Raw genomic sequence first — 248,326 nt, 5'->3', positions numbered from 1 at the left:
CCTCTATATAAGCCAGCGACGCAGCTTGTTCTCAGCCGGGTCTGTGGTTCAGATGTGTGGTGTTGAGCTTGGTTCCTCCGCCTCCCAAACAAGCTCGTTTTGCTGGGAAGAGGACTGGCCGCTTTGTATTTAAAGTTACCACCATTCTTGTTCTCGGCTGAGAAATGGACACTGGAAGGTGCCACGTAACCCGGCAGGGAACGTGGGAGGGCTGCTGGTGAGCTCACTTTCCTCCCCTAAAGGTAATACCACCCACTTCACCCACTTCCGGGCCTCAGTGTCCCGTGGAACAGGGGGACGCACCTTTTGGCCAGGAAAGCATGTCTCCCATGCTTGGGGCACAGGTGGGCGAGGGACCTGCAAAGGCCCAGTGGAACACACCAGGCTCTCGTGGCATTGCTGGGAGCGCCTGGGGGGCGGGGCGGGGCTGGGCGGGGCTGGTCCAGCAGCCTCCGATTTGACTGGCTCCTAGGGAAGGGCACCCGGAACTGGTCAGCTCTGAAGAGGGGACGCAGAGCACCCAGGGCAGTGGAGGAGACAGCTGAGGCCTCCAGGGTGCCGTGTGGTAAGGAGGGAGAGCTGGGGACGTGGGGCCAAGGAACCCAAAAGGCAAGAGAGTCCCATGAGGGAAAGCGTCCAGGCACTTCCTGCCCTACTTGGACCTCAGTGTCCCTGTCTGCATGTCAGGGAGGGCACAGTGGTGTCCTAGTTCTAGAAGCCGCCACCTTCCTTGGGTCATGGCCCCTCCATCTTCAAAGCCAGCAGTGTAGCACGCTTCCGATCCCGGTCTGACCCTGACCCTCCTTGCCTCCCTCTTAAAAAGAAGGACCTGTGATTGCACTGGAGCCACCTGGATAATCCAGGATAATCATCTCTCTGTCTCGAGGTTCTTAATTTACTCACATCTACAAAGTCCCCTTTGCCGTGAAGGTAGCATATTCATAGGTTAAGGAGATTAAGATGTGACATCTTTGGGGTGTACCATTCTGCCGAGCAGGGGAAGCTAGTATTGACAATATCTGGGGAAAGAGGGCTCTGGGCGGCATGAATAGCCAGGGCAAAGGTCCTGAGGCAGATACATGCCTGGTGTGTTCACGCAGGGAGGTGAGGGTGACTGCAGTGGAGCGGCAAAGAAGAGTGGTCTGATAGGAAGCAAAGCTGGGAAAATGGCAGAGGGCCTGTGGGTCTCATAAGGACTTGGAGGTGGACTCTGAGGGAGGGGGAAGCCACGGAGAACCTGAGCAGACCGACGCCACGGAACATTTATCTTGACAGGATGGCCCTGGCTGCTGAGTCAGGATGGGGGCTAGGGCAGAAGCAGGAGAGCAGCCAGGAGGCTGTGGCAACACTGCAGGCCAGAGCCGAGGGCAGGCCGGGGTGGGGGGGGGGGGCGGTGGGGGGCGCGGGGAGAATGTCCAGCTGAGGAGGGGTGAGACAGGACTCGGTTCTGGAAGGAGCACAAGCAGCACTTTCTGGCACCCTGTGTGTGGGTGTGGGGCTTGGGTTGAGCTGCGGTGGGTCCCCGGGGATGTGTTATCATACACTGAGGTGGGGGGCCGGGGAGGGAGCAGGCACCTGGGGAGGTCGGGGGCGGTGGTGGAACAGTGAGTCTGGGAATCGGGAGAGAGCACTGGGCAGCGATGGCCAGTTGGAGTCTTTGGCTTGGATACTGTGTTTCAAGCCAGGAGTCTGGACGACATCCCCCAGGGAGTGGGTGCGGAAGAGGAGACAGCAGGACCCCTGTTTGGGGTCTGGGAGTGGGGAGGGACAACCAGCCGGGCAGGAGGAGCCCGGGACAGAGAGTGTCGTGGGAGCCACACGAAGACATTGTCAAGGAGAGATGAGGGACCACGTCACATGCTGCCGATGACGGGGTCCGTGGGCACTGGAAGGTGACTGAGTCCGGTGGACTCAGGAAGCTGGGCACCACTGGAGTCTTGGACAAGAACCAGTGCGATGAAGCCTGACAGCTGGCTCAGGAGAGCACGGGAGAGGACGCGGGGACAGCAAGAAGCGACTCCTGGAGTTTAGCTGCAAAGCCGGAAACGGTGCCTCGGCTGGAGGGGGCGTGGCCCAGAGGCGCACGCGTGGGGGGCGTGGCCCGGAGGAGCGTGCGTGTTTGAAGATTAGGATGTTTTAAGATCAGAGCGCGTTGGAAGCCAGGCACGGGGCTCGGCTGCAGTGGGGGAAGAGGGGCCGGTGTGCATCGGTGGAGTGGTGTTCCTGAGTCCCCAAGAAGGGTGGGGCCTAGGTCACAGTGGAGCCCCCTGCTGGCCCCGAGGTCAGAGTGGCGGCGCGGGCAGTGTTGTGGGCCGGGTGGGGTGGGTCTCATGGAGGAGGGAGGCTGAAGGAAGTGGTTGGGGGCCGGGGACGGGGAGAAGTAGGAGAGCCGGAGAGCAGGCAGGGGCGAAGTCGGGGCAGGGGGTTTCCCAGGGAGCCAAGGCTCCATCTGGAACTCAGGGTGAGACTCCCCAGAGTTCGGGGAGCTGCCCAGGTGCGGGGGGACAGGCTGCAGGAGGGTGGCCGCTAGAGGCCTGGCTGGGAGAGGGTGTGAAACCAAGAAGCCAAGGGAGGTGAAGGTGAGTTCAAAGGTGTGCCTGGACCTGGGCCTCCAGCCAGTAGAGGACAAGCCTGTGAGGTGTGAGGGGGGTGGGGGTTCAGGAGGGCCGGAGGGACTGAGCAGAGGGACAGGCAGCAGGTGGAGGCAGAGTGCGGTCGTGGGGCAGGCACGGTCTGGGGAGTGAGTGACCATGCAGTGGGGATGCAGGGGGAGGGGAGGGGAGGACAAGGGCATGGGAAAGATCACGGACACGGAAGTAACCGGGAGTGGACGCAGGAGCCAGGACAGGAGAGCTAGCCTGTGAGCCAGGAGCCCACATTTCCAGGAATGAGGGGACACCCACAGAGGGCGGGGACAGCAGGTGTCCTGATCCCTTGATCGAGAAGGGTCTAAGTGGGGAGAGCATTTCCAGGAGTGAGGCAGATGCCCACCAGGGGGCGCCGGGCCCTCGGGGGACCCGAGCCGCAGGGCGGGAGCCCAGGACATTCTGCATTCCCAGCAATTTCCCCTCATGGCCCGCTGCTTGTCTGAGGCTCCCTGGGGCTCTGCTGAGTGGAGGGCCCACAGGTCCCACCGGGACGAGCCATGAGGACATGCGGTGGCCAGCCCCGTGTCAGACCCAGGGGACAGGACGGCAGCAGGAGTGACCTGCAGCAGCTGCTTAAGCTTGCTTCTTGACCTTACACAATTACGTGAACCAGATATCAGTAACAACGGTCTGGTTCGGACTGTGAGCTTCTAAGGGCCAGAACGGGGCTGTGCACCGGGATGCTGGTGGGTCCTGGGAAAGGTCAATTTGGGCAGGGAGAGAAACCCCCAGCGCTCACCACCAGCGCTGGCACCCAGGGACTGAGGTGGGTTGCACACAGATTGGGGGCGGGGGGTCCCAGAAGCCTGGGCAGGGCTCCTAAGGGGCATGTGCCCGGGGGTGGGGGGCAGCCACAGCTCTGCACTCCCCACCCAGTACCCTCACGTAACCTGGACCACCTCCAGGGGTGAGACAGGAGCTGCCCCAGGTCCCTGGGTCCCTCCTAGTGATGTACCAAGTGTCTGTGTCCTGCCCTGGGCTCAGAAAGGGCTTGGCAAGGCTGGGGCTGGGGCTGGGCGGATGGGCCTGAGGCAGCGGCAAGACTGGCAGGTCTGACAAAGAACGGGGCTGGCTCTGGTCATTCCCCTCTGCCCCCCACCCGCCCCCCACCCACCCCAGGCCCAGAGAGGGCGGGACTGGCCGAAGCTGCCAGCAAGGAAGGGAGCCTCAGGGTGAGCCCCGGTGGCCTGCAGGTGCAGGGGAAGGGCGTGGGGAAGGGCTGTGGAGACCCAGCCCCCTGCCATCCTCCCTCCCAGGTTCCAGGCATCCTGATCAGTCCTGCCTCCGCACCTCTGCCCAGGCTGTGCGAGACCCAGACCGCCTGCTCTCCCCACCGCACCTCTGCAAGGCCTTCGTCTCCAGCACCTGACCACAGCTCTCACGTCTCTTTGGGAAGTTAGCCGTGATGGCCCCAGGTGAAGGGAAGTTTGTTTAAACTGAGCAGGGAGGGGCCCCACCCGCACCCCTCTCGGCTCCTCCCAGACCCGGCTCAGGGCTTGCCGCCTGGCAGCCCGGAAGCGCGGAAGCCGGAGGGGGTGGGGGTGGGGAGTACGGGGGTGGCAGTTTTACTTCGGATTCTGAAAGCCCACAAATGACGGGCACTTCAGGAGGTGCGGGGGAAGGGGGGGTAACTAGCCCAGCCAGGCAGGCCACCCTGCTCAGGTTATCTCCTCCGCTCCCTGACTCCTTCCTTGGGGGAAGGCCCCTTCCCCACACCCAGGAGGGCAGCACGTGGAAGAAATCAGGCTGCCGGTTCCTGTAAGGCCCCCTCCCAGACCCGCTTCCCCTTCTGGGGAGCAAGAACTTCCTCCTCCCTCAGCTTCTCCCCGAGAAGAGGGAAGGCCCGGGCCTTGCCCTCTGCGCCACCTCCCAGACCCAGAGCACGGGGGCTCCCCGGTCTCAGATGAAGGCCAAGGCTCAGGGAGGGCCTGGACCAGCTCTGTGGCAGGCTCCGCCTGCCCCCACAGCGGCTGCACAGACACACCCATGCCCTAGGGCCCCGCCAGCTCAGGGGAGGCTGATCCCCAATGCCAGGGCAAGGTGGGGTCAGGCCCCGGCCAGTCGCCTCCGGGCCAGAGTAGCCACCAGCAAGGGGGTTGTGAGAAACGGGGACCTCCCTGGCCACCCCCTCCATTTGGGGGTGCTGTGTATGTGGGCATGTGTCCAGTGGGGACAGGACTGGCATCCGCCCCTGGCAGGTCAGGGGTGGGGAAAGGAAGCACTTTGCAAACGCTTTTTATTCTGATGTGTTGAGAAGGCGAAGCTTGGAGCAGAGTGGGGAGCATGGAGGTCTGGGAACCTGGAGTCGAGGGGCCGAGGCAGCTGGGACTCAGCAAGAGGAAGAGGGCGCAAGGGCTGTCCCCAGGCTGCTGGGGACTGGGGAGGGAAGCCGCAGCTGAGGCAGGACCAGCCCCTGCCTACTCCTGCCACCCTCCACTGGATTTGGGGAAGAAAGGGCAGTGGTCATCGGGGAGCTGGTTGTTGTAGGAAACAAGGCCCGGGGACATCCTGGCCCAGCCTCCTGCGGCCTGTCCGGGTGGCATGGGGGCCCAGCTCCCAGATCATCGAGTGTGGGGTGCCCGGCACAAGGGGAGGCCAGGATCCAAGGCCCACCAGGCCTCTGAGTTTGAGGTCTCTACCACCCTGCCGGCCCAGTTCAGTTACCTAACCTTGGCTGTCACTGGCTCTGAGCCTTAATTCGCCCATCTGCAAAATGGGACAAGGACATGGTCTCTGGGTTTGTGATGGGGATGAAGCCAGATAAGGAGGTCCGAGCTGGGCCACAACAAGCCCCCAGCCCTCCTGCAGGGAGGGCTGGGCTCCCTGCAGCCCCTAGAGCCAGGCCAACACAGGCTGCAGCTGCAAAGCCTTAGGGCTGCTCCTCTGGATGAGACCTGTGGATCCAGCCACCCCCCCACCACCGCCCCCACCACCACATCCACAGGGGGGCGGGGCCAGGGCTGGCCACGCCTCTCAGGCACCTGCAAGGAGCTATTCAGATTCCCCTCTTTCCACCTCCCCCACATGAGTACCTGAGCCCCCAGTCCCCTGGAACCACCTCAGACAGACCTGCACCTCAGGCCCAACTTCCAGCAAAACCAGGACCCCCTGGGGTTGCCCCAAAGAGCACTTTTATTCACAGCAAAGGACGTCACCATAGCAACCACCCTTCAATTCCCTGAGAACTTTCCCATTATCTGTCGCTTTCCTACCTATGTCTTTGCAGAAGGAAAAACAGAAGACAAAACACATCCCACGGGCCAGGTGCACCAAGCTGGGCCTGCAGGAGACAGGTACTATGCACGAGGTGGGGGAGGAGAGTCCAGAGCCCGGGACATATAAATACGTGCAGTGTTAGACATTTCCATCAGCTTTAACGACAAAGATATCTCACGTTTGGCTTCTGCTTTTTCTGATCCACAGAAAAGATAAAATAATACCTGCCCCCCCCCCAAGAAAAAACGACAAAACACCCTACTTTTTACCCACCCCCTTATGAGAAACCAGCACAGTAAAAAAATACTGTCAAAATATTTACAGACACACCCACTATGGGCGACTTTCTCTCTGCTTCAAAGAGGAGATAAAATGCTCAGCTCTGTCTCCCCATCGTGGGAAGAGACAAAGAGAAGACACCAGAGAGGGCTGGAGAGACTCCCCACCCAGGATGGCCGGGAGGGGAGCCACTGTTCCCCTAGCCACACAGCCCCTAGGGGCTTAACGGGAGTGGCTGGACCCAGGTGCTGTTTCTCTGCTTCCCAGTGCCTGGGCCAGAGCTCAGTGGGAGAAGGGGGCTCGGGACGCCCCCTACAGAACCCGGCTTCCCTGCACTGAGCAACACTCAGTTGTCCCGGGGGCTCCGAGGAGGGGCCAGGATCTCAGGGCGCAGGTGCCCCAGCACAGAGCCTGCAGGTCCACGCAGAGCAGCCCCCAATCCCCATGTTGCCCTAAGACTCTGAGATGGTAAAGAAAACTGCCCTCAGAGCGACCTCCGATGCAGGCACGTGCTTCCGGGATGGGGCTCTGGAGCCCGCTGACCCGAGGCACGTGGGAACGCAGACAAGTGGCCCTTTGGCCCGCTCCCTTGCAGAACAGGACCGCCCAGCAGTCTGCTCCACGGACCGGCGCACGGCACACACACAGACGTAGGCACAGCCCCGGGGAGCCTCGAACGCCAAGGCCAGGGCGGCACAACACGGGTCCCCGGGCCCTTTGGATACCAGGGGCGCCCGAGGACGGGGTCTCAGCCGTGGCGGCTAGAAGATGCTGGTGTGAGGACACCAGGGCGTGTCTGGGTACAGGTGGCAGTGGATGGAGCGGAACCTGTGGGGACAGAGCAGGGGGCCGGTCCGTGCGGGGAGGGCGGGCCGAGCACCCATCTTCCGACCTGCAGCACCAGGAGGGGCCCCCGCGGCATGAGCAGGGTGTCGAGGCGCCCTCGTGGCAGTCAAGCCACTCAACCACACCCGCTCTGGCAGACGCCCTAGGGGACCCTACGTAGGTCACAACCTCTCTCTCTGGGCCTCCGTTTCCTCACCTGGACGGGTCGGCCTCCACGGAGAAGGGCCCCTTCACGTGGATGGCGTTCCGCTTATTTTCAAACATGCCGTAGCTGAGGGTCACCTGTGCGGGGAGGGGCAGAGTGAAGCCAGGAGCGGCCCCCGCGCCCCCGGCTTTGTCCACAGCCGGCCGTTGCGGTTCGGGGCGCCAGGACGGCCTCGCCTTCCGGCCTCCCCCGGACCAAGAAGGAAGGTCTGTGAGTCACGCTGCACCCACCCCACCTGCTCTGCACAAGCCGGGAGTGAGGTCCAGGGCGGGGGCTTCGGCGAGGGCCAGCAGAGTCGTCTGCTGGTGCCGGAAAAGCCCCAGACGGCACAGAGTGGGAGGGTCGCACGGGATGTGAGCAGGGTCCCGCCGGTGGGGGGTTTGGGTATCCCAGCGGCGGCCCTTCCCGACTTCCCTATTTACCATGGCGACTCCACCCAGCACTCCCTCCTCCCCCCACTTCCTTCCCCTGCCCGCTTGCCCCTTCGCTCGTGGCCGGGCGGCGCACCTGCTCGTGGAGCTCCGAGGCCGGCACCTGCTGCAGGTTCTCCAGGTGGGAGTGGAAGAGCCCGCTGCGGATGAGGGGCACCCCCAGGAGGGCCTCCACGATGTAGCCGATGGTGCAGTCGTCCGGCAAGCGGATGCGCTCGGCCGTGTTCATGAAGTGGCCCCTGCTGCAGAAAGGGAGGAGAGGACGAGAGGGGATGAGCTGAGGCGAGGCAGGAGCCAGCCGCCCACTGGGAGCCCGGCAGGATCCTGCCAGGCAGCACCAGCACAGAAGGAAGAAGCCAGCTCCAAGGGGAGGGGGACACGCCCCTGTGGAGCAGGGTACAGACCCCGTCTGCGTTCCTCACAGGCTCGCGGGCCAGCCCGGCACCCTCCTCTGCGCCAGCCTGACAACTCTGAGTCCGGGGGCGACTGGGTGCAGAAAAGAGTCCCGCCCGACGGTGCCTGGGGCCGATGCTCACACCAGCCCTCGTGCCTGGCAGGCGGGAGGGGACCAGCGGTGGGGAATGTGACGCGGCCTGCCTGCGCACGTGAGGTTGGGGCACCCGCAGCTGGGAAGGTGAACCAAACCAAGCCGGGGGGGGGGGGGGGGGGTGGTCTTTGGGACCGAGGGCGGCCTCACCTGTGTCCCAGGGCACCCACCTGGCCCACGGGCTCATCTTCAGGGCCAGCCCCCGGCTGATGCAGAAGCCAGCCCCACCGGTGGCAAACCAGAAGTGGACGGGACGCTGCAGGAGGGAACACAGGAGACCGTGAGACCCTCACCCCAGGCCACGGGGACACCTCTGGCCTCCTCCCCACTCCGCTCAGCTGTGCGTGGGGGGCAGGGGGTGGGGAACGCTCACCATCGTGTTCTCGCTGACCCTCTCGGTGGCCTGGATGGGCCTGTCCAGACTGGGCTTGCCAATGTAAACGTCCTGGGTGTGCGGGTAGCTGGCCAGCAGCCGCAGCAAAGCCCTGACGTTGACGTAGTTGTCATCATCCACGTGACAAAACCACCTGGAGAGAAGCAGGGCCGGTAGAGAGAGGAAGAGAGAGGCAGAGAGAGCGTCGCTGGGGGGAGGACCTCCGGAGCAGGCACCTGAGGGACCGGGGCCAACACTCACTTCCTCCCGGACTCCATGAAGTGGTCGAACTCCACGGCCATCTTGCAGGACAGGGCCTGGCGGCTGTGGGCAGCCGAGCAGTTGGTGTTCACCACGTTGCCTGTGAACAAGGCAGGGGGCTGTAAGCGGGTCCGGGCTGGCTTGGGGAGGATGGCGGCCACAGCAGAGCGGGACAGAGTGGGTGACTGTCCCAGGGCGCCCCGGGTTCAAGCTGTACCTTACAGCGGCCCCCTCCCTCCGCCCCCCACGCACAAGGCTCAAGGCCTGGAGATCACGCCCGCCCCCCCAGCCCCACCCCCTCCGGGACAACCCGATCCCGCCCCTGCCCATTCAGGCGGCTTTTTCCCAGCACCGGCCACCTGTTGCCGCCACATCAGCTCAAAGGGCCCCGGGAGCTGAAAGGGCCTCATTTGCATGAGAATTGGGTGGGGGGGCCCCCCGAGTGGCAGGGCGGAGCCTTGAGCAAACCAGTTGAGTAAACTGCCCTCCCTGGCCCGTGGCCTCGGTGACCTCTCCAGAGGGGAGGGAAGCGTTCCTCCCAGGCGTGGAGCCCCCCACGCCTCCCCCCCAAGCCCGGGGCTCACCGGTGCGCCTGGCCAGGGCTTCATCCTCCCCGTCGGTGAAAATGAACGTCTGGAAGGAGAAACGTGGTCTTGAATAGGCAGCTCTGTGTCTCCCCCGCCCCCGGGGCCACGGTGGGGGGCGTCCAGGGCTGGGCACCCTGGGGCTTCAGCAGCTAGAGCTCAGCCACACCCACTCTCCGTCCTTCTGTGGGCCTCAGTTTCCCCAGGTGCACGGAGTGGGTCTCAAGTGCCCATCCTAAGTAGAAGGAGGGCTGGGACTCGTGCAGACCCCCCCCCCCCCCCCTCCCGTCGACAGCTGGGCCCAAGGTCACCCAGCGGCTGTGCCGGCACGAGCCAGGTGGGGCGCCCCGCCCACCCACCAGGCAACCGGCTCCCCGCCCACCCCACACACCTGGCGGGGCACACACCCTTATTGACACAGCGCCTAGCCTGTGGGAGGGGGTAGAGGGCCGTGGTGGGGGGACAGGCAGAGGAGGTCGGCTTCGGGAAGCCAAGTCTCAATCAGGGACAAAGGCCTCCGCTGGACGGCCGCCAAGCCCTGGCGGACAAAGGGCCCGGAGGGAGGATGAATCACCAGGCATTGTCCGCCAGCTTTGTCCTGGGCCGCGCGGCGAGGGGCGCCGGGCTGGCCTTAACTCGGCCGCGTTAAGCGGGAGTGGCCGTGCTGCCCATTACCATACAGCTGGCCTGTTTAACTGGGCCGGGCTGGGCGAGAGGTCCGACGGGCAGGGGTGCGGCCACAGCACTGCGGTCCTCTGGGCCGGGCCCTGAAGCCTGGCCCCTCTCGCCCCGAGCGGTGGTGTGACTGGCTGGGCAGGTCACCTTCTCTGAGCCAAAGAAGCCACTGCTGTTCTCTGGAGACTCCGACGGTCAGCAGGGTTGAGGCAGGAAACCGCCTGTGCCCCAACCCACAGAGCAGTACCCCCAGCAGCTCCCCTCCTCACCCTCCGCCCCCCCCCCCACCCCCCGCAGCTCCGGCAAGGAAATCCAGGCTGGCAGACGGGCCTTGCCCAAGGCCACATCAAGGCTCCACCTGTGCCAGCACCGGGCCACCCCTGCCAGGAGCGCTCCGAGGAAGGGGGCGGGCAGCGGGGCGGGGCCAGGAGCTGCCGGCACCCGCCTGGGCCCGTCAGCACACGGGGAGGAATGTTCCTTCCTCTGCCTGGCCCGCCCAGCGCGTGCCGCCCAGCGCACCCGGGCATGGCTGAGTGCAAAGCCTGGGGCCCGTGGCCGAAGTTGGGGGGGGGGGGGGTGGGCTCTGAGCACAGGCGGCGGGAGACCGCCCACCTCCGTGCCCACCAGACCTCAGTTTCCTTTTATGGGTCCTAGGGAGGCTCTGGCATGCGGAGGCTCGGAGCACAGCACACACCCAGGAACCGGGGGACCCACCTGGGGTCCCCACCCTCCTTTGGATGGCTCCAGCCCCTTGCCCAGCCTGACCCCAGACCCGGACACACACTCAGGTGAGGCCATGAGCTGCTGAGCACCGGCTTAGAGCTGGAGAAGGGGCAGGCCCCAGGTATGTCCTCTCCATGCACGCACCCCCTCCTTCCAGGGCCCTGCAGGCACCCCAAGGCGGCCCGCACGCACAGACTCGCACCCAGCCCCCCACCCACTCCCCAGCATCTCAGCCCAGGAATGCTGTGGGAGGCCCAGGCCGGCCAGTGCAGACGCGCACTGCCGTCGCTGGATTAAAAGGAAAATGCTTTCTTAATGAGATCAAGCGAGGCCTGTTCTCCCGCGCTTTGGTGGTGCCCTAAAAACCCAGCCCAAGGCTACGGAGATTAAAGTCACCTTTGTTCAGCTTCGGGGAGAGCAAGGCAGGCGGCCTGAAGAGGAGTTCGGGGAAGGGTGGGGCTGTGGGGGGTGTGAGGGTGCCAGGCCTCCGGTCTCCCAGCATCAGGGCAACCAGCAGAGAAAGCCACGGACAGGCTGCCTGGTGGCTCAGAGCCTCAGTTTCCCCCTCTGTCAAATGGGCATAACGAGAGCTCACATGTATGTACCCAGAGCAAAGCACTGAGACGGACTCCTTTCTTTGGTCTCCATAACGGCCCTGAGAGGTAGACACTGTACTACCTGGGTGGACAGTGGGGAAACTGAGGACCAGAGAGGGGCAGCCTTCAGCCTGTGGTCACACCCAGGGGGCAGAGGTGGTGCTAATCTAGCCCAAAGTGCCTCCCAGGGACTGAGACCACCCTCCTCCGGGCCACCTCCCCACTTCCCTACGATGGGGCTGAAGGAGGAAGAGGGGGGCAGCAGGGGCGGCAGGGCTGGCCCAGCGCGGGCGGGGGGGACACCCACAGGAAGCGGCATTGTTCCTGGAGCTGCGATTCAAAGAAACACAGGATGCCAAGCTCTCCCCCAGCAATTGTGGCCGCTGTGGTGGCAGCCGCGGCAGCCTGGCCCACTCCTCGGAGGGGTGGGGGAGGAACGTGGGGGCCGAAGGTCCAGCCCCTCGTCCTGGACTTCAGGGACTGTCGTGGTGTGGTCCCTGCTGACCGCCATCCCCCCCCCCCCCCCACCCTACTATCACTCCAATTGCGGGAAGTGTTTTACACATACCCCATGCTGGTGCTCTCAGTCTAGCTCAAATGGCACCTCCTCCAGGAAGTCTCCCAACCCTCCATGTGAGTCAGATGCCCACTCTCAGCTTGCACAGCCTTTCGGGGTTTCCGCCACCAAAGCCCTGACTTCTTCGGGTGTTCCACATCCAAGTGGGTCTGAATCACCATGCACAGGACTGGGAGAGGAGGACCCTCAGCTGTGAGGGTTTCGAGGACCCACTCCCCCACACGGGGAGGTGAGGAACTCTTGCTCGCTGTGACACAAGAACTGATGCCGGGGCGGGGGTGGGGGGGGCAGATTCAGCCTCTCCTGGTTGGGGTCAGCCGTCAAAGAGGAAACTGAGCGGCCCTTAAACAGGGACGTCAGGGCCCAGGGCAATGACACCGCCCCCCCGCCCCGATTCCTGAGGACCTGTTGGGCTCATTCCCTCCGCCTCCAGGTTTGGGCGCCCTCTTTCACAACACCATACTGGAAGGACGATGCTTGCCCCACATCAGAGATGAGGAGACTGAGGGTCACAAAGGCCCTGGGCTTTGCCCAAGATCACCCCTGCTGGGACTCGTACCTGAGACCCCCTGACCACATCTCCTCTGCTGGAGAAAGCCCCCAAATTTCAAGACGAGCAGAGCTCAGAACCCGGGGGCGGTCCAGAGGGGGCTGAATGCTGCCAAAGGTCACACGGCAGGAAGGCCGAGTCCTGAGGGTAGGGTGCCCGGCTCAGGGATGGTGCCCCACAAGGGCTGTCAGTCATGGATGGGGGGGCCCGCAGGCCCCCTCATCGCCAGGCAACCTGAGTGGCCAGCACGCCAGCGGCGGTTCCCATGGAGCGCATAGCTGCACACAAGAGGCCGGGTGCCTTTCTCCGCTGGAGAAAGGGGCTTTGTTACCTTGCCCAAGCGGCCGGCGTGAGAGCCGCCGGGCGCTGGGAATCCTAACGGCCCGGCGGCCAAACAAAACACGCGGCCCCCGCCGCCCCCTCCCGCCGGCCCGCTGAGCCCCTGGGAAAGGGGATGCTGCTTTCCCAGGAGGCTGCCACGGGACTCCCAGGGCCCCCCTCGCCACGCTGGGACCAGAGAGGACCCTTCCCCCCACCCTGGCCCCCATCATGACCTCACCAGAACCCTGTCCCCGAACAGGGCTCAGCCACCCCAGAAGATCCCAGGCCTTGAGGTTCCAACAGAGAGGAACAGGTGTGGGGTCTTCTCTGAGCCCTCGTCCCAGACAAGGGTCCCTCAACTTTACCCCAAATGCCCACTTAGTCCCTTGAATCTCCCAGCCCAGGGGCGTTCCCCCGCTGCCCCTCCCGCCCTCCGGCAGGGCCCGCACTGCCCTGTCCCGCCCCAACCCAACCGTCCTGCTGCAGCCCCGAGGGAGATTTTCAAAGTGGGGTGTGTCTTTATTATGTGTGGAGGAAGCTGGTGCTCAACTAGGGTGCAGTAAAGCACAAGGTTCCAGGCTCCAAAGATTCCTACGCTGTGGGGAGAGGGTCTCCGCACCGGCCCCCAAAACCCGGTGCTCTCTTTCCAGATACATTCTCCAGGACTCACTCACACCCACCCCAAACGCAGATCATCTTTAGCAAAGACTTGTCTTCATTCCACAGCAAAGACTCTCCCAGCCCTATGCGGGGCGGCAGGGGTGGTTCTAACCCTGACCCCATCACTGACGAAAGCGTCGTCCTCTCCAGGGAAGGGTCTGAGTCCAGGGTGGATGCCCCACTCAGAATCTGCCTTGGGGTGGTGTGGAGACAACTACACCTTATTAATGCGCTCCAAAGTTTGGGGAGGAGAAGGGCGTAAGAAGCATCACAGGGCACCAAACCCCAAGCACTGGCAGCTGGTGTAGGGTCAATGCATACCATCCAAGACTCTGGAAGTTGGATGGAGTAGGGTCCCCATCTGACACTTCCACAACTCTATGGGGAGAGTGACCCCATCAAGGAGACTGGTCTGGAAAGGGACGGGTTGGTGTCACCACCCCAGATATTCCAGATGGCTGGACAGAGTGCAGCCTGGCGCCCTTCGTATACTGCCACCAGCTGCGCAAGACGGCACCCCTACCCCGCCCAGGCGTGGGGGCTCACCATCTGCTTGTGGCGCGAGATCCAGGTCTCCAGCAGCAGGTCGAGGCGCGCGCGGTGAAACTTTCTGGTGGTCTTGACCGCGATGAAGACGTCGTGGGGCGCCAGCGGCTCCGCTGGGGGCGGCGGGTGGCCGTCGGCGGGGCGGGGGGCGCCCCCGGGCGGCGGGCCCGCGTCTCTGCGCGCGCGGGTCAGCAGGCTGAAGTACTCGGACAGACTGTGCACCTCGCGGGCGAGCGCAGCGGGAGCCGCCGCCGCCGCCGCCGCCTCCAGCCCGGGAGCCGGGGCCGCCCCCGCGGGGCCCGCCAGGCTGCGCAGCGCTCGCCGGCCGCGCTCGGCGGGCACCGGGGGCGGGGGCGGGTCCGCCGTGAGCACCAGCAGGCAGGCGAGCAGCGCGCCCGCCAGCGCCAGCAGCAGGCGTCGGCCGCAGCGCTTGAGCATGGTGGGGTGGCGGCCCCCGGCGCGCCCTGCCCGGTGCGCCCTGCCCTGCCCCGCCCCGCAGACCGGCGCGCAGGATCTCGGGTCCCGCGGCGCGTTGGGCTGTCCACTGCCCGCGCCCCACGCTCTTAAACCTCCCCGCCGGACTCCGCCCTCCGGGGGCGTGGCCCCCTCGAGGGCCCGCCCCCGCCGCGCGCTCACTGGCTCCCGGGCCCTGGGGCGGGACCTCGCGCCGGTCGCCCCCCGAGACGCTCAGCGCCCACGTGGGGCCGCGGCGGGGGTCTGGGAAAGGCCCGCCGGGCGCCGCCGCCCCCGCCCCTTGTGAGCACGTGCACGCCCCGCCCCGCCCGGGTCGTCCCCCGCGGGCAGCCGAGGGGCGTGGGGCTTGGGGCCGGGCCCGCCCCGGTGGCCCCGAAGGGGAAAGCAGGCTGGCCAGCGCCGGCGGGGCTGCACGGGGCGTCTGGCACGCGGGAGGGCGCGCCCTCAGCGCGGTGACCGGGGTTCTGGCACGGGGGCTTCGGGCTCGGTAGTCCCGCCGGAGCCGTCCTGACTTCCTCGCTGGGCGCTGCCCCTCCCCGAGCCCGGCGTCCTGCGCTTGGGGTGCTGCGTGCGGAGAACGTGGGGCGGCGTGTAGGCGGACTAAGGTCTAAGTCCTTTCTGCCTCGGGCAGCGGTTATTAGTACCGAGGAGGGGCTTAGCCGCCCGAGCCGCAGGTAGGGCCACGAGGTTGCAGCGAGAAACCACCTGTATCAAATTCCACCTTCAGCTCCACCCCGCTCCCCCCCCCCCCAACCCGAGGTAATCTCCTCAAGTCCCAGCCCGACGGCGGGGGTGGTGGGGTTGTTCCCCAAATCCTCCAGGCGCCCTGTGGCGAGAAGGAACTGAGGTCGCCCCTCCCCTCGCGGGATGAAAGGCTGCTTTTTGTCCCATTTGGTCCCTCTACGATCCGGCCAGATGTGGCCCAGCTGTGCCCCCGCCCCGCCTCCCCCGGCACACGGCGGCCCCCGCCCCCAGGCCTTCCCACGGGTCGGGCCGGCCCACCGCACGAGCAGGGGCGGCAGGAATGCGCGCCAGCAGCCCGGGCTGACGGCGAGGGGCGAGGGGCCCGGAAGTGGCCGAGGGGCCCCCTGGCGCGGGAGCTGGGTCCGAGTTCTCTGCCCTCAGCATCTTCCGGAAGCTCAGCTGGGGGCGGCTCTCCGCTTGGCTGCGCCTCCTTCCCGTCCCGTCCCTCCTCGGCTCTGGCACCCCCTCCTTAGGAGGCCCTCTGCGACCACCGGGGCCACAGCCCCTGCCCGCTCAGGTCACAGCTCACTCTGCCCGCTGGCCAGTTACTTCCGCAGAGCTTAGCCCCCTGCCTGCGGTGGCGCTGTGGGTGCCGGTGCCTCTTCCTCCGCCTGAGTGTCGCCTGCGGGAGAACAGGCCTGGAGCGCAGTGGATGCTCGCTAAGGATTTGCTGGGTAAATGCCCCCAGGGGGCTGTGGCCCATTTGCTCCCAGAGCTCTGGGGCCCTAGCCCTAGCCCCCGTGTCATGGCGTGTGATGGGAGATAGTGAGATAGTGGTTCCCAGGCCTCTTCCTGCCCCCGCCCCCCCAGGTAATTAGCAGGCGCCACCTCAGGCAGACAGTTGCCTGAGCAGATGGTGCTGGCTGTGCCCAAGTGACAAGTCTCCCGTGGTGTCACCTCCTGCCATAAACCCCGCCCCCATCAGCCAGAGCCCAGCCTTGGAGCCTCTAGGCAGCCGGAGAGGCGGGGTGGGCAGGGGAGGAAAGGGCCCTATGGCTGCATGGGCTGCCCCCAAATAGTCAGCTGAGCCACAGCCCAGCCCAGCCTCAGGTCTGAAGTCCCTGTGCCCTTGCCTCACCGCCAACTCCCACTGACCCCATATCTGGGCTATTTTGAGAAGGAGCCCCCTCCACTCCCCTCATCTCTCCTCAGGAAGTCTTGGGAAGTCTCCACCCTGGTCTCCCTTCCCTACCTGCTCTATGTATTCTCTACTCAGTGACCAGACAGATCTAGCCCTCCCCCCCCCCCAAATGGATCAGAATCTTCCACGGCTCCCCATTGCCTCTGAGTTCAAATCCTGGTCTGCTGTCTACTTGCCTGGGAACTCATTCCCAGCCCCGTTTCTTGCCGCACCCTGCAATCCTCCCCATTCCCCAACAGCCCAAGCACCACTGAGCCCTCATATCTTTGCATGAGCCGTGCCCGGGATTCAGGTCAGTGGCTTCTATACTTAGCGATACCCACTAGATGCTGAGTGTTCCGCAAGAGAAGCGAGAGAACAGCACACGGCCGCGTCAGCCCATACTCCCACCAGACAAGGTCCTGTGGCCCCCCGCCGAGGAGATAGCACTGCCTGCCCGCACCCCAGAGCACCCCTGCTTTCTCCGACTGGTGCCCTTGGACACACCAGACAGCAGGAGCAGTGTACCCATTGTACAGAAGGCAAGGATGCGGGGGGGTGAGCAGGAGACGGGGTTACTGAGAGGGGCTGGTCCAGCCTGGCAGGGACTAGAGGGAGTTTCCTGCGCCTCTCCGCAGCCAGGCTGGGGCGTGGGGGGCCCCCGGGTGCGGCTGCCGTCTGGGAACAGCAGGACAAAGCCTTATAGCATTCTTGTGGGGGCCGTGGGCTTTGGCAAGAGTGATTCAGTTTCTTTGCTGTCAGGAGAATGGAATTTCGTGGTGACTCCTTGAGGTCTAAAAACTGTAGGGGGGTGGCCTGCTCAGCTGCCCCCGCCCCTTCCCCAGCCTGAGGTGAGCCCCTCCCTGCCCCTGACCTAGGCGCACGGGCTCCTACCAGGGACGCACTGAGCCAAACAGCCGCAGGGGAAGTGGGGGTGCTGGGCTGAGGACAGGAAACGGGGAGCTCGAGAAGGGATGGGGGGCGGCTGACCAGGTTGCCGGGAAGCCCCTTGGGACGTTAAGGTCCCGGGGGGAGGGGGCTGGGAGTGGAGGCTGGACCAGGGCTCTGCTCTGGGCACAGGCACAAACTCAGCCCGGGGGTGGGTGTTGCCCTCTGGAGCCAGACTGCTGGCCTTGCAAACCCACAGGGGCCCCTTCTCAGCTTTAGACCTGGACCCGGGATGTTCCTTCCCTGAACCTCAGTTTCCCCACCCATAACATGAGGATAACACTACCCTCCATTTTATAAGGTGTTTCCAGGCAGAAGGTCAGAGAAGCAAGCAGCCTGGCTCTCTTGCCTGGGGACGTTGGGTCTGTGTGCCTCCTGGGCAGCAGACCTCCACTCAGCCTGGTGTCTCCGCCAGGCTGGGGCCCCGGGGAAGGCACGTGGCTGAATGACCTCAGAGCCGCCCCTGAAATTTAGAGCGGTGGCCTCGGAAAGCGGGCCCACCTGACCACAGAGCCCCGCGGGGCTCTACTCTGCCCCCACATCAGGCTCAGAGGCAGTATTGTGTCCCCACCTGAACTCAGCCTCCTTTCTCTGCTGGGGCTCAGCCCGGGGCCTCCCGTGGATGGGGGTCTGTCCCACCAGCTACTGGAAACCCCTTCTCCACAGGCTCCCGGGGTCCTTGGGGCCGGCTTCCCCTGGATTGTTTCTTTCCTGGGAAGATCCAGGAGACATAGCGGGTGGCCCCGTTAGCTCGCAGGAAGTCATCCGAGGCAGGCAGGCTGCGTGTCACTGCAACAGGGAAGTCCCTTTCCAACCCCACCGTGAGCCGGTGGCAGGAAGACGGAGTTGGGGCTCCTGGACGGGCAGACATGAGGACGCTGCCCCCCGCGCTGCCGTGAGGGCATCAGAGGATAACTGGCAAGAAGGGAACCTTCTGGATGCCAAGGTGCCCCTAGCAGGCAATGAGTGGCACGGTCACAGAAGCCCCAGCCCAGAAGCTTCTGGACAGGGAGTCCCGCTGGCAGGAGGGGAGGGTTGGCTCCGGAGCCCAGTGCAGCCGGCTCCACGGCAGGAGGGAGGGGGCACAGCGGGCAGCAGCAGCTGATTCCCATTACTGCAGCTGGGGTGGGCGCTGCCCCCACGGGAAGAATGAACAGTCTACAGCTGTGAATAGAGCCCCCAGCCCAGCCTGGCCCGGCCCGCCCGCACGCCCGCTCTGCCCGGAACCCCTCACCCCCAGGCCTCGCTTTGTGTGGTCTTGGGCCAGTTCCCTCCCTCTGCAGATCTCGGGATTTCACTTGACTTTGTAATAGGGATATGGCCGGTGCCTTCCCTTCCCCGCCCACCCTTGGCTGGTACCCTGCAGGCGTAGAGAAACAATGAGCCCTGGCGACATGGCCCATTGGCCTGAACTCTGGCGCCTGGAGTGGTCGCAGTGGCCCGGTGACTTGGCCTAGGTGGCTGAGTAAGGCTTCAGGGGACACCCTTCAAGGCCAGCCGGGTGCCACCTCTTCCCTCAGCCCTCAGCCCCTGTGGCACCTGCCCCCGTCCTGGCCCTGACCACGAGATAACAACTGCCCATTTCCCTGCCTGCCTCCCCAGCTAGCCTGGGAGGTCAGGGGCCATGCTGAGTTCCTCAGCAGTGCCTGCCACAAAGCAGGTGCTCAGTAAACAAACACTGGCTGGACAGATGAGGAAGGGAAGGGAGAGACAGATGGACGGAAAGGCAAAAAGGCAGAGAGAGGTCGTGGGGATGACTGGGAAGGTGCCGGATGTGGGCTACGAGAGGGCAGAAACACGGTGTCATTCGTAGCTGTTGTCCTCAGTGCTTAGAAGGGCACGTGGTGCGTCTTAGGTACGTTAGAATGCATGGATGGATGGGCAGATGGACAGACGGATGCACGCATGGGTGGACGGACTGGGTGGATGGATGGATACGTGTAGATACACGGACATGCAGAGGCTCAAGGGAAGGCCCCTGCTTCTGTCCCCCAAGCACCCAGCCCCGGGGAATGTGGGTTTCAGGGGAAGGAGGGAGGCCCGGCGTGGCTGCCCACTGAACTGTGAGCTGGCACCGGGGCCTGAGGGCAGAGCTGTGGAGGGTGGCAGGGGGCTGGCAGGGGCTGATGCCCATAGTTCTCAGTGACCATACACTGTGTGCCCACCTACGCTGGGAGGGTCTCACTCAAGCGGTTGGTCTTGCAGATTGGACATGGGCGGTGCAGAGCGGAGAAGAGGCACGCCTCCGCCAGTCAGGGACGAGTCTCTCCACTGTGGGGCAGGGCTTCGAACACCAGAAGGGAGACGGGCCCAGGGCTGGCAGCTGCACCTCTCCCTGGTGGCTCTGCGCTGGGGCCAGACCGGGCTAATCTGATTTGCAGCCCCCAGGAGCAGAGCCCCGGCCGTGAGGACACATTACTGACGTGCTACAGCGGCCAGACACCCACCAGGGAGACACCAGAACCACTTTGCCCCAGCCAGCCTTTGTCTCGCCAAGAATGGCTAGCTTGTGCTGTGGCCACGGGGTGGGGAGTGGTTGTCCCCGTGCCTGCCAGGCCCCAGGCATGACCCCTCGCCCCAGTCATGACCTGGTGCCCATGTCAATGGAACCAGACCCTGGGGGCAGTGGAAGGAGGGGCTCCTGGCCTGATGGAGGTGGTAGGGATCAGAGTCTTGCCTCAAAGGGCGCCCCCGCCCCCACTTCATGACCCCGACCTTATCTCTGTAACTCCCTGACCTCAGGTTTCTCCTCTGCGACAGGAGTCGAGTTGAGTGAGCCCCTCACTCCCAGGGGTGGAGAAGGATATGGCATTGATCTCTATTTTAGGCGGCCCTGGAAGTGACGGGAGGGGGAGGTTATGTGCCCAGGAGTGGCAACCACACCCACAAAAAGATAAGCCACCACCACGGCACCCATTCGTCCACCCGTGTGACGGTCCATCTGTCCACTCACCCAACCATTTGATGGGATCCCCGGCACCTTCTCCACCCCTGGCTCTGCGTGGCTCCGGGTGGTTTAGGAGGTGAGTCAGACGCAGCTCCTGGCCTCAGGGAGCTCACACTCTTGTGGGAGGATCTGCCAGGCTCTCAGACGTCCTCCCAGCAGAGAGATGGCAGTCAGGGCCGGGAGACGGGTCAAGCCCAAGTGTGCCCGGAGCCCAGGCGAGGGATAATCCACTGTGTGCCAGGGCCGGGGGTAGTGAGCATCAGGCAAGGCTTCTAGGAAAAGGTGGTGACTGGCGAAGGTTTGGGTGGGGGGGAGGGTGGGAAGGCAGGAAGGGGTGCTGCCCAGAGATGGGGGGGAGGCGGGAAGGGGTGCTGCCCAGAGGTGGGGGGGAGGCCGGAAGGGGTGCTGCCCAGAGGTGGGGGGGGAGGCGGGAAGGGGTGCTGCCCAGAGGTGGGGGGGAGGCGGGAAGGGGTGCTGCCCAGAGGTGGGGGGGGAGGCGGGAAGGGGTGCTGCCCAGAGGTGGGGGGGGAGGCGGGAAGGGGTGCTGCCCAGAGGTGGGTGGGGTCACGCAGCTCGGCGGGGGTCTGAGTCGATGAGCAGAGGGACATGAACCTGGAGAGCTGAGCAGGAGCCGGCCCGTCCTGGGTCAGGGTCAAGGTCAGGGTCAGGCCTGGGAGGCAATGGGGAACCACAGAAGGTCTGCCAGCAAAAGGGATGTGGTTCGAGTTGCATTGTAGGAGGAGGGGGAGCCCGGGCAAGAGGAGTCAGCCCCGGGCCGTCTGTCCCTCCAGGCCTCATGCCCTTGCGGCCAGGCCTTTGCTGTCCCTGCTCCCTGTCCTGAGAGGCTCTGGCAACAGGAGGATTTTTTCAGGAGGGCAGGGCCAGCTCCTCAGAGGTAGGTGGGCCCTGGTAGGAAGGGGTGGGAGAGGCAAGGAGGACGGGACAGGGCTGAGGCCCGCATCAGAGGGAAGGCCAGGCCTCTCTCTGCAGCCCTGGCTGCTTTGTATACACACGGTCCGCAGGGACCAGCCCAGGGGACGTTTGGGGCGTTTGGCAATGCCTGGAGACATTTTTGGATGCCACGCCCGGGGGTAATGCACAGCCAGTGCATCCAGTCAGTAAAAGCCAGAGGTGCTGCTGAATGCCCTACGATGTGCAAGCCGGGCCCCCAACAAAGAATTGTCCAACTGGAGAAATCGCCATCCGCATGACTGGCCTCTCCCAAGTCAGGAGCCTCCGTGGGGCACTCAGGGTGGCTCCCGGCCACGCCTGGGGTCCCTGACAGGTATGCATGAGCCTGGCGGGGAGGCCCCAACAAGCAGTTTGCTCCCCACTTCCTGCCAAGGTCATGTGAGGGCAGAGGATGCGGCGGGCAGGGCTGCCGGGACAGTGCGCCAGCCCGGCAGCGGAAGGATGACACAGGGGGCTCCTGCGGGTGGCCTCCACGGAGGTCAGTGGGGGGCTGGGGCCGGGCCGGGTCGCCTGGGCCGCGGGCCAAGGCTCGGTGAGGGCAGGGGCGGCAGAGCGGGGCCCCGGACCCCGTGGCTCCCAGCGGCCTCCAGGTGCTTGCAGCCTCTGGCCGGGCTGGGTTTGGGAAGGTGGCGGGGAGGGGCCCCCCTGAAGACTGTTTGCTCAGCCGAGGTTTAATCTCCAAAACAGGAAGGCTCGTATTGACAGAAGCAGCAGACGGAATTGCCGGAGCGCCTGCCAGGTTAGGCTCCCCGGCCCCCCTCCTCCCGGCCCCGGGCTGGCCCCCCCACCCCTCCACAGATCCTGCCCTGCGGTACAAACGCTGCCACCCGCCTCCCACAGCCCCGAAGCCGTGCCCCTCGGTGCCAACCGGGCCCCGGCGAGAGGGTACCTCGGCCTGCTCTGCCCACTGCGGGGAGGGCTGGGGGGGGTGGGCAGGAAAGTGGAGGGAAGGGGGGCCCGGGGCGACAGGCTTAGCAGGGCGTGTGTCAGCTCTCATTTTGCAATTGAGGAAGCCGAGGCTCAGGGAGGGAAGTGAGCTGGCCTGGGTCACACAGGGGTGGGGTGGTGGTTGTCTGCCCCGGTGCCCGCACCCCGGTTCTGAAACACGCACGGGCGGGTGCTGATGAGCCAAGAGGCGGGGCCCAGCGGACCCCCAAGTGCCCTCACAGGAAGACCTGGCTCAGGGCTCGCCACGGCGGCAAATGCGGCCGAGGCCACAGATGCCCCCACTGCCAGCGGAAGCCGCAGGAGAGGGCAGGGCAGGTGTACCCCGGGCAAGCCGAGTCCTTCGGGACGGCCACTTCCTGACGGCAGGCCTGGTCCGGGCCCGGCGGCCCCTTTCTCTTTCCAGGCAGCTGACTCTGCGTGGGACCAAGGTTCACAGGCTGACGCCAGCGTGCCCTCTGGACCCTCTTGTCTCCTGGCCACAGACTCCCTGGCCGCCCGAGGTGGGAGGTGGACATTATTCCCAGGCAGTTCCTTGCCCAGAGCTGCCGGCTCCGAGTGAGAAGTGGGCACTGTGGTCTTGCGCGGACCTGAGGGCTGGCCCCCAAATCCTAGAAACGGGCTCCTGGGCTGACGCCATCCCTGTCTCCCTGCTCCCCACTCTGGAGGGCCGGCCCTGCTCCTGCAGGCCTCCGACTTCCTCTGCTGCTCCCAGCTTACCCGCTGGGCTCAGTCCCTCCATGCCCGCCTCCCCAGTCAGCGGCCACCTCCTTGGAGAAGTTTTCCTGGGTCCCTCCCCTCTTTTCCATTCCTGGGTCCCTTCCAGCCCCCGGCACATATTCAGGCACCCAGAGAGTGCTCTGGGAGGGTGGCAACCACAAAGAGCTAAGAATTTGCTAGACGTACAAAGGGGCAAGAAGGAGCTAGGGCCGTTGCACAGATGGGAAGACAGGGTCCTGCCCAAGGCCACGCAGCGGTGAGCCTGTGTCTCCAGCTTCCCCTGAGAGCAAGAATCTGCGGGCTCCAGCCTCCTGTGTGGCTCCCGCAGTCCTCGGGGCTGAGCTCGAGGCCCCCACGGCCCCCACACGGAGTCTAGGGCGGGTGCAGTGCTCCGCTCAGAGGCCGGCTGCAGACGGTGAGCGCACCTCACACACAGAAGGCCTGGGTCTCTGCTCCCAGAAGTAGCTCCTGGCCAGGCCTGACTCTTCCTGGCTGCTCCAGAAAGCTCTTTGAGGGCCAGGAAACCAAGTGGCAGCCGGGCATTCTCGGGTGGAGGAGCGGGTGGCCGGCTGGCCTGCTCCGGGGGTGGAGGGGAGTGCAGGGTGGCCTATGGGCCCCTCTCTGGGTGGGGGAAGGGAGGGTCCCCAGTCTCAGCTCTGTCCCTACACAACGAGCAGGTCTTAGGCAGGCAGTTTGTCGCCTCAGCTCTCGGCCCAAACTCCAGGCCCTCGCAGGCGCAGCTCTCAGGCCGGTCCCGCCTCCCCCCACGGCCAGGTGCCCTGGGGCAGGTCTGCAGGCCAGGAGCATCCTCCAGTCCCATCCCGGCCGGCCACTGCTGTCACTCTATCCCAGTGACCCAGTTTCCCTCCTGTCCATGCCAGGGGGGGGGCGGGGGGCCCTGGGGAGACAGTGTCCCCCTTTGAGGAGAGGGTGGCGGTGGATCAGATGTCCCGGGCGCGGCGTCTGCGGGCTGGGGACAGGGGCCATGGCTTGCAGGTCTTCAATAGCCCGAGATTAAGTTCCGTCCCTGGGGGCCCCGTTGTGTGGCCATTGTGACGGCGTGGGAACCGAGGCGTTCCGGGCCAGACAGGGACGCACCTCGGGCCTGGGGGCCGACGGGGCATCCCGCGGGAAGGAGCACGCGCAGCTAGCTGTCCACCTGGGGTCTCGGGGAAGGCTGGACTCCGGCCAGGCAGCCTGCGACGTGTCCATGCTGGGTCCCCAGAACCCTGCCGGACCCCCGTGCGCTGCCTGAGGGAAGGTGCTCCTTTTTTGCAGTCCGGTGAGCAGAGCGTGGGCCGAATTTCAGGCGTCTATCCTTGGTCAGGGCACCATCTGCACACGTGCGCAGCAGACCTCACTCCGCCCCCGGCCCCTCCCCACCCCTCTTGAGGCTCTCCTCAGCCTCTTCTGCTCCCTTTGGCAAAGTCCTCCCCCGGCGCCCCCCCAGCTCGGATTGCAAGGCTGTCCTCCGCTGACAAAGCCACAGGCCGGTCCCTGCTGATGTGATCGGAAGTGGGGGGCCACCAAGTCCAGGTGCTGGCTGTAAGCTCTCACGTTCCCTCCCTGGAGACCCCAGTGCAGGAGTGAGGAGGACCGTGGGAGGCTGGGAGGCCCCCACCCCGGGGCCTGAGCGCGCCCCCTCTCCATCACCCTCACCTTCCCCGGCTGCGGCCCCGAGCACCCGCTTGGCGGGGCCGTCGTGCCCGGCTCTGCGCTCTCTCTCGGTGCCCCAGACATAAGTCCTCGCGCAGGCGGACGTGTGCACATCTCCACACGTGCAGGTGAGCCCGCGTGCGGGGGTGAGGTGCTGCACGTGCGAGCAGAGGACGCGTGTGACCGCGTGCACACACGCCCAGAGCAGGCGCCCGCGGCCCGAGCAGGCTCCTTCCGTCCGGCACAGCTGCAGACTCGGGGCGGGGGCAGCGGGGCTGGCCTCAGCCTCGTTCCCCAGGGAGGCAGCCGGGCCAAGGTGGGAGGCCGAGGCCAGGCCGGAGCGCCGGGCGGGGGCCAGGGGGCCAGGGTGCGGCCCCGCCACGAGCTTCCTGTCCGGCTGGCCGGCGGCGGCAACTTTGGACGGAAGGTTGGCCCCACCAGGAAGGCGCTGCCGGAGAAGCGGGGTCTGTGGAGGCTGAGTCAGCTTCCCCCAGCGTCCCTCCCGACCCTCCCCCGGCTCTTCCCCCAGGGCCTTCCCTGATCTCTGCCTCTGCCCTAGCTGGGCCTGAGCGAGGCACCCAGGGGTGCTGAGACGAGGCTCCCTTGGTGGTGTGATCCGGCACCCCCGGGCTGAACCGCCGATTCTCCGAGAGACGTACTCCCCGCGTTCTCCCCACTGCCGTACGGAGTGGCCGGGGCCCCCGAGAGGGCCAGGTGTGGTTCGGGGCACACAGCTGGCCCTGGAGACGTGTGGCTGGACGCTGGGGAAGCCCCCTCCTCATTCAGGGCCCTTGTGACCGCGGCAGCCACAAACCCTTCCTGAACCACTGACTCCGGAACATCCTTCTGTCTGGGCAGCGACTCTGGGCGTGGAGGGGATTTGAGGCCGGTGCATCCTCCAGGTTGGGCCAGGCCTGGCGACCCCTTCAGATACAAAGAGAGAGGTTAGTGGCCCGGGAGCAGCCCATACTGAGGTTGTAAGAGGCGGGTACTGGGTAGACAGCTGGAGGGCTCACGCTGGGGAGTCCCCAGGTCACCCTGGCTTCAGAGTCGCTCTGGGCGGCCACCAAACCCTGCCGTTCACGTAGTTGGCAGCGTATGGACACTCCCGGCCCTACGTTAGAGACAGAACGGGAGCGAGGCAGGCCCAGGCTTACCCTCTGAGCTCCTGGTATTCTGGGGACCAGCAGAGAGGGAAAGCAAACACACGTAGCTCCCATCAGGATCAGCAGGGTAAAATAAAGGAAGGGGGTGGAAATTGAGCTGACAACAGAACATGCCTGGGCCCGACAGTCAAGGAGGGGATGGAGGAGGCAACATGTGGGCTGACAGCCAAAGGAAACAGCAGGTGCAAAGGCACAGGGGTCGACGGAGGCTCCCTGCCCACTAGCTCGTCCCTCGTGGGACATTCGTCTGTGGCTAGTCCCATGGGCCAGAGCTGCATGGGGTTGGATCAGATCTCAGAGGGAAGTCACATTAGGCAGGGCCTACATGGGGTGGATGGCTGTGGGCTAGGCCGGCCACTGTGGGCTATCCTTCCTGGAGGAGCTGGAACTTGCAGACAGAGGAGAAGGAAGAAGGTTCCCTATCAAGGGGACCAGTCTGCAGGAAAGTGGCGTGGGAGGGATCGGGGGCTGGGAAGGTGGCCACGGGAGGCGTCTGTGACTGGGCTGCAGGAGGTGCTCCCAGCCAGCCCTGTGGGGCCAGGAAGCTGGTCTCCGCCTGGACCAACGGGCTGTGGACCCGAGTCGGGCAGGGGTCTGTGGGACTCACATCCGTGCAGGTTGCTGGGAGGGACTTGCACACGCGGTCCCCCGACCGGGCCCCTGTCCCAGGCCCCCTGCTCCTCTGCCACCCACCCACCCAGGTTTGGGAGACGAGCCTTTTCAGACCCCCCCTCCCTGCACTCACATTGGTGTCCTGAGGTGCTGTCACAAATTACCGCAAACTTGCCTGAAAACAGACGCTTACCGTCTTCCACTTCTGGGGGCCTGAAGTCCGAATGCAGGTGCGGGCAGGGTGTCCCTGCCGGAGCCCCCGAGCCTGCCCCAGGCCCCTCTCCCAGCTTCTGGCGGTTGCCGGCTGCCACAGGCCGTCCCCAGCTCGCGGCTGCACCGCGCTGACCTCCACCTTCACCTTCCCGAGGCTGCCTTCCCTCGGTGCCTCTGTGTCCTCCTCTCTCCTTAGAAGGGGACCCGCCATTGGATTTAGGGCCCACCCTAAACCCGGGATGACCCCACGTCAGGATCCTTCAATTAATTACACCTGCAAAGACCCTTTCTCCAAATAAGGCCCCTTGGCACCTTCTGGGGGGTAGGACTTGAACCTGTCTTTTTTGGGGGGGCACCATTCACCCCAGTGATGCCAGGGATCCAGGAGGCTGCAACCTTCCCTCACTGCCAGGCCAGCACCTCTGCCTCGATGGGAGCAGCCTCGGGCCGTGGGGGCACGGCTGACACGTGTGAGTGAACAGGGGCACAGAGCCTGTTGATGGTGGGGGCGGGGGGGCCGCTTTGAGAGTGGGCACCACGGGGCCTGCCCACCAGAGTGCAGCCTGCGGTCCCCACCTCCACACGGGACGCACAGACAGCCAGGCGGCCTGTCTCCATGACCCTGGCCATGTGCCCGGCACAAGGATGGGGGTCGAGGAACCCCTCGACACCCGGGGCTCTGCTGGGCCTTCTCACGAGTAGCGCATTTCTGTCTCAGCTCTCAGGTCTGGGCATGAGCATCGGGCAGGTGGCCACCAGGCTCTGGGCCAGCAAGGCCCAGTACTTGCCCCCCTGCGATTGCCCCAAGGACCGGAAGGCGCTTTCCACCTGGCAATCACCTGTGCCAAGACACAGGCTCAACTCACCTTCCAACGCATCCTTTTGTTTTTTTAAACGTTTATTTATTATTAAGAGACAGACACAGAGTGCGAGCAGGGAAGGGGCAGATAGAGGGGGAGACACAGAATCCCAAGCGGGCTCCAGGCTCCGAGCTGTCAGCACAGAGCCCGACGCGGGGTCGAGCCCATGAACCGCGAGATCATGACCTGAGCAGAAGTCGGACGCTCGATCGACTGAGCCGCCCAGGCGCCCCCCAACGCATCTTTTATGCTATATGGAAGCCTGGCTGTGACCTCAGCCAGCGGGGGGCTGGCAGACCCAGAGCACCGGCCCCACAGCAGCGGAGCTGGGAGCACGGCTGCCTCCTGTGAGCCCTGCCCCGGGTCTCAGCTGCCTGTGTGTGAAGTGGAGTGACGGTCCCGCACATCCGCCCTACTCCCACGGGCCCCCGGGGGGAGGGGCAGCATCCCTGGTCACAGATTCAGAAACTGAGGCCAGAAGGCGCCTGGCCTGGTCTCCCCTGCCCAGCAAAAGCGGGCTGGGGCAGACCCAGGCCCCAGCTGGCCAACCACCTGCTGACCTGCTTCCTCCCGGGCCCTCAGGGGGGTAGGCGGTGGGAACGGGCCACGTCTCTGCCTCCCAGCCCCCCGGGCGGCCGCCCCCTGGGAGGCCTGGTCATCGGGCTCAGGTGTCCCGCACAGCCGGTTCCTCTGCCTCCTCCCGTCCTCGCCGCTGTGGAGCCGGAGGGAGGGTCACTCCCCAGGGGCCACAGGCGAGGACGGTGGGCAGGTGGGGTTGGCTGTCTGGCTGTGGCCGGCCCGGCCGACTCGGACGCCATCGCGTGCATCTCTCAGGGGGCTGGGCCGCCTGAGTGTGTCCACAGTGACCTCCCCTCAGCCCCTTCCCAGGACCCCCGGGCCCGCCCCCCAGGCCAGCTCCGCAGCTCCCATCCTGCTCTGGTTAAGGGGTGCGGGGCTCGCCTGGAGTCCGCTGGCTCAGGCGAGCGGGTAGACTGCAGCTGGCCAGATGGGTGCTGGAAACACTCCCCCAGTGAAGGGCCTGCCCCCCTCAGCTGCCGGGTTTCTCGCGGGGGGTCGGGATCGAGACCCCACTTTGCAGGAACGAAAAGCGAGGCTGGACGCAGTGGCGGCCCCACCGCGCACGCTCGGACGCTCTGCCTGCCGCATCCCACGGCCAGCTGTGTCAGACCTGTCCTCGGTTTGCCTCAGCCCAGGTAGTTGGGGAAACTGAGGCTGGGAGAGGCTACGTGCTCTGCTCAAGGTGACGCAGCTTCTTTATCTGTCTATTGGAGCCAGCCACAAGGGGTTTACCTCTCGGCTCTGCTGATTATTAGCTGGCTGACCTCACGTGAGTCACATGACCTGTCTGTGCCTCAGTTTGTTCAACTGTGAAATGGAATAATTAGAAGGGCCGCTCTGGGGTTCCCGGGTGGCTCAGTCGGTTCAGCAGCCGATTCTTGATTTCGGCTCCGGTCACGATCTCACGGCGTGTGGGTTTCAGTCCACAGTGGACTCCCTCCATGACAGTGCGGCACCTGCTTGGGATCCTCGGTCTCCCTCTCCCGCTCATGGCCACGCTGTCTCTCAAAAATAAATACACTTCGAAACAGAAGAAGAAGAAGAAGAAGGGCCACTCAGCAGGTGTCGTGAGCACCACAGGAGCTACCGCACACGGCCTGGAGCAGAGCGGGACTGCGGGAACAGGTGGCTGCTGTGGCCACGGTCACCGCCACCGCCGCCCCTTCCTGCGGCACTATGCATCTCGGAGCCCCAACCTTGTCTGGTTCAGCACCGGACCGCTGGGCCCAGGCAGGGACTTAGGTTCAGGAAATGTTTTCAGACCATGAGCCGAAGCTTGAGCCCAGATCCGCCTCGTTCCGGAGACGTGGCTCCCCGACCCTGATTCTCTCGGGAGACCACCACGCCCGCACTCCCGGTGGGGTGTCTCTCCGGGCCCGCGAGCCACGCCCTGAGGGGGTTGCCCGGACCTGCAGGATGCCGTTTGGGAAACTGAGGCCAGAGAGGGCAAGACCTCAGAACAAAGGCTCCCCAGGTCCATTGGGTGCCGAGGAGCTGCCGGGGCGGGGGCCGAGGCTGGGGGTCAGGAGAACAGGAAGGCAGGGTGGCAGGCGGGGGGCCTCCGGCTCCTGCAGGCGTAGAGCTGAGCCTGCTCCCGGGTGGGCAGGCCTGCCCTGACTCGCGCCGACCGGCACCGCTCGGGGCCCGGGCGCCCACACAGCTGCAGACCCGCGTGCCCCCCGAGGGGCCCGTGCCAGCCTCCACCGAGCCCGGACTTGAGCGGGGGGCCACCGCAGCCGGCCTCTGTCCCCCAGCGCGGCGTCCGGGTCAGCGGCAAGGCCTGCCCCCGTCCGGGCCTTGCCCTCCGTCGGGGCCGTCCTGCTCGGAGGAGGTGGCCCAAGCCACAGGCCGCTCACACGGCGCCCCCCCCCTCCACCGGGGCCCTCATTCATTCCCTCGGCTGCGGGTTCTCTCGCGTGGCAGTGAGCAAGTCGCTTGTCCTCTCTGGGCCGTGATGCCTCCCGTATAGCAAGAGGTGCCCGGCCCTCACGACCTGTCCGCGGAGGGCCCCTGGGAGGAGTGGGGGCAGGAAGCGCAGGGTGGGGGCGGCCACGGTCCCTGACCAATGGCGGCTGCAAGGTTGGAGCTTCCCGGGCCTCCCCAGGGAGCTCTGGAATCCTGCTCTCGCCCATGCGCGTGGCGGAGAGGTCCTCCCCCCACCCCCCGCCTCTTCCCCTCCTTGTCCAGGGCCCCCAACATCTCTCCCTGCGCTGTGGGGCCCCCGCGGCCCTGTGAGGCAGGGCTCCCCTCCTCAGTCCCTGTGACAGATGAGGACACCGAGGCTGGCGGGTTCTCCCGCCCCCCCGCCCCCCCCCCCCCCCCCCCCCCGGCTTCCCCCGCTGCCTGGAGGCTGTCAGCACCCCCCTCCCCCGGCTGGCCTCTCCCCCTGCAGCCCTCGTGATCTGCATACCCTCGGAGCTTTGGCCTGCCTTTACAGGGGCCTTGCCCGGCCGGCACCCTCACCTCCGGCATGGCTCAGGCCTGCTCCAGGGGGCTCCCACCTTCGGGGCTGCGGGGGGCCCATATGGGGCGGGAAGCTGGGGGCCAGCCCCCAGGCAGCCCCCACGGCCCTCGGGGGCCGAGAGCCCGGTGGTGGGAGCGGGCAGGCCAGGGCTGGGTCACCGGCCCACAGACACCCTCCATGTCCACCCCAGTGGGTGCACTGAGGCTCAGGAAGCTGTCGGTCCCTCGGTGAGAGGCCGCTTTGCCAGACGACCTGGGGCAGGTCTCAGGGTCAGAAGTGAGGCCCTGCCTCCCCCTAGGGGGCTCCAGCCCGTGCTCCTAAGAGTTTTCTCAGCTGTAAAATGGAGCCGGTGCCCGGCCTTCCGGCCTCATGGGATTGCTACAAGACCCCAAAAAGCAAGGAAACACCAGCATCTCTGCATGAATGGGGAGGAGAGACAGGCCAGGCCCCCCCGTGTGCCAGTTTCAAGGCATGCTCACCCCAAGGCCAGGAGCCCCAGACAAGGTCCGTTCGAGCCAAGCTTCCCTGCCGTCTGAGCCGGAGCCCAGGACTGGGCTCTTCCTCCCACTCGGCACCCCCCAGGTGGTGAGCTCCCCATAGCTGGATGTATGCAAGTGGGCAGGAGCCACACCTGGGACTGGAGGCCAGGCTAATTGAATCCTGGGATTCCTGAACACCGACATCCTGGCTTCTGAGGACAGAGGAAAGGCGGTCTCTGTGGTGGGATTCCGGGCTCTGTGAAAACCTCGAGAGTGAAGTCAGACCAGCCCAGACTTGGGGCCTCCTCCACCTCTCGATGCCGTGTGTCCTTGGGGCTCAGCTGCCCCTGCTCTGAGCTGAGAGTTGCCCTCCTCTCAAGCAGAGTGCCCACTGTCTGCTCCAGGCCGGAGGCACCCCCGGAAGAGCCGGCCGCCTGCACGGAAGGAGGGCCGCACACGGGGTCCTCGAGGTGGGCTAGAAGGCACTAGGCTACGGGGAAAACAGAGCCGGGACAGGAGTGGGACATGTGGGGCCTGTGGCCTCATGGGGAAGGTGACGTTCTAGTGGAGATTTGAAGGGGGTCAGCTGGGGTGATGTCTGGGGAAGAACGTTCCAGACCAGAACGCAAACAGCTAGAGCAAAGGCACTGAGGCAGGAACAGGCACATCCCTGGAATGGCTCAGAGGCCGAGGCTGGAGGTCAAGGAGCAGGGAAAGAAAGGGGCCGAGGACCTCGGGTTCGAGGGTGGACAGACAAGCCGAGGACAGGACCCCCTCCTCCACAGGACAGGAGCTGACCACTTGGCAGAGGCTCCCTTCCCGCCACAGGAGTCCCCAGAGGAGGGGGCGGCTGGGGACTTGGGGACAATGCCAGGGACAAAGGGCCGGGGCAGGGGGCTGGATTTACGGCCTCCTCTGACCCCGGCAGAGAAACCAGCCTTGTTGGGCAAGGCTGAGTTACCGGCGACCAGCCTGGGGGTGGGACAGCCAGGATGAAAGCGCCAGAGAAAGGATTAGCCGTGGCCCGAAAGGCCACGCAGGGCGCCATGGCAACCGCGAGGCCGCGAAGCCTTGGGAGAAAGGGGCCTGTGTTAACACCGGCACAGCCTCCCCAGTGGGGCTGGGGGCTTGTTAACCAGCTTACCAGGCAGCGCCCGGCCCATTGACATGGAAATCCAGACCTGCCATCCGTCAGCCCTGAAAAGGCTTGTCGGACCCTGAAAAGATGCAGTGGAGGAGGAGGGGCGGGCGGGACCGGCGGGCGGGCAGGCGGGCAGGCAGGTGCCACCGGGACAGGAATGAGCCCCCACCTTCCTCCCTGCATTCCCCCACTGCCTGAGAGGGGCTGAGAGTTGCCCAGCCAGACACCCACTGGACGGGGAGATATTGGGGCCCCGGGGTCGAGGGGAGAGCTGTAGGTGCTCGAGGCCACAGGGTCCACGTGGCCGTGCTGGTCCAAGCCAGGCCCGAGGACCACAGCGTGGGGCGGTGGGCCAGAGTGGCCGCCTCTGGCCTGCATGGTGGGGGAGGGGAGCCTGGGCCTAGCGCCGGGGGCCACCCCCACTGCCGTGCTGACCCCTCCTGCCGGCTCTGCCTGGGCCTTCCACTCTGAGCCCCAGAAGTGACCTGTCCCCTGGCTGCGTGACCACCTGAGGCGGGGCCCGGGGCCACGCCGAGGCCTGCCCTCTGATCTCCCTGGCCCTCTCCCTGGGGTGCCGTGACTGCCGGGCTCCTTCCACAGTGCTCCGGCCTCACACACGCCCAGAAAATATGCCACGGGCATCCGTCAGGTTAGCCCTCGGCTGGACGCAGGGCCAGCAAGGGGCCTGGCCTTTGGGGCCTGTGTGTGCTTGGGAGTGGGGAACGCCTGCCAGGGACGGGGTGAGGACACGGCGCCCCTCCCCACCCCAGAGCAGGAGGCTCAGACTCTGGCCAGGGAAGCAAAGCCCCTGGAAAGTTAAGATGTGCAGAAGCGCCTGGGCAGGCAGAGGGGAGGGCGGGAAGAGGCTGGGCAGGTGTCTAAGCCCTGTTGACGCGGGATTCCAGCCATCTGGAAGCCCCCTCCCCGCATGGCTCTACCCTCTGGGCTCTAGGCAGAACCCAGGGGGTGGAGGCAGCCGGCGGCCTGGGCACTGGAGGGCGTGGAGGGCCTCGGGTGGGGGGGGCCGCTGGGGGGAAGGCAGGCCCCGAGGTGGGCATCTGGCCTGCTCTGCAAGGCATCGGCCACATGGCTGCATCTCCAAAGCTCAGTCCCTCATTCTGAGCACAGGTCCCTGGGCTCAGCCCTGTCCCTTCTGAGAGGGTGGGGGGGGGGGGCTCCCACGGGAGAAGGGAGCTGCCAGAGCCTGGCCAGTGGAGGGTGACCCAGGGAAAACCAGCCCCTCACGGGCACCCACCCCTCGACACCGCGTCCTCCAGCCTTCTCTGGGATGATGTCACCCGCCAGGCCCCAGGCGCGGTGCTCACACTCCAGCCTCCTTACCGATGAGCCGCCTGGCAGGCCACAAGTGGCGGTGGGGGGAGCCCACGCACAGTGGTCGGGGAGCAGGCTGGCGCCCTGGCCCCCACCCCCACCCCCCCTGCCAGTGTTGGGTTTCCTCAGGGTGAGGCCCCAGCTGCACACAGCTGGTGCGGGCTGGGGGGCCAGGAACTTGAGAAGGATGTGCCCCCACAGCTACCGAGGAGGGGCCACAGGCGCCCTTCGGAGCCTCAGGCTGGGCCGGCTGGGCCTCCCCCTTGTCCTCAACCCCCCAGCTGCCATCTGCCTCTGTCCCTCCTGGGGAAGGAGGAGGGGCTGGCCCACATTCCTCTGCACAGGGGCCCCTCCCCGCATCTGGCCTTCTCAAACCTCCTTCCTTCCCTAGCGGGCCCTGGGAGCCCCCTCCCCACCCTCTACCTGCTGGGAGGGGCCCCTCAGGAAAGCAGGGGCCGTCCCTGCCGGTGTCTGGGGACTTGGATAAAGAAACACACTCCGACAGGCAGCGGCTTCCTTTGCCCCCAACCTGGCCGCCCTGTGGGTCTGTGTCCTGGGTGCCCACTGTGTGTGGGCTCAGGTGGGTGCCCCTCAACTCCTCATGACCTCAGAGAGCCCCTGGAATTGGGGAGTGAAGTGAGAGGGAGACCCCGGGGAGGGGGGGGAAGGCCAGCTGGGCAGTGTGGAGCAGGGGTGCCAGGACAAAGGACTGGGTCAGATGGGCACCCCTGCCCCCAGCCTGCACCCTGGGTGGCATGGGCCACGGGAGCCCTCCACGAAGAGGCAGATGATCGGATCTTCTCCCACGGGCCCTGAGCGGGTCCTGAGTGATCACAGCAGGAAGGAGGGGTCTTGCACTCACTGGGTCAGGCTAACTGGCGGGGATGATGGCAGACCACGGGCCGGAGACAGGGCACATTGGGTCCCAGAAGAAAGCACAGATACCCCAGGCTCAGGGCCTTTGTTCCCAATGATCCTCAGAGCACTCTGGACATCCTGGAGGAGGGGGTGCTGGAAGCCGGGCCACGGCAGGGTGCATAGGAGTCTGCTAGGAAGAGAAGTGTGTGTCTATCGCAGGACCTGTTTTCTAAACTTCTGTGTGGGCCCGACACTTCATTCACTCGACCAATTGAGCACCACTCCGGGCACAGGGACAGAGACTGGTCCAGACAGGGCTACCCCATTTCCTCACAGCGGGAGACTTTTGGCTGCATGCCTCGAAGCCCAGGGATGAAAGGAGAATGAAAAACAAGGGCAGATGCACGCTGGGACGAGGTTCTTTGAGGGGAAGCTTGCAGGCCTGGGGGAATGGTATGGGCAAAGGCCCTGTGGCCAGAAGGCTAAAGTGTATGGGGACCAGACAAGGAGCCACTGTGGAACCAAGGGGGTGGCACCCAGTCTGGGAAGCTAAGCGCCACACCACACCCTGTGTGTGCAATTTGCAGGGAGGTTGCCACCCCCCCCACCCCGCCCCGTGTGCACCCCCATCCCACAACCGGACATCCACTGGCCAGAGCCCAGGGCCTGGCTGGCAGTTACGGCGAATGCCAATGCACACGTGGGGGTGCTGAGGGCTGTGAGGGCCGTCTGCGTGCACGGGCCAGACGTGGGCACGCAAGGACCCTGGGACCCCAAGTCACACACTAAGTCACACGGGCACAGGGACTCGGCAGAAACCCGCAGAGACAAGAGGGCTGTTGGCCTCCCCTCCCCCCAGCGCGCACCCCAGCCGCCAGGCGGACCCCCGTCCCCTCATCACCCCTCTCTCTGGCTCTTCAGCAAAGCAGTTGCTCGAAACTAATTGAATTTTCCGCCTGGGAAGGGCCTGGGGAGGTAAGGAGGGGTGGAGGCTGGGAAGATGCTTGTGCACAGGTCCGGCGCTCCCCTCCCCACCCCTGCTCCTCCCTCCCCTCTCCCTCAGCCCCTCCCCTCCGCTGTGGCTAGGAACAATGCACAGACGGATGGACGGGACGCAGCCCCCACCCTGGACAGAGCTTGAGTGGACAGGAGGGAAGCTTGGCCTGTGCCCTGGTCCTGACTGCCAGCCACCCCGCCCCACCCCCCCCACCCCGGGAGCTGGCGTGGCTCTTTGGGCCTTGGCGCCCCCTACCACAAAACAGAATTGGGACTGGGGTGGGGCTATCTGAGCATAAACCAGACAGCGGAAGTGGGGGCGGCCTTGGAAATCCAGGATCCAACCCACCGCCTGGACTGAAAGGCCCAGGTCCCGGTGGCCCCACGCTGCAGGCCACCCGCAGGGCAACCGGGTGCTGGTGGCTGAGCGGGGCCGGTGTTGGGGGGGAAGAAGCCGGTGAGGGCCCATCACTGCCCTGGGGTGGCTTACTCCCAGCCCAGCCCCAGTATTTACAGCGGGAGGTGCGTGCCCGGCGTGTGCACACGTGTGCGTGTGTGTGTATGGTGGGCGGGGGGCTGAGAGGGAACGGCTTGGGGACAGAGCGGGCCTGCCACGCTCCCTGCCCCCACCCATCAGCCTCCCTGCTTTTCTGGACCCCAACCCCCGTCCACAGCCCCCACCTGGAAAGCGCCCCAAATGGGCAGAGGAGACCCACCGCCACCCCGTCCACTAGCCCCGGGGCCCCACCGGCCTCACAGGTGCGGGAGCGAGTGGGGAGGGGCCACACTGCTCTCCTGGGAGCCCCAGGGGGCCAGCCTGGGCACGGGACTGTGTGTCACTCCCCTTCCTCACCAAACAACTGCTCCCGGGGCCCCTGCTGACGGCACGGTGGGTGCGTCCCACGGGTGAGCAGCAGCCGGCAGGTGAGGGACCCCGGGCCCTGCACCAGGGGCGGGGAGGGGGGTCCAGGCGCACGCTGCGACTCTGGCTCATCAGCACGTGGAAGGAAGCCCGGCATCTGGGCCCAGGGCTGCAGGAGGCCCGGCAGGGGAGGAAATGGGAGAGCCCGTCCCTGGCGAAGGGCTTCGGGCTGAGGCCCAGGCTCGCGCACACAGGGCCCCGGAGTCGGGGGTCCGATCATGCCGGCGGGGGTTCTGCTGGAGCAGGGGAGCAGGACACCTCAGCGACGTGACCGGCGTAGGCCTGGCGGGGTCTCAGACGCAGGGGCGGACGGGTCTGGAGGAGGCCACAGGGAAGGCCGGGGGAGCAGGCGTCACCTCGGCCCCGAGAGACGCCAGAGGCGGGTCGGGGGCGGGTGGGGGGGGGGCAGGGCTCTCGAGCGGCCGTCCACCCTGCCCGCCCGGCTCCCGGTGACCTCCGGGACGCCCGCGGCACAGCCCGCCTCCCTTCCTGCCCCCCCCCCCCCCCCCGGCAGCCCTGGCCCACGAGGCAGCCGCACCCCTTCCTGCCCACCTCCCAGAGGCCACGCGCCAGGGGCCCGCGGCGGCCTCTCTGGCCTGTGCCGCCGGAGGCCACGTGGGGAGCCTGTGGGGCACTGGGCCGGCCGGTGGGTGGGGGCAGGTTTTGGGCACAGGTGACCGCCACTGCCCTGCTGGGGCCAGGGGACACGAAGCATCTGTCTCAGCCCAGCCGAGCGTACACCCATCCCCCCGTGCACATGTCCACACACCCACTCACCCACACCCGCCCCCATCCACGCACACCCGGCCTGTCCACAGACACACACACACCCACCTGTGCACATGCACACACACACACACACACACACACACACACACACACACTGAGTGCTGGCCTCGGACCCTGAGCAATGCTGAGTCACAGGCCCTGACCACATAGCATCCTGTTCTAGGATCTCAGGCTGGCCACACCTCAACACCCAGGCAGGTGGAGGGGGAAATGCAGGTCCTGGGGGGCACCCGCAGGGGTCACTGCCTGCACTGAGGTCACTCCCAGCGGCCACTAGGATGCCATCCTGGAGAAGAGGTCCCTGAGGACAGGCGGTGGGGTGGGGGGGCACGAGGGTAGAATCCTGGGTTGTGGGACTACGGGGCGGGGCCTCTGTGCCCGTGAGGCCCCGAGAGGTGACATGTGGCCAGAGAGTGACTGTAGGGAGCAGAGATAAAGATACAGACATAGGGACAGAGAGTGATGAAGACAGTGAGGGACAGACAGTGAGACACAGAGAGGGACAAAGACAGTGAGGGACAGAGACAGAGAGGCACAGAGACAGGCACAGAGACAGTGAGGGACACAGAGAGGGACAGAGACAGTGAGAGACAGAGACAGAAAGGCACAGAGACAGTGAGAGACAGACATAGTGAGACACAGAGACAGAGACAGTGAGACACAGAGAGAGAGAGAGGGACAGAGACAGTGAGGGACAGAGGCAGTGAGACACAGAGACAGTGAGACACAGTGAGACACAGAGATAGGGAGACACAGGGACAGAGAGGGACAGAGACAGCGAGGGAAGGAGACAGTGAGAGACAGTGAGACTCACAGAGAGGGGGTGTGAGTGCCCCAAGGGTCCCGGCCTCTAGTCTGGGGCCCCCACGAGGGCGGGAGAGCCTGGAGTCCCCGTGCTCACCCCGCTGGGGGGGCACAGGGGGTGAGGCTAGGATAAGCAGGCTTGTCTCAGCAGCTGCGGCGAGATAGTCCTCGTGGGGGCATTTTTTCCTCATCGAATCATCCTGGGCTCGGTCCAGGGCCCTCTCCCCAAGCTCTGAGCGACCAACGCTCCCCCACAAGATGACCTGAAGCCGGCGAGGGGTCCGCGAGGGGCCTTTCCCACAGCCTCTCCTGGAATCCAGGGCTCGCCCCGGGCGCTGAGCTCAGGAGGGGCAAGGAGGGAACGCGGGTCGGGGCGGGGGCCCACCCACCCCTGCATCCCTGCATCCGTCTGTCCGTCGGGCAGTGTGGCTCTGTCCGCGGCCCCTGGGGCCGACGCCGGGTCTGATCCCACTGAACAAACACCTCCAGGCTCCACGGGGTCAGGGCCAGAGACCCGGAGGGTGGGCTGCGCCCCCCTGAGCTTGGAGAGCCCCGCTCTGGACCCGGGAAGCCACCGGTCTCGGGGGCGGGGACAGCTGGAGGTCTCAGGAAGGAGTTGTGAGGGAGAGGAAGACCGAGCCGGGCCCCGGCCTGCGCCCCCCACACCTGCCACGACTCTGATCTTCCCCACTTAGCGTCCTGCCCCTTACGGACAGACAGACGGAAGACGGGCGTGTGAGTGGACGGACGGACGACTTGGAAGGATGGCTGCAGAGGGAAAGGAAAGAGGGAAGCCAGGCCGGCGGATGGGAAGATGGACAGAGAGAGGGCTGCTCCCTGGCCGGCCGCTGACCGGACAGATGGGGAAATAACGCGCAGGTGCGCCGACGGTCAGAGAAATGCACGAGGACACGGACAGACGCACGGAAGGGGGATGCGGCAGGCAGGACGGAGCCCCCCAGAGATGTCCAGGGGCTCATCCCTGGAACCTGTGACTGCCACCTTCCGTGGCCAAAGGGACATTGAAGAAGTGGATAAGTGAAGCCAGAGAGGGGGAGATTACCGGGGGCCTGTGGCTGCCCCCCCTGCGCACCCCCCCCCCCCGCGATGCCATCACAGGCGTCAGGGGGGGAAGCGAAGCCGGCAGCCCACCACGTCGGGGGAGCGCTCTTGCGACCCTGAGCCGGGCAGCTGACCTCCAGCTGAGGATGCCGGAGGCTTCTAGAAGCTGGAAAAAGCAAGGAAACCGATTCTCCCCCAGAACCTCCACGAGGAACCCTGGTCACGCCTTGAGTTTAGCCCGTGAGACCCATCTCTGACCCACAGGGCCGTAAGACTGTACATTGTGCTGTTTGAAGCCACTAAGTCCACGGTGATTTAGTACGAGGCGATAGGACACAGCACAGATGGACGGAGGGACGTGGGACGGACAGACGGTGAGGAGGGGCCTAGGGCTCGTTCCACAGATTTGCACTCGGACGAACCCTGGGGCTGTAGGCTGGGCGGGAAGACCAGACGCCCCAGGCTGGACGGGAGTTTAGACACCCCAGCTCCCAAGATAACCACTTAGTACCCGTAAGACACACGGCCCAGAACCTGAGCGTCACAACTAACTGGGAGGGACAGAGACATCCAGAGACACCCAGAGACAGTCTAGGCCCACGGGGACCCAGGTGACCCTTGTTTGGAGGGTGCCCTGGGGGCGGGGTTCAGGGCAGGTGCGCCGAAGGAACCCCATCTTCTGCCTCCCGTGGTCCTAGTCCAACCAGGGCCTCTGCACCTGGGAAGGCGTCCTGGCAGGTGGGGAAGTCAGAGACCCCCGGCAGCCGAGCCAACACCACAGGCCCTGCGAGCCTCCTTCCGCCCACCTCGATGCAGCACACAGCTCGAGCACGCCTGCATGCACGCACTTACCCACACCACACAGACGAGGGGCTCCACCCGGCTCGGCCGGCCTCGAACTGCCGACCTCGGCCAGGTCCCTGCCCCCCCACTCCCGCCCCCCCGTGGGCTGTGGGAGCTCGGGCCTTTGGAGGTGGGGTGGGGGTGGGGACAACGGGTCATCGCGGGGAAGGGGAGCCGGGGCCGGGTGTGAGGGGGCGTCTGCCCTGGCCCTCACTCATGTTTCTGACCACGAGGCTTCCTCCCCCGCGCCCCTCTGGGGAGGGACTGTAATTAACTTCTTCCTGTTCAGATCAGGAGTCTGTTTCCAAAAACATATTTCGAAGGATTATTTTGCAAAGGAAATGTTTTTGAAAGAATCTCGTGTCCGTCCCAGCCCCGGGGAAGTGGCCACAGCAGTGAGGGCTCAGGGGTGAGAGTGGCCACGGTGGCCCTGGTGGCCCTGGTGGCTGCAGTGAGCTGGTGAGTTGGCCCTAGCCCGTCCGGGGTGGGGAGGGGGCGGGGATGGGGGGGGGTCCAGGGCTTGGTGGGAAGAGGGTCTCTACTTCCTCCCGCCCACTCTTTGCCCCCTGCTTGCCCTGGGGCCCCCCAAGGCTGAGCCTGCGCCTTCTCGGGGGTCTCCTGCAGCCTTTCACCGGGGAAACCAGTTCCCCTGAAAGCTCCTGCCCGCTCCCTGCCGGCACCCCCACCTTCCACTCCACTGGGCCACCTCCTGCCCCCCGAGGTCCCGCAGGCTCTGTTCTGCCACCCCAGCCTCTGCCGGGACAGCTCCCCCACCCCCCCGGGGTACAGCGGGGTGCCTGATGTGAGCCCAGCCTGCCCTCCCATGTGCCACTGCTGCCTTGGACACCTTGGGCCGCCCCCTTCTTGACCTTGACCCTCACTTCCTCGAGGAAGGCCCTTTTTTTCTTTGCTTTTATTTTCTATCCTGAGAAACATGATAGAAAATTTCCACCATCACAAGACAAACAGCCCTCGTGGGGGGGGTGGGGGACAGCTGCCGTGGGTCACTGAACACCCGCCAAGGTTCCCAGTAGGGGAGACCTCTTCTCTGGGAAGGGGTCGTGGGCTGGCGGCTCCCCAGCCCCCGCGGGGACAGTCCTGGCCCTGACCACGCCGACTCTGGCCAGTCTGTGGCTGCCCACCTCCCCTCTGCTCAGATGGCCTTGGTCTTCCCTCTAGATTGTTCCCTTGCCCACTGTGGCCGCCTGGCCACCAGCACACAGCCAGTGTCCAGATGTGTGTTGGATGGAAGGGTGGATCACGTGGACCCGGGGCGGGGGGTCTTGTAGGAGAGACCCTTTAATCTCCAAGAACCACCCCTCAGTTCCTCTTCCCAGAATCCCAGGCTGGGCCCCGGGTCGGGGAGGGCCAGGCTCCCCAGGCAGCCCCTCTCTGCCTCAGTCTCCCCACCCCACCCCCGCATGGCTCTCCCGGGCCCCCACCGCTCCTCAGGCTGGGGAAATTCCACAGGCTCGGCCACCGCTAGCCACATGGATCAGAGGACAGTCCCGGCCCTCTGGGGACCCAGGGCAGGGGGAGAACATTCTGTCAGCCTGCTGGCCAGCTGGGAGGGAGGTGACCGAGTGTGCGAAGGACACAGAAGGAAAGGCGCCTGGCCTGCCACTCGTGTGCCGGGGCCCTCAGACAAGTGCTCGGCCTCTGTGCACCCGTTTCCCGTCTGGGAAGGTGGGGGGCGAGGAGACAGGCCGTGCAGACCTCAGAGACCCTGTGGGGCCCGTGTCGGCCCCGATCCTCCACCCGGGCCCCACCTTCCAGACCTCCACTCAGGGGTGCATCCCCCCCACCGGAGACCCGCCTGGCCTGGGGGTGTCCCTGCGCGTCCCTGTCCCCCTCTCCCTGTCCCCGCTCCCAGCCCTCACCCCGCGAGGGCTCTCCCAGCCCTGGGTTCCAGCACTCCGCCCCTCCGCAGATGTCCTGGAACTGGTGTGAGGTTATTTCGGGAGCTGGCGGCTCCCCTGGGCCTTTCCCAAGTCTTGGCGGGAGCGCTGGAAGCCAGCAGGGGTCAGCCTGAGTGGGAGGGGGCGTGTAGTGGTTGTGGGGACACAGCCTGGTGTCTGGGGGAGAGGGTGGCAGGGGCCCACCTGAGAGGGTCCCAGGGTGGGGGCAGACCCGGAGCAACTCATTCCCTACCAGCTGGTCCTGCCCTGGGGGGGGGACACTGAAGGATCTTCACACGTCTGTCCCTCCCACAGATGTGGCCTCAGTCACCTCCACAATCTCACCTCACAACGCCCCTGCCCTGCCCTCCCACGCTCTGGCCCCGCCAGCCTCCTAGCTGCTTGCTACCTCAGGACATTTGCACAGACACTTCCTTCTGCCTGGCTCATTCCTCCTCAGTCTCCTGGGCCGGGTCTTTTTCAACATGAGGTCTCAGGGCAGCGGTCACCTCCCCTGAGAGCCCCCTCCCAGCCATGGCCCCAGTGCCCCCACGACTCCCCCCCTACCACCTCCGTTCTTTACTGTTCTGTAGAAACAGAACGCCAGCCACAAATGTAACTTGATGCTTTCTAGTGGCCAGTTGAAAACAGTTTTTAAGACAGGTGGAAATTTAATATTTTTTAAGTTTATTTATTTATTTTGAGAGAGACATCACAAGCAAGGGAGGGGCAGGGAGAGAGGGAGAGAGAGACTCCCAAGCAGGCTCCACACTGTCAGCGCAGAGCCCAAGGTGGGGCTCGAACCCACGAACCGTGAGATCATGACCTGAGCCGAAGTCGGATGCTCATCTGACTGAGCCAGCCAGAAACCTCTAATTTTAATATATTTTATTTAACCCACCGTATCCAAAAATATTTTCCTTTAACAAGTGATCAGTATAGGGGCACCTGGTGGGGGCTCAGTCGGTTGAGCGTCCGACTTCGGCTCAGGTCATATCCCGTGGTCCGTGAGTTCGACGCGGGGCTCTGTGCCGACAGCTCGGGGCCTGGAGCTGCTTCGCATTCTGTCTCCCTCTCTCTCTGCCCCTCCCCCGCTCGCTCTGTCTCTCAAAAATAAATAAACATTAAAAAAAAAAAAAAGCGACCGGTATAAAAGTTATTGAGATTTTCTTTTATGCGCTGAATCTTGCAAACCCGTTTCAGCTGGTGGTCAGTGCTACCAAACAGGCCCGGCCAGCTCTGTGCCACTGTCCTATTCTGCTTGCTTCCTAGCACATACCATCACCTAGAAGGTTCCATGTACTTGCTGAGCTATTTATTACCCGTCTCTCCCGCTGCGATACGTGACTGTCTTGCCCCCCACAAGGCCACGAAGCGGATGCTCTGTCAACGTCTGGGGATGAGGAAAGGGGAGCTGTGGGGTCTGGGCCCCTCCCCCAGCATCATCCCCACCCACGGGGGACCACGACTCCAGGCCACACGGCAGCATGACGAGGCCCCCTCTGTGCAAAGCGGGGGCTTGAACCCACACCCGGTGCCCCGTGCTCCCCTGGTTGTCCCCGACTCTGCTGGGCGAGGGCCGCGGGGCCCCGGCGGTTCCCGCACCCCCCACCTTGAGGCTACCTGCGGCCCAGCCCCGTCACCCCACGAGGCCGCTTTCTCATCTAATCGGATTCCTGGCTCTCCCTCCCTCGATTCTGGGCTGCGGGGCGGCGGGGCCCAGCGCCCATCTGGAGAAATCATCACAGCACCCCCTCCGGGCCAGATGCCGCCCCCCCTGCACCGCCCCGCACGGCCGGCCCCCGGCCCCTGCCCGGCACAGGGCCTCCGGCACCCGGACAGCCTTTCTGGCGGCCCGTCCAGGCCAGCTGAGCTCCCTCTAGAGGGCTGCCAGCGGGCACACTGCTGGTCGAGGCCCAAGAGTCTCCCACAGCGTCAGCGAGGCCCCCACCCGCCCAGGCCGGGGCCACGGGGAAGCCTCTCCCTGAGCCCCCCGCTCCCCAGCGGCCCACCGAGGGCTTTCACGGTCCCTGTGGCACATCCTTTTGACGGGGCTCCCACGTGATCCCTTGAGGGTTTTTGGCAACAGTGACCCACCAGGGACACCGGCACGGTGGCCTCAGTCTCCCCGTCAGTAAAACAGAGACCCTGGCCCAGCAGAGCTGTGAACAGACGTGAATGCGCTTGGAGGAATGGGTACTGAGCCAAGGAGCCTCACTGTGGGAGCTGGAAAATGAGTGGGGGACGCAGGGGGAGGCTCTGTCCTCCCCCCAAATCCTGCCCCCTCCCTCTGCAGCGGTGTGGTTAACAGCAGCTCCACCGGCACCTGGCTGCGAGGACCTGGGTGGTCACACCTCCCCTTTGAGCCTCAGCTGTCACATCTGTGAAATGGGAAGTGGGAGAGGAAGGGCGCTCCCCTCGCAGGGGGTGGTGAGAACGCGGGGGCTAAGGCCTGGCCGGGGCTGGGTTCCCGGTAGACGGGGGTCCTGCCCTCCCCGCGGGGCGCCTCCACTCGCTGCCCGAGGCTCAGGCCCGCTGGGGAGAGGGCGACACCAGCCTCACCTGCAGAGCTGGTATCTCAGCGGCCCAGACCGGCCCACAGCGCCATCCTCTGCCCCCTCCCCACCGGGCCAAAGGAAGCCTCGCTTCTGTCCCCTGGCCGAGCAAACGGGCCAAGCACACAACCCACTAGGCAACCTTGGAGGAACTGAGGCCCAGAAAGGGGTCTATCACAAGCAGGTGGGTCTGCCCTGACTTGGAGGCTGTGGAGGGAAAGGTGTGGAACTGGAGGGACAGCCCCCCGGGCCCCTGCAGGAGGGAGGCCACGTTTGCTGAGCGCCCTTCAGACATCACCGGCCAGGAGGGGTGGCGTCAGAAAGGACAGCCCGAGCGGCACTGGCTCCAGTAAAACCTTATCGGCCCCCAAATGCCCCCAAACGAGCAGATTCTCTGGGTGATAAGAGACTCAAGGGCGGGAAGCAGGAGACGGGGACAATGGCCAGGCACCGGGTGGGAGGCTTGGCCAGAAACAGTGCCCCGCCAAATTAGGGGAAGGGAAAGTGGTGCCCAGCAGGGGAGGCTGGGAAGGGCTGGGCCCCAGCCAGGCAGCAAAGGTGGGGCCGGGAGGGACACGCCTCCCCAGCCCCATCCTGGCCCTTCCACACTCCCATAGCTCTGGCCTCCCCAGGGCCTTTGCACATGCTGTTTCCTTTGTTGGCCACGCTCTCCCCCCACCCCCCATCCCTTCTTCTGGTGAGCCCCTCTTCTTCTGGGCTCAGCTCAGATATCAGCTCCTGTGGGAAGTCTCTCCAGTCCTTCCGTATCAGGCCAACCCCTGCTCCCCGTACACAAGTGTCACTCCTCAGAATTTCCCTTAGGATCCTGTATGAAGACAATTCGATAAAGAGACGGGGGGGTTGTCATTTGCTGCCTGACCACCTCCCACAGACACTAGGAGCCCTGCTAGGGCACAGACTGTGTCTGCCTCTCTGTGTTGTGAACCTGCCGCAAGTATGTGCCGCGAACAAGTAAATGAGCAGCTAGTTGCCTCCCTCTGTCAGCGGCGAGGGGGTGGCAAGGCAGCAAGGCAGAGCGGCCGGCGCCTAGCACAGCACTGAGCACACAGAAGTGACAGCCACCGCGACCACGACGGGCTAAGTTCCCTGGGCCCGGAGCCTCCGTCCCCGGGGTCGTTGCATTTCCGGAGAAATCTCGTGTGTGCCCGGGTGTGCCCGGGGGCAGTGGGAGGACCTGCCTCCTCCCTCCTGGCATTCAGCGGGGCCTCCCTGAGTGCCCCGGGGAGAAAATGACCACGGTCCTGAGTGAGAGTGATTTCAGAGGAGGGAGAGCGCCGGGAGGGTTTAGGGGGGACGCAGCTAAGCCGTGAGAGTGTGGAACTCGGGGCTGGTAGTGGTTGGCGTGGCTGGTAGGGGACTCCAGAGGGCCAGGCAAGGGAGCCCCAGGGAGTGGGCACCCTGCCGTCCCCTCCCCAGAGCCCTGGGGTCCTTGTCAGCCCCGGGTCAGCCCTTCCCAGCCTCCAGCAGGGCCTACGAGGGGTCCCCACGGGGCAGTGGAGGCCGGCGCTCGGTGCCCCAGGCTGCTGCCTGCGCAGGTTCCTGGGCCTTGGTTTCCCCACCTGTGCAACAGTGGCACGGTGCCTCCTGACTGCCCTCACTCTCCATGCTGCTCGGTCTCCCTGCTGACCCAGAGGTGCTGACCCAGAGGGAAAGAGCGAGCCGCTATGTGCTAAAGGCCAGCAAGCACCCAACCAGGGGGAGGGCAGCCCAAAGCTCTGTGGCCCAGTTCCAGCGCCGTCCCTGCCCCCTTGCCAGGCGGGGGCTGAGAATTTCCGTGCTGACCTCACCACCAGCGAGCGGTTCCAGATGCGGGCTGGGGATGGGGTGGGGTCATGGGAGGGCGGCCTGGCCTGGTTGGAGACCCCCAGCAGCCAGGGCCCCATGCCTGGAATCACCCACCGGTGGGCTCGGCCGGGTGCTGGCGCTGGGGTGGGGGCGGGGACACAAGCGGACGGGGGTCTGGAAGGAGCACTGGACTGGTAAGTCCGGAGGCTGCACCCACGTTCTGGCGTCACCACCCCTCTCCGTGGGCTCTGGGAGCCTCCTTCAGTGGTCTGTCCCCTGCGCCAGTGGACGCAATGATGCCCGGCTCCAGGAGGCCCGAGGAGGGTGTGCTGCCCTCTCAAATTGTCCCGTGGAACCTGTGCCGATGGCCCTGGGACCACCCAGGTGGGTCAGATCCTTCCTGAGTCGATGTCCCTGTGCTGCCTTCCCGGTGCTACTCATTCCTCAAGCCCAGCTCGAGGTGCCCCCTCCTCCAGGAAGCCAACCCTGACGTCCCCCATCCCACTGGATGAGGGGCTCTGAGTCCTGGTGAAATTCCTAACTGGGTGGAGACCCTGCTGCCTCCTGCAGCCCGAGGAAAGTCAACAACACCCTGGGGCAAAACCGCGCATCCGGGAAAGGGAGGGGTGGCGCCTGGCGGAGCAGGTCTGTTTGCTCCCAGGGCCCAGGCTACAGCACCCAGGCCCGCTGGCCAGCAAGTCAGGGCGGGGGCACTTCCCATGGCTGCCCCTGAGACCCGAAGCCTGGCTGTCATCTGACTGGGACTCTACAACATTGGAGTGTCCCTGCAGGGCTGGGCCAGCCACACCGGAGCTCGCTGTCTCTTTCCGTCCCCTGCCCCGGCGAGGCCCTCCCCTCCCCCCCCCCCCCCCCCACCGCCCACTACCTGCAAAGCCCCACTGCCCAAATGGGGAGGCTGAGACTAAGGGAGGGATGGCCTCTGTGCAGGGATTCTGGGGGACAAGCCTTGCTCACAGGCCCCCTGATGCCTGGCAAGGGCTCCAGGCAGCTGACGCCCAAGGTCCCGCCATCAGTGCCCCTGCTGACCCCAAAGTAAGGCGACATGGCCCAGGTTCCTGTGTCCGGCCAGAGCTGCTCTGGACCCCCTGCCCCCACCAGGGCACAGGTGCAGGGAGCTGAGGTCGGCAGGCGGAGCAGAACTGCTGAGACCAGTGCACAGCTGGGGAGACTGAGGCCCGGGGGCTACTAGCTCAAGCGTCCTGGACCCCTGAGTGCCCAGTCCCAGCACCCCATGGACAGGGGACAGGACATGGAGGAGGGGAAGCAGGACTGGGCTTCACCCTCCGGCTGGGCCACTGTGGAGGGGGTCTCCCTTCTCTGTGGTCCTTGTGTGGAGAAAGGGGCGCGGGGTCTGCGGCCTGTGGACCCCCGGCCGGCCAGGCCGGGGTGGGACGAGGCTCTAGGCATCAGGCAGGGTGTCAGAGCCAGGACACCAAGGCAGGAAAGCTCTCTGGCAGAATCTTCCCTGCTCAGGACTGCCCCCTGCAGGCCCGGTGCCCCGCGCGGCCTCCGGGTCCCTTCCCTGCCTTAGCATCGCCTCGCTCACCAGGCCTGGCTGGCTCCCGGGGGGAGGCCAGGCAGGGCCCCCAGGGGTCAGGGGGAGGGTGGGAACCAGGGGGTTACAGGCGCTGGGTTACCCCGGGGGACTGGGCGTCCAGGTGAGGGCCCGGCCCCCTGAGACGCGCTGGGCAGGGAAATGGCAGAGCCACACACGCGTGCCCTCGCACACAACACCTCGCACACGCACGGGCACACACGTCCCCGGACACTTGTTGGCGCAGCCACAGGATCCCACGCTCACCTGCATGCTCACCTGCACCACACTCGCACGCTCACCTGCACACTCACCCACGCCACATGCTTGCACACTCACAGCACGCTCACCCGCAACCACACACTTGCACACCCACCTGCACGCGCACCATACGCAGAGCCCCGTGCTCCATGGACCCAGCCTGCTCCCTCTTTGGGCCAGCTCCCTGGACAGTCCAGCCGGGCAGCCCCACGGCGGCCCGGAAAGCCTGGGGAGACCCCGCCCGTCTCCCCGACATGCTCGGTGGGGATCCCAGTCCGGCCCCCTCCCCAGCTCGGCTGATAGGGGCTGGGGCACCAGGCCAGGAGGGGCGCCGGGGTGTGGGAAAGGCCCTCTCCCCACGCCGTCGGCCAGAGCCCTGGAATGCGCTGACCACAGCCCCAGCCTAATCCCAGCACAGGGCCCCATGGGGCCAGCTGGAGGCCGCAGCGGGCAGCCAGGGGAGGCTGGGCCGGGCTGGGGGGCACAGGCTCAGCCCCCAGAAGACCCAGGCAGGCTTGGCAGGCTGCCTCCCCTCCCCCCACCTCACTTGAGCAGAGATGAGAGTCTGGGTCCCTGGGAGCCTGGAGGAAGAGGCTGGGGGTGGGGGCAGAAGCCGCTTTCCTGGGACCCCTCCGAAGGACCCTAAAAAGGGAAGTGGGGTGGGGAGGGGGCCAGGGCCAGCTACCCTGTGTCACTTACTGGAAAGACGGACCTGCTCATAATGGGGACCGAAGCAGGGGGTGGGGCAGGGAGGGGCGGAGCCTCCTGTCGCCCGTCCCAGGGGTGGGGCTCCTACACCTCGCCCAGCCCGCCTGCCCCCCTGCCTATATGCCCTCCCTCATGCTCCCCACCCGCAGAAGGTGGTGAGATGGCATTGCAGGTGGGTGAGAAGGGAGCGGGCCCAGGCGGGGGTGGGGGAGACTCCCCGAGTCCCCGGCGTCCTTCCCCAGGCCTGCAGGCTGGGAGGGCCCCCACCCTCCCGGCAGGAAGGAACGTTGCTCAGAGAGCCAGGGTCCTGGGGAACAGCACATGCTGGGGCCCCCTGGACAAGTGGGGTACACCCTGTCCCCCCTTTTGCAAGCAGTTTGAAGCCTTCTGTGCAGGGGGCCTGGCCCCGGGCTGGAGCCTGCTGGTCCAGGGACACTCTGACTCTGGAGAGGACAAGTAAGGTCCCCCGCCCTCCCCGGGCCCCCCCCCTTGGCCTTGGGTGGGTGACCTCCCAGCCGTCTGCTGTCTCACAACCCCCATGACACTCCCATAGGTTTGAGATCAACTTCCTGTCTGAGGCGGGGGACATTGCCTTCCATGTCAAGCCCCGCTTCTCCAGCGCCACCATGGTGGGCAACACCTTCCAGGGTGGCCGCTGGGGCCAGGAGGAAGTGTCCGGCGTCTTCCCGCTGGTGCTGGGGGAGCCCTTTGAGGTGCCGGGGGCCGGGGAGGGGAGGCCCGTGGGTTTAAGGGAGCGCTGGGGGAGGCCGGGAGGCCGGGCTCGGGGGTACCTGTGGAGGCATCTGGGCTGTCTGGCTGCTTTGCGCCACATGTCCTGTGCCCCCGGCTCATCATGGAGGTTGACGGGGAGACGGCCAGCTGGAAGTCTCACTGCCGGGTGTGGGTGGGAGCACTTCTCAGAGAGAGGAGGGGGCCCAGAGCTCCCATCCGGGGCCGGCCTGCGTGATGGGGCTGGTGAGGGGACCCGTGGGTCACCGGCCTCCCGTCCCCAGATGGAGGTGAGCTCAGATGCAGAGCACTTCCACGTCCACGCCCAGGACCACAAGGTGCTACAGTTCGCACACCGCCACCGGCCGCTGGCGGGCATCACCCGGGTACAGGTGCTGAGTGACCACCGCCTGGCCCAGGTGGAGCTGGCCAGGAGGGACCTGAGTTGGTGGTAACGCACCCGCACGCCCCAGCCACCCAGCTCAGCCCCCTGCCCAGCACAGCAGGGACTGTGCTGGGCATCCTTGTCCCCAGGACCCATCAGGCCCCATCAGCCTGGGAGGGAGGCTGTGGGCTTAGTCCCCTGGCCCCGCTGCCCCTCGCCTCTGCAAGCCCGAGGGGGCAGGGCCCACTGTCCACATCCCACCCCCGAGGCCGCCCTGGGGTCTGGGCGGGGGCTGAGGCGGGTGTCTTGGATATTTGCAGGGATGGGGGCCACTGAGCTGCGCCTGAAGTCCCCGGAGGGAGCCTAAGCCATCAGCTGTCTCCTGTCCCTGGAGCCCACTCTGGGGGAGGAGGGGGGGCTGGTGGTCTGTGCTTCTGGGCCCCTCCCCACTCCACCTCCACCTTCAATAAAGTTTGAGCAGGCTGCAGGGGCTTGGCTGCTATAAGGGGGATGGGACGGGGTGAGGTGGGTGATGGGTGCAGCCCTAGACACCCCACCCCAAGATGGGGGCAGGGGTGTTCCCCGAGACCTCCGCCCTGGGGATGGTCTGACCCCCCGCCTCTTCCCCTCTTCCCTTGGGAGTGGTGTCAGATGACATCAGAGGACAGGGGGCTCCTGGCCAGCTGCCCTTGCAAGGCCACTGGGCACGCAGCCCTGTGGCTCAGCCTGGGGGCGCATCCTGCCCAGTGAGGACAGTCTGCTGGGAGATCCATAGCCTCCTCGCCCTGCTTCCTGTTGTGGGGAAGGAAGGAGTCTTTCCTGTTTCTCCTCGTCCCACCTGGAAATGAGACGTGCTCCCAGCCCTGCTCTGTGTGTGTGTGTGTGTGTGTGTGTGTGTGTGTGTGAAAAGGGGGGGGGGCAGAGGGGGAGAGGAAGGGAGGGAGCCCTGGAGGGCCGCGTCTGGGGACACTGAGTGCAGCTGGCCGTCCTCCAGGGCTGGCTTCAGACCCAGCTCATCTATCTCCCATCTACGTATCTACGCATACATGCGTCTCCTTATCTATCGATTTATCATCTGTTTATCCATCTATCTGAATTAAATAGGTGATGTCACAGCCCAGGATGAGGCTTAACAAGTAATTAGCCTGTACCAGCGAGTTATTTAAAGAAAAGCAGGTCAGGGTAGCAGACGGGAAGGCTGAGCAGTTCAGGCCCTGGACTTCGGAACCTGCTGCCTGGATCTGAGTTCCAGCCCCGCTGCCCTGATGTGTGACCTTGGGCAACTTCCTGAACTTCGGGGGACAACAGGAGCCCTCCGCTCATAGGGAATCGTCAGGGAGGCTCAGATGAGCTGTTTCCGGAGAAGCACTGGCTGGCTGGCCGGCACTTGTCAGACTGTCACCTGCTGCAGAATTCCAGACACCACGTGCATCTGGCCTTCTGAGGTTTTCTAGACAGGGACATTGAGACTAGTGTGGAGAAGTTGGCAGCGGGGCGGGGCCCAGACAGGGGACAGCCCAGCGGCCTGACTCGCTGCCGTCCTGAGCTGAGGGGCTGTCTCGGCCCCCCCACCCCCAGGTGAGACAATGGTGGCCCCAGACTCCAGGGGTGCTGCTTCCTTCCTGTCTCCGTGCACTTCCCTGCCTGTGGCCACAGCCCAGCTGGCCCAGGAGCCCCTTCCCGCCCCGCCCCCCGCCTGGGGGAGGCCTGGTGTTTTGTGTCAACTGGGAAGCTAGGGGCCGGCAGGCCAACATGCACCCTGGGGAGGACTGGGGTGGCGGGAAGGGGGTCACCCACGTGTCTGCATCTGTGATCGGGCCAGGCCGCTTCTGCTCCTGGGGACTCTGTGCCCAGCGACGGCGGCTTCCCTGCTCAAGGTGCCAGGCCCCTGCTTTGTGACCTGAGCTGGCTGCACACCCTCTCTGGGCCTCAGTTTCCCTGCAGACAAAAGGCTCCCCTCATGGGGAAGAGTTGTCTCCCTAGTAGCAATGCAAGGTGGGAGGGGGAAAAAGTAAAAGACGATGCCAGGCTGTCTTTTCCTGTGGGGGGTGGGGGGGAGCACTGGGCCCGGGGATGGCCTAAGGCTCAGAGTCAGACGCCGCGTGCGAGTTTTGCTGGGCTCTACCAAGGGCCAGGCCCATGCTGTCTCCCAAGATCTGGGCCAAACGGGCTCAGAGAGGTCCAGTTACTTGACGAAGCTTGCTCAGCAAATAAGGGGTGAAGCCAAAAAATCCAGGTCTGACAGATCTCACGCATATGCATGCGTGTGCACATGCATGCACATGCACACACACACTCTGCCCCTCAAGTGCTGGTCTGAGCTGAGTCAGCTTTGAATCAGCCCTTTGTCCACTCCAGGCTACAAGCTGCCAGGGGGCAATTCGGACCACAGGGCGCCAGACCCACTGCGTTCCTGAGCCTCAGTCTCCCCTCTGGGAAAGCGGGTGCGGGGAGCTGTGATCTCAGAGGGTCCTGCTGTAGGGGTGGCACACCCTCCTCTGTCCTGACTCCCCCCTGCCCTCCACACACCGTGTGTGGGTGCCTGTCTGGCCTGTCTGTAACTGTGTCCCATTGTAGCGTGGCAGTCCTGTGGCTGGTCCCTCAGCTCAGATGATAACTCCTCTGGGAAGGCCTCCCTGATCTCCACTTGCCTCTACTCCCCACCCCCGTTACACTGCCTTTTCTCGGGGTTGGGGACCAGGTCTCAGCCCAGCACCCAGCCCTGGCCGCCCCAGAGCACAGCGAGCTTGGGCATATTTGCTGAATGAGTAAGTGGAGAAGTGAACAACGAACTTGAGGAACATCACTCAGAGACTTGGACAAGCGAGAGACATCACCCCCCAGCAGGGGCCACAGAGTCATACGGGCTTCCATTGAAGCTGGTCCCTGAACTCAAGAGCTGAGAACAAAGGTGATCCCCTCCCCCACCTTTGGCTTCATCCGTCCCCTTGCTCATCCGTCTCTTCCAATCCTGGGACTCACGGTGCTGTCTCTGCCTCAGGGCCTTTGCACCAGCTCCTCCCTGTCGCTCTGCCCCAGGACTCAGCCTGGCTTGCTCCTTTTCACTCTCCAGGCCTCCATCCCAAGTGGCACGTTGTGGTCCTGGGATTTCCCACGTCACAGGGCCCCCAGCAACCTCCCCCCGCCGACATTCAGTGCCAGGACACAGCCAGCTGGGCGGGATGCTCACCACGGGATTCCTCACACCTGAAGCAATGCGTGGCACATCGTATACACCAATAAATATCTGTTAAGTTAGTGAATACATGGGACCAGGCCCCGCCTAAACCTTTCCAGGGACAGGCAGGTCATGACCCACCACGTCAGCCCGTTTCCCTGGTGACTGGAAGCGAATTCTAGAGTCGACTTAAACCTGCTCTTCTCCCCCCCCCCCCCCCCCCGCATCTCTGTCCCTCCTCTGTGCCACAACAGAGGCTCCTTGGAAGGAGGACACACATTCCTTGATGCCTTTCAGAGACCCTAAGACATCAGCAGGGTGGTGCACTCAAGCCAAAGGAGTTGAAAGAGGTCAATCGGAGCAGCCCCCTGCTCTGGGAAAAGGGAGCCTAATCTCTCAGAGGACCCGTTTCCTTCTCCGTTGTGTGTGTGTGCGTGTGTGTGTGTGTGTGTGTAGGGGGACTCACTGGGCCTGGCCTGTCTGGGGAAGCACAGAAGCCTTGGCGAGGAGGAAGTGGCCCCTGGAGGTTTGGGTCTACGGGTCCACAGGCTTCGGATGCCACTGGATGGCCTAAGGTACCAGCCCTCTGGATGGTGGAGGAGAGAGTGCAAATGGCCACGGGCCCACGTGACTACGTGAGGCCGGTGGGTGCAGGCAATAGGGGCTGGTGAGGTCTGTGGCTACCAGGAAGGTGCATACTCCACCACACTCAGCCCCTTCCACCCGTGCGCAGGGAAGTGTGCAGGTGAGCAGATCTTCTGGGTTTAAAAGATCTGAAGTTAACTTATCTGAAATCTGTTTTTAAATACTGGCCTCTATGGTGAGGCCTACACCAGCATTGACTTCTAAGCAAGGTCCCAGGGGCAGTCAGTTCAAGCCTTTGGTCTAAAGCCAACGTTTGTCCTGCTTTGCCTCACCTGGACACCCCAGGGTGGGGAGTGCCTTCCAGCCCCCCGCCATAGTCCAGCCCCTTCCTTGAACCTCTTGGGCCCCATGAGAAACAGACCACCCAGCAGAGGGCGCTCCAGACACGGGTTTTCCCCATCCCCAAATCCAAGTGGCAAAGACCCACTCTTAGTTTCCCCAGAATGAGAGCCTGGGCCTGGAGGGCATTGAGAACGGAGAGGCCCCACCTGCGTAATTCGCTGTGGAACCCGGGACCTGGCACGGGCTGGAGGATGGAACGCACAGATGGGGCGGCTGTGAGCACAGGAGATGTGGTCTGCCTGACCCCTCCACTACCTGCGTGCTGAGCTGCTCCCTGCCAGGCCGTGGATGTCTCCTCTTCTTTCAAGTTCAGTTACAACCACTCTGACCCCGTATGGCTCCCATGATGCTGCGCTCTGAACATGTGTCATCACGACCCAGGAGGGCTGGGGCTACCAGGGCAATGTGCTTAGGGCAGAGGTGGCCACGAGTGGCCAACCCATCACTACCTCTGGCCCCAGGGCAGTCCCTGTGAGAGGGAAGGGCTCTTAGGCTCCAGGACCCCCATCACTGGGGCCCTGCAGGTGTCCACGCCGGAAGTCCCGTGCAGTCGGAGACTCGAGTCTCCCTCGGGCATCTCGGGGGAAGGGGGGGGAGACGGAAACCGGGCTGTGGAGCTGGCTCCAGGGACCTGGGGAGGGGACGGCAGGCTGAAGTGCCCATCTGCATCAATGTGCATTTTCAATCCCGCCCTGACATTTTGTCATGAAAACTTTCAAACATGTGGAAGCTGGAAGTGGCTTTCGGCGAACACCCGTAAACACGCTGTCTGGATACAGAAATAACGCCGTCTCCACTGCCTCCCCCCCGGCCAGCAGTCCTGGGTGTCCGCGCACTTCAACTCTGCCCTGCACCCGGACCTCCCAGCACACACATCCTTAACTAGCGTCCAGTATTCTTTCACGCCTCTTTTTTGAAACCTGGTTTCTTCTTCTGCAAAATGGGGTAACGGCTGCCTCCATAAGCCTGGGGGCTGTGGGGCCCTGGGGTGGCCGGGCGGGGGACACTTGGTGCACTGAGAGGGGCAAGCGGGGCAAGGTGTGAACAACAGCGGGGGGCGGCGGTAGGACCTGGACGCGGGTCTCAGCTCCCTCCCCACCCGGCCTGGGCCCCCAGCCCTCGGCCACTGGTCATCAGGCAGCACAGGCACAGGCCACGAGTGGGGCAGGCGGGCCTCCCAAGCTCCCTCCTTCCGGACTCCAGACTCCACAGGCCCAGCCACTGGAGCTGTCTTTTCAGCACCAAGCAGCCCTTTGCTCCGGAGGCACAGTACGACCCTGAGGTGCCCTCCCATTCTCCCCCCTGCCCCCAAGGTGGCCGCAGAGACTCCCGGGCAGGAGGACATGAGCTGCAGGACCCAGGGGGAGGGGACGCTGGGGCACTCGGAGCACATGTGCGGGTGGGGCTGGGGGAGGGACCCTGGGCAGGAGGGACCCCCGGAGGGAGGGGTTGGGGCAGGGGTTGCGGCTTCTACCCAGTGCCTGAGGCAGGTGACGCCTGGGGTAGAGGTGAAAGCGGGCCAAGCAGGGTGGCCGAGATGGGGGAGGGCACATGAGGGGGTTCTCATCTTGGGGATACTTGCCAGAGAATCGTGTCCTCTCTGCACCTGGGCACTGAGGTCCTTTTCCCTCGGGAGCACTCCTCCTGGATGAGACCCAAAGGCTTCCCCCCTCTGCCCTGTCCCCAGGACTGCCGGGCAGGTGGGGGTGGGTAGACAAAAAGGGAGCACAGCACCCCCTGTTCACACCCCTTCTCTGCAGGGCACCCCAGGTGCAGTGCCAGTGCACCACGGATGTCACTGAGGGAGCCCGGTGCGCTGACCCCCAGCTGACTGGGTGGAGCCCACAGCCCTGGCTCTTGGGGGCTCGACGGTTCTCCTCCAGGAGGTGGTGCTGGTATGGATGCCTGACCCTAGGGTCGTCCCCTCTGGCCGGTGGCCTGGTGGGACCCGGGGACAAGGCTTGTCAGGCCAGGGAGGTCCGTGGAGGGTGGGGTCCTACAGACAGCGGGGCCAGGCTCCCAGGGCTCAGGAGAGCAAGCGTCCTTTCGAAATACTCAGCAATGACCTCACTTATCCTCACAAGAGCCCTATGTGGTGGTCTTTGTAGATGAGGGGTTTCACACACAGGGAGGGGAGGCATCTGCCCAAGGTCACACAGCATGTCTGTGGCAAAGCTGGGATTTGAACCCAGGCAATTTCACGCCAGAGCCTTCTAGATATTAGGGTGGTTGTAGTTGGAAATATTCAGTGCTGATTTTATTGTTTTCCTCCTTAATTAAAAAAAAAATGAGGTCTTAAGTTTGCAAACATGGCTTTGTAAACAGTTTTTGGGGAGACTCTGACCCCCGTGGCTGAAAAGGAGTTGGTTACTCTGCATCCTGGCAGAGGCCCCACACTTCGTGGGAAGGGGGCAGAGCCAGTGGCCAAGGCACATCCAGGCTGTGAGAGAGCCCGGGGAAGCCCAGAGGGGACCCTGCGTTCTCTGGCCAGCTGCCTGGAACATCCCGGAACTTGGAGAGGCAGCCTCCTTCCGGGGGCACCAAGGCCCTGCACCTTGTGGGGCTCCGCACAGAGGGAGAGAGCATGGGGGTGTGTGGAGAGGCTCCTTGTGCGGGGAAGGCACCGCCAGCAGGCACAGTGAGCCAGGCCGTGCTGCCACCCAAACCTGAAACCAGGTTTCAGGACCCTGGAAACAGCGCCCCTACCCTCGCGTCAACCTCAACCCCCTCTCCAGCCACGAGTCCGCTTCTTTTCAGTATGTGCTGCCCTCCCTGACAGCCAGCCATTCTGAGCCCGCACGGGACCAGTTCCAGCCCGCAGGACAAAGCCGTAACCGGGGCCGCAGGCCGGGCTGGCCCTGGACAGGCAGTCGGTGCTGCTGCCTTGCAGGGCCCTTCACCATGGTTACGGCCCACCCGCAGCTCCACTCAGAGGCGGGCATTGTTTGGGCGCCAGAGTGTGGCAAGTGCCCAGGAGACCAGGCTGGCACAATGGCCTTGGCGTGTCTTCGGCCGTGGACGTGTAGCTGAGCACTTTCCCACGCTCCAGCGTCTCGGCAGCTCTGGGAAGGTGAGGGCACCCTGGCTTCGTGGATGGGGAAACGGAGGCCTGGAGAAGTGCATCCGAGAGTCTGGGGCAGCCTTGGGACAAGGCTCCGAGTCAGGGCTTGCAGCAACCAGGCACTGGGGTGGGCGGGGGGCACGCCCACCCTATGCCAGGCAGCATTGGCACAATGTCAGGGTTACTCTGACCTGGATCACGAGCACGTGTGAGCCAACACCAGTGGCTTCAGCAGTCCCTCCCGCACTCTGTGCTCCTGTCCCCAGGCAGGGAGAGCACATGCTGTTTGCACAGTGTTGCCTCCAAACCTTTGCCCCACTGACCACTCTGCCCATACGCCCTTCTCTCCACTGTCTCCCTGAAAACTGTCACCTTCCTTAATTCCTCCCCATCCAGAGGGAGGGGACTCGGTTTCATCTGCCCCTTTCGCAGCACACGCCAGCTTTCCTTTGGAGCCCTGCCCTGCCCTGCGCAGTGTGGTGCTGGAGTGTGGACGATCCCGGGTCTGCCCTCCCCTCTCAGAGACTGAAGGCACCTGCAGGGTCTTCTGGCTGCACCCTTCTTCTCACCACCCAGATCAGCAAGGGCAGGCTGCTTGACGCCTCTGTTTCCCAGACTCGGGTCTTGAACAAAGTTTGCAAGGACGGGGCTATTGCATGCACCTGCCGGCCTGTGGCCGCCACCAGTTCATGAGCAAACCGGGGAGAAAAGTACGTGACAGCAAGAGGAAAAGAATCCTCACATGTTCAGGAGCGAAAGGACCAGCGGCTCACTTCTCATCAGAAACCAGAGAAGCCGGTGAAGACAGTGAGAATGAGTTGGTCAAAGTGCTCAAGGGGAAAAAAAAAAAAGCCAACCCAGAATCTCACATCCAGCAAAACTATCGTTGAAAAATGATGATGCAGTAAAACCATTCCCAAGTATGAAAAGTCTAAGGGAATTCGTTGCTAGCAGACCTTCTCACAATAAATGCTAGAAGTCCTCCAGGCTGCACAGAAGTGACACAAGGTGGTAGCCCGAATCCACAGACAGAATGAAAAGTGCTGGGGGTGATAACTGAGTGCATCAACGTACGAGACCACGTGCGTACATCTCCCTGATGTAGTGTATCGCCAACAGCATGGGGCAGTGGGGAGAGACGGAGTTACAAGCAGCAAAGTTTCTAGGTTTTACTGGAAAGAAGTCAGTATTTTTAAAAAAAATTTTAAATAGGTTTTTACTTATTTTTGAGAGAAAGAGCATGAGCGGGGGAGGGGCAGATAGAGAGGGAGACAGAGAATCCGAAGCAGGCTCCAGGCTCCAAGCTATCAGCACAGAGCCTGACGAGGGGCTCGAACTCACAGGTTGTGAGATCATGACCTAAGCCGAAGTTGGACGCTTAACCGACTGAGCCACCCAGGCACCCCTGGAATGAAGTCAGTGTTAATCAGAAAGAGACTGTGATGGGAGGCGCGTGCAATCCCCAGGGCGATCACTATGAGAAAAAAACTAAAAAATACAGTTACAAAACTCAACAGAGAAATTTAAATGGCACACTAAAAAATATTTATAAGACACGAAAGAAGGTAGCGAAGGAGGAACAGAGGAAGAAAATATAGAGAAGAGACATACAGAAAGTAAACAGCAAAATTAAAGACGTGAGCCTAAGTGTGGAATAATCAAGTGTATGTCTTTGGTCTTTGTTCCTGGCACGGAGCTCCTAAAACCTGTAGGATTGCCTGAGTGTCACCTTCTGTTACTCCTCATAAGCCCCTGCAGCCCACACCTGGGTTTATGCTGATGGAGTTGGGGGAAGGGCTCTGGATGGCGGGGTGGTCCCCGGAGGCACCAACCTCGGGGCAGAGGGTTGGAACTTTCACTCCTCCCTCCCCCCAGGAAAGGGAGAGGGGCTCAAGACCAAGTCCAATCGTTAACGGCCAATGATCTAATCAGCCATGCCTCAGTAGTGAGACACCATCTAGACTCCCTAAACAGAGAGGGTCTGGGGAGATTCCAGGTGGAAACGTGTATGTTGGGAGGGTGGTGCGTCCGGAGAGCGTGTGGAACCTTGACGCCCCACGTCCCCCGCACCTTGGCCCATGCTGTCTCCTCCATTTGGCTGTTCTGGAGTTGCATTTTTCGTCATGTGACTGCAATCCTGAGGGCGGTGCTTTCTGGTGTTCTGTGGGTCATTCTAGTGAATTACTGACCTGAGGGAGGTCGTGGGAAAGACGAACGTGCAGCCAAGTCAGACCCGTGTGTGCGCAGCCTGGGGACCCCAGGCCCACAGCTGACGTCAGCTTACGGGACCCAGCCCCCCACCTGTGGGGTCTGCGATGACCCCACAGGGTCAGAACCGAAACGAACTGTAGGACCCTCAGTCGGTACTGGAGGGCCACAGAATTAGGTTGACAGACGCTGATTATGTCAACAGTTACGCGACATGTAAACTGGGGCCTAAACATCCCAATCAGAAGGCAGAGGTTTTCCGACTCTACTGTTTAATGCTTTAAAAAGTTAAGCTCCAGGGGCGCCTGGGTGGCGCAGTCGGTTAAGCATCCGACTTCAGCCAGGTCACGATCTCGCGGTCCGTGAGTTCGAGCCCCGCGTCGGGCTCTGGGCTGATGGCTCAGAGCCTGGAGCCTGTTTCCGATTCTGTGCCTCCCTCTCTCTCTGCCCCTCGCCCGTTCATGCTCTGTATCTCTCTGTCCCAAAAATAAATAAACGTTGAAAAAAATTTAAAAAAAAAAAAATTAAAAAAAAAAAATAAATAAAATAAAAATAAAAAGTTAAGCTCCAGTTGTATGCTATCTAAGTCTTGGATTCAAAGACACAAACGGATGAAGGTACACGGATATGCAGACAGCAGCCGTAAGAGAGCTGGGGTGGCTTCGCCCACACCTTCCCGCTAGTGCCAGTCCAGCTCCGACGGCATTACTGGTAAATTCTAGCAAATGCTTCAAGAAGAAATAATGCCCGATTCACCACAAGATAAAGGACAAGGGCAACATTGTAAAGCCAGCCGAAGAAAACTGCGGACGTCTTCAGGAACGAACACAGATGTAAGAATCCTCAACAAAATGTTCAAACCGAATGCAGCAACATGTAAAAAGGACCCCACAGCATGACCAAGCAGGACTTATTCCGGGAATGCAAAGTTGGCTCAACGTTGAAAACCCAGTTAACCTGCATGCACAGAATAAAGGACAAAACCCACATGATCGTGTCAACAAATGCAGGAAAAGCATCTGACAAACACTGACACTCAGCCGTAACAAAAACTCGTGACAGACCAGAGATAGACAGGAATTTCCTCGAACAGATACAGGCATCGATGAAAAGTTACAGCTAATAACTGTACTTAAGGATGACAGGCTGAGTTCTTCCCCCTCTAACAAACCAAGGATATCTGTTATCCTTGTTATTCAACATTATGCTGAAGACTCTGGCCAGTGGAATAAGGAAAAAATAAAACGAACCCAAACGAAAGAAACTAAAGAAACCAGATTGCAAAGGAAGAAGAAAAACTATCTTCATTCACAGCTGACGTGGTCCTTTGTGTAAAAAATCCTCAGGAATCCCCCAAAGAGCTACCAGAACTGACAAACCAGGTTAGCAAGGTGGCAGGGTATGTTTTTGATCTTCAAAAACAAAAGAAATCAATTATAGTTCTCTCTCTTTAATGTTTACTTGTTTATCTCAGAGAGAGAGCGCGCACGCGCGAGAGCACGTGTGTGCATGCCAGGGAGGGGCAGAGAGAGGAGAGAGAGGATCCCCAGTAGGCTCCACAGAGCCCAATGCGGGGCTCGATCCCACGAACTGTGAGATCATGACTTGAGCTAAAATCAAGAGTCAGGCGCTTAACCAACTGAGTCACCCAGGCATCTCAATTATAGTTCTATGTACAAGCAATGATCATTGTGAAAATGTAATTAATAATTCCATCCACAATAGCACAAAGAATATCACAACGCTTAAGAATAAATGTGACAGGTAGCAAGCCTTGCCTGCGAGGCGAAGCCTTCATAAAAATCCAAACGATGGTGTTCAGAGAGCTTCTAGGGGTGGTGAACACCCGGGGATTTGGGGAGAGTGGTGCCCTCCAGGACGGCTCTGCACCTGTTCCCCATAGCTTGCCCGGCACATCTCTTCCCTCTGGCCATTTCTGAGGTACATCTTTTATATTAATAATTAAAAAAAAAAGAATAAATGTGAGAAAAGAAGGGCAAGTCTTGTATACTGAAAAGAATAAACATCACTAACGCGAATTTAAAAATAGTATTTAAGTGGATGGAGAGACATTCCATGTTCAAGTCTCCCTGAAAGTCATCTATAGATCCAACGCAATCTTTCTCAAAGAGATTTTTTTTTTTTTGGGTGGGGAGGTGGTAGGAATTGACAAGCTGGTCCCAAAATTTATATGGAAGTTCAAAGGACCTAGAACAGTCAAAACAACTTTGAAAGAGAGGAGCAAAGCTGGGGGATCAACACTACCCAACCTCCAAGCTTACGATAAAACCACAGGAATCAAGACAGGACAGGCGTATAGATTCGGGGAGCAGATCTGAGAATCCAGAAATTAGCCCTTGTATTTACGGTCAGTTGATTTTCTTTTACTTATTTATTTATTTTTAATTTTTAAAATTTAGTAAAACATTTTTTTTCACATTCATTTTTTGAGAGACAGAGCAAGGCAGAGAGTGAGCAGGGGAGGGGCAGGTGGCAGGTGGTGGGGGGGGGGGGACACAGAATCTGAAGCAGGATCCAGGCTCTTGAGCTGTCAGCACGGAGCCCAGTGTGGGGCTCGAACCCACAGACTGTGAGGCTATGACCTGAGCTGAGGTTGGATGCTCAACCAACTGAGCCATCCAGGCACCCTTATGGTCAGTTGATTTTCAACAAAAGTACCAAGACAATTCAACGGAGGAAGGACAGTCTTTTTAACAAATGGCGCTAGAGCCATCAGGTACTGAAAAAAAACAAATGATAAACTTTACACCGCGCACAACCAATCAATCAAAATGCTCCCCATAACAGCTAAAACTTCTGTAAGAAAACAGAAGAAACCTCCATGATCTTGGGTTAGACATTAGACCAAGAAAGCACAATCCATAAAAGAAAAATCGATAAGCTGCACTTCACCACAAATAAAAAATTTCTCTTTGGAGCACCCGGGTGCCCCAACTGGTTAAGCGTCTGACTTCGGCTCAGGTCATGATCTTGCGGTTGGTGGGTTCGAGCCCCACATCGGGCGCTCTGCTGTCAGTGCGGAACCTGCCTCGGATCCTCTGTCCCCTCTCCGCCCCTCCCCTGCTTGCCCTCTCTCTCTCAAAAATAAATATTAATTTTTTTTTAAATTTCTCTTGTGACACCATTAAGAAAATGAAAAGATAAGTATAAACTGAGGAACAATACGTTCAGAGTGCATATCCGATAAAAGACTCGCATCCATATACACATATGGATAAAACAAACAGGAGTCAGTAAGAAGATAACCCGATGTAAAAATGGGCAGAAGACCTGAACAGACAGGTCATCAGAGAAGACATATGAACTGATAAGCCTACTTATCGGCATCATCATGATGCTCAGCATCATCAGTCATTAGGCAAATGCAAATGAGGACCTTGATGAGCTGCCAGGACACACCTACTGGAAGGGCTAATCGAGAAAGACAGTAACGAAGTGCAGGTACGGATGTGGGATGGTTGGAAGCCTCCCACGTTGTACACTCGCTCTGTGAAAGCAGCCCGGCGGCGGCTTCTTTAGAAAGTTAAACATGAACTTACCGTACGACCCAGCATTTCCACCCTCAGGAATCTGCCTGAAGGAAATGAAAACATAGGTCCACACACCGAGTATATGAATGTTCATTGCAGTATCTACATAAGAGCCCCCAAATGGAAACAATCCAGGTGCCGGTCACCTGGGGAATGGAATCGCCAGATGTGGTCCATCCACACCATGGAATGCTATTCTACAAGAAAAGAATGAGGTCCTGACACCTGCGACCAGGATGAGCCCCAAGGACACGACGCTAGGTGAAGCCGGCCACGGAGGACTGGGTACTGTGGGATCCCATGTACGTGAGTGTTCAGAAAAGGCAGACTTATGGACGCAGACACCAGGGACTCTGGTGGAAGCAGGGGCTGGGGCAAGCTTTTGGTGTGATAGAAATGTTCTGAAACCCGATCGTGGTAGCGGTTGCACAATCCTGTAAATTCACTAGAAATCACGCACGACAGATTTTATGTTGTGCTGACTGCACCTCAACAAAGTCATTTTTAAAGAAGTAAACGTTGGTTATTTTTGCGGTATTACTGTATCTGTGCTTGTTGTATCATTTTGTTGTGTTAAAAATACAATACCATGTACAATCACTTAAAAAAAAAAACCTGAAATGCATAGATGTGAATCTAACAAAATGTGTACAGACTTCTACGCTGAAAACCACAAACTCTGACGAAAGAAACCAAATAAATGGAAAGACATACCATGCTCATGGATTAGAAGGCTCAACACAGGGAAGGTATCACTCCTCTCCAATCTGATATACAGATTTAATGCAATGCCTATAAAAATCCCAGTACCAGAGGGTATTGGGAGGAGGCACATGCAGAGACTGATGGGTCGGGACAGAGAACCCACAAGCCCCACGTAGGTACGGCCGGCTGACTTTTGACAAAAGTGCGGGAGCAGTTCGATGGAGGACAGATTGCCTTCTCAATAAACAATCCCGGAGCCAATGAATATCCACAGGCAAAAAAGTAACTTCCACCTACACACCACCCCTGGTTTAGAAAACCAACTCAAAATGGGTCATACGTTAAATATAAGACGTTTAGAAGATAATAGTGGAGAAAATCTTCGAAATCTAGGGCTTAGAACTGACACCCAAATGACCATCTATACAAGAAAAAAAATCAAGGCACTGAACCTCATCAAAATCAAATACTGCTGCCATGCAGAGGACCCTCCTGAAGGATGGAAACACAAGCTAAGACTGGAAGCAAACATTTGCAAACCACATATCTGATGAAGGGCTATCTAGAACACGTAAGAACTCACAAAACTCCCCAAATGAATAAAAATCCAATTCGAAAATGGACAAAACCTATGCAAAGGTGTTTCACTGAAGAGGACGTGTAGACAGCAAGCAAATATCACTGGCCACTGCGCCCACTATGAAGCTAGCGGACTATCAGTGGCACATCCGTGGCGGGGCATCCCGCGGATGATGGCTCGGGGATAAAAACGATGAACCTTTTCCTGGCATCATGGCACATGCTGTGTGAGGATCGCTGGCTTCAAAAGGTGACGTCCCGTATGACCCCACTTAGGTGACATTCTTGAAAAGTCAACATTACAGAGAGAGAAGCCAGACTCGTGGTCTGCAGGGTGAGGGGCGCTGGGCCTGGGGGCGGCTGTACGACAAAGGGGCAGCACGGGGATGGGGCGTCCTGGGTCTTGGTTGCAGTGGTGGCTCTACATTTACACACGTGATCACAGGACACGAATGAGACACGCGTGTTGTGCTAATGTCAACGACCTGCTGGTTTCGACCCGATACTAGGATTACACGAGATGTAGCCAATGGGGAAAACATAGGACCTCTCTGTTCTATCTTCGCAGCTTCCTGTGAAATCTGTAATGATTTCAAAATAAAAGGTCAAAACACTTAGCTTCCGTGGGTTGGGGATTCTAGAGTGTTGCCGCATGGTGGCTCTGGCTTGGGGTTTCTCATGAGGTTGCCCTCACAAGTGGCAAGTGTTAGCAGTGCTGTCATCTGAAGGCCCAACTGGGGTGGAAGGATCTGCTTCCCACCGGCCACTGGTAAGGATCTCGGGTCCTCGACCTGTGACCCTTCTTAGGGCCACCTGAGTGTCCTGACATGCACTGGCTTCCCCTGGAGTGAGTGACCAGAAGGGCACGGAGGAAGCCACTAAGGGTCTAGCAGGCTGCAGGATGCTCTGGGCTCTGGACAGTGCTGGCCGGCTGGAGGGACCAGGTGGCCAGGGAGCTCTGGTGTCAGGGTCTTTGCTGGGTGTCTCTTCTCTGGCTGCCCGTTCCCGGAGAAGATGCTTGTTTTGTTTTTTTTAAATTTTTTTTCAACGTTTATTTATTTTTGGGACAGAGAGAGACAGAGCATGAACGGGCGAGGGGCAGAGAGAGAGGGAGACACAGAATCGGAAACAGGCTCCAGGCTCTCAGCCATCAGCCCAGAGCCCGACGCGGGGCTCGAACTCACGGACCGCGAGATCGTGACCTGGCTGAAGTCGGACGCTTAACCGACTGCGCCACCCAGGCGCCCCAAGATGCTCGTTTTGTGAGCGGTGTGGAAGCCCGTTCCCGTCTGCCATCCGTACAGGACCCCTGCTGTCAGTGGGGCGTGGGGAGCCCAGGAGCACACAGCACTGTTCCTTCCCTCTCGGGGCTGGGCTGGGGAGGGGCGTCTGGGGACTGTGTCACCCCGCCCCTGCACGCCTCGGTGACACCTCCTGTCAGGCCCTCTGAGGATCCGGGGGACAAGTTGGGCTGGTCTCGGCTTTCCCACGGACATTCAGGGTTTGCTTTTCTCGGGACGGCGTGTCATTTACCATTTGTCTCCTCTGCTCCGGTTTCGAACGTTTGCTTTGCCGTCACGCCCTCTCCTGCCCTCCTTACATCTGCAGATTTATGCCCGTAAAACTATCTTACTACCCTCGCTTACGTGAGAGTGCAGCACGAGTGAAGCAGGTTTGTGTGTGTGTTCAAAGGCCATCTGTACCCCAGACCTCAAAATTCTTTCTTTCTTTAATTAAATTTTGCCAAAGTCAGTTTGGATTGTACGTAACCGTGATGGATCCAGGCAAAACCCCCTATCTGTTCTTCCAGGATGCACACTAACACGTGGCTCCGAAATGCAGCAGGACCTTCTGCCTTATCAAAGGGCTCCCCCAAAAGGGTCAGGGCAAGAGAATGGGATCTGAGGGTCAGCAACCCGTGGGAAGGTGGCCAGCGTCTGCCCCTGGGCCCCCCCCCCCACCACGTATTCAAGTGTGTGCCAGAGGGTGGACACGAGCCCTCCACCCAGGCTGGGCGGCGGCCGGGTTCTGCCGCACTCGGGCGGCCCACGGCCGTATCCGCATGCGTCCAAGGGTGTCCTGGGGCCACCTCCGGAACAGAGAAGGCCCAAAGACAGGCTCGGGCCTGGTGGTCCCAGGGGCATGTCTGCGGGGCTTCAGGGCCTGGGGACGCCGAGCCACACATCTCCTGGAACCCCCACGAGGAGCCCAGGGCAAAGAGTGCCCTTCCTCAGGGATGACAAGTGACAGTGGAGTTCCAGGACCCCACCTTGCCCCGCGGGGGGGACACTCCTCACTGGCTGGGTTGGCCCAGGGAAGGCCAGCTCCTGCCAGCTTTATGCTCTGGGTAAGGGGCTTGGGGGTATCCACCGTCAAGGTGGGGGATATGGGGAAATTCCAGGCCGGGGCGACCAGCTCCCTGCCCTCCGTGTGGGTGGTCCAACTTCCGGGCACTTGCTCCTAACAGAGGCTCTTTGCCCAGAGGGCTTTGGCGTCTGCCCTTCCCCGGCAGTCCTAAGGCCCTGGGCCCGTCACTCAGGCAAGATTCACCAGGCCGTGTGACTGCCCACGCACTTGACCACGGAGCCGACACAGGTGTGCCTGTGGGAGAGCCCCTGGAGACCCCATCAGAGCCCCAGACATTTCTGACCCGAGACTGCCCCCTGGTGGGAGCCGCCGGGACCCGACGAGCCCCACTCCATGTAGCCCCTCCGGGGACCCTGGCAGCCCGGGTGAGGGGGCTGGCCCCCTTCCCAGAGGGTCCCTGCTCCGCATGTTCCCTTGTGCACAAGGCTGCAGGATCCCCCCTGGCCGGCGTGAGCGGGGGTGCGTCAGCCCCGTGGAAGCGCTGGGGGTCACTGCCAGGGAAATCACAGGGGCCAAGACAATGTCCCTGGGAAGGTCCCGGCCTGGCAAGGGACAAGATCCTGGAGCAGGCGCTGGACGGGGGCCTCAATATGTGACCCAGGGCTTCAGCTTCCTCATGCATAAAACCGGAATCGTTCTGGAAAGCACTCCCCGGAGCCATGCAGTCCATTACGGCCACCACTGAAACGTGCCGGTCCTGACTGGGATGTACCACAAAATGTAAAATACACACCGGGCGCCGAGGACTCGGTACAAAAACACCCATACCACCTAGAATATAAAATATCTTACAGTTTTTAGATGAGTCACAAGTTGAAATGATAATACTGTTCAAATATATTATCAAAATTAATTTCACCTCTTGCGTTTTGCTTTTTAAGGCAGTTCCCCCCCAATTGTAAGTTACCACGTGGCTCAAAGTGTTGTGGGAAGATTCAGCTGGTAAACCCTGACAAAGGGCGGACAATCCTGTCCTTGTTAGCAGGGAGGGCTGCACACACCTCAAGGCCACGCGGCCTCCGGGAGCTGGGGGTCCGTACCCGCTGGCTTGGCTCAAGCCCTGTGAGTGACGCCTGGCCATCGTCACACACAGCAACGTCCCCGCCAGACGCGAGCACGTCCAGCCTGGTGACAACATCCCCGTCCGGGACAACGTGACAGGCGGGCGGCCCTGGGACCCCTTCTCGCCGAGACACTTCAAACTACTGGAGACAGGCCTGCATGGACAAGGCCCTCCTCCAGGTACCCCTGTGGGGTTCCCACCAGCCGGGCCCCTCCCAGACACTTCAGAAGGGGGCACAGGGGAAGCCAGAGGTGAACATCCTCCCCAAGCAAGGCTGAGGAGCTAAGCTTCATAGGACGCCCACCTCCCTGAGCCCAGGAGTCCGGGCCGCTGGGCTCAGCGCCTTCGGACCCCCCCGGGGTCCACCTTACATTCCCGTCCACGGCGCACAAGGGCCTCATGGGCCACCACCTGCCACTTTGACACCAGCCGTCCTCCCGATGTGAGGCGATCTCTGTGGTCTTGGTTTGCGTTTCCTGGACGAGTCAGTGACACTGAGCAGCCTTTCTGGTGCTTATCGGCCGTCGCCGTCTTCTTCGGAGACAAGTCCGTTCAGGTCCTTTGCCCACTTGTGAATGGGTTTTGTTGGCTTTCAGTTCTCTGTATGTTCTGCACGCTCATCCCTTATCAGATACACAAGCTGCAAACATTCTCTCCCACTCCGTGGGTGCCTTCCCGCTCTGTTGACGGCGTCTCTGACGCTGAACACTCACGTCAGCACACAGACTGCTCCGAGCCTATCCGCGTGCCTGAGGACAGGATCGGCTTGCTCTCCCTCTGCCTCCCCGATCGCAAGCTGATCACGAGCCTCCTAAGCACCAGCTGCCACCTGGGATGGCACTTTCCTGCACTTTTAGCTGGTCCCCGGCTGCTCCTCCGTCCGTCTAGCCGGAGGCCACACACAGATGTACGTGGGCACATTCACACACACACCCACGCATTATGAAGGCACATGTTCACACACAGCCATGCACACACCTCCACACACCAACACATTCACGCACACTCATGTCCGCATATGCACGCCCACGTGCACTATGCACACACAGGCATGCTCATGCGCATACCCATCTGCACACGTGCGCACACTCACGTTCACACGTGCGCACCCGTGCATGCATGCACACACACACACACGTGCAAAGACACCCACCATGCACACGAGCATGTACACACACAGTCATGTGCACGGACACACACATGCACACTGCTGAATTTCGTGGCCAGGCTGCGTGCCCGGCTGCCGTCCTCACCCCCTCCTGGTGCACAGGGCTCAAGAAAGGCTAGGAAAACTGCTTCCAGTGGCAAATTCTTACATAAGACACCAGGTGTCTGCACAAGACCGAACACATCTCCATTCAAAACACGACCAGTCTGCGAGCTGAGCGGCATCCTCACAGTGGAGAGACTCAGGTGGGCTCAGACCCCCCCACAGAAAGGCCAGCTCTTGTTTGCCCGTCTGGAACATTCTTCAGGAAGGGGGGCAGAGGCTAGGGGGTGGGGCTGCCGAACTCCCCAGAGCAGCGACAGGCTGGCGGCCAGGCTGAGGCAGGAGGCCAGGCTCTGGCTTCCCCTCTTGCCAGCTTCATACGAGTTTTTCTTGGGGAAAACTGGGGGAGACAAGACACAGCGGCGGTCTTCTGAGATCTAAACACATCCAATGTGGAAGAGACCGCGGGTCTGTTCTGTGCAGCTTCCAAGTTCAAGGGAGACGGATCTGGCTCAGTATTAGAGACTGTAAACGGCCGATTATCCAGCCAGGCAGGGGCAGTGGGGTAGTGCCCTGCCGTGGCCGGTGTGCAAAGTGAGGCTGCCGCGGGTTCCGTGGTGACGCCGCGATCTCCTCCAACTCAAACGTTTCCTCCACCTGCGCAGATGTTAGATGTGCTCATTCTCTGCAAAGATGGCTGCCAGGGGTACTTCTCAGGGATGTCCTGCAGATCTGTGCCCTATGCGGACCCTCTGTGGTTCTGTGTGGGAGCAGAGAGGGTCCACCTGGGGACAGAGAATGTAGGTGGGGAGACGCAAGACAGAGGGGGCTTCAGAGAAAGCCGGTGTCACAGCCTGCAGGTGTCATCAGGGGAAGGAAGGGTTAGAAGAGGCGAGGGGAGCCGTGAGGAGGCCGCTAGCCTCGCCCCGGGGAGGTGGTGCGTGAGCCTGGCCACCGCCAGATCCGACGCCAGGCCACGGATGGCCTTGCACACAGGAGGGAGTGGGTGCAAGGGAGTCTGGTATGGTGGGAGCCGTGCAGTGGGGTGAAGGGCTGGGACCTCTGGTCAGGAGGCGTCCTGCTGTCCTCCTTCCTCTGCCTCTGGTCCCCTGGAGCCCTCATGTGCTCTCACCAGAGGACACTGCACACTGAGGAGGAGCCACGGGGGCCACCACAGGGCAGTGCGGTCACTGTGCCTCAAGGGCAGGAGCGAGTAGAGGGAGCCCGGGCAGGCGGCTGGCTCGAGGGTTCTGCACCGGCTCTCCCTGTGACCTTGGCAAGTCCATCCCCGTCTGCACCTTGGTTTCCATCCCTCCAAAGTGGGGGTCCCGGGCCTTCGAGGCAGCCAACCCAAATGCCTCCAGGAGCCGGGCAGGCAACAGAAAAGAGGGAAGCTGGCCGGGTGAGGTCAACACCGGCCTGAAGGAGGTGACCCACAGAGGCAGCCCTGCCCACAAGAGCCCACATCCGGTCCCATGAGAAGACGTGGCACCAACCTCTATGCCCACCCACCTCCCCGCTGCCCAGCTGCTACCCCAGATGGCGTTTGGGTCCTTCCAGCTCATCCAGTGTGCCAAGGGGCCAACAGATGGCAAAGGTAGAGAGCCCCTCGGCCAGGCCCTAGGAGCGGCCTGGCCCCCGGGGAGGCGGGCCCCAGCACCGAGCCCCAAAACCTCAACATGTCAGGCCAGTGCCAGGAGGCTCCGTGGGGACAATCTTGACCCCTCAGCCTAGAAACCAAGGCCGGAATCCTGGAGGAACTCAGCAGGCCCACGGTTCTGGGCCCTCTTACCAGACTCACTCAAAGCTGCTGTCGTAGCTCCGTCTGGCACCTGGGCCCGTCTCCAGGCCAGGTAACAAGCATGCCTGTGAGTCAGCAGCCAGGCAGGAAGCAGTTCCAGCTTGGGGAGGATGGAAAGCCAGGGCTGTCTAGCTCCTCTTTGGCTACGGGCCCGGGGCTCCCACTTCCCAGGAAGACACAAGGACGCGGGGCGACGCAGCTGGGCATTTACCACCCACTGGCTGACGCTCCACAGTTATCTCTGTACTACGATGGATTCCTTTTTTTTTTTAAGTTTATTTGAGAGGGAGAGCAAAAGCGCACACGTGTGACAGGGAGGGGCAGAGAGTGAGGGGGAGAGAGAATCCCAAGCAGGCTCGGCATTTTCAGAGCAAAGCCTGATGCAGGGCTCGAACTCACAAACTGACATCACAACCTAAACTCAAAGCGGGAGTCGGACGCTTAACAGACTGAGCCACCCAGGTGCTTCCAGGATGGATTCCTTGGGATCATGTCCGTGAGATCCGTCCCTGGAGGGGCATCAGCCCTGGCTTCTGGAAGGAGCTCATGGCCACAGTTAGAGCAGGAGGCCTCAGCCAACCTTAGCAGATAAGGACCCAGCAGACCTGAACACAGGCGTGCCCAGCTCTCTCTGGCTGCCAACCAAGTGGTGCGAGATCTGCCGGACAGGATGTGGCCCCAAAATTAATTGACACATTTGAGGCAAGACTTTCTTGGCTCTCTGGACAGGCACTGTGCCCAGGGTGGGGCCGCTCCCTGGGTGTGACGGTGCTAATGTCCCAGCCGCGCCCTCGGCTAGCGATGTTTTTCCAAAGTGCTGGATTTTTCCTCTCTCCTCCTCTCTGTTCTGGGCCTCTCTGCCAACACTCGGGGTCGCCCACACCGCTCCGCCCCAGGACACGGGGCTGTCTGTCAGCTATGGGCCTTTCCTACCGACCCCCCACTTTCCACCGTCAATAGTGTGATGGCAAAGGCACCGAGGCCACGCCAGTCCCTTCCTTCCAGCCACGGTCTGGGCCTAGGTTGGCTCAGAAGGCTGGGCCTGTCACCCCAGACGCCGGGGCTGACACAGGCAGACGTAGACAGGCAGTGGGAGGGCCCTGGGTCAAATGCCTTGATGGCAGGCAGGGCTCCTAAGGGAGGCTTTGAAAGCTTTGGGAAAAAGCAGGAGTTTGGGGTCAGAACACGTAGATCCTTGAGTAATGGTGGGATCTGAGCAGGTTATCACAGCCTCTCTGGGTCTCAACTTCCCCATCCAGAAAACGGGATGATAATCCGGCTCAGCCCGTGACTTTACAAGAACCTTCCTCAAAGTTCTGAGTTTCCACTGATAAGCCTTTTCTCAGACGGATCCTCCTTTCTTGAAAGGAATACTCAGTCTCAAGTCAGAGGTCTCTTCGGAGTCGGGACGCCCGTGGACAGAAACCCAGGAGCCAGGCGTGCAGACTGCAGTGGGGGCCCTCACAAAGAGCTGAGGACCCACCAGCACAATGTCCCGTGGGGCCGGCTGGAGGAGAAATGGCAGCCGGCTGGAGGAGAAAGGCCACAGACACGAGCCGGGCTTGCCGGGCCACCACTTCCTGTCAGAGGGCAGAGCACACAGACCCCCCAAGGCGGGACAGCCCTGCCTCCTGGGCCCCTCTTCACCCAGCGCTCTGGCCCGGCCCCTTCCCAAAACACTGCGGGCGCTCTGTGCTCTGGGACGCATTTTTGGAACATTTTAGAACCAGAACATTTTTCAACCAAACCTTTTAGAAGCCGGGACCACTTTCCAAGCCAAGCTACTTTGAAACCTGATGCTCTCAAATCCATTTTGCAAATCTGTGCCCCAAAGTTTTGAAACCCAACCTCCTGTGGAAACCTCCGGAAACAAGACACTCGGTTAGGAAAGTAACCGAAATGGTAAAACCGTCTCATCTGGATGGTTTTCCAGCCCCCAAGCTTTGTCAACGGCTTCGAAATGGAAGCCGTTTCGTCAAAGGCCCAGTTCCTGCTGGAACTGTCCCAGGAAGGAGCCAGGGTGTTTGAACGGGGCGCACAGAAGCGCTTGCTCCAAGGGACACGCGCCACAGGGTACCCGGTGGCATCCGCGTCTTGGGAGGAGTCTTGGATCCCACTGCTCTTTCTCAAGCCCTGGGCCCAGCTCCCTCTCCAGGCTCTTCCCTCCGCTGGACACTGCTGTCCTGTGGAGGGGTGGGCGCGGGGGCAGGGGCAGGAAAACCCCCCCGAGAGCCCGCATCAGGATCCTGTGTCTGAGTGGGCATGGCACACAGTGACAGGACTCGTGACCCTAGGACATGGGTGGACGAGCGGGGTACAGAGACAGTTCTTTGAAACCCTGCCCCCCACATCCAGGTCTGGGGGGTCTGGGTCTTGACTTCTCATCTTTCCTGCCCTCAGGACTCCGACAGGCCCCATTAAGCACCACTGTATACATGCTCGAGAAGAGCTCCCTGCGGGAACCACCCTGGCTCCTGGCACAGAGGCAGCCAGACAGCAGCGTGAGGAGCAGCGAGGGACGCACGGAAGCCCTGGGCTTGGAGTGGGGAGGGGGCCGGGTCAAGGGTCCTGAGTTACACTGCTCTGCTTATGGTTTTCATCCGGTGAAGCTTTCTCAGAGGACAGCGACCACCCCGTTTTGCCGGGAGACGGCCGAGGTGCCGGGTGCTCCCAGCCTGGTGGCGGCGTCACCCGGGACAGGTTCCCCCAAACCGCGGGTCAGAAGTGGCTTCTCCCCAGCCGGGAGCGGGGGTGGCGCTCCTCCACGGGCCACACGCTCCATGGGTGTGATGGGGGAGCGAGGACGTCTGTGCGTGGCCCCTGGTCTGGGACGGGAGGCCCGTGTCTCACTCACCACCCCCCGCCCACCCGGGGCCGTGGGCGTGGGGGCCGCCACATCACAGCCAACGCCAGCTCTGCCTCCGTGACCGTAACTGCGCGGAGGTTTAAGGACGCAAACACGCCGGGGAAAACTTGCCATGTGCTACTCCCACCCGTCATCCTCTGAAAGCGTTTCTGGCAGGAAAAAGAATTGAAACTCAGTCGTGCAAAAAATTAAATACAGAATTACCACGTGATCCAGAAATCCTACTCCCGGGTCTGTGCTCGCACGTCTGCACCCCGTGCTCACACGGCGCTATTCACACAGCCAACAGGCGAGAGCAACCGTTGCCCACCGAAGGAGGGGCCGATCAATGACAGTGACGCATCTGTACGCCGGAACGTCACTCGGCCTCACAAAGGAGGGGAATTCTGGCACCTGCTCCAGCATGGATGAACCTTGAGGATGTGATGCTCAGGGCAAGAGGCCGGACACACAGGACAGGCACAGGTGACCCTGAACAGCATGGGGGCTGAGGCATCTGGGGACAGAGGGTGGACATGGCTGCACAGCCACCCCACCGACTCATGGACCTAAACGGTTAGGATGTGAATTTCACGTCATGTATGTTTTGCCACCATTTTAAAAAAGAATAAAATTATCACCACCATCTCCACCCCCCAATTCATCCAAGAAAACGTATTTACGAGGTGGGGCGGTTTTTTTTGTTTTTTTTTTTTAATTGTGAGAAACCCATTCTCCTAAAGAGGATGGCCAGTCATCTAAGGACAAACAGCTTTACTAGCTGAAAAGAGCACTTTAAAGGTTCCTACTCCAAGTTCGCATAAGAAATGGACTCCAGTCCAGGGTGGAAGGCCTGAGGCCGAAAGCCCCCTGGCCCGTGGCCCTGACGGAGTGCCCTGGGCCCCAACCCCCACCCTCCACCCCATCCTCGGGGAGGTCTGGGCACCGGTCCGATGACCTTCACCCACCGGGGCTGTGCGCAGTTCTCTCCAGGGCCCTCCAGGGCGGGATGAGCACAGCCGGGCCCTCTCTGCTGACGGGTCAGCACACTCACACCCCGAAGCTCTTTGAAACATGATAAGCAGGACGTTCCCCGAGCCTGGAAAGGCCGGCTGTGTTTCTGCAAACCAACCCGCTGTTTTGGAAGGCGCCTGGACAACCCAGACCCATCGCTCATGTGAGGATTTCAAAGTGTGTTTAGACAGACTTATTACCGCTCATCAGGTGGTGATTTTGCACAGCTGCAGAACCGAGACCACAAGGAATACTGCTGGCTCCGCGGCCCTAGACAAACCCAGAACCAGATGCAGCCTTTCCAGACCATTATCAAATGGCTCATTCCATCACACAAACGGCTCACTCCATCACACCTACTTGCCTGGCCACGTTCTTCTCTCACATTTCACGCACAGAAAACTTTCTGCTCACGTGACGATGTATGACCACACGGAAAAAGAAGGCAACTTTGGGTCGACTCACGGACCAGTCTACAGACTTGCTGTGGGCACCTCTGCTAACCGTCCGGGCTGGCCTCCCCTCCCTGCTGCCCAAGGAAGCTTCCTTCTCTTCAAAGCTCGGCACTGTTGCCCCTTCAAATCTGCACCCAGCCTAAGTGTGCCTCGTGCCCCAAAGTGCCAGGAAAATTTCGGACGCCCAGGCCCTAACTCCGAGTTCAAAACACCCCCTGCCCGGAAAAGCTATCCCTTTTGGATCCGCCTCTGCGAGCATACCGCACACACTCACAGTCCCACCGGCCCGGCAGCCTCCACCAAGCTCCGGCAGGAAAATCCACAAAGCGCAGAAGGCAGTCAGACCGGCTGTGTTCATTCATCACCCACAAAGGCACCCAACAGACCCGTGACACACAAGCGTGACGGTGCCACCATCACGAGCAAATGCCGTCCAGACGGTGCCCGGGACGGCCAGCCTGAATCATCTCCGGCAGGCCTGAGGAACGACATTCGGCACGCACCAGAGCAGCGGAGGGCGAGTGCAGGGATGCGTCCCAACGGGGTGTCATTTCTCACCGGCTTCCCTCTGCATGACGCGTGAAGAAGTAATTCCCGAGAGGAGAAAGATCCCACGGTCCCTAATTAACCTCTCTGCTGGTCTGAACTGGTATCCCACCAGGGGACCTTTGGTCACTGGGTCTGGGCACAGTAGGAAAACGTCAAGTTCTGTCATCTGAACTGAACTGCTCACGCCAAAGCGAACCATAACCCACGTGCGCGGAGGTCGCACGGCTTCTCTTCATTGACGGAACGCCTTTAACCCTGCGTTCTGATGCCCGTTGGTGATGAAGTGGCATAGCAGTCACATCCTGGACATTCCATACACAGATCCGGCTCAAAGGAGCGTAAGCCAGTGGACGCGCGTCGGCCCCGCACCTACCAACGGCAGGTGGACCGTGCTGTGCACGTCTAGCCCTCACGGCATGGCCTCTGTCTCCGTGGGGCTCTGCTGGCGGAACTGCTCCCGCCCCACCAGCCTGGCCGAGCCCCTTCCCGAAGGTTTCCAGCCGCAGGCCCTGGGTCTGATGCGTCCAGCTGGGGTGTGAGGGCTGCCTCTATCCAGCACGCGGCTGCCGGGCCAGAGCTCAGGTGTGGGGTGGGGACTGCCCCGCTCGACTCTCTCAGGCTAAGGAAGCCCGGAGGCGGGCTCTTTAGCCGGGAGGAATGCGCGTCGGCAAAAAAACAACACGCGTCTACCCCGCTGTCACGTATCTGAACCTGTTTACATCGTCTATGCTGTCCAAGTTTTACGGGTGGGCAGGAAAGGACGTATGGCATATAAAGAAATGGCAGGAATTATCACTGGAGAATGTGCTTGGGTGACCACACCCCCGCTCCCCGGGTCTGCATGGTATCTGTGAACTTGCTCTCTCAGGGCGGAGCCCCCAAGGAGAACAGACCAAGGCGCCCGCCGGGACCATCACACCTCGCCCCCCCCACCCCCCTCACTCCTAGCAGCAATCCCAACCGAGCGGGGAGAGCACACGCTGAGGAGCAAGTCCAACCAGGAACCGCGCTTCCCTCCCGAGAAGCTGAAGGAGAAGGTTCTGGGGACGTCAGTGTGGCCCCCGGAGTCCTGCACCGGGAAGCCATCGGGTGCTCCGTGTAACACATAGGGCCTCCCGCACAGCTGCTCCAGAGCTAAGACCCCCGAGGGCAGCCGAGGTGGCGACCGGGGCCGCTCTGAAGGGCCTGCTGGGAGGGGGCCCAGTAGGCTTACTGAACGTACAGGCCACCCATGGGGCTCGGACCCACATGACGGGGGTGCATGAGCTCCTGGCCGTCCGCCAGGACCAGCCCAGCCCGCCTGCATCCCTGACCCGGGTCTCCCGCCCTCTTGGGACGAGGACTTGGGGAGGGAGAGGGCGGCCTGGCCATTCCATGACTGCAGGCCTCCTCTGCAGGTGGCTGTGGGAGATGAGCACGCATAAGGTAGTCCTGTCCCCTCTGGCAGCAGCCCTGCCCCCTCTGGGAGGAGGTAAGGGGGAGCCATAGCATCTTTCAGGGGGAAGGAGAGAACACGGGGAGGGAATAAAGACAAACCGATTCTCTCAAAACAGGGTGTCAGCTAACTTCCTCAGGAACAGTGCAAGCCGCACAGACAACACAAGGCTTAGAAAGTGCCAGAAGTCAGAAACAGTGAGGTGTGCGCCCACTCAGGGCCAGTCACAGAACCTCCACAAGCCGTGATCACCTTACGAACAGCTGGAGAGGGTGATGGCAGCCACCCTGGCTGGTTCAGAATGAGGCTCCGTGGCACCACCCCTTCATTCGCTCACTCACTCCACAGACAGGTACCGTGTGCCCACAGTGCGCGGGCCCTGCCCCAGGCACAGATGCTTGGGCAGAATGCACCGTAACAGGAGCCGTCACCGTCCACACCTGAGTGCAGGGACTTGGCTGCGCTAATAGCAAAATAAGCAATATAAGACCCCCTATGGTACATTAAAAACCATAGGTGGGTCCTCTGCGTCAAAGCATGGCAACACATACCATTTTTAGAGGAACGAGGGCTGACAGTGTCTCTCTCTGTCATAAATACACACACATGTGCCTCAGCGTTGGGTCTGTCCCACATCCCTCTCCCCGACGGTCAACAGGCACAGTGGCCTGGTGGCCGTGCTGGGCGCTCAGTGCCAACACACAAGAAGATTCTGTACCGTAGACTGTGGTGTCATTAGGACTGCAGGCAAATGTTTTGGCAACGGTTAGAGGTCAAAGGTAAGCAGAGTTGAATCGGGTTTATGGAATCGTTTGGCTAAATTATCTATCTGAACAGTATCAATAAAAATTTTTTATTTTTATTTTTCTTCTTTTAGAGAGAGAGGGCAGGAGCGTGTGAGCAGGGGAGAGAGGCAGAGAAAGAGAATCCCAAGCAGGCTCCACACCCAGAGCAGAGTCCAACACGGGGCTCCCCGCCACGAGCCGTGAGATCACGATCTGAGCTGAAATCAAGAGTTGGATGCTCAACCGACTGAGCCACCCAGGCACCCCAATGTAAAAATTCTGGGGGCACAAAAAATATGGAGCCAAATTTCTTCACAGGATGCTATTCTGTGGGCCAGGGAAACAGAAAGAGTAAGAGTCACCCCAGAAAGGACGAGGGGGGCCCCCTCTTGCTGCAGCCTCTGGAAGGCAGAGGTGGACGGCCGAGGGGGACCTTCTCTGCCACCGTCCCTCGGGCCCCGGGGGCCGCACAGGGATCTGGACGGGTGTACGGATGTCGCTGCAATCTGCTCCAATGGTCCCCGGGCCTCGATGTCCCTGCAAACATGCCCCCGCTACCCACAGAAACAGACCTACAGGGTGATTATTCTTGGCAGAACCAAAAACAAGGAAATGGAGATGTGACCCTGCCCGTAATGAGCCCACCAGTCAGTGAGTTGTGACATGTGTCTGAACATTCTCGAAATAAACACATCTCAGTGAGAAACTACCCAGAGAGGCAGATGCCAAGCGCCATGATGATGGCGGCTAAAGAGGTATTTCAGAACTGTTACGTTACTTACTTAAAAAATTTTTTTAAGTTTATTTATCTTGAGAGAGAGAGACAGACAGACCCGAGAGGGGGAAGGCAGAGAGAGAGAGAGAAAGAATCCCAAGCAGGCTCCACATTGTCAGCACAGAGCCGGACGTGGGGCTTGAACCCGCGGACCGCGAGATCATGACCTGAGCCAAAGTCAAGAGTTGGACACTTGATCGACTGAGCCCCCAGATGCCCCAAACTGTTGTTATTTAAACGCTGTGGCTTGTTTTGATGAATATCCATTATTCAAAATTACAGCACGTGACTGAAATCCACAGCATACTCCATACACGTAAAGGAGATCTGAAACCATCCAAACGCTGGCTTGTTTTCCCAGGACATCCTCCAGCTTGCCTCCAACACCAGGAAACATGATCTGCAAAACAACGGTCCTGATGGAGCCTGCAGGTGTCTGCACACTGGCTCAGTTTATAAAAAGCCGCCAGGTCAGATGTGACTCAGTAATCCCTTTTCTGGGTATTTACCCAGAAGAACTGAAAACAGTGACTCAAACAGATATTTGCACACCCATGTTCATGGCAATGTTATTCGCAGCAGCTCGGAGGCGGGAGCGACTCACGTGTCCACGGATGGGTGACGGATAAATACGATGTGGCACATCCACACCGTGGGACGGCGTGGGCCGTAACGAGGAGGGACGCGCTGGCACCTGCTACCACACGCGTGGACCTCGAGGACGTGATGCTGAGTGACGCGAGCCGGGTACGAAAGCACAAGTACGTGTGACCCCACCTCTGTGAGGTCGCTGGAGTTGTCCCGCACACAGACGCAGGGGGCCGGCGGTGGGGCTGGGGCTGGGGCTCCCACTCTGGGAAGATGAAAACGTCTCGCAGATGGATGGCAGCGATGGCTGCACCACAACGCGCTTACCGCCCCTGAAATGGACACAAAACCGCTAAGATGATAAATTGTATGTGTCTTTGACCACGATTAAAAAACCGGTGTGTGGCGGGGGGAAGCTGCCAGGTCAGAAGAAAGGTCCTCGTTAAGCTCTCCTGATTCCTTCCTGCTCGTCCCTCGTCACACGTGGGAATATCAGCAGCAGGCTGGCTTGGGGGGGCCGCCCGTCCCGTGGGGCGTCGGAAGGAGCCTCTTCCCAATACCCTCCCTCGAGTCACCTGGGCGCCTCCTGTCTCCCCGTCACCCCATCATCCCTGGGCGAGGCCCCCGCTGCCTGCTGACCGGCCTCCCGGCGCCCTCCCCTCTCGGCCCGACACCACCTGACCCCAAAGCATCCAAATCCCTCCACCCAGAAACCTCCACGGCTCGTTGCTGCCTAAGTGAAATCTCAACTGGGCCTGACAGTCAAGGCCGCCAGACTCTATGCCCACAACCCGTCCACATCCCTGGGGGGGGGGGGGGGGGGGGGGCGGTCAGGCACACGGGCTCCAGATCCCGGCCCTGCCTTGTCTCTGCTACACAGCATCCTCACTAGAGAAAAGGACAGGAAGAGCACGGTGGCTTCCGAGAGAACATGAAATGACACAAGAAATGTGTCACAGTAGTTAGTACCTGCCATCTGTGGACACGCCCTGCACCTCTGCTGATGTCACTGCTCGGCCACCTAGCCTGCCCCGCCCTTCAGGCCGTGCTCAACCACCACCTCCCTCAGGAAGCCCGCCTTCACATCACCAGATGCCTTGTCCTGAAGGCACTCAGCCCACTGGCCTGGGATGGGGGTCCCCACTCTCGTCTCTACCACAGGATCACAAGGCTCCCCGAAGGCAGAGCCACCCTGAAGCCCAGCGCTCTCGGTGTCACGGGTGACTACTGAGCAAACGGGTGCCCCAGGAGATCCCCACCGTGGTGCCTGACAGCTCTTAAGTTACTCTACAGCCGGACTCCCAAGTTCGAGTATCTCTGCTGCTGACCGTTTCATAAAAAGAGGAGCAGGTGGCTTGTCGCACGGCGGAGCCCCGAGTCTAGGAGGTGAGCGCGCGGAGGCCACGTGCTCAGACGAGCCCCCGGTGCCATCTGGAAACCAGAAACAGCAAGGACACTGCGCACCAAGGAGGGCTGGGGGCAGGCCTCCTGAGTGCACTGCCGGCTCCCAGGGACCAAATGCTACACATCAAGGACGCAAGGTCAAACGTGAGCCCCACACACCACGGAGTGACCGCAAATTTCTCACCAACTACAGGGTCGAGGCCAAAACTGCAAATAAATCTGAACCAGGAGCCTTCCCGGACTAGCCAACAGGACACCTTTCCCAAGTCGGGGCCGCCGAGCGAGAGGATCCCAGGGTCAGTCACGCCCGCGAGGGAGAAGGTCACCGCATCTGTCGCCCAAGCCTCACCTTGCTGACGTCAGGAATCGATTCTCGGGACAGACTCCTCACAGCACCCCTGTCACAGCAAATCCTTAGGGCCAGGATTTATACACTCACAGGAACAGCTGGAGTGACCACCCTGCTCCGTGACCGCGGCCGGGAAGGGTGGTCGCAAACAGAACACCCTTCCTGACTGCCTTCCCTTTCCAGAAATATCACACGGCAAGGGCGCTCTCGCTTGAGGAGATCTGTCTGCTACCCTTTTATAAACACGAGGGAGGCCTGATTTCAAGTGCAGGGTCCTGCTTTTTGTGGAAGATGACCACGAAAATCCCCTTCCTCTACCTGAGTTTCACGCTCTGCCAGAATAACCACGAGAGCAGGCGGAAGAAGCAGGTGTAACATTTACTCCATCCTTTCTTTCTGCACTTTTCATATTAAATATCTCAAATATATTAATCTTAGAAAACAATATTAACGCAGTACTCAACGAATATAGGCAGTGGAGTAAACGGTACGTCTAGATTGCAAAATCGTAGGTTATTTAAAAAACTGGAGTGTGGGGACGGTCTCCAGCCTCCTCGTTGACGGGAGCGCTGGGGAACCCTGCCGTGTCGGGCCGGCAGGGAAACGGGGCCGTGAAAAAAATCCACGCGGGAGCCCATCGCTCCTCCCGCAGGAAGACGGCCGTGGGACGGCAGATGACGTGAGCCCGGTTGGTTCCGGCGTTCGGGACTGTCCCCGCCGCCCTCAGTCTCTGAGCAGGTTTTCGGGCTTCGGGTAGCCGAACAGGACGAAATCGGCCTCGTAGAGTTTGTACAGCTGCTGCCTCCAGGCCAGGGGGATGGGGGCGAACCAGCCCTCCTCCCAGCTGCTGGCGGTCCTGTTCCGGTAACTCGGGGGGAAGTGCAGGAGCTTGTCCACCTTGAGAAGCCGCAGCAGCTGGGCCGCGTCCTGGTCCAGCGTCTCCAGCTTGCCCACAAAGTCGTAGTCGATCTGGCAGGGGTGGCAGAGCCGGTGCACCTGCCTCCAGTGCTCGTTGAAGGGCGCCAGCTTCTCGGTGCGCGGGTCCAGCAGGTACTGGATGAAGTTGGCGAAGGACACCTTGAGGCCCGCGCTGAAGGCCTCGCTGACGGAGGAGGGCAGGCCGGTGCGGTTGGCGTACATGGTGAGCATGGGCACGGCGAACTTGCGGTAGAACTCCTCGTTCTCCAGCTGGAACTTGCTGCGGAAGGCGGAGATGAGGCGCACGAAGGGGTCCCGCACGAACAGGAACTTGGTGTACTTCTTGAGCTTGATCTTCATGAGGTGGCGGGAGAACTTGCCGTAGCGGCGCCAGAACTTGTTGAAGGTCAGGTGGGTGCTGGAGTTGTGGACGTACTCCCGCGGGATGTCCAGCGGGTCGCGGTAGGGGGCGCCCCGGTCCAGGAGGCTCTCGCTCAGCACGATCATGACGCGTTTCCAGTTGGTGCAGGCCACCTTGGGCACGTAGCAGTAGATGACGCCGTGGCGGTCGTCCACGATCAGGTGGTTCAGCTCGTAGTTGGGGATGTCGTCGAACGAGCGCTCCTTGGTGGGGAACACGAAGCTGGCGTTGGCGCAGAGCCCCCGGAGCACGCTCCTCCGCTCCGCCTGCCGCCCGCCGGGGTCCGGGCCCTGCTGGGCGTCGCGGGCGGACCAGTCGTAGCCCCGCACGCTCTCCTCCGCGTTGCTCAGCACGGGCCTGCCCGAGGCCTGCACCGAGGGCTGCTCCGTCCTTCGACCGGAGGGGGCGCTCTGCTTCAGGCCGCCGCTCAGCAGCTTCTGCAAAAACGCGTCCACGTCGGCCGTGAACTCCTTCTCTGCCCCCTGCGCGGGGGTGGGGCGCGGCCTGGGGAAGGAAGTGTGCAGGTAGAAGTGGGCCGTGCCCACGTTGTCCCAGTACACAATGATCAGGAGGACCATGAACACGGACCCCAAGACCAGCCACAGGCGGAAGAGCCGGGTTTTGGTCATTCTGTTTGCGGACGGGCCGCGGGCCCTCTCACCCGGGAGCTTTCACGGCAGCTTCATGGAGGAGGGGCGCTGCTCTCGGGACCCTGGAAAGGCAACACAGAGCCACGTTAAAGACCGCGTCCAGATAAGGTGCCCTCCTGGAGCCTCAGGTTCCGGCGCACGGTGCTTGCCTCGCGGTCAGGGTCCCCGTCCCCCGGCTCCCACCCCATTCTCCACGGCTCAGGCTTTGTGGGGCTGCCTGCCGGACTTCAGCTCCTCCGTGTAATACGACCAGCGCTGCTTTGAGGCGCCCGGGACGGGTGCGGCTGATGAGGTCGCTGGACATCCTTTATCACGGAACTGAAAACAGGGGGCTAAGAGACCAGGCTCGGGCGGGAACACAGACCCTCCTGAGCGGGAGGTGCCGAGGAGGAAGGAGAGGAGGGCAGTGAAACACACACACAAGAAGGTTAAGGTTTAACGCATCCTACAATTTGTAATAATGTTAAAGGCGCCCCCGTGTACACTTAATCCTAAGAAACATGTCGGAGGCAGGCTCGTGTGTGTGGCCGACGCGTGCTGGGCCCTGGGCACCGTGTCTGCCCCTCTGTGTGGAAAGGGTAGGGCACACTCGAGGTCTCTGGGGACAGAGGGAGGGTGCAGCAGGCAGATGAAAGCGGGCCCGTGTGAGAGCTCTCCAGGCCCTGAGAGCCTGTCTGCGTCCCCGCGGGAACCAGACAGCAGCGGAGCCACGGCCGCGGCAAGAGGGTGGAGGGAGGCAGGTGCAGGGGGGAAGCTGTGAGTGTCAGCAGGTGCTGGGGCCTCACCCCCGGTCGAGCAGCATGCCACCGGCCTGGGGGCAGGCCGCCACCCCTGCGTCGGGGAGGGCTCTGCAGGCTGGACGAGGGATTCGTGCTTCCCTTACGACTTCCACTAAGGCTGTCGTCGACCGCGGTCAAGGTCGATCCCCAAAATGCCAGGGGACCCCTTCCTGGGGCCAGTCCTGTTTGACAGCCGTTCTGAGCAGCAACCCTGTCCCAGGCAGCACAGGGAAGAAGAGGCAGTGTCTGAAAAGTGCCGGGATAAAGGGGGCTGGGGAAGTTGCAGGGGCCACATTCACCTCTCTCTTTCCTGTATTTTGAACCAGGGCCATCTTACATAAAACACAAATTATCCTACCAGGTTCAGTAAGCGTGACCTGAGAGTCTGAGGTTTCTGGAAAAGTTCAAGATCTGTACCCCTTTCTCCTGGCATTCACCTCCTGTCTGCAGTACCCCTAGACAGGCACACGTCTTAACCCGCTTAAGACTAAGTGGGGTCCTTGCCTCTCCTGTGGCTTCTGCCGGCCGTCAGGCCTCTTCCCCAATAGCACCTGCGAGAGGGGAGTGGGGGCTGCTGAGGCCGGAGGAGAGATTTGCAGCGGGGGCTCAAGTATCTGGAGGGCAGTCGCCTGGGAGAGGGGACAGGCTTATCCCGTGTGGCTTCAGAGGACAGAACTCAGACTCTGGGTCTGGCCTAACGAGAGAATGAGTGCATTCCTCTAAAGTGGCCCAAACCCAGAAGGAGCCATTTTTAAGACACACCGGGAGCTGTGCCAGTGGGGGCACCGGAGCAGACGCAGACACAGCGCGTCCTGGGGGCGTTCCGGGAGGGTCTCCCATCGCGCATGCTCTGGGACTTCTCAGTTTCTGAACCTCTCCGAGTCTGTACCTCTTGCACGTGTTCGACTGTGTGCCTGGTACCTGGTACCTGATGCAGTTTCATTAAATGAACCTAAAACTTCATGAGGCCAAGGTCTGGAAGCAATCTCCACCCACCTATGCAGCCTTGTTTATACTCAGTTCATTTTGGGCTTTTTTTGTTGTTTTAAATGTTTATTTGAGAGAGAGGCAGAAAGAGTGCCTGAGCAGGAGAGGGACAGACACACACACACACACACACACACACACACACACACAGAGAGAGAGAGAGAGAGAGAGAGAGAGAGAGAGAGAGAGAAAATCCCAAGCAGGCTCCGCACTGTCAGCACCAAGCCCAACGTGGGGCTTGATCCTACGAACCATAAGATCATGATCTGAGCTGAAATCAAGAGTTGGACGTTTAACTGGCTGATCCCCCCCGCCCCTCCCGGTGCCCCTATGTTGTGTGTTTGATGGAGAAAGTGCTACATGTTCACAGTACAAAGGGCTGTATGGGCTGACACAGGAAAGGTGCCGACACAAGCAGGTGACAGAAAAGAATGTGCTGGTCACAGTCACCCTCGCCAGTCCTTCCTGGGCCCCGGTGATCTCAGCGCACCCCCACAGAAAAGGAAACCCAGCCGGGGGCACCGAGAACCCGGCTGACCGCTACTCTGCCACGGGCCGGGGCAGTGCGCGCCTTCGGGATTTATCACACCTTGTGGAAGTGATAAGTGTGTCACAAAATGAAGAAAACCATCAGGATTAGAGGCCTGTGTCTCTCACCCAGCTTCCCCTGAGGGCATCACGGGTGTGCGGGGAGTAACAACAGCTATGTGACAACAGTTTAAAGCTCTTTTCGTGATGACCGTCACACGATGTCACAGCCTGTTTTCAAAATTAGATCATAAGTACCACGCCATTAAAGTTTTCGAGACCATCCCTTCTCGGGGATGTACAAGGGTGAACAGTTTCTAGAGATGGAAAGTGAAACCATATCAAAAAAGAGGAAAAGAAAAGTTTTCCCGAAGGCTGAGAGCAAAGGGACAGAGTAACTGCGAGTGTCACTTGATGCGAGAGCTCGGCTTCCAATTTTAAGAATGAGACTCACACGCACGGTGGGGATGATGCCGAGTCAGAGTCCCGTCCGCGGGCACAGGCACCAGCCACAGATCAAGGACCGGGCCGTCATTCGTGGGCTCAGAATGCTAAGAACCAGCTAAGTCTGGTTATGATAAATAATATATAAAGAAACACCTCTGCTTATTTTTCAGGCAAGACGTAGTATATGCAAGTTAGCAAATGCCAGGGCCTATGGCGTTCTGTAAAAACGGACGCTCGTGACTAACAATTTAGTAAGACTTCGCTTTAATTTCGAGGAAAAGAGACGGTTGAATACCCGGGGGAGAAAAACGACACACAGAGATAACGCGTCTTCTATCACAGTTGCCTTTTCCGGAGCCGTCACCACGGGCCAGGCACCGGGAGGAGCGTGTCACGCGCACATGCTCCTTCAAGCCTCTGCACGCGGCCTCAGGGAGGCACAGCCCTCTCACGGCTGAGGAACCCGAGGCCCCGAACGCAAGCCTCACTCCACAGGTCAAGCCCACACACACTCCCGCTCCCTCAGCTTTGTTACCGTTAGATGTACTCGGTCTTCCAAACGGCTTGTGTAGCTCACGCACGAGGACGTGCACGTCCTTAAGACGTACCACTTGGTGAGTTTGGACGCATGCACCCGTGACACGCTCACCACGGTCAGAGAGGGAACATCTCCATCGACCCCCCCAAAGCGTATTCAGGCCCATTCTAATCCCTCTCCCCGGCTCATCCCTCCCCTCCTGCAGCTGATCTGGCTTCCGTCACTATAAATCAGCTCGCGTTTTCTGGAGCGTCGTATCGATGGAACCACACGGCATGTACTTTGAGACTCGTCCATGTGGTCGCGTACGTCGACACCTCCTTCTTTTCCGTGACCTCGGGGCATTCCACGGTAGAAAGCGTTTACACGGGAGTCACGGTAGGACACACGCACCTGACACCCGCCCTGCATTTTCCCATCTCTCCCAGGGACTGAAGTCACACGGGCAAGTTTCCTCCTACTCAAAGTTCAATCTGGTGAACAGAAGGGGCTTAGAAGGATCACGCTTCCTTGGAAGTTCAGATGCTGACCCGCGTGTCTGTGTCACAAACGGGCGAGGGTTCCCTGGCTTTTCCGACCCAAGAGACGCAGAGGCACCGGGCCTGGAGGCGAAGGGCACCAAACGGAGCACTGGTCACGGCTGCAAGGGGCCGTGGTCAGGCTGGAACTAGCCCCAAATGCTCCCAGTGGGAACCGAGGCACCTGATGTTTCTTTCTTACCTGTGCGCGATATGGTTCTCTAAGCTTTTAGCACCAGGCGCTACAATCTTTGACTCTTGTAGTACATTTAACATCTAAGGCTTTGTTCTTAGTCCACAGATAACCTCCTGAGGACGACCAGGCACCACCAAGCACTGCAGCCGAGCACCAGGACCCCGTCCAGGTACGTACCTGCCCCCGCCGGGCCCGGGGCCAGCAGCAGGCCACGCGGGGACCTCACGGCGCTTTCCTCGTGGGTGCAGAGAATCTACGGCTTATGTTGTAAACAGCGAGTCAACTAACTTACTCGTAATGAGACCCGTAACTTACACCACACCACGCACCCTCGACCACTCGGTGTGAACGGCACGGCCCCTCCCCGTGGCAGACGGCAGGGAGAGCTCCCAGGCGGGCAGCCGGCCACCGGGTAAGCACACGGGACTCCACACGGGAAGGGCCACCGCGACCGCCACCCGACACAAGACAGAGTCCGCACATATCCCGGGACAGCGCGCGAGCGTCTGGGTGACTCTGACTCCCCTCTTCACGGCTTTCGTGTTTACGGTGTTTTTGTTTACACTGAGCATTGACTGGTTTTTACTGTGAGAAAAAAACATTTTCCCTTTTAGAAAAGATACACGGCGGGGTGCCCGGCTGCCTCAGTCTGTTAAGCATCTGACTTCAGTTCGGGTCATGATCTCACAGTTTGTGAGTTCGAGCCCCACGTCCGGCTGTCTGGTGCCAGTGCAGAGTCTGCTTCAGATCTGCCGTCTCCCCCTCTCTCTCTGCCCTTCTCCCTCTCGCTGTCTCTCAAAAATAAACATTTAAAAGAAAAAAGGAAAGAAAAGATACATGGCAATACAAAATTAAGGCATTAACAACAAAAGAAAAAATAGACAAAAGTGGACTTCATGCAACTTAGCAACTTTTGGGCATCAAAAGGCACTGCCCACAGGGAAGATTCCTGCAGAATGGGACAAAATTTTTTCAAATCGTGTATCTGATAAGGGGTTAATATCCAGAATAAATGGAGAACTCGTTAAACTCAAAGGAAAAAACAAATCAAACAACCAATTCAAGAATGGGCAAAAAATATGAATGGACATTTCTCTGAAACCATACAAATGGGCCATGAGTACACGAAAAGATACTCAACATCACTCATCATCAGGGAAATGCAAATCAAGACCATGACGACACAGCAGCTCACATCCATCAAAAACCCCAATCAAAAAATAGGGGAGCCTGGAGGGCTCACTCGATGCAGCATGTGGCTCTCGACCTTGGGGTTGTGAGTTCTAGCCTCACGTAGGGGACAGATAACACTTAAAAAAATAGTAAAATCGGTTGACCTGGGTCGCTCAGTGGGTTAAGCGTCCAACTCTTGATCTCATCTCAGGTCACGATGCCAGGGTCATGGGATGGAACCCCGCAACAGGCCCAGTGCTGGGTGTGGAGCCTGCTTGAGATTCTCTCTTTCTCTCTCTCTCTCTCTCTCTCTCTCTCTCTCTCTCTCTCATAAATAATAAAGAAATAAATATCTTAAAATGAAAACAAAACCAATAGATGAGTGTTGGAGAGGATGGGGAGAAATTGGAACCCTCGTGCACTGCTAACGGGAATGTAAAATGTTGCGGCCCCTGTGGAAAACAGGACGGAGGCTCCTCAAAACATTAACAATAAAGGCGCCTGGGTGGTTCAGTCGGTTGAGCGTCCGACTTCGGCTCAGGTCATGATCTCACGGTTTGTGGGTTCGAGCCCCACGTGGGGCTCTGTGCCGACAGCTCGGAGCCTGGAGCCTGCTTCGGACTCTGTGTCTCCCTCTCTGCCCCTCCCCTGCTTGTGCTCTCTGTCTCTCAAAGGTAAATAAACATGAAAAAACATTAACAACAGAATTACCATGTGATCCAACAATGCCACTTCTGGGTCTGTATTCAAAAGAACTGAGAGCAGGGTCTCCAAGAGATATTTGTACAGCCAGTCCCACTCACAGCAGCATTATTCACAACAGCCGAATAATGGGTGTGGAAGCCACCCAGGCGTGCGGTGAAGAGTAAGGACATAAGAAAACATGGCACGCACACGACAAGTGTCACTCAGCCTTTCCGAGGGAAGACATGCCGGCACCTGCTACAACGTGGACGAACCTACAGGAAGGACACGATGCTCGGTGACATCAGGCAGCCACAAAGGACAAATGCTGTACGACTGCACTTCTGTGAGGTCCCCAGAGGAGCTGAATCCATAGAGAGAGAGAGCCGACTGGAGGTTACCAGGTGCTGGGCAGGGAGGGCAAGGGGGTGTTAGTATTTACCGGAGGCAGATGTATTCCGTTTGGGAAGATGGAATGAATTCTAGAGACGGAGGGTGGTGATGGTTGCGTGACAATGTGAATGTGTTCAATGCCACTGAACTGTACCCTGAAAAATGTGAAGACGATAAATGTTACGTGCATTTTACCACAATTTAAAAAAATGGCAAAGAAAAGAATGAATCAGAGCTCGAACAGCAGACTTGGAAGAATTTATAGGAGGTGCCATTGAATAAATAAAGCAAAATGCAGGGCAATGTGTAAAAAACAAATATGTGAGTAAAAATAAATAAAAATTTTTAAAAAAGCAAGGCCTTAAATGTGGGCGAGAACTGCAACAAAGGCCATAAACTTAGAGCTGGCCGCTGGAGCCACACCTTCATCTCACAAGTCTGCACAAAAGTTCAACGGGCCGACCTTACCGTAATTAGTTCACTAGACAAATGTTCAAGTTTGAAACGTGTACAATGAGAGGGTGGACGAATGACAACAAGACAGGTCCTCCCTTTGGGTCGCCAAACCCCGTGTGCCTGCGTCCTGGGAGCGTCGCCTCACCCTGGAGCCCTGCCACGGAACCAGACCTGCCCGGGGCCACAGCCCCATCCAGGCTTTTCCAAGTTGAGGTGATAAGCACGTCGACACCAGGCCGAGGCAGCGTTTACCGATGAGGCTGAGGCCACGGTCCATTTTTAACATCAAGGAGCAAGGGCAGTCCTTTGTGTGGTCATTTCTAACCTCAAACAAGCCACATAAAGGGCGGTTGTGGAGAGCAGGCGGGCGGAGCCTATCAAAGGGCCCGTGGGAGCAGTCCCAAGAAAGGAACGGGCTGTGGCTCCTGCCAGGCACGCACGATCGCCAGTTCACAGCTTCTCAGAGGCGCGACGAGAACGAGAAGGCCCAAGATAAGACAACTACCAGACAGCATCGCCCACAAGTCTTACTGTTAAAAGGGATGGGAGCATCCGAATTTCTGGGTCACACTTCGCTGCCTTCACGATGCAACAGCGAGTCCTGCAACAACACTGACCTCAAACGTGATATTCGTTCAAAAAACGAGGGCATTATTTCCAAACGTGAATCTCCAATTATTTCAAAAAAGCAGTCAACAAAAAGGGTTACAGCTTTGGAAGAAGCTGTAAGAAGCCAAGAGGCGTCGCTGAGGAAATGACTGACAATCATCCTGGCTCCTGCCTCCAGCGAGAGAACGGCCAGCAAAGTCTTGTCCCAAAACTTCGCCTTCGGGGCCCAGGTCTCTGCAAGGGCTTTGTCAAGTGTCCTGTGGACGCCACTGATAAGACAATTCAGTTTTAGGTTAGGTTTAGACCAAAAACACGGAGGGTGGCTGTGCAGAGTGGTTTCTCAGCTCGGGGTGGGGTTGCTGAACGTTCCTTTTCACACGCAGGGTGCGGCAGCGTAAGCCCGGAGAGCCCGCGCCCCACCAGAGGCTGCTGGTCCCCAGGAGCCTTCACACCCACGGCGGGCAAAACTCGAGGAAGGCCGGGCTCCCTCCCGCCTTCCCTACAAGTGCGGGCCACACGGCCAGACCCACGTGAGGACCCTTGTAGGGGCACTGCCCACACTTCCAGAGCACAACCGATGACCACCGTATGAAAAGGTCGCCAGGTGTGTGCTGGTTAATTCTGTGTCACCCTGGTTGAGCTGCGGGCGGCCCAGACGGTTGGTCACGCAGCACTCGGGTGTGCCTGTGAGGGTGTCTGCAGAGGAGACTGACACCTGTTTGACTCAACAGACTGAGTAAGGAAAGTGGGGGGTGGGCCTGGTCCAATGTGCCGAAGGCCTGCACAGAACAAGGCGGTGAAGGAAGAGAGAATTTCTCCTCTGCCCGTCCCTGAGCTGGGACAGCTGTCTCTTGGGGGTCAGGCCTTCAGACTCAGATGGGAACACACCATCAGGACGGCTGGACCTGAGCTTATCAGCCTCCAGAATCACGTGAGCCAATTCCTAAAAATACATCTCTTTCACACACACACCCCCCAGTGCTGTGTGTGTGTGTGTGTGTGTGTGTGTGTGTGTGTGTGTGTGTACACACACCACACGTTACAAAAAGAAGCAATCACATCACCGAGAAGTGAAAGAAACAGATACTAAGTATTTGCTGCAGTGGAAAGGGATGCCGACTGACTGCGGAGTTTCAGCCACCAGTCAATAGAGTATTCCAGGGGGAGGGCAGACGGACTTCCCCCGTCTGGATACCCAGTTGCTCCGGCACCGTTTAAGAGACCTGTCTTTCCTGATTTAATCAGTTTGGCGCCTCTCCTTTTTCTTCTCTTTCTACTCAGGTTTGCTGAGGTCTGACTTACATCAGCAATTATCTGCAGAGTGTGAGGAGTTGCAGCAAAGATACACCACAACTAAGACGCAGAGAATTTCCTCCACTCTCAAAAGTTCCCTCCTTCCCCGGTGCCCACCTCCGGACATCTGCTTATCTGTGTTCTGTCCTATGGTTCACCTTTCCCAGACCGTCACCTACATGAGACCACAGAGGACACAGGCTCTGTACCTAGCAAGACACTTCGAGATGTGTCCAGGTTGTGGCCTGTGTCAGCACGAAGTTCTCTTTGCCTGGCTGAGTAGTGTTCCACTGTGTGGATATACCACTGTTCACCCGTGACCATTTATCTAACGGACTTGTGGGTTAGTTCCTTGTTTTTGACTGCTATGAATAAAGCTGGTTATCAACTTTTTTTGGTATACAGACTAGATTCCTTTTTCACGCTAAGACTTTTTAAAAGTTAGAAAAGTTGGTATTAAAAAAAAAATTAAACAGATTTTTCAGTTCCTAGAAGGTTCTACAACATCAATAAAAGTAGATATGCTATAATAATGCTTAGGGACTCTATTTAAAGACCAATCAAACTGATCATCAAAAATATGATATATAAATCTTAGCTGATCAATGATTTTTCAAATAAAATTTTAAGGGCTCAAGTGATTACAGCAAGGCTGCATACAAAGTTAATATACAGAAGTCAACTACTTTCCCATATATCAGCAATGAACAAGTGGAATTTGAAACTAAAAACACAATTCCAGGGGTGCCTGGGTGGCTCAGTCAGTTAAGCATCCAGCTCTTGACTTGGGGTCAGGTCACAATCTCACAGTACAAGAGTTCGAGGCCCGCATCAGGCTCTGTACAGGCAGTGCAGATTCTCTCTCTTGTGATTCTCTGTCTCAATATCAATAAATAAACTTAAAATTTTTTTTTTCAACGTTTATTTATTTTTGGGACAGAGAGAGACAGAGCATGAACGGGGGAGGGGCCGAGAGAGAGGGAGACACAGAATCGGAAACAGGCTCCAGGCTCTGAGCCGTCAGCACAGAGCCCGACGCGGGGCTCGAACTCACGGACCGCGAGATCGTGACCTGACTGAAGTCGGACGCTTAACCGACTGCGCCACCCAGGCGCCCCATCAATAAATAAACTTTAAAAAAAAAACCCGAAACTACAATTCTATCTACATTAGAACTCCCCAAAATATCTAGGTATAAATCTAACAAAATAGGTACAAGATCTGTATGAAGAAAACTGCAAAATCCTGAGGAATGAAATCAAAGAACTCAACATACAGAGAGATATTCCATGTATGTGGACAGAAAGAGTAAATGTTTGTCAAGATATCAGTTCTTTCCAACTTAACCTACAGATTCAATGCAATCTCAGTCAGAATCCCAGGAAGTTACTTTGTTATTATCAACAAGCTGTTTCCAAAATTTCTACAGAGGCAAAAGACCCAGAAAAGGCAACACGATACTGAAGAAGAACAAAGTTGGAGGACTGAATACGGGACCTCAAGACTTACCATAAAGCCACACTAATCAAGAGGATGTGGTATTGGCAACAGAGCAAAGATCAATGGAAAAGCACAGACAGCCCAGAAATTGACTCCCAAAAATACAGTCAACCGATCTGTAGCAAAGGCAACACAATGGAACAGAGACAGTCCGCCTCTTCAACAAACGGCACTGGGACAAGTGGACACCCACATGGAAAGAGGAGTACGTGAAAGAATCCTGACACAGACCTTACTGCCTTCACAAAAATTAACTCCACGTGGATCACAGACCTAGATGTACAACGTGAAACTATAAAACTCCGAGAAGGTCACAGGAGAGGACCTACATGACCTTGGGTGTGGTGATGCCTTTCAGACACAGCACCAAAGACCCGATCCCTGAATGAAATAATTGTCCACACAAAGATGTGTCCAAGAATATTCACTGCTGCTTTATTCAAAACAGCTACAAACTGAAAACAACCCAGAGGTCCACCACCGAGTGAAAGAATAAACAAATCGTGGTGTACTCATTCAGTGGAAAACCACCCAGCCACAGAAGAGAACGTACCACCGGCTCATGAACCAGTACCCGCAACAACATGGGTCAATCTCACAGATATTAAGCTGAACAGCAGAGCCCAGACACAAGTACATACCACATGATTCCACTTACAGGAAGTTCCCGAAAGGTGAAAACAGTGACAGAAATCCCAGAGTACAAAGGAACAGGAGGAAACGTCAGGGGATGGAAATGTTCTATTGTGTTGACCGTAGCGGTAGCTCCACAGGTGGACATATCTGTCCGCATTTGTTGAATTGTGCACTTACGAGGTGTGCATTTTGGGGCACCTGGGTGGCTCAGTCGGTTAAGTGTCCGACTTCGGCTCAGGTCATGATCTCACGGTTCGTGGGCTTGAGCCCCACATCGGGCTCTGTGCTGACAGCTCGGAGCCTGGAGCCTGCTTTGGATTCTGTGTCTCCCTCTCTCTCTGCCCCTCCCCTGCTCACGCTCTGTCTCTCAAAAATAAATAAATGTAAAAAAAAAGAGTTGTGCATTTTACTGCATGGAAATTATACGTCAATACACCTGATTTCAAGAAAAAGAACGTTAGCAGTCTTGTTAAGTCAACCTCCAGAAGCTCAAACTTTCTAATGTGAATACCATGAACTAGCTCTTAGTTCACAGAACAGGAACACAGGATGAAAACACCGGCCCCAAGGTCCTATAGACATTTATAGATCAGGAGGAAATGGGGAAGAATCTGGAGGCCAAGGCCAGTCTCTGCTGAGTGGCCCTGGGACATCACCTCAAGTCGGAGCTTCAATTTCTCGCCTATAAAACCAGACCACCCCCCCCCCCGCCAAGGCCATTTTGCTCACCCAGAGTGACCCAGACTATGGAAATGAAAACATGAGCTAAATATATTATAAAATATTAAACCACCCCCTTCAGCCCATACCACTGCACTTATTTATTTTTCCATCTTTATCGGGCCCTCAAATATTTGTATTCCATAAATATACCATGTTATTTATTTTTTATTACTCATACTTTCTATCCATAATTGGTTATCAGCAAAGGAATATCTATGCTTTCAACTGACTTTATAATAATTACAAGAGCTAATATGTTTTCAAAAGTGCTATTGTAAATGCTTAGATACATTAACTTATTTAATCCTCACACTGATTGTGGTTAAACTAGGACAGAACATTGAGGCAACTTGCCCAAGTTTACAAAGCTGGCACCTGTTCAGAGCTGACATTTGAACCCAGGCAACTGAGTTAAGAGCCTACCTTCCTGGGGCGCCAGGGTGGCTCAGTTGGTTAAGCATCTGACTCTTGATTTTGGCTCAGGTCACGATCTCACAGTTCATGGGTTTGCGCCCCACATTGGGCTCTGTGCTGACAGTGCTTGGGATTCTCTCTCCTTCTCTCTCTCTGCCCCTCCTTCACTTGTGTGCACACTCTCTCTCTCACAAAAATAAACTTCAACATAAAACAAAACAGGGGCGCCTGGGTGGCTCAGTCGGTTGAGCGACTGACTTTGGTTCAGGTCATGGTCTCACGGTTTGTGAGTTCAAGCCCCGCGTCAGGCTCTGTGCTGACAGCTCAGAGCCTGGAGCCTGCTTCGGGTTCTGTGTCTCCCTCTCTCTGCCCCTCCCCAACTCATGCTCTGTCTCTCTCTGTCTCAGAAATAAACATTAAAAAAAATTTTTTTTAACAAAACAAAACAGAGCCTACCTTCCCAACCACCACACCCTGCCAGTTTCTGTAGTGCACATTTAATGCAGAATTGGTTGGTTTTTAGCGGACATTCAGATTTCTATTACATTTATTTCTTCTTGTACCAATAACCAACTTCTGAGCATCAAATCAAACGACATGACCTTCATTAAGAAGTCCAAGAATGGGGACACCTGGCTGGCTCAGGCAGTTAAGCGTCTGACTCCAGTTCAGGTCATGATCTCACAGTTCATGAGTTCAAGCCCCACACTGGGCTCTCTCCTGTCAGCGGAGAGCCTGCCTTAGATCCTCTATCCTCCTCCCTCTCTGCCCCTCCCTCCCTCACTCTCAAAAATAAACAAACATCAAAAAAAAAGAAGGTCCAAGAATGTTTTCAGTTTTACTTATTATGCTACTGGCAAAAATACCAGAAACTACCCACTCCTTTTCCAGCTTTACAAATACTACATAAAAAGCAAAGAAATCACTACGGTACCCATCGCTGTAGCCTATAGAAATATGGAAAGCTTCCGTGAGCAGTCTCCACATTTATTCTCTGAGCTGCATCATCTAGCATTGGAAGTGATGCTTGTGCTAGATTAAAGCCCCCGGTGCGAAACAGATGTGCATCCGATGCCACCAGCATCAGGGATTGTTATTATTAGTTTATTTATTTATTTTGAGAGAGCGAGCCAGAGTGGGGGAGGGGCAAAGAGAGAGAATCCCAAGCAGGCTGCACAATGTCAGTGCGGTGCTGACACAGGCCTCGATCCCACAAACCGTGAGGTCATGACCTGAGCCGAAATCAAGTCACCCAACGGACCACGCCACCCAGGCACCCCTAGGGGTTATTTGTTTATAGAATCACTTCGCTGGTGTTCAGTTCACCCTGAAAACTACTTCTGACAGCGGCTCAGATAAAATTAGGAAGAAACGGTCACAGTGATGGACTGGAAGGCTGGTGTGCATCCCAGAAGACCTGGATGAAAATCGAGCCTGAGCTGTCACCTCCCCCCCCCCCCCCCCCCGCCCCACCCCGGACCTGAGCCCAGGACACAGAGGGCCATGGGCGCACACTGGTCTCCCGGCCCCTGGTCTCTGAGCCCCACCGGTAACTATCTCCAAGAAGACGGGGTATCAGGGCACGCGTACTACACTCCCACGCTAGATTTCAAGTTCTGAGAGGACAGGAATCATCTCTTGTACCTGCTGTATTCCTCACAAGACCCAAAATTGTGCTGCATGGCACTTGACTCTGGAATCCAAATGATCGCTCTCATTTCTCAGAGTTCATTCGAATAAATTATTTCAAGGGAAAATACTGATGGTAAGTTCCACCACAATTAGTTTAACAACCTGCCTGGAGCTTTACGTCCGAAACCCATCCAGACTCTAACCTCTTCCAGGCTTTCCACCGCCCGCCCCCGCCCCCCACCCCGGTGCAGCCAGCATCAGCTCCCACCCGCAGCACTCCAACTGTCTCCATCCAACCTGCTCTCTGCTCTTGAGCCGCACAACCACTTTCAAGGTGGCAGTCAGGCTCATCCTATCCCAAGTCAGACCACACCACATCTCTGCTCAAACCCCTCCGGTCACTGGAGTCCGATGGCTTCCCACTGCAGTCCCTACAGGCCCTACCTGATGGGATCCCACACCCTCAGCCCTTCCATCGCCTCCCTCACGGCCCTGCCTAGATGCACCCAGGGGCTCCACCCCGCATGTGCTTCAGGTTCCTGCTCAAAGCTCACCTCACCAGGGAGGCCTCCCGGGTCACTCCCACCCTCCAGACCTGTCTCCTCTCTGTGGCTCGTGTCATCCCCTCCAATATCGCACGTTCTCCGCTTTATGTGTGCATTGCATCATCTGTCTACACTACAATGTAAACTCGAGGAGGCACGTATACAGTAGGTACTCAATAGAGTCATCACGCTAACGAAGACAGCAGATGAACACAATGACCCTGATTTTATAATTCCTGAAACTGGCTGACAGGTAACGAAATAACGGTGCTCCTTGTGCTTTTGAATCTGCTTTAAAACCCCTTATAAAAAGTTAAAAAGAAAAACAAAATAGCTAAAAAAAGCGCCAACACTGCTATGTGACCACAGCCAGGAGACAGGATGCAGAGAACAATGACAAGGACGACAAGGAAATCAGAACAAGTAAACTCTTCCCAGATAAGGAAAAGGGCACAAAACACAGGCAGGACCAGGGCCCCTTCTTCCATTAGAGCCGGAAGCTTAGTGCAACCGTCTCTATGTTTATCAATGTTACTTGCACTTGTTTATGTTAAATGATGAAACCGTTCTAGGGAGCTGATTACAGAAGAGGGCAGCCCCCTGGCCCTTCCGCGTGACCCGCCCCCACCGTGCTCCCTCATTCTTTTTAGCTGAATCTTTGGTGTTAGCTCCGCCTCCGGATAACAGCCTCCTGGGCCATAAGGGGATCAGCTTTACCTACTGGCTTCCTACTCGGGCAGGTGGGAGGGTAGTTTCCCCAGCCTCCCCCCACCACCTCGGCCACCCCCCCCCCCCACCCCCCGGCCGCCAGGCCCTGCTCATCCCCACACGTTCCCCAGACGGGCACATCGGCATTTCAATTAGAGCAATATTCCACGTTTACACAAATTATCATCCTTGAGCAAAGGCTATTCACAGCTGAGCCTTGCAGTTCACCGTAATTATTCTTTCCCTGCACAATGGTTTATTTTCCCTGGAACTCGTAAGAGTCTTGTGCTCTCATTCGCTTGTACTCATCCAGCCCCAGCCCTGCCAGCTGTCTTCATCCCCTCTCCAGATGTTGTAGAGGATCAGGCGCCCTGTGGATTTCACCTGCCCCCGCCCCCCAAACTCTCTCCCGGGAGCCGGAGCCGTCTGACGGGGTCAGGCCTGCTCTGCACACCTGCCGCCTCTCTACCTCCTCCGGGAAAGCCCCCTCTCCTCAGGCTCTGTCTAGACTCACCACCTCATCATGGGAGAACATGCCTGTCCGTCACTCCCTTAAAGTACGGACGCAAACTTCGGGGGCGTGTCCGAAAACATCTTTATTCCGCTCTCCTTTGCCTGAGTACAGAGTTCCAGGTGGAAAATGTTTTCCTTTGCAATTCTGAAAGCCATGCTCACCTGCTTTCCACCTTCTGAGGTTGCTGCGGACGGGTCCCCCAAGCACCCTGCTCCGTTTGTGATGCCCTCTTGGTGGCCTGTGTTTACTCTTTTTTCTAGAAGCCAGCCCAGTCCTCTGCCCCAGAGCCCTGAAATTTCACAACAGCGGGCCTCGGGGTGGGTGTGCACATCTCTCTCTCCACCCACGCTCTCACTACCCAAATTCTGAAACCCACAGCCTCGGAGGCGTTTCCAAATAAATCCCTTCCTTGTTTCCCAAACTCTCACTCGTTACTGTGGAAACGCGGCAACCCTCACTATGCAAACCCGATCCCTGTGATGCAAGGACCCACCCCGGGAAGGGAAGGGAAGTGACAAGAGAGTGAAGGATACCTGCCTCCCCCTCCACACCGCCCACCCCCAGGGCTGGCCACCTGGATGCCCCTTCCACACACAGTTTTGGTTCTAGGATGTTCTCCTGTGTCATGCTGTGGACGGCCCCGTCCTATTTTCTGTTCTTTCTCACTGACGGGGATCATTCAGCTGTCAGCCTCCTGATCGGATCCCTTACCTTCTTCCTTGCTCCCGCTTCCCACCTCTGCTTTTCTGTTCACCTGCCTCAGTTCCTCAACTTCATCTTGCACGCACTCACTGAGCTTTCATTTCTTGCATTGTTTTCTATATCCAAGACTTCGCGTCTTGGTTCTTAGAGCGCTTCCCCCGCCTGTTTTTATGGGGCAGCCTGTTCCTGTCTCTTATCTGCATGTGCACGTCGGTGACAGGCGGCCTTCCCGGTCTCCTTCCCGCACACTCTCCGTGGCCTGCAAGCGTGTTCCTATGCCAGAGGTAGGGCGCCAAGAGAACTTGGAAGCTTTGAACCATGGTGGGGGACGTGATCAATTACGAACTTCATTAGAGGGGGTAACCTCTGACGTCACTACTGTTAGGTCCTTTCTCTGGAGCTACTCACACTCCCCAGAGACCCTTCCACCGTCCTGCCCGAAGGGAGCAGTGCCAGCCGGCAGTATTCTGGGAGCCACCGACCCCCTTCGCTGCATCCTCTTGTGCTGTGTATAGCAGGGCACACCCCCGCCCCCCGCCCCCCAACTCTGCTGGGCATTTCCCGTTCCTCTCTGAAATATCCACAAAGTTCTCTAAACAGTTACAGAAACCGCCACCCCAGTTAGCGGCGGGAAGCACCGAGTTGCTGTGTCAGCCGGCGCTGGGCACATCTACTGGCAAGGGGCTGGAGAAGCGGCCGCCCCGGCTGCAGCCACAGACACTCCGAGCAGGTGTGAAACCAAATGCTGGTTTCTGATGAGAAAGAGACAATTAAAGAATCGAAAATAAGAGGTAAGCTGTGGTTTCTTAAAATGATAAACCAGCAGCATCTCCTTCAGCAGTATCATTCGGCAGATTCTCCTCCACAAGTGGCACTTGAGCCTCCAGATCTTTCTAGAACAGAATCACCCATCAGCCGTGGTGACACGCCTTTTTTCCACCACCTTTCCCTTCCTGGCGAGTGCTCCCCACTCTCTCTCCGAGAGCATGTCTCATCAGGAGGGCCCACAAACACCACGAGTCCTGCGAGCCTAAAGGTCACACGTGCCGTGACACCCCCTCCACACCCGCTCCAGCTCTGTCCTTCAAGCACCCACGTGAGAACTCTTGGCTGCTGGGGCATTTTTCCTTTCCCCTTCCCCACACCCCGCGCAGGCCATCACACACACGGTGGGCTCTCCCGTGTCAGTCTCGTGACCACCCCCCACTCTGGCGACCTCTGTCCTCAAGTCATTCCCCCTACACCTGTACCCAGCCAGTCTCCACCTCCCCGCACCCCGAGACTGTCTTCCACGGTATCGCTGGTGCTGCCTTTCTGAAACACGGATCTATCACCCAAAACCCCGACTGCCCCGCCCCCCTCACCGAAGGTCAGGGTAACAGCCCAAACTCTAGAACGGCATTCAAGGCTCCTCGGTAAGAAACCTCTTTTCAGCCCTAGCTTCCACCCCATTCCTCAATCCCCCTCTCACAATGAATGCAGGGACTTCCTGCCCCCCCAAGCACCCCATTCACTTCCCTGTCTCCAAACACCCTCCTGCCTCCACCTGGAATGTTCTCTCCAACCTTCACTCGTCCTTCAAGGCCCCCGAAGCCGTTATGTCGTCTCCACCATGGAAAACTCCAAGGCCAGAAAATAAACCTCACCGACCCCCTTTCTTCACGCTCTGCGAATAATTGCCTAGATTCTCTACTGTGAGGTCACGCTGTACGATAATCAGTGTCACCATAACTGCCAGCAGCCAGCCCAACGTGGCATCTTGCAAATGATCAGGGGCTGCAAGTCTCCTGAAATGATGAGGCGGGCCCAGGGCGGGTAACGGGATCGGGACCGCGATCAGTGCCGCGGGCCTGGAAATACCAACCCAAAGTCGGACCAACTACTTTGCCAGAAACGACACACCTTTGCAATTCCATGCAGACGCTCTCCGGATTCACAGCAGAGGCAACGTTCCGGGGTCGGGTCCTAGGCCTGGCTATCACTACTGCGGGGGGCAGGTGCACCTAAGTGTATCAAACCAACTCTCGGTCACCCCGATCTTCCACAACGTGCAGTTGTACCTCGATTTTTACAAAATGCCCTAACATCCCCGTATCCCCCCTCCTTTTTCACCAGACACCAGCCCTGACTCACACTCCCCACGCCAGATGTTCACGAGAAGGGCGGCAGGGCGGCCGCGGGTGGGGGCAGGCGAGGACCCGCGGAGCCGCTTCCCAGGCGGCCCTCAGCCCGGACCCACACTTCAGGGGGCACTACCCTTAAAGATGCGTGTGCAGCGCACACCCCCATTCATGCCGGGCCTCCTGAGTCTCTCCCGAGTCCAAGTAGAAAGTAAATAATTTAATAAATCGCGGACACACTGTGGCTTGTTGTGCTCCGCGCCAGACGGAACCTCGGCTGGAGCCAACCGCCTGCCAGCGATGTCCCGGCGGCCAGGAGCCCGAGCTTTAGATACAAGTCCCTCTGTTAGCGGCCAGTGCGTGGCTTCCTTTCGCTGGAGAGGCACAACTGCTGTTTCCGAACTGGGGATCACTGGAGTGGTCCGCCACCAAGCCCCCCCCCCCCACCTCCCAGCGGTCGGCCTGGGGTCCCCGGGGTGGGGGCGCCCAGCGCAGGCCGAGCTGGGGTCCCCGGGAGAGGAGGGCGCCCGGCGCAGGCCGGCCTGGGGTCCCTGGAGTAGGGGGGAGCGTCCGGCGCAGGCCGAGCTGGGGTCCCCGGGAGAGGAGGGCGCCCGGCGCAGCCCGGTCTGGGGTCCCTGGCGGGGCTGCCCAACGCAGACCGGCGGGAGGAGCCCCCGGTCCCCGGTAGGCGCGGCGGTGCGGGGGCTCCGGCTGGCCCGGGGTCCGCGCGCAGGGAGCCTGCGAGGGCCCTCGGAGCACTGCGGCGTGAGGCCCGGCTGCGAGCACCGCCGAGGGCGCGGACCGGGAGCGCGCCTGCGGAGCACCCCACCCGCCGCCGCCCTGCAGCGCGGGGCAACCTGGGGCTCAGAGAGGCTGCGAGCCGGGCCAAGGTCACACAGTGGCCGGCGCGGGGGCTCGGCCCGGGGCCGCGGACCCACCGGGTGGGCTGAAGGAGGGAACCAGAACCCGCCCGCCGCCCGCGCCCCGCACGCCGCCCGGCGCCTCGAGCGCCTCAGCTCACCTCACTTCACCTCACCTCGCGTCGCCGCCGCCGCCTCACCACCAGCCGACCCTCCCGAGGCTGTCCCTCCGCCGGCCCCGCCCCCCGGAGCTCGGAGCCCCGCCTTCCGCTCCACGTCTCGCGAGAAGTCGCGGCCCACGGAGGGGCCACGGAGGCCGAGGGGCGCACGCCTTCAACGCGCCTGCGCTCTCCGCACCCCGCCCCCGCCCTCCGCAACGAGTGCTGTGTGGCGCCGTATTTACAACCCGCGATCGACCCCGCCCCCCGGCGCCGGGAGCCCGCCCCCCTCCCCAGCAGCCAATCCCGTTCTGCGGGCAGCGGCGTTGGCCCCGCCTCTAGCGGGTGGGCGCGCGGCGTGCGCAGGGGGCGGTGGGAGGGCCCCGCGCGGCGCCACTAACCTGTGCTTACCGAGCGCCTGCTGTCTCTCGGTTCCTTCGCGACCTCCTCCGCCTGCAGAGCATCTCCGGCCGGGGCCTTGGGCGAGTGACCGTGCCTCTCCTGGGTTGTCCCCAGGTTTGTCGGAGAGGGTGGTGACTTCACCTTGCAGGCAGGTGCGAAGCGCCCCGTGAGATGCCCACTGCATAGCGAGCGCTCGCGATCCTTGCTCTTTGTATCCATGGCTTTTCCTTAACGGAGGTAATATGTACGTAACAGGGTTGACCATCTTAGCCGTTTTTAAGTGTACAGATCAGCGGCGGGAAGTACGTTCACGCTATTCCGCAGCCTCCGCCACCATCCACAGGACGTTTCCACCAGTGATGGTTTCACAGCGGACTGCCTTCCGAGGGGAGGCTCTGTCTTCACTCTCTTCTTGCCCAGCAGTCAGTCACTACGGAGTCTCCACCTGCTGAGTCCTGAGACACAGAAGGGCCCTGCCCTCCCCGAGCTTTTAGCAGGTGGGACAGCAAGCAAACAAGGACCCCAACCGCTCCTTTGCATCAGATTAACCGCGGTCAGGCCTCTCCCGGCATAGACACAAAAATAAAATCAGTATCCTTTGCCCATTCCAGCTATCGCTTCCTCAGCTAACACCTCAAAGCAGTGGGTGGTCTCTCTCCACAGTCTCCTTTTCCCTAAGTCCCCTTCACTCCTCTCCCTGGGAAAGAGGTCCCCTTCAGCAGGCAGGCCGTGCTGGCACAGGGAAGGATGGCAGAGGGCAGGTGCACACAGGGTGGGATGGCACGGGGCAGGTGCACACAGGGAGGGATGGCCAGGACAGGTGCACACGGGGAGGGATGGCCAGGGCGAGTGCACACGGGGAGGGATGACACGGGGCAGGTGCACACAGGGTGGGATGGCCGGGGCAGGTGCACATGGGGCAGGGGCACACAGGGAGCTGAGAAGACAGTGGTGACATGCCAGTTCTTAAGCTGGTGACAGGTGATGGATAGGTCATTTTACTGACAGGATTCAAGACTTAAGATACGTGTTTCGCCTGTGTTGTTTTGTGTGCGCATCATTTTGCTCAGTCTGTCATAACAGAGTACCACAGGCCACGAGGCATAAACGACAGAAATGCAATCTCTCTCAGTTCTGGAGGCTGGGAGGCCAAGGGGCTGCTTCCTTCAAGGCTGGGAGGCGACTCTGTCTGGGGCCTCGCTTGTGGGCTTGCTGGCCGTCTTCTGTGTGTGTGTTCACATTACTTCCTTCCATCTCTGTGTCCACATTTCCTCCTTTGTAAGGGCGGAGCCACACTGCATGAGGGCCACCCTCAAGACCTCCTTTTAACTTGATTTCCTTTGCAAAGATCCTGTCTTCAAATAAGGTCACATCTGAGGTCCTGGGGTTTAGTACTCCCACATGTCCTTTGAAAGCCCGTAACAGTATTGCTGAAAAATTATAGAATGAATTGTTTTAAAATGTTATTTCCCTTGAAACATTTATAAGAATGGTTACAGTAAATTTTTAAAAACTGGCGAAACCTAGTGCCGATGAAGAGAGTGCGCGGCTGGAGCCCTCCTACATTGCTGGTAGGAATGCAAAATGGCATAGCCCCTTGGAAAACAGTTTGGCGGGTTTGTAAAAAGTTAACTGTAACTCTACCAAGCAAACCAACACACACACTCCCGGGTATTCGCCTAAGAGAGATGGAGGCTGACATTTGCACAGAAGCCTGAATGCAAGTATTTTTAGTGGCTTATTCGTAATTGCCAAAAACTGGAAAGCACCCAAAACTCCTTCAACTGGCAAACGAACAGATAGACTGTAGGACGTCCGTACATCGGGACACTAACTCAGCAGTGAACACTAACTGGCGTACCAACACAGGTGAACCTGAGGTGCGCTCCGCGTTGAGCCAGCCTCAAGACTGTATCCTGTGTGATTCCATTTAGAGGACGTTCTGGACGAGGCAAAAGGAGAGCGACAGGTGCTTCCCAGGGGGAGCGGTTGGGGGAAGGGCTGAGTACGGAGGGGCAGAGGGAGGTTTCAGGGCTGATGAAACCGCTCTTTATCTTGATGGTGGTGCTGGTGGTTCCTGGACTGTGTTGGTCAAAATTCATAAAACTCTGCATTCAACAGGATAAAGGTTGTCCTATATACATTGTGGCTTCATTTTGAAAATCTTTTCAAAATGAAAAGATCTTTTAAATCTTTTCTCCCCAGCCAAGATTTTCCTCCTCAGGAAGAAGGGGTACATAATGAAGATTTAAATGAAAGCATTCAGAGGTGCTCAATTAATGTTTCCTCCAGGCCAGCAATTCCCAAATGATGCCCTGAAATGGTGGCCTGCAGAGAGGGCTGTAGGGTACCCCCCTGGATGAGATAAAAGTGTTCACCGGCCAGATAGGAGCAGGAGACAGGAAATAAAATTTCAAAGGTTTAATTACAGCCAGACTTCTCAGACCTTTCACCAGAATAAGGTGTGGTGCAATTCTAAAGAGTTTTCCTGTGAGTTGCCTGCATCTGGGGGGCTTGGAAAAGGTTCGTAGACATTCAGGTGCCCAGGAGCCACAATCTCACGCTACCAAAGCCTTCCGGGGAACTTGAACAACTCCAAGACCACGCGGGGAGTGCCAGGACTCAGGCTGAGATGAGACCATCCCTTCCCTTGATGGGGAGGAGAGAGGGGGAGCAAGACCATAATGTCGCCAGGTCCCCTTTTGAGGTGAAATCTGCCAGATCGAGCGAGAGGTCATGGTCGCAAAACACCGTGAATGTGCTAAATGCCACTGAGGTGTTCCCTTTAAATTGGTTGATTTTTATCTCATGTCAGTTTCACCTCAATTTAAAAAAAAAAACAAAACATAAAAAACCAACCCTCTGCCCAGTTCTCCCCTTAGCTGTGCACCTGCCCTCGCTGAGATAGCCACACATTCTCTCCTTGTTCCCAGACGAGGTGGCAGAGGCCCAGAGAAGTGAACCAACTATCCAAAGACACACAGCGGTATAAGAGGCAGAGTCAGGACCAGAAGCAAAGGCGGGGCTCCAGAACCAGCAACGGCCTCCGCTCCAGCCCCCCCCCCCAGCCCAGAGGGATCTGTGAGCAGGCCGGCTCTGCCCCGGAGAGGACCTTCATCTCCCCCTCTTCTAGGCCCTGGCTGCCTTCAGGCTGCTGGACCCCAGCTGTCTGTCGGTCTCCACAGCAACTTGACCGGCCATGGCCCACCTTCGGGGACCCCGGACCCCCGTGCACAGGCAGCAGCCTCCCCAGGCTGACAGCCAGGCTCGGTGTCCGTGTTTTCGTCTTAGCTATCCCGGCGTCCCATGCTGCCTGCAACTCTTTCTGGTTTCATAACCAGCGTGGCCACAGAGAAGAGAAAAGTAACTGTGGCTTGGCCAGGAAATGTCAACTGCCTGTGATAGATAGAGGCATCAGGGAGATTCTGAGTGCTCCTGGGTGCTGGATGGGTGTGAGCACCAGGGAGGAGAAATAAAACAAAGCAGAGGCATGAGTCACAGATTCAACCTGTATCTTTGCAGGCCACAAGATCTGAGAGCGGCCCCAGGAGTCCTGGTTCATCCTGCGTGCACGCGCCCTCAGCCCCACCCCAGTCTCGTCGCACTGTTTTGTTCCCGTGTCTTACTGGGTGGTGTGGGCCAATCCCGGGATGGTAGGGGCCCGGCTCTGGATGCTGGGGCCGTTTCCTAGCACCTGTGTGACCACAGTGGGTCTTCCAACCTCCCCGACTCCGTGGCCTTACCTGTATGATGCTGGAAGCAAGAACCCTCACCTCCTGCAGTGGCTATGCATATGAGAGAGAGGGTGTGTGCAGGGGAGACCAGCCGGGAGGCTCTGCGGGGTCCTGACTGCAGGGTGGTGTGGGAGAGAGGCTGGGGGAAGAGGGTAGGCTTGGGACTGGCTGATGGAGGGAGGGGGCAGAGGAGTCAAGGGTGCGCTGCACCAGAGGTAGGAGATGCTGAAGAACATCTGGGGGCACAAATGCTGTGAACTTGGCTTTGAGCGTGCACACCCAGAAACACCTGCCGCACAGCATAGCTGTTGGGGAGACAGGAGGATGCCTGCGTCTTGAACTTGGAGAAAGAGGTGCTGGCTGGAGACGGGACCATGGAAAGTGATGTCAGAGGCTGCCAGCACCCTAGGGGTCTGCCAAGCCCGATGCACCTCACCCCAGACCGGGTCCTGGCAAACCCTCTCTGCCGCCTTCAGCTTCACCCTCCTGGTCGCTGCGATCACCAATACGGGACAGATGCCACAGAGGCTACATTTCATTCAAGAGGCAGCAGAGAAGGAAAGGGGACCCTGGAGGGCCGAGGCAAGGGGCTTCTGGTTCTAGCTCACGGAGTCTGAGGAGCACTGGAAGGGTGAAACCCAGCCCCCAACTCCACCTGCTAAGGGCTACCCTGGGGTGTGGACAGGAAGGCTGGGGACCCCTGGAGGGAGGGAAGTCCCCGTCTGAGTTGTGCCCGAGCCCTCAGGGTCCCCACACAGGCTAATGTGTGCAAAATCAGAAAGGGCAAGCCAGCTCAGGGAGTGAGTGCCCACCGGCTCTCAGGAGGAACCCAGAGAGATGTCAAACGCCCTGCCACCCCATGGCTTCCGTTACCAGTATGAGGGGCCGGTCCCTGCTTGCACACCACAGCTCGCTCCTCTGGGCCACCCAGACTGTGTGCCCCTCTTCTGCAGGAGGCTCCCCAAAGGGCTCTCCTTCCCTGCCCATCTGTCTCCGGGTCGGAGACGTGCTCCCCCACATCCCTCTCCTCTCGCAACAAAGCCTCGGAACAACACAGTAGTGAGCACGGGCTGTTTCCAGCCAGGCCCCCTCGTTGGCAGATCCAGCCTCTGCCCCGTACAAGACGCCAGGACCCCAGGCGAGTCACTGGGCAGTGTCCACGCTGCAGGCAGGTGGGGCCGTTCAGAAGTCTTCATGTACCCTCTGTCAGGCTCCAGACCTCGACAGGACCTGCTGGTTCTCTTAGGGTTGCCGGAACGCTCACATCTCTGCCCAGGGCCCTCCTTTGCTGCTTTCCTAGCTTAGTCCTTTCGGGCTCCTATAACACGATCCTGCAGACCAGGGCACTTATAAACAACAGACGTGTGTTATGCACAGTCCTGCAGGCTGGACGTCCAAGATCAAGGTGCCGTGTGGCCACATTCTGGGGAAGGCCCTCTTCCCAGTTTGCGGGCAGTGCCCTCTCATCTTATCCCCACATGGTGGAGAGGACTGGGGAGCTCCCTGGAGCCTCTTCTGTAAAGGCACTGGTCCCAACCATCGAGGGCTCCTCCCTCGTGACCTAAGCACCTCCCAGAGGCCCCACCTCCCAATACCATCATTGCTGGGGGTCAGGATTTCAAAATACGAATTTTAGGGGGACACCAGCATTGAGGCCATAGCACCTCCCAAGTCCAGCTCGGGGTTCTGATGTTTACGGAATTACCTTATCAGAGCCAACACCACCAGTCTGCCCCAGGGCCTTTGCCCGGTGCTCCACTCTCCACCTAGGCTGCACCTCCTCCAGGAGGCCTTCCTTGACCAGCCTCTCCCCCAGCACTCTGCCCCTGCGGCTCGTTTTCATTAGAGCGCTTGCCATTCATTCCCTGCCCCACCTTCTTTAGAACGTGGGCTCCATGAGGGTCGGCTCGGCACGTGTCTGCCCAGTGGCAGCTGCGTCCTGTGTAAGCAGGGGGACCGGCAGGGCTGGAGAGAGAGGAGTCGCTAAGGGCTTAGGCAGGGGGTAAACTACTTCCTGAATGACTTAATTCCTTCATCTATTTGATCCATTGGGGGGGGGGGGTGTCTGTCTGCACCGGACCTCGGGGCATCCGTGCCTGCCCGGGGCTCCGTCCCGCCCCTCTCTATGCCTCCCCTCACTGGATTACAGTTTTCCTCCCTTCCCCACCTGGTACCCGGCACGATCTGGACCTCCAGCTGCAGGCAGAGGAGAAAGCTGACCCTCTGGGCCTCAGAGCCAACCTTCCAGGGAGGGCGGCTTAGTCGCGGGCAGCCCCAAGCCCCCCTCCCTTCCCGGGAGGGGGCCCCATGGAACAGACCCCGGCCGGCCTGCTCCTCACGCAGCGCACGCTCACGCAGGTGCACGCGCGGCCCTGACAGGGGCTCTGAGGACTTACCAGCCCCAGAAACTTGGGGCGGATCTGTCTGTGGAACAAAGAGTCCTTTGCGAGGGGTAAGTCCCGGCACTTCCTCCCAGCCCCGTGACGCCTCTGACCAGCGGCTCTGGCTTTGCAAACACAGCTCCAGGTTTTGTCTTTGTGGCTTGGGAATTCTGCAAGGAATCATTCCCATGTACCACATTTGCATACGTTATATAATTGTCGCCAAATAGACATAAATGCATATTATACTTACTGTTCTGAACCTTTTTCTCTCAGTTGGTATATTTCAGAGAGCTGCCCACACCAGGGTCTAATGGAACTACCACTGGTTTTAAAATAATTCCTTTTTTTTTTTTCACATTAAGTCATGCAGGAACGGGGTAAAAATCCAAATAGGTAGAAAACGTTTACAATGGACAGGGGTGTCCTGCCTTCTTGCCCCCTCAAGTCCCTCACTGTGACCTGTTTCCAGGATTTCCTTCCGAGGCTGTTCCATGAAACACGTACGGGCGAGTGTAGACACGTAAGCGTGCAGATACACACATATACATCGACCAGAGTCTCACAAGGTTTTGTAACATTGAAGGACTCTTTCTCCAACATTCTCATCCCTCACCCATCAGCTTTCAGCCCACCTTCGCCGAGCAGATGCGAGGCACCAGGCACGAGGCAATTGTGAGACACAGTCGGGTTTGTCCCCTGCTCACGAACATGCTGTGACTCCCTGTTGCCCGGCATATCCCGCCTGGCTTCCCGGGGCGACAAGGGAGGAGGCCGCGCACCCTGGGCTCAAATCCCAGCTCAGCCACCGAAGGTGAGTAATGAAGCTGGTGCTACACCTCCCTGGGCCGCAGGCCGGTGACAGAGGCTTGCAGTGAGACTAGGTGCTGGGCAAAGCTTCCCGCACCCTCGTTGGACATCCTGTTAGTTTCAGCGCCCACGTCCCCTCGGCTGGCCACAGTGTGCGTGTGCACACCGGCACGGCTCACGGTGCACCCCGCGGGCTCCCACCGCACACGGACGCCGCAGGCCAGGGCCCGGGCTCCGCGCCTCCGGCCGTCAGTGCGGCGCCTGCACCCGCCCATCACTCATCCGCTCATTCCGCAGCCATCCCCAGGCACCTGCTCTGGGCCAGGCAGGACACAGACCCGTCAGGCAGGGCCTGGTCCCAGGTGCCGAAGGGGCAGCAGTGCGGACACGTGCAGAAAGGCAGTCGTCACCTGGTGGGTTGGTGCGGGGACAGAGGACGCTCTGAGTATCTGGCCCTTCAGGGAAGGAAAGGAGGCTCTTGGGTGAGGACCAGGAGGCTTGGCCTGCTTGCAAACACAGCCTAACGCAGGGCCGGTGCCCCCAGGACCCCCCCACGGACCCTGGGGGGTTGATTCCGGGGTCCCAGCAGACTCTTCTTCCCGCTGCTTGAAGCCGCGCCACGGTGGTGCTCTCCCATGGTGGCCCGTCCTCCCCACCCCGTGGTGTCACCTCCCAAGGAAGCCGCCCGTGCCGTCGTCTTGTGAGTAAGCCAAGTAAGCCAAGACGCTTTTTAATTTGGGTTACCTTGCGGGGAAACCGGGAAGAGCACGCACCCAATCATTAAAGAGGACTTACCTCCGAGGTGGCGCGAGGTTGGGGAGGATGTTTCTATCGCTCGTTTTATACAGGTTTCTCTTTTTTAAGCGGTGAGATCCCAGTGTGGTCTTCAGGTCACAGGTGCCAATTCCACAGTCGCGTGACCTCCGACGCGCCCAAAAAGGAGCCTTGTGTACTACTCAGATGCCTGTGTAATTTTCCTCAGTCATTCTGGGTTCAAACTGGGTCAAATTCAAGGTCCTCCCCCAGTTCCAGCCACCTGGGTCGATCCCGAGCTCGGTGTCATGGTGGCTGGCACAGAGGGGGCGTGAACCTCTCCACCCTGGGTCTTCCTGGTCCTGTGTTGGGCTCTCCGGCCCTTGGGTATGCCCCCCGGGATTACTGATACTATGTGTCTACCTGGCTGGACCACGGCGCCCAGATATCCAGTCACACGTTATTCTGGATGTTTCTGTGGCGGTGTTTTGGGGTGAGACTAACATTTAAATCAGTAGACAGTGAGTCAAGAGATGACCCTTCATAATGTGGGGCAGCTTCATCCAATCCTCTGAAGGCCCGAATAAAACAAAAAGGCTGACCTTCCCTGAGCAAGAGGGATTTCTGCACCCAGGCCCCTCACTGGGTCTCCTGCCTGCTGGCCCAGCCCACAGATTCTGGACTTGCCAGCCTTCCTGATCGGATGAGCCAGTTCCCTAAATACACACACACACACACACACACACACACACACACACACACACACACACACATCCCAGTAGTTCTGTTTTGCTGGAGACCCCTAATATACTCCCCATGAGGCTGGGACCGCCCCCCTCCCAGATGTAAGTGTGTCCTCAGCCCTCTCTCAGGTGCACAGGTCAGTCCAGAGCCTCCTTGCAAAGCACCCCACCCCCGAGATCCACCAGAGATCCTTGTGGCCAACTTTTTCACCCAGCTCAAGACGGGGTATAAAAAGATCGGGAGTTTCTCCTGTACTCTCCCACCAGCCAAGGATCAGTTTGCGGGTCACACCTGACCCCCACGGATTGTCCCATCATACTGCCATTTCTAATTTCCTGCTGTCGCTCCACAAAAGTACCAGAGACTTCTCCAGCCACTACTTGCCAACTGCCTGGGCTCCCCCCCCCCCCATCTATCAGTTAAGATGAGGGGTACCAAACCTCAGAGGCTTCAGATAGGCATTCATTTCTCTCTCAAATTAAAATCTGGGGATAGGATGTAACAAGGCTGAGAAGCATCCCTGCGCCTTGTACACCAAGGCTCCTTCCAGCTTCCCACTCCATCCTCCTCAAGGCATGGCCTTTGTCCTCGTGGCCTCAAAATGGTGGCCGGGGTTCCAGCCATCACATTCAGATTTCAGGTAGTAGGATTCCAGGAAGTGAAGAAAAGAGGCATGAGGAGCATGCTAATTATCCTTTGTGCTAGAGACTCCTGGAAGCAGCTGCTTCTGGCTTATATGCCAATGGTCAGAACTTAGTCACATGGCCACAGGCAGCTGCAAAGCAGGCTGGGAGATACGGTCCTTTATTTTGGGAGCCGTGTGACTAGCTAAAAATTGGGCGTTCTATTATCATGGCGGAAAGCGAGCAGATGCAGGGGACAACCAGTAATTCCTGCCCTACCCAGGATCTGGGACCAAGGCAGGAGAACAGAAGTCTCCTTGCCCCCCAGGCTCAGCCTCTCCCCCGGTGAGGGACACGGGCATCAGACAGTGCCCGCGGCAGGTCTGCACAGAGCAGGCAGCACGGCTCCCCAAGACAAACGGGACCGACCTCCCCACCGTCCTCCAGAAGGCCCAGAAAGGACAGCACGGCTTCAACAAAGCCCCTAGCACGTCCTCCCCGACAGCGGTCTTACGCCAAGAGGGGGCCCGGCCGTGGCGTCCAGCCGGCACACTGACGGGGTGTTTGGCACGTGCCGGACACACGTGAGTCCGAGGCACCCGGCTGCCCACCCGGGCCACGAGGCCACACCACCACCCACACCTCCCGCCCCTGATGTGCGACAGGCCGACTCCCGGGCTCCACGGGCTCCACCTGCTGCTTCTCCCGGGGGGTGGCTCCCGCCGTGGGGGAGGGGGCTTTGGTCCCCACGTCCTGCAGGGGTGCCCCCGAGAGCCTGAGATGCGGGCACGGGCCCAGGAACCACAGCAGGTGCCAAAAGCACAGACAGGGAAGGTGGCGACGCAGCTCACGGACGGTGCTCAGTCTCCCTGTGACCTTGTCTTTCTGTCTTGATGAAAAGTCAGGACCTTGGTTTCTGCGTCCCCAGTTTACGCGGCTGCTTCCACGTACCCTGCAAAGCTGCCTCATCCCAGCCGTCCTCCACAGTGTCCTCCACACAATGGGGTGTGGACAGGGACGTCAGAACACAGTGAGGGGACGGGTGGGTCACGGGAATGCAGGATGTTCTCGTGCTTCCCCGACGCTGGCTTATTCCGGAGCCTACATATACATGGCGACGGGATAGTGTCACCCTGCCTGCCAGCCAATCGTGAGGTGTGAGGGTTAATTCTGTGCGTCAAGTTGCCCAGGCCACAGTACCTAGGTGATGGGTCAAACACCAGCACGCACGGTGCTGTGAAGGTGTTTTTCAGGTGAGATTAGCATTTACATCAGTAAGGAGTTCGGCAGAAGGCCCGCCACAGCGTGGGTGGGCCTCACCCAATCAGGTGAAGAGCGAAAGCATTCTCCCAGGGCAGAAACTGTGGGGTGGAGCGATCCTGGGAAAAGCACCCACAACTGGGAATGACCCAAAAGATGCCTGAGGCTCCCCACGCGGTGTCCTCGAGAAGGGTTCTGAAGTTCCATCAGTGACCCTTCCTCCGAAGGTGGCTGGTGAGGCACCCGCCGATTGCAAAGGGCTGAGGGACGCTGGGGCTGGCTGGTCCCTGCCGGGGCCTCGTCTCTCGAATCCACCTCTGAGGCAGAGAGAGCCCTGGGTCTGGGGCCAGCCTCTCTGGCCTTCCCCCGTGTGCCGGGCCTGCCCGCTGACCTCCTCACTGTGGCCTCCTTGGCCTCTTGGTGCTGCCCCGGTGCTTGCAGGGGGTGCTGGGGGGCACCGGACTGTGGCGTCGGCTTCCGCTCTCTGTAGACCCTGAGGGGTGGGGAGACTTTAGCCCGTGGTCAAGGCCGACTCCAGCGAAGCCAGAGTCCCGATGGCTGGGTCCCTGCCAGGGGTACGGATGCCCCGCCCACTGGCCACCCTCGGTCAGGGACCCACGCGGGCACTCCCCCTCCTTCAGCTCTGCGCATGCCCGGCCCCTTCTGGGCCCCGTGGGACTGTGCCTCCCTAACCTGGGGCTCCACCTCCCCACACGCTCTGGTAACGCAGGCCCGTCGCCAGGACCTCCCTGAGCTACCTGCTCGCCGCAAGGGACACGTGCACTTAGGATGGGACAGCCCTCGGGGAACGCCTCCCACCCCTCCCGTTTAAAGACTCGCCGTTTAAACTGGCCTGTACCACCGGCCATTACTCAGCCTGCTCTGGTCTGGGAGCTTCTGGCCCCAAGGACACAGCCAGCAAACACATGCCCTGAGAGCCCTTGAAAAGAAGGGCATAATGACAGGAAGGTCTTAACCTGCTCGGACACAGTAGCAGCAGGGAGCAGGTTAAAGGTCCAGGTAGGGGGACTAAAGTTGGGCCCGAGGAAGCACTTCTCCCCCTGATGGCTTTCGGCCTATTGTTGACGGAGAGCCATCCTTCCCGACGACTTGGCTGTGCGTTGGCTCCGGGGGGGGGGGGGGGGGGTGAGAAAATGGTGCCAACGCGGCCAGAGAGACTTTCCTGTTCCCAGAAAGGGTTCAGGCAACACAAGCCATTCGCGGGTTGGGCTGAGGGTTACGTGAACGCGGAGGCTGACGCGGCTCAACTCGTCTCCGAGATTCAGCATCCGTGGCTTCAAGACCCGGGAACAGAGGAAGTGGGGGTGGGGGGACGGGCAGGCTGGCAAAACCGTGTCTCGTGTTTTGCGATTAATGTCCAGGCCCGGCCACGTTACGATAAAACGCACTCGCGATACCGGGGGCGAGTGTGCAAAACGAACACAACTTTCCTGGAAGGTTGTCTTGCTTAACTATCAGTTAAACGAAACAGCAGGGTGGTGTGGTTTCGCTCACGATCTAGGCCTGTGCCGGCTGGCCCACTAAGTAGCCACCGGGCAAGCGTGGCTGCTGAGCGTGTGGCAGGGGCCCGTGGCGAGTGGCCACAGGGTGCGCGTGCGCAGGGACAGGGCGATCCGCAGGTGGGGGCGGGGCAGGCACTGACCTCGGATGTCCCGGGGCGCGAGCGGGGTCCTGCGGGGGCCCGGGCTGCTCTGCCACGTGGCGCTGGGGAGGGTGAAGGTGACCTCAGGCATCCGCAGCACCTTCTCATCTGAACGGTGAGTGAGAGAGGAGAGGACGTGATTTCAGGGGCCGCCCCGTGAATCCCGGTCCGTGAAAATAAAGGCCGAGTGATGGACGCAGCGGACTGAGTACTGAGGGTACCTCGTTTGTTTCTCATCAATACCCAAGCTCCGTCCTTTCCAGAATGTTCTTTCTTCTGGCTCTGGTTCCTTTCCTTCCCCAGCAACCATGCTCTCCTCTCCTTTTCCTCCCCGTTTGCTCTGAGCCAGCCGTGACCCCGCAATGCGGAGGGTCTCCCGGGTTGGCCGAGCAGAGCCTCCTCAGACAGGCGAGGAAGCAGGCAGGCAGGGGGTGTCCCCCCCGGATGTGGTGGGGCGCCCACGTGCAGAGCCCCCACCACGGCCTGAGCTCACATCACCGCGCTGTGCTCTGCCCTGTTCACCAGCTTTACTCTCTTCCCGTCTCTGCCTCCACCCGACCCGTCTTACACCGACGTGTCCACCGTGTATTCTCTGGCTGTCGTCCCCCCCCCCCCCCCACGGCCCCCAGTGCTCCTGACACGGTGCTCAGCCCGCTGGGGAAGGGACAGGGCGTCAAGAAGTCTTTCACAGCAGAGGTCACTGGACTGAGCCCACGGGAGCGGACGGAGACTGACGGGTGGCCACCTGGAACGGTGCGGCCGTGAGGGAAGATGGGACGATGATTTCCCAGGAAGTTAGACACAGGATTGCCTTGTTTTCCGCAGATCCGCTCCTAGGTTTTACGACCCCAGAGAACCGCAAACAGAGGCTTAAACGAACACCTGCACACAGATGTTCACAGCAGCACCACTCGCGGTGGCCACACACATGCCCGTTCACCAGCAAGTGAGCCACAGAAGGTGGCCTGCGGGTGGCGGACTGTACCCAGCATAATTGGACATGCTGTCCTGTCCCAAGCCACGGCGGGGACACACCCACAGGCACACGCCCTGAGTCCGTCTGTAAGAAAGGGCAGAGACCCGCTGGGGGACAAGGCCTGGGGCTCAGCACCTCCTTTAGGGGAAATGACATGTTCTGGAACCACACAGCAGTGTGGATGCACAACACTCAGTGTACCCAATGGCACAGTGTTGCACACTTGAAAATGCTGAGTTTTGTCGTGTGAATTTGACTGCAATTTTAACGTTTATTTATTTTCGGGACAGAGAGAGACAGAGCATGAACGGGGGAGGGGCAGAGAGAGAGGGAGACACAGAATCGGAAACAGGCTCCAGGCTCTGAGCCATCAGCCCAGAGCCTGACGCGGGGCTCGAACTCACGGACCGCGAGATCGTGACCTGGCTGAAGTCAGATGCTTAACCGACTGCGCCACCCAGGCGCCCCTTGACTGCAATTTTAAATGAACGTGGGTTGGACTTCAAGAATGCTCCAGGATCGGCACGGTGGGGTGGGCACGGCTCATCAGGGAACCCAGCGAGAGCAGGAGGCCGGAGACCCAGCAAGCCTGGCAGTCGACGGTGACCGAACCCTTGGCCTCAGGGAGGCCGTCTGTTCGTCTGTTCCCTACTGCACACCTGCTATGTTTACTGGGCACATAGAGACTAGCATCCCTGCACTGAGGGAACCTACGGACCGCGGGGGGGAGGAAGACGATAGACAAGATCATTCAAGATTGTTCAATACACAGCCCCTCGGGCGGGGACGCGGACTGGGGTCGCGGTCTGAAACGGCACAGGCAGGGAGGACCTCGCTGAGAAAAGTCAACAGCCACCGCGTCAGGCTCTGCAGGTGGGGCAGGAGGAGCCCTCTGTCTCCAGCCCTTCCTCTCCTGGAGAAGCTGCACTTGTGCGATGGTGTGGTCCACCAGGCAACTCCAGGCGCAGGGCTCCGCGTGGCCTGGGACCTGCCAGGCGTCCCCGCCCGTAGGTGGGGACGCCCGGAGCTGCTCCAGATGTGAGTCAAGTGGATCCTATTCAGGGGGAAGAGCTCCTCATTTACAGGAGCCCAGCCACTATTTAGGAAGGTTGTAGGGCAGGTCTCACACTCCCTGGACAGGCTGGCACACAGCACCAGGGAAGAGCTCCCTTGCTCCCGGCCCAGGATGGGGATGGGAACAGGCTCGGGCCCGGGCTGCCAGCCGCAGGCATGACACGGCCGGGGTGAGCTCTGCCCCTGCGTGATCACTCTGTGGCGAGGAACCTATTTGACAGGGTTGCCGGGAGTGAGAAATGAGGCAACACGTCCACTCCTTCCTGGCTTCCATCCGCTGTCCGCTCAGTGTTCTCTGTTCTTCCCTCCCTCAGACGCCCACGGGGTGTGGCTCATGACTGCACATCCAGATGCGATACACCCAGACATCAGCCATGGGTACAGGACCAGCAGCCCCAGTGCCCTAAACTGTGAGCCAGCAATAACATTAAGTGTGGGGGTCTGGGGCGCCTGGGCGGCTCTGTCGGTTGGGCGTCCGACTTCAGCTCGGGTCATGATCTCGTGGTCTGTGGGTTCGAGCCCCGCGTCGGGCTCTGTGCGGACAGCTCTGAGCCTGGAGCCCGCTTCGGATTCTGTGTCTCCCTCTCTCTCTCTGCCCCTCCCTCACTCACGCTGTCTGTCAAAAATAAACATTAAAAACAAACAAACAAATAAATAAATAGTGTGGGGGTCTCTGGGCCCAAGGAAGGTGCCCAGGGGAGCCTGGGCCTGTGCAAACACCACAGGTGGTGATCCTCAGGCTCTGTACCCAGCCCTGCACAGCCCCCACCGGAGAAATGGGACACCTAGTCTACCCCAGCTACCTGCGGGGCCTCCGTGTACCCCTGCCAAGGACAAGTGTGTTCCTTCTCCGGGCAGAGGCAGCTGGGCACAGTGGGAGGGCCATGAGGGTGCCGGCCCCGGCCGCATGGCCCTGGAGATGTCACTTCCACTCAATTTACCCATCTGAAGGTCTGGAAGGACCATTGATGCTAACGGGCTCTAACTTGCCCACAACAGAGACCCACGATGGAGACAGGAGACCGTCTGTGCCCCACGGGGCTCCTATAAACACAGCTGAGAGGAGAGGTTCCAGCCTTTGGCTGGGGGCCCACAAAACAGGGCTCAGCACCTCCCCGTGACGTGGAGGCTTGGGCTGTGCCCCCCTTCTCACCAACCAAGAGGGCCAGGTACAGTGCACTCACTTCTGTTTGAAAAAGGCTGCTTTCTTTTGTACACAGCCTGGTCATTAGACGGTCCTAGGGAACCACACTGAACCTCTCTAGCTGTGATGTGCATGAACACTCTGTCATCACAGAGAGAAAGCTCTTGAAAGAGTCATGGGTGGAAGGACATGATTGGAGACTTTATCGAACTCTCTCCAGGAAAGCAGATAACAAACGGAAGGATGGAAACGTGTAGACAGAGCACAGAGACAGAATCGGCAGAGGGCGGAGCGCCGCCCGGGCCATGCCGTTAACGTGCTCCTGTCCCTACCTCTGCCTGCGTTAGCAAGGTCATGACAAAGCGATGGGGAAGCAAAGTCCTTTTTAAGTCATCTGGACAGACACATTCCGAGGGGCTTATCTCCAGGGGACGGGTGGCCATCACAGGAGCTGTGACACTCCTGGCTAAGCCGTGACGGTGAGGCCTCCCCCCGAGCCACCCGGAGCCCCCATGCGTGTTACTCCCCAGACAGGTGCCATGACGGCGCCTCCCCCAAGTGAGGACCTGGGGACCGGCGTCCAGGGCGCCTGCCACCCGCTGGGAGGACAGTGGAGGGCGCGTGCCCAGGCCTGCATTTCAAGGTTCCCGTGCCTGATGCTGCTGCATTCTCTGGGATTGTGGTCTTTGACGAGCGTGTAGACAGGAAGATAACGGAGTAAAAGGTTTTGAAAGCGGCAAATCCCATATGGATAAAGAACACTTTTTTAAGTGTTTTTTTTAAGTGTTATCGCAGGCCCACGTGGTTGCCAGCACATGCAGGAGCCCAAGCGAGGAATCACAGGGGAATGTGAACTGTGTCCTCCAGATCGCAGATTTGTGAAAAGCTGGAGAGCGTTGCTACGAATCGGGTGGGGCCAACGTGCACACCCACCAGCCAGCCAGAGCGTAGCTGTGCACACTGCTTCTATTGCAAAGGCCCTGGAACACACTCCGGCTTTGCCCCGCAAAGAATACTCAGCTAGAAGGCCTAGGGTGTGGTTAGGAGCTGGGGTCCGGCCCACCACTCCCAGCCCCGTGACCTCGGGCAAGTTCCTGCACCTCTGTGCCTTAGTTTCCTCATCTGTAAGGTGGGGATGGTCGTCGTTTCTTACGCACTCACAGCTGTAGCTGCGCACACACCAGTAGCATAGGGGCACGGGGCCACACCACTGGGCGACCGCCTCTGGACAGGGCCCGCGCCACCCGGCTCCTCTCTCACTGGCAATCGTATCTGTATCCCAAACTTCTCACCGTGAGCGTGTCTCACTCGTGTGGCGACCACAGCCACGGGAGCTGCAATTCAAACCCGTACAGAGACAGACTGAGCGGCGGCAGCAGGCTGTGGTTTTAATCATCGTTTTAAACTCTGCTGGAGCATCAGATGGGCAGAAGCAAAACGGAATGCCTACTGAATGCCTCTGCGAGTGTTTCTTTCCACGAAGCCAGCGGCCCTGGCCCACCCACTCACCGCCCTGAAAACCTGAAACTTGCACCCAGGAGCACACAACTGACGACAGCCCAGACCGTCATGCTTTCTAAAGACGCACCCTTGACGGGAGGGGCAGAGTTGAGATGCACACAAAACCCCAGGGTGTTAGTTTCCGTTTTGGATTCTGTACCTGCGTGGAGACTGGGGCTGGGCTTTATCTTGGAGGCCGTGGAGACGGCAGGGAGGAAGCTCTTTCCGGACGACTTTGTAAGCGGCAGGGGTGCAGGCGGTGGCTGGCTCTTGGTCACGTGCTCCACGGAGGGGGGTTGAGGGTTCTCCGTCACCTGCAGGGACAGTCGCACAGCAGGGCAGGGTGTGGGGTGCGGGTGGGGAGGGAGTGACACCTCAAGGTCACTTGGAGCTGAAGCCATGGACAGATGAAACCCCTGCTGGGTGGCTCGCTGTAGGCACACGTCCACCTCAGTGAATGTGAGCAGAATCACTGCTAACACTCTCCTCCAGCCCCAAGAGGAATGAAGGAATGAATGATGCTCTCCTGGCTGCTGTTTGCCCCCCCCCCGACCACCACTTTCTCCTCTCACTGCCCCCCCACAAATGGAAGGGGTTTAAATGGTCAGCATTTAAACAGACTGAGTGGGGTGCCTGGGTGGCTCACTCGGTTAAGCGTCCGACTTCGGCTCAGGTCATGATCTTGCAGTTTGTGGGTCCAAGCCCCACATCAGGCTCTGTGCTGACAGCTCAGAGCCTGGAGCCTGCTTCAGATTCTGTGTCTCCCTCTCTCTCTCCCTCTCCCCTGCTCACGCTATCTCTCTCTCACTCAAAAATAAATAAACATTGAAAAAACTTAAAAAAAAGTTAAAAAAAAAATAGACCGAGTAAGCAGATTGTCCTCTGCGGTATGGGTAGGTTGGTCTCATCCAATCAGTCAAAGTCCTGGTTAGAAGAGAAAGTCTGCCTTTCCTGTGAGTAAGAGAGACTCCTAATGCCTGATACCCTTGAACTGAGACTTTGGTTTTTTTCCTGCCTTTGGATGTAAGCTGGTCTCCAAATTGCCAACCATGGCTCTGGGATTTGTCAGCCTCCATAAGTTATGTGAGCCAACTGTAATAAACCCGTGTGTGTGTGTGTGTGTGTGTGTGCGCACGTGCATACGAGTGTGCGTGTGTGTGTGTGTCCGCCTGTGTTGCACGCACACACACTCTATTGGTTCTGTTTGTCTGGAGGACCCTGACTGATACACTCACCTTCCGCCCCCTGCTGCTGTCCTGCCCTTAATCCTACTGAGCTATCGCCAGAGTGGTTTCAGTGCAATCAGCAAACGCCCACTGTGGCTGGCAGAGGCGGAAGGAGATCTGCCAGGCCCCCGGCTGCTCACTAGCCTGCCCAGAGAGAGGCCTGCGCACTTCCTCCAGTTTATGTGACCAAGTGTGGTGAGAAAGAAACCCCGTGAAGGGAACACCATTTCCATACGGACTGGAACCTGTGCCAAATACACCCTCTCCCCCCTGCAAAAGAACTTCACGGCACTGTGGTCAGTGAGTGATCAGTGTGGTCAGTGAGCGGTCGGTGTGGTCCATGAGCGGTCAGTATGGTCAGTGAGCAACCAGTGTGGTCAGTGTGGTCAGCGAGCGGTCAGTGTGGTCAGTGAGCGGCCGGTGTGGTAACTGATCAGTGTGGTCAGTGGGCGGTCAGTGTGGCTGGTGTGGTCAGCGAGTGGTCAGTGTGGTCAGCGAGCGGTCAGTGTGGTCAGTGAGTGATCAGCGCGGTCAGTGAGCGGCTGGTGTGGTCAGTGGGCAGTTGGTGTGGTCAGTATGGTCAGTGAGCAGCCACTGTGGTCAGTGGGCAGTCGGTGTGGTCAGTGTGGTCAGCAAGTGGTTAGTGTGGTCAGTGAGTGATCAGCGTGGTCAGTGAGCGGCCGGTGTGGTCAGTGGGCAGTCGGTGTGGTAAGTGTCGTCAGTGAGCGGCCAGTGTGGTCAGTGGGCAGTCAGTGTGGTCAGTGTGGTCAGTGAGTGGTCAGTGTGGTCCTCGAGCGGTCAGTGTGGTCAGTGTGGTCAGTGAGTGGCCAGTGTGGTCAGCGAGTGGTCAGAGTGGTCAGCGAGTGGTCAGTGTGGTCAGTGAGTGATCAGCGTGGTCAGTGAACAGCCAGTGTGGTCAGTGAGTGGCCGGTGTGGTCAGTGGGCAGTCGGTATGGTCAGTGAGGTCAGTGAGTGGCCAGTGTGGTCAGTGGGCAGTGTGGTCAGTGTGGTCAGCAAGCGGTCAGTGTGGTGAGTGCCCAGTGTGGTCAGTGAGTGATCAGCATGGTCAGTGAGCGGCCAGTGTGGTCAGTGAGTGATCAGTGTGGTCAGTGAGTGGTCAGTGTGGTCAGTGAGCAGTCGGTGTGGTCAGTGTGGCCAGCAAGTGGTCAGTGAGTTATCAGTGTGGTCAGTGGGCGGTCAATGTGGTCAGTGGGCGGTCAGTGAGCAGTCGGTGTGGTCAGTGAGCGGCCGGTGTGGTCAGTGTGGTCAGCAAGTGGTCAGTGTGGTCAGTGGGTGGTCAGCGTGGTCAGTGAGCGGCCAGTGTAGTCAGTGAGTGATCAGTGTGGTCAGTGGGCAGTCGGTGTGGTCAGTGTGGTCAGTGAGCGGCCAGTGTGGTCAGTGAGTGATCAGTGTGGTCAGTGGGCAGTCGGTGTGGTCAGTGTGGTCAGCAAGCGGTCAGTGTGGTCAGTGAGCGGTCGGTGTGGTCAGTGAGCGACCGGTGTGGTCAGTGTGGTTGGTGTGACCAGCGAGTGATCAGTGTGGTCAGCAAGTGGTCAGTGTGGTCAGTGGGCGGTCAGTGTGGTCAGTGAGCGGCCGATGTGGTCAGTGTGGTCAGCAAGTGGTCAGTGTGGTCAGTGGGTGGTCAGTGTGGTCGGTGTGGTGTGATCAGTGTGGTCAGTGAGTGGTCGGTGTGGTCAGTGAGCGGCCGGTGTGGTCAGTGTGGTTGGTGTGACCAGCGAGTGACCAGTGTGGTCAGTGGGCGGCCAGTGTGGTCAGCGAGCGGTCGGCGCGTGGTCGGTGTGGCACTCTACTGAGTGCTGGATTTTGCCTACGTGAGGCTGAGGCTTTCCACAGGTCAACACTGCCCAGTACCCCGAGAAAGTAACTGGGAATGAACAGCACTACCCACAAAGGGACAGCGAAGCATCATGGGTAGTGGCCAGAAATGAAAGACAACCACGTGGCCACGGAACAGGGAGCAGACAACCTAAGTGTCCACGAAACGGGGCTGCGTAAGGAGTTCATCCCTTGCAAGTGTCGGAGGAGGGCCATGCTCCCAGGCCTGGTGCCGGGCTCTGGCAGGAGAGGGACGCCTCACGGTGGACAGTGCTTCGCGACCCTGTTACCGTTTAGTGGACGTGTTAGAACCAAGCAAGGTACCCTCTTAAAGTGAAAGTGCAAATACCGTGAAGGCACTTGAGAGTTCATGAAATGACGTTAAGGAAGGACCTGAGATCAGAAGGCGGTACCCAGGGAAGACACGCACGCGGCTTCTGATGAGGAAGGGTGGTGGGGGTGCGAGGGGTCTCCCTCTGCCTCCTCTGCACCTGGGGCCCTCCTGCGTCCACCATGACGCTCCCGCTCTGCTGTCCCAGCTGGACCCCGGGACCCTGGGAGCCAGCCAGCGTGCACCCACCGTCTGCACACTCCAGGTGAGGGAGGGTGACAGCTTCCCCCTGGCCTTCTCTGCAGAACGGTCCCGGCCTGGGCTGGCGTGGGGCCACCTCCTGTCTGCTGGGCTCGGGTCCCTGGAGTCCAGGGCCATGTCCTCTGGAAGGTGGAGGGAGGAGTGGCCGCTGCCACCCTCGCGGTCCTGCGCCTTGGAGCGCCGGGTGGCCGCGATGAGAGCGATGCTCTTGGTGCTCATGGCCATCTCCTTGAGGGTCTGAGCGCTCAGGGCCGGGCCGCCGGCCTCCGCTGCCATCCGCGAGGCACCCAAGTCCAGGCCAGCGGGGGCGCCCAGCTTGGAGACCAAATTCTTCACGCTCAGGGGGCCTGACTGCCACAGGAAACCAGCATCAGCGACGGTCAGACGTCACTGGGCCACCCTGTTGGCCCGCCCCACGTTGGACCCCCAGAAGCAGACTCAGAGTCTATGATTGGAGGCAAGTGGTATGGGGGGAAAGGTTTCTGGCCATGGGAGGAGGGCCCAGGAAGGTGGTTGAAGCCATTCCCTGGGCCCGGACACCCTGGGGGAGTGGGTCACCACACCCACGGGCCAAGGGGCCCCAGATACTTACGTACCACCCACAGTCACAGGTGGGGCTTTTCCTGGGGACCTGAACTTCCCAGCACTCCAGCCAGGGCGGAGGGCTCCCCGTGGGGCAGGGGCATTCTCCCCCCCCCCCCCCCCAGCCGGGGACAGTGACCCAGAGTATGACCACTCACACTATTGCTAGTAATCATGATGAGACTAGTGGCCTCTTAAAGACGGTTCACAGGAAAGGCCCCAAACTACTAAGGTGTGAATACTCACAGCCTTTCCCTTCCCCCAGGCCCCCCCCCCCCCGCCATCTGCCAAAGAGATTCCTGATAGCTGTGCCCCTCCCCACCCCCCAGCTCTGCGGGGGCAGGAGAGGCCTCCCGGGAGCCCGGGCCCTGGTTAGGGCCGCACACCAACCTCATGAGCCGGAGGCGTTAGCAGGATGCGGAGGGATGGCAGAGGGAGAAGGGAATCCTGCTTTCCCAGCGTTTTCGATGGCGTGGCTTGCGACGACGTGTAGCCACCGCTGTGGGGGACACACAGAGGCAGTAGCTGAGCCAGCTGCCAGGGCCCCTCGGCCCTGCCTCCAGCCGAGGAGAGCAGAGACTGAACCCCAGGACGCCGCGGCCCACGTCAGGCCAGGGCAAGCGGCATCTGCACACTGCTGCGTTCCGGGACCACGCCGGGAGTCTGAGCTCTGGGTCCTTGCGGAACCTGAGGGGGGCCACAGGACCCCCCGAAGTTGTGGTCAGCTGGACAGAAGCGCACGTGGCCCGGGGACTCCACTGCAGCTGGCTTCTGACACGGGGACAATCTCGTGGGGGGACGGAGGCCCTAACTGGTGGGGTCTGACGCCAACTCGGCGTGATCGTGCCAGAACTGACCTGCGGCACACCCAGCTGGCGTTAGATCCGCTGCGGTAGAAATGGAACAGGAGGAAACATCTAAGCTCAGGCCCAAAGAATGGCAAGGAAGGAGCTGTGCCGAGCTCTGGCAGAAGACCTTGCCAGGTAGGAGGAACAGGGGGAACAGCATGGGCCAAGGCCCTGGGGCAGGGGCCAGCTCGGCACATCCGAGGCCCAGCAAGGAGAGGAGGGTGGGACAGAGACACAGGAGTTTGCCCAAGACCTTGTGTGGAAGACTTCGGCTGCTGGAAGGGGAAGGGACCTCTGACAACTTCCAGCCAGAACTTTCCCCGGTCCTACCGTGTCTACTGTGAAAGAACAGGGTTTCCTCACCTTCCACCAGGTCAGGTCACCCGTGACTGAAAGAACAGAGCATCACGCATCAAGCCCAGGCTCCCTGGCGAGTGGCCTTGGGCTCCTGACCTCTGCTGTCTCATCGGTGAAACTGGGACACTGATAACTCGAGCCACTGGGTAGATCGCTAGCTGGATGACAAGGTGTTTAAGCACCACGTGAGCCAGCGAAGTCTCTGGGTGCTGTCAGTAGGCCACAGGGCTGCCGAGCACCGCGGCCAGAGTCCAAACCAGAGACAAACGCTTGGCCTACCCTCCTGCACCCCCACTTCCTCACGGTGAACCTCGGGCAAGGCGCTGGGCCCCGCAAACCTGCTTCCACCTGTGGAATGAGACCCGGAGCAGCGGGGACCCTGTCGCCGAGGCCACACCTGACTTGGGCAGTAATGCTTCCTACGCCAGCTCCAGACTTGGCACGTGGCCATGAGAGGCCCCTTGGGTCAGGGAGCAGCCTGTACCCTCTTCCCACCTGCCCCTCGTAGGATAGAGACTACGTCCGTCTGGTTCTCTTCTTAGTGCCCTGCACAAGCGCTCAGTCAGTACGTGGTGAGGTTTGGCCGATACTCTGCTCCCCTCCCCAACAGCCACCCCTCTGCTTGTGCAACAAGCCCCCGTGTTACTCCGCGTGACAATGTGTCCAGCCTGGAGACATGGGTCGTGACCGGTCCATGCCGGTTAGGGTCCTCTTTTCCCTTTTCTGTAGGGAACTGGCCCAGGAGAGAGCAGGTGATTGACGGACTTAGTGACATCTACTGGGGAAGATTCTCAAAGGGACTTTTCTCCCAGATAAAAAAGCAATGCCAGCCCTCTCTCCCTTCCGTGTGGTTATATGAAGGTGTGATCTATGGAGCTGTGGCAGCCTCTTTGACCACAAGGGGAGACATCATTTACGTGCCAGGGACGTGGGCATCATCGAGTCATTTAAACAATGGCCCCGAGTCCACTCATCCTCCAGACTCTCAGACAACAGACACCTGTTTACATTGGACCAATCTCACTGAGAATTCCGTTACTCACAGCCGGAAGCGTTGAGTCCAGACCAGCGGCAACTGGAAAATGTAAGAGCCCGGGGAGAAGCCTGGCTCCTGTACAGGAGCCCCACTGAGGTGAGAGGCCTCCTGCCCCCACCCCCTGGCATTCGGTCCTCCTTGTAATGGCAGCTCTATCTGCCGTGTCCCCACCACGCCCGACACGTGCAGCCCTGCAGGGAGGTCACTGTTGGCCCCGTGTAGAGACGGGGCACCTGAGGCCCAGGGTGGCCAGTCACGTGCCCAGTACCATGGTGTGGGTGACCGGCACAGCCAGGAACCAAGCTCTGGTCGGTCTGGCTTGGGGGGCCGGCTGCCAGCTGCCCACGGGCAGGGCCCCAGGGCCTCAACCTGAGGAGGGCACAGGTGCTGGGCCTCAGCCACTGCCATGGGAACCGGCTGGGGCGCTGTAGGAGAGGCCTCGGGTGGCACCAGCCCCACCCGTGTGCAGGGACACAGAGCTCCTTCGTGCCGTCTGCATGACGCCAGTGTTCCAGCTCACGGCCTGCAGATGGCTTGGCCTGCTGTCTCGCATGGTCTGGGCTGGGGCTGCAGGTACGGCCTGCATGAGGCGAGGCACGGCCCCCTCCTCTCTAGGCTGAGGATGGGAGGTGGGGGGCCCCAGGCTTCCTTTGCAACCGATCTACAGCAAACCCCGTCTCAAGGTGGGATCGACACCTGCCTTCCCTAATCAGGGGGCCGAGCAACAGGTTCAGGCGGGTGTGGGCCCAGGGGCAGGTGGGAGAGGTGTCTAGTCTTGACCGAGGGATGGGGCACTTTGTTTTTATATGCACACACACATACGCGAACATATGTGCACACACGTGCACCCACATGAAACTCACACATACACACATGCACACACACATTTGCACGCTTAAAAATACACAAACGAGCACATCCATGTGTATGTGCGCACATGCATACACACATGTGCGTATAAATGCACCGTGTGCACACACACACAGATAGGCACACACGCACCAAGGTTGGAGCCCTGGTGACTTCGCTACCCCAAAGGGCACAGCCTAAGCCTGGGCACTGCAGCCAAACAGGGCGTCTGGGCCTTCACTGCTCCTGATTTAGACAAACCAGCTGCAAAGGTATTTGGGGCAAAACTGGAGAGATGTAACTCTAGGTAGGAAGCAGCAGTAATTTGGGGATGGTGGTTATGGAGGGAGGTGTCCCAGATTTAAAGCATATGACCTATGTCACAACGTCTGTGACACAGTGCATGTGCCCTCCCCAGGTTCCCACGTGGAAGCCTTGACCCCTGGTGCAACTGCCTGGAGTGCAGTCGTCGGGAGGTGATAGCGGCTAAATGGGCTCACCGAGTGGGACCCAGATGGCAGGGGACCGTGTCCTTGCGAGAGGGGAGCGAGGCCTCCACCACGTGAGCACGCAGCACGGGGGCGGCCACCTGCAGCCAGGAAGATGGTCCTCACCAGAACTCTACCCGCCAGCCCTGGCATTTTGGACACCCAGCCTCCAGGACTGTGGAAGCAGATGCCCGTGGCCTGCGCCCCCCCCCGTCCGTGATGTTGTGTGAAGCAGCCCGAGCTGGCTAAGGCCCATGACAAACACTGGCAAGACGCTAACCATTAACACGAGGGAAGTCTGGGAGTGCTCTGTCTATGAGTCTGTCTCGGGTGCTAGAAGATACCAAAGCAACGAGTCGACAGAGGAGAGGATAGAAGCATTGGCGGTAGCACCAGGAGGCTGATGTTGAGCAAAAAGTGTGTGTCAAAACGGCACCAAACTCCCCAACCTAGGTGAGCACCTCCTAGGACGCGCTCACTCATCCTAACCCTACAAGGAAGGGATATCGACACACTCCACGAGAGGCGACGCCGGGGCCACGACCCTGGGCCGGCCCCCAGTCCTCCCACCACACTCCACAGCTGGGCGCGAGGGCGCAGTGATGCGGGGTCGCGAGAGGGAAGAACCGGGTACCTGTGCTCCTCCAGCAGCATCAGCGGCAGTTCAAACTGGGCACCCCACGGGAGGTCCTTCCTGTCGTCTGGCCAGTCCCAGCTAGCCTCCTCCTGCGGCGCGGGGGACTTATTCAGAACCAAGCCGTCCTGGGGACAGACGGGGAGCTGGGGGAGGCCGCATGGACCACAGACACAGGCAAGCCATGTCAGCAAGCAGAGATCCCCGAGGGGCCGCAGAGAGGTCCCTTTCCCGCTGGCCACCGTCACTGGAAGGAAACCAGCCAGCAGGGAGGCCCGCGAGCCAGCCTGCCAGCTCACTTCCGGCTGGCCCTCCCCAGCACAGACACAGAGAGGAGGCTCTGTGCAAGGGGGAGTGCCAGGGACCGCCAGGGCGCAGCCTTGACCCTGGAGCAAAAGTGGTGCACAAGCCAGACGCCTGTCGGAGAGCCCTCCAAAGCCTGCAGGCCCTTGAGAAGACACACAGAGGACTCGGGTGACCCAGAAATCCCACTTTGGGGCGTCCACCCCAAGGACGGAGAGCAGATTCATCTACACCCGTGTTCACGGAAGCATGTTCACAAGAGCCAAGGGGTGCAAACACCCAAGTCCATCAGCGGGTGACTGGATAAACACAGTGTGGTCCGGCCGCACACAGCGCGATGGCACTCAGCCTCAGACAGGAAGGACATTCGGACACCTGCTCCCCCATGGATGGACGAGGGCGTCGTGCTCAGTGAAGTAAGCCTAGCACGAAAGGACAAGCACTATATGGTCCCCGGAGTGGTCGAATCCACAGAGACAGAGAGTAGACGGTGCAGCCGGGGCTAGGGCATGAGGGTTTAATGGGGACAGACTTCCGGTTTGGTATAACGCTTTCTCTGAGCTCTGGGAGTCCCTCTAGGGAAGGGAACCCGACGGTGGTCTTGGGGACCCTGACATATACTATAGGACAGGCGGAAGGGTAGGGAGGAGGTCCCACAGCAGTAGTGTGAGCGGGAACCAGATGGCTGCGTGGGGACCGAGCCAGCAGAGCCGGGGAAGCGGGGAGCTCTCGGCACAATGTGGGTACCTGGGACCTCTGATGGGGGGCGGGAAGCACCTTTACGGGCAGTCGGATCCCGGGAGCCCTGCCGACACCACACGTGTGGGCTCCTGCCCCTCGCCCACCCTGCCCCAAGCCCGGGGAGCCCTTGGCCTCTCTCCTAGGAAGGCACAGCCGAGGGGCCCTACCTAGCTCAGGGTACGGGGAGAGCCAGGAAACAGGATTGGTGTGGCAAATGAATGCAGAGCCCCCTCCCCGGCCCTCTTCTCTAGGAAGTCCACAGATGGGCCCCGGACACCATCCACCATGCAGGGGACTGCCGGCTTGCCCTGGAGGAAAGACCTAAAACCACATCCCTCCCAGGGTCCCCGTGGCACCGAGGTCCAGCCCACACTCAGGCTCCCTCCCATCAGCCCTCTGTGTCCCACATGGGGTGTGCAGCAGTCCAGGGTCCCAGGCCTGCCGGTGAACAGCACAGAGGACCCCGGGCCCAGCCTCCCTGAAACCCTGCACCCTTGCCACTGGCTCAGCCTGCCCAGCGCCGCTGGCCCCAGCACCTGGTGCGGGGAGGGGCTTCCCAGGCGTCCTCTTCCCACCTCAGGGTCAGTCCCCTCACGGGGCCGGGGCACGCAGGAGGGGACAGCGAGCACTGGCCTGAGCCCCCAGGCGCACTCACCCGCAGGGAGCTCGACATGACCGAGTGCAGCAGCAGCAGCCGGTTCAGCGAGCCCGCACCCAGCTCCCGAAGGATCAGACAGTACCGCTCGTCCAGGGACTCGGGCACCGCGAGGCCGCCACCTGCAGGGGCCGGGGAGAGCGGGGGCGGGCACGCGTCCTTACTTGCCAGAAGGACAGCGTCCTCTTTCCTCCGAACCTGGAGGCAGATACTCTAACCCGATAAAGGCGGATTTTCCGGATGGTGGGTTTTCTGGGCGGTGCCCCCCCACCCCCGCACTCCCCAGTGGGTGGTCTGTGCACCGTGCGTGCGCGGATGGATTTCTTGCGCGAACGGATTTCTTACACTAACAGAGCATAGCACGCACGCCGTGCGTGGCTCTTCCTCACTTACCTGTACCTCCTGGAGAGTGTCCTGTGAGCGGGGCCGGGCCGGAAGGGGCAGTGGTCTTCCCCGAGCACGCGTGGCATCCTCCCCGCCCCCCCCCTCCACGCTTCCCGGGGCCAGGCCGGGCGCCCTCACCCTCGATCAGCTGCCGCTGGTCCCGGAGGAGCTGCTCACAGAGCAGCCGGTGCTGGTGGTAACGCTGGATCACGAAGTCCTTCTGCCACAGCAGACTCCTCCTGCGCAGGCCGTCGGCCCGCAGCTCCGTGTTCTCGGCCTCCAGCTCGTGGGCCCAGCACAGCAGCCGCAACACCTCCCGCTGGTCCTCGCTGCTGGCCTGCGCGGGCAGCAGCTGCTCCAGCTGCGAGGCCTTCTCCTTGGCACGGGCCAGACGCTGCTCCAGCCCCGCCTGGCGGAGACACCGGGCGTTCAGGGCAGGGGCCCGGGGCTCGGCCCCCAGGTCCGCTCGCTCTTGCGGGCTCCGCTTCGCGGATCGAACTCAGGGAGACACCGGGTGACCGATCGGGCCAGGGGACGCGCGGCCATCGCCTGCGTTTACCGTGTCCTTTATTTTCTGTGTCCTGATGCTTTCGCACCTGGGCCCTGGCCGTCCCTGGAGGGACTGCCCTTCCCAGGGCCAGCCAGTTCCTGAGATCCTAAACCCCTCACCCAGGAGCACACTTCTTGCATGCAGACCAGCCAACCCAGAGCCCACACCCCGACCCCCTCCTCCGTGGGGCCCTCACACTCTGGGCCACTGTCCCCCAGTCCTAATCCCCAGGGACCAGACAGCCAGGACAGCCCCCATGCCCTGGAGCCCACTGGAATCACCCAGACTGGCCGGGCCTCAGCCTGCTCGCCCCGCCTCGCCCGCTCCTTCGCGCAGAAACCACAGTAAGGCTCTCGCCCAAGCACCGCCTCCCTCTGCCTCCTGACTGGCCCTGGGGCGTCCCCTGTGGCCCGCATGGCATCCCGTGCCCCCTCCTCTGGGAACTGCCAGCGAAGACCATCTTTCCAACGGCGGTCGTCTCCTGGTGTCCTGGCCCTGCTGTGCAGTTTCCACAAACACACTACACTCAGAACACACCCTCGGACTCACCCCTCGCCGTGTGTCCACCGTGGGAAACCCCCACTCGCACGCCCACCCCCAGAACCGCAGCCCCGGGCACAGGTCAGCTGACAGCCCCCAGTGCGGCCCAAGCAGGCTCCTCCAGCCGTCACATCTTCCTCTCCGGGAGGCAGAGGGGGCGACTTCGGGGGAGTTGGCTCGGCTGCCTGGCATGGTCCTCCTCTTCTGCCTGAGGTCCTCCCCGGCCCCCGAGACACCAGCAGCCCCTCCCCCAGCCCCAGCAGCCCGTCCGCGGGTCCGGTACGATGCTGCCCCGTGCCACATTGCCGGCGTCAGTGGGAAGAATCCGGCAGACGGTCAGCTTCAGTGGCGGAGGGTCTCGTGTGCCTTTACGTCCCCAGGCCTGGTGCCACACCGGACGCTTAAAACCTAAGCTTGTCTCGAACGGGGGGGTTAACTCACGAACGGACTCGCAATTCCACGCTATGCTGCATCTCCGAATCCAAATTTGACTCCTGAACTCAGGCTCTCTGCTGATGCACATTATGGTTTCAGCAAGAGGCATTTTTCTTATTGCCAAATGCCGGGGGGCTTCTGAAGTGACAGCACGTGGCCTCCAGACTGCTCAGGGACACGCAGCCCCGTGAAGACACATGCTGGTTTGCCTGCAGAGCCTCGAAGCAAGTGTGGCCTGCTTTCAGCACGTGGTGCTTCCCCCCCTTGCCAGAGAAGACACCCGCGGACGTGTGACTAGAGGGCGCTTCCCGGCTCCCCAGCCGTGCCTGCTCTGCCGGGACCGTGACAACGCGAGCTACTGCATGAGAGGCTCAGAGAAGCAGCCGGCCCTTGCTTCTCCAGGAGGAACCGGGCTCCCTCTGGCCGTGTCCCTTGTTCCGCCCCCTCCGCACCGCGTGCCCCAGGCCTGACTCGGGGACAAATGAGCCAGAGGCCACGATGGGAAGCACTTGCCCACAGGACCCCTCGGAGCTGGAGGCGCGCTGTGTGTGCAGACAGGCAGGCGGGGTTGCCCCGCGGCTCCTTGGTCCCCCAGGGTCCGCCCATCCTGCACACCGACCCCCGCAGCCCCGCAGCAGGGAGGTCATGGGCTCCGCAGTCAGTCCAGGTCACGTGCAGCACTGGTCCCCCCGCCCCCTGGGGCCTTGGGACAGTTTATCTCAGCCCCCTGAGCCTGGATGCCATGCACAGGACGGCGGTGAGTGGCCCCGCTCGGTGGACTGTTGTCACGGGGTCACCATCCGTGCATTAGCAGCGGGCATGCCCGCGCACGGACAGCCCCTGCCCCCACCTTGAGGGTCGCAGCTTTCCTCTGCTCAGCCAGAAGCGTGTTGACCTCCTCTCTGGCCACGGCCACCTCAGGCGGCTCCACGGACTCGCCCTCGTCCCCGTCCGCCTCTGCCGGCTCCTCGTCCCCCTCCGGCGTCCTGTCCCTGTGCACGAGGTGCTGGGCCTTCTCCCGCTCCCAGCTACGGCCACAACAGAGGGGGCAGCGGTCAGGGTGCCGGCCCCCACCCCAGCCGGTCTGCCCGCAGGCCTGGACCTGACAGTGGGACAGACGTGGGCCCGTGGCCTGACCTCCTCTATGTGTACAAACAGAGGCGTGAACAACAACTGGAAGGAAATCAAGAAGCCATGAGCGCTATGCAGGATTGTAGCAATTAAGCGCAGGACCCTGCAGCCGGCCCGCCACCCCCACCCTGGCTCTGCCCCAAGGCTGCCCGGGTGACCTCGGCCTTAGAACGTGGCTGGCAGGCGACAGCACACTTGGGGCTCTGAGGGCTAGCTGCGATGGCCCCCTCGCAGGGCAAAACCTCAAAGGTGCACAACAGGGCACCAGGCTGGGTCTGAACTGCCACGGGCACCGTGGGGAACCGAAGGAAGGGAGGAGCGGGGCTGGGACCAACAGAGGGACGGAGAGCGTTTCCTGCTACCGGAACCCCTCCAGTGCGGGCATCACACCGTTTGTGTAAGTTAGAAAACAAACAAGGAGGAAGCAGCAGGGGGAGGAGGAGGACAAATGCTGGGAGGAAGGGACAAGAATCGGACCGGGACCCCGGGGCTGAGTTGAAGCTCCTGCAGGCAGGGAGCCGCGCGTCTCGGTTTGTCCAGGGCAGTGCCAGCACGCTATTGTAAGCAGCGCCTTCTCCTCTCAAACGTGTCCCGCTCTGGATGACAACTTACATGATCAGCCCCTCCACACGTGGTCAGGCTACTCACAGCAGGTGCGAGTAGCAGGTGTGTGCAATGGTAGAAGCATCCTGGCCTCGTGACTGTGCGGCCTTGGGCAAACCCACATCCCCTCTGAGCCTCAAAATCCTCTGCTGTAAAATGGGCTTGACCCTAACCTGCCAGGCTGGCTCGGGATTCCAGCCTAAGACAAAGAAACCGAAGGGACCTGGAAGCCTGCTCCCACCTGGCCTGGCTTCGCCCCGGGGGGCAGGAGAGCAGGGATGGACTGCGCCAGGAGTCCTGCCTGGGAAGAGAGGGCCACCCTCACCAAAGTCCCTGCTGGGGGCCTGCAGGCAGTAGAGAGAGGCTGGACGATGGCAAAACAGGAGCTCCCACCAGTGGGCCCTCTGGCCTCCCTGCCCCATAGGGATGGATGGTGCCCGGGACCTGGCTAAGTGGGCACACTCACTCTGCAATGGTCAGCAGGTGGCGGGACATGTCAACGTGCAGCTCTATGTTGGTGTTCTCCAGTTCCACCAGGCTGCGCCGCATCTCCAACTGCTCCTTGAAGGCCCCAACGAGCTGCGCCCGGATCTTGTTCATCTGCCGGCAGCTATCCTCCTCTCCATCGTGTGAGGGGATCCTGACTGGGGGCAGGAAGAGAGCCAGCTGCACCAGGAGCAGTGACACATAAGCCAGGGTTGAACTCCATGCGTGCACACCAACACAGGGTCTGGCCTGTGGAGGAGCTCTATATACATGTTTGGATGGGTGGATGGATGGATGGATGGGTGGCTGAGGGATGGATGGATGGATAAGTGATAGATGGGTGGATGAGTGGATGGGTGGGTAAAGGATGGGTGATGGATGGGTGAATAATGGATGCATGCATGCATGGATAGGTGGATGAATGGGTAAGTGAATGACGAATGGATAAATGGATGGGTACATAAAGGATGGGTGGATGAATGAATAGATGATGGATGGGTGGATGGATGGATGGAGAGATGGATGGACAGGTGAATGGATGGATAGAGAGATGGATGGATGGGTGAATAATGGATGGATGGGTGGATAGAGAGATGGATGGATGGATGGGTGAATAACGGATGGATGGATGGATGGAGAGATGGATAGATAGGTGAATAATGGATTCATGGATGGATGGATGGAGTGGACGGATGGAGAGATGGATGGATAGAGAAATGGATGGATGAATAATGGATGGAGAGATGGATGGATGGACGAATAATGGATGGATGGATGGATGGATGGATGGAGCAGATGGATGGAGAGATGGGTGGATGGGTGAATAATGGATGGATGGATGGAGAGATGGATGGGTAGGTGAATAATGGATTCATAGGTGGATGGATGGAGTAGATGGATGGACGGATGGATGGATGGATGGATGGATGGATGGAGAGATGGACGGGTGAATAATGGATGGATGGATGGATGGATGGATGGATGGATGGATGGAGAGATGGATGGATGGATGGAGAGATGGATGGATGGGTGAATAATGGATGGATGGATGGATGGAGTGGATGGATGGAGAGATGGGTGGATGGGTGAATAATGGATGGATGGATGGAGAGATGGATGGGTAGGTGAATAATGGATTCATAGATGGATGGATGGAGTAGATGGATGGATGGATGGAGAGATGGATGGATGGGTGAATAATGGATGGATGGATGGAGTGGATGGAGTGGATGGATGGATGGAGAGATGGATGGATGGGTGAATGATGGATGGATGGATGGATGGAGTGGATGGAGTGGATGGATGGATGGAGAGATGGATGGATGGGTGAATGATGGATGGATGGATGGAGTGGATAGATGGAGAGATGGATGGATGGGTGAATGATGGATGGATGGATGGATGGATGGATGGACAGATGGATGGATGGATGGATGGATAGAGAGATGGATGGATGGGTGAATAATGGATGGATGGATGGAGTGGATGGATGGAGAGATGGGGTGGATGGGTGAATAATGGATGGATAGATGGAGAGATGGATGGGTAGGTGAATAATGGATTCATAGATGGATGGATGGAGTAGATGGATGGATGGATGGATGGATGGATGGATGGATGGAGAGATGGATGGATGGATGGATAGAGAGATGGATGGATGGGTGAATAATGGATGGATGGATGGAGTGGATGGAGTGGATGGATGGATGGAGAGATGGATGGATGGGTGAATGATGGATGGATGGATGGATGGATGGATGGATGGATGGAGTGGATAGATGGAGAGATGGATGGATGGATGGATGGATGGGTGAATAATGGATGGATAGAGAGATGGATGGGTGGGTGGATGGAGAGATGGATGGATGGATGGATGGATGGATGGATGGATGGATGGAGTGGATGGATGGATGGGTGAATAATGGATGGATGGATGGATGGATGGATGGATGGATGGATGGAGTAGATGGATAGGTGGAGAGGTGGATAGATATGTGAATAATGGATTTATGGATGGATGGATGTATGGATGGATGGATGGATGGAGAAATGGATGGATGAATAATGGATGGATGGAAAGATGGATGGACAGGTGAATAATGGATGGATGGATAGATGAATGAGTAGATCATGGATGGATGAATGGGTGAGTAAATGATTGATGGATGGATGAAGGGATGAATAGACAGATAACTGGGTAGATGATTTAGATGGTCTCTCTGCCTGGTTTGGGGTCGGGTTACCTGGATTTGAGTCTCAGGAATCCAAGGAGGGGTGTGACTGGGCTAGCCATCTGAGCTCATACCTCACTTCCTCAGGGAAATCCTCCCAGATTCTCAATCTGGGTCCACCTGCCACTTGTTCTGATAACATCATGCCTTCTCCTTCACAGTCCTCTGCATGTCGATAATTGATGAACATTTTGTGATAGATGTTTGACATCCCCCTTTCCTGCTAGAACGTAAGTTCCGCAGAACAAACCAGTTTTGTCTTTTTTGTTTCCATGTAACTTCCTACCTAATGGCTGTTTATGACTAATTGATGGTAGTCCCTGACTGCCCCACTGGGAGCTCCACTCTGGACGCATGCAGTCTGTTCCTCTGACCCAAGGGCAGTGGTCAAGGGGCACCTTTTCCCTCAATGTCAAGCGATTGGAGATGGGTGAAATGCACAATGCAGCCAGATGACCGAACCAAGGCTTCTGGGGAGTACTTGGTATCCTGGAAATGCTCATAATGATCCTGGCAAAGCTGTGCACACCAGGGTCCCACTGCTGCCCAGGCATGGCAGAGCAGGACCCAAGGGAAGCCTGTGGTGCCCTCAGGGCTCATCGTGAGATCACCACCCCTCAGGACACTGCCTGTCTCCCCACTACAGACCACCTAGGACCAGCCCCAATAATTAAGAGGCCATCAGGATGAAGGCTCTCTCACCATGCATCCTGTTGACCCCCGACCCCAACGAAGCTCAAGCATCCTGGCCACCACCTGGCTTTGCAAATTCTCCACAACAACCCCGTCCTCCACCCTCACTGGCCCCCCAGCCCTCCGCTGGCCCCCTGGGATTCAGCTGCCATCAACACCCTCTGCTGGCCCTTGGGACTCAGCTGCCCTCAACACCCTCCGCTGGCCCCTTGGGACTCAGCTGCCATCAACAACAGCCCCTCTTGTTTGCACACTTCCCTCATCTTCTTGCTCCAACAGAAACCCAAACCTCCGAATCACTGGAGAGAAACAGGTGCCGTGTGCTCAGCGAGGCTACGTAACCGGAAAGCCCCCAAGTGCCCATCAAAAGGGACGAGGTACTGCGAACTCTCGTGTGTCCTTCCTGTGCACCGCTCTGTTAGAAGGGGCAGACCCATGTGCACTTACGGGTGGCCCCAGGACACATCCTGGAGGAGAGACACCAGGCACAGCTGTAGGCTGGTGCTGTTTGTGTAAAGGCACTAAGCCACGCCCCTGCCCCATGCTACGCACGCACGCAAATCCCGTGTCCCTCTCTGGGAAACGCAACCCACACAGGTACACAGCAAAACGATGGCGGTGACCTCAGGGAACCAGGAAAGGAAGGAGAAACCCGCAGCTGGCGTGAGGAAGGAGAGGACGGAAGACAGGAGCAGAAATCAACACACCCTCTCACCAGGGCCTCCCAGATGCCACTGACCCTTCTCCAGGGATGACGTCCACGCTCAGTCTGGCGGTTTCTCCTCAGCACTGCTCTCTACTTATTCTTGGTGATTCCCGAATCCTCTCAGGTGCTCCTGACTCCTGTCCTCTGGGGATCCACCTCCACAGACGGGGGTCCCCGGGCTGGGTCACAGGCGCAGCTGCAGCCTGGGGGCTCTGCCCCTCCCTGCCGGCCCTTCTCCCCCCACGAGTGCTGGAAATCCCATCACGGACTGTGAGCATTTTCAACCTGCCTCCTTTCCTTGGCGCTCACGGGAGACCGTGGTGGTCGCCCCGGGCCTCCCCTCAAGTCCTGCCGTGTTCGCAGGGCTAACCCGCAACCGTGGAGAACCCTCCTCCCCGGCAGCGCACTGAGGCAAACCGCTCTGTCGCCTGGTCTCCCTTCCACTTACGACTGTGCATCTCAAGGGGGCCCCTAACTCTGCTCTGCTGCCCACACCCTGTCAGGCCTCCCCGGATGCCAACCCTCAGCATAAGCCCAGGCCCCGTTCAGCACCAGCCTGCCCATCTCTCCAGCCTCATCCCCACCACACCTCCGCCCCCGCGCCACCACACCGGCCTGCTCTCTGCCCCAGGCCCTTTACACATGCTGTCCCCTCAGCCAGAAGCCTCAGCCCCCGGTCTGTGTGTGGCTCGTTCCTTCGCACGGCGAGACGCTGCCTCCTCAGAAAGGCCCTGATACGTGGCCGAGCTCACGTGGCCTCCTCCCCTCCAACTCCGACCCCACCCGGCTTCTCGGTCTCACACCTCCACCCGATCATTGCTGTCTCCCTCCCGTGAGAGTGCACGCTGCTTGAGGACAGGGCCATCTGGACCTCACTGAGAAGGGCACCCTTTCCATCGCAGGCCCTCAACCGGTACGTGAAGAGCATGACCCCCCCTGGTTTTGGGGCGCACGTGGGGCGTGTGGGGCACTGGGGGCACGTGGGGCAGTGGGTGCACGTGCTCATCTCCTGAAGAGACCGGACAGAACCAGCTGCAAGCTGCGGGCCTGTGGCTGAGTTCTGTTTTCCTCCCGTGCTTTGCCGTATTCAGCAAGTTGTGCGTCATGAACACTTAGTACTATGATTTTATAATTCGCGGTATTTACACAAGCAACACGGGACATTGTTTTTATCAGAAAAATTCAAATAACAGGTCAAGACTGAAGACCCTCTTTGTCATCTGGTCTCCACCCCCCAAATCCCCGATCCCCACCCACAGAAAACCACGGCTGCCGTTCTGATGTGTGCCCTTCCGGATCGTTCCCTGCGGGGTTTTGTACCGGAACGTGTATGTAGAGACACATGTGGGATTTCCGGTGGGTGAAGGGGATCGGAGGGCCGCTACTCTTTCATGGCCACCCAGTGACGCACCCTCGAGGGGCCCGGCTGCACAGACTGGCCTAGCCACCCTCCCTAACCACAGTGGGGGATGCCCCTTCCGATGGGCACCTTAGGGTCCCACAGCCTCCTGGGCACGGGAGAGGCATGCCTCGCGGCATGCAGGTGCACCTGCATGGTGCAGAGGGCTGGGGCGTGGAACACACACACTGTAAGCTCGAACAGACGCAAGCTGGCCTCCCTGAGACATGTTGACTCACGTTCCCAGTAAGAGTGTTTAAGCTGCCATTTACACAATGTATCGCATACGCTCGCTGTTACCTGGCGTTTTAACTTTAGCCAATCCCACAAGTGAAAATTATCTCAATGTGTATCTGTTTCCTAACGCAGTTAAGAATCTTTTCCTGGGGCGCCTGGGTGGCTCAGTGGATTAAGCGTCTGACTTCAGCTCAGGTCATGATCTCACAGTCTGTGAGTTCGAGCCCCACGTTGAGCTCTGGGCTGACAGCTAGGAGCCTGGAGCCTACTTCAGATTCTGTCTCTTTCTCTCTCTGACCCTCCCCACTTGTGCTCTCTCTCAAAAATAAATAAATGAAAAAAAAAATTAAAAAAAAATAGAATCTTTTCCCGTGTTTGTCGGTCCCTGGGAATTCTCTGAATCGCCTGTTCTCTTCCTCAGTTTTGGACCATTTATTCCTTCTTGCGGATTTTCAAAATGTCTTTATTCATTATGGCAAAGCCTATCTCAATTAGACACAAGAATGTGTCTGTGGGTAGGTAAGCACGTGTTTATACGCATAAGCACACTTGACTTCCTTACTGCCATTTTTATGGTTACTTTAACTTACTGATTAATTTTATAATTTTATGGAAAAGCTATGATATGCTCACCCCTAAGGGAGGCGTAAATAAAGCTAGGTTGGGGGAGAAGAGGGACAGAGAGAAACTGCATGCCAGGCACGGGGTTTGCTTTGGGGCCGGCCAGGTGGAGGGGCGAACCCAGAACTCTTGGGGTCTGCCAAATGCCAGTGAACGGTGCACTTTCAGATGGTGAGTTTTAGGGGCACCTGGGTGGCTTGGTGGGTTGAACGTCTGACTCTTGACTTCGACTCAGGTCATGATGTCACGGTTCGTGAGACTGAGTCCTGAGTTGGGCTCCGCACTGAGCGGGGAGACTGCCTGGGATTCTCTCTCTCTCTACCCCCTCCCCCATTCTCTCTCTCTCTCTCTCTCTCTGTCAAAATAAATAAATTAACTTTAAAAAAAGACGGTGAATTTTGTTATGTGTAGTTTTGCCTCAACAAATAAATAACAATTTAGACGCCAACATGAGGGGAAGCGAAGAACTCTTGGTACTGTCTCTGCAACTTCTGTGTAAATCTACAGTTAGCCCGGAATGAAATATTTGTGTTTTTAAAGAAAAACTGATCTAAGAGGAAAGAAAAAACAAAACGGTGGGAGGGTGAAAAGGAAAGAAAGAAGAGTTCAGGAGACAGAGGAGGCAGCCACTCCTCGCGCTCTGCGGGCCAGGGAGAGACAGGCAGCGCGTGGCAGGCTGGGACGGAAATCCACGGCCATGGCTACATGCCCTGGGCTCGGGCGGCAAAGCCACAGGAGGCCCCAGGAGCTCGGCCCTACCTTGTGCGTCCTGGACCCCGGGTTCTCCTCTCTTCTCCTCCTCCTGCTTCTCAATTTTGGACTTGAGGTGCTCGATCTCCCTGCGCAGGTTGGAGATGACGTCCGTGTACTGTGCGATGTGGTAGGACACGTTCAGTAGGTTGCGCTTCACCTGGTGGGTGGGACATGTGGCCAAGGTCAGACCTAGCCAGAACGGACCCACTATGTGATATTTATGCCACAGCTATGCCAGCACATTTATGTCAAGAAAATTCAGATCAATGCAACTCAGCCTTAAAAAGAGAGGAAACCCAGACACCTGCTCCCATGTGGATGAACGCCAAGGAAATGATACTGAGTGACACAGCAAGACACGGAAGGACACGCACTGGGACCCACTCACATGAGGTCCCAGCGTCGTCAGACTCATGGACCCGGGAGGACACACACTGGGACCCACTCACACAAAGTCACGGAGTCGTCAGACTCACAGACACGGAAGGACACGCACTGGGACCCACTCACACAAGGTCCCGGGGTCGTCAGTCTCATGGACACGGGAGGACACACACTGGGACCCACTCCCACGAGGTCACAGAGTCGTCAGACTCACAGACACGGGAGAACACACACTGGGACCCACTCACTCGAGGTCCCGGGGTCGTCAGACTCACGGACACGGGAGGACACATACTGGGACCCACTCCCACCCAGTCCTGGGGTCGTCAGACTCACAACACAGGAGGACACGCAGTGGGACCCAGTCACACGAGGTCACAGGGTCGTCAGACTCACAAACACAGAGTAGACAGTGGGGCCAGGGCTGGGGGAGCACGTGGGGAGTCTGTGTATAACGGGACAGGGTCTCAGTGTGGAAAGATGGAACGTTCTGGAGCCGGACAGTGGGGACAGCTGCAAAGCACGTGAATGTGCTTGGTGCCCCTGAGCTGCTCACTCAGAAGTGGTTGAAATGGTAAATTTTATGTCATGCGTATTTGGCACAATACGGAAAATTCGAACATCCGTCAAAGGCCCTCCCCAGAGGTAACCACTGTGGTCACTTGGGTGTGTGCCCTCCGGAGGTGGTTCTGTTCATATAAATGTATCTACAGAGACACCTATAGGGAGTTTCTTGGTACAGGTTTGGCTTTTGGTTTTTCTTTATGTAAACATATCAAACTGGGGCTACTATTCTTTTTAAAACAATTTTTAAGTAGGCTCCATGCCCCACGTGGGGCTCAAAGTCACGACCCTGAGATGAAGAGTCCCATGCTCCCCCGACTGAGCCAGCCAGGTGCCGCCTGGCTTTCTTTTCTCACTTTTACTTGCTTCCCTCATCCAGCGTTGTCGCCAGGGCGCGGTCCCTCTGCCCGGATGCGTGTACCCCACCTTCTGTAACAGCTGCCCAGCAGTCGCCACGTCCCCTTGGATGGGCACTTTGGGGCTTGCCAGTGACACAGCGTTCGGACGCACACGGGTCCCGGTTTGTCTTTGGTGATTTGGAGGGTGAACCAGCAGGCCACGAGGCACACGCACTTACGTGTGCACACCCACGGGCTCTTCCTCACTCGAGGCCCGGCGTCCTGGACTGACCCCCTAAACTCTGTCTCCTCTGTCACTCTCCCTTCTCACACCCCACGGCTGTCACTGAGAGCGCTGGCCACAGCTGGAAGTGACAGATCTGTGTGTGGGAGACACGGTTCCCAGTGGCCTTGCCCGCTGCTGTGCTGGAAGCTTGGCTGAGAGTAGGCGCTATCCCGGCCCCTAGCTCGTGGCCACGCTTCGGGACGGGGCTCATCCCCGCAAGCGTCCCCTTCACTCGCTGGCCACTAGACACACACAGTGCCACTAAACACCCGCGCAGCCGCACAGACGGATCCTCTACACCGAGTGCAGCTGCAGCCAGAGCGGGGAGGGGCCCAAAGTGTGGCCCCTGGAGCCAGAACGTGGGAGCCTCTCTCGGTGCTCCGCTCGGGCTGCCCAGTCTGCACAACGGGATGACGGGCCTCCCTCCCGGGGAGAGGGCGTGAAGAGGTAAATAAATCCAGACATCAAGAGCTCAGAGGGTGCCTGGCGAAGAGCTAAGTCAACTCATGTCCTGAACCCACAGAACCCTGCGAATGGGGCCTCATTTAGGAAAAGGGTCTTTGCAGGTTAAGTAAAGGCTCTTGAGATGAGATCCTCCTGGGGAAGCCCCGTAAAGGTGGCGGCAGAGGCTGGAGTCAGGCGGCCACAAGCCCAGGGCCGCCAGGAGCCCTGGGGTGGAAGGGAGGCTCCAGAGGGAGCCCGGAGTGAGAATGTGGCCAGTGGGGGAGCAGATGTGGAACAGGGGGGGCGCCTCACCCTCGTCTTGATGTTCTTTGCCCTGTAGGCATACAGCAGGGTGGTCCGAGACTCCTCGAAGTGCGTGCTGGCCGGGCTGATGTGCGCGATCATCACGGTCCGGCTGTTCCCTCCCAGGGCGTCCTGCTCAGCAGAGGGTCTGAGTTGGGGGTGACGGGAAGAGGCCCTCCAGTGCCCGTCCCAGGCCCGCCTGGACCCTCCCTCTGAGGTTCCTGCTCCAAACCCTGAGGGAAGCAGGTGATGGCAGGACCAAGGGCTTGGTGCTCGGGGAGGGGACATGCGGAAGGGACACAATGAGACCTGCCCCAAGGCCACCCCATCGGACCTCTGTTCTGATGAGACCAGAGCGGAGAGGCCAAACCTGCAGGGATGTGTATTTATTGCTTTGCCAATTTGTTTACTCACCCTCTTGCTATGGAATAGAGAGGACAGCACCCAGCTCAGCACAGAGGGCAGTGTCTCAATGTCAGACTGCCCAGGATGGGACAGGCAGCCTCAGTAAGCTAGTGAGCTCTCTGTCTCTGGGAGTATGCAAGCCCCTGGTTGGCCCATACTCAGAGGGATGGCGTGGGACTCAGGCAGTGACTAGCGACGGGGTCTACAGCGTTCTCCTGCCTTCGGGGGTTCCTGGAGGGGTCCTCGGAGCCAGGTCTGGGCCTCCCTCCCGGCAGAGAAGCCCGGGATGATGCAGGTGGCTGCCGCAGCCGTACCTTCAGCAGGCGCGTGAGCTTGCTGTCCCGGAAGTTCACGTACTGCGCCCGGCTGCCGCCTTTCTCGCTGAGCGCGTTGATGCAGTTGCCCAGCGCCAGCAGGGAGCGGTTGATGTGGGCGCCTTCCTTCCTCCTCTTGCCGCGGTTTTGGGCCTGGGTGGGAGAGGACGAGGTCCACACGGTGCGCTGACCCCGTCCCATCCGGGCACCCCTGCTCCCCTGACAGCCTGGGGCCCGGCGGTGGGTGCCGGGACTCTGCGTGGAGCCCTAAGCGTCCAGGGAGGGGTGTGGCCAAGCCAACATGCCCTCCAGTGAGCAAACGAGATGAGAAACGGGTGACAGGGAGCTCTGTGCACGACAACCCCACTCTGACGAGAAACAGACGAGCGTGCGGGTTTACGTGGGCGCCCCCCATGCCGGAACCTCCCTGTCCTTCCCCTCCTGCAGGGGCACCCCTGACCTCACTCTCTGAAGCGCGGGGCCGTGGTGGCCGGCCTCGCACCCGATTTCTTTCATCACGTAACTTCCCTGGCAGCCGCCGTGCTCCTTTACGCGCTTAACATCTTCCTAGCCGCTCTCCGCTGGACCCCCCAGGCTCCACGGTGGCCCGGGACCCCGGCAGCACCTGGCCCACAGCAGGGGCTGCCTGCGTGAAGGTGCGGCTTGAGCACCTCCCAGAGCAAGCACCACGGGGACTCTCCCTTTCTTCCCCTTATCTCTATTTTCCACATTTTCTGCACTGTGTTTCTAGTACATGTGAAACCAGGGGGAAAGAACATCTCCTCCTTAAAGGCACGGGAAGCCAACTGACAGCACGGTCTGAGAATCTCTGACACTTCTCCCAGTCTGTCCCAGCTTCCTCATTTGCCAGAAGGGGCAATCTTCCAACTTCACAGGGATTAAAGTGAGGATTCAGTGCGGAATGTGTACAACAGGCCAGCTCGGACCTGTGCCCACAGAGGCAAGCAGTAAACGCTGGCTACTAATTTCATTAAGCGGGAGCTGGTGCAGGGTAGGACCAGAGCTGCTGGAGTGGCCAGAGCCAGGACAGCTGCCCACGTCATGTGTCTGTGTCATAGAGTGAGGGGGCTTTCTCAGAGACCTTGTGCCCGGGAATAGACTACTTTATGCGTGGTTTTCGGTGAAGAAATGACAGCTCGCGAGAGCTGAGCAGATTCTCAAAGCAGCCCGTGCAGGCCACTTGAATATACAACTGAAACAAAACCAGGCCCAGAGGGGGAAGCAGCTTCCCCGAAGGCACACAGCAAGTCAGAGGAGAGTGAGATCAAGGACCCAGACCCTGGACCCCCTCTGTGGAAACCCCTCCATCTTGTCCCCTGAGGACACAGCCAAGCCCAGCTAGAACAGGCCAGAGTCCCAGACCTTCATCACATGGGGCTCCACCTGCATGAACCTGTCTGCACCCACATCTGCCTGTGTGTCAGCCGTGTCCTTTGTTGTCTGTACTCTGATGCTTTCACACCTGGAGCCCTTGCTGACCCTAGAGGGACGGCCCCTGCCCCCCCCCCCCCCGGCCAGCCAGTTCCTGAGGGTCCTAAACCCCTCACCCAGGAGCACACTTCTCGGATGCAGACCAGCCAACCCAGAGCCCACACCCCGACCCTCTCCTCCGTGGGGCCCTCACACTCTGGGCCACTGTCCCCCAGTCCTAACCCCCAGGGACCAGACAGCCGGGACAGCCCCCCATGCCCTGGAGCCCACTGGAATCACCCAGACTGGCCGGGCCTCAGCCTGCTCGCCCCGCCTCGCCCGCTCCTTCGCGCAGAAACCACAGTAAGGCTCTCGCCCAAGCACCGCCTCCCTCTGCCTCCTGACTGGCCCTGGGGCGTCCCCTGTGGCCCGCATGGCATCCCGTGCCCCCTCCTCTGGGAACTGCCAGCGAAGACTATCTTTCCAACGGCAGTCGTCTCCTGGTGTCCTGGCCCTGCTGTGCCTCACAGTTTCTACGAACACACTACATTTTACGCCAGCCTGACCCTGGCAGCTGGCGAGGCCCTGCTCAGTTCGGCAGGGCAGGTGCAGGGCAGGTCAGTGAATGGATGAGTGAAATGACTCCGTGATGGAAAACCTCAAAGACACAGAGCACGTGATGCCAACCAGAAGCACGAATATCACAGCAGTGAAAGGCACTGATGCGGGCCCAACGCCCCCAGGCCCAAAGCCTGGATCCACACCACGCCGGGGTCCCAGCTCCACACGTGCCCCCCACCCTATACTGCGCTGGGGGAATTATGTGGACTGTGCACGCTAAGGGCCTGGTCTTTGGGGACGGGTAAACTGTCGTTTGTCAGTAACACCGCTGTTCTGACTCGGCCTCTGTCAAACACCTTCTCTGTGCCCGGCCCGGGGCTGGGTCCTGCCCTCAAGGAAGGCCAAGCCCACCGGGCAGCACGAGGTAAGCACAGCCCCATTCCCAGCGACAGGTGCCGCAAAGGACAGGGAAGCCAAGAGCCCAGGGGCAGGCAGGCGGGCCCTTGGAAGGAGTGTCAGGGCCTGTGGCCGTGTTGGGCAGGAGTGAACTGGGCACCGTCCTCCCAACAGCCACGTTCCCTCCATCTGACATGCCCTTCCTTGCACCCTCCCCCAAACTCCTGATGACCCCACACCACCACCCTGCCCTCCTCTGCAGCCTCTGTGCAGACTGTGAATCTCAAAGCGCAGGCCTACCCACGCCGTAATCCTCTGGTCACACATCTGCCTTCCCCCAGAGGCTCAGAGCTCCCTGAGGGTGGGTGGGTCAGGAGAGCCTGCCACTCGGGAACTGTGCAGTTGTAAGTTCTGGCTCCGTGGGCTTGGCTGCTCAGCACGTGCTGAGAAGCGGCTCACTCTGTAGCCATAGCCAGTGAGCTAGCGGGCCCCCTGCGGGGTCAGGAGCTGTTCTAGGTGCTGAAGATGCTGTTGGACAAGGAGGGGCCCCGCTCGCAGACCAGAGTGACTGGGGACGGTGTGACTGGGTGGGAGGGGGGACAGAACCTGCGACGCCCGCTCGGAGCCCGCCAGGTCCACCATGAAGAGCTTCCCGACGCGCACTCCCTCCGCCAAGTCCGAGCCGCGGCTCCGCTGGCGCACGGTGACCTGCAGCACCGCGTGGGAGCGAGACGACGTCTTGTTGGCGGCCGTGGGCTCCTGCGTGCGCTGCCGGTTGCCTTTGGTGAGAAGGTGCATGATCTGAGGACAAAGGGAGAGTTGGGGGCGTCGGGGGGCCTCCGAGAGGCCATGCGCTCCCTGCAGAACCACGAGGCAGGAAGGAGGCCTGTCCCCCAAGCCCTATTGGGCAGCTCTTTGCCGACAGAACCTCACCCAGAGGCAATTTCTGGTTTGCGGCAGGAACGGCAGGGTGCAGACACTTGTACCGCTCTCCCCTCCTCTACCCGTGGCAGGCATCACCAATGGATCGCCTGCCTGTGTCCCAGAACCTCTCACCGCAGAACCCCGCAGTCGTGTGGACTCCCTGGAGCTGGCAGGTTGGGCTGAAACCCACTGTGTGCAAGCCGCTGTGGTCATCAGGCCAGCGAGCCTCGCGGGGCACCTGCTACGTGCCGGGCGGTGCTGAGACCACAGAGCATGCGGTGGGGGAGGACACTGACACAGTGTCACCATGGGAGAACAGGCAGGAAGTCTCCTCTCCCCGACCTGAACCCACGAGGGGCACCGCTAAGGGCACACGGTTGGGCCTCGAGGCGTCCGTGAAGGACCTGGGGGCAACAGGGAGGCATGAGGCTCTCCGGCAAGCAGATGGCCCACCCTGAGGGCAGTGCGGAGTGTGGGCCAGCAGGGGGAGTGGGGGGCGGACAGATAAGACAGAGGGCTGCAGACATGTGGACAATATGCCCACTCAGGATGGCAAGTGGGTTTCAAGCATGCAGTTGACCCTGACAGGCTAGGCTGCCGTGTAGGGAAGGGCTCCCAGCCTGCATCTGGGTGCAGCGGGAAGAATGGGTGGTCCATCGGTGACATCTGCCCTGAGCGCCGGCCAGGGGAGGGGTGTGGGTGCAAGGACACCGTCCCCTCAGCTGAGAAATGACACGGAGCTGTGCGTCCAGCTCCGCCCCCTGAGCTGTGGCGAGCGCGGCCGCCCAGGCTGAGGCACGCCTCCCTCCGGGGGCCCCTGGGGCCCTCACCTCCTGTGCGTTAGAGGTAGAGACTTCCGTGAGGCCTGCGATCTGGATGCTGCCCCGAGAATCTTCCCTCAGGTCCAGAAACCCCGAGGACGGGTTCAGGAGGTCCCGAATCACTTCGTTGTAAATCTGGGAGGGGAGACAAAAGTTGGAAACTGAGAAGCTTTGGTGCAAAGAAAGCGGGAGGTTTAGTATCAGGTATCACGGGCCTCGCGGCTGCGGGGAAATCTCAGACGCCCCGAGGGCTGACAGTCCCCGTGAGGGGTATGGGGGGGGGGGAACACAGAGGCTTGCTGTGCACGGGGCACCGAGGTGGTGGGCAGCTCACCTCCAGGTAAGACATCGACACACCCCAGTCCGTGCTGCCGCGCATCTCGATGGCCCGGAACAGGTCACTGAGGGTCCGCAGGTAGACGCCGGGCTCCGCGTCCATGCCCAGCATGGTGTACGTCTTCCCTGCGCCTGCAGACGGCGGGGCGCCCGCCCAGGCAGGGAGTCCTGAGTGGGCTCCAACCCACCCAGGCGCGCACTCCCAGGAGACTGTTCACATCTCCACCCACACTGGACAGACTGTCCTGACCACGCTGACACATTCATCTTCCACCTCGGGAACCAGGGGAAAGACCCGGAGTCTGATGGCTCACGTGCAGGAGAAAGCGCGGACGCAGGGATAGCGGGATCGGAACAAGGACACAGACGGTGTGGGGGGTGGGCCCCAGAGGCGTCCTCTTCCCCCAGGCCCGAGCCGGTGCTGTTTCTACAGTGATGGGACCCGCGTGCAACTTGCTACAGAGTGCCTCTCTACAGGGGCGCCGCTCGCCTGCCCCCAACCTGCTCCCCAAACGCCAGAGCCTGGCACGGGGTGTGTGCTCCCTAAGGCCTGCTGAATGAAGAGGCGAAGCGAACAGGCCGCAACTCTGGGCAAGGCGCGTCTCAGGCCTCAGTCTCCCCACCTGCCCCGGCCCTCTGTGATTCTAGCTTCAGGATTCAGCAGGTAGCTCAGCTCTGCGGACCTCTGTCGAGCCCACCCAGTGGGTGCGGAGAAGACGTCTGTGGGTTCTGACAGGCAGCAAGGTGCGGGCTTTGGCTGAACCCCAGACTCACTCCTCCCAGCTGTGTGACCTTGAGGAGGTCATTTTAGCCGAGGCCCAGCTGTGTTGTGAGCAGAAAGGGGATGGCCTGACCTGCCTCTCGGGGCTGCTCCCAGGACAGAAGAGCCGGTGAGACCAGTGCGTGGCAGGTGTCTTGTACTATCAGGGAGAGTCCACTCCCCCCACCCCATGCCCTCCTCGGGGCGCTGCCCGGGGCCCTACCTGAGGGGCCATAGGCAAACACCGTTGCATTGTATCCAGAAACGATGCCTTCCACTAGGTGCTGGGTGGTGGCACGGTACACATCTTCCTGTGAACGGACAGACGGATGGACGGTGGAACGCACGGCCCAGCGAGTCAGGGCACGTGGCTGCTGGAGAGGACACACGTGTGATGTCTGCAACGTCCTGTTCCCTCTGCCCACGGCCAGGGACCCCCGGGAGGATGGCAGCGGCCCCTGTCCTGCTGTGCTGCCCCCAGGGTGAGGTGGGGCCGGGCTCCCAGCTTCCAGGGAGGATTACACGGGCGTGCACGTGACAGCTCCTGCCAGGAGCCTGACATCTGCTCGGTCCTAGACACCCGCGAGTCCTCTCCAGGACTTCTCAAGATCCGAGAGAAACCACACAGAATGCAGCGACTGGAAGGTGACAGCAGGATTTGTGTGTCTGTGAAGAGCGTCGGGACTCCTCTCTCTGGGGCAAAACCAGGACCGAGGGGCGAAAGTTTCAGGACTGTAGCATTTCACGTAAGGCAACAGTGGCTAGCAACAGGTGTGGTAGTGAGCTCCCTGTCCACAGGGGCATTCGAGAAAGGGATGTCATCCCTGGAGGTGTAGGTTTGGCTGCATTAGGCAGAAATGACAGTCCCACCTCCTCTGCCCTGCAGGGCACCCACTCTGGACCCTGCTGTTCATGTCACTGAATTGTCCCCATAGCCCTGGCTGGTCACACAGCTCAGAGGCTAGAGGCACCATCCAGTACTGCTTTCCTCAGCTCTGGACTTACACCGACAGGGCTGTGACCTGGCCCTGTGCGATCTCAGGCAGCCTCGTTTCCCCATCTGTAAAACAGGGATCAGGTTTCCATGTTTTAGAGGATTGTTGAGAAGCTCGCGAGACAACGCACGTCGAGCCCTCGAGGACAGCGCTCGACAGGCAGCAGCCGCTCAGCAGGACCCTCCTGTCGCCGACCCAGCTACCATCTCGGGAGTGAAGGAGGCGTGCCTGCTCAGACCGCGGCCGAGTCCCGAGGGAGGGGACATTCCCAGTGCCAACGGGCGGTGGTGGGCCTCGACGGGCCCTGTGGCGCACGCCCGTCCTGCCTGAGATGCTGTCCCCAGCCTCCCCACTGCTCCTCCCGCTGACGTGCCGGGTCTGGCACCCTCCCTGGAGCTGCAGTGGCCTGATCCGTGCCGAGCCCAGTTGATGCCCGTCCACCCAGAGCCAGGAAGGACGGGAGTGAGTGGTCGTGTCCGCCCCGGCTTCGGGGATGCTGGCGTGCCTCAATCAAGAGCCGGGAGACACAGAGGAGCCCGCGGTTCCCGGGCAGTTGGAGGTGAGGTGCGCAGTGCGAGGGGCCCCAGGGCTCCACTTCAGCTGGGAGGGGACGAGCAGCTGGGTGCAGGGCTGGCAGCACGGAGCCCGCGTCCCTCGCTGGCTTTGTCTTGGGGCCAAACAGCCCCAGACATCATCACCCTGGGGGGTGACATTCCCACCTCCGGACGCCTGGGTTCAAATCCTGCTCTGCTGGGCTCCCCTCTCTAGCGTGGGGCGACAAGACCCCTCTCACGGGCGAGGGTCGGGTGACGTGCTGGACAGCCTTCCGTCCTTGGCTACGGGTGCTGGTGAGTCTGGCCTGACGCTGGGCCCGAACCCCCTGCCCTGGCCTCACTGGGATCTCGTGGAGGCTCAGCATCTCCTGTGTGTGTGGGGAGGAGGGGCGCCCAAGCCCCGGCCTGAACCCCTTGCCCGTCTATCAGGTTCTAGCTCTCTGCAGCACGCCCTCACGGAGCACCAGTTCTCCCTGCTCACTCAGCCCACCTTCCCCCTGGGATTGGGGCCCCGGGGCAGGGAGTGTGCCCTAGGCACACGGGCGGCGGAGGGCACACCCTTTCCTTGCTTGGATGGACGAATGAGAAGATGTGTGAACCCCGGGCACCCGTGGAAGGGGAACTCCTGCTACCTGCCCCTGGGGTGGCCCCTGTGCCACCCTCCTACTCGTGAGGGAGACTCCTGTGAGAAGTCACGGATGGGACCACCTGCCCACCAAGTCCTCCAGGGGGTCTCCAGGGTCTGGAGAGGGCCCCCGCGGCCAGCCTGGCCCGAGGAGAGGACGCGGGTGGCCGTCGGCTGGGGGGTACCTGTGAGGCATGCTGGTCAAAAACGGTGTCGAAAATGAAAGTCTTCTCCCGTGACCGGTGTGCCCGCAGTGTGTCCTCAGGGTCCTCGTCGGGGTCCATGAGCACCGCCATCTAGGAGCAGCGAGGGGGCTGCTCAGAGTCCAGGCAGGCTCCAGGCGCCCTCAAGGACCCCAGGCCCGCCCACCCTCGATGACACGAGGGGGCTCCATACGGGGCCCAGAAGGGCTGCTCAGCCAGGAGGGGGTTCTGGGGCCTCCACCCCCAGGCGTCCTCCCCACTTCCTAGGCAAAGGGGTAGCCTCTACAGGCTACTGCACCCCCAAAGTCACAACTGGAAGCCCTCAGGCCTGCTGGGCTCTGCCCCCTGGCACCCCCAGCACCAGCACCCAATCGACGCCGAGTCCCCCACACAACGGCGGGTACCAGGGCTCAGTGAAGAACCCCCTGGGCTCTGCAGGGACACCCTTTGATGAACTGAGGCAAGAAAGCCCTTTGAAGAACTGAGGGATGGACGCAGGGGCTGCCGTGCGCCCCCAGGCCATCCTGAGTGCACGAGTGCGTCCACTCCCCACCCCCAGCTCTGCAGCCTGCTCCTGCCTCTCCTTGTGGGGTTAACCGTCCCCCCGCCCCCCAGTCTCCCGGAGGTGGGGGGAAAGCAAGGAGTCTGAGGGCCTCTGGGGACGGGGAGGTTCAAAGGAGCCTCTCCAGGGCCATTAGAGGCCATCAGCTCTGTTTACTCTGAGAGGAGCTCTGGGACTGGGGGAGGGAGGGGCGCCAGGAGAGAGCCACAGAGTCCTGGGGGCAAGGCTGGGCAGACTGAGAGCCTGGCCGCCAGGCCTCCTGGCCACCAGGTCGAGCCCCCTCTGGGTCCACAGCTTTGGGAACAGGTCTTGGGAGTCCGAGGGCTGCTCAGAGGTTCCTGGGGAGTCCGGCGGGGCAGGAGCGGCCCCTGAGGCCCGCCCTGGCTTCAGGCCAGCACGCTTTCCATGATGTAAGCTAACCGGGAGAGCCTCTCCAGAAAAGGACTCGGGCGGCCCCAGTCCACACAGTTCCCACCACAGGTGCTCGCTGTGAGCCAGGCCAGAATGTTGGAGGAACTGGCAGGTCCCTGCAGGGGCCCACAGCCCAGCGCCGGGTAGGCCTGGCGGTTAAACAGGTGCGCACCAGCGAGGGGCAATGCTCCCCCACCAACCTGGGCAGGGGGGCAGCTGAGTGGGCACAGGGTCTCCTGCTGGGTAGATGGCAATGTCTGGACACTGCCAGTGCCCTAAAGGCCGCTGACTTGCTCACATTAAAACGGTGAATTTTGGGGGCGCCTGGGTGGCTCAGTCGGTTGAGCGTCCGACCCAGTTTTGTCTCAGGTCACGATCTCACGGTGTGTGAGTTTGAGCCACGTGTTGGGGCTCTGCACCGACTGCAGAGCCTGCTTGGGATTCTCCTCCTCTCTCTCTGCCCCTCCCCTGTTCTACCTCTCTCTCTCAAAATAAATAAACAAAAAAAAAAATAAATAGCGAATTTTATGTTTTATGAACTCCGCTTTCATTTTTTAAAAAGCAAGTTATGTCTTGTACAGAGTAGGGCGAGGCGGCCTTGGGAGAGGCCCCAGGTGGGCTCTGGCACACCCTGGAGTGGAAGGATAGACCAGACAGGATGTGGGGGGAAGGCAGGGCGGGGGCCCGGGGGGGGCGGTTGTCAAAGCACCCTGTCACCCGCGGGCACACAGCCCCACTTCTGCTGCACAGACCAACGTGCTCACAATGTTCAGAAGGGTCTAGGCACCGTGAAAAGTGAAGTTCGAACTTCTCCTGACACACTCTCCCCACACCGAACCCTTCCCCATGATCCAGAAGTCCCCCTAAAGTCACCCAGTCCCCAAAGCCCAGGAAGTGGGAGAAGTTCTCCCCACGAGGAGTACGGCGTCCTGAACTAGGAATCGATGGGCGACCCCCCGTCCACGGAGCTGCCCTGGGCCAGGGTGGGCAGGGGCCACTGTGCAGGTGTGGGTCGGTCACCTCCCAGCTGTGTGGCCAGCAAACAAGAGGCTGCATTTTGACCTCCGTTATCAGGTAGGGCGGGAGTCACCCTGGACAGAGGAGGCACTCCCTGGGAGGAGGTCCGTCAGTCCCCAGATGGGCTGCCACCAAGGTTTGGGCACTAGCGACACTCTCCTGAGAGCTGTTACAGGTTCCAGAATACTCCCTCCCTCCCCTGTCCCGCGTTAATCAGTACCATCAGTACCATGCACGGGGCAGTCTCCAATCCACACCCCACCCCACCAGAGGTGCCTGGCTGGTCACCTGCCCCTGGGTGACTGAGGCCCAGCCCGCATCCCGACCCCCCAGTGCACTCGTGGTGTGAATTCAGCTGAGTCAACGCTGTTTCCCTATCAACACCACATACAGTCTTCAACCCTGGGCCAAAACCTTTCCTGCAAATCTCTGCTTCCCCCAATTTAACGACCCTCACCTCGATTTACTGCTTAGCGATCTACGGACTCAGCACTAATTCACCGCGGCCTCTGCCCAGAGCACCCAAAGTGTTTGTGCAGCCCACACGCTCTGTCCATTTCTTCTTCCCGTGGCGTCCTCCGGGGCTCCCCTCCGCCCTACCGCGTCAGCACCAGGCACCCCCATCTGGCAGGCTCCCCGCCCTGGGTCCTTCGCCTCTGAAGTGCTAACATACTCCCGGGCACTCCATTCAACCCTCGTTACAGCTGCCTTTCTAACAACAGATGGAAAAATCCAATTCATCTGACAGAATTTGTCTTGCCCCCCCCCCCCCCATTGGCATTTATTCTGGCATTTCTAAACCTCACTGAGAGCTCATCTTGTGAGCGGTTTCTGAGGAGTAGGGGTCCTGGCCCCACCGTACCACGGTCACCTGGGGCCCTTTTCCAGCAAAGGGCCTAGACCCTGACCTGGTCCTGCCAGACCGGCTCTGGCCCCCCCCCCCCCCCAGCCCTTGGCGATCACGCCTCTGCCAGGCCCTGCCCCCCTGGTCTGGGCAGCCACACCCACCCCTGCCACAGGGCCTGAGCCACCCCCTCCCCTCTGCCTGGATCACCCCCTCCCGGAGACCACCGACCTCTCCCACCTCCTGTAGCTGCTGCTCAAGGCCTTAGCCCTTCCGTGACCACCTTTGCTGTTTGATCCTCTGTGACACCGAACGCCCCTGAAGCTACACCTTCATCCCTTCACCGTTCGCCCCCACCCTGGACGGGAAAAGTCCTCGGGTCTCTCACGGGTCCGCCCCGGTGTCTGCAGCAGTGTCCGGTATTAATGTTTGCTAGGTGTCGCGACCCTATGGACACACGCCCTGTGCCCCCACAGCCTCACCTGATCTCCCACTTTGTGGGCGATGACGGTGGCCCCTTCCTCCAGTTCTGTGTCACTGAGCGGGCGGATCCGAAGCGCCACCTGAGGGCAGGACACCATGGCGGCTGCCTTCCGTGGGCCCCACCGAGGCTGCTCCCGATTCTCCAGGGACCCCCAGCCCAAACTCTTGCCTTGCCCCCCCCCACCCTTCACGAGGGGGTCTCCCTATAACCAGCCGATGGGTGTGTCACCCAGCAGACGGGTCTGGCCAGCCCTCGCAGGACCTGGAGCTCCTCGGGGAGGAGATCACAGGGCAGGGGGTGAAGAGGGACAGACAGGGGAGCAGAGGCAGGGCCCTGGACGGGGACCCGCAGCCACGACACCTGACCTGTGCCAAGTGGGCACCTGTACCAAGGGGCAGAGGGCCAGGAGGCAGCCTCGGGGACATGCGGCCGTAGGCCTGTCAGGAACACGAGGGGGGATGCTCACCACGAGTGGCTGATCCCTGGGCTCCATCTGTCTCAAGGCCGGGCTGCCCCGCGCTGGGGAAGGGCCAGTGGCTGTGGGGCCGGACGGCGTGACGTGCTCTGTGCTCTCCTGGCGACCTGTCTGCGCAGCAGGCCCCCCCCTCCAGCCTGCCCCACCTTGGTGACATCAGCAGGCCCCAGGAGCCCAGCCAGTCCTTAACTGTCGGCACACGTGGGACCGCACACGTGGCTCAGGAGGCCCCAAGGAGCTGCGTGGCCCAGACCCTGGTGGATGCAGGCCAGCTGCGTGCTGGGCACGCGCAGTCTACGCCCTCACCTGATGCCATGGCAACCCCAGGGTTCCTAGTTGCCTGCCTGAGCCACACAAAGCTTGGCCTTGGAGCATTTCCACCGAAAGGGGACAAACACCACTAGCTAACGCTCCACACAATCAATCTTAACTACGAACGCTTTTCCCCAGATGCCATTTCCAGATTCTGACTGAGATGTGGTTTTTAGCAGCCAGTCCCACTCTGCACCACACCCAGGGCCAGACTGACTTTCACCTTTGGGTGTCTGCACAGAACCTTACCCTGCAGCCTCCAGGTTAGTCGGTGCATGGTGACCCAATGCAGGGCCCCCTTGCCAAGTCGAGAACCAGAAGCGGGGAGAACGAGCTGTTCCCCCACCTGAGGACAGTCACAGAGAGGCCAGATCCACGAAGTTCAAATCTAAGAAACACAACTTTGAGACAGCTACAGCACTCAAAGGCCCACAGAGGGCAGCCCACAGCAGCAGCAGGGGTTGGGCCTGAAGTCGAATGAGTCCCTCGAGGTCACCAGGGCTGTCCTGGCCTGTCCAGCCCAGGGGCCATGACCAACCGCCAAGTGTGCCGGTGCGGCTGGCGAGGGCAGGGTCGTGTGGGGCCTGCTGTGTTCCCCTCGGCATCTGGGTCAGTACTGAGCTCTAGGTCAACCTCACCCCATGAACAAGGCAAGGGGACAGCGGAGAGAGCCGCCCATCTAACGCCCACGTCCCCCTCTTCCACGAAGGCTCCAGCCTGTGACCACAGGAACCGCCGAAAAGCCCGTCTCTGATTTCAACGCGAGGGTACACGCCCTCCCATCCTGCCTGCCTCTGGAAACAGGACGAGGACAGCGGGCCGGTGCGGGCGGCTGGGGCCAGCGCCCACCCTGATGCCCCAGCCAAAGAAGCCAGAGCGAGGGGGACGCCCCGCCCCCACAGGAAGGATCAGAACACTCTCTCCCTGGGGCTGGCCCTGGGAAACCCATTTCCAGAGCACGAGAGAGAGAAACAAACCAGGTGTTTCAGAAATTCTTTTATTAACAAATCACATAAAACAATTACAACTACTGAGTCGCAAACAGTCGAAAGTAAATTTTTTGAAAGATGTTAAAAATCTGTGAACATGATCAAAACATGAGCCTTTTCCTTCTTACCGTCATCAACTTAAAAAGCCAGGTCTCTGCACGCTGAGGCTTAAAGGGTGTGAGAGCCAGTAAGAAACACTGGACACCGTGTGCGGACGGACATGACCGGGAACCGGGCAGAGCGCCCAGTGCCGCCTCGCAGCCGGGGGCGTGGGGTTGGCGGCAGGCGGCCCCAGCCCCCGAGCTGCTTCTGCCCCACGGACGACAGCTTCTCCTCCAATCCCAATGTGTCAAGTTCACGGGCACCACGGCGGTGAAAGCGCAGCGAGCCTGTTCTGTGCGTTTTGACCCAGGCTCTCGGCTCCCGGAGACACAAAGAGGAGGCGCGGTGGAGTCTGACAAGGCACCAATGGGTAGTGGACGTTGCAAATCAACAGGGGCTGAAATTACGTGGATTTGCTCACTCCCTTCTCAGGAGAGAAATCAAGTTAAATTGTCAAAGACGACCACGTGACGGCGGCTAAAGTGACAACTCTCACGAACAACTTAACTTGCAGGACTCCAAGGAAGTCTAGAAAGATCTTTCTCACCAGGTCAGACAAGTGTGGAAAACAAAAAAAATGCTGCAAGAACGGTTTTTCTGCACCGATCAGACCGATGCTTTAGTTTGCAGAGCTCAGCTGAGAAAACACAACCAAATCGGGAGGTGGGAGGGCCACCACCACAGGGGGAGGGGGCACAGGAACCAAGTTCGAGGCCGGTGTCTACGTCAAAGAGAGGAGAAAGACAGCTTTTTCATACAGGTTTGTTTTTATTTCCACGCGCAGCCTGTTGAGAACCTAGCACAACCTGAACGGCGCGGCTCCCCCGTTTCCACGACACAGCCACACTGGCCCCCCGCCACGGGACAGGACGAGTTCTCGGAGGGGGACGGCTGGGTGCGCCCCTGCCGCGCACGAGTCTGAGTAACAAACACTGGTGGCATGACTTTAAAAACCCCAAACGAGAGAAAAGGAAAGCGGTGCCTTGAAACCTCCCCCGTGGTGGGGACCGGGGGCTGAAGGCACAGCGACGCGTGGGCATGGGAGAGTCCGGGCGCACAGTGTGGAGCGAGACAAAGCACAGGTAAAACGCAGGCACCGTGGGCACTTTCTGCGGAGGGACGACCTCGTTCCAGCACGAGCCCCGGGGACGCTGCAAGAAGGATCAGGTGTTTACTCTCTGCCCTACACCGCGATGACGAGAGGGACGTTAGCAAGGGCTTCTGCGGAAAGCGCGCCCTGACGGCAGGCACGGGGCGTACGATCTCAGAAGGCGGAAGGGACCCGAGGCTCTCCCGCCTGACGCCAGAGATGACCAGGAGCAGGAGCGCCGGAAGGGGGGGAGAGAGCCCCGTCCGCTGGCCGCCCCGCACACAACGCTGCCCTCGCTTGCCTGCCGAGGAAGCCCGCGTGTGCTCCGGAGGCTCCCATCTCAGACCCACAGGCCTGTCTCTGCTGGGCACACCGAGGCCTTCTCCCGGCACGCTGCGGCTGGCCTCCCTCCTCTTCCCCAGCTCTGCCTCTCACCCACGACCAGAGCCCACGTGAGGGGCACGTTCCCTAAATCCGGGGCTCAAGGTCCCGCCGTGTTCAGAGAAGAGCCCCACCTCGGACAGCCAGGGTGTGCACTTGACCCTTGCAGGTTCCATGAAAAGGGCCTGCTGACCCTGAGAACATGAACCTGGCTCTTTTCTCAGCGAAGGGACAGCACAACACAAGAGACGGGCCCGCGTCTGGGTGTGGCTCGTCCCCGTCTGAAGGAAGAGGTCTTACCACGCTGCTCAGGTCACTCCGGATTGCCCAGGGGGATGATCTCCTCGGTGACAAAGAACTCGATGGTCTCCTCCTCCCAGTCTTCCACGTTGCTGTCCAGCTCGTCCGTGTCCACGCCTGCGGAGAGGGGAGGGGGGGGAGGGAAGTGACGTGGCGTGCAGACAGCCCACTCGGGGAGGGTGGGGACACGTGGGCATGTGCCCACGTGCGCCCACTCCAGCCTCCTCCACACAGGACTGTGCACGTGAACCTGTGCCCGTAGCAAACTGGGTTCTTTGACAGAAACACCTGACGCTTAACTGGAAAGCCCACACAAGAGGGAGAAAGATGTTTCAACAGTCCTGTCCTAACAAAACACATCTCCAGCTAATGGTTACCTCCTCGCAACTCCAAACGTTCATTTTTCTGCTCCATGTAGAGCTCCTGGGCCATTTTCCGGTATTTTCGGAAATCTTCCATCATGGTGCGTCTTCTCTCCACTAGTTCCTGTGCGCGGAAGTGGGAAAGTCACGGGGCTGACGGTCCCCTCGCCACGAGGACTGAGGTCGGCAGTCACCACCACCAACCAACCCCCACCCCCGCCCCAGGACAAGAACGGAGGGCGCGCCCTCCTCCTTCCCCTCACACGCACCTGGAAGGCCAGTCTGTGCACGTGGGTAGCGGACAAGCACCTCCCTGTCCCCCCTCCTCCCAGGGCCTGACACTGTCCCTTCCATGTCAGAGAGGGACAGTGGCCACCTGTGGCACTTCCCACAGTCCTAGGACCAAGCTAACCTTTGAGGCTTTGGATTGGCTCAGACGATCCTTCTGTTCAAAGATCTTGGAGTATTTCTTCAGATCCTTTTTAATTTGCTGAGACAAAAACAAACACAAGCCAGTCAGGATTTAAACATTCGAGGGGCACCTGGGGGCTCAGTCGGTTAGGCGTCTGACTTCGGCTCAGGTCATGATCTCACAGTTTGTGAGCTCAAGCCCCACGTCGGGCTCTGTGCTGGCAGCTCGGAGCCTGGAACCTGCTTCGGATCTGTGTCTCCCTCTCTCTCTGCCCTGCCCCTCTCACGCTCTTCCTGTCTCAGGGCCCCTCGAATGTTTAAATCCTGACTGGCTTGTGTTTGTTTTTGTCTCAGCAAATTAAAAAGGCCTGCTCAGGGCTCCCCTCAATCCTGCCAGCACGGTTTACCAGCCCCCAGCACCTGCTCATCCCCTCTAGCTCATGCCAACGTCCACGGAGGGCACGGATGCGGCAGGAACGGCCCGAAAACCCACATTCACGACACTGGAACTATTCCCACTGGCTTCCCAGTGTTCCCACCGCTCTTCCAAAGGTACCCGAAAACGTCATGTTCCCATTCCCCACTCGTTACCGCCCCAGCAGCGGTGATGGAAAAGAGGCTTCCACGTTTCCTTGACCCCGGGGCCCCAGACCTTGATCTGGTCCTGGCTCAGGAGCGTGGGGGGCCGAGGTCTCCACAGCAGCTGGCAGAAACGGTCCTTGTTGTTCTTCTGCAGAAGACGGCCTTGGAAAGTCCACAGCCAGTAAGCGTTGTCCACCTGCATGGGGGCAGAGGGCAAAGCGCTGCTCGCCACCCCGTCACAGCGAGACGCGGGGGCCCCTCACAGGGCCACCCAAGTCAAGCGCTCCTCCCTCCGACGGCTGTTTAAGAGCCAACGACCGACGGTGTGGTATCTGGGAGACAGCAGTGAATCAAAGATCTCTGCTTCTCGGGAGCTCACGCAGCAGGGGAACACCGTCAACAAACACGACAGAAAGCTACCCACGTCACAGAGCACGGCGCGGAGTACCTACGAAGGGCGTCACGGGGCACTGGCTCCGTTACTGATCCGCAATGGAGAACTCATACCAGAACGTACACTGACAAAGTCACTAAACACACTGTTCGGCTCGGCTGACATCTTTTCCGCGGCACCACCTTCCGGATGAAGGAAGCGGGACCTGAAGCTACATGCTGGCGTGAGCTGGTCCCAGACCAGCACTTTGGGAGCACGTCGGGATCTGACGGAGGGGCCCACGGCCTAAAAGATTTTTTAACGAGGCCCAAGGTGGGCCTCACGGAGACGGCGCTCAAATTTAGACACACGGCACGATCACCACGAAGCGAGTAGAGAGCTTGTGCTTAAGACAGCACGGTGACGTTTGCTGAGTCTGGGCTCCCAGAACGTTGTTCTTTTGTTAAACGGAATCGCCCGGATACGACCTCCTAGGCCGTGGACTCGCAGGAGCTGGTTCAACTCTCAGAACCTCCGTTGATAAAAAACGGTAACTAAACAGAGCAGACGCTCAGCAGAGGCCCCCACCCCCTGCAGCTCAGGAGCACTGAGCCTGGAGCACTGACACGAACACTCCAGCATGCAGACACCACGCGGAACGTGCACCACACACAGGCTCGCACACCCACGGAGCACGGCGTTTCTCCAGTCCTTCAGGCTACCCGACGTTCGAGACTAAGAAACGGGCTCCCTGACACGTGCTTTCGTGTCCTCTCGGGGAGTCCCAGACCCCAGACCCTAGCCTCAGCAGCCTTCTCCCCGGGAGCTCCTGCTCAGACGGCAAACCGGGACGGAACAGGGACCACACGCCAGGGAACAGGCCCCTGCCCACACAACGCTCCACTCTCGGGAGAGGAAATGAACTCGCGACCAGCCCCCGAGATGGATTCGAGCCCGTGAGCGCACTGTGAAGACAGTGCAGGGCGGGACGGGTGCCTGCCCACGGAGGAGGCCCGCTCCAGGCAGGGAGGAGCAAATGAGCCGCCTGGGAGGAGCCAGCCCAGTGCGCGCACGCTCCCAGGGGAGCGGGGGAGCGGGCAGAGGCCGCCTCACCGAGGGCCCGGTGGGCTGGGCAGACAGGGCTCCTCTGAACCACAAGCTTCTTGAGCGTGGAAAAATCATGCTGGGAAACTGTGTGCGCAGTACGGCACGTCCTCCCTCCACCTCCAAGCCGCAGGACAGCGTGGCTCTGGAGTGCGGGGCAAACCACCCAACCCGATTCCCACTGGGAGAAGCTCCCCGGCTACTGCGCCAGAGGAAGGTGGCCTGGGCTCAGGCCGCAGCGAGCGTAAGACGTCCAACTTGGGGAAAAAATCCAGGAACGCCGGCCGACTCACGCACGGCAAGGCCGGCCGCTCGGGTGCTCTGCTGGCGAGGGTTTTGGGGCAGTGGCAGCTGGACAGAGCCCCAAAGAGCAAATGAAGAATCACCGCAGGGCGACCCTGAGGAAACCCGGGAGGGGAGGAGGGTCTCACGCTGCGCGCGGGCTACTGGGGCCCCGTACCTTATGGCTCCACCAGGACACAGAGGTGACCACGTAGCGTCCGGTAGGGTCCCACTCCACATCGGACGCCATGTAGTGCTCCGCGATGTTCATGACCGTACAATCCGAAGTGTCGACGAAGGCCAAGGCGCCGTTCATACTGGGGAGACAGAGCACACGATCAGTCCACACAGGCCGTCATGGCGCCTCGCTCCTTGCAGACTCCAGGGCAGGACACAGGAGAGCCCCGGGCACCCCCTACCGCTGCCTGGCTGCTGAGGAGAACTAATCCAGGAGCCACGGCCCAAGGGTGTCGTGAACAAAGACAGGGGAAGTGGACACGGCACCTTGTACGCCTGCCAGGACTACTTTCAGAGAAGACAGAGGCCAAAGCCCCCAAAACACCTCCAATGAAGTCAGAACACTGAACAACCGGAGCCTATTCTGCTCATGCGCTCCCACGGCTGCCGGACGGCCAAGGACGGGGGGCGGGGGGACGCCACCCGCCCCACGGTCACCCTGGACAGAGGCAGGCTCCGAGCTCACACAGCCCTCCCGCCAGAGGACGGGGTTTACACCAGGCTCGCTGCCCTGCCACCAAGACGGCTCACCTAACCGCGAGGAAATGACAACACTCGCATGTCCTCCAGGTGCACCCGGAACACACTTGCAGGACCGTTCTGCCCGACCTGGGGTCCACCCGAGTCTGAGCAAGACAGGATGGTCCTTTCGTGCAGGACACGTGCCCCATCACGCAAAAGGGACCACTGTGATGGTTCCGAACCCGGAGCTTGACCCGTGAGGCCCACAAGCGTGGCTCAGGACACGCAGAAGGCAGCAGACAGTAGGAACCCACCTCCTTAGGCCAGCCAACACAACAAACTGTCCCTGGGGGCTCCAGAAGATGGTATTTGCCTGCTGCTTATCAAACATTTCTGAAAGGAAAGAGAGTGGCTGTTAGAAGTCTGTGAAAGGGCGGGCGATGGGTTCACGCGGCCTCAGTGGGCGGATATCCACATGTGCTCCCCACGCCTGGTTCCTCCCGGAGAAAACATTTTGGAAAACCCATCGTCTGGGTACGTTTTTAAGTTATGACCTACAGTTCAAACACAAAAAGAAAAAGGAGATACCTTGAAGCTATGATACGATTTGTAGTAACATCTCACGTTCGGAGAGACCTACTTCCCAGTGAAACTGCACAGAGGACTCACCGTAAAAACTGTCACGGGGTCACGGGGTCTCCACACGAGGGCAAGAAACCCACACCCCCCACCAGACGTGGAGAGACACATATCACCCAAGAAAGCCCGAGACCCACCCTTCAGGGACTCGAACACCTTCTGAACTCTGCAGTCACAAGTCGTTTGAAAGCTGCTACTTTGCCCAACACCCTGAGGCTCACATCCCACGAGGGGCCAGCAGAGCCCCTGGAGAGCAGACCGTTAAGGCTCAGGCTGCACGCTAGGGTCTCTTCCCTGGAGGACGCAAAGTGAACCCCCTGGGGCCTGGTCCCGGCCTGCAGGGGATCCAAGGACGGGGGGCCCAGCGGGGACAGGGAGACGTGAGGAGGGTGACACCATCCAAAGGACAGGATTCTCAGACCAAACACGGGAGGAACAGAAACTGTAAGCTGTCCTTTAACAACCACGCGTGTTAACAGAACACACACGATTGTCCCAGGACGGACATGTGACCTTCCAAGGTGGGTAACAGGGCGTTCAGGGATGGAAGGCACTTGGACGCTGGCCATTTGCGAACCTACTTCCTAACGAGACAGCGCAGATCTGGGAGCCCCTAACGACTCCTACTTCCTCGTCTGTGGCAGGGAATTAATGACGCGGTCAGTTTTGCGGCTGCCACCGACCTACCCCAGAACGGTTCTACCACAAACACCACTGAGCTCAGGAGGTAAAAGCTGAGTTCACCGGAGTTCTCTCAAGACAAGCTCCGCACCTGAACCATCAGACACCGAACCAACCCGCTGTCTTTCCTGCGAGGAAGCTGTGCACGAGGGGCCCTGCTGAGAGAGGCCAGGACCCTGCTTGCCTCGCACACAGGCAGAGCAGAGCATGGTGGGGAGGCGGGGCCCCAGCCCAGAGACACCAGCTGTGGCTACAAGAGGGAGACCACCTCCACTCAGAAGCCCTCTTGTGAAGGGCCGGGGCTGGGAGAGAGGGCAGGGCTCCCTCCCAGGGGCCCGGTCTTTGTGGGCTGGAAGCATGTGAGGCCTGAGCCGCAGGGACCCTCTCGGCTGTGGGGCGGCCTAAGCAGCGGTTCCCAGCCAGCCGAACACGCATGTGGAGCGAGGACGGGGCTCTGTCCCCAGTGCATATCCGTCTGTCTGTCCATCTGCCAAGGGGGAGGCTACTTACTGATAAGTTCAATCTTCCCATTGTTCTTCACGTGGTAGAAGGAAACGGATATCCGAGGAGCCTCCCCGTGCAGCACTGCGAACTTGCTCCCGTTGGGTTCCCAGGCAAAAGCTATGATGGTTTCTACAGTCAGGAGAAAGAATAAGCCCCTCAGGTCATGTAATAAAGCAACGTTCCTGATCAGGCAACATTCCTGCACAGTCTTTGCTGTTCAATGAGAGAAACACCCCAAATCCTTAAACTCACTAAAAGGACCACCTGCCAGGCCTAAGGACGAGTGTGCGAGCGACTCATGGGAGACTCTGGCCACGTGGGACCGCCACCTCCGTAGATGCCCACCACAGCGGGGCCTGGGCCCGACGCCCAGCACAACCCGTGGACTCCCGCTTGCTGGAGCGCTCACGGGGGGAGGGGGGACTCCACGGCCCCCCAAGGGCTAACAAGGCAGGGTGGTGAGCCTGTACCCATGTTCTCATTCTGTGTTCCCCGCCCCCTTCTCCTCCTCTCCACAGCAAAACAGAGAACAAAAGTAGAACACCACACACGACCAACGACACAGGCTACGTTTCCCGTCTAGAGGCAGAAACGGGGGATCTGAGCGGCTTTCACAGGCCCAGAAAAGAGCCCTAGTCAGCCAACAACTTGCGGCTGCCAGTGGATGACCCTCCTGCTGCTGGGCGCTCAGAGTGTCATGAAAACCCATTCCCGGCACAGCCTCTCAGCGGGAAACCGGCCAGGGTGGATGTGCACAGCGACCGGGACATACTCTCATGGCAGCCAGAAGTGGGGACCGAGGCCAGAAAGGGCCAAAGGAACCCTAAACGGGCGGGCTCGCAGGCGGACAGCACGTACCAATCAGGGTTGCGAGTACCCTGCTCAGGTAGGGAGCCTGGGGAGCGCCAAGGCCGAGCGGGGGCTGCACGCGAGGGCCAAGGCCGAGCGGGGGCTGCACGCGAGGGCCACTGGCTCACGAAGGAACAACGGAACTTGCCTTTCATTTCCACCACGTCGACAGGCACCTGTTTTTCCCTCATTCGGAAAATTTCAAAATTCGTGACAACGCCCTGTTCAGGAGAAAAAGAGGGGATGAACTCACAGAAACTGAAAACTTGAGAAACGCTTAAGTCAAGGACAAGTCAACTTGGCGACCAACGAAACGTACACAGCTGGGACACACAGGTCAAGTGACTAAAAGTGCAGCCGTCACGACAGCACCGATGGAAGTGCACGGGCGCGGTCCCTGCAGGGGACAGCGGACTCCCTCTCTGGCCCACGTTCTGCTTTGGAGAGCTGCCCCAGGGTCACGCCCCTGCAAGGAGAGGGCCTGCATGCACAAGGTCACGCCCCTGCACGGAAAGGGCTCTGCACGGGCAGTAGCCTGTCTGCAGAACTCCCACAGTGCCGATACCCACCAACGGGGCAGGAATGAACCATCTGGAAACAGCGCAATGCCCTGCAGCGTCCCCCTGAGGCACTCCCGCGCAGAGACCCGGGTGCTGATTCCCAACAGCCAAGACGGAAACAACAAGTGCCCACCACAGATAAACGCACATAAGGGCAGCCGCGTCCCTTGGCCCTGAGCAGGGGGGGAGGCACCGACACCTGCCACGGCCCAGATAAGCCTGGACGTGCTCAGTGAGGGCCGCCAGCCACGAAGGCCACATGCTGTAGGACTTCTTTCCCAGCAAGCGTCCCGGGCTGGCGGATCCAGACGGACAGAAGGCAGAGCGGCGGGTACAGGAGCGCGCCAGAGAGGGCAGTGGTGCCGATGGGTGCGGAGTTCCTTGCCTTTGTGGGTAACAGAAATGGTCTCGAGTTCCGACCGTGGCGACGGCCACATGAGTCAGTGAATGTACCAAAAAGCCACTAACTGTGCGTTTCGAGGGCGAGCGCTACAGTGGAGGGACTCAGTCTCCAGGCTGTTTCGTAAAGAGGAGCAAACGCTCCCGTCGGGACGAAGAACTCATGAATGATGCAAATAAAACCAATCAGGGAGCAGAACTGTGCCCAGCACGCTCCTTTGTGCTTGAGAAAGAAACGGAGAGGACACACTGGCTTCCCGTCTCCTGAGAAGGCAGGCCGGTGCCCGGAGACAACACTGCATCCCCGTGACCTGTAAACTGTGCCCACAGGTCTCCTGCACCTCAGTGCCAAGGCAACAAGAGCTCTAGCGAGGACACGCCCGCTAACCACTGCCTCTACCTGGCGGGTCTGAGAGTGACCCACGAGCTCGGACAGAGACCGCGTCAGCAGCTTCAGCGGGGCGGGGGTAGGGCCGGCTTGGAGCTGCAAGGCACGGCCTCTGCTCGGGGCGTCCACTCACCTGGGTACCTTTCGGGGTCCTGTCCACTTTAACGCACAAGTAATCTCCGTTTTTTTGCCAATGTAGCTTGCAATCCACCACATTGAAGAGATTCCTGACCCTGATCTCCTGTCTGGTAGGAAGCTGCATCAAGGTCACCCTGGCCGGGATGTCTTTGTCTTCAGGCACCCAAAAAGCTATGATGTTCCCACCGGGAGACCAAGAGAAGTCTCTGCAGAACGAAGAAAGCCGGTGTTGCCCAAGGACCGGCAGGCCGCCGACAGGAAGGAAGCGCGGTGGACACGGGCTCACCCTCCAGGGCGGCAGCCCGCCCTCCCCGAGAGCTGGTCCCCTGCCACCCGGAGCGTCACTGCACTCGCCGTGCCAGCGGGAAGAGACGCTGGTGAGGCTCCCGGCCGCCACGCGGCAGACGCCCGAGCCCCGACCGGGACCTCGGCTGCCACAGATCGCGGCTGCAGGGCGAGGGGGGAGCTGCGGCCTCCGGACCCCGAGTGACGCCTGAGACTCACTACGGGGCTGAAGGGAAACCCCCGCAGAGGGCGCGGGATGACCTCAAAGCGAGAGCACGATGCCCCCCACCGCGCAGGCACCTCCAGGCCAGGCGCCCACACGATTCGCCAGCTAGACCCACAGAGTCTACCATAACTGTTTGCGTAGAATCGATTCCCGGTTTAGTTTTTATCATGAGCCACAGCTATGCCCAAGAGCGTTCACGTCCCCACACCACAGGTGCTCCTCCACACACGGGCCGCCCGCAGAGCACACGCACGCGCGCGCCCACACACGTGCCTCCCGGGCAGCTCGCCAAAGGCCATCGAACCGCTGCATGGACCATAGAGAGCACGGAAGCCCTTTCCAGCCCCCTCCAGCCCGTCTCCCTCGAAGACTGCAGCCTGAGGCTCCAGCTCCAAGGCAGGGACAGGACGCCTGGCTAGAGCCAAGCCTGCGCCGCCCCCCGCCCCCCCCCAAGAGTCGCTGGGCATAAGGAGGGAGAGTGGCTGCAAGGCCCGCACCAACAAGCAGGCCCGTGGGTGATAGCCAAGAGCCTGCCGTGCCCCCTCGTCTCCAGACCAAGTCCACGCCGCCTCCTCCCGCTGCGTGAGCGCGCAGGGCCAAAGGGGGGAGCTGGCTAAGCCCCACCTGGTGAGCACGGTCACTTACTTTATACCAGAGATCTTCAAACTCTTCTTGTCCAAAAGACCCATAGACTGTGGAAAAACGAGGGTCACAACGGAGTCAAATCACACTGTGGTCTCCGTGACAGAAGCAAATTTTCAGAGAAAGCAAACGAGGTTCTGGAATGAGCCTGGCATAAACCCGGCGGGGGGCACGTAACAAACCGATCCACCGACAGCAGCGAGGCACCCATCTCCGAGGCCCCTTCTGTTTACTCCCGTCCCAGTCTCCTGGCAGCAGCACCAGCAGGGAGACCCCCAGGGACAGGACGGGAAAGGCGCCCCCAGCTCCCCCCGATTCTGCATAAGGAGAGCTGCTCTCTCCATCCCCCCAACCCGTGACACAGGGAAGCAGGCGCCCCCAGCAGCTCCCGACGGAGCAGGCCACTGCTGAGGAAACTATGCTACTTACGGGAGTTTCATAGATGCTAAGCGTGTCGAGTGTCATTCTGGCAAAGAATTTACCATCGTGGCTCCACCTAAAAAGAAGGACAGAAGTATCGGGCTCTGTCAGGAGAAATGGCCACGACGAGGTGGCCGGTGACTACCCCTCATTTACTCACTTAAAAATAGGCCAATGGGCTGAGCTTTCACAGTGGAAGCCCCTCTTCTTCTGCCCGGTCAGGATGTCCCAGATGATGATGGCTTGAGGATCGTCCTGAGTGTCCATCAGAGGGCTGAAAGTCACCAGGTACCTGTAACAGAGCAGACCCAGTTTAGAACCCCCGCCACCATCCCACCATTCGCCCTGGAGCGCCAGGCTGTGGGCGGATGAGGTGAGCATCTGCACCCAACGGGCCTCCGCTCCAGGTAGCTCGAGGCATGGTTGAGACTTCCAGACGATGTAGTTGGGGCTCCTGCCACCAGTACTCACTCCAAACCCCGGAGCTGACCCCCTCCGGGGCACAAGGCACACAGTCCCTCCTGGACCAGGCCCCGTGTTTCCCCACAGAATCAGGACAAGAAAAGATGCAGCAGATCCCAGACCGAAACCCGCGTGTGTGCTCCGGGAGGGGCGGGGTGCCGTTCCCCGTGCTCCTTGTCGAGGTCTGCCTGGGACGAGGAGGGGACCTCAACAGCCAGCCACGTGTTTCAAAAGCAAGCACACTTCTAATAACACCACTTCTGCGCCTGGGGCTTCTCACTCACCCAACAGCGGGCTCATCTACACCCAGGGCACCGCCTCACCCTGCTTACACACAGTGCAAGTATCTAAACAGACTGCTCCCTCACAGGACCCAGGAAAGGCAGAAACACTCAACGAGGAATGACGGCAACAGGCCCCGCCCAGGAGAGCCTCCTGGTGCTCAAGACGCTGACGCCAGGCTGCAGTCACTCCCTACGAGCCATGAGGTTCCCTCTACAGACCCACTCCACACACCTACAAGGCGGCGTGACCGTCACGCTGAACTACGGAAGCTGAGCACTGAACTGAAAAACACCCCAGAGGGCTGAAGCGTTCACTCGCCGACTCCTGTGAGCGTCTTACGTGTCACGCGCTTTGCGGAGCACCAGAGATACAGCGATGAGTAAGGGACGGTCCAGGTCCGGTCCCCGAGCAGACAGACACGTGTGTCTACACGCATAAACCACAAGCGGATACGGGAAGTCTAGAAGGCAGGTGGAACCCACCGCCGGCCGGACCGGGACGGCTCCTCCGCGTACACGCCATGCGGCGCGCGACCAGGAGTCCCCGCGTGCACCACTGCCACAACACGACGTCAAGTGTTATGTACCAAACAGATGGCAAAGCGGTTGTGAATCTTGAGTCCTCCAAGAACACGCTCCGTAAACCTATCTTACCAGATGTAAGAAACATCGCGTAGAAACTTCCGTTTACAGGAAACACCAAGGTGGAGGGGACCGGTGACGGGACAGCTCAAGCCAGTCATGAGACACATCCACCCGGCCCCATCTTCCTCAGGGGCCACCATCAAAGGACAGCACAGGGAGGGCGTGCGGGCAGGGTAACGGGCTGGGGCGACGGGAGGGCTGAACACACAGGCCCTGCCCCTGGTTTGAACAACAAGCTGCACACGACAGCGATGGGGGAGACCAAGGGGGAAACCGCAGTACGCAGGGCGGCAGCAGCAGTTAGGGAAACGTCGGCGCTGCCGGTGGGAGACAAGAGCCACGATCACCAGGGAAGGACACCTTTATCGGGACTGACGCACTTCCGTAAAAACACCAGCATTTCTTCAAAACGCTCAAGACCTCTTTTTTGTTTTTCAAACATTTTATTTTGAGAAAGAGGAAGAGAGAAAGAGAGAGCGCATGCGCACGAGTCAGTGGGAAAGAGGCAGAGAGAGGTGGAGAGAGACAATCTCAAGCAGGCTCCACGCTGTCAGCGCAGGGCCCGATGCAGGGCTCAAACTCAGGAACTGTGAGATCGGGACCTGAGCTGAAATCCAGAGTCGGACGCTCAAACGACTGAGCCACCCAGGTGCCCCAATAGCGAAAATAAATTTGAAACGGATACAGCAAAGTCATAAATCGTTAAAGCTAGAGAATTAGCACAGGGATGCTACCGAAGTATTCACGTTAGTTTTCCAGGCGTGAGGAAAATCTTCTACCAAAAAAACTCAGAAAGCAAACCAGGTAACACAGAGCCACGTCTCAGGAGCCCTGGGACACCAGGAACCGTCGTGAATCCACAAGGCACTCAGGACCATGCGGTAAGAAGAGGGGACGTCACAGGTAAGGCCCGGGGACAGCCCCGAGCAGGGCCACAAGGCAGGAGAGCGGGGGGCATTCTGGGCAGCAAAGCCCTGGACGGACACGAAGGCCAGGCTGCGGGAGCGGAGCCCGTGAAGCTGCCGGCGCCCCACCTGGTACCGCAGCCCTCTGCCATCTCCCACACGAGGAAACGCCGTTCATAAGAAAATTCCAGGCACGGTACCCAGCCTTGGACTAGATCCTAAACCGAAGGGACTCAAGTTTTACAAAGAACAGTACTGGAAGAAATCGGAACACAGCAGGGCTTCACTGAAAGCAGCAGATCAACGCTACATTTCCAGAAGGTTGCAGCGCCACTGGGGACACTCAGCTAAGAGAATTGCCTACCCCTAGAAAGGGACACATCAACTCACTCCCAGTGGCTCTGGAGAAAGTCAGGTGTGTCCGCGTGCACAAATGACACAGCGGACACCAGCAAACGCCTCCCAGGAAGTTCCCTGCTGCAACACTTCCGCCAAGTCTGGAATGGCTGCAAAGTACGTTTTACGGTAACCTGCAGCGGCCGGCACAAAGCGAGGGCACACCGCTTACCTCTCACAAGGCGAGAAGTCAATGAGCTGAACCCCCTGGTGGCTGAATCTCTGGATCTGTTTGAACTTCTCTCCCCCCCAGAGAGCTATGCCTCGCTGGTGGAACGTGGCCAGGTAGGTGCCCTTGGGGGACCAGCGCACGTAGGTCTCTGTCCATCTCTGTGGGAAAAGTCAGGGCCCGTGTTAACACCAGCGCGGAGAGCCGGCACAGAGCCTCCCGCTCCCACGAGGATTTACTCCTCGGACTCTTCACTGAAAAACACGAGACGCCCGCTCACGTCTCGGGGCTTATTCCAAAACCAGAAGAGCGCAGGATGTCGTGGCGACGGGTGATCTCGGGGAAGAGGACGTCCACCCGCTCTGGCCCCCAGCTCCCCGCTAAGGAAACACAGAGGGAGGCCCCGCGGGGTGGCCACGCTTACTTACCGCTCTCTCCTCGATGGAGACAGGGTCCTTCACGTCGTTCCAGAAGATAGAAGTACGGTCCCCACTCTCAAAGATGACACTGTACTGGTCTCTGCACTCTGCCTCCTCGAGCCAGTAACGCAAGTTTCCCTAGAGAAGGAACCCAAGGCAAGGGACAGAACACATCTCATCGACCGTGATCGGAGCCGGCCCCCAACTAGTGCTCCCGGAGGTGGGACCAACTCGGCCGGGAAGCCGCCCCTCCTCTTCCCAATCGCGGGCGGAGTGCACCCAAGTACCAAGTCTTTGAAGGGCTGTTTCTCTGGAATATCCCATTCGTCGCTGATCGTCATATACCTGCAACAGAGGAGCTGCCCTTTAGGAACACGTGGCACGACTACAAGGGGGGAGGGAACAGGGTGGCGACTCCGTGGGCGGCTCTCAGCAGCAGGCGGTGTGTGCCCCTGCCCCCCACCGCGTGATAGTGGGCGAGGGGTGCTACCGGCCAGGAACATCAGGGGTCGGGACGTGCCCGGAGCACGGAGCTCCCCGAAAGGCTGATGGCACCACCCCAGACCCGCTGAGCCACTCACGCCTGTGGAGCCAGGACTTACTTGTCAAAGTCAGTGAAGAGATTGACCCTGAACGTGTGCTGCTTGTCCAGCTTGTAGCCGTCTGCATTTTTCACGGCGTCCAAGGCATGGGCAGGGGAGGCGTATTCCAGGAACGTATACCTGAATCAGGACAGAACATCTTGCAGGAGTGCGGCCAGTAAGACCGGGTGGGCCGTGTGCCACTTACGAGCACCCGTCCACCCGACCAGTAAATGCCGTCAAGGCCAATGCCCCGTCTACCGCCACATCCCCGAGGGTCAAGTTGCCAGCGGTGGTTCCTTAAACGCAAACGAAACCCTAATGGGAGATCCAAAGTCTAACGCCACAATCACAAATCAGAAAACGATTAATCAAAACGTTCACTAGCTTGACCGTGGAAAGGGTTTCACAAGTGTACATGTGTCAGAACTTATGACGTGACCCACTTTGAGACTATACAAGTCTATTGTATGTCAACTTTCTCAGTAAAGCTAGGGAAAAATCCAAGAACGGGATTAGTCTGATACAGTGTATTAAAAACAAAATGATAAAGACTTTCAGAGAATGCTTCGTTTTAACACCTACAATACAAGCAAGCAGGGGTCACAAAGGTCGTTATTCCACCTAGTTTCTGAAGGAAACAGCGTTAAGGAGCATTACCCATATTTGGTAGTTTCTTAAAAACAATTTCTTTAAAACTAACCAAGCTAGGGGTGCCCGGCTGGCTCTGTCGGCTGAACATCTGACTTCAGCTCGGGTCATGATCTCCGGTTTGCGTGTTCGAGCCCCACATCAGGCTCTGTGCTGACAGCTCGGAGCCTGGAGCTGCTTCGGATTCTGTGTCTCCCTCTCTCTTTGCCCCTCCCCTGCTCATGGTCTGTCACTCTCTTTCTCTCTCTCTCTCTCTCTCTCTCTCTCTCCCTCAAAAATAAATAAACGTTAAGAAAAATTAAAAAAAAAAACTACCCAAGATTTAAAAAAATTAAAAAATAAAGTAAAAGTAAAAATAAAACTATCCAAGATAGCTTCAAAACTACCAGAATTAAAAAACACAGTATCTTCACTCTTCACATTCCTGTCCTGTAAAAGACAATTTGCCTACACTCTCTAAGACCAGTATCATGTGAGATTTTAACAGAGAAGGTCTGACACGAAAGGTTTTCTGACACAGAAAACCTCGTATTGAGTTTGAAAAGCAAACTCCAGGACACATACCATACGCTACCGTTTTTAAAAGATGCACTATTTTAAGCAACAGTTGGGGGGAAAAAAGCTGCTAATTAAGCAGTGGCACAAGGCTTTCACGTAGACTGTTAGAAGGAACCCCATTTCAGAGACGTTACCGTGTGAAAGAAAAAAAAAAAGCTCATCTTAGAATCAACAGAATACCGCATGTAAAATTTCCCTGAAATCCTGCCAGCCTCCTATCTGTCGAGCCCTTCATCCAGGATGGATCACATCAATTATCGTTCTGATGGCAGAAGACTTAAATCCCGGATTCTTAAAAAAAATTTTTAATAAATTTTTAAAAATGTTTTAACTTTGAAGAAAGAGACAGAGCACAAGCAGGGGAGCGGCAGAGACACAGAATCGGAAGCAGGACCCAGGCTCTGAGCTGTCAGCACTGAGCCTGATGTGGGGCTCAAACTCACGAACGGCGAGATCATGAGCTGAAATGAAGTTGGTCGTTTAATGCACTGAGAGGCCCAGGCACCCCTAATGTTTATTTACTTTGAGAGGGAGGGGGAGGGAGGGGGAGACGCAGAGGAGAGAGAATCCCAAGCAGGCTCTGCACTGTGGGGCTCAAACTCATGAAACCGTTAAGATCATGACCCGAGCGGAGATTCAGAGTCAGATGCTTAACCGGCTGAGCCACCCAGGTGCCCCGCGAAGCTCCGACTTCTTCAGAATTCAGCAAGCAACCCACAATATCCAAACTCAAGAACCACGCGGATCTCCTTCTCTCTGCGTAGAGACCCCAGCCGAGGGTGGCTGGGGCAGAGCCACCAGGTGAGGCGGGCACCTGTGTGTCCACAGCGACTCGCATACTGCCCGACAACAGCCACGGGGCATCAGGGGCCAAGACCGCGGGGAACATCACTCACCCTTTTGTCTTTCCATCCTCCTCTGGATAAAAATCGTTTGTGATTTTCCCAAACTTGGAAAAAATTTTATGGATGACGTTTTTGAGCTTCTCCAGCCGGTCGGGCCCCACCTGAGGAACATTGTCAACCACGATCACCGAGTCAATCCCATCCGCCTCCTGCGGCCGGTCCTTGAGGATGTCCCCCAGCAGTTCTGTATGGGTGGAAGATTGGACCAATGGCTTTTTTCTGATGAAGGCAGGACATTAATATGCTAGTTTCCCACACTGAACGACTTCCCTATAAAAAAATGAATCCTCTAAGTGGTTCCACTGTGAATGAAAGAAATACTGGCCCTGGGTTAACTCAAAATTCAAACTTAAAAACATTAGGAAGATTTTAACTCTTCATGTTCCCCCTGTCTGGAATGGACATTTCCAGAAACGTCCATTCATTTCTGGAAATAAAGGAAGATTTTACTTAAATCAACATTTTAAAGACTTGAAGACCGCAGAAGGCTAACCAAAGACGGCCTCTCTCTAGGAAAGTGGGGTAGGAAACACCCGCAGTAGCCTTCCCTGACCCACCTCCAACGCGAACCCACTAGCAGGCACTTTCCCCACGTCCAGTTTAAGACAAAACGAACAACTAGCACCCGGTACTCTCTATGTAAAACAGCCGTGTACATTAGGAGGCTAGAAAACCCACGGGCTCGTGAGAGCAAACAGCAATGCCCCTTACGACTGAGTGTCCCCGACCGCATGATATACCTCACAGGGCGCTTGGGAGACACCAGCCGTTCAGACCCGTAAATGCTCAGGACTGTGCGTAGCACGCCATAAGCTGTGTGCGTTAACCGTTATTTTCTTAACTACACTCAGAAACTGAAAATGTTTCAAGTTCATGTCACCTCCCTTTAAAATTAAGATCATAAAACCCAAACCGTAAGCACTCAAACATGTTAGATTTGCTTCATTTCCCTAAGATGGTCGGCTAGATCACGAGAAAGAGGACAGGTGTAGGAGGGCCAGGAAAAAGACGCATTTGAGGAACAGACACACAGGTGTGGGAGCCATGGGCGAGCAAGCCGGGCAGGAGACAATGCTAGCTGGGGGCTGACCGCGGCTGTCCTACCCGAGGCCTGCATCTGGCCTCGACGCCTCTTGACCATGAAGCTCCTGTAGCAATAAAAGGCCTGACCAGCTGCTGGAGGGGAGCATTCAGAGGTCAAACCCAGCATCAGATGACATCTTTGCAACACAAATTCTGCACGAATCCTAAACCCGATTCGTTAGCTGGTCTACAAAGTTACAGTTACAGGCACTGGCTGCACTGGGAGCTAAACCAGACCAAAGCTGCCATCAGAGTGCACGAGATGAAGCTAGAGCGGCAAACCCAGCCCGAAGGAGAGCAGGAGACAGGAGGCAATTTTACACACCCGAGGAGGAGCGGTGGCTTTCCCACGTGTCTCCCTGGGTCCTGGAACCTAATTATTACTGTTTTGAATTCTACTCTTAAGAATTTCAACATGCTGAAAAAGATACGTGTCCAAAAATATCCTTTGCTGCATTTCATTCTCAAAATCTAAGGCAAATTTTTCTGCACTCTCATATTGGAAATTTTCGATAATTAAAAAAAAAAATTCAACTTTTTCAAAAAGGAAAAAAGTCCTTTAGTTTCAAAGCAAGCCCCTGTTATAAACAATCTCTAATTTCAACACTTACACGGGTGAATAAAAAGCATTGACTCTAAGAAAAGAATTGCCTCTTATTTCCAAAGAGGCAAAAGTTGAGACCAAGAGAAACAGACGGAAAGAGGCAAGTCAGTCACAGCAGCGGGAGACACCTTCCCTGGAGAGGCCAGAGTCAGCTCCTTGGGTCGCTGTTAAAGCTCCTACCATACAATTAAATATGGCCTGTTTAGCCTGATCTGAATTTACAAGGTTTACAATAAAAAGCTCAGCTTCTACACAAACTGTGGACTCCTTCCCACAATCTTTACGCGTCTAGCTTACAGGAATGTGCCCATACACGGTAAGGAGTAAACACGGCAACTACACGCTGAAGGGACACCTCTCCTTCACCATCACCAGTGCCCACGCCCACGTCTGGTGACTCTTGCCGTGTGGAGTCCCGGCCCGGCTCCAGGAGAAACAGAGACAGGCAAATCTCAAAACTAAATACCAAACATAAAGATAAATGCTATTTAGCGGGCCCAAAAGAAAACATGTGGAGTTCAAAACTGTCACATAGTCGTCTGGCCAAGCAGCAACAGCAGCAGCAGCAGCAGCAGCTGCACGTCTGAAAGGATGCCGCGCTGGCAAAGCCGCTCCTCAGTCAGGAGTCAGGATGGCCCAGCTGGAGCTTCCGGCACCTCCCAGAGAGCTCTTCTAGGAGACCCTGTCCATTTTCACCTTCTGCACCTCAGTGACCCCACGGGGCAGCTCTTCTCACCAAGCACAAAACGTCCTTGGACTGCTGACCACAACCAGATGGCCTCAAGAAATAAGCTGCTGGTGTGCTCAGTTTTAGTTCCCTAGGACCAGGGGCCTCACAGGCCACTCTGGGGACAGTCTCAGGATCACAAGGGCCCCCAAAGGCCCTCCGGGCAGTCACCTGGCCTGGCTGGCTCGTGCTCACATTAGTCCTGCCACACAACCCAACTCTGGAAATGGTCCACGCGGCAGAAATCCTGCGTGAAATCGACGTGCTCAACGCTTTTTAAGAAATCAACCGCAGAGTAAACACTCAGAGGCTCGAAATGAGCTTTCGAACCAAAACTTAAACTACAAAATACAACTTGGTGCAATGGAAACAAATGCTAGTCAGGGCAGGAGAGCCTGGCAGGGTCCCGGCAACACTGCCTCCTCGTAAATTGTCAGCAACCTCTCCCACGGCAAGGAGCACATTTCCTCACAGGTAAGGGACTTTCGCTGGGTCAGCAGCCCAAGTGTTCACTGCTGTGGCCTTTCCTCCTGTTCAGGCTAAAAGATCCCTTAAGAGGGGGGCCTGTGTGGCTCAGTCGGTTAAGGGTCTGACGTTGTGCTCAAGTCATGATCTCGCATTTCATGGCTTCAAGCCCTGCGCTGGGCTCTGTGCTGACAGCTCACAGCTCGGAGCCTGGAGCCTGCTTCAAATTCTGTCTCCTTCTCTCTCTGCCCCTCCCCCACTCACACACACTCTCTCTCTCCCAAAAGTAAATACACATTAAAATATCCCTTAAGAAATAAAGTATGAGAATAACGACAACAGCAGGTCACTCCTCAACGTTACGTTTAAGTTAAAAGTAAACGGTGCTGTTGGTTCCCTAAGTCGTCTTTGTTTTACTGGAGATTCTTTGATTTTGACTCAATCTCCGTATGATGGGATGCGAGATCTCAGAAACAAAACAAAACAAATTAACATGACAACATCTTATTTTCTTGGCATGTCCTTAGCTACCTCCTCGCTGTTCTTTCCCATTCTACTATAACCGACAGGAATCCACTGATGTGCTCTGAGCTCGGACAGTTCAAATGGCTAAAAACAAAACATAAGCAAATAAGATTAGGCACTACAGACGTCACTTTAGAAGACAAGCTCTCAGGCAAGAAGCAGAAATACCTGCAAATTGAATCAAGATAAGAAGTAAAGTAAAGCTACAATGAATGACACTACACCCTAAAAATACCATGCGCCAACAGGACAAGCGTCTGCCTACAGATTCAGAAAAGAAAAAACCAGACAGGAATCTGGCAGAGTCAGCCTTCCAGTCCTGTTAAGACTCTCTGAAGGCAGAAGCGTTTGTGGAGCAGGGGCAGAGGAACCCAGCTCTGTCACGACTTGTTCTAAGGGACAGCATCGCATCAACCCCAAAAAGCGTCCCCATGAGGTCTGGCTCAGGCCTTTGACAGGTGTGGCTCATCACTCAGGACACCCAGACCTGCAGACAGGGAAGTGTCACCCAAGATAGTGCGGCACGTGCACTGTCCTGCTTTGCTGGGCCCCAGATGCCATACACGGCCACGGCTCCAGCTTGCCCACTGTCCATCATCACCACCCTCCAAAATCCAGGTTTTAGTGCAACCGAGCGGCTCCCAAGCGGTCTCCGGTCTCCTGGCCCCCAGCCCCGCCCCGCCCCGCTTTATTCTGGAGAGAGAACACACATAAGGAGATGCAAACGCTCCTAGAAACCCTTCCCTAGGCGGGGGACTACAAGTGGAACGCGGGGACGACCCACTGCCTCCCGCGCCGCCTCACCTTCCTCGCTCACATCGTCCACGAAGTCCTCGGGGTCGCTGAAGGAAGGCTCGTCCGCGCCGCCGTCCTCCCCGCCCGCCCCCTCGGACCGGGCCTCGGCCGACGCGTTCCCGGCCTGCTCCGCTGGGGCCTCGCCCGAGGCCGGGGCCGGCGCAAGGGGCTCCTCAGGAGGCGGCGGGGACGAGCCTGGAGCCGAAGCCTCCCTTTCCTCCCCGTCGGCCGCGGGCTCAGCCGGCACTGCGGGCTGCGGCCCGGTCTCCGCGTCCTCGCCGCCTGCTGCCTCCTGCGCGTCGGGCCCCGCGGGCCGCGACGACTCCTCTCCCGGTGGCGGCGGCTCGGCGGCCGGCTGCTGCTGCCCGGGCTCTGCCCGCTGCTCGGCCGCCTCGGGCGCCGCCACGTTTTCTGCGTCCTGCATGGGCCCGCCGCTGCCGCCTCGCCCGGCCTCGCCGCGCTTCCGACTCTCCCAGGCCGCACTGCGCGGCGCCTGCCGCCGGGCCATGTGCATGCCGCGGGCCGACCCACGGAGCTCGGGGAGGGGGGTGTCCACGCCCTGATAATCGCAGGATGCCGGGAGGAGGTCGGGAGCCGCAAGTGTTTCTACGGGGGACCACGACAGGGCTCCCATGACAACCATGTGCTTGAGGCGCGGCACCACAGCTGCTGGGCCCAAACCACAAACTCACTGGGAACCCCAGCCCCCCCGCCTGTGGGACAGGATGGTCCCGTCCAACATGGCAGCCACTCCCTTCCTCCTCCCGTCGGGCTCTGCGCTGAAAGACTACACTATCTGTGACGCCCCGGGGAGGCACAAGGAACCGGGTTAGTCACTGAAACGGAACACCTAACTCAGAAGTATATGCTGGAAAACACTATGAGTTCAACAAGCTATCTTGGTTGTGATATCTTAGCCTTTCACCAGACAAAGCTTCGCTTACATGAGTTAAGTTTCCCTTTCTCCGTGATGGCTCTTAGAGTCGTCCACTGACTGGGCAAAAGAATGGACGTTTCCAAAATATAAAAGGAACTTCTGGCGACCAAGAGGTGGCCAGTACTCCTGGAAAGACGGCTGTCTGGCACGATACCAAAATGAAGGCGAGTTGCTTTAATTACTTATGCCCAAGCCAATGGCGGCGGCGGCGGTAATTCCGCCTTCCCCCCCATTCCGAGGGGCACCGTGGTTCGGCCCGCGGAGGCCTCCGCCCTCAGACGCGCGACGACCCGGGGGGCGGGGCGGGGGGGGGGGGGCGGCTCGGCAGTGAATGGGCGGGGTCTGCCGCCGCGGGGCGGGGTCTGCCGCTGTTGGGGCGGGGCCGGCTCTGGCTGGTGCCGCGGGTCCGCTGTGAGCTGAGAGGGTGCTCCGCCCTCGTGTTTTGTGAGGTGCTAGAAGGAATCCGGTCGTGGAGGGGCGGGGGCGGGGGCGGGTGGGCGTCAATGTGTGCTGGGGACCGAGGCTCAGGGTGGGGACACGGAACGTCCCCACGGACGCTGGGCACGGTCGCGCAGCAGCGCCCTGGAAAACGGTCATAGCGCTCTATTGAAAGTCAGGTGTCTTTTCCCTCAGTCGAAAGAACACCAGGGCTACAGAAGGTTCTTGGGTTGCCTGACACCGGGTTTGAATCTTCTCCGTCCTGTTTTCAGCTGAGTGGCCTCTCTGCCTCAGTTTCCCCTTATGTGCCGGCCGACAGGTTTCCCCTGGAGGTTAGAGTTCGCCTCATTTCTAGTTGCATCCGCGGTTTTCAGCGGTCACTGGGTTCTACCAGCCCTTTTCCTGTAGAAAGTGCTGAAGGTGACAGATCCATGAACAAGGAAGCAGAAATTCACAGAAAAGCTTGAAAATAGCTGGCCTCGGTGTGGAAGTTGCATGTTTCTTAGGGAAGGTTTCTGGGGCACTGGTGTGTGGCCTGGAGCGGCTGGCTAGTCTCACTTCTTCCTCTTGAAGAGCCTTGTCATGTTTTGAGTTCTTTCTTTTCATTTTTCTTAATATATACATATATATTTTAATTTTTTTAACGTTTATTTATTTTTGAGACAGGGAGAGACAGAGCATGAACGGGGGAGGGTCAGAGAGAGGAGACACAGAATCTGAAACAGGTTCCAGGCTCTGAGCCATCAGCCCAGAGCCCGACGCGGGGCTCGAACTCACGGACCGCGAGATCATGACCTGAGTCGAAGTTGGCCGCTTAACCAGTCGACTGAGCCACCCAGGCGCCCCTTTTTTTTTTTTTTAATTTTTTTTAACGTTTATTTATTTTTGAGACAGGGAGAGACAGAGCATGAACGGGGGAGGTCAGAGAGAGGGAGACACAGAATCTGAGGCAGGCTCTGAGCTGTCAGCACAGAGCCCGACGCGGGGCTTGAACTCACGGACCACGAGATCATGACCTGAGCCGAAGTCGGCCGCTTAACCGACTGAGCCACCCAGGCGCCCCCTTTTTTTTTTTTTTAATTTTTTTTAACGTTTATGTATTTTTGAGACAGGGAGAGACAGAGCATATATATTTTTAAGTTTACTTATATGTAATCTCTATGCCCAATGTGGGTAAACTCAGATCCCTGTTGTCAAGAGTCGCGTGCTCTCCGGGCTGAGCCAGCCGGGCATCCTGAGCCTTGTCATGTCCTTTAGTGCAGGTAATGTGGATGTACGCCCCGTGCAAAACAAGCGACGTGTGTTTTCCAAAGACATCTCTCCGAGTTGTGGAGAGCACCCCCACACCGTCCTCGGTTCCACTGCCCACAAAGGTCTGAAGTTAGGGGCCTGAGTGGGCCGTGCTCTGTTGGGGGTACAGTGGCGAGGCAAAAATGCAGGATTCCTTTACTGTTTCCTTTTTTTGAAGATGAGGTGGGGGGAGAAGCCAAGGGAGGGGGACAGAGGATCTGAAGTGGGCTTCATGCTGTCAGCACAGAGCCCAACGTGGGGCTCGAACTCACGAACTGTGAGATCATGACCTGAGCCCAAGTTGGAGGCTTAACTGACTGACTAAGCCGCCCAGGCTCCCCGAGAATGCATGATCCTTGTCATCTTAGAATTACAGTGTAAGGGAGACGACTTTCAGGAATCAAAGTGTTCCATAAAAGTTCATTTATGATGGGTTCATAAATTCCAAGCCAAACCCTGCTCCCTTTCAGCGTGTGTGCATTTAGTCACTCTAAGGAATAGGATGTGGCAGAGGTGATGCTATGTCCCCTCCAAACCTAGGTCCTGAGAATGGGAAGCCTCCACCTGGTCTGCTGTCTCTTCTCTTGGATCACCGGCTCTGAAAGAAGCTAGCCACCGTGTCCTCAGGACACTCAAGCAATCTGTGGCAGGGTCCCGGTCGGGAGGAACTGAACTCCCCGGCCAACATCAGCACCGGGTTGTCAGACATGCTACATGGACATAGAACCACAGCCCACGTCCCGTGTCCCAGGAGGCCTCCGGAGAAAGCAAACATGCCCCCACCTTGACCCTGGATGTCCAGGCTCCAGAACTGTCAGAACTTTGTTGTCAAAGCCCCCCTGGTCTGTGGTATTCTGTTTATGACAGCCTTAGCAGACTAACACGATAGGGAAATACGTATAGTACACAGAGAAAGGCCTAGAAGGAGACACATGAAGTGCCATGAAAATAGGTTCTGAGGAGGGTAAGCAGTGCTGGTGTTGTTGATCAGAGAAAAGTGTTCCCTGTCGAATTCGGTGGTAGGTTTGTGACTGTTCCCTGCAAAGTTCTTTCAACACTTCTGTGTGTTTGACAATTGTATAGTAAATCATTGGGGATGGGGAGGACTCAGGAGCCAGCTTCAAGGGTCTCCCCGTGGAACTTTTGGGCCTCAAAAGCAGAAAAAAACTGTGTATAGTCACAGGTGGATGCTGCTGAGCATCGTGTCATTACTCTGAAAATAAATCAAAGGCTCAAGCAAAAAATAATTACTTTTTTATTTTACCTTATATTTCAAGGTAAATGGTTGATTCTATAGACAAAAATTTTGGCTAATAAATGCAAAAGGGTCAGTAAAAGTAAAGAAGCAACCTTTTGAGGGGCGCCTGGGTGGCTCAGTCGGTTGAACGCCCCGCTTCAGCTCAGGTTATGATTCATGGTTCGTGAGTTCGAGCCCTGCGACAGGCTCTTTGCTGACAGCTCAGAGCCTGGAGCCTGCTTCGGATTCTGTGTCTCCCTTCCCTCACTCATGATCTGTCTGTGTGTGTGTCTCTCTCTCAAAAATAAATAAACATTTAAAAAAAATTTAAAGAAGCGGCCTTTTGTGGCCTGTACGAAATCACAATGTAAGCAGGGATCCGTTCTTATAACCTGTGCTGTTCACTGAGAGGGTGTAGGAACGATGTCCTGGGAGGAACCAGGGTCTGAATTTCAACATCTGGTTTGAAGGCCATAGTTCTCCCTCTAGGCACTACTTTAGTCACATCCTGCAAGATTATGTTGTGTTTTCTGCGAAAAAAAATTTTTTTAAGTTTATTTATATATTTTGAGAGAGACTGACATGGGAGGGGCAGAGACAGAACCCCAGGGAGGCTCCACACTGTGAGCGCAGGGCCCCACTCGGGGCTTGAACTCACGAACCTTGAGATCATGACCTGAGCCGAAACCAAGAGTCAGATGCTTAAACAACTGAGCTGCCCAGGCGCCCCTGAAAATGTTCTCTAATTTCCATTATGATTTCTTCTCAGACCCATGGTTTATTTGGAAATGTGTTGTCAATTTCCAAATACTTGAGGATTTTTTCCAGACACGTTTCCAAAATTAGTTTCTTGCGTATTTACCTGGTGGCCGGAGACCATACTTTGTATGGTGTCAATCCTTTTTAAAATTTGAGATTTTGTTTTATGGCCATAGTGCGGTCCACCTTGGTGAATGTTCCTCGTGCGCTTGGAGCATACAGGTGGAGTGTTTCGTATACGGCAGGCCAGGCGGATGGTTAGCGTTGTTCAACTCTTCCAAAAGATTTCTGATCTGTGCTGGCTCTACCGTTGCTCAGAGAGATGTTGAAACCTCCGATTCTACTGAAGGATTTGTCTTGTCCCTTCCTTCATGGGATGTCGAGTTCTGGAGCAGGTGCAGACACAATGAGGGTTGCTTTGCCTTTGTTGATGAGTTGGCCCCCTCTACCATTTTTATTCCTGGTGATACGTCTTGGTCTGGAGTCTGTTGTGTCTGATACTATTATAGTAACTTCCAGCCTGCTTTTCATTAATGTTTGCATAGCGTCGTGGATCCGATTGTGTCCCCTGAAAAGTCAAGTCCGCGTCTCAGCCCCTGGTACCTGTGAATGTGACCTTAACTGCAAGAAGGGTCTTTGCAGCCGTCATCAAGTTGAGTGAGGTCACACTGGATTAGAGAGGGCCCCAGTGCAATGTCTGGGGTCCTTATGGGAAGTAGGATATCTGGAAAGAAACAGAAGAGAATGCCATGTGAGGATGGAGACCGAAGAAATGGTGAGTCCAGAGGCTAAGAAAAGAAACACCAAGGCTTGTGGGCAACCACCAGAAGCTAGGAGAGGCGCGGGCAGGGGTTTTCCCTCGGAGCCTCCAGAAGAAACAAGCCTGCTGATGCCTTGATTTGCAATGTCTGGCCTTCAGAACTGAGAGAATAAATTTCTGTTATTTTTAGCCACCCAGTTGGTGTTCCTTGTAATCTCTATATAGCATGTTATTTAAAGAGGGTTTTACAGACAGTGTGTAGTGCGACCTTACTTTTTTAATCCAATCTGTTCATCTTTGCTTTGAATGGAAGTGTTTTTCTCATTTCCACCCGATGTCATTACAGCTCTAGTCGGGATCCAGTCCACCATTTTACTATTCGTTTTCTATTTGCTTTTTGTTCTTCTAATCCTGGCCTTTAAAAAAAACTAATTGACAGTTCGTGTGTAAGTGGCAGCATGCCACATGCACCATAATACCCTTTATTTCACTTAATTTATCGGAAGATCTATCTGCGTCGGTACATAGATTTGTGTCCTTTTTCACCTCAGTGTGGATTATCAAAGAACAACTCAGATGTGTGGGTGTTACCCTCGTGCAAACCACACGTACTGGTTTGAGGGACAGAGTTAATAGACCCTTGTGGCCAACAAACCAAGGCAAAAATAAGATTTACTTGAGGGAGAGGAAAACCTGAGGTCTGGGCAGGGAATCCTTGTTCCTGCACGGGCGTGCTCCGTGATGTTGTGCCCCGCTTCACCGTGTTTCACAGATATTTTGGTTTTCACAAATTGGAGGTTTGTGGCTGCCTTGGGCAAGTTTGTTGGCGCATTTGCTCGTTTGGTGTCTCTGTGTCACATTTTGATAATTCTCCCAATGCTTTTTTGTCATAATGTGTCACGGTGATCTGTGACCGTGATCTTTGACGTTACCATCGTGATTGTTTTGGGGACCAGGAACCGCGTTCACGTAAGGGCAAACACAATCGATAACTGTGTGTGTGCTGACCGCTGTCCCGAGCGGCCGCTCCCCGTCTCCCTCCTCGTCCTCGGGCCTCCCTGTTTCCCGAGACACAGCAACACTGAAACTGGGCCACGTAATGACCCTACAGAGGCCCCTGGGGTCCCAGCGAAAGGAAGAGTCTCATGTCTCTGACGTCAGATCACGAGCTACGGACGAGCTAGCTCGGTGAGGAAGGCGGAAACCGGGCCCCTCGCCCCGGACGCTTAGCCGGGAGGTCGGCGCAAAGGACACGCTCTGGAAGGAAATTAGCATGGGAAAGAATCAGCCTCCCCGTTTTAGCGGTCAGGACAGAAGAGCGAATCAGCCACGGCATCCCCGTAAGCTACAGCCTAACCCAGAGCCACGCGCTGACTGCTTCAGTTCCACGAAGGAAGGCCGAGGCGGGGAGGAAGCTGCGGGAGGAGAGTCTGAAGCCAGCAGAGGCCGCGTCCAAGACGGAAGAGTGCACGGTGGTGTAGACGCGGCCGCAGGGGGTCCGGAAGATCCAGCTGCGACCTTTAACGAAGGGGCCCGCACGCCACACGGGTCGAGGACGTGCGTCAGGACGTGCGTAGTTGGAGAGACGTCGGCACCTGGCTTCCCAGCCTCAAGGGACCGGCCGACCCTCCCGTCCGGGGCTGACGCAGCAGCCGGTGACCGCAAGCCGGGGCCAGTGCCCAGCGACCTGTCCCGAGTCCGAGGGCCCCGAGCGAGCACGCGGAGTGGGCGCTGCCTGTCCTCTGCCGACGGGACCCCGCTGCCCGGATGGCAGCGCGTCTGTGTGCGACGCCCCTGGTCACCCAAGAGCTCGGACGGACACGGGCAGTGAGACGGGCAGTGAGAGGAGCGTGTTGTTCATGCCGGACTCGGCATCGGTCCTGCCGCCCGTGGACCGAGGAGTCGTTTCGGTCCTCAAGACTTATTGAACAGGCGCACTTTGTAAGGCTGTAGCTGCCACGGATGGTGCTTCCTCTGCTGGGAAAAGTCCGCCGAAAACCTGCCAGAAAGCAGTCACCCTTCTCGATGCCAGAAAACCTGACGGAAAGGAGTCACCGTTCTCGATGCCACTAAGAACGTACGTGATTCGCAGGAAGAGGCCAAAATATCAGTTGTGACAGGAGTTTGGCAGAAGGCGATGCCAGCCCTCAGGGACGACCTCGAGGGGTTCGGGACACGGGTGAGGAAGTCCGTGCAGATGTGGGGGAACAGGAAGAGAACAGAACCAGAGGTGGAGCCTGCGGGTGGGGCTGGACGGCTTCCGTCTCACGCTTCACCAGACGAGGTCCCGCTCCTTACGGGTGAGCAAGTGAGGTTTCTGGAGCTGGAACCCACTCCTGGTGAAGGCACCGCGCAGACGGTCGAAATGACCGCAAAGGGTTGAGAACAGTGCGTAAACGGAGTCGCTAAAGCCGCAGCAGGTGTGAGCGGCTGGACCCCAGGCGTGAAGGAAGTTCTCCTGTGGGTAGATGCTATCGAACAGCATCGCAGGCTACGGAGAGGCCTTTCGGGAAAGAGTCAGCACAGCAGACTTGATCGTCTCATTTCAGAACTTGCCAGAACCACCCCAGCCTCCGGCAACCTCCACCCTGACGGTCAGCAGCCGGCGGCCTCCAGGAAAACCTTCCACCGGCAGGAAGGTTACAGCCAGCTGCAGGCTTGGGTGATGGTTAGCATTTTTAGCAATAAGATATGTTTATTTTTAATTTTTTTTTTAATTTTTCAACATTTATTTATTTTTGAGACACAGAGCATGAGCAGGGGAGGGGCAGAGAGAGAGGGAGTCACAGAAGCTGATGCAGGCTCCAGTCTCTGAGCTGTCAGCACAGAGCCCGATGTGGGGCATGAACCCACAAACCGTGAGATCATGACCCGGGCCGAAGTCAGACACTTAACTGACTGAGCCACCCAGGCGTCCCTTATTTTTAAATTTTTAATTTTTTGGGGGGGTTACTGGATTGTAGGTGATTTTAATTGTCTTTATTATTCTGTTGTGTTTTCAACAGTAAATGTGTGTTTTCTAACAAGAATAAATGATGTTATTTTCTTAATATAATTTATTGTCAAATTGGCTTCCATACAATTTTTAATTTTTTTTAACGTTTATTCAGTTTTGAGAGAGAGAGAGACAGAGCACGAGTGTGGGAGGGGCAGAGACAGAGGGAGACACAGAATCCAAAGGAGGCTCCAGGCTCTGAGCTGTCAGCACAGAGCCCGACGCAGGGCTCCAACTCATGAGTGGTGAGATCATGACCTGAACCAAAATCGGATGCCCAACCAACTGAGCCCCGCCCCGGTGGCCCAGCGATAGAGTATTTTTAAATTAAAGTAAGTACCTGTTTTTTTAGACATCATGCCATTGCACACTTACTAGACTGCATCGTAGTGTAAACACAGATTGTTATACGCCCCGGGAAACCAAAAAATTCATTTGACTGACTTCATTCTGATTGAGCTTTACTGCAGAGGTCTGGAAGCAAACTTGCAACATCCCTGATACGCCTGTACTTTGAATAACCCGATTAGCTGCCCGGGTGTCTGTCCTTGAGCGACTGACCGGGAACACCTGGGAAAACCGTCCCTCTTGGTGGCGGACCACCCAGGAGCCTCTCAAGTGGAGCTGTGGACGCCCAAGACCTCCTCTGCCAGTAGCTGTCCTTCAGCACGTCCCGCTGGCCTGGCCGGCGTGCGCCCCTTCTCTCCATCAGAACGTCTCCAGATGCACCACAGCGGCGCAGTCCTACTGCCGACGTCTGGATGATGGCCTGTCTTTTACCAAAATGAGCAGGCTCCCGCAGATGTCTGTCCACACGATGTGAGTGCGCTTTATTTGGGGTTTGCCTCTATTCGGAGTCGCCCAGTGTAGCCCACCGAGTCACGTGTGCTACGGCCACGTCACGGAGGCGTTGCGCCACCAACATCCGGGGGAGGCTGCCTGCCCGGGAAGAGGCGGAGCCTCCAGCCTGCCGTCCCCCGTGGTGGTGGGTTGCCTCCACACCTCCCGCCCTCCGGGAGGGTCAGAAATACACTTGACTCGCGGGCAGAGTTGCTGTTAGGGCCTTTAATTACACCCAGCTCCTCAGGTCGGCAGCTGGCTGCGCTGCGGTCCATCCATCGGGAAGCACCCCGCCCTCCACCCCCGGGCCAGACTCACGACCCCGGGGCCACTCGGCTCCTCTGCTGCCAGGCAGCGTGGCCAGTTGCTGTGCTGCCAGAGGTAGTGTTTTCATTTCCATCCGTTAGCCGTTGGATGATTAAAGAGGACGACATAGGCGAGGCAAACCCAACGTAACACTTCCTGAAGCAGACCGCCTCCGTTTGGAGAACCGCGAGATGGGGACAAAGAAGAACAAGGAAGAGAAAAAAAGGACGTATCAGATCGGCTGGGGCCGCGTAGTCACCCTCGTTTGGGGCGAGAAGGAACAGGGAAATAAGGACGGAGCCCGGGTGGGCAGCGTGTGGGGACTGGGGGACAGTTTCTGGTCCCTTGGAGCACTTGCAGGGATCAGCAGTGATGGCACACGGGCAGAGGCGGCACCATCCATCCTGGGCCCGGAAAGTTAACAGCTCAAAACCTGATTTTAAAATGTAAATTCATTTTTTGTTGTAAGATTATTTTTTGAGAGACAGAGAGACAGCGTGCGAGCAGGGGAGAGGCAGAGAGAGGGAGAGAGAATCCCAAGCAGCCTCCGACAGACAGCGGAGAGCCCATCGTGGGGCTCAAACCCACAAACCACAAGATCATGACCTGAGCCAAAGTCATATGCTTTATTGACTGAGCCACCCAGGCCCCCCAAAATGTAAATTCATTGGAAGGAGACATTTAGGGCTCCCACGAAACTGTGAGTTTGATGGGCTAAATGTTCTGCCACGCCCCCACCCCCGTGGGAAGCCCAGGGCTTGGGGCCCGGGAGGGCAGAGAGCCTCCCTTGCCTGCCGCCTGCCGCCTGATGTGGGCAGTTCACTTCCTCTCACTGAGCCTGCTTTCTTGCCTGAAGCTGGATGGTAACAGTAGGCATCTCCTAGGCTAGGGAGGACTCCCCGGAAGATAATGTGGATAACTTCTGCCTTTCTTTTCCTATAGGCTTATCTGAAAAGAAAGAGTATTTTCAAGAGGGCCCACCGGGTTCCGAAGGGTGGAGGTCACTCCTGGGTTTTAGAAAGAGGCTCAGAGCTGGGAAGTGTCTAGTCCCTCAGCCCAGGAGGCAAGGACAGGGGTGAGGGAGAGCCCAAGGTGGCAGGGTCTCCAGCGGGGTGGCCAGAGGGGTGTCTGGCGTCCTTGCTGCCCCCTCGGCAAAGTCTTGGGAGCCCTGTTGCGCCAGAGGGGGCTGACGTCCCCCCTCACCTCCCAGCCATGGGCCTGCCTGGGCTGTGTTGTCAGCATCGAGGCCCAAACACAACGGCCTGTAGGACTTCCCCTAAAAAAAAAGTGTGACATTGGATTCCTGGTTAGCCAGTGAGTGAAGGCTTATTATCAGATTTATTGTGACAAATCTGATTTCAAACAAAGAAACGAGACGTTTGCCCGTCTCTTACGCTGGTTAAAGAACAGTGCCTGGTACATAGTGAGTGATCGGTGAGCCCTTACAGCGTGCTTGGTGAGTGGTAGCCCTTACGGGCCGATAGCCTGACGTGGATCTGCCGTCCCGTGGCCGTGGGCCTGGGGTGAGAGACTCCCCTGCACGGAGGGGAGGCATCAGGGAAATGCATGCTGGCATCGTCACGGCTCATTCTAGTGGCTGCGAGCGTGTGGGTCGCGATTGTGAGTGGGAAGGAGGCGTTTGTGCCAGAGCGGAGGAAGAAAGGCAGGGCTCAGGGCTCACCCTCTTTTGATGGTGCTCTGTGGACGGGCAGCATGTGGTTTCGTTTGAAGTGTGGGGAGGGCTGGCGCCCCCGCGTCGCCCGCTGGATGGCCAGACCGTATGCAGCGCTGAACTTCCTGGCTGTGAGCCGCCCTCCGGGGTGGGCAGCTGGGGGAGTTTCAACAGATCTGCGCGGCCACGAGGCCAGGCCTCCCGCGGGTCCAGCGATGCGCCCCTTCGCGGTCCGTCCTCCCCCTACCCCGCACCCTGCATTTGGAGAGGAGGTAGCTGAGTGGTGGGAAAGGAAAGTGAACACACAGACAAAACCAGCGGTTTTTGTGGGAAAATTGAACACCAGCAGGGTGCTCTCCAAGCTTCGGCCTGCAGAATTGCTTTGTGTGTGCGTGCGTGCGTGCGTGCGAAGAGAGGCCGGGTTCCAGAACGCAGCGGCACTTGCCTTGTGATTTTTCCATCCGCTTGAAAGAGTCACGGAGGGAAGGATCCAAGGTAGCTGCCAGGCCCGCGGTTCTCAAACGGTGGTCCTCAGAGCGCAGAAGTCCCCCGGGGGCCCCACGCCGGACCGTCCCCACGCCCGTGACTCCAGTTTGTAAAACACTTAAAACGGTCCGGAAAGGGCGATAAAGTTTCTTTACCACACCCTTGTCTGTCTTTATAGGTTTATAATATAGATGTATATGTAACAGGTACCTGGCTAAAATGTATATAGTGTTACATGTAGAATTTTAATTCTATATAGTATTTTATATGATGTTTATTACATAAGTAGTAAAATTATTATATAAACATCATATTTATATATTGTTATAGTATTTACGGTAGTTATGTCTGTACGAATATGTATAAAATACTATATGTAGTAAATACAGAGTAAATATGTATAGTGATAAGTATACAAGAAAGCTTGTAGTAAACACATTTATATTAATATACATAAACTAATGTATATATCATACAAATTATATATATATACTTTCCACATATGGTCTAAAATACCATATATAGTAGAAGTATAAATCTATAAAGATAGGCAAAGGCATTATAAATGTAAAAATACATATTTAGGAGCACCGGGGGGGCTCAGTCGGTTAGGCGCCTGTCTCTTGATTTCGGCTCAGATCCTGATCTCACAGTTTGTGAGTTCGAGCCCCACATCAGGCTCCATGCAGACAGTGCAGAGCCTGCTTGGGATTCTCTCTCCTTCTCTCTCTGTCCCTTTCCCTGCTCACATGTTCTCTCCTTCTCTCTCTCCCTCTCTCTCTCTCTCTCAAAATAAATAAGCTAAAAAATACATATTTCATACACAGAGATGTATAGTAATGTGTGTCACCAGAGAACAGAATGCACGTTTATGATCCCTATTTGTACATCTTTTCCTGGAATTTTTGCTTTTTTCCCATTATGTTTTTGAGATTAATTCATTTTCACGTACCATAGCTCATTCATTTCTGCTGAGTGACATTCCATTATAGACCACATCTTACTCTCTTTCTTACTTTTTTTTTTAAATTTTAAAGAGAGAGAGAGGGAGAGAGTGCACATGGGAGCCATGTGAGAGGCAAGAGGAGAGAGAATCTCAAGCAGGCTCCACACTCAATGCCGCACTTGACACGGGGCTCAGTCCCATGACCCCAGGATCGTGAGCTGAGCCGAAATCAAGAGTTATACACAACAGGGGCGCCTAGGTGGCTCAGTCGGTTAAGCGTCCAACTTTGGCTCAGGTCGTGATCTCGCGGTCCATGAGTTCGAGCCCCGCGTAGGGCTCCGTGCTGACAGGGCGGAGCCTGGAGCCTGTTTCAGATCCTGTGTCTCCCTCTCTCTCTCTGACCCTCCCCCATTCATGCTCTGTCTCCAAAATAAAAATAAAAATAAACGTTAAAAAAATTAAAAAAAAAAGAGTTAGACACAACGGACTGAACCACCCTGGCGCCCGAAGACCATATCCTAGTTCCTGGGTCCCTCCTCTGGCTCTTGGAAATTTGGGCTCTTTCCCTTGTTCGGTGCTGCAAACAATGCTGTGAAAAATGTTCTCACACGCGCGCATGAGCTCATCTGAAGACTGTCCGCATCAGGGGCTGGGCTGGGCGGGTCTCGCGTGGGGCGTCCTCAACTGTGTAGGATGATGGCATGTTTTCCCAAAGTAACTGTGTAGCAGGGTTGGCTTACTGCCATGGCGACCCCAGAAGGCTTCCACCATCCGTGTGCATAAATGTGAAATTCTGGTCGTGACATCACTGTTACGAGGCTACAGCTCCGTCCTGGGAGCCGCGAGAGTTTCGAGCCCCGTGGCCAACTGGGACGAGTAGCAGTGGCTCTGCCACTAACCCAGTGAGTGTCCGTGGATGCACCCTTATGCTCCTGTGGACCACGATTTGCTTGCCTGCTTGTAAGGGTCAAAAGAGGGGACCAAAGAGACGTGACAACTGATTCCAATGCCTCATCTTCGCTGGATCCTGTACTGGAGGGAAAAAAAAACATGCTCTGATGCATGTCACGGACTGAACTGACGAAGCTGAGGACATCGGAATACAAACGGAAGATCAGATAAAAATACATTAACAGGGTTAAATTTGCTGAAGCTGATGGCTGTTCCGAGGTGGTGGAAGAGAATATCACTGTTCTAAGGAAACGTGTCTTGAGTATTTAGCGGTAGAGGGACATGATACACACAGCTTACTCTGAACGTATAAGTTAGGTTTGCAAGATGAAGGGTGTGGGGGTTCCATGCTAAGGCCGGGGAACGTAAGGGGCGGGAAAACCTCACTCACCCAGGAAGGTCGGGACCAAGAGCTACAGTTTCTTCTCTCGGGAGCCCTGGATCTTGACAAAGTCCCCCGTAGGGAACAGGTGTTCGGAGATGTCTGTTCATATGAGTGCATGGTTGAACAAGTAAATGAAAGACTAAATTGATAACTAAATGAAGGATGTGATATCTTGGCCGGACCACAGTTGTAGAGAGCCCCGTGTGTTACTATTGACCTTTTTATGAAGTTTGATAGCCGGTGATGGCCTACCTTAGTCCTACCACAGAGTACTTCAGCACTGGCCAATAAAAATGTCACATGTGTGGGGAACCTGGGTGGCTCAGTTGGTTGAGCATCCGACTCCGGCTCAGGTCATGATCTCCCACTCCATGTGTTCAAGCCCGGCGTCGGGCTCTGTGCTGACAGTTTGGAGCCTGGGGCCTGCTTGGGATTCTGTGTCTCCCTCTCTCTCTGCCCCTCCCCCACTTGTGCTCTGTCTCTCTTAATAATAAATTTAAAAGGAAGGAAGGAATGAACGAAGGAAACAAGGAAGGAACGAAGGATGGATGAATGGAAGGAAGGATTGATGGATGGATGAATAATATGTGGTATATCCTTACAGTGGAATATTACTCGGGCTTAAAAAGGAAGGAAATTCTGGCACCTGTTACAACGTGGATGAACCTTAAGGACATGATGCTGAATGAAGTAAGCCAGACACAGAAGGATCTCTCTCTTTAGGGGTCTCTGGACTCATCAAAACCACAGAGACAGAAAGGAGATGGTGGTGCCGGGGGCTGGGGAAGGGGGTGGGGGTCAGTGTGTACTGGGAACAGAGTCTCAGTGTGGGAGGACGGAAAGTTCTGGAAGGGGACAGTTGTGATGTCTACACAACAGTATAAATTTTAATGCCACTGAACCGTGCACTGACAAAAGGTTAAGATGGCACATTCCATGTTATATATACTTTAGCACAATAAAATGGTTTTATTAAAAGCGTTATTATTGAAACCATCATTTCGGGGCCGTCTGCCTGTCTGCTGGCTGGGTACCCTCGAACAGGACGCTGAGCTGACAGCCTTGGTCTTCCGTGGGCACAGTGTGCTGGGTTCCCCGCTGTGTGTTAAGGCACCGCGGAAGGACAAACATGTCACCGAAGAAGCCTGCAGAGGGAGCTCTCGGCCTTCCCTTTGGCGCTGATGACTGGAGGCTGCTGGTCACGCCTTTCCTCTTTGAATTCCTGACGTCCTAAGAAGCCCGAGACGCTTTGCTCCCCGAGGCATTGAGTTCCTCACTTGTTTCTCCAGGATGTCTCGTCTAAATGCGGCTGTCCTTAAGCTCACAGAGCAGGGATGGGGTGGGGGGGAGGATAGGAGGACTCAAGGGGTCCGATGTGGCCCCAATTCCTCCAAACTGCTTCCCTTCTCACTTGACCAAGTCCCCCTTCTGCCCTCGGCCTCAGAGGTGCACCTGTTCCAGCTCGGGGCATGGTCAGCAATCAGTCCCTGTTCAACTCCAGGGACCTCCGGCAAGCTGTTTATCTCCTCTTCGCCCGATCCTGACTGTAACGTAAGTTGAGAAGCTGACTTTGAAACAAGATCACGGTGGTCCTTGGGGGAGCATCTCTGCCTTGGTCCCGGCCGCACCCGGCTTGACCAGAACCCAGCTGTCTGGCCCCGCCGTGTGCTTAACATGCGTTAGCTCACGCAGCCCTTGGGACGACCGCGGAGGCAGGGACAGCTGTGTCCCCACGTGTGGACTGCTCCCCTCCATCATGCTGGCCTGCCTCTCTTAGACACCGTTCCTTTGCTGTGTTCCTTCCTGAGGAGGGCTGGCAAGAAGGGAAAGTGGAGGTGGTGATGAGGCATACGCGGGCCAAGCAAGCTTCTGCAGCCCTTACCCTCACCGGCTAATAGAGCAGCAATTCTCAGGAGGCCTAGGGATTTACAGAGCACCAACTGCTAGCCATGCGTTGCCGTAAGTCCTTTCTAAGCAGCTCACCTAATCTTCGTGGCATTTAAAATTTTTTTTTTAATGTTTATTTGTTTGTGAGACAGAGAGAGACAGAACATGAAGGGGGGAGGGTCAGAGAGAGGGAGACACAGAATCTGAAACAGGCTCCGGGCTCTGAGTTATGAGCACAGAGCCCAACATGGGGCTCGAACTCACAGACCGTGAGATCATGACCTGAGCCGAAGTCGGACGCTTAACCGACTGAGCCACCCAGGCGCCCCAATCTTTGCAGCATTTTTTAACACAAAGAGAAGCACAGAGCAAGATACAAACACTCATCCATTCACCCACAGGCAGATTTTTAAAGTGTTAATATTTTGTCTCATTTGCCTCAAAAATGTTCTTTCCAAGGGGGGAGAAATTTGATTGGTCCCCTGCCTATCGCTCCCAAATTTCATTTGCTCTCCTCTTCTGGAAAGAAGCTATCGTGTCTCTGTAAATAATACATACATTGTTTGGTATTTTTTAATTAAATTTTTATTTTTATTTTTTATTTTTTTTAATTTTTTTTTCAACATTTATTTATTTTTGGGACAGAGAGAGACAGAGCATGAACGGGGGAGGGGCAGAGAGAGAGGGAGACACAGAATCGGAAACAGGCTCCAGGCTCCGAGCCATCCGCCCAGAGCCTGACGCGGGGCTCGAACTCACGGACTGCGAGATCGTGACCTGGCTGAAGTCGGACGCTTAACCGACTGCGCCACCCAGGTGCCCCTTAATTAAATTTTTATTAATTTGGTGCAGATTCACACGCAGCTGTGGGAGATGAAACAGTTGGCCCGGTGTCCCCTAACGAGGCACAGCTATAGTGTCCTGTCACAACCGGAGGCTGACATTGACACATTCCGCCTGTCTTCAGATTCCCTCCGCTACCTGTCCTCATTTGTGTCTGCCGGTTCCCTCTCCACATAAACATAAATAGTTAAATAGTATACCATGCATGTCCTTTTGCAACACTGTCCTTTTCAAAATCTCTCCAACTTGGTACATTCTGTTCTAGTTCATACAGTGTATAAATACATGGGATTTATTATTCATTCTACATAGATATCAAAGTACTTTGGGTTTTTTTCTTTTTGGTTTATAAATAGCACCAGGGTGAAGAGTGTTGCACTTGTCGCCACAAGCTGTAGTTTAGAAAATGTGACCAGCAGTGGAATTTCCAGGTCATAAGATACCTGCGTCCCACTTTATCAGACATCCACAAATTGCCCTGCAAAGCATCTCTACCAATTTACACTCCCTCTGCCGGCATCCAGATATTTCCACGTCGCTTCATCTCTCGTGCAGAAAGGGGTCTCTGTCTCCTCGTTGCTCGAACTTGCCTTTCCCTGACGTAAGTAGATTTCTGATTAAAGCGGAAAGGGAAAAATTATCAAAAGCACCTGGAATTTCCAGCAGGGCTGGGGAACCAGGCTCAAAGCTAGGTAGACGGAAACGTGCAGGTCTGCGGACAGCCAGACGGCGAGGATAGCACTGTCCCGTGGCCGGGTCACAGGTGTCAGTCACACCCCAGCACCACTGACGGTAGCCCCTAGATGCCGGTGGAAGCCGGGCCCCTTCTCCCCTTAGACGTGGGGAGCAGGTGCCGTGGCCCCCGTGAGTCATCACCTGGAGCCCACAGCCCCCGAGGGAAGCCTGGCCAGGCACAGCTGGGACATGCGTGCCCGACACTGTACTTTGTACCGTGGGAAAAGGCTCTCAGAGGAGAGAAACACAGACAGAAAGGTTCAGACGCCAAGTGGCCAAAAAATAATAACAAATGTCCAGTATACCTAATTAGTAGTAAAGCTGACCGTCGTTTTATGTTTGTTGGCCTCTCAGATTCCTCTGTCAGTGAGCTGCCCCTACCTATCTTGTGCCTCATATGGAGGGTACATGCTCTTTGTACTCTGTTTAATCCTTAAACCTTTAATATATGTTGCGGTACCTTCTAATCTTTAACCCTCTTATGTGCGTTAAAGGATCGTCTTCCAGCCCGAGGCTTCTCTCTTCCCTCTGTTTGTGGTGTCTTTTGTCCACTTTGTCATGCTGGTACTTAGAATTATTAATAAAGAATTTTCTTTATTGTGTCCTGTGCGCCTCCCTGGCTGGAGGATGTGGCTACATGGGGTACTTGGATTCATTCTGCTGCAAACAAGTGAATTCCGGATAACATGTAAAAACCCGTGTCATTAAAGGTCTTGAAGAGCTAAAGAGATAACGCAGAATCACTGTGCCGGAAGCAGCAGGAGAACGAAAGGCATTTGCTGGCCTGGGCGACCGTGAGCTTCAGCCGACGGCCTCGCGGTGCGTGGCCTCTCCCGATACATTATTGGGAAAATAATAGAAAGCCACTGCCCCCTAAAACTAGGACCCCCCAAATGCTATATATATCCAGGGCAAGAGGGAAGCCAGAACAAATTTGCCCTTTGCCGGTACAGCAAGGAATTTTGACACAGCAGAGACAGGGCCGGCCGGGGAGGAGCTGAGAAGCTTCACTGCCAACATGCCCTCGTGTGGACCTGGGATCCAAACCCAGGATCTTAACACCTTCAGCTTCAAAAGCGAAGGGGTCTCGGCCTGGTCGTCTGTCTCGGTGCCTCGTAGAAGCCAACATAAATCCTTTTCTTTTTTTCCAAGTAACACAGGGGTTTCCTCTCTTCTGCTAGTGTTTAGAGGTCACCCTTGAGCTAATTAACGTTCAGTCTTTCATGTTTTCTCATGTGCATTTAAGATAATACGTTTCCCTTTAAACATGGCTTTGTCTGCTTCTCTCGAGCTCCGATAAGGAGTGCTTTCATCATCAATTCCAAATAATCCGTCTTTCGTGATGCAGTGTTTTACCCTTCTGCACAAAGAGGAAATTTTTGGCTCGTGGTTTATTACAAGTTTTTATCGAGGTGGAATTTACACACAGGAAATGTACAGATCTTAGGTATTAGAGATCAAAGAGTTTTGACAAGCCCATATGCCAGTGCAGCTAATACAATCATCGAGAGCTAGAATGTTCTATCGCCCCCTGTGCCCCCCTTCACAGTACTGAGCCGCCATCGTGACTTCCTTCAGACTGAATCAGATTTCCTTTTCCTGGGTCGTCATGTAGTTTTGCTTATTCTAGAATTTTCGACCGATGGAAAAATGTGTTTTTGTCTGGCTTTGTTCACCCGGCAGAGTATTTCCAAGATCTGTCCCTATTGGTGCGCATGTCCGTAGGCTGTTCCTTTTTATCTCCCAGTAGTGTTTCGTCATTTGGCTGTGCAGAAATGTGCTTGTCTGTGCTGCTCCGAGTGAACGTCTATAGACCAGCTGGGGAAGCATTGACATCCTAACACTATGTGGACACGAATATTTAGGTCTTCTTTAATTACTCTCAGCAACGTTTTACAATTTTCTTTTCAGTCCTGCTCGTATCTTTAGAAATGTATTCATAGGGGAGCCTGGGTGGCTCCACCAGTTAAGCGTCCGACTTCGGCTCAGGTCATGATCTTGCGGTTTGTGGGTTCGAATCCTGCATCCAGCTCTGTGCTGAAAGCTCAGAGCCTGGAGCCTGCTTCAGATTCTGTGTCTCCCTCTCTCTCTGCCCCTCCCCTGTTCACGCTCTGTCTCTTAATAATAAATAAACATTAAAACATTTTAAAAGAAAAGAAAAGAAAAATGTACTCATAAATATTTCCTTTTTTAATGCTCTTGGTATTAAAAATTTTTTTTATTAATGATTTTATTTATTTTTGAAGGTGAGAGAGAGAGACAGAGCACGAGCCGGGGAGGAACAGAGAGAGAGGGAGACACAGAATTCAAAGCAGGCTCCAGGCTCCGAGCTGTCAGCACAGAGCCCGACACGGGGCTCGAACTCACGAACCGTGAGATCATGACCTGAGCCGAAGTCAGATGCCCAACCGACTGAGCCCCCCGGGCGCCCCACTCTTGGTATTTTTTAAAGTTTCTTTTCTCGTTTTTTTTTTTTTTTAATTTATTTATTTAGAGAGAGAGCTGGGAAGAGGCAGAGAGAGAGGGAGGGAGAGAGAGAGAGAATCCCAAGTAGGCTCCGTGCTGCCAGCACAGAGCCCAATACGGTGCTCAAACTCATGAACTGAGAGATCATGACCAGAGCCGAAGTCAGGCGCTTAACCGACCGAGCCACCCAGGCGCCCCTAAAGTTTATTTTCTAATTGTGCATTGCTGGTGTATAGAAATATAATAGGGACACCTGGGTGGCTCAGTCAGTCAAGCATCCAAGTTCAGCTCAGGTCATGATCTCACCGTTTGTGGGATCAAGCCCTGCATCAGGCTCTGCGCTGACGGTATGGAGCCTGCTCAGGATTCTCTCTCTCTCCTTCTCTCTTTGCCCTTCCCTCACTTGTGTTTTCTCTCTCTCTCTCTCTCTCTCTCTCTCTCTCTCTCAGAATAAACTTAAAAAAAAGAGTTATAAAAACTATTTGTATTTGACGTTGTATCTTGCATTCTTCTAAAACGTTATTACAAATTCTAGTGACTTGTGGATTCTATAGAACTCACTATGGACATGATTATATTTTTATATAGATTTTTTCTCTCCTAGCCATATGCAGTTGTTTTCATCTCTTGCTAGACCTCCGATGCAATGTCAACTGTGAGCAATGAAGTGTGTGTTGTTGGCCTTGGTCCCAGACATCCAATATTTCAACTCAAATGTTGAAACAATTCAGTATTTTATCATGCTGGCCCGAGTGGCTAGCTCTTGGTTTTTGAAGATACCCTTATGAGGTTGAGAAAGGTCCCTTCTATTGGTCATTTGCTGAGAGTTTCATGATGAATGGATGCTGGACATTTTTCAAATGCCTTTTGCGCATCTATTGAAATGATCTTACGAATTTTCTCCTTTGTTCTAGTGATACAGTGTCATGGGTTGAACTGTGCCACCCAAAAAAGATGCATTGAAGTCTTGACTCTCAGTGCCTAGAAATGTGGCCTTCTCTGGAAATAGGGTCTTTGCAGATATAATCAATTTAAGATGGGGTCGTTAGGGTAGGCCCTCATCTAATGTGACTAGTGTCCCTGTAAGAAAAAGAAAATGCCTTGTGAATCCAGAGACACACATGGAGAAGACACAGCCATGTGATGACAGAGGAGGGCTTGGAGTGATGTGTCTACAAGCCAAGGAGTGCCAAGGATTTGTAGCAAACCACCAGAAGACAGAGAAAGCAAGGGAATCTTGTCCCCTAACAAGTTGCAGACAGACCATGGCCCACGGACAACTTCATTTCAGACTTCAAGCCTCCAGGGCTGTGAGATAGTAAATTTCTATGGTTTTAAGCCCCTTGGATTGTGGCGCATTGTTACCAGTCCTGGAAAACTAATACGTCTGCTGAGTTACCTTGATTTGGAAATGTTAAACCAAACTTGCATTTTACTTGGTCACAATATTTTATCCATTTTACATGTGTTACTGGGTTAGATTTGTTTATATTTTGTTAAGGATTTTTGTGTCTGTGTTCATGAGCAACATTACGTATAGTTTTCTTCCAGTGTATTTGATTTTAGTATCAAGATAATTTTCTTCTAATGTCTTTGATTATCAGAATTTACAGCAAAAATTTGAGGAAATAGGTTTTTTTTTTTAAAGTTTATTTTTGAGGGGCGCCTGGGTGGCTCAGTCGGTTAAGCGGCCGACTTCGGCTCAGGTCATGATCTCGCGGTCTGTGAGTTCGACCCCGCGTCGGGCTCTGTGCTGACAGCTCAGAGCCTGGAGCCTGTTTCAGATTCTGTGTCTCCCTCTCTTTGACCCTCCCCTGTTCATGCTCTGTCTCTCTCTGTCTCAAAAATAAACGTTAAAAAAAAAAATAATAAATAAATAAAAAATAAAGTTTATTTTTGAGAGAGAGACGGAAATAGGTTTTTTTTTTTTTAAGTTTCTTTATTTTTGAGAGAGAGAGAGACAGAGACTCGTTTGTTTATTAATGAGTGAGGTGCAGAGAGAGGGAGACACAGAATCGGAAGTAGGCTCCAGGCTCCGAGCTGTCAGCACAGAGCCCGACAGGGGGCTCGAACCCATGAGCCTCGATATCATGACCCAAGCCAAAGTTGGATGCTTAACTGACTGGGCCACCCAGGCGCCCCAATATTTTTTTAAGGCTATTTTTTAGTGCAGTTTAAGCATCAAACAAAACTGAGAGGGAGGTGCAGTGATTTCCCATATCTCCTTGCCCCCACGCATGCATTGCCTCCCCACTTTACCAGCCAGCACCCCCACCAGAATGGTGTGTCTGTTACCAACCTGCACTGACACATTATAATCCATCATTCACTTTATGGTTCACTCTTGGTATTGTTCGTTCCATAGGTTTGAACAACGTCGGAGAAATGGCTCGTCTCTAATTTCGTTTTCCATGTGTTTGTTACGAGTATACAGAAATACAACTGATTCAGGTATATTAGTGTTGTATCCTGCCACCTCGGTAAATTTTCCTGTTCCAGTTCTAGGTGGTGGTGGTGGTGGTGGTTTTAGATTCCTCAGCATTGTCTGCTTCCACAGCCACTTTCCTTTCCAGTCTTCATGTCATTTTCTTCTTGCCCAGTCGTGGGCGAGGACTTCCAGTCAGTGTTGACTTTTAACGTCTTGTCTTGCCTTACTGCTAATCACAGGGGGAAAATGTTTGGTCTCTCACTGTTAAGTATGAACCAGCTTTAGCCTTTCACGGATCCTCCTTTTCAATTTGAACAAGTTTCCTTATCATCCTAGTTTGCAGAGAGATGTAATCATAAACGGGTGTTAAATTTTTCCATAATTTCCCATGCGTTTTGGGGGGCATTTTTTTTTTTGCATAATGTATTTTTTCTTCAATGTAAATTTTATGCATATGCGATGATCATATGGTTCTGTTAACACAGTGAGTTAAATTGATTTTTCAACTAATTAAACCACCTCCATTCCTGGCAAAAACTCTGCTTATATAATAACACTGCTATTACTTTCTCCTTGGAAGTTCAGTAGAACTTACTAGTAAAGCCATCTGGACCATGAGTTTTCTTTGTGAGAAAGTTTTTTTTTTTTTTAATTGAAAATAATTTAAAGACTTTTTAAATGTTTATTTAAAAACATTTTTAATGTTTATTCATTTTTGAGAGACAGAGAGAGACAAAGTGGGAATGGGGGGGGCAGAGAGAGAGAGAGGGAGACACAGGATCTGAAGCAGGCTCCAGGCTCTGAGCAAAACAGAGCCGAACGCGGACTCGAACCCACAAACCGTGAGATCATGACCTGAGCTGAAGTCGGATGCTGAAGTGACTGAGCCGCCCACGCGCCCCAAATTGAAAATAACTTTTTAACTGTGGTGAAATACACATAAAATTTACCACCTTAACCATTTTTTAAGTACAAAATTCAACGGCATTAAGTAGCACAAATTTAGTGGCTTAAAACAATAAAAATGTGTTGTCTTATTGTTCTAGAAGTCACAAGTGTGAAATGAGTCCTAAAGGATTGAAATCCAGGTGTTGGTAGGTAGGAATGGTTCTTTCTAGAACCTCCAATGGAAAAGTCATTCTTTGCTTCTACCAGATTCTTCTTCTTCTTTTTTTTTATGTTTATTTATTTTTGAGAGAGAGAGTGTGTGAGTGGGGAGAGGCAGAGAGGGAGACACAGAATCCAAAGCAGGCTCCAGGGTCTGAGCTGTCAGCACAGAGCCCAATGTAGGGCTCAAACCCATAAACTGTGAGATTATGACCCGAGTTGAAGTTGGTCGCTTAACTGACTGAGCCACCCAGTCGCCCCGTCTCTACCAGCTCCTAGAGGCAGCCGGCATTCCTTGGCTCGTGACTGCACCACCCCAGTCTCGGCCTCCAGCATCACATGGATGTCTCCGTAATGTTGGCACTGTCCCCTTCCTCCTATGTGTACCCTCATAATTGCACCTTGACCCACCCAGATAATTCAGGAGACTGTCTCCATCTAATGAGCCTTAACTTTGAACATCTTCAGAGTCCCTTTTTCCACATAAGGTAATATATTCACGGGTTCTGGGGACTAGATGGTCTTTGAGGGGCTAGTCTTGCGTCTACCACAGCTAACCTTCTGGCTCCCAAAGATTCACATCTATCCAGTCTGCAAAATACATCTCTCACATCCCAGTATCCCCCAAAGTCTCAACCCTTTCCAGCACAACTCAAAGTCCCAAATCTCATCATCTAAATAAGGTAGAACAGGTATGGGTGAGACGCTGTCTGTGATTCATCCCGGGGCAGAATTCCTCTCCATCTGGGCACCTAGAGAACAAATGATCTAATCCCCGAGTACGATGGCGCGATAGGCATAGGGTAACAGTTATAAACATTCCCATTTAAACAGAAAGAAACGGAAGGAGAAAGGAATTGCGGTCCTAAGCAATCCTGAAATGCAAGGGAGCAAACTCAGGTTTCAAGGAACTGTTCTCCGTGGTTCAAGGTCCACGGCTGCACCCTGAGTCTTCCTTCCTTTTTCATGAAGCGTAGCACGTGTTTGTAGCCGAGTAGTATTTTCAGCCTGTTTCCTGCCTGTAGAGTTTTCGAGTCCGCCTTCTTTCATTTCGTCTTCCTCTGTCCCTTGAAGTCCAAGCTGGTAGTGTTTCTGCTGAGACAAGATGTTCAAAAACCGTGGGGGTCTGACACGGGCGCCGTTACAAAAGAGGCTCGGGGAGCGAGGGGGGGCCCGGGCGGCTGAACGTCTGACTCTCGATTTTGGCTCAGGTCATGATCTCACGGTTTGTGGGTTCAAACCCCGCACTGGGCTTGGCGCTGACAGTGCGGAGCCTGCTTGGGATTCCCTCCCTCCACCCCCCACCCAGCCCTGTCCCTCCCCTGCTCACGCTCTCTCTCTCTCAAAATTAATAAACATTAAAAAAGGAAAAGAAAGGGGCTCATCCACAGGCCTTTCCTGAATAATCTTGTCTCTTTTTTGCTTCTGCTGAAATGCCACACATCTAATCTAATCTCTCCAAAGAGCTCTCTGTGACGAATACTGTGGCCTTTTGTTCCTTTCCAGGCGCTAGAAAAAGGTTGTCCAGACACACCCCTGGCTTTCTCTCCAGAGCACACTTTCCTGACCGTGAGTCTCCTAATTTTATGATTGTTTGCAGTCCGGATAGGTTCTTTCTCATGGACCTCGGACACAATCTAGCTGAGCTTTCTGCCACTGCGGGACAGAAGCTATTTTCCACTAGCTTCCGGTAATGTGGTCCTCATTTCCTTCTGAGGCCTCACCAAAATTGCCTTTAATTTTTTTTTTTTAACGTTTATTTAGTTTTGAGAGAGACAGAGACCAAGCTTGAGCGGGGGAGGGGCAGAGAGAGAGGGAGACACAGAATCCGAAGCAGGTTCCAGGCTCCGAGCTGTCGGCACAGAGCCCGGCGCGGGGCTGGAACTCACGGACCGTGAGATCATGACCTGGGCCGAAGTCGGACGCCCAACCGACCGAGCCGCCCAGGCACCCCATAAAGTGCCTTTAACGTCTGAATTTCCGTCTGCACTCGCTTTATGGCAGTTTGGGTATTACCATCTAAGATGCTGTGGACTTTCTACACCACAGTCCTCACTAACCGAGTTGTTAACGGGCACGTGTCTGCTGACGATCTGTTCACGGCAATCTAGGCTTTTTCTATGATGCTTGTCAAAATTCTTCCGGTCTCTACCCATCCCCTAATTCCGAAGCCAGTTCTGCGTCTGTAGGTATTTGTCATGACAGTCCCCCACTTGGCGCGTGCCAGCACGAGTATTTTGTGCTCCCCCGTGGCAGTGCGGCATGCCATTGTATGGCTCTACGGCAATAAATATGTTCATCCAGTCTGTTGTTAACAGACATTTGGGTTAGTTCCAGTTTGTAGCTATTCAAATGAGGCTTCTAGGAATGAGCCTCTTTCTGGTGGGCATATGCTTTGATTTCCCTGGGGTAAATATCCAGGACTGGGATTTGCCTCACGGGTTCTTCTTTCTCCACTCTTGGTCTGGTGTGGACAGCCAGCACCCACGCTCCTCCTAAAGGCTGGTGGGGTAGCTCTCCGTCCATCCTGAGCCTATCTAGGGACTTTAGGCCGTATCCTGTCCTTGCTGCAGGCCCAAGCTGTGCTCTCCTGTTACCTGACCCAGGCTCCTAAGATTTTTATCTCTTCTTTAATGTTTATTTATTTTTGAAAGACAGAGCGCAAGTGGGAAAGGGGCAGAGGGAGAGGGAGACACAGAATCTGAAGGAGCTCCAGGCTCTGAGCTGTCAGCACAGAGCCCGACGCGGGGCTCGAACCCACAAACCGTGAGATCACGACCCGAGCCGAAGTCGGACACTTAACTGACTGAGCCACACAGGTGCCCTAGATCTTTATCATTTCTGAAAGCTCTGTGGGTTGTCTGGCCTCGGCTTTAGGTCATTCCTGTAACTTGAAGTCCTCCCTATGTCTCGTACGCTTTCTTGCTTTCGATGCCAGCGATGTGTTAATAACATCTCAGGGAAGGGCTAAAATTGTAGCCAGCATTTCTGTAGTTTTGGAGAAGGAGGGTGAATATACTTCTGCGTCCATTCAGACTGACATAAGAAGTCTCTCTCTTTTTTTTTTAACGTTTATTTTTGAGACAGAGAGAGACAGAGCATGAACGGGGGAGGGGCAGAGAGAGAGGGAGACACAGAATCAGAAACAGGCTCCAGGCTTTGAGCGGTCAGCACAGAGCCCAACGTGGGTCTCGAACTCCCGGACCGCGAGATCGTGACCTGAGCTGAAGTCAGACGCTCAACCGACTGAGCCACCCAGGCGCCCCAAGAAGTCTCTTATTTAAACCTTAACCTTTCAGGAACACACCTTTGAAATGAGTGATACCGATGTTGCCATATTACATGCGAGCAAACTGAGGCTGACGAGAATAAAGTAGCTTGTCCGACGTCTCGTGAGGAGAGCCAACATTTCTGAGATGTTGAAATCTTCCTGAGGCTCCTGGAGGACGTGAGCAGATCTCCGGAACTTTAGGATGCAAGCTTGAGAAGGTATCTTGCTGCCTGACAAGGAAGCGTCGCCCGAGGATTCGGTTTCATGACCTTCACGGTGTTGAGATGATACTGGCTCAGCACTTTGTGCAGTGCTGTCACATCATTAAGGTTCCATACGTGTTTGGGGGGCTATTGATATTATTTGCGAAGTTGTAATTTTCTCTGCCTTCAGACTCCCTCCCCCCAGTGTGATTTCCAGAGCCACAGGCCGCATCCCCCTCAAACGTTCTAAAAGAAGAGGTTACGGATGGACTGGAATTTCCTGATTAAGATTGTTGAGGGGGTAGGGGCGACTGGGTGGCTCAGTCGGTTGAGCATCTGACTCTTGGTTTCGGCTCAGGTCATGATCCCAGGGTTTGGGATCGAGCCCAGATTTGGGCTCTGTGCTGAGTGCGGAGCCTGCCTAAGATTCTCTCTCCCTCTCTCTCTCTCTGTCTTTCTCTCTCTCTCCCCCCCTCCTTCTCTCCCTTGCTCTCACGCGCACATGCACTTGCTCTCTCAAAAAAAGAAAAAAGAATGTTGAGAAGAAACTGGGGGTTTTATGGCGTTGGGTAACGCCACAGGGGCTATTATGAGGGGGATCTCTGGTACCAGATGGTCTGGGTTCAGATCCCGGCTCTTCTGTGGCCTAGCTCTGCGATCTTGGCGTGTCAGACTCTTCTGCCTTAGTTGCTGGGGCATGGAGACCATCATACTAATATTTCGTAGATTTAGTGTGACGGGTAGGTGAGTTGGTGAATTTCCAAATAAAAGGCACTTAGAAAGGTGCTCAGCACATGGTAGGTAGACGTTCAACAAACGCTAGTTTGGTTAGCGTGCTTGGTATTTAGCGCTGTTGGCCAAATATTTCTGGCTTTCGGTCCTCCGGGCACTTGGGGGGGTCCGCCCTCTGGCTCTTCCTGGCTGGGGGGAGCGCGTCACACTTTTGGCCAGGGAGTTGCGAACGGAGGGCTGCGGGACGTTTCAGTGCTTGTGCTGGATCCTGCCGAGCTCTTTCTCTTTGTCGCGATGGCAGAACTTCCAGATGGTGGCCGCTCCATTGTCTGGGTTTCCAAGGGACCGTGGCGAGCGTGGCCGCCTTGTTATTTCAGGTGTCTGAGGGTTCAGATTGTTTCTGCAGCAGGATACAGCCTATCCTGACAAACAGGTCAACTATTATTAACGGTCAAGTCTGTAGTCCTCAAAGCGTTTCACTAACTTCTTCAAAAGGCCCCCAGCAGGATGAGGAAGTCCTTGCATTTCAGTGGGACAGCTGATAACAGCCCCTTTCTGCACGTCCACCTGCAACGTGACGTCCTGACTCCACTGTTCCAGTTGTCAGCGTGTGCCTACGGTCCTCGTTTTCCTAAATGGAAAGCGATTGATGTGACTCGAACAACAGATGAACAGTGTTAATTGGATCCTTGCCATTAACCACAAGGTTTTAAAAGTCAGAAATTCTGGTCTGCTGTTTGCTGCTTCCTGAACGAAGCAGAAATCGTATCAGGATTAGTCTTCTTTGGTGAGGATCTAAAGAAGTTACAGGCAGACGAGTTTCAGTGCACGTTTCCAGGAACTTTCTAACCGTTCGAGATATCTGGCCCACAACCTGTAAGGACCGAGTTCCTTTTTCTGGAGGCATTCGGAGCTGGGCACGTCAGAACCCACCGCTCACCCCTCTTTCCTCTCACAACACCTATGTTTCCAGCCCTATCACCTGCTTCAGTCTGTGATGTGAGAATCCTGTTGTATCCTTGTGTCTCCCCCCCCCCCCAAATGCAGTACCTAGAAAATGCTCAGGCAATGTTTGCAGGAATCAAATAATCTTTCAACCTAGAACCGTGGCCTTCCACCTGGGCTGCATGTTGGAATCACTTGGGGAGCTTAAAAAAAAAAATCCCAAGTCTGGGCCACACCCCAGATGAATTAAGTCAGAACTTCTGGGGGCAGGCTCCAGACACAGTCTATCTGAACTCTCCCCAGATGATTAGAAAGTGCAGCAAAGATCCAGAACTGCTGAACTAGAGGCTGTGTGGCCCTGTGTCAAGGGTGTTAAAATAATACATTTAATGTTATCACTCTTGAATAGTGTCTGTTTATACACTTCTATTAGGGTTTTACAGTTTGGAGAATCCAGTGAACTTTCAAACCTTTAATAAAGATTTTATAATCTAGTGAGGGACAGAGATATGTGCCGAGTAATACCAGGACATCAGCAGTGTGTGTGTGGGTGTAGGCGCATGCCCGAGTGAGTGTGTGTTTGGGGACTGGATAGACGCAGAGTCAGGGAAAAGTGCTGAGCCCATCATTTGATGCAACAAGCCCTGAAAGGAAGCCCCGGTGGTGGTGGCGGAAGGAAATAGCATCAGATGGGGGTCTGTGCATCACAGGATCCTGCAGTGTCCCCCCCCCCCCCCCCACGCCCTGTGACTTGGAAAAGCCCATCTGGAGAAAGGGATAGCACTTGCTAGGTTACAGTGCGGGGGGGGGGGGGGGTGCGGGGAGAGCCTCTCTGACTGTGTCAGCTCTCTGGGATGTCCTTGGGTGGGGTGATCTGTAACTGAGGCAGGGTCCAGCTGTAGCAAGGAAAACCAGCTACCTGGGGAAGACTGGGACCTTTCTTAGGACCCCGACGGGGAGGGGGAGGGGGGTCGGTCTGGGCTCTAGATCGCTATAATCAGCCCCCAGGGGGCGTTGGTGGGCATCAGAATCCGGAGGTCCACGATTCTGACTTTGGAAACGAGGCCCTCCCTCATGGAGCCCTTCCTGGCGCCCCAGCTTCCTCTTCTGCCATTTCTGCAGCCACACTTTTAGCTCCAGGAGGACCACAGCGTCTGCAGCTGCCTGATGCCTCAGAACCTTCGCGCCTGCTGGAGGCCGCTCCTTCTGCTGAACTCCTCATCCCCAGCATCAGCTCAGGCAGGCTCTGCCCCACCCAGGGGTCCCTTCATCTGTTCCGGTGCCCCCACAGCCTCACTTTGGAACAGCCAGGACACTTGCTCTGGTGTCCTGTGGTCCTCCAGATCGGGGGAGGCACCGAATGCATCCTCCTATCTCCGGGTCCCGGCACTGGACGGCCAGGGGGAGTGGGTGAGTGAGCTGGTAGGGCGAGTGAGAGTGGGTGGGCAAGGGGGTGGACGAGTGGGTGAACAAGCAAGGGGGCGGGGGGAGGAGTGGGTGAGTGGAGGAATGAAGGAATGAATGAGTGGGGGATGGGTGCGTGTGAAAAGCTGAGTGAGCGAGGGGGTGAATGAGTGAGTGGGGAGTGGTGCGTAAGTGAGGAGCAGAGTGAATGAGCAAGCCGGCGGGCGGGAGGGTGAGTGAGTCCTTGCGGACGCGCGGAAGGGAACGAGTGAGAGGGCGGGCGGGTGAACGAGTGAATGAGTGAGCGGAGGGGGGTGGGAGCTAAGGGAAGGGCTAGAGGCGGCGGGGGGAGCGAGGGACGAGCCGGGAGGGGTGCGGGGGCGCGGGGCGGGGAGAGGCCCACGCGGAAGTGCCGAGTGAGCGGCCGAGGGGTGAGCGTGACGGCAAGCGGCCGAGCAAGCGGCTAAGCGAGTGGGCGAGCTGGGCTGGCACCGAGCCTGCTGGGGGGGGCGGGAGCGCGGGCGGGAGCGCGGGCCAATCCTCCGGGTGGCCGCGTGGCCGGGGCGTGGCGGGGCGTGGCGAGTCCGGGCAAGGGGCGTGACAGGCCCGGGTGGGCGTGGCGAGGCCGGAGAAGGGGCGTGGCAGGCCCGGAGCGGGCGCCGCGAGGCCAGGCAAGGGGCGGGGCGGGGCGGGGCCGGGCGTGGGCGGGGCGTGCCGGGGTGGGCGCGGCCAGGCGGGCGGGCGGGCGCGGAGGAAGTCACGTGGCGCGCGCTCACATGACTGGCGGCGTGATGGACCGGCTGCCGGGGGAGGCAGGCGCGGCGCCAGTCGCGGCGGCAGCTGAGGCGGAGGCTGAGGAGGAGGCGGACCCGCCGGCGGCAGGTACGGCTCGCGGTCCCCCGGGCTCCAGCGCGCGGTCCCGGGCCCGCGTCCCCCGTGACCCCGCGACCCTCGGCTCCCTGGGTGTCCGCGGCGCCCCGCGTGCCCCTGCCACGCCGAGGAGCGCGCTGTGGCGCCGCGGGCCGGGGGACCCGAGCACCTGCTCAGGTTTGTCCCGGCCGCGCTCTTCTGCCCGCGCCTCCCGGTGCAGGGCCCCCTCGGGGACGGACGTCCCCCGCCCCCCGCGGTGCCGCCCCGCCCGGCCGCGTGGGGCGCAGCCCAGGACTTTGCGGGGCTCCGACGAGAAATTGGGAGTTCTCCCCGGCAATCCGGACAGACTTAGCCGGGAGTGCTTCCGAGCTAGTGGATGAGCGTGAACACGGAAAGGCGTGCGCCAGGCTTGGCTTTTCTAGCATGCTCCCTGTTGAAAAGTTCCTTCCTCTAGTCCTAGTCCTCTAACTGCAGAACGCACGTAGGGGGATGTTGGTAGGAGTTACTACCTCTTCTTGGTGCTGGCGGGGGGGGGGAGGGGGGGTGGCACGAGGTTGAGGGACTCCTCCTGGCGGTCTGGCGAGGTGTCTCCAGGGGGCTATGCTCACCCTAAGTTCTGGGGGGCTACGAGAGGGCTCATTCATTAGGGAGAAACAGGAAGGGGGCGTCAGGGAAGCTGCTGGGGCGTGGGCGTTGGACTGGCCTGACTAATTGATATGAAAGATCCTGGGTGAGTCTGCGTCTGCACTGAAGTCCCCCACCCCCAAAGTTGGTTTTTAGATTTTTCATTTCATTTGGAGCTGGGTAAGAGGACACGTGTGATGGCTCTTGCTGTTGGTTAGAACATTGTGTCCTCGAGGTCTCACGTTGGCGCCCAGCGTGGGCAGTCCATCTCACCTATAACAGGGCGGTGGCCTCGCCCCTTTGGCTGGGTCACATTTGGAAATGGGAGGCTGTTTCCCCTCGGATCATAAAGCAGTTCATAGTTGCTGGATGTGTCAGGGGTCTCTCTGCAGGTACAGGTAACTGCAGGAGGTGTTTGAGGCAGGACTCCACTTACGGCTGCCAGTTACGGATGGCACCAGCTCTCCAAGACTGCCTTTCCTGCAACTTGGTCTGGAATTTCCATGGTAGCTGGCCTCCTTTGGGGTTGTAGCGATTTTATTAGGCCCGCTCATGGTATCCACAGTGTAGCCAGTACCTCTGTGTTTACAGAGGGCTTTCTATAGCCGGCTGAGTCTCAAATTCAGGGTTCACGGATTGCTGGGATGTTACCTGTCATTTCATCCCATTTAAAATCTTTTGACCATCCCATGAGGCAGGTGACGTGGTAGAACAAACCTTTTTTTACACCGGGATAAAGGAAACCCAGAGGCAAGTGACCTGCTTAAAGTGGGCAGTGTTAAGGAGGCACGGTCAAGGTGGGAATCGTGGTTGGGTGGGCTGGAGTCAGAAAACCTAAGCCTTTGAGACTGAATCTTGTCCGTCGACCATAAATGTGAATCTCACATTGATTTTGATTTGTTGAAGGGTTTGTGTTTATGGATACAGAATGAATTTTCTCTGGTGTCCTGTCTACACAGACAGAGCCCACGTGTAATCGTGGGGACTGTGAGGTCTAGGACTTTGTGGTGCTTTTGAGATTGTGAGCAGAAATTGTGTTCACTTTTCCAGCATTAAGTAAGAGTCTTATATTGTGGTTCTTTGACATTTAAGCTGTGAACGGTAACTCTCTAAACATTTAACTTGCAATTAAGCAGTATATGGATAAACACATTTTCTTTAAAAAAAAAATGTAGAACATTATTAACTAGGTGGAAATCTCACCTCGATTGCCATCACCCTCTCTTTACCAGACGTGACAGTTGTTATCAGTTGGGGATGGATTCTCTCCGTTCTGTTTTTATATCTTATACATTCGCGTTCCCAGAAAACATCCCGCCTTGTGCCTCTGTGCCCGTGTTTCCCCAGGAGCGTGTATTAGTTTTCTGCCGCTGCTCTAACAATTTACCGCAAACATGGTGGCTTCAACAGCACAGATGTATCATCTCCCAGATCTGGAGGTCAGCAGTCCAGAATCGGTTTCCCTGGGCTAAAACCAGGTGTGGGCAGGGCTGCGTTCCTTCTGGAGGCCCTGGGGAAAATCCATCTACTGGCCTGTCTAGCTTGCAGACGCCTCCCACATTCCTTGGCCGATGGTCCCCTTTCTCCAGCAGCCATGAGCACGTCTTTCACATGCTGTCATTTCTCTGGTTCTCCTTTTGTTGTTTCCTTCTTTCCCTTTGAAGGACCCCTGGACTACATTGGGCCCACCTGGGTAGTCCACAGCCCGTGCCCTATCTTAAGGTCAGCGGCTTGGCACCCTGAATTCCATCTGCTACCTTAGTTTCCCTTCTCTGTGGAAACAACAGCTTCAGCTTCCAGGGGTCACCTTCGGGTGGGAGGGGCGTTATCCTGCCTTCCATGAGTAGATGCTGTAGGAGTGGGATTGCCAGGTCACAGGGTTTGCACCTCTTTTGTTTTAACGGGTAGTGACGCATTGTCCTCTGTGGTGCCTATCACCAGTTTAGTCAGCAACGTGCTTTATTAAGAACATCGTTTCCTCAGGGGCGCCTGGGTGGCTCAGTTAAGCGTCCAACTTCGGCTCAGGTCACGATGTCAGGGTTTGTGGGATCGAGCCCTGTGTCGGGCTCTGTGCTGACAGCTTGGGGCCTGGAGCCTGCTTGGGATTCTGTGTCTCCCTCTCTCTCTGCCCCTCCCCCACTCTGTGTGCCTGTCTCTTTCCCTCTCTCTCTCTCTCTCTCAAAAATAAACATTAAAAAAAATAAAAACCACACCCTTTCCTCATAACCTCATCAACACTAAATACCATTTTTTAAACTCTTCGGATTTACAAAAATTAAGAATGTGTCTCATATTTGTTTGGACTTCCATTTTCTCCAGTGTTAGTGGAGTTTAGTTTCTTGTCATGTTTTCATCTTGTGTGGCCTCTCTGAACTCACTGTTCATATCTTTTGCCCATTTTGTTAGGAGTGTATCTTTTTTCATGTTGAATTGTAGAATTTCTTTTTTCATTTTAAACATAGGCCGTTTGTGGCTTGTACAGTAAAATTGTAACTAGCAAAATGTCTGATTGGAACATTCTACTCTGTGCGGGATGAGAGTTTATCTCAGGGCCTCTTTTGAGGCTATAAAGCTCAGCAACTGTGACGTAGAATGAGAATGGCAACGGATGAATGTGCTAGATGCTTGATTGTGCAATTTGATTTTTTGAGGTTGCATCATACCCTGATAAAAATATACACGCATGACCGCTGTGTATCACAGGCCCGCTTTCCTGCAGTCCGATGGACCTAAACTTGGTCTTTAGCCCAGGGGAGAATCGGCTTCAGTTCTGTTAGAGCGGCTCAGTGGATGGCATTCCAGACATTCCATTTGGTTAGGAAGCTCCCGGCCACTTGTCTCCTGGTTTTCTCTGGGGTCATGCCTGAGCTCTGCTCATCATTGGAGCTCCTGTGCACCGGCCCCCACCTTCTCTGCGTGCCTGGGCCCTTTCCTTGCTCTCTCTGCCCCAGCCACCACCCCTCGCCTGCTGCTTTCTGCGTGTACATTGGTCAGAATTCAGTGAGCTGTCACTTAAGATGTATGCATGTGGGTTAAATTCTACCTCGAAGTGCTGACGACATTCAGAAAAAAAAAACAAAAAAACAACCCTTCCTGTCCACCCTGCTCCCCTTCATTACACGCATTTTGATCGTAAACTCCCGACAGGCAGAAACTATTATTTTGGTTTACATGCCAGTATCTAGAATAAGATCTGCTATGCAGAAAAGGCTTAGAGGTTTAAATAGAATTACGTTTTCATCATACGTTTTTTTCAGGATAGTGTCACATTTTAACTTGCTTTAACAGTGGTAGCTGTGGAAATATGATTTAAGTTTGCTTCCTTGGTCTTTCAACTCTCTGTCATACAGACATACCCAATTTGCAAGGTAAAATGTGTCAATTTGAAGAAAGAGGAACTAACTGAATCACTATTATGTAGAACGGATTTTGCCAGAATTTGTGGTTAGCAAGAAAGTGATGTGTTCCGGGTGGGGGAATTCTGTTTTGGTGTTATTTTTTCCTTCCTAAGAAAAAGACGTCACAAACAGAGATGTTTTGCCCACGCTGCTTGCTGGTGGGGAGCTTGGAGTGGTGAGTGTCGGGACAGGGGCTCCGGGAGGCCTGTCTGGGAACAGGCCCGCACCCCCCCCCCCCCCCCCCCGGGTACTTGGTGAGCGGGGGCTCCGGATCACGTTACCCTCTGAAGGACTGCAGTGTTTTCATGATAGAATCACTCAAAAACCATAACGAGACTTCAGGGGGTAGATGTTCTTTGTGAAAGTAATCAGGACGAAAGTGCCCTGGAGCGCGGGGGGGCTCGGGATGGCCCAAGGTACACGCGTGCTGTGAGCCGTTGGAGTGATAGGGGACTCGGGCCACGCTTCATGGTTCCCGCTGGCTGGGTGGTCGGAGTGGAGCAGGTGTTGGGTGGGGTTTTGTCGTACTCCTGACCAGTTTGGAGTTTGTGTGTTCAGCAGAGTTGAAGTGAAGTTACGTGACGTTTGATTAATTCCCGGGAAGCTTGGTGTGGACTGGCCAGACTTGTGGCTGGGTACCGTCTCTGCGAAGTACGTTTTCATGACCTCCCGAGGATCTTTCAGAAACGATCTGTGCTGGTAAAGTTTGTTTGCCAGAAGTCTTACGAATGAGTTGTAATCAACCCAGTGAAATTGCATTGTTGTGTGAGAATTCGCGCTTTGAGGAGGATGTTGTTGTACAGGAATGTAACTGCGAGTACAAACGTTTCATAAACGGAGAAATCAGCCACAGTTCCACCATTTCAATGCAACCACTGCATTTTCGCATACGCTTGACTTTTGAACGACACAAGTGTGAACTACGCGGACCCGCTTGTACGCGGGGGTTTTTTTTTGATCAGTATGGTGCGGTCCGGTAAGTGTATTTTGTGTTATGATTTTCCTAACATTTTTTTTTTTCCTCTAGCTGATTTTATTGGAAGGTTATGGTATAGAACACACACACAAAATATGTATTCACTGATCTTTTATTACTTACTGGTAGGGCTTCCAGTGAACATCTGGCTGTTAGCGGTGAAGTTCTTGGGGAGTCAAAAGTTCTGCATTGATTTTCCACTTTGCAGGGCGTAGGGTTGGCGCCCCTAACCCCCATGTTGCTTGAGGGTCAGCTGTGACTTCCTTCTTCCCGCGCATATGCTTTTTACGTCTTCCTAGTGCATTTACGCTTTACGGCCTAGCCTTTCCACTCAACGTTTTTCTACACTGTTGAAAATAGTCTTCGTAATTCTCTGCTGAATGCCGGCACGGTACTGCGTCAGGCACTCGATTCGTGCTTCTGCAGTGCTGACGTCCTACGATTTGTGTTAAAGGTCCTCTTGCCACGCTTTTTTCAGAAAATGGTTCTTTAAATCGAACTAGTGTTAACCTTGCCCTCCTGCTCGCACTTGGTCTCTCCCGCTCTGCCCGTTCCCACCTCAGAGGTGATCTCTGTTATCAGACTTTCCTGTCGGATTAGGGTTTCAGTAACCTCGGTTATTGGGCTTTGAGAACGGGGGGGATGCCCTTGGGTGACCTGTTCAGGGATCTTTGCAGATGTGAGACCTGAGTCCCCCCACCCTCCCCTGAGGATGTCCAGAGAGGCCCGAGAAAATGTACACCGGTGACTCCAGTTTCAGTCAAGTTACAAAACGTGCAGAATTAGACTCTTGTGTGGGGATGCTGCCGCAGGTTATAAAACTATCAATGAAAGGCAAGGAAGATATCATGAAAAGTAGGTGGTGGTCGCCTCTGTGAGGAGGAAAGGGATTTGACCTAAAGTGTTTACTGGACAAGGTGGGCTTTTTAATTTTCGACCTGGATGTGTGTTTGAGATATAATTTTGTTAAACTGTCCGTAGACATTACAGCCCTTTCTCTGTGCATGTTATCTGCTTCACTGTAGAAAATGTGGAGGGAAAACCCAAGATCCCAAGATGTCAAGTGCACCTGCTAACGATCTGCAGTTTGCCAGGCAGAGGTGGACGCAAGGGGTCTTGTTTTAAAACAGTTTTGTAGGCATTCTGACCTCCCTTGTTTTCTACTCTCTAGTTAACATTGGAAGTATATTTATGGTGAAATACGTGTTTCATCGTATCCTTGTCCACTCCTAATGGCCAACCTTGCAGCGAATCAGGAGGACGGTCTCCTGGCTGCCGCTGTTTCTGGTGTCTGTGTCTGAATACGGTTGGCGCTGGTGAGCCCAGCTGTTTCGGTGGCCCCGGGGACCAGCAGGACCCAGACCTGACGGCCACGGGCAGGTGTCGTGGCAGGAGGGATGTCTGGGGACCTCACCTGCTGTTAACAGTATCTCCATGATGGAGACGGCAAAGGCCATCTTCCGTAAAGGAGGGTCAGGTGATAGTCGTGACTTCGCACTGTTAATTGCCTTTGGGACCGTAATTGCACCTCCCAGCTCCTGCGAAATGCCACTCACTGCTGGGTTTTTGCATTTTCAGCTCTTCAGAGTGTGGGGAAAGTGTGTGTGTGCAGTTCTTTATCTCAGGGTGTCTCGTGTACCACCGTTCTTACTTCTTAGGGTGGACAGTGAAGTCGGGAGGCTCCTCGGAGTACCTGTAGAAGGTTAGTTGTTTTCTTTTTTTATTTTAATGTTTATTTTTGAGAGAGAGTGTGTGTATGTGTGAGAGAGCGAGCTTGCGCACAAGTGGGGGAGGGGCAGAGAGAGGGGAGACACAGCGTCTGAAGCGGGCTCCAGGCTCCCGAGCCGTCAGCACAGAGCCCGACGTGGGGCTCGAACTCACGAACCGTGAGATCGTGACCTGAGCCGAAGTCGGATGCTCAACTGGCTGAGCCACCCAGGCGCCCCGCCTGCAGAAGTTGAGAGGTGAGCTGGCTTGTGTGGCAGTGGGCGTGTTTCCTGAAATGCACTGTGTTATGAGTGGAAAGTGTCCCATCTTTTGCCTCCTCCTGGCAGACCTCCACAAAGGGCATTCTTGGCGACCAGAGGACGCGTTGTATTGATGACAAAGCCTGGCAGAGCGCTTCCTGTAGGAGGTGCCTTCCTCCTCACGGACATCCTGCAAAGTCAGTAGTCTATGAACCCCACTTTACAGATGGGGAAACTGAGGCGGCAGCAGTCCCATCGCTTACCCATGACCGGAGAGTGGGATTCACACCCCGGCAAGTGTGGGGCTCCCGTTCGGAAGCGGCAGACGTAACCTCTTGGCTACCGTCTACGCAGGCCGCCTTCCGTGCGCTTCCCTTAAGTTCGCTTTGCCAGCCGTTCCCAGACCTCGAACTTTCCCTCTTCTGAAGGTTTCACACGGCGAGATGTTTCCGTGTGGCTGTCCTGAAAATCGCCACCGCAGACCACTGTGAGATGTTAGCCTCTCTCTTTTCAGAAAGGGGGAGCACTTGACACGGCACGATGGGCCGAACAGAGAGCCTGGCAGTCCGGAAAGTGTGTGTGCGCTACAGTCGTTGGAGGCAGAACGGTCACTTGCGTGGTTTGCGCGCGGGTCTCAGCTCTGCCCCGTGTCTGCCAGAGCCATCCGGTTCAGTCTGGGGAGCCGCGGGTCGACTGGAGCATAGGTTTCCTGGAGAGAGAATGTGACAGCACCCGGAAACACATTTTGCCAAGCACAGGCCGAGTTCCCTCGTCTAATGAAGGTGTTGGGATTATCCTGGCTGACCCATTCGCAGTCTTTGGGTTGCAGACACCAGAGGACGGTCCAGCCTTCTCTGCGTGGGAGATGAGACCTCCAGATTCAGCGCAACTTGGCTGTGGAGGCAGGACTGACTACGTGTTTCTCTTACTGTGACATTTTTCACGGTCCCTAATTTGTCCATGCCAATTTCCGGGGCGTTCCTGTCCCTGGCTGATTAATGGCATTCCGGGTCCTCTACCCTGCAGGCCGCTGGATGGCTTGTCTTATTTTTTGTGATTCCTTCCGTAGACCAATGGGGGTTTGTTCAAATGGATTTAATTGTACCTCACTTGGTTTCCAATGCCAGTGACTGCTTGGAATTTTATTAGTGGGGCCTAATTTGGCTGTGAATGCAGGCTCTCTGTGTAGCCTTGACTGAGATAGAGCACACTCGGTCCTGCTAGATATTTGGGAATATTTTCACTTTCACGGCAACAGATCCTAGAAAACCTGAGTCACTTTCAGACTGAACCAGTCAGACCCAGGGTGAGGGTTTAAACAAAGAACAATCTCCCAACAGATTGAATTTGGTTCCAGAGAGAGATCATGATTCTTTTTGGAATTGGACTCCTTTTTTGTAAGTTATTCCAAGATTCCCCAAATTACTATTAGCTAAAAGAGTACTGCTTTTGAACTCTGGAAAAAAATCACCAGGCCTCCCCACAGATAAACATTCTGAAAGGGAGAGACCGAAGAGGTTTTTTGAGGAATACACCCAACTTGACCGGGGCCCTTTCAGGAGCATGTTTGGAAAGATTCGTGGAGAAGCAGAGATCTGGCGGCCTCCGTGCTGGTTCCTCTCGCTCCAGTTTGAGACGGGAAATCATCTGATAGGTGACTGTTTTTGGCCCTCAGCTTCAGTTTTGTGATGTCTTCAGGAGACAGACCCATGATTTTTTACCCCCTCTGTGGTTTGGTCTCTTGCATTGCCCTCGGAAAGGAGTAGCCACTCATAGGTTGCAAACGTCTCGTTTGTGTGCAGGTGGTTCACACGTGTCTTTGAGCTCCCAGGGACAACCCGCGATCTGTTCGGGTCTTGACCAGAGCAAGATGCCGTCGTGGCGCGCGACCCGTGCTTGAGGCTGTGAGAAGGCCGGGCCTCCGGTTCATTCGATCTGTGATCTGGAAGTTCATGTCTGGCCTCTGGCCTGCCGGTCCTTTGGAGAAGAAAAGCTTGGGCGCCAGGCACTGTGCTGGATGCTTTGACATATTTTCTGTAACACAAACTTCTTGCAGCTGAACAGTGTTGAAGATGGTACCGTTCCCATCTTAGAGATGAGAAAACTGAGTGCAGCGAGGTGAGCTGTCTGTTCGCGGTCACAGAGGAGTCAGGGATTTGCGTGGACACCATCTGACCTCTGGCCCCAGGCATGGGGTGTGCCTGTCCTGGCTCCTCTCCCCATGAGTCAGGGAGGGAATACAGGATCGGGTGTCGTCACGTAACCTGTACAGGCTCAGGCCCCACCGCTTAGCTGCTCGCCAGCGCTGTGACCTTGGCGGGTCACAGCACAGACCTCGCCAGGCTGTGCTGCTAGAGCCTTGCTTTCACGTCTGGTAAATGGGACCACGGTGCCTACTTGAAGGGTTTCCTAGGACTAAAGAGAGATGATGTAGAGGTTCCGCGAGTCCCCCACGCAAAGAGGTTTCGTTGGGAAGGGCCCTTGCCGGAATGGTGGTCGGCAACGCACGCAGCTGTGCAGATGGCCAGGTCCATCCCTGCCTTTGAATTCGTGGGTAGAGTGAGGGGTGGGAGACACCCTTCCTAAGGGCAGCTTCGGTTGTTCTCAGCATTCAGTGGCTGCTTCCAGTTCTGACGTGCAGCTTCGTAGCCACAGGGATGACCCGGACCCCAGGGGCCGCTGGAAGTTTCCGTGGCAACGACACCAGCTAGGCTTTTTTGCTTGTGCCAGGAACAGCCAGAGGGTTTCTCACGTAGATGATCTTCCCCCTTCTCGGTAGACGTCTTCGCTCAAGATTGCAGGCCGGCTGTGCTCCGGGCCCATTGCTGGCGCGGGAAAGTGGTTTGCGCGAGAACTGGGGAGAAGACAGGGAATTCGTAAAACATTTTTAACAGCCTTATTGAGCTCTAATCCACATACCACATAATTCTCCCATTTGAAGGACACAATTAACAGAATTGTGCAGCCATCGACATCCTTTTAGAGCGTTCTCCTCTCCCCTGGAAGAAAGCCTACACCCACTGGTGGTCAGGTTCACGCTTCAGTCCCCTTTCCTCCTGGCCTGGGCAACTATTACTCTCCGTAGATCTGCCTCTTCTGGAATTTCATACAGATCGAACCGCGTGTTCTGTGTCCTTCTGCGTCTGGCTGCTTCCGTTTTGCATCGCGTCGAGGATTATCCGTGCTGTAGCACGTACGCTGTTGCTTTTAACGGCCGAATAGTATTCCGTTGCATTAAGACTCTGTATTCTACTTACCCCTTCATCACTTGGCGGACATTGGGCTGTTTCCACGTTTTGGCCATCATGAGCAATGCCGCTGTGAGTTCACGCACAAGTTTTTGTGTGGACGTGCTTGTCATTTCTCTTGGGTGGAATTTAACCTTCTGAGGCGTTGCTGGACTGTTTTCCTGTAAGTTCAAGGGCTCCCGTTTCTCCGTGTCCTCACCAACACTTGTTATTGCCTGTATTTTTTTTTAATTTTTAAAAAAGTTTTATTTATTTTGAGAGAGAGAGCATGAGTGGCAGTGGGGCAGAGAGAGAGGGAGAGAGAGAATCCCAAGCAGTCTCCGCACTGCCCGCGTAGAGCCTGACGCAGGGCTCGAACTCACGAACCGTGAGATCACCACCTGAGCCGAAACCAAGAGTCAGACGCTTAACCGACTGAGCCGCCCAGGCCCTGTGCTTGTCTTTTCGACTGTAGCCTTCCGTGTGGGTATGAAATGGAATCTCATTGTGGCTGGGCATCTTTTCATGTGCTCATTGGCTTTTCGTATATCTTTTGGTGAGAAATGTTTATTCACATTTTTGCTCACTTTTATTAAAAAAAAATTTTTTTTTAATGGTTATTTTTGAGAGAGAGAGAGCATGAGCAGGGCAGGGGTAGACAGAGAGGGAGACACAGAATCCGATGCAGGCTCCAGGCTCTGAGCTGTCCGCACAGAGTCTGATGCGGGGCTCAAACTCACAACCACGAGATCATGACCTGAGCTGAAGTTGGATGCTTAACCAGCTGAGCCACCCAGGTGCCCCTCTTTGCCAATTTCTTAAAAAAATGTTTATTTTTGAGGGGGGGGGGTAGGGGAGAGGCAGAGAGAGAGGGAAAGGGAGGATCCCAAGCAGGCTTCTCTCACTGTCAGTGCGGAGCCTGATGTGGGGTTCGATTTCACAATCTGAGATCATGATCTGAGCTGAAATCAAGAGTCAGACACTTAACAGATCCAGCAGGCGCCTATCGTTTGCTCATTTTTAATTTTAATTTTATTATTTTAAAAAATTTTAACGTTTATTTATATTTGGGAGAGCGAGCATGCAGGCTTGAGAGGGGGAGGGGCAGAGAGAGGGGGAAGGGCAGAGAGAGGGAGACACAGAATCGTAAGCAGACTCCAGGCTCCGAGCTGTCAGCACAGAGCCTGACGCGGGGCTCGAACTCACAAACTGCGAGATCATGACCTGAGCTGAAGTCGGGTGCTTACCGACTGAGCCACCCAGGTGCCCCACTTTGCCTGTTTTTAAAATTAGGTAATTTGTCTTTTTTTTTTTTTTTTTAATTTGTATTTTCAGAATTTCTTTGTATATTTTGGACACAAGCCCCTAATCAGATCCATGATTCATCCGTTATTTTCTGCCATTCTGTGGGCTGTCTTTTCGATGTCTCGATGATGTCTTGCAGCACGACGGTCTTTAATTTTGATGAAGTCCCGTTGACCTATTCTGTTTTTCTGTTGTATTTTTGGTGTCATGACTCATGACTTTGTCTAACCCAGGGCCACAAAGATATGTTTTTATATTTTCTGCCAAGTGTTTTGGAGTTGTAGCGCTTTTAACATGGACCTTTACTTACCGCGTGTGGTGTGAGGGAGGGGATCTGGCTCATTCTTTGGCCCTTGGAAGCCAGTTGTGCATGTGCTGTGTGCCATCCCCGTGCCGGGCAGCGTCGGGGAGCCAGAGCTCCCTGAACCGGGCTGGGGTGAATGTTCTGGTGTGTGAGAAGCCCACGGACGAGACACTGAGGCAGGTCAGCGAGGAGGCGGAAGTTGGAGAGTAGCGAGGCTCGCTAGACTCGCGCTCGCACAGGGCTTAGCAAACACTTCACTGTTGCAGTGGTGTTTGAACTGAGATTTGGAGAGGATTCAGCTCAGAAATTCTCAGTGAAGTTCCAGAGGACTTGGAGGGACCTGGAGAGGTGGTTTATTTTTACTTTGTTTCGAGGTAAAAACACTCAAACTGTTGCAGGAAGAGGAAAGCCTTTCTTTGTTGTGTTGGTTGACGAGCCAGATGGCGCGTTATGGCTTTAGTCGGGGGTTTTGCCTTACGTTCTTTTGGGGAAAAGTAGATATAGCTGTGGATTGGCCGAGGGGCTGTGGTGGAGGTGGGGAGCTGTCCCTGCTCAGGGCTCGCCCGGGGCGGCGGCATCGTTGAGAGCCTCCTCTGTGTTACCGGCTTTTGCCTCTGGCTGTGGTTCACCGAGGCACGGTTTCTGTCACCGGCAAGACCTTACTGCGATCTGTTGGTGCGGAATGGGCAAGAGGTTGTCACCCCGCCTGGGAAAGCATAGCAGGCCTTGGTGACTCTCTGTGGCTTTCCTGTCTGTGTGACTTTGGCGCCTTTCGTGCAGTCAGCAAAAGGTTTTACTGAGCACCTACTATGTGCTGGGGGCTCTTCTCGACTGTTGGGATCCTAAGCGTGGACAGAATAAGGAAGCCTCTTGTGCCGGAATTGATGGTCTTATAGTGGGTGGTGGACACTCTTCGGACATAATGAGCCAGTGACCCATGTTAGCATGCGGGGGGCGGAGGGGATGCAGTTGGCACCGAGTATCTGCCGTGAGAAAGTGGTGTTTGAGCCACAGTTCAAAGGAGGTGAAGGAGTTGGTCTGCGGATAGTTGCAGAAAGGGCGTCCCAGGACGAGGGCCCTGGAGCAGTGCCCAGGCTCTCACCGGCGGGTGCCTGCTGTGGCTGAAGAGAGGCGAGTGGAGGGGGCAGCAGGACATGCGTCTCCTGGCTGAGAAAGGAGAAAAGAACATTTTGGGGGGCAGTGGTGGATTTGAGGAAACTGCATTACGATCCCTTCCCCTCGGTGATTGCCGTTCTAATCGCAGGCGGGAAGGTCAAATTTTAGTTTTCTCTTTTTTAATGCCACTATGGTACATCTTTATGTATTTTTTGGTGCATCTTTTAGATTACCAAGATCACTGCAGTAACGCTCCAAAGAGGGTTTCTGAAGAAAGTCTTACTCAACATGTGTCTGTGTACAAAAGCCATCCAGGGAAGTGTCCATTAGCAGGAAATCATGTGGCAATTCTCTAGGAATTGATGCTAAGGATAGAGTAAAAAAACCCACAGCGGAATGTTTTGTGAATAGGGCTGTTCTTCACGCTGTTGACAATAGCAGGAAACATCTCATGGGAGAAGGGCTACGTGACGTTTAGTTGCATACCTGAGATGTGATGCAATCGTTACAGGTAACAGTACGTTTTTAGGAATACAGAACGGTTGTAAAGTAAATGGAAAAAATTCAAGATGAAATTTTGACTTCGCGGCCACTGTGTTAGACACAGACCCTATCAAGTGGTGAGGGGGACACAGGGAAAACACTGGGTGGGGGGCACTGCGTGAGGCAGCTGGGCCTCCTGCTGATGGCAGTGTGACGTGGGTCAGTCATTTTGGAAAACGGGAAATATTTGCTAAGCCGGACGTAAGAAATCCCAGGATCCAGGAACTTTAAGGAACATACCCAACAGAAATGAGGGGTATGTGTCCACCAAAGGACGTGTGCTAAGTGTTCATAGCAGCACCGTGTGTAATAGGAAAACCCTGGGAACTACCCAGGTGTCCAGCAAATAGGTCGATCGTGGCCCGATCACGCAGCGGGGTCTGTAGCAATGACAGCTGCGTGCGGTGACATGTATGGGCCTCGCACGTTGTGCTGAGTGGAAGGAGTCAGAAACGGGAACTTACGGATTGATTCCGTGTATATGGTGTAACCACAGACAGAAATAATGCGTGGGTTAGAAGGTGGCTGGCACCGTTGGCGGGGGAGTGGCCGAAAGGGAGCGGGCGTGTGTCCCGTTTCTCTATGTGGGTGCTGCCCCGATGCTATGCCGGTTCATTGACTTGAACAGATTTGATAGGTACACTCTTCTGTACTCGTGCGCTGTTCCAGTATAAACCAGAAAAAAATAATTGTGTCTGTCGTATACGACAAAATACAATACTCGCATGCACTTTACAGACACTTATGGACACGTGGAAAGCACAAAGACCTGCCTGGAATGGATATCCCTCCACTCTAGGACAGTGGTCACCTTCAAATAGGAAAGGGGGCCAGGGTGGTTGTGCATCTGTGACGTGCTTTTTGTATTTAAATTTTTTTCAGAAAAAATATGACACAATGTTACGAAATCTCCATGGTAGATACACGGAATATAATATTTTCCGTACTTTTACGTCTGTTTGAAATGTTTCACGACGAAAACAAACGTAAGTGCATTTAAATGTATGTAGGAACACAGATTGAAGGGAAAACCGTGTTCATGGTGATTATGTTATGTGAATGGCTAAGGTTTTTGCGTTTACAGAAAATTTGAAAGAAACGTGTACACACATGGAAACACACTTTGTATTTAAGAAACTGTGTGTCTGTTGATCCCTGTGCACGTGGAGAGCATGTGCAAAGTGAACACGGATGTGTACAGACGGTAGGGGTGGGGGTTTTCTGTATTTAAAAGCCTGGGCGGCTCAGTTGGTTGAGTGTCTGACTCTTGATTTCGGCTCAGGTCGTGATCTCACGGTTTGTGAGTTCAAGCCCTGTCTCGGGCTCTGTGCTGACGGCTCAGAGCCTGCTTCGGATTCTCTCTCTCTGTCTCTCTCTCTGCCCCTCTCTCCTGTGCTCGCTCTTTCTCTCCCTCGAAATAAATAAACGTTTCAAATAAGATAGCGTAATGGTACGTGAAATGTTCTTGAAAGAAAACTGCGTCTGAAGGGTAGCAAAACCGAGGCTGTGACAGCCTCTGTGTGTTTGGGCTCGAGTTAGGGCTCGTTCTTGAAGGACTGTGTGCTGCACACGCGGGTGTCCCTGGTGTTCCCTGGCCACCTGGCCGCCGAGCTCTCTGTCGTGAGGCCGTGGCCACCATGAGGACCCGGACACTGTCGCTTCTGTTTCCTGAGAACAGCCGAATTTCAGAAGAACACAGTAGCTTAGAGCAGTTTTTGAGGGTGAGCCTGAGGAGGAGTGTCGCTGTTGAAAATCGAGGACTCCTGCCGGGTCCGTTCCCTGTAACTTTGGAGGAAGAGCTGTCTCTGATGAGTGAGCAGAACAAGGTGGCAGCACATACGAACCCCTGGTCTGTGTCCGGTCTGGGCCGTGGGTCTAGGCGAGGCCCTGAGGTCCTTCTTCCGCTCGTCCTTTGACAGCGGTTCTCAAACTGGGGCCTCTGGACGCTTGTTGGAAACTCAGGTTCTCAGGCCCTACCCTAGACTCTGGGGGTTCAACCCAGCGATCCGAGTGTGTTTCTTTCTTTTTTAAATTTTTTTTGTAAATGTTTATTTATTTTTGCAGAGAGATAGAGAGAGAGAGAGAGAGAGTGAGAGAGCATGAGTTGGGGAGGGGCAGAGAGCGAGGGAGACACAGAATGGGAAGCAGGCTCCAGGCTCCGAGCTGTCAGCGCAGAACCTGATGTGGGGCTCGAACTCACGAACCGTGAGCTGAAGGCACATGCTTAACCAACTGAGCCACCCAGCCACCCCCGAGTGTGTTTCTTTAATTGTACAACATACGTGGCATAAAATGTTAACCATTTTCAGGTGTGCAGTTCTGTGGCATTAAGAACACTGACGTTATTGCACAGCCATCCCCACTGTCCCTCTCCAGAACTTTCTCATCTTCCCAAATTGAACCCCATTCAGTACTGACCTCCCTCCCCCTCCCCCAGCTCCTGATACCATCACGTACTTTCTGTCCCCGTCAGTCTGACGACCCCGGGACCTCGTGGGAGTGGGTCCCAGTGCGCGTCCTCCCGTGTCCGCGAGTCTGACGACCCCGGGGCCTCGTGGGAGTGGGATCCTACAGTGTCCGTCCTTCCGTGTGTGGTTTGTGTCACTCAGCCTCCCGCCCTCCGCGTTCATGCACGTGGCGGCCGGTGCCAGGATTTCCTTGCTTGTTAAGGCTGAGTGATAGTCCATCGTGTGGCCGGACCACACTGTGGTCGTCTGTCGGTGGACGCGTGGGTCGCTTCCATCTCTCGGCCGCCGGGAATCCTGCCGCCGCAAACGTGGGCGAGCGGGTGTCTCTTCGGGTCCTGCTTCCGGTTCTTCTGGGGATAGACCGGAAGCGGGATCGCTGGTCACGTGTGGTTCTGTTTCGTGAGGACCTGCCCCGCCTTTTGCCTCAGCAGGGCACTGTCCGTCTCCGCCTCCGCGTCCAGGGCGTCCGGTCCCTCCGCGTCCTTGCCCACACTTACTTCCTGACTTTGGATACTAGCCGTCGTTCCCCTCAGTGTCTGGTCAAGCCCAGCAGCGGACCCTGATGCATGTGCCGTCTCTCGCCGGTCCCCGTCCCACGTGCTGGTGAGCCAGCAGCCGAGGACGGCAGTAGGGACAGATCCGCGTGGTGGTAGAACGGTGAACTTGGAGGCCATCAGAACGCAACTTCCCGCCCACCGTGCTGCTGAACTCGGATGGCAGGAAGCTTCCTCCCTGGCTGCCTTCGGAGGACACGTGACCTGCCACGGTCGAGAAAGCCCTTTACCCCCCCGGGGCTCTCTGCAAGCAGTGAGACCCGGGGGTGGGCCGAGCTGGGGCATAGTTGGGGTATCTGCGGGTGCTTGGTGCTGTCTCTCCACGGTGGGGCGGCTGGCCGGGCTGGGTGCCGCCTCCTGTGTGCGTGCAGGGTCCCCTGGTCTGTGACTTCTGCGTTGGTCAGCATTTGCCGGGGCTTGCTTTCATGAAGTGAGGGTGTGCGTGACCGCATGCTCATTGGGCAACTCTTGTTGGTTTCCCGAAGCTTCTGCCTGTGGCGAGTGAGGAAGGGCCCCTGCTGCTGGGGGCTGTCCGGACACAGAGGGGCTGGACCTCTCGGGGGGCGTGCCCGTGGCAGGACTGCTGCCCAGAGGCTCTGATGGAAATACGGGGTGGGGGGAAGGACAGTGGGCTCTGTGTGACGTTTCATTGCTTTTCGTTTGTGGATAGCTGGCTTGGAGAATCCCAGAATTTCGGAGCTGGACACGTTGAATGCTGCTCACTGACCGTTTGTTTCCCTGTGTGCGCTGCAGAGCGGCAGAGGCCCACGCCGGGGGTCCCGCGGCGCGCCGGTGGCTGGCTTGGGAGTGACGCCACTCCCCATCAGTGCCTGTTCCTTCAACACCTGCCAGGCTGTCTTACAGTCACCTGGAGCCAGCACATCTCTGTCGGGTAGCGAGGTGTCCCCCGGGGTGGAGACTGGGCCTCATCCCTGCCCCGAACACCTATTGCTACAGGCAGTTGGTTCTGCCTTTTAGTCGACAGATGCACGAAGGTGGTTCGGAGTGGAGCACGGTAATCCCGAAGGGAGGCAGGGGCTTACTCACTGATTTCTAGCAGGTAGTTACTTTGAGCTCTGGTGTCTCATTTCCCACAAGGGCCGCTGGGGCAGTGTGGAATCAGCCCGAGGCGCTGAGCCTCCGGGTCTGAGAGCCGCTTTCTTCCAGCTTCTCTTGGACCGTGAGTGGCATTTCAAGGCAAGGCTTTGAACTGGGTTCTGGGTTGAGTCCAAACCGCGTGGTTGAGCGGTTGTGTGTCAGAAGGGTTGGAGCAGAGAGGGAGCACCGCTAGAGAGGCCTCTGAGGGTTTGTTGCCGACGAGGGCCTGGCCCTGGGCAGGCAGCCTTACCCCTGCATTTTACTGGTGGTAAGTGGTTAGCTCGGAGGGGGTCGCTGGCTGGGCACACACTGCTAGGAAATGAGAGACTGGGTGTCAACACACACCCGTCTGAGGTCAAAACCCATCCTTTGTCTGGAGCCTTTCAGTATGGGGCCTCGCTGCCTCTCTCAGAAACTGTTACCTGTTGGGGCGGGGTGGGTGGGTGTGCAATGCGTTTTCCATCTGATAAGGGTATTAAGTCCTGTCAGTGAACTTGACATTTATTCCCACAGAAAACCAGACCCTTTCTCCCTGAATTTCTGCCCTTTCCACGGTGTGTGGTCTGTTGCATGACAGGTTAGCTGATCTGGAATGATCTGTTTTCTTCTTAAACATTTCAAAAGACATGTCCCAGTTTAGGAAACTGATACTTGGAATCATAGCTTTCTTGAGATTAAAACTTTTCCAGGGCCACCTGAGTGGCTCGGTCGGTTAAGCGTCTGACTTCGGCTCAGGTCATGATCTCACGGCTCGTGGGTTCGAGCCCCACGTCGCGCTCTGTGCTGACAGCTCAGAGCCTGGATCCTGCTTCGGATTCTGTGTCTCCCTCCCTCTTTGCCCCTCCCCTGCCTGCGCTTGCTCGCTCTCTCAAAAATAAATAAACATTAAAAAATTTTTTTTTTGAAATTTCGACGAGAGGGGGCACGTGGGTGGCTTAGTTGGTTAAGTGTCCAGCTCTTGGTTTAGGCTCCAGTCATGATCTCACAGTTCGTGAGTTTGAGTCCTGCCATCAGGCTCTGTGCTGACAGCGTGGAGCCTGTTTGGGATTCTGTCTCCCCCTCCACCCTCTCTCCCTCTCTCTCTGCCCTTCCTCTGGTCACTCTTTCTCATTCAGAATAAATAAAATATAAAAAAAAAAAAAAAAAAAGGAAAATAGCAGCTTGGACAACATGGTGACCCCGTTAACAAAAGTAACAATAAAATGTACCTTTTGGGTTCTGACTTTTAAATATATGTGTGTGTGTGTGTGTGTGTGTGTGTGTGTGTGTGTGTGTGTGTATTTCTTTCAAAGAGTGCGAGCATGAGTGGGGGAGAAAGAGAGACAGAATGTCAAGCAGGAGCCATATTCAGCTTGGAGCCTGATGTAGGGCTTGATCCCACAACCCTGGGATCATGACCTGAGCTGAAATCAAGAGTTGGACACTCAACTGACTGAGCCCCCCAGGCGCCCCTGGGTTCTGACTTTTAGATTCTCTTGTGGTCAGAGTTCAGGTTCTTCAGCAGCCTGTGGTCCTTTGGTAATCATTACTGAGCTAATGTGTCTTAGATTAGCTTACTTGACCCATCAGGAAGAGAACAAAATCAGTACATGCTTGGTGCTTCCCAAATTTTCTTTCCCTCATTACTTTTATCTTTCCTCTGTTCTTCCGTTATTACCTTGTTTTACATCAAATAGGTATTTTCTAGTGTACGGTTTAAATTCCCTTGTTTTGGTTACTATATTATTCCTGTTATTTTCTTAGTGATTGCCCTGGGAGTACACGTCAACATGTTAATGTGTAACAATCCTGCTTGGGTTAGTACAAGTTTAATTTCAGTGGCGTGTAGAAATCTTGCTCCCTTACAGCTCCCTTCCTCTCCCCATTCTGTTATCAGCTGTGCAGATTGTTTCCATATAAACTGTACGCTCCTCAAAACAGATTTATGATGACTGCCTCATACATTGTCTTTTAAGTCACCCAGAAAAACTTACAGATAAGTTTCTACTGCCTTTCGTATTTACCAGTGCAGTTACCTTTACTGGCATTCTTTCTTTCCACGCGTGGATTTGTCTCTTGGAAGGAACAACACGACTGCTAGTGCAGAAGTGAATTGGCTGCTTTTAGTCATCTGGGGTGTCTTATTTTCTCCTTCGGTTTGCAAGGATAGTTTTGCTGGTTGTAGAATTCTCGGTTGACCGTTCTGTCTTCTGGCGCTTTGCATGTGCCGTCGCACTGCCTTGCGGCCTCCGTGGCTTCTGAGAAGTGAGCTGTTCGTCTTGCCCGGTTGCTGATCTCCTGGTGCTTTCAAGAATTTCTCTTGGTCTCTGGACACAGAACGGTGCAGTTTGAACCACGCAGTTGTGACCTGTCTAGTTGTGAATCTTTCTATCTTGGGCGTGTTTTTTTTGGGTTCCTGGATTTTAAAAATCAAATTTGGGAAAAATTTGGCAGTTCATTCACCTATTCTTCCTGATCCTCTCTCCTGGGCCGCTCATGTTGTTGATGATGATGGTACAGCCGGTGGTGTTGGTACAGTCGGTTTTGTTGTTGGTGCAGCCGGTGATGTTGGTACAGGTTGCTGAGGGGCTGTTCGTTCTTCTTCATTCTGTTTTCTTTCTGTCCTCCACACCGGACAGTCTCAGTTGACCTGTCTTCAGGTTTGCTGATTCTTCCCTCTGCCCACTCAGATCTGCTATTGAACCTTGCTTGTGAATTTTCCATTTTGTTTATTGAGCTTCTTGACTCCAGAATCTTTTCCCGCTCCTCTTGTACAACTTTGGTCTGTTTATCCATATTTTCTATTGCTGGGACTGCTCTCCTCCTTTGCATTAGTTCTTTATTTTATTATTATTTTTAATGTTTTTATTTATTTTCGAGAGACAGAGCATGAGCAGGGGAGGGGCAGAGAGAGAGGGAGACACAGAATCTGAAGCAGGATCCAGGCTCTCCTGAAGTCGGACGCTCAACCGACTGAGCCACCCAGGCGCCCCTCCTTCAGTTCTGTTGAATGAGTTCAATGCCTGGCCTTTCTCAGACAGTTTCTGGTGGTGGTTTTTCCCTGTGTTTGGCTGTACTGTCTTACTTCTTTGCGTGTCTTGTAAACTTCAGTTGTGAACCTGACAGTTTAAATAATATAACGTGACAGCTCTGGGGAAATCACATTTTCCTCCTTCCCCAAGGTGTTGCTGCCGACCATTGTAGATTTATTTAATGACCTCTCAGAACGAATTCTGTAAAGTTTCTCGTGTGAGTTTTGTGTGGCTGCTCTAACAAAGCAGCACACATGGGGTGGCTTGAAACAACAGGAACGTGTTGTCTCCCGGCCCTGGAGGCCCCACGTCTGAGATCCAGACATGGGCAGGGCTGTGCTCCCTCTGAACCCTGTAGGGGAGGGTCCTTCCTGCCTCTCCCAGCATGTGGTTGAGGCTGCCAGGGTGTTCTTGGTCTGTGGCCGTGTCCCTTCGGTCTCTGCCTCCGTTGCCATGTGCCCACCCGCGCGTGTCAGGTGCCTCTGGGTCTTTGTGTGGTCTTCCCTTTTCTTATGACAACTGCAGCCATACTGGAGGAAGGGCCTCCCTACTCCAGTATAGCCTCAATTTCACTAATTATTGCATCAATAAATGTGCCCGGGATTGCCACAGACCTTCAATTCCCAGTGTCCTCAAAGAGCTGGTTCTGACCATTTTTGCTTCTGTAGAAGAGAAGACTCTTCCATTTACTGATGTTGCCTTTTATATTTAAGGCGTGTAGAATTGTCATTACCTGCCATACAATTCACTCATTTAAAGTGTACAATACAGTGTCGTTGGTGTGTTCACGGGGTCGTGCACCCATTGCCACGATCACCTCTGGAGCGTTTTATCGTCTCCCTGAGAAACCCCCTATTTACCAGTAGTCACTGCTCATTTCTCCAGGCATGGCCCCCCCTGCCCCCAGCTCCAGGCAGGCATCCGTTTGCTTTGTTTCTGTAGGTTTGCCTCTTCTGGAGATTTCCTGTGGACGGACTCATCCCCTGCATGGATTAGTTCACTTCCCCTGAGGTTTTCAAGGTTTACCCATCTTGTAGTGTGAACCTGTTCTTCATTCCTTTCCACGGCGGAAGGAAAGATGAACCACTTTTATTTACCCCCTCACTGTTGATGGGCGCTTGGGGTTCTCCACTCCTTGGCTCTCACACCTGGTGCTGCTGTGGGCATTTGTCTCCAGGTCTCTGTATGGGCACACGTTTTCATCTGGCTCGGGTGTATTTCCAGGAGGGGACCTGCTGGGTCATATAGCGGCTCCGCCTCTGACACCGAGGAAGTGGCCGACTGTTTTTGCCTCGCGTAAGCCTCTGCCAGCATGAGCGAGACTTTTCTGCACCCTTGCCAATGCTCACTGGTCTTTTTTTTTTTTTTAATTAGAGCCGTCACAGTGGGTGGTATCTCACTGTGGCTGTGATTTGCATTTCCGTGCCGGTTAATGGTGTTGAGAATCTTTTTATGTGCTTACTGGCCACTGGTATATCTTTGGAGGGATGTGTATGCAAATGCTTTGCCCATTTTAAAATTGGGTTATTTCTCTCTCTGTCTCTCTCTTTTTTTTTTCTAGTGCGTTGTAAGAGTTCTTTGTATATTTCAGATACCAGTACCTTCTCAGATACATGATTTGCACATCTTTTCTCTGATAAAAATGTTCTTTCTCCATTACCTTTTAACTTGATTATTTCCTGTTTTTCCACATATTCTGTGCTCTGGTTACCTAAGACTTTGTTTTCCCTCCAGACATGCTACCTTTCACTCGTGAAAGTGTAGTAAATATCAGTAAATAGTCATTCGGCCAGCTTTCCTTCAGTGCCCTTCCAAGTGCCAGGCTCCCCCACAGCCAGCATGCATCCAGAGCAAAGCTGAGGGCGTCTGTGTCCCCCGAGTTCGTGTCCTGGTGCTGTGTCTGGGCCCCCTGGCTCATTACCTGGGTGCTATTAAAGTTAAGTCACGGTGTATTCCAGTTCGCCCTGGAGTTTAGATCCTCATAGATTGTGCCCGGCAGTGGGAACGCTTGGTAGCCACGAGCTGAATGGGTACTGCTGAGCCCAGTGTCCCTGTGTTGTTCGTCACTCACTTGAGTGAGTACTTGAGACACGCGTGCTGTCTCGTTGACCCAGGGTATGTGTGGTCCCTGGAGACTGGGTCAGCACAGTTCTAAGGCCACCAGAATAGTTTCACATGGAAAGGGGCTGGGTTTTAGGATGGGAGAACAGGTACTGTCTGAAGCTGTGGTCTCCACATTTTGGCCATTAAGATATTGGGGACTCTTGATGTACACATACCTCATACACATATATACACACGTATACACATTCGTGCAATATACGCACACCATGTACGTATATGGTCGTGCACGTGCTCACTACTCACATTTTTATACACACGCTTGCAAATGCACACCTGTACACATGTACACCCCTGTATATATACATACACACTCATGTACATGTGCATTGATACACATACAGACTCGTGTACGTATATACTCATACACACTAGTGTACACATACGTACACACCCATGTACACACACACTCACATGCTTATATACAGACACTGGCACATACACTTGAACACATGTATATCCCCCCATCTACACATACACACTCGTGCACATGTGCATTGATACACATACATAACCCATGTACACATATACACAGTAGTGTATACACACATACACACACATGTACGTCCCCCCCCCATATACACATAAACACACACACTCAGGTTCACACACATATACATACCCACGTACATATATACTCTTACACGCACACACTCAGGTATATACACACACTTGCACACACATTTATACACATGTACACACACACTTGTATACACATATACTCGTGTACATATATTCACCCACTCGTACACACACATACACATTTGCACATGTAATACGCATGCAAATATATGCACACATATCTATACACACATGTTTTAGTAAGTTACATGCACGCACTACTCTAATATTACGTTACATGTGTTATGATATCACAAGAATATAAGTTTGAAAACAAGGGAACAAAATGCAGATAGAATTATTAATATTTTCTTCTTGCGCCCTGGTGGATTGTTTTGACCCTAGGATACGTGTCCTCACTTGGGAGCTTACTGCTTGTAGAGCACATAATATTTAGTTTTCGTGTGGACTTTTTATGAGGCCCTTGGGGTTCCCAAGTAAGCATTAAGGCCTTAGTTTATTTTTTTTCTTAAGCTTTAAGGTCAATTAAAAGCAGCTACGTTTTAAATTCTAAAATGCTGAGTAATTTCAGAGATGAAAGTAATCTGGCCATTAATTCTGTTTAGAATGTAAACCAGAATCTTAAAGTGTTATTTTAAGAAGTAAATCATAAAAAAGCGAAATAACCACGTTGTAGAAAATTTTGAAAAAGAAAAAAATGTACACTTTGTTGTGGTTATTTATAGCAATAGCAATGTTGATCAGACTCTGACCTCCTCTCCCACTATGGGATATCTTTATCATGTACGTAGCGTATGTACGTATACATATATTTTAACATTTGTCTTGAGAGAGCACGAGAGCATGCGTGCTTGGGCAGGGGAGGGCAGAGAGAGGGAGAGAGAATCTCAAGCAGACTCCACACTCAACACAGAGCCCGATGTAGGGCTTGATCCCATGACCCTGGGATCATAACCTGAGCCGAAACTGAGTCGGACCCTCCACCAACTGAGCCTCCCAGGAGCCCCTATTACAGGTTTTAACCGAAAAGAACTCTTTTTCTTTCAAACTCTATACTAAAAGCCAAACTGACTTTTTCCTGTGACTTCCGTGTTTTTTAGCCTGTAATCTCTCGGACCTGTGTTTTGCTGCTTTGTGAGTGATGTGTAAAGAAGCTGAGGTTTGAGGGCCTAATTCTTTGACTTGTGTGATCAGGAACCATGGCTCTAAGCAAGATGTGGGTTTTTACCTACATGGAATTGGAATCATTGCTTTGGCATGTGACGTCATGTGTGTTCACTGTGGAAACGGTGGGAGAGAGAAATTCTACGGCTCTTAGTTTTAACCTCCTTTTCGACTCCAGAGAAAAGGAGGGCTCTTTTGCACGTAACTTGTGAATAGTTCACTTTCTTCTATTCCCAGGTTGAAAACTAGACCTGACTGGTCCTGGAAAGGGGGGCGTGTCTGCTGATTCACGAGCGGGTGGGCGCCTCATGGCGTGGGGACTTTTCGGGGCACAAGCTCCGCGGCCTGAATGAACGGGGGTGATGTGGCCACAGTCCACGTGCGAAGCTAGCACGCGGCGGGGGCAGGCCCGCCGTGGCACCCTCTGCTTCCGAGCAGCCGTTTTTATCGGCCGGTCGCCTTGTCCCCTCCAGACTTGCCAGCGCCCCAGGTCAGCGAGCGGAGGGACCCACACCCCAGTCGAATGCAGATGCCGCAGGGGAACCCGCTGCTGCTTTCGTACACCCTGCAGGAGTTGCTGGCCAGGGACACCGTGCAGGTGGAGCTCATTCCCGAGAAGAAGGGCCTCTTCCTGAAGCATGTGGAATACGAGGTTTCCAGCCAGGTAAGGGGCAGAGCGCGCGCGCGTGTGTGTGTGAGTGCGTGCGTGTGTGTGTGTGTGTGTGTGTGTGTGTGTGTGTGTGTGTGTTGGGAGGAGGTGGGGAGGGGCGGGGACACGTTAGGGCAGGGGTATGAGGCGGAGAAGGACCGCAGAGAGTCTGCGCTGGGCTTAAAGGTGAGACCCAAAACTCGACGCTCAGAGCCAGGGTGCCCAACAGACGTCTTCAGAGCCTGCGTGTGCGTGTCCCTGGGTCCTGTTCTGGCTCAGCCACACCCCTAGCCCAGCCCGCTCCCCTCTTCCCTGCGTCTGGGATGCTGCTTCGTAGGAGCTCACTCGTCTTCTGAGCACAAGGTGCGGGCACACGCCGGCCTGGGAGTGGTTTTGTAGTAACTGGGAAATCCTGAGGATAGAGTGGGGGCTTCCGGCGGCGAATCCAGTTTGGAGGGCAGGACTGGTGTGTCCGCCTCATCCCCGCTAAGGACGCCGTCTGCCCTGTTATCCTGCCCGCCGATATCGGACTTCACGAGGCGTCTGGCACCAGGACTGCGAGTCTGCATGGACTGATATCCCTGTCCCTCTGTCCTCTTTCTAAATCCCGGTGCCGTTAGAATAAATACTGGGGGCGGGTATGTGTGTCTGTTCTCTTTCTATATCCCAGTGCTGTTAGGATAAACATTGGTGGGGGGAGGGCTTTATTCTTCTGAAACTGAGGAGTAAGTCATTGACAAGCCGACAGCATCCCTGGGTCTTGTGCAGCCCCTCTGTGTCGGGGGGATGTGCAGGGACAGGTAGAGCAGGGCCGCACCGGCGAGAGGGCCGCCCTGGTGACGGGGCCCCGCCACTGTCAGGCTTCGGTCGTCATCCAGGGAGGAAGTGCGTTTTCCGAACCGAACGGCCGTGTGCATGTGCCATGGGAATCCAGAATCACATGGTGGTTTCTTTCTTTCCTTTTTTTTTTTTTTTTTAATGTTTTTATTTATTTTTGTGAGAGAAGGAGTGAGCAGGGGAGGGGCCGAGAGAGAGGAGAGAGAGAGAATCCCAGGGAGGCTCTGCATTCAGTGCAGAGTGCTCGAACTCATGAAACGTGAGATCTTTTTTTTTTTTTTTTTTCAACGTTTATTTATTTTTGGGACAGAGAGAGACAGAGCATGAATGGGGGAGGGGCAGAGAGAGAGGGAGACACAGAATCGGAAACAGGCTCCAGGCTCTGAGCCATCAGCCCAGAGCCTGACGCGGGGCTCGAACTCCCAGACCGCGAGATCGTGACCTGGCTGAAGTCGGACGCTTAACCGACTGCGCCACCCAGGCGCCCCTGAAACGTGAGATCTTAACCGGAGTCGAAATCAGGATGGACCCTTAACTGACTGAGGCACCCAGGTGCCGCTGTATTTTTTTGTTTTTTTTTTTTAATGTTTTCATTTATTTTTGAGAGAGAGCAGGTGAGGGGCAGAGAGAGAGGGGGACAGAGGATCCAAAGCAGGCTCCAGGCTCTGTGCTGTCAGCACAGAGCCCAACGTGGGGCTCTAGCCCGTGAACCGAGAGATCATGACCTGAGCCAAAGTGGAACCAACTGAGCCACCCGGGCGCCCCAGGAATCACAGGGTTTTTGTTTCATGGTGTTTCCAAGCTGCGGTCACCGAGGCCTGTGAGTAAACTTAGTTCTCCCATGCCCGTGGGTGCCATTCCCCCAGGTGACGGCGCATCAGAGGGGCGTGAGGTTGGGCTTCTGGCCCTTTCTGTCTCAGTAACGTAATTCCTTAAGCATGTGTGTCGTCTCGTAAGGAGGCAGCCCTGCCGGGCGGAGGGATCAGCCTGCAGGTGTTCAGGCAGAGGGGCCACGCGTTTTGTCCTGCATCCCGCTCGCCAGAGGCTGGGGCAGATCCAGAGGGGGTGCAACACATGCAGTCCCCAGCACGTGGCACAACTGACTGTGTTTTTCTTCATGTAGCATGTTTAATTTTTTTGTAGACTTTAGGGGGTAGTTTTAGATTCACCGCAACATTGAGCTGAATGGACAGAGATTTCCCGTAATTCCCCGCTCCCCCCCAGACTCCCCCATTATCGGTGTCCCCCAGATGGTGGATTTGTCACAGTCGGTGACCCCACACTGACACGCTGTTATCACCCGGAGTCTGTGGTTCACGGGAGGGTCCCTCTGGGTGGGTGCACGTTCTGTGGGTTTGGGCGAACGTGGGACGGCAGGTGTCCACCGTCCCGTGTCTCTCGCGCTGTTCGCCTCCCTAAAAGTCCCCTGTGCTCCCCGTGCTCCTCCCTCCGCCCTGAGCCCGGGCAGCCCCTGTCTTCTGTCTGCGCAGCTCTGCCTCTTCCAGGACGTCCTGTCGTTGGAATCACCCGGCCTCTCTCACTCCACAGTATCATTTACCACCAGGGCAGCTTGTATACTTCCCAGGCTAGCGGCTCGTGCGCGTCCGTCGCGTGGGCCCTTCCAGTAGGTCCAGGTCGCGCCTCTGTCGCGTGGATCCCTCGTGGCGCCCGCGGTTTTATCTGCCACGGGGCAGACGGACTTGCAGTCGGACGTCCGCTCCGTCCGCCCCCCTCGTCGGGGTCTGGTCTGCGTCGGCTGCTGGGCCCGGGACGCCGTCACGCTGGTCGCACCGGTGTTGGGGCGTGTGTGGGAGGACGGCCCCGGCCCCCAGTGGGGAAGGCCTCCGGCCCGAGCGCTGCCTTTGAGGGTGGGGTGGGTGTCAGCTTTGCGGCTGAGCGCTCCGTGAAGACCGCGGTGGGGGCTGGACGTGAGGCCTGAGCCGCGCGGCGCCGGGAGGGAGGAGGGCGCCCGTCCTCGCCGTGGAGGCCCCGTGAGCGGGGATGAGGCCGCGCGTCGCGCGGGCTCCGTCTCGGGGCGGGGGGGATGGGAGGGAGGGGAGCGGTGACCCGGGGAGGTTTCCGGCGTCGGGCGTGAGCGTGGGCCCTCTTGTCTTCTAGCGCTTCAGGTCCTCCGTGTACAGACGGTACAACGACTTCGTGGTTTTCCACGAGATGCTGCTGCAGAAGTTCCCCTACCGCATGGTGCCGGCCCTTCCGCCCAAGAGAGTGCTGGGAGGTAGAGCGGGCTCGGGCGGGGGCCGGGGCGCCCGGTGCGAGACGTGCGCAGGAAGGCCGGGGCCAGCTAGGGTGGGTGCCGCGGACCCCCTCGTTCCCCACTGGTGGCGCCCAGCGCTCCCGCTGGGGACCGGCGAGGGGCGGCTAATGTGGGCTACGACAGAAGGGACCCGGGCTTTTCCCGGCACGTTTCCGGACGGCCGGGGAGGTGGGGGCGGGGGGCATGGCGCAGGCTGCCGGCCGACCCCTCGCTCTCGGTCTGCAGCCGACCGCGAGTTCATTGAGGCCCGGCGCAGGGCCCTGAGGCGCTTCATTAACCTGGTGGCCCGGCACCCCCCGTTCTCCGAGGACGTGGCCCTCCGGCTCTTCCTGTCCTTCAGTGGCCCGGTGAGTATCACTCTGCTGTGGGTGCGCCCCGAGGCTCCCCGCGTGAGTGGGGTTCCTAAGCGTGCTTGTTCTCCTGCCCTCCTCGTTTGGGGGCCCTCGGGGAGTCTGCTGCCCTCGTGGTGCCAGGAGTGACATCTGCTCTCCTCCCAGATCACGGGGGTGTAACGTTACGAGGCGCCCCTGGCTTTGGCTTGGCAGGATTTTGTGTATCCAGGTAGAGGGTTCTCTGCACGGTCGCCGTGGGCACTGAGGCTCGGTCACAGAGGCTCTGTTTGGGAGGGGTTACGGAAATGCTCGAGACCCCAGATCAGGACGAGCGATTTCTGGGAAGCGAAAAGAGCCACCTTAAGTACCACTGGAAGGCTGAGTTGAGTTATATATTTTTTTAATGTTTATTTTTGAGTGAGAGAGAGAGAGAGAGAGAGAGAGAGATAGAGTACGCACACAAGGGAGGGGCAGAGAGAGAGGGGAACAGAGGATCCCAAGCAGGCTCCAGGCTCTGAACCTTCAGCACAGAGCCCAACACGGGGCTCCATCTCACGAAGCGTGAGATCGTGGCCTGAGCCGAAGTTGGACGCTTACCCGACTGAGCCCCCCAGGAGTCCCCTGAGCTGAGTCTTTCTAGGGGAGCTGCAGCATAGACCTTCGTGCCGGGACTGTCTCCACGTGGACGTTAGTTTCAGTTAGAAACCAGGCGGCCGTGGGCGTCCCTCTGCTGTCTTGCAGTGTCCTTGTTCACAGTTGTGGAGGAAGTCACTGCCTGGTCCCCAGGGTGGCCAGCTCCGCCTAGGAAGAGGGTGGGGTGGGGGTGGGGCTCCAACACGGTAGCTTTCCCTTCCCCAGGGACCTAGGAGGGGCTCGATCCCACACTCCCTTCCCCTGCAGGAAGATGAGACACACCGAGACCCTCCTTGAGAAGGCCGCTGGCTTTCCCTCTATGCCAGCCAGGGGATACCTATCACCTTTGCCTCTTTTATGGGACCTAAAGCAGTCGTTCAGGGGACGTTTCTGTGACTACCTGCCCTTGAGCTGGGAGTGTGGGTCTTCTGAACGCTGGGTGGACAGGTTGCTTTAGAGCAGGGATCTTCATTGCCACAAGAGGAACGTGGTGGGACGTGGGAGCTGTACACGGCTCACGACGGGAGGCTGCTCCTAGACGTGGAGCCATACGGCGCCCCCATTCTAGAGGCATGAGGCTCCTCTGACCCCTTGTTCTCACACAGGTAGAGTGTCCCTATGGCCTCCTTGACTCTTTCCTCTGGTAAAACGAGAGAATTGGGCCAGAGGGTCTTCAGGGCCTCTCTGAAATTCTAGAATTCCTTGACCCACAAACAGCTGCATGTTAGGATCTTTGCCTGTGTTTCCCGTGGCTCTTTGTGGGTCCTTGACGTGGACTGCCACGGAGGCCTGCTGTCAGAGGGCCGGGCTGGGCCCCTGTGTGCTGCCCACCAGCTCTCCCGGGGCTCCGTGGGCCTGGGGCCCGTGGGTCTGTGTGCAGGGAGGAAGAGACCTCGTCTCTGGTCCCTGTGCCCCACGTGGGTGGGACCTAGAGGATGTGACGAGCCCGACAGCAGCACGGACGCCGTCCCTGCCGTGTGCGTGCGGTCTCTGTTTCCTGGAGACAGGTCTCCCCTCCGGAGCTGCCGTTAGGTCAGGCTTTCCTGTCTGTGGACGGCCGTCCTGAAGGTGGAGGTCAGTGGAGAAAAGTCCGGGAAGAGATTCTGGATACTTACGTGAGAGCAGATCCGTGGAAACCTGGCTCTCTGGAGGAGGGACTACATCCTGCCTTTCGCTGACTTAATGGGTCCCAGGCAGACGCTGCTGCGGCTGGTGGATGTGGCGTTTCTGTCTTCCTTTCGCAGGACGTGCAGAACAAGCTGAAGGAGTCGGCTCAGTGTGTTGGAGACGAGTTCATGAGCTGCAAGCTGGCTCCTCGGGCCAAGGTACCGCTCCCGCCGCCACACTCGCCCCCCCAACCAGGGCGGCGACCGCGTACCAGCTACCGCCCTGGGCCTCCCCCGCGTGCTGGAGACGACACGAAGGCCCGCGGCGCGGTTACTCATCGGCTCTCCTTTCAGACAGCGGGTGTGCCGCCCATTTCCCAGATGGGGAGACAGGCTCAGAGAGGCTGTCGTCTGGCAAGGTCCCAGACTTCTGAGCGGCCTGCCCGGACGTGACTGAGGCTTTTTGTGATTCGGGCAGACACTGGCTTCGTCACTAGCTTCTCGGATTTCAGGGGAGTGATTGTCACATTGGTTTATTTTAAAATTTAGTCTGTTCTTTTTTTCAAAAAGAATTGAGGTAGCTGTTGGCTAGCTTTTTTCCTTTCCTTTTTTAAATTTTTTGATGTTTATTTTGAGAGACAGCGAGCCAGAGCGATTGGTGAGGGGCAGAGAGAGGGAGAGAGAGGATCTCAAGCAGGCTCTGCATTGTCAGCACAGAGCCTGGCGCGGGGCTCGATCCCACAGACCGCGAGATCGTGACCTGAGCTGAAACCAAGAGTCGGACGCTCAGCTGACTGAACCCCCGGGCGGCCCTCCTTTCTTGTTAAACTGCTTCTCCGTACAGAAATACATGTATCTTACCTTCATTTCATTCCCTAAGCAGCCCGTTTTGTAAGCATTATCTAGTTAATGTTACGGTAAACGATGGTTAATATTAACGGGTAGTTAACAGTAAAGCTGGTGAGAAGTTGATTCTTGGGGGAAAGTGAGGGCCCCTGGGAAGCCCTGCCTCGAGGGAAGGGTTAGGACTTTGTGATTGTCACTCTGAGCTTGAGGATTAGTCCTTGAAGGTTAGTACAGGGGTGTGTTTCGGCAGGACGTCAGTTTGATCCGGCTTCAGCGGACACTAGGGGCCACTCCGCTTCGTGTCCGTGGTGTGTGGGTGATGATGGGCTGTTTCTTTCCTGGACCAGAAGGGAGGCCCAGCGAAGTGCCCCCGTGGCCTGGCGTCTGGGCTCACAGGCTGCTCAGTGGGTACCGTTCTTCCCCTGCCGACGGTCGTCTTTTCCCCAAGGCACTTCACGGCCTGTAACCCACGGCCTTCTCTCCTCCCTGTCAGGACTTCCTCCCAGCCGACATCCAGACTCAGTTCGCTGTCAGCCGGGAGCTCATTCGAAACATCTACAACAGCTTCCACAAGCTTCGCGACCGGGCCGAGCGGATTGCGTCGAGGGCCATCGACAATGCTGCTGACCTCCTCATCTTCGGGAAGGAGCTGAGGCAGGTGCCCCCAGCTCTGCAGGGCTCGGTCAGGTGGGGAGGGGCCTGCCGACGTCCAGGCAGAGGTGTTTGCCCAGAATCCCCTCCGTTCTGACCTGGTTCGCTTTGGAAGGGGGAAGCAGAGAGTTGGGGAAATGGTCAGTGATGTTAGGAAGAGGAAAACTGAGGCATTTAGGCAGGGAAACGTGGATCCCTCAATACGTGAGTGTGCACCAGTATGTCACACGTGTGTCACATGTATGTCACACGTTCTCCCGAGGTCTGGACTAGATCTGAGAAGGGGTCGATTTCACTTGGAAAAGGACACTGAGGGCTGTTGTCAGCATGACTCCGCCCTCCCCCGCAGGCGCTGGGGGTTGCTGGCTGGGACTGGTCCCGAGGTCTGGGGGAGGGGCTGAGGCCCGGCCTGGGTCACGGGTTGTCGTGGCGGACGGCCAGGTCAGCTCCCAGGCCTTGAGTGTCTTGTCGTCCGTCTCTTTTTTCCCTAGTGCTTTAGGGTCTGATACGACCCCGCTCCCCTCCTGGGCCACTCTGCACAGTAGCACGTGGGGGTCCCTGAAACAGGCACTGAAAGGCCTGTCCGTTGAATTTGCACTGCTCGCCGACAAGGCCGCCCAGCAGGTGAGTGAATTTGTTCTCCACGGTGTCCGTTCCGAAGAACATTCTGTACCTGGGGAGCACACGCAGGACATCTTCTCACATGCACTTCAGAGGTCAGAGTCTGCGGCGAGTGGATTGCCGGGCCCCGCGGGAACTGCACATCCCCGTCAGTTCCGAGCGGCTTCCCGTGAGCCGTTGACTCTGAAGAGGGTTGCTGATGACGAAGACAGATGGGGTCTGATCTTCGGAGGGTTGACTCTGCTGAAATCAGACGCTGTAACTGCCCTGGCAAACGTAATCTCTGACTTCCTCAGACACCTGTGGGTGGACCAAATAGTTTCCGCTGTGCTGTCCCAGCCAGCAAGTATTTGGCCCCTCGGTCACCTAAGAGAACAACGAGTAAGCTGCAGCACCCCGCGAGAGCCCCCTCGTACCCCCCAGATACCCAGTTAGACTCCGGAAATGTTTCCGCCATCCACACGGGTGCGGTGTGGTCGTTGGGGATCGATTGGAAGGTGCGGTGTTCACTGACAGCCGGAAAGGCTCATCTGGGTGCTTTTATGCTGTAAAACTGCTACATGACTTTGAGGGTGAGCATTTGCTGCCCAGTTCTTGGGGAAACGGTCTTTCCCTAACCATCTAAAACCGTCTAAAAACGGTAGATGGTTTTAAATAAATTAAAATGATGTACTTGGGAAAGCCTTGCTGCCTCAGACGCAAAGCTCCTTAGTAGCAAGCCGGAGAACACAGTGACGGTGGCCGATCCCCAAGCGTGGAATTGGGGGATTTTCAGGCTTCACGTGGGGCCCTCAGGGGCCCAGGATATCTCTGAGTGTTGAAGAAGGGATCTGATCTTGTTGCGGGTAGGGAAAGTCCCGGGTTTTCTTCCTCTGTGGTTCTGGTGCCTGTGTGTTCCCATTAGAAACTGGGGTTGGCGTTTCTCGGAATTGGTGCCGGGCCCAGTCCGTGTCCAGGTCTGCGTGGCGCCCACATTTCCACCGTGGGGAGGATCGGGCACGTGGTGTTGGAGGTGTGGCCGCGTGGAGAGGGAGCCTGCTCGGTGCGCGGCCGGTGTCTTGTGGTGGGACGTGGCTCAGGTCCCTTTGTTTTTTTTTTTAAATTTTTTTTTTTTTCAACGTTTATTTATTTTTGGGACAGAGAGAGACAGAGCATGAACGGGGGAGGGGCAGAGAGAGAGGGAGTCACAGAATCGGAAACAGGCTCCAGGCTCTGAGCCATCAGCCCAGAGCCCGACGCGGGGCTCGAACTCACGGACCGCGAGATCGTGACCTGGCTGAAGTCGGACGCTTAACCGACTGCGCCACCCAGGCGCCCCATGGGTCCCTTTGGTCTCGGGCCTGTGTCTGGTCCGTGAAAAGGAGGGGGCTGGATGAAGTCATTAAAACACTTCTCATTTAACCTGTTGAACTTTCCTCACAGCTGATTGTAAAACGGAAAAGTGAAGTTATCCTGGTTGCGGGGATCCTGGGCCCCAGACAGCTCCTTCTTCAACAAGTAGCCTCGTGGCAGGGGTGGGGGTGTGTGTGGGGTGCACCGTGAGCCCCCCGAGGTCACGCAGAACGCGGGGTGGAAATTCCAAACTCTGTCGTCTCCGGTGGTTTCCGACTGAGATTTGGATGTTGGGTTTCTGCGTTTGAAGAGGGAGACAGGGTTCGGGCTTCTGATGTGCAAGTTCGTAGTTTGAAGTTCCCCCCCGGCTCCGAGATTCTCTGATATCTCACGGAGGCTGCTTTGAAATGCGACGTCTGAGGAAGTGCCACTTCCTGAATGTTGCTCTCTGTCCGCGGTGGTTTTCACGGTGAAGTGGAATTAGTGTCGTCTTAATGTGAAAGTGGATCAGAGGCCCATCAGGACTTTGATCCAGCACAGCCGGGGTTCTAGTCACTCTGGCCGTGTGAGCAAAGGCATGCGAGGGAGGGTTTTCCTCACTCTGTCTCCATGCGTCCTGGCTTTGTTCTCTGCAGACCGTGAGGAGATCTGCATCACCGCAGCCCAGCGAGACCGCTGAGACCCAGAGCGGGCCGTTTTCCTGCGGACAGGATGGCGGTGTGGGGTCTCACGCGTTGGGGCATCAGACTAGAACGAGGCCCTGGGAGCCAGGGACGCGAGCAGGAATGACCCTCAGGCCCTCCTACTACTAGAAGGGTTGGGGGAGGCTCCATTCTCCTGGGCCCCCCTGCCCACTCAGGAAGGAACGGGGCACCTGTGGATCTCTGGTGTTTTCCTTTCCAGGTTTTAAAAGACTGAAACACTGCTATTTTCCTGTAACCTTACTGGCTGGAATCTTGGCTCTGGGCGTGGGTTGGAGTGGCCTGGAGCCTCTGAGGTCATCGGGCTGGAGTCCTGGGGTTCCCTGAGTCGGCCGCAGAGCGTGGGCCGAAACCGTTGGCTCGCGGTGCGGTGCTCGTAACCCCCTCAGACACGTCCTTCTATTCGCTTCTTCACACCTTCTGCCGCCACTGGGCCTGATGTGCGGTTTATGAGAGGCGCTCTTCATGCTCTGCCACAGCTGGAGCTCTAGAGGTCGTAAAAGGCCTCATTTTCGTGAGGAGCCGGTGCTGCGCCTGGGCGAGGTGCTCGGCAAGTGTTGGGAGCTGAAGGACGTAAGCCGTGCTGTAGCCCTTCGGGACACGTGGCCGTGAAAACAGTGTTAGCATTGGGTGTTCCCAGGAGGCCAGCCTGGCCCCAACTGCGACCGTGGCTTTGGCGGGCCGCGAGGCCCAGTGGTGTTGAGCGGCGAGCGCAAGCGGACGGGTGACCTTGGAGGCCCAGGACGTAGCTCTCGCCTAGCCGCTGGCTTCTCTGGCTCCCCTGCCTTGTGTGGGGGGCTGTCGTGTGGGAAGGGGGCTCTTCTGCAGAGCTGGCTGGTGGCCGTGGGGGGAGGGCCGGCTCAGGCCTGCAGATGGGAGGCCGTGGCCGGGCCTCTGGGTCCCGTGGTGCTCGGTGTTGGTCACCCACCCTTGTTTTCTAGGGCAAACAGGAAGAGAATGACGTGGTGGAGAAGTTGAACCTCTTCCTGGATTTGCTGCAGTCCTATAAAGTGAGTCCGGCTGTTCCTTGGCCAGGGACGGAGCTGTTGAGAAGTCTCCCGTGAACTTTCAGGGCTTGACTCCGGGGGGAGTGGGAAAAGAGCCGTGAAGCCAGGGCCGAGGAGGGAAGACCGTGGGTGGTCTCGGCGGGCACTGCAGGGGTTCCGGCTGTGGCCCGGCAGGCGTGCGGCAGGCCTCTGGCTTGCCTTGGTCTGCCCATGGAGGGTGTGTGGGTGTGTGCACATGCACACATACACGTGAGTGTAGGCTCACGTGAGTGCGTGTGTATAGGTAGGCGTGCATGTGTATGTGAGTGTGCGTGTGTATGAATGTGCATGCATGTGTGCATGCATATGTGTATGTGTGTTCACGTATGTACGTGAACCTGTGCGTGTGTGTGAATGTACCTGAACGAGTGTACGTGTGTATGTGTTAGGGTATCTGTGTATATATGTATCTGTGTGTACATGTGAATGTGTGTGCACACGTATTAATATGTGTACCAGTGTACGTGTTTGCATGCACACGTGTGCACGTAGTGTGCATTTTTGCGTGTGTATGCATGCACGCCTATACGTGTGTGCACGTGTGTGTGTGTGAGAGCACGCGTGAATATGCTAGGTCCTTACAGATACCGTGAGGGGCTGGCCTGGTGCTGAGGGAGCTTGCCCCTTCCACGGGCAGAGATTCCAGGAAGTCTGACTGCAGACTTCCTAACTGTTGCAGCACTGGTGACAGGCTGGATTGCCTGTGAAGCCAGAGAATCCTTCTTGCTGAGCTCAAGGAGAGGGGGCCTAGTACTTTGAGGAATGTTCCGAAGGGATTTGTCTGTTAAGTTGGATGGTAGCCAGGCAGCCTCGAAGTCCCAGCACTGGTTCAGTGGCCGATATTTCCCACAAGACTCCTGATTGAGGTTATTTTAGGGCTGCAGGGAAATGCCCGTGCAGCTTCCTTTTGGAGACCGGTCTCTGTGCTGCCGGAGGCACACGGCGTTCTGACACTGGGCTGCGTGACAGGCCGAGGTCCGTTGCTGTCCCGGCGCTCTGGCATCTTCTCTGTGGACAGGCGCTGTCTTCTGTGTGGTTTTGGTTTGTGGTGCCGACTGGCACTGCGACCCCTCTTGGTTCGACCCCGGGCCTGGCCCCAAGCCGCTCTGTGCCGTGAACACTTCCTGGGCAGGGAGGGAGAGAGTGTGTGCCTGAGCCTTTTCTGAGGCGGGAGGGGCTGGAGTGTGAACGGCGTGGAGGGAGAGGCTCCAGTGTGAATGGCTTGGAGGTGCTCGAGTGTGAACGGTGCGGAGGGAGGGATTCGAATGTGAACGGCGCGGAGGGAGACGCTCGCGTGTGAACGGCGCGGAGGGAGAGGCTCGCGTGTTAATGGCGCGGAGCGGGGTCTCGAGTGTGAATGCCGGAGGGAGGGCTGGGGTATGAACGGCGGAGGGTGGAGGGAGGGCTGGAGTGTGAACGGCGTGGAAGGAGACCCTCGCGTGTGAACAGCGCGGAGGGAGAGGCTCGCGTGTGAATGTCGCGGACTCGGAAGCCCGCGTCTGTTGCATAGTCTCCTTCCCGTGCTCCCTTTCACCTGCTGGCTCCCACGGTGGGGGGCGGGGGGGACGGCTCCGGGTCCCTTCCCGCTGGGGGCCGAGCACGGTGCACCTCCCTCCACAGGACCTGTGCGAGCGGCACGAGAAGGGCGTGCTGCACAAGCACCAGCGGGCCCTGCACAAGTACAGCCTGATGAAGCGGCAGATGATGAGCGCCACTGTGCAGAGCCGGGAGCCCGACTCCGTGGAGCAGCTGGAGTCCCGCATCGTGGAGGTGGTCCTGGCGCGGGGGGTGGGGGGAGGGGGCGTGGGCGGCCTGGGTCTGCCCCGCTGGGCTGCGCTGGGCTGCGCGCCCGGCCTGGTGGCCCCCCGGAGCTGGACTTCCGGCCCGTCCTTGGCTGGCTCTCGTGCTGCCCGGACGTCGCTGCCCTGTGCTGGGGTAGCCGGCGGCGGGAGGGCCGCCCCGCCACGCCCAGAGCGGTGCTTTGTGCTTAACCCAACGGAGCCACCCAGGCGCCCCCGGAGCGGTGCCGTCCGGATGCCCGGTTGGCATGAGTGGCTGGCGTTTCCCTCGGCGGTGGTGCGGGGCGGGGCGCGGCGCCCCGCGGTGCGCGCCACCCGGTGCAAGGGCGCCTCCTTCCCGTGCAGCAGGAGAACGCGATCCAGACGATGGAGCTCCGGGGCTACTTCTCCCTGTACTGCCTCCACCAGGAGATGCAGCTGGTCCACGTGTACCTGCCCCTCACCTCCCACATCCTCGGTGCCTTTGTCAACTCTCAGATCCAGGGGCACAAGGAGGTGGGTCTGCGTGCCAGCACCTTTCTGCCTGCAAGTCTGGCACCCTGCAGCTGGCCCGGCAGGGTCACCGGGAAGGGCAGGGAGCTGGGGGGGCGAGAGGGTGGGCACGGGACCTTTCAGCCCGCCTCGCTCACATCTGCTAGTCTCACACGGAGCCTGAACTGCAGGGGTGAAGTTGTCCACGCCATTCTCGGGGGAGGGGACGGGACTGTGGGAGGCAACGAAGGAAGCATTTCTCTTCTCCCGGAGGAGTTTCAGAGTCGGGGTAAAGCAGAGCGTCCCCCAGAACTGAGTGAGACAAGAGACGGTGGGGAATCAGTCAGAGGAGGCAGGGGGTCGCTTCCTGAAGACCCCTGGTCAGCGTCCTCCAGATGGCGGCTTATAAACGGGGATGAAGCGCTGTGCTTGTCCTGAGGCTTGGCAAGCCGCGCTGACACCTGCCTGGCCCCCGTGACCCAGAGCCGTGTTGCGCTAGCCAGGCTTGGACTCTTTGCTTCTCAGATGGGGCCGGGTGTGTCCTCTCCGGACAGCCTGGAAGGCTGGGTGTCTGCAGGGTTGAGGAAATTTGTAAACGGTTCTCGGGTGGTTCTGCTTTTGCTGGTGCTGCCTTCAGACATCGTGTGTTCCGGGTTCCTTCGACGCCTTTAGTTAGCCCTGGGAGCGCAGTCACCTGCTCAGGGGTCCTTGATAACAGTGGGGGAGCTTGGGCCACAGCTTGTAGAGCCCCGGCTCCGTGCCTGTTGGAGCTCTGCGGCCTTGGTCATGTCCTTGAACCTCCACGATCACCTGGGGACCCGGAGGGCGATGGGCTGCAAGCAGCTGGGGTCTGGGGCTGTGCTGGGCGCACGGAAGACTACAGCGTCCCTGTCCCCAGGGACCACACTGACCAGTGGGGGGTGAGGGGGGCCATCCTGACTCAGCCAGCCAGGGAGGAATGGGCTTCTCCCGGACCGGGTAGATGTGTGTGGAGCCCACATGTGGGGTGGGTATGGTTCTGTCTGGACGGACAGCGCATAGCAGGAGCTCAGGTGTGCAGTCCATAACACTCGCGAACGACATCTTGGAGGCAGGGTGAGGGGCTAGAAGGTGGAGGCTGTCAGTCCGGTCGGGGGCATTTGTGAATGAGCGTCTCAGCGGGCAGCTCAGTCTCTGCTCTAGAACCAGTCATGCTGGAAACACCCGGACGGCTTGTCGTGGTGGACTTCGGATTCCCCTTATGCCAAGCCATCCGAGGCGGAAGGGGATGAGAGCAGGCAGCGGAGGGGCCTGTGGCGCCGGGGGCAGTGGCCGGGGTCTCCGGGTGGGCTGTGTCGGGCTTCTAGGGGTTTTGCGGGGAACGGACACACTGGGGCGTGTCGCCGGCTCGTGGCCTGTCTCAACCTGGGACACTCCCTCTTCTCCAGATGAGCAAGGTGTGGAACGACCTGAAGCCCAAACTAAACTGCCTCTTCGCTGGACCCAGCGGCTCTCCGACTCCACCGAGGCTCCCGCAGGACGGCGTGTCTCCTCGCTAGTGCCAGATGCCTGGGGCGGGAGCTCCGGGCGGCCTCACTAAAACCTCTTTCCAAATGGCGTGTTCCTGTTTAATTCCCTCCAGATAGTGGCTGCCCCCCACCCCCCGCGGGGTCCCCGGTGTCTGACTGACCCCCAGGCCCAGTGGGGCCGGGGTTTGGGTGCTCCCCTTGTGGGGAGTGGGGCTGAGGATGTGACCCCAGGCCTCTGAACATCCACGAGGGCCGGAGGCCATGGGGGTCTGCTCAGCTGTCCTGGGCCCCGCCCGACGCTGCACTGTGCCTGAGCCTGGCGGTCAAGAGTTAAGGTTCCCTGGAAAGGTCTTCTCTGATTCCAGGAGGTCAGGGTGGCGAGGATGGCTTCCACATAGCAGGTGCCCGGGGGCATGTGCAGGGGGCACCCATGAGTTTTGGGGAGTCGGGAGGGTCTGGGTCCGATGACCAGGGATGGGGAGGTTGGAACCCCCGTGTCGGACACGAGGTGGCCATATCTGATGAACCGGTCAGTGAGGGTGGACTGTGATCTAAGGCCGGCGGGCACTCTGGACGGGTGTGGGTACGGCGGGGCCTCGGCGGGGTGGGGGTCGCTGGGTGCACAGACGGTGTCCACCTCCAGGAGGCAGGCGTGGGTCGGTACCATGGGGCCCTGGTCTGGACTGGGTCTGGGTAAAGTGTCCTGTGTCCCTCCCTGTCATGTGCCCGTGGGCTGCGATGTCGGGGACAAAGGTGAAGTGGTGCTTCTGTGGTCTGTCGCCGTGCAGCACCAGCTGTGCCCCACGGTTGCTTGCAGGCCCCTGTCTTTGGAGGCGACGGCTTGAGTGCGGAGGCTGGAAGGGGAGGGCGGGCGGGGCCGTGTTCCAGCTGGGGTCTGGAAGGGGGGGTTCTGTGTGGCTGTGGCTGACCACCCCCTGCCCCATTTTGGGAGGCACTCCGAGCCTCCCTCCTCATTCTAGGCAGGCCCGGAGGGGATCTGTTCTGGGAACTTTGGGGTCAGTGCGCGCCTGGGGCCTCCGAGCGCTTCCTGCTCTGAATCCCTCTTGTGTAAACACCGGCAGGGCGCCTTCCTCCCAGGCCGGGAACGCTTTGAGCTCACTGCCCCCCGGCCCGAGCGGTGTCTGCGGATCTGTGTTGTGGGAGGGTCCGACTGCACGCCAGGAGTCCTGAGGGTCTCGCCTTCCCGGGGTGCAGATGCCTGTGCTCCACGGGGCTTTCTCTGGATCTGAAGGCAGGTGGGACTTCC

The 248,326-nt window shown here is 57.6% G+C and overlaps 6 protein-coding genes and 1 long non-coding RNA gene across 14 annotated transcripts; 3 read left to right on the top strand and 4 right to left on the bottom strand.

Annotated features, from left to right (window-relative positions):
- Positions 1–4,910: 4,910 nt before the first annotated feature.
- Positions 4,911–14,622, bottom strand: LFNG (LFNG O-fucosylpeptide 3-beta-N-acetylglucosaminyltransferase). The gene is made up of 8 exons (XM_047839340.1): positions 14,039–14,622; positions 9,391–9,439; positions 8,807–8,906; positions 8,546–8,699; positions 8,343–8,428; positions 7,702–7,867; positions 7,186–7,271; positions 4,911–6,971 (listed from the first exon to the last, which is right to left on the bottom strand). Exons 1-8 carry the CDS (start codon positions 14,474–14,476, stop codon positions 6,905–6,907), a joined length of 1,146 nt encoding a protein of 381 aa, XP_047695296.1. The 5' UTR covers positions 14,477–14,622; the 3' UTR covers positions 4,911–6,904.
- A 6,994-nt stretch (positions 14,623–21,616) lies between these two features.
- LOC125154844 (uncharacterized) lies at positions 21,617–29,281 on the top strand. The gene is made up of 3 exons (XR_007147946.1): positions 21,617–21,721; positions 21,931–21,982; positions 22,595–29,281. It is a non-coding gene; the product is annotated as an uncharacterized LOC125154844 (long non-coding RNA).
- A 19,268-nt stretch (positions 29,282–48,549) lies between these two features.
- GRIFIN (galectin-related inter-fiber protein) lies at positions 48,550–50,054 on the top strand. 2 transcript variants are annotated; one of them, XM_047839122.1, is made up of 5 exons: positions 48,550–48,639; positions 48,844–48,923; positions 49,021–49,180; positions 49,481–49,615; positions 49,902–50,054. In XM_047839122.1, the coding sequence occupies exons 1-5, from the start codon at positions 48,628–48,630 to the stop codon at positions 49,926–49,928; spliced, it is 414 nt and encodes a 137-aa protein (XP_047695078.1). In that variant the 5' UTR covers positions 48,550–48,627; the 3' UTR covers positions 49,929–50,054. The 2 variants fall into 2 exon arrangements, with proteins under 2 accessions (XP_047695078.1, XP_047695076.1); XM_047839120.1 differs by having other exon boundaries at positions 49,481–49,647.
- Positions 50,055–72,859: 22,805 nt separating this feature from the next.
- Positions 72,860–101,729, bottom strand: CHST12 (carbohydrate sulfotransferase 12). 4 transcript variants are annotated; one of them, XM_047839025.1, is made up of 3 exons: positions 101,596–101,611; positions 100,357–100,457; positions 72,860–82,541 (listed from the first exon to the last, which is right to left on the bottom strand). In XM_047839025.1, the coding sequence occupies exon 3, from the start codon at positions 82,456–82,458 to the stop codon at positions 81,214–81,216; it is 1,245 nt and encodes a 414-aa protein (XP_047694981.1). In that variant the 5' UTR covers positions 82,459–82,541; positions 100,357–100,457; positions 101,596–101,611; the 3' UTR covers positions 72,860–81,213. The 4 variants fall into 4 exon arrangements, with proteins under 4 accessions (XP_047694981.1, XP_047694979.1, XP_047694982.1 ...); XM_047839023.1 differs by lacking the exon at positions 100,357–100,457 and having other exon boundaries at positions 101,596–101,729; XM_047839026.1 differs by lacking the exon at positions 100,357–100,457 and having other exon boundaries at positions 101,611–101,673.
- Positions 101,730–113,840: 12,111 nt separating this feature from the next.
- LOC125154652 (kinesin-like protein KIF19) lies at positions 113,841–153,631 on the bottom strand. The gene is made up of 20 exons (XM_047839180.1): positions 153,533–153,631; positions 150,199–150,309; positions 148,063–148,150; positions 147,078–147,211; positions 146,753–146,878; positions 145,605–145,799; positions 142,611–142,763; positions 141,901–142,023; positions 139,579–139,729; positions 135,323–135,383; positions 132,913–133,056; positions 132,039–132,167; positions 131,563–131,740; positions 129,326–129,596; positions 128,804–128,925; positions 127,105–127,196; positions 123,283–123,391; positions 122,299–122,661; positions 118,817–118,970; positions 113,841–114,070 (listed from the first exon to the last, which is right to left on the bottom strand). The coding sequence occupies exons 1-20, from the start codon at positions 153,629–153,631 to the stop codon at positions 113,841–113,843; spliced, it is 3,033 nt and encodes a 1,010-aa protein (XP_047695136.1).
- A 1,673-nt stretch (positions 153,632–155,304) lies between these two features.
- EIF3B (eukaryotic translation initiation factor 3 subunit B) lies at positions 155,305–177,408 on the bottom strand. The gene is made up of 19 exons (XM_047839014.1): positions 176,911–177,408; positions 172,694–172,886; positions 170,610–170,729; positions 170,295–170,352; positions 170,017–170,145; positions 169,592–169,749; positions 166,888–167,019; positions 166,737–166,803; positions 166,311–166,357; positions 165,150–165,360; positions 163,818–163,890; positions 162,827–162,949; positions 161,311–161,389; positions 160,476–160,614; positions 158,609–158,734; positions 157,958–158,035; positions 157,561–157,669; positions 157,184–157,300; positions 155,305–156,563 (listed from the first exon to the last, which is right to left on the bottom strand). Exons 1-18 carry the CDS (start codon positions 177,323–177,325, stop codon positions 157,197–157,199), a joined length of 2,361 nt encoding a protein of 786 aa, XP_047694970.1. The 5' UTR covers positions 177,326–177,408; the 3' UTR covers positions 155,305–156,563; positions 157,184–157,196.
- Positions 177,409–199,230: 21,822 nt separating this feature from the next.
- SNX8 (sorting nexin 8) lies at positions 199,231–247,144 on the top strand. 4 transcript variants are annotated; one of them, XM_047839017.1, is made up of 12 exons: positions 199,245–199,285; positions 206,643–206,930; positions 232,726–232,916; positions 235,857–235,974; positions 236,239–236,360; positions 238,223–238,303; positions 239,424–239,584; positions 240,073–240,205; positions 243,177–243,245; positions 244,902–245,051; positions 245,429–245,575; positions 246,979–247,144. In XM_047839017.1, exons 1-12 carry the CDS (start codon positions 199,246–199,248, stop codon positions 247,087–247,089), a joined length of 1,611 nt encoding a protein of 536 aa, XP_047694973.1. In that variant the 5' UTR covers position 199,245; the 3' UTR covers positions 247,090–247,144. The 4 variants fall into 4 exon arrangements, with proteins under 4 accessions (XP_047694975.1, XP_047694973.1, XP_047694972.1 ...); XM_047839016.1 differs by having other exon boundaries at positions 245,426–245,575; XM_047839019.1 differs by lacking the exon at positions 206,643–206,930 and having other exon boundaries at positions 199,231–199,285; positions 245,426–245,575.
- Positions 247,145–248,326: the final 1,182 nt, after the last annotated feature.

Source organism: Prionailurus viverrinus, chromosome E3 (assembly GCF_022837055.1).
Source record: "Prionailurus viverrinus isolate Anna chromosome E3, UM_Priviv_1.0, whole genome shotgun sequence".
Lineage (NCBI taxonomy): Eukaryota > Metazoa > Chordata > Mammalia > Carnivora > Felidae > Prionailurus > Prionailurus viverrinus.
This window is presented reverse-complemented; position numbering and strand designations above follow the sequence as displayed.

Coding starts and splice junctions, on each gene's coding strand:
- LFNG (XM_047839340.1), bottom strand. CDS start 14,476: ATGCTCAAGCGCTGCGGCCGACGCCTGCTGCTGGCGCTGGCGGGCGCG. Junction 9,440..14,038: donor TCTCGCGCCACAAGCAGATG/GTGAGCCCCCAC, acceptor TTCTCCTTCCAG/ACGTTCATTTTCACCGACGG. Junction 7,868..8,342: donor AAGATGAGCCCGTGGGCCAG/GTGGGTGCCCTG, acceptor CCCTTTCTGCAG/CAGGGGCCACTTCATGAACA.
- SNX8 (XM_047839016.1), top strand. CDS start 199,246: ATGTGTTTGTTACGAGTATACAGAAATACAACTGATTCAG. Junction 236,361..238,222: donor TCCTGTCCTTCAGTGGCCCG/GTGAGTATCACT, acceptor TTCCTTTCGCAG/GACGTGCAGAACAAGCTGAA. Junction 240,206..243,176: donor CCGACAAGGCCGCCCAGCAG/GTGAGTGAATTT, acceptor CTTGTTTTCTAG/GGCAAACAGGAAGAGAATGA.
- EIF3B (XM_047839014.1), bottom strand. CDS start 177,325: ATGCAGGACGCAGAAAACGTGGCGGCGCCCGAGGCGGCCGAGCAGCGG. Junction 163,891..165,149: donor GGACCCCGAAAGGTACCCAG/GTGAGTGGACGC, acceptor TCTCCTGAACAG/GGCGTTGTCACGAATTTTGA. Junction 161,390..162,826: donor TGGGAAGATTGAACTTATCA/GTAAGTAGCCTC, acceptor CTTTCCTTTCAG/AAATGTTTGATAAGCAGCAG.
- CHST12 (XM_047839023.1), bottom strand. CDS start 82,458: ATGACCAAAACCCGGCTCTTCCGCCTGTGGCTGGTCTTGGGGTCCGTG.
- LOC125154652 (XM_047839180.1), bottom strand. CDS start 153,631: ATGGTGTCCTGCCCTCAGGTGGCGCTTCGGATCCGCCCGCTCAGTGAC. Junction 135,384..139,578: donor CGGGGTCCAGGACGCACAAG/GTAGGGCCGAGC, acceptor ACGTTCTAGCAG/GAAAGGGGGATGTCAAACAT. Junction 122,662..123,282: donor TAACGCCTCCGGCTCATGAG/GTTGGTGTGCGG, acceptor TTCCTGTGGCAG/TCAGGCCCCCTGAGCGTGAA.
- GRIFIN (XM_047839120.1), top strand. Junction 48,924..49,020: donor TCTGACTCTGGAGAGGACAA/GTAAGGTCCCCC, acceptor ACACTCCCATAG/GTTTGAGATCAACTTCCTGT. Junction 49,181..49,480: donor TGCTGGGGGAGCCCTTTGAG/GTGCCGGGGGCC, acceptor TCCCGTCCCCAG/ATGGAGGTGAGCTCAGATGC.